The sequence below is a fragment of the Scyliorhinus torazame genome, chromosome 14 (assembly GCF_047496885.1).
Source record: "Scyliorhinus torazame isolate Kashiwa2021f chromosome 14, sScyTor2.1, whole genome shotgun sequence".
NCBI lineage: Eukaryota > Metazoa > Chordata > Chondrichthyes > Carcharhiniformes > Scyliorhinidae > Scyliorhinus > Scyliorhinus torazame.
The window spans coordinates 213,855,851-214,141,511 of record NC_092720.1 but is presented as its reverse complement, the minus strand read 5'-3'; the positions used below and the strand labels follow the sequence as shown (position 1 = coordinate 214,141,511).

Sequence of the window (285,661 nt, the reverse complement as noted above, 5' to 3'; positions counted from 1 at the left end):
GGTTAAAGGGTTCTGGGTCAGAGGTTTAAACTATCACCACCGTAAATATCTCCGGACTCTCTTCCTTTGGCCATGTTCTCAGGATGTTTGACCAGATCTCCCTCAGCAGCTGTCAGGAATCGGGGAGTACAGATTGAGGCCACTCGCCCCATTGTGTCTATGCCAGCTTGTTTCATAGAGCGATTGCACTCTCCCACTCCTCCGCATAACTTTTCTTTTAATCTAATGATCACGTTCCACTTTGAAAATGAGTGCATCAGCTTTCACTCTTTCAGGCCGTGCTTCAAGCTGTGGACTTTTTTCAAAATCTCTTTGCCTCCTCGTGGCTCTTTGCTAATGATCTTAAACCTGTGCTCTCTGGTTTTCGAGGGTAGGAGACTGCAGATTGGGGCTTCGGGGAGGCACCAGGCACTGGAGAAAGGGACAAGACACAATCTTACTTCGTTCCTCATCAGTCACTCTTCATCATGCAGCACTTACTGCATTTCTGCCCCACTGTGTCACTTATCTGTCACAGTGTTAGTGTATTTCTCATCATTCACTTTCCTTCCCTCCTCCTCTCCCTCCACATGCTCACTCATTCTTCCCTGGCTATTTCATTTATTACAGGCCAGGGTTTAGAGAACCCCAAAGTGTATCATGGAGTTCACCTGACCCACAAAGTTTAATAGATTGTGGTTATGGGGAGCTCAAGGGCCCACTTTACAGGTGTGATGCAACACCTGTGATGCAACAGTACTTTTAAAACAAAACCATGTTTATTTATGAATCCAGTTACTCATGTTCCCACAGGAAACATCCGAACAACTATCAACACCAATAATCCCCCAGATACAATATTCTATAAATAACCCTTCATAACTTTCCTAACAACATCCATAAGTTCTAAAGACCTTTTTTACAGAAAGACAGCAGGTTTAAATTCTCTACAGAAACCGGTATTACTTTGAAATCCTCAAATGAGCTGAAGACAGTCTGTAGCTTGTAGAGAGAGATCATTATACAGCTGCTGGCTTTGCCTGCAGCTATCCAGCTCTGAAAAACAAAACTAAAAAAACACTGTTGCCTGCTCAAAAACAAAAGTGAAAGACAGACAGCCCAGCTCCACCCACACTCTGACATCACTGCAGCTATTTGATAAACACCCATTTCTTCAAGGTACTCTCACATGACACAAGGAATCCCTATAGTACAGAAGGAGGCCATTCGGTCCATCGAGTCTTCACCGGCCCTCTGTAAGAACACCCTACCTAGGCTAACTCCCCACCCTATCTCTGTAACCCACTTAACCTGCACATCTTTGGACACATAGGGGCTAATTGATCATGGTCAATCCATCTAACCTGCACATCATTGGATTGTGGGAGGAAGCCAGAGCACCCGGAGGAAACCCACACAGACATCGGAAGAGAATGCAAGCTCCACACCGACAGTCACTCGAGTCCAGAATTGAAGCTGGGCCCCTGGCCCTGTGAGGTAGCAGTGGGTTTGTACCATCCTGGTTGATAACTGTCAGTGATTGGTGTACAAGTACACTCAGATCCCTCTGTACTGCAGTGTTCTCTAATCTCTCTCAATTTAAATAATATTCTGCTTTCCTATTCTTCCTGCCAAGGTGGACAAGTTCAGGTTTTACCACATCATACTCCACCTGCCAAATTTCTGCCCACTCACTTAACATATCTGTGTCCCTTTGCAGTAACTTTGTATCCACCTCACAATTCACAATAAGGATTGGTTTAGCTCAGTGGGCTAGACAGCTGGTTTGTAATGCAGCAAAAGGCCAGCAGCGCGGGTTTAATTCCCGTACCAGCTTACCTGAACAGGCGCTGGAATGTGGCGACTAGGGGCTTTTCACAGTAACTTCATACTTGTGACAATATATTATTATTCTTACTTGTTTTGCTGCCCTACTTTGTATCATCAGCAAATTTAGCGACAAGGCTATTGTCTTTATCCAAGTTATTAATATAGATCAGTGGTGCACACACTGCGGTTTGTGAATCTCCTGGGAGTTCACGCAATGCCTGAGGATTCACAGGATGAATCCCATAATGGCCGACGCAGAAGTGTCTGCAAGCAAAACTTAATTTCATGTGGCTTCGCGAGCAGCCTATCACTCGGGGTAGCCAAGGTCCACTTCTGCCAGTGTGGTATGTGGACCACACCAACTGGCAGGCTACTTAGCCAATGATTGTCCTGAACAACTTGTCCCGCACCTCCTGGAGTTGGATGGTCGCCAGGGATGTGCGGCGGCATCTGCTTTGGGGTAGTGTGGTGCCTGTAGGGGTGGAGTTCTCAGGCAAGTACTTGCATTTTAATTTTAACATCGGAGGTGATTCTCCACTGCCTTGTGCCTGGTGCACATCCCGCTATTCCCTGAGAATAGGGGGAGAGCATCTAAATCCCGGGATTCTCTGCAGTCGCCGGCACATTATGAGGCTGATGGGAATCACTACTGGTTTCCATCAATAGCACATCTAATTCCCATCAGGAATATCCCCAAGACAATAACCAAGTATGGGTTGGATTACATGGAAGTTGCACCAGTTTCCTGCCTGAAATGATAGTTGGGGGAGAGATTCTCTGGGACCACTAGCCAGTGGCGGGAATCTCAGTGGCTCAGTGAGTCCGCTGTGATTTAATGCCAGGCATCAAACCTGTTGAGAATCTCCCGGTCTGCCCCACCGTGGTTCCCACTGGCCATGATGATGTTCCTGCCCAGACCTGGCGGGAACATGCAAACACCTCATTAACCCTGATTTAAATCTCATTATTGGCCACTGGCCTCCAGGGATGTGCCAGCAGCCCCCCCCCCCCCCCTCCCCAGGAATCTCACTGGCATGAATAGGTGCAGCCAGCTTGCGCTCCAAGGATGGTGAGTATCCTCCCAACATTTGCCTCCAGGCTGCCGGAGGGAGGGGGGTGGGAGTCCATCAGGGAAGGTGGGAGTCGGGGTGGCTTGAGCTGGGCTGGGACTCCAGACTGCCAGTCCCTCTGAAGGATGTCTTTCCTGGGATGGGGGTCTTTTGGTTGGTCTTCCTATCTGTAGCCTTTAATCTGTCTTTCAGCCTGTAATTATGAAAAATCTGTGAGAAGAAAGTGAAAGTGAAAGTCTGTAGTCCTAAACCCTTCCAACTCTCTTCCAGCATTTCAAGTTCAAATGGTTGTGAGATGAAGGTAAAAGTCTTCATTTTAATGCGGTGGAAACCTTTTGAAATGCTTTTATCACAGTCAATTTTGTTGCTCTTTAACTTTTTCCAGCCTGTGTGCATGCCGAGAAGCCAAAAAGATTTTAACTGCATTGTTTACATTCAATTTATTTTTTTAATAAAATATTTTCAGTGAAAACTTTTCATTTATAACAAATGTGACATTAATGTCAAACAGTCCAGAAAACATATTAAATATAATAAAACAATCTTTATTAGTTCACAAGTCAGCTTACATTCGCACTGCAATGAAGTTACTGTGAAAATCCTCTAGTCACCACACTACGGCGCCTGTTTGGGTGCACAGAGGGAGAATTCAGAATGTCCAATTCACCTAACAAGCATGTCTTTTGGGACCTATGGGAGGAAACCGGAGCATCCGGAGGAAACCCACTCAGACATGGGGAGAATGTGCAGACTCCGCACAGACAGTGACCCAAGGTGGGAATCGAACTCGGGTCCATCCCTGGTGCTCTGAAGCAACAGTGCTAACCACTGTGAATTGTGCAATATCGTACAAAAGAGACAGAAAAAAACACCCAGCCAAATTTATAAATCCCACCCAAAGAAATACACGAATAATCAATACCCAATAATAATAACACCAACCCCCTCCCCCTATTAACAGCTGATGGGACTAACTCTTTAGGAAATGAAGGGCTACCACCTCAGGTAGAACCCCTCCTCCACTGATTCCCTAATGGTGTACTTGACCTTTTCCAGATATAAAAAATTCACCTAACCTGCTGAGGCACTGGGCAGAGTGGAAGATCTCCATCCCAGCAGAAGTCACCTCTGGGCTATCAGCGAAGCAAAGGCAAGAACATCCGCCTTCACGCCTGTCTGCAGCCGCGGCAGTCCGACACCCCGAAAATGGCCACCAACGGACAAGGCTCGAGAGCAATATTAAGAATCGTTGACATGGTGCTGAAGAAGGAAACCCAAAAGCTTTCCATCCTTGGACATGATCAGAACATGTGCATTTGGTTAGTGGGCCCACGGGAACACCACTCACACTTGTCCTGTACTCCCACAGAGAACCCAATCACCCTGACCGAGTTAGGTAATCCCTATGTACCATCTTAAACTGAATCAGTGTGAACTGCCCACAGGAGGAGGTGGAGTTCACCCTACGAAGGGCCTCACACCACATGTCTTCATCCAAAATAGATCCCAGCTCCCCTCCCACCTCTTCCTCATTCGGTCCAGCAGGACAGCTTCCATTGACATATATGGGCGGGATTCTCCAATAATAGGGCTATGTCCCCTCGCCGGCGTGAAAACCGGCACCAACCATTCCGGCATCTTGGCCCCAGAAAGTGAGGAATTCTCCACCTTTCTAGGGGCAAGGTTGCTGCCAGAGTGATTCGTGCAGCTCCAGCCGGCGCAGAACGGCCGGCGTATTTCCGCGCCAGCCCCCGGTCAATATGGCGGAGTCCTACAGGGACCCGGCGCGGAGGAAAGAAGGCCCCCATGGAACCAGCCCGCCTGCAGATCGGTCGGCACCGATCGCGGGCCAGGCCACCGTGGCCCCCCCCCCTCCGGGGTCGGATTCCCCCCCCCACCCAGGACGGCCCCCGCAGACTTACCTGCCAGGTCCCTCCGTGTGGGAGGTGAGTAATCCACGCCGGTGGGACTGGGCAAAACTTGTCGACCACTCAGCCCATTGGGGCCCGGAGAATCGCCGGGGGGCGGGGGGGGGCTGTTAACGGCCCCCAACCGGCGTGGTGGGAAACCCACCGTCACCCAAAAAATGGCGCTGGAGAACAGGGAAGCCTGCGTCGGGACAGAATTTGCGCCTCTCCCCGGGGAGTCTCCAACCCAGCGCAGGGTCGGAGAATCTCGGCCATAACTATTCGAAATCGCCCCCCCCCCCCCCCCAGCCCCCCCGACCCCCTGCCCCAGACCCTGCCAGCAATAGCATTCCTCCCAACGGGGAAGGTTGCAGTGCCAAGGGAAATGTAGGACAGGCCTTCCTGACAAAATTACGTAACTGGAAGTCGGGGAACAAGTGCTCCCCTGACAGTTGAAATTTACTTGAAAGCTACTCTCCCGACTGCCAGTCGCTCTGAAGGCATACCCGACGGATTCTCGGTGACTTAACCACACAAATAAAAGAGGTGATTAACTTGTTAACCTCGGCAAAGAAAGACTTAGTGAGGAAAACAGGAAGACATTGAAACAGTGATAAAACCTTGGGAGAGTGTTCATCTCTGCCCGCCAAGGACGCGGAAGGTTACACCGCTTCCATACATCGGACCTCACCCTATTCATTATAGTTTAACCTGTGAAGCACAGGCCAGTCATGGGCCACTCGGATACCCAGATACCAGAAAATACCTCTGGCAAGATGAAAAGACAATACCCCCAGATTGGCTCTCCTCACCAGAGGATTAACCAGAAAATATTCACTCTTCTCCAGGTTCAATTTATACCCCGAAAAGGAGCCAAAGCTCCTCAGCAGCTTCATTATTTCATCCCGCGAGGAGACTGTTATGACCTGAGGATGTACTGAATTGCAGAAGACCAGGCAGGCTTTGTTAAGGGGTGGCAGTTTAGCGGCCAAATACAGTGTGTGCTGAATGTGGTCCCCATCCTCCCCCCCCCCCCCCCCCCCCCCCCCAGCATCCCCCCGCCCCTGGGCTAGAGGTGATTATATCAATGGATGCTGAGAAAGTGTTCGAAAGGGTAGAGTGGGAGAACCTTGTTTGAAATGCTTGGGATATTTGCATTTGGGCAGAAGTCTATTTCATGGACTTGGTTATTATATTGAGCACCTATGGTCTGTATTCACACCAATGCAATGGGTTTGGGGTATTTCCTATTGAGTAGGGGTATGAGACAGGGGTGCCCATTGCCGCCACTCTTGTTTGCGCCAGTTATAGAACCTTTGGCCATGGCTTTCTGGGTGAATGGCAGGGATAAGGAGGGGCGGGGGAAAATGGAGCATAGAGTGCCCTTATATGCTGATGACCTGCTCTTGTATGTTTCCTGTACCAAGAGAAGCCCATAATATTTCACAGATTTGCAACAGAGTCCAAATATTTATTCGCTGTCCATTTATTTCAGACAGCGGCACATAAATTGACACAGAAATTCACACACACAATTATCTCCGGTGATGCCTGCAAGTCAATATTTTGTTTCTCGTCTACATTTCATAATGGGTTGCCCATTCCCCACTAGTAAATGCTTGACAATGTAGGAAAGAAAAATATTCAGAGGGGAGAATACCTGTTTCAGTGCCTGGCTGCAGTGGGTACAGGAACAATGGGCAAAATTCTCCTACCCGCCCCGCCACATTTCTGCGCTGACCCGCCGGCGGGAGTCTCCATAACTCCGGCCGGTCAATGGGGTTTCCCATTGTGGGGCAGCCCCACGCCGTCAGGAAACCTCCGGGTGCCGGCAAAACGGAGACTCCCGCCGGCAGAGAATGACGCCCAAGAGTAGTATAAACGTCCCACAAAATATTGTGTTCAGATGATCCAGTTGACTCAGGAACAGGAAAATCAGTCCATAAAAAATGTATCAACACTTCAGGATCAGCAAAAGAAATTAGAGACTAAAAAAGAGTGAATCTCTTCATTTGGCTAAGGAATTAAGACCAGTTTATATTCTACGTTTGATTATCTTTCTTTCCTGAGATCCCACATAAATCTGATGTAACTTTAATTGCTGAGATTAACCCCACTGTACTGACAGCTCCTGGTTCCCCACTGCCTCACTTCAAAGTTTAAATCCTTTCATCGCCTCATCTCTCCCTCTCTACATTGCCTCTTTCTACCACCAAACACCCCAGCCCTTTGAATCTGGCCAGTTATGCATTTCACTACCCCTCTTCGAACCACCTTTGGTAGCTATGCCTTCACAGGTCCAGGCACCAGACAATGTACTTCCCACCTAAAATCCCACACCTCATTCTCCACCTTTGAGACCTTCCTTGAAACCTTTGACCAGGCTGAGTGTTACCCTTCCCTTTCACACCTCCTTCTTTGGATCACTTCTGTAAATGCAGCCGTGTGAAGTCCCTTTGGTGGTTTTCCTCTGATATGTCCTCTTTGAACATTTCTTTGAATGGAGGTGTGCACATTAAGTGACTGCTGGGCTCTGTGGGACCCACTGCCTGCATTCATTTTTTAAAAAAAAATATTTTTATTAAGGTTTTTTAACAACACAATTTTTTCCCCTTACAAACAATAACCCTCCCCCCGTAACAAAATAACGCAAATTCTCCCTGAGCAAGATATATACATGGCAAGATGGTATATTTACATAGCTTTATACTCTGGCTCTTGGCCGCACGTTCCATTTCTCCCCACCCTTCATGCCATCTCCCGCTCGTTCATCCCCTTAAACAGTCTCTCGTTCCCCCCCCCCCCCCCCCCACACAGGGTTGCTGCTGCTGCTGACCGACCTTCCACTAATGCTCCGCGAGGTATTCTAGGAACGGTTGCCACCGCCTGTAGAACCCCTGTGCAGACCCTCTCAAAGCAAATTTAATTCTCTCCAATTTTATGAACCCCGCCATGTCGTTAATCCAGGCCTCCAGGCTGTGGGGCTTCGCCTCCTTCCACAAGAGCAAGACCCTTCGCCGGGCTACTAGGGACGCAAAGGCCAGAATTCCGGCCTCTTTCGCCTCCTGCACTCCCGGCTCATCCACTACTCCAAATATTGCTAGCCCCCAGCTTGGCTTGACCCGGACTTTCACCACCTGGGATATTACTCCCGCCACTCCTCTCCAGAACCCCTCCAATGCCGTGCATGACCAAAACATATGGACATGGTTCGCCGGGCTCCCTGAACATCTTTCACATCTATCCTCTACCCCAAAGAACCTACTCAGCCTCGCCCTCATCAAATGCGCTCTGTGAACCACCTTAAATTGTATCAGACTGAGCCGGGCACACGAGGAGGAGGAATTAACTCTACCTAGGGCATCAGCCCATAACCCCTCCTCAATCTCCTCCCCCAGCTCCTCCTCCCATTTACCTTTCAATTCTTCTACTAGAGCTTCCCCCTCTTCTTTCATCTCTTGGTATATTTCCGACATCTTGCCGTCCCCGACCCATACCCCCGAGATCACCCTATCTTGAACTTCTTGTGCTGGGAGCAACGGAAATTCCCTCACCTGTTGCCTCACAAAAGCCCTCACCTGCATATATCTAAATGCGTTTCCCGGGGGTAACTCAAATTTCTCCTCCAGTGCCCCTAGGCTCGCAAATGTCCCGTCAATGAACAGGCCCCCCATTCTTCTAATCCCCGCCCGATGCCAGCCTTGGAACCCCCCGTCCATCTTCCCCGGGACAAACCGGTGGTTACCCCTGATCGGGGACCACACCGATGCTCCCATTGCACCCCTGTGCCTTCTCCACTGGCCCCAGATCCTTAGCGTTGCCGCCACCACCGGGCTTGTGGTGTGTTTTGTCGGCGAGAGCGGCAGCGGTGCCGTTACCAACGCCCCCAGGCTCGTTCCTTTACAGGACGCCATCTCCATCCTCTTCCATGCCGCCCCCTCTCCCTCCATGACCCACTTGCGGATCATCGCCACGTTTGCTGCCCAGTAGTAACTCTCTAGGTTTGGCAAAGCCAACCCTCCTCGGTCCCTGTTGCGTTCCAAGAACCCTCTTCTAACCCTCGGTGTCTTATTTGCCCATACATACCCCATAATACTTCTACCTACTCTCTTGAATAAGCCCTTGGTGATCACGATGGGGAGGCACTGAAACATGAACAAAAACCTCGGAAGGACCACCATTTTGACCGACTGCACCCTACCCGAGAGCGGGAGCATGTCCCATATTTTAAAATCCTCTTCCATTTGCTCCACCAACCTCGTCAGATTCAGTTTATGTAGGGCCCCCCAACTTCTGGCCACCTGGATCCCCAGATACCGAAAACTCCTCTCCGCCCTCCTCAGCGGTAGGTCCCCTATCCCTCTTCCTTCGTCCCCTGCCTGTAATACAAAAAGCTCGCTCTCCCCTCCATTAAGCTTGTAGCCTGAGAACTCCCCAAACTCCTTCAGAGTCTGCATGACCTCCACCATCCCCTCTATTGGGTCCGTCACGTATAGCAGCAGGTCATCCGCATATAGCGATACCCGATGCTCCTCTCCCCCGCGGACTATCCCCCTCCATTTCTTAGACTCCCTAAGTGATATGGCCAAAGGTTCGATCGCCAGTGCAAACAACAGGGGGGACAGGGTGCACCCCTGCCTCGTCCCTCGGTACAGCCGAAAGTACTCCGACCTCCGCCGGTTCATCACTACACTCGCCACCGGGGCGCTATAAAGGAGCTTAACCCATCTAATAAACCCTCCCCCGAACCCAAACCTGCGCAATACCTCCCAGAGGTAGTCCCACTCTACTCGGTCAAAGGCTTTTTCCGCGTCCATAGCTGCCACTATCTCCGCCTCTCCCTCCTCCGATGTCATCATTATCACGTTTAAGAGCCGCCGCACATTGGTATTTAACTGCCTGCCCTTTACAAATCCCGTCTGGTCCTCATGAATCACCCCCGGGACACAGTCCTCAATCCTCGTGGCCAGCACGTTTGCCAATAACCTAGCGTCCACATTTAGGAGCGAAATCGGCCTGTACGATCCACATTGCAGTGGATCCTTGTCTCGCTTAAGAATCAAGGAGATTGTCGCCTCCAACATTGTCTGGGGCAGTGTTCCCTCCTCTCTTGCCTTGTTAAAGGTCCTCACTAGCAGCGGGGCCAGCAGGTCCACATATTTTCTATAGAACTCCACCGGGAACCAGTCCCGCCCCGGGGCCTTCCCCGCCTGCATGCTCCCCAAACCCTTACTCAACTCCTCCAACCCAATTGGTGCTCCCAAACCAACCGCCTCCTGCTCCTCCATCATTGGGAACCCCAGCTGGTCCAGAAATCGCCTCAACCCCCCCTTCCCCCACCTGGGGGCTGGGACCTGTACAGCTCTTCATCAAAGGCCTTGAATACCTTATTTATTTTCGAGGCACTTCGAACCGTGGCTCCCCTTCCATCTTTGATTCCCCCTATTTCCCTCGCTGCCGCCCTCTTACGGAGCTGGTGCGCCAGCATCCGACTAGCCTTTTCCCCGTACTCGTAGGTCGCCCCCTGCACCTTCCTCCATTGTGCCTCCGCCTTGCCCGTGGTCAGTAGGTCAAACTCCGTCTGGAGCCGTTGCCTTTCCCTAAGTACTCTTTCCTCCGGGGCCTCTGCGTATCTCCTGTCCACTCGCAAGATCTCCCCCATTAACCTCTCCCTTTCCATGCCCTCTGTCTTCTCCCTATGAGCCCTAATGGAGATCAGCTCTCCCCTGATCACCGCCCTCAACGCCTCCCATACCACCCCCACTCGCACCTCCCCGTTGTCGTTGGCCTCCAAGCACCTTTCAATACACCCCCTCACCTTCCCACACACCACCTCATCAGCCAGCAGTCCCACATCCAACCGCCACAGCGGGCGTTGGTCCCTCTCCTCTCCCAGCCCCATTTCCACCCAGTGCGGGGCATGGTCCGAAACGGCTATGGCCGAATACTCCGTCCCCTCCACTCTCGGAATAAACGCCCTACCCAGAACAAAGAAATCTATCCGGGAGTAAGCCTTATGCACGTGGGAGAAAAAAGAAAATTCCCTGGCCTGCGGTCTTGCAAACCTCCATGGATCCACTCCCCCCATCTGATCCATAAAACCCCTGAGCACCTTGGCCGCTGCCGGCCTCCTTCCCGTCCTTGATCTGGAGCGGTCCAGTGCTGGGTCCAGCACCGTATTGAAGTCCCCTCCCATTATCAATCCTCCTACCTCCAGGTCCGGAATGCGCCCCAACATGCGCTTCATAAATCCAGCATCATCCCAGTTCGGGTCGTGTACATTTACCAACACCACCCTCGTCCCTTGCAGCCTACCGCTCACCATCACATATCTCCCTCCATTATCCGCTACGATAGTCTTGGCCTCAAATGACACATACTTTCCCACCAGAATTGGCACCCCTCTATTTTTCGCGTCTAATCCCGAGTGAAATACCTGTCCTACCCATCCCTTTCGTTAGCTGACCTGGTCCGCCACCTTCAGGTTTGTCTCTTGGAGCATTGCCACGTCTGCCTTCAGTCCCTTCAAGTGCGCGAACACTCAAGCCCTTTTCACCGGCCCATTCAGGCCCCACACGTTCCACGTTATCAGCCGGATTGGAGGGACTCTCAACCCCCCCCCCCCGCCGACTAGCCATCTCCTTTTCTGGGCCAGTCCCTTGTCCGCGTCTCCCTCACTCACCAGTCCCCCAGCCGGGGGACCCCCATCCCAGCCACCTCTTCTGTGTCCCGTTCTCTTTCGGCCAGTGCAGCAGCAACCCTTTCCCCCCCCCCTTCCCCCCTCCCTCCTCTCCCCCCCCTTTTCCCCCTCCCCTCCCCCCCGCTAGATCCCCGTCTAGCTTTTTTGCTCCCCCCATATCCCTCCCGTAAGTCAGCTGACACCTGCTGACCCCGGCTTCCCCCGCCATCCCTTTGACCCCTCCGTGTGGGAATCTCCCAATCAATATACATTCCTTCGTTCCCCTTCCCGCCTTTCTTGCCGCGCACGGGAAAGAAAACCCCGCGCTTCCCAAAGACTGCCCCGCCCCCCATGGCGTCTCCTGTCGTGGCCTTGTCTCTCTCCCCCAGCCCATATAACATTTCCTGTGCGTGGTTGACTCCCTATGTACAACAACTATCATACTTCAACCCTCAAACACCCCCTCCCACACAAACCCTCAATTAGAGTCCAACTTTTCAGCTAGTATAAAGGTCCACGCCTCTTCGGGCGTTTCGAAGTCGTGGTGTTGGCCATTATGTGTAACCCACAGTCGCGCTGGCTGCAACATTCCAAATTTCACTCCTTTCCGATACAGCTCCGCTTTGGCCCGGTTGAAACCCGCTCTCCGCTTAGCGACCTCCGCGCTCCAATCCGGGTATATTCAGATCTCTGCATTGTCCCACTTGCTGCTCCGTTCCCTCTTGGCCCATTTCAGGACCCTCTCTCTGTCCGTAAACCGGTGAAATCTCACCACTATCGCCCTTGGCGGCTCATTTGCCTTGGGCTTCCTCGCAAGCACTCGGTGCGCCCCATCCAGCTCCAGCAATCCCGGGGGGGCCTCCGCACCCATCAGCGTCCCGATCATTGTGCCCGCATATGCCGCGGCATCGGCCCCCTCCACTCCTTCTGGGAGGCCCAGGATCCTCAAATTATTTCTCCTCGACCTGTTCTCCAGGTCTTCGAGTCTTCCCGCCCACGTCCTGTGCAGCGCCTCGTGCCGCTCCACTTTCTCCGCCAGGCCCACGAGCTCATCGTCGTTCTCGCTCACTTTTTCCTGGATCTCCCGGATCTTCACCTCTTGGGCTTTCTGGGTTGCTCCAAGTCCTTCAATTATTGCCAGCATAGGCGCCACCATCTCCTTGCGCATCTCCTCAAAGCAGCGCTTGATGAACTCCTGCATCTCTTCTTTGTCCGTTGGCGCCGTCATTTTGCTTTTTTTCCCTTTCTTCTCTCGCTGCTCCAGGGCCGCTTTTTCGCCGTTTCGCTGCGGGTCCGATCCATGCAGGTTAGTAGGGGACCTTTCTCCTTCCTTCCCCACGGGTTGGTTATCTAAAAAGTGCCGTTGGGGCTCCGTTAGCGGGCCCAAAAGTCCGTTTTTGCGGGAGCTGCCGAATCGCGCGGCTTAGCTCCGCATCGCCGCAACCCGAAAGTCCTGCCTGCATTCATAAGGACCAACAAGTGACTGACCACAGGGCTTTGTCAAACCCTGGTGACCAGGATGTGCAGTATAAAGTACATGGACACACAATAAACTGCTGTGTAGACCAGGTGAGGTTGGAGAGAGACCTGCATTCAGAGTGCTTTTTTTTTACTACGCCTGTCATTTCTGCCTGCAATTGGGAAAGTTTTCCTCAAAGTGCGGCAGTGCTATCTATGGGCAGAAGGTCACTACTGCAGTACATGAAAAGTGATCAATCTTGTTACCCCCCAAAAAACCTAGATTAAGCAAGAGAGAAAGAGAGAGGTTTTTATTCCTTATTCTCACTCTCCTAGTCTTCCATCTAAGAAAGGCATTTATTTTGCTGTCACTCAATGGAAACCAAAGTGAATCAATCGCAGCACCGTCAAGTTAATAATCAGCTCATAAGATATGTCAACATCTTTTATTCCAGAAAGGACAAGTTCAGAGAAGTCGGTCATGAATTGTGCCCATGTGGTCCTGATGTACAAGGTGCCAAACGTTGGAGATTGTAACTTAAATCTTGCAAGGCTCTGCAGGAAGAAGGGGAAAAGAATTACTGCAATTTGCAAAAGATAATGAAGTGGAATGAAAGGCCATGTTTTTCCAATACTTAACCTCTTGGTTGACTAAATTCCCCTGCTCTGCACCTCCTCCTCTTCCTATCTTAAAGGTATTGACCTTTACCGTTTGATTTCCATGAGCAATGGCTCCCTCTGGCACTTAGCTACACTTATCTATGATAGCTACACTTATGTCAGCCCATATAGTCGATCACAGGCAAACTTCAAAATGACACTTGCCTGAACCTACCTTCCTGTGATGCAGTGGGTTTTACGCGGTCTTCCCTTACGACTTAGTAACTGCCTGTACTCCTCTGTATCTTGAGTCAGAAAGTTGTGGGTTCAAGTCTTGCTCCTGGGCCTTGAGCATTATACCTGGTCTGTGGCTATGACTGAGTGAATGATGACCTGTCAGAGATCAGAGATGTTAAAGTGAAGCCCCAGAATGTGTGTGTAAAATATCCCAGAGCATAATTTGAAGAACAGATGGGGGAGATCTCCTTTGTGTGGATTTTGTTTTGCCTCAGGCATTATTGCGAGAGCAAATCGTCTTGATCAACAACTCAGTACTGAATGTGGGATCTTTGCGAGTGCCACATTTATATAGGATTCTGCTTTCCTATTCTTCCTGCCAAAGTGGACAATCTTACATTTTCTCTCATTGTTGTCCATCTGCCAAATTTTTGCTCAATCACTTAACCTATTTATATCCATTTGCAGACTGTTTGTGTCCTGACAGCTTGCTTTCCTACAGATCTTTGTATTGTTAGGAAATTTGGCTACATTATACTACGTCGCAACACCAAACTGTTAATATATTAAACAGTTATGAGGCACCACTAGATATCGTTTGCCAACCTAATAATTACTCACATCCCGACTCTTTGTTACCTGTTAGTTGACCAAACCTCTAACCATGTTAACACGTTACCATGAACACTTTTCGTGTGTGGTAATCTTTTATGTACACCGCATCAAATGCCTTTTGGAATCCAGATTTGCGACATCCTTTATTCCCTGTATTATTCCTGGTTGTTGCATCGTAAAAGAGCTCTGAGGCAGGAAAGATCCTTGTCCTTTTACTATCTATTCTAGCTCATTTTATTGAATAGATTAATTGAATAATTAATGGTAGAATCTACACATAAAACCCTTAGCAACCTCAGGAGAGAAAGGGAGAGAGTGGGCTTGAAGAGAGAAAATGGCCACTTATTACCAACCTTTGGTTGGTTCAAAAACAACCATTTCATCGAAGTTCATGGATTTAGCACGTTGTTCGAATTCCTTGCGACCCTCATCAGTGATTGTAGGAGATCTGCCTGCATCGGGAGAGGAGAAAAGAAGAAAGGGAGAGTAGAGAGAGCGAGGCACAGACACACATTTTAATGCCACGGTTGTTGAGTCATAAGAGTTTTTGCAGCATGAAAAAGAGGTCCTTTTATCCATCATGTTCACGCTGGCCATCAAGCAGCTATCTACTCCAGCCCATTTTCCAGTACTTGGCCTGTGGCCTTGTATGCTGTGGCCTTTTAAATGCTCATCTAAATGCTTCATAAATAGAACCAGAGAATAGAACTACAGAATTTCTACAGTTCAGAACCGGGCCCATCAAGTCTGCACCAACCTGCTGAAAGAGCACCGTACCTAGCCCCGTAACCCCACCGAACCTGCACACCTTTGAACACTAAGCGACAATTTAGCATAGCCAATCCATCTAACCTGCACATCTTTGGACTATGAGAGGAAACCGGAGCACCCGGAGGAAACCCAGGCAGATACTGGCAGAAAGTGCAAATTCCACACAGTCACCTAACTCTGAAATTGAACCCGTGTCCCTGGCACTGTGAGGCAGCAGTGCCAACAACTGTGCCACCATATTGTAAGGCTTTCCGCCTCGACCGCCTTTTATAGGCTGTGAGTTCACCCACCCTGTGGGTGAAAATAGTTTTCCTCAAATTCCCCCTAAACCTTCTGCCCCTTCCCATCGATCTATGTCCATTAGTTACTGACCCCTCTGCGAAGGGGAGAAGTTTCCTCCAATCTACCCTATCTATGTCCCTCATAATTATATACGCCTCAATCAGTCAGCCCCCCCCCCCCCCAGCCTTCTCTGCTCTGATGATCTATGGACCTGCACACCAAGGTCCAATCCCTCTGGTTCGATGTACTTTCGCGGGTCCTACCATTCATTGTATATTCCCTTTCCTTGTTAGTTCTCTCCAAATGCACATCTCACACTTTTCAGGGTTAAATTCCATTCGCCACCATTCTGCCCATCTAACCAGCCCATCTATAATCATCCTCTAATATAAGTCTATCCTCCTCACAATTGGGAGGCATTGTATGGAATGAGGTCGTGTCGGTGCCTCCCTATGGCCTCCCCCACCCCCCATCCCGCTTCTTTCTCCCTCCCCCCTCTTTCTTTTCGTTTGGGTCTGTGGTCTCTGTCAGGGTTCTCCACCGCACACCGTCCGTCCATTCCCGATGCTCTGGTCCTCGTTGGCGGCAACATTGAAGTTTGTGAGCGCCAGTGGGAAAATGCAAACAGGTCAAATTGACCTATTAACGGCCGGGCACCCGGGGCGGGATTCTCTGATCCAGTGGCTAAGTGTTCACGCCGTCGTTAAAAACCGGAGCGTTGGAACTTACGGTTGCGGAGCTAAGCCGCACGTTTCGGCAGCTCCTGCGATAACGGACTTTCGGGCTCTCCAGAGGAGCCCCAACGGAACTTTTTTGAATTGATCCCGTGTGGGAAGGTGCAGTAAGGTCCCCCCTTACGATATATGGCCGAAATCAGCGGTGGAGCGGCGAGAAAAGAGGCTCTGGAGCAGCGGCAAAAACGAGGGGGAAAAAGCAAGATGGCGGAGGGCGGAGATTAAGCAGCATGGGGGCCGGACCAGCAGGAGTTCCTTAAGCGCTGTGTGGAGGAGCTGAAAAAGGAGGTGCTGGTGCAAATGCTGTTGGCGATCGAGGGGCTGAAGGAGACCCAGAAGACCCAGGCGGTGGAGCTTCGTGAGGTGAAAGATAAAATGAATGATAACGAGGACAAGATCCTGGGCCTGGCGGTAAAAGTGGAGCCGCACGAGACAGTGCACAGGAGGTGGGCCGAGAGAATTGAGGTCCTGGAGAACAGGTCGAGGAGGAAGAACCTCCGGATTCTGGGTCTTCCCGAAGGAGTGGAGGGAGCTGATGCCGGGGCGTATGTGAGTATGATGCTCCATTCGCTGATGGGAGCAGAGGCCTCTCCGACCCCCCTGGAGCTGGAAGGGGCTCACCGGGTCCTGGCGAGGAGACCCAAGGCTGATGAGCTGCCAAGGGCGATAGTGGCAATGTTCCATCGCTTCGCGGACAAAGAAAGTGTGCTGAGATGGGCCAAGAAGGTGCGGAGCAGTAGATGGGGGAACGCGGTGATCCGAGTATACCAGGATTGGAGCGCGGAGGTGGCAAGGAGGAGAGCTGGCTTCAACCGGGCCAAGGCGGTACTGCATAAAAAAAGAGTCCGGTTCGGCATGCTGCAGCCTGCGCGACTGTGGTCACTTATCAGGACAGACACCATTATTTTGAAACGCCAGAAGAGGCTTGGAACCTTATTCAGGCGGAAAAACTGGACTCGAACTGAGGGGATGTGGTTGTGGGGGGAGATGTTGGTTGTATATGGGGTTGTAAATATGGGTAAAAAATACTTCATGGGTGGGATGATGGATGGGGATGTGGGTAGAGTTCTGGTTAAAATTCCCTTTTTTCTTTTCTGTAGACGAGATGATGATGATGGGGAATGTGGGTGTCGGTGCTGGAGGGAGGTGAGACTCGGGGATGAGGGAACTGGGATAATGGCCGCAACAGGAGCTGCGCCACAGGGGGCGGGGCTGGTTCAAGAAAGCGCGGGCTTTTTCCCGCAGCAAAAGGGGGGGGGATGGAGGAAGGTAAGGAGGAGGAGAGACTCCCACACGGGGAGATCAACGGGAAGGCGGGGGAAGCCGGGGTCAGCAGAAGTCAGCTGACTCACGGAAGTAATATGGGGGAGCAAAAGAGCTAGATGTGGATCTAGCGGGGGAGGGGGGGAGGGAAGGGGGAAAGGGGGGGATTCTAGGGTTGCTGCTGCACTGTCCGAGGGGGAACTGAAAATCGAAGAGGTGGTTGGGGCGGGGGTTCCCCGCCTGGGGGACTGGAGGGTGCGGGAGGCGCGAGCACGGGACTGGCCTAAGATAGGAGATGGCTAGTCGGTGGGGGTGGGGGGGGGGGGGGGGGGGTGGGGGGGGGGGGGGGGGGGAAACCCCCCAATCCGGCTGATCACGTGGAATGTGAGAGGCCTAAATGGGCCGGTTAAGAGGGCCCGAGTGTTCGCGCACCCAAAGGGACTGAAGGCAGACGTGGTCATGCTTCAGGAGACACATCTGAAGGTGGCAGATCAGGTCAGGTTAAGGAAGGGATGGGTGGGACAGGTGTTCCATTCGGGGCTGGTTGTGAAGAATAGAGGGGTGGCAATACTGGTGGGAAAGCGGGTGTCGTTTGAGGCCAAGAACATAGTAGCGGACAAGGGAGGCCGATACGTGATGGTGAGTGGTAGGTTGCAGGGGACGGAGGTGGTACTGGTGAATGTATATGCCCCGAACTGGGACGATGCTGGATTCATGAAACGGATGTTGGGGCGTATTCCAGACCTGGAGGTAGGAAGCTTGATAATGGGTGGGGATTTTAACACGGTGCTGGACCCAGCATTAGATCGCTCCAGATCTAGGACGGGGAAGAGGCCGGCTGCGGCCAAGGTGCTTAGGGGGTTTATGGACCAGATGGGGGGAGTAGATCCGTGGAGATTTGCCAGGCCTTTGGCCAGAGAATTTTCTTTATTCTCCCACATACATAAGGCCTACTCCCGGATAGAATTTTTTGTTCTGGGCAGAGCATTGATCCCGAAAGTGGAGGGAACGGAGTATTTGGCTATAGCCATTTCAGACCATGTCCCGCATTGGGTGGAGCTAGAGCTGGGGGAGGAGAGGGACCAACGCCCATTGTGGAGGTTGGATGTGGGACTGCTGGCAGACGAGGAAGTGTGTGGGAGGGTGCGGGGGTGTATTGAAAGGTATTGGAGGCCAACGACAACGGGAAGGTGCAGGTGGGAGTAGTATGGGAGGCGCTGAAGGTGGTGGTCAGGGGAGAGTTAATCTCCATCAGGGCTCATAGGGTGAAGAGAGTGGGCAGGGAAAGGGAGAGGTTAGTGGGGGAGATTTTAAGGGTGGACAGGAGCTATGCAGAGGCTCCTGATGAGGGACTACTCAGGGAGAGACGAAGTCTCCAGACGGAGTTCGACCTGTTGACCACAGGGAAGGCAGAGGCACAGTGGAGAAGGGCACATGGGGCGATGTATGAATCTGGGGAGAAGGCGAGCCGGATGCTGGCACATCAGCTCCGTAAGAGGATGGCAGCGAGGGAAATAGGCGGAGTCAAAGATGGCAGGGGAACTACGGTGCGGAGTGCGGGGAAAGTGAATGAGGCTTTTAAGGCCTTTTACGAGGAGCTGTATAGGTCCCAGCCCCCAGGGGGAAAAGAGGGGATGCGGCGATTCTTGGACCAATTGAGGTTCCCAAGGGTGGAGGAGCAGGAAGGGGCTGGTTTGGGGGCGCCAATTGAGGTGGAGGAGCTGGTTAAAGGACTGGGAAGCATGCAGGCAAGGACGCCCCGGGGCCGGATGGGTTCCCGGTGGAGTTTTATAGGAAGTATGTAGACCTGTTAGCCCCGTTGCTGGTAAGGACCTTCAATGAAGCAAGGGAGGGGGGGGACCCTGCCTCCGACAATGTCGGGGAGGCGACGATCTCTTTGATCTTGAAGCGGGATAAGGACTCACTGCAATGTGGGTCGTATAGACCGATCCCGCTCCTTAATATAGATGCTAAGTTGCTGGCAAAAATGTTGGCCACGAGGATTGAGGACTGTGTCCCGGGGGTGATTCACGAGGACCAGACGGGATTCGTAAAGGGTAGGCAGTTAAATACTAATGTGCGAAGGCTCCTAAATGTGATAATGATGCCATCGGTGGAGGGAGAAGCAGAGATAGTGACAGCCATGGACGCGGAGAAGGCCTTTGATCGGGTAGAGTGGGAGTATCTCTGGGAAGTGTTGAGGAGGTTTGGGTTCGGGGGAGGGTTTATTAGTTGGGTTAAGCTCCTGTATAAAGCTCCGGTGGCAAGTGTGGTCACAAACCAGCTGAGGTTGGAGTATTTCCGCTGTATCGAGGGACGAGGCAGGGGTGCCCCCTGTCCCCTCTGCTGTTTGCATTAGCAATTGAACCTTTGGCCATGGCGTTAAGGGAGTCGGGGAAATGGAAGGGGGTGGTTCAAGGGGGAGAGGAACATCGAGTGTCGCTGTACGCAGACGACCTGTTGCTGTATGTGACGGATCCAGTGGAGGGGATGGTTGAGGTAATGCAGATCCTACGGGAGTTTGGAGACTTTTCGGGCTATAAGCTCAATGTGGGAAAGAGTGAGCTCTTTGTGATCCATCCGGGGGACCAGGGAAGAGGGATAGACGACCTACCGTTGAGGAGGGCGGAAAGGAGCTTTCGATACTTGGGGATTCAGGTAGCTAGGAACTGGGGGGCACTGCACAAACTTAATTTGACACGGTTGGTGGAACAGATGGAGGAGGATTTTAAAAGGTGGGACATTTTGCCACTCCCGCTGGCGGGTAGGGTACAGTCGGTTAAAATGGTGGTACTCCCGAGGTTTATTTTTGTATTCCAATGCCTCCCAATTGTGATTATTAAGGCCTTCTTTAAGAGGGTAAGCAGGAGCATTATGGGATTTGTGTGGGCGAGCAAGACCCCGCGGGTAAGGAGGGAGTTCTTGGAGTGTAGCAGAGATAGAGGAGGGTTGGCGTCGCCGAATTTGGATGGTTACTATTGGGTAGCTAACGTGGCAATGATCTGTAAGTGGGTGATGGAGGGAGAGGGGGTGGCGTGGAAGAGGTTGGAGATGGTGTCCTGCAAAGGAATGAGCCTGGGGGCGCTGGTGACGGCACCGCTGCCGCTCTCGCCGACAAGGTACACCACGAGCCCGGTGGTGGCGGCAACGCTAAAGATCTGGGGGCAGTGGAGACGGCACAGGGGTGCGACGGGAGCCTCGGTGTGGTCCCCGATCAGAGACAACCATCGGTTTGTCCCAGGAAGGATGGACGGTGGGTTTCAGAGCTGGCATCGGGCAGGGATTAGAAGAATGGGGGACCTGTTCATTGACGGGACGTTTGCGAGCTTAGGGGCGCTGGAGGAGAAGTTTGGGCTACCCCCGGGAAACGCTTTCACGTACATGCAAGTGAGGGCGTTTGTGAGGCGGCAGGTGAGGGAATTTCCGCTACTCCCGGCACAGGGAATTCAAGATAGGGTGATTTCGGGCATATGGGTCGGAGAGGGCAAGGTGTCGGCGATATACCAGGAGATGAAAGAAGAGGGGGAGGCTTTGGTAGAGGAGCTGAAGGGTAAATGGGAGGAGGAGTTGGGGGAGGAGTTTGAGGAGGGGCTATGGGCTGATGCCCTAAGTAGGGTTAATTCCTCTTCCTCGTGTGCCAGGCTTAGCCTGATACAATTTAAGGTGGTTCATAGATCGCATATGACGGGGGTGAGGCTGAGTAGGTTCTTTGGGGTGGAGGACAGATGTGGGAGGTGCTCAGGAAGTCCGGCAAACCATGTCCATATGTTTTGGTCATGCCCGGCACTGGAGGGGTTCTGGAAGGGAGTGGCGGGAACAGTATCTAAGGTGGTGAAAGTCCGGGTCAAGCCAAGCTGGGGGCTAGCACTATTTGGAGTAGTGGACGAGCCGGGAGTGCAGGAGGCGATCGGCCGGCATTCTGGCCTTTGCGTCCCTAGTAGCCCAGCGAAGGATCTTGCTAATGTGGAAGGAGGCGAAGCCCCCCAGCGTGGAGGTCTGGATAAATGATATGGCAGGGTTTATCAAGTAGGAGAGGATAAAGTTTGCCTTGAGAGGGTCTGCGCAGGGGTTCTACAGGCGGTGGCAACCGTTCCTAGACTATCTCGCGGAGCGTTAAATGAAGGTCGGACAGCAGCAACAGCAACCCAGGGGGGGAGGGGGGGAGAAGGTTTCTCTGGGGGGCATTTGAGCAAGAAAACACATGAATGATCCGGAAACGGACATGTACGGGAAGAATCCAATGTGCAAAGTTCTGTATCTTATTGACTTGCCATGTTCATGTCTTGCCATGCGAGTTCTCTTTCTTTTCTTTGTTACGGGGGTGGGGGGGGTTGTTTGTAAGGTGGAAAATATTGTTGAAAAATTCTTAATAAAAACAAAGTTTAAAAAAAAACGGCGTGTTTTACGACGGCGTGAACGGGCCGGTGTGAGTAGATATTCTGGTCCGCAAAAGGGGCCAGCACGGGTGGCGTGAGAAGCGGGGGGCGGGGGTAGTGGCCCCAGACCGGCGTCAGATATGCAGGATGCATCAATGACGCAGGCTCGCATCGGTTAAGGTGCGCGAGCGGCGCTCAGTCCTGAGACCCGGGAGATGGCCGCCGCCCGCCGTGACGCCCCAAGGTTCAGGGACCACGACCTGGACACGCTCCTGGACGCAGTGGAGGAGAGGGGGGCGGTCCTGTGCCCCAGACGGGGTCACCACCACCACCAGCACCGTCCGGCCTATGTGGAGGGAGGTGGGCAATGCTCTCAGCGCCGTGGGGCACACCCCACGTACCGGTGAACAGTGCCGCAAGAAGATGCGCGACCTTACGAGCGCAGCCAGGGTGAGTACCAGTGACGTGACCCTGGCACCACCCCACTTACCACCCACACATGAGAAAGGTGCCCTCCCACCCCCCAGGGGGACGGCACAGCCCTCTACGTGACCCACATGGGCTGCACCCACCCATGCCAGGCGCTTTGGCCAGGTGTCCCGTGCTGCCCCGCCATCATTTACGCAACATCTGCGCTGCCTGCATCGGACCGCCTACATCTGATGTAGTCGACCCACCCCCCCCCCCCCCCCCCATCCAGGATAAGACCGGCCACAACCACAGGGAGCGTGAAAGAACCGGAGGGGGTCCACCCATAATGCACCCCCTCTCTGTCCATGAGCAGAGGGCACTGGACCTCACAGGCGGAGCCGAGGACCGGGAGGTTGCCGGTTGCAAGGTCGGAGGAGCACCAGCAAATGAGACACCCCTGCCTGACTCCACCTCAAACCCTCATCCCCCCATTCCCCCCATCCCCCTCTCCCACCCCAACCCCACTCCACCTCCTCACCCCATCCCCCACTCCCACCCCATCCCCTACTCCACCCCCTCACCCCATACCCCACTCCCACCCCATCCCCTACTCCACCCCCTCACCCCACCACCCCCACTCCATCCCATCACCCATCCCCCCATCCCCCACCACCCCCTCACCCCAACCCCCATCCCCTACTCCACTCCCTCACCCCATACCCCACTCCAACCCCTTCCCTTACTCCACCCCCTCACCCCAGACCCCACTCCCACCCCATCCCCTACTCCACCTCCTCACCCCACCACCCCCACTCCTCTCACCCATCCCCACTCCACCTCCTCACCCCATCCCCCACTCCCACCCCATCCCCTACTCCACCCCCTCACCCCATCGCCCACTCCCGCCCCATCCCCTACGCCACCTCCTCACCCCACCACCCCCACTCCTCTCACCCATCCCCACTCCACCTCCTCACCCCATCCCCCACTCCCACCCCATCCCCTACTCCACCCCCTCACCCCATCCCCCACTCCCACCCCATCCCCTACTCCACCCCCTCACCCCACCACCCCCACTCCTCTCACCCATCCCCACTCCACCTCCTCACCCCATCCCCCACTCCTCTCACCCATCCCCACTCCATCTCCTCACCCCATCCCCCACTCCATCCCATCACCCATCCCCCATCACCCCCTCACCCCAACCCCCACACCCCACTCCACTCCCTCACCCCACTCCACCCACTCACCTCATCCCCCACTCCACCTCCTCACCCCATCCCCCACCCCCCACTCCACCCCCTCACCCAATCCCCCCACACTCCACTGCACCATCTCACCATAATCCCCATCCCCACTCCATTCCCTCTCCCCACCCCCCCACATGCCCCATTGCACCCCCTCAACCCATCAGCCACTCCACCCCCTCATCCCATCCCCCCAGCCCCCACTTCACCCACTCGCCCCATCCTCCCGCCCCCCACTCCACCCCTCACCCCATCCCCCACTCCACCCCCTCACCCCATCCCTCTGCCCCCCACTCCACCCCTCACCCCATCCCCCATCCACCCCATCCCCCCACCCCCACTCCACCCCCTCACCCCAACCCCCCATCCCCCACTACATCCCCCTCGCCCCAAACCCCCACCCCCACTCCACCCCATCACCCCATCCCCCAATCCCCCACTCCACCCACTCACCCCATCCCCCCGCCCCCCACTCCACCCCATCACCCACTCCACCCCCTCACCGCGTCCACCTGTTTAACGGTATATGGTCTTGTGTCTTACAGGACCAGCCGCTGGTGGTCCCGGACCATCTGGCATTGGACGCCCAGGACACTGACACACAGAGACTGACACACCCAGGACACTGACACACAGAGACTGACACCCAGGACACTGACACACAAAGACTGACACACAGGACACTGACACACAAAGACTGACACACAGGACACTGACACACAAAGACTGACACACAGGACACTGACACACAGAGACTGACACACAGGACACTGACACACAGAGACTGACACACCCAGGACACTGACACACAGAGACTGACACACAGAGGACTGAGACCGAGGACACTGACACACAGAGGACAGAGACCGAGGACACTGACACACAGAGGACTGAGACCGAGGACACTGACACACAGAGACTGACACCCAGGACACTGACACACAGAGACTGACACCCAGGACACTGACACACAGAGACTGACACCCAGGACACTGACACACAGAGACTGACACCCAGGACACTGACACACAGAGACTGACACCCAGGACACTGACACACAGAGACTGACACCCAGGACACTGACACACAAAGACTGACACACAGGACACTGACACACAAAGACTGACACACAGGACACTGACACACAAAGACTGACACCCAGGACACTGACACACAGAGACTGACACCCAGGACACTGACACACAGAGACTGACACACAGGACACTGACACACAGAGACTGACACCCAGGACACTGACACACAGAGACTGACACACAGGACACTGACACACAGAGACTGACACACAGGACACTGACACACAGAGACTGACACACAGGACACTGACACACAGAGACTGACACACAGGACACTGACATACAAAGACTGACACACAGGACACTGACACACAGAGACTGACACACAGGACACTGACACACAGAGACTGACACACAGGACACTGACACACAGAGACTGACACACAGAGGACTGAGACCCAGGACACTGACACACAGGACACTGACACACAGAGACTGACACACAGGACACTGACACACAGAGACTGACACCCAGGACACTGACACACAAAGACTGACACACAGGACACTGACACACAAAGACTGACACACAGGACACTGACACACAGAGACTGACACACAGGACACTGACACACAGAGACTGACACCCAGGACACTGACACACAGAGACTGACACACAGGACACTGACACACAGAGACTGACACACAGGACACTGACACACAGAGACTGACACACAGGACACTGACACACAAAGACTGACACACAGGACACTGACACACAAAGACTGACACACAGGACACTGACACACAGAGACTGACACACAGGACACTGACACACAGAGACTGACACACAGGACACAGACACACAGAGACTGACACCCAGGACACTGACACACAGAGACTGACACACAGAGGACTGAGACCCAGGACACTGACACACAGAGGACTGAGACCGAGGACACTGACACACAGAGGACTGAGACCGAGGACACTGACACACAGAGACTGACACCCAGGACACTGACACACAGAGACTGACACCCAGGACACTGACACACAGAGACTGACACCCAGGACACTGACACACAGAGACTGACACCCAGGACACTGACACACAGAGACTGACACCCAGGACACTGACACACAGAGACTGACACCCAGGACACTGACACACAAAGACTGACACACAGGACACTGACACACAAAGACTGACACACAGGACACTGACACACAGAGACTGACACCCAGGACACTGACACACAGAGACTGACACCCAGGGCACTGACACACAGAGACTGACACCCAGGACACTGACACACAGAGACTGACACCCAGGACACTGACACACAAAGACTGACACACAGGACACTGACACACAAAGACTGACACACAGGACACTGACACACAGAGACTGACACCCAGGACACTGACACACAGAGACTGACACCCAGGACACTGACACACAAAGACTGACACACAGGACACTGACACACAAAGACTGACACACAGGACACTGACACACAGAGACTGACACACAGGACACTGACACACAGAGACTGACACCCAGGACACTGACACACAGAGACTGACACACAGGACACTGACACACAGACACTGACACACAGGACACTGACACACAGAGACTGACACACAGGACACTGACACACAGAGACTGACACACAGGACACTGACACACAGAGACTGACACACAGGACACTGACACACAAAGACTGACACACAGGACACTGACACACAGAGACTGACACACAGGACACTGACACACAGAGACTGACACACAGGACACTGACACACAGAGACTGACACACAGAGGACTGAGACCCAGGACACTGACACACAGGACACTGACACACAGAGACTGACACACAGGACACTGACACACAGAGACTGACACACAGGACACTGACACACAAAGACTGACACACAGGACACTGACACACAAAGACTGACACACAGGACACTGACACACAGAGACTGACACCCAGGACACTGACACACAGAGACTGACACACAGGACACTGACACACAGAGACTGACACACAGGACACTGACACACAGAGACTGACACACAGGACACTGACACACAGAGACTGACACACAGGACACTGACACACAAAGACTGACACACAGGACACTGACACACAAAGACTGACACCCAGGACACTGACACACAGAGACTGACACACAGGACACTGACACACAGAGACTGACACACAGGACACTGACACACAGAGACTGACACACAGGACACAGACACACAGAGACTGACACCCAGGACACTGACACACAGAGACTGACACACAGAGGACTGAGACCCAGGACACTGACACACAGAGGACTGAGACCGAGGACACTGACACACAGAGACTGACACACAGGACACTGACACACAGAGACTGACACCCAGGACACTGACACACAGAGACTGACACCCAGGACACTGACACACAGAGACTGACACACAGAGGACTGAGACCCAGGACACTGACACACAGAGGACTGAGACCGAGGACACTGACACACAAAGACTGACACACAGGACACTGACACACAAAGACTGACACACAGGACACTGACACACAGAGACTGACACACAGGACACTGACACACAGAGACTGACACACAGGACACTGACACACAGAGACTGACACACAGGACACTGACACACAGAGGACAGACACCCAGGACACTGACACACAGAGACTGACACACAGAGACTGACACACAGGACACTGACACCCAGGACACTGACACACAGAGGACTGAGACCGAGGACACTGACACACAGGACACTGACACCCAGAGACTGACACACAGGACACTGACACACAGAGACTGACACACAGGACACTGACACACAGAGACTGACACACAGGACACTGACACACAGAGACTGACACACAGGACACTGACACACAGAGACTGACACCCAGGACACTGACACACAGAGGACTGAGACCGAGGACACTGACACACAGAGACTGACACCCAGGACGCTGACACACAGAGACTGACACCCAGGACACTGACACACAGAGACTGACACCCAGGACACTGACACACAGAGACTGACACACAGAGACTGACACACAGGACACTGACACACAGGACACTGACACACAGGACACTGACACACAGAGACTGACACACAGGACACTGACACACAGGACACTGACACACAGGACACTGACACACAGGACACTGACACACAGAGACTGACACACAGGACACTGACACCCAGGACACTGACATACAGGACACTGACACACAGGATACTGACACACAGGACACTGACACACAGGACACTGACACACAGATACTGACACCCAGGGCACTGACACACAGAGACTGACACCCAGGACACTGACACACAGAGACTGACACACAGGACACTGACACACAAAGACTGACACACAGGACACTGACACACAGAGACTGACACCCAGGACACTGACACACAGAGACTGACACCCAGGACACTGACACACAGAGACTGACACCCAGGACACTGACACACAAAGACTGACACACAGGACACTGACACACAAAGACTGACACACAGGACACTGACACACAGAGACTGACACACAGGACACTGACACCCAGGACACTGACACACAGAGGACTGAGACCCAGGACACTGACACCCAGGGCACTGACACACAGAGACTGACACCCAGGACACTGACACACAGAGACTGACACACAGGACACTGACACACAGGACACTGACACACAGGACACTGACACCCAGGACACTGACACACAGAGACTGACACCCAGGACACTGACACACAGAGGACTGAGACCGAGGACACTGACACACAGAGACTGACACCCAGGGCACTGACACACAGAGACTGACACACAGGACACTGACACACAGAGACTGACACCCAGGACACTGACACACAGAGGACTGACACCCAGGACACTGACACACAGGACACTGACACACAGAGGACTGACACCCAGGACACTGACACACAGAGACTGACACCCAGGACACTGACACACAGAGACTGACACACAGGACACTGACACACAGAGACTGACACCCAGGACACTGACACACAGAGACTGACACACAGGACACTGACACACAGAGACTGACACACAGGACACTGACACACAGAGACTGACACACAGGACACTGACACACAGAGACTGACACCCAGGACACTGACACACAGAGACTGACACACAGGACACTGACACACAGAGACTGACACACAGGACACTGACACACAGAGACTGACACACAGGACACTGACACACAGAGACTGACACACAGGACACTGACACACAGAGGACTGAGACCCAGGACACTGACACACAGAGGACTGAGACCCAGGACACTGACACACAGGACACTGACACACAGAGACTGACACACAGGACACTGACACACCGAGACTGACACACAGGACACTGACACACAAAGACTGACACACAGGACACTGACACACAGAGACTGACACCCAGGACACTGACACACAGGACACTGACACACAGAGACTGACACACAGGACACTGACACACAGAGACTGACACACAGGACACTGACACACAAAGACTGACACACAGGACACTGACACACAGGACACTGACACCCAGGACACTGACACACAGAGACTGACACCCAGGACACTGACACGGAGGACACTGACACACAGAGGACTGACACCCAGGACACTGACACACAGAGGCTGACACCCAGGGCACTGACACACAGAGACTGACACACAGGACACTGACACACAGAGACTGACACCCAGGACACTGACACACAGAGACTGACACACAGGACACTGACACACAGAGACTGACACACAGGACACTGACACACAGAGACTGACACCCAGGACACTGACACACAGAGGACTGACACACAGGACACTGACACACAGAGACTGACACCCAGGACACTGACACACAGAGGACTGACACACCCAGGACACTGACACACAGAGGACAGACACCCAGGACACTGACACACAGAGGACTGACACCCAGGACACTGACACCCAGGACACTGACACACAGAGGACTGAGACCGAGGACACTGACACCCAGGACGCTGACACACAGAGGACAGACACCCAGGACACTGACACACAGAGGACAGACACCCAGGACACTGACACACAGAGGACTGACACCCAGGACACTGACACCCAGGACACTGACACACAGGACACAGACACACTGACGACTGACACCCAGGACATTGACACACAGCGGACTGACACCCAGGCCACTGACAGAGGACTGACACCCAGGACACAGACACACAGACGACTGACACCCAGGACATTGACACACAGGACACTGACACCCAGGACACTGACACACAGGACACTGACACACAGAGGACTGACACCCAGGACACTGACACACAGAGGACTGACACCCAGGACACAGACACACAGACGACTGACACCCAGGACATTGACACACAGCGGACTGACACACAGAGGACTGACACCCAGGACACTGACACACAGAGACTGGCACACAGGGCACTGACACAGAGAGGACTGAGACCCATGCCGCTGGCACACAGAGGACTGAGACCCAGGACACTGACACAAAGAGGACTCAGACCAAGGACACTGACACACAGACACTGGCATCCAGGACACTGACACACAGACGACTGACACCCAGGACACTGACACACAGAGGACTCACACCAAGGACACTGACACACAGACACTGGCACCCAGGACACTGACACACAGAGGACTGACACCCAGGACGCAAACACACAGCGGACTGACACCCAGGACACTGACACCCAGGACACTGACACACAGAGGACTGACACCCAGGACACTGACACACAGCGGACTGACACCCAGGACACTGACACACAGGACACTGACACACAGAGGACTAACACCCAGGACACTGACACACAGAGGACTGACACCCAGTACACTGACACACAGGACACAGACACACTGACGACTGACACCCAGGACGCTGACACACAGAGACTGGCACCCAGGACACTGACACACAGAGGACGGAGACCCAGGACACTGACACACAGAGGACTAACACCCAGGACACTGACACATAGAGGACTGACACCCAGGACACTGATACACAGATGACTGACACACCCAGGACACTGACACATAGAGGACTGACACACAGGACACTGACACCCAGGACACTGACACACAGGACTGACACACCAGGACACTGACACACAGAGGACTGACACCCAGGACACTGACACCCAGGACACTGACACCCAGGACACTGACACACAGGACACTGACACCCAGGACGCTGACACACAGAGGACTGAGACCCAGGACACTGACACACAGAGGACTGACACCCAGGACACTCCCACACAGAGGACTGACACCCAGGACACTGACACACAGCTGACTGACACACAGAGGACTGACACCCAGGACACTGACACCGAGGACACTGACACACAGAGGACTGACACCCAGGACACTGACACACAGAGACTGACACCCAGGGCACTGACACACAGAGACTGACACCCAGGACACTGACACACAGAGACTGACACCCAGGACACTGGCACACAGAGACTGACACACAGGACACTGACACACAGAGACTGACACCCAGGACACTGACACCCAGGACACTGACACACAGAGGACTGACACCCAGGACACTGACACACAGAGACTGACACCCAGGACACTGACACCCAGGACACTGACACCCAGGACACTGACACACAGGACTGAGACCCAGGCCACTGGCACACAGAGGACTGAGACCCAGGCCACTGGCACACAGAGGACGGTAACCGAGAGGACTGACAGACCGGACACTGACACACAGAGGACTGACACCCAAGACACTGACACACAGAGGACTGACACCTAGGACACTGACACACAGAGGACTGACACCCAGGACACTGACACACAGGACTGAGACCCAGGACACTGACACACAGACGACTGACACCCAGGACACTGACACACAGCGGACTGACACCCAGGACACTGACACCCAGGACACTGACACACAGAGGACTGACCCCCAGGACACTGACACACAGGACTGAGACCCAGGCCACTGGCACACAGAGGACTGAGACCCAGGCCACTGGCACACAGAGGACTGAGACCTAGGCCACTGGCACACAGAGGACTGACACCCAGGACACTGACACACAGAGGACGGTAACCGAGAGGACTGACAGACCGGACACTGACACACAGAGGACTGACACCTAGGACACTGACACACAGAGGACTGACACCCAGGACACTGACACACAGAGGACGGTAACCGAGAGGACTGACAGACCGGACAGTGACACACAGACGGGGATGACATAAGGACATTCGGGCAAAGGGTCGACACCGGAGACCCCAGACTTTGGCTCCGACGACGACCTTGACTTCTCGGCCCTGCTGTCTCCTACACCCTCCACCATCGCAGAGACTCACACCCTCCACCATCGCAGAGACTCACACCCTCCACCATCGCAGAGACTCACACCCTCCACCATCGCAGAGACTCACACCCTCCACCATCGCAGAGACTCACACCCTCCACCATCGCAGAGACTCACACCCTCCACCATCGCAGAGACTCACACCCTCCACCATCGCAGAGACTATCACCTCGGTTGGGCACTTTAGTGATGAGGCTTCTGGGACACCTACTGGTGCGCATTACTCAGCCGTACCGGTCCAGCAGGTGGAGGTAGGAGCAGCCGAGGGGCCGGACAACGTTAGGGCAACCCAGCGCCAGCAACCAGCTGCCGCCCAGACAGTCGCCGGGTTCCTGGCCTTACCAGACCCACCCATGGACCCGATGCAGTTAGACACCCAGGGACTAGACAATGGGATGACGGCCGGCTTCCAGCAGCTGCAGAGGCAGGTGGAGTCCATCCGCGTCCAGCAGCAGGAAGTGGTACCGGTCATGGCTGCCACCCAGGCCGACACCACACGAGTCGTGTCCGCGGTGGAGGCAATGGGGGCGACGGTGTCAGCCATGGGTCAGGTCATGCAGGGCGTGGGGCTTCATGTGCTGTAAGAGTGCAGGATCGTCATCTGGTGGTAACAGGCCACCTGAATGTTCATGGAGTCCACATCGGTATCCTCATCCTGTGCCTCACCCTCGTCGTTGTCCTCCTCCTCCTCCTCCTGTCGGGCGGGCGACCCTGTAGCCTGAGCGGGTGCCACCTGTCCCTCTGCAGCCCGGCCCTCTGCTGCAGCCGCCACTGCCGCTGCCTCGCTGAGCCGTCTGCGCTGACGCTGCCACAGGGCTGCACACAGGGCAGCGGCCCTGCCACGGCGGCCAACATCACTGGCTGCTGCCCAAACATTATGGTCTGCATGGGGTGGGGGGGTGGGGGGTAGATAGGTTTAACCATGGCGCATGACGCCCTCCACAACCATATGCCATGGGCTGCATGGCCGCCCTGGTTGGCCGCTAGCGCCTCGCTTGTGCCACATACACGCATGCACCCCCACCCCTGGCCATACCCTCTGTGCCCTGATTCCTGTTGCCCGTCCCTCCTGCTAGTGCCACCATTGGATGGCACTGCCCTCACTGGGTGGTGCCATTGGTGCAGCCCTGGATTACCCGCCGGGGGGTGGCGCAAGCTGGGTTGGCCGACCCCTGGGAGGGGTGTCCGGCACCCATCCGCGCGGCTGGGGGCTTGCGTTCAGCCAGCGACCAGGGGTGGTGCCCATCAGCCTGTCCGCCGTAATGGCGGCCACGGCTTAGGCACCGCCCTGCCATTGCGGGCCATTCCCGGCCGGCGGGGCTGTCCCCCAGGCCCCCCTCCCCGGACCAAGAGGCCCTCCCACCCCTTCACACCCTCACCCCCCCAGCCACGGCCATGCCCATACCACCAGCCGTAGGTCCCCCCCTCGCCGACCCCTCATCTCCTGCTTCCGCATCGTGAATTGCACGCAGGTCAGAAAAGCAGGTTAGAGCGGCCTGGGCGTGACCTGGGTTCATGCGGTCGGGACTTCGGTCCATCCAGGCCGCAGAATCGTCGGGAGCCTGGACAATCACTAAATGGACCCCCTCAATGCTGATCATGACCACGCCATTTTCGCTTGTTGGCAGAATAGCGAAACGGCGTCGGACTGTCGTCATGCAAAATACCGCCGGGAACATCGATTCTCCGAACCGGCGCGGGCTGAGAGAATTCCACCCCCAATTCTCCACGCTTCCGTGATTCTCCGGACCTCTGGACCAGGATTCACATGGGTATGGATTGTTGCAAGTATTTCTCAGTGTGCCCCTATCATGATGGACCTCGTGCTGGGGGTACATATTGAAGGTGGGTGCCCCCATGTCCATCGGAGGGCCCCCTCCCCCACAATGCAAATCCTGCCCACCCCCCCCCAGACCTCCCCCACCAACACCGCCCCCCCCAGAAGACCACTCACCATACAACCCCTCATCAGATCTCACCCAAATAGCGAGTCTCACCATATACTCCAGCAGAGACCCACACTAGAAACACCCAGAAGAAACCCCCTTCAGGAATCCCCCTCAGAGACCCTTTCCAGAGACTCGCCCACCAGACACCCCCTTCAGAAACTCGCAGCAGACCGCCATCAGAGATTCCCAGCAGACACCCCCATGAGAGACTCCCAGCAAAGCTCTACAGCAGAGATTCCCAGAAGAGACTCCAGCAGAGACCCCCCCCATAACATAGGCCTTAATAAAGACATTGACCCTCATCAGTCACCTCTACCATGAAGCTAAAGAGCAGTCCAAAGATAAACAGTGAAGAAATCATTGGTTTAAAGCTCATCTGTCCTGTACAGCTGCTGACTCAGGAAGAGAAATGAAATGAAATGAAAATCGCTTATTGTCACAAGTAGGCTTCAAATGTAGTTACTGTGAAAAGCCCCTAATCGCCACATTCCGGCGCCTGTTCGGGGAGGCTGTTACGAGAAAGCAGCTGTAACTGCATTAAAACAACATCACCAGGGTTTAACCTATCAGATTCTTTAATCAGCAAGGCTTCTATGCACCTCAAAGGGAAAAAGCTTTAACTAGGCTGTAATTGACAGCTTCATGACAGTCAGATATCTGGATTTTTAAATTTAATGATTTCCCTTCATGCTTAAATGGATCTCAAGTACCTTGCTTTGAACCTGATTACAATATTTACAAATATCTAAGAGTTAAGTGCTTAACTCCCTCTTTTTCTCAGCAGAAAGCACTTAGCTGCTTTTGATGTGGCCAGGGGCTGTCAATCACAGCTAGATGCTCATAAACATTGAATCAATTTCAAAACACTTGAGAGCCATTCAAGCAGGAAGGGAAATGAAATTAAACAATCCAGACATCTCCCCTTAATCTTCTCTGCTCTCAAGAGAACAGCCCCCATATCTTCAGTCTCTCTACAAGACTGAAGTTCCCCAGCTCTGGACCTTCATCCTAATAAATCTCCTCTGCATCCTCTCCAAGACCTTGATAACCATTCCCAGAATTGAACACAATACTCCAGCTGAGGCCAAATTGCTGCTTTTAAAGGTTAAACATAATGTTCTTGCTTTTGTTCCCTCTGCCTCTATTAACATTCTTTTCAAATGGTTTTATCGACTTGTCCTACCACTTCCAAAGATTTGTGTAATCGACAATATGTTATTTCTATTATCTATTAAAGTAGACTGGTGCATTGAGGCCACATAGTTTAAATGGCATATTTACCGCACACCTCAAGGTTAGGCAAAGATGAGTTTCATTAAAGTTCGGAAGTTCTCATCTGTAAAAGCTTCTTCTTCCAAACAAAGCATTCCGAAATGCTGGAGAGAGGCATAGAATTCAAGAATGATGCCCAATACCTGGGTTTTGGAGGGGGATATTGAAGGAGGGAAGAGAGGCTGTGATATGCCAACTCCTGAGTAAAGCAGCAGGGGTGGGGGAGGGGGGGGGGATCGGTGAGGGTGGAGGTTAGGCATGGCCAGTGGAATCAGCACCACAGAGTTGAAAGTGGAACAATAGGAGGAAGTCAAACAAAACCAGTCCTTTTACATTCCCAACATCTCAGTACAGAAGTGTCATTTCACCCCTTGGTATATTAAATTAGGGTCCAGCCCTGTGGCAGGTTTTCTGTTGGCCGAGGTGGCTTGCTATTGGCCAAAGTCAATGGCCATTTATGTTGCTACCTGACTGCATCACTGGGGAATCTGTCATGGGGAGTGTCACCTTTGGCAGTACCTGAAGATCCTGCAGGTGGGAAGGGTCAGAAAATTCCACCCTGGATTATATGGAGGAACAGGAGTAGACCCTTCGAGAGACTGAAGAGATGGGGGCTGTTCTCTTGAGAGCAGAGAAGATTAAGGGGAGATGTCTGGATTGTTTAATTTCATTTCCCTTCGCGCTTGAATGGCTCTCAAGTGTTTTGAAATTGATTGAATGTTTATGAGCATCTAGCTGTGATTGACAGCTCCTGGCCACATCAAAAGCTGCCCTGTTATTCGATAAGATCTTGGCCACCCAGGTTGTAATAATAACAATTTTTATTAGTAATAATAATCTTCATTAGTGTCACAAGTAGACTTACATTAACACTGGAATGAAGTTACTGTGAAAATCCTCTTGTTGCCACACTCCGGCGCCTGTTCGAGTCCACGGAGGGAGAATTCAGAATGTCCAATTCACCTAACAAGCACGTCTTTCAGGATTTGTGGGAGGAAACCGGAGCACCCGGAGGAAATGCACACAGACACAGGGAGAATGTGCAGATTCCACATAGACAGTGACACAAGCCGGGAATCAAACCTGGGTCCCTGGCACTGTGAAGCAGCAGTGCTAACCACTGTGCTACGTGACGCCCACCATGTAACCTCACTCCTGCCAAAACAGTAACCTTTCACCCCATTGCTCATTAAAAATCTAACCACCTCTGCCTTAAAATATTCACAGACTGTATCCACTGCCTTTCGAGGAAGAGAGTTCCAGAGACTCACAACCTTCTGAGGGAAAGAAATTCTCCTCATCTCCGTCTGAAATGGTCAGTCCCTTATTTTGAAGCAATGGCGTCCTAGTTCTAGATCCTTCCACAAGAGGAGACACCCTTTCCACATCCGCCCTGTCAAGACCCCTCAGGATCTTGCTTCAATCAAGTTTCATCTTGTGAACCCCAGCAGCCACAAGCTTCGCCTGTCATAAGACAATTTGTCCATTCCAGGTGTGCCTGGGTGATCGGCATTTTAACCCCATTTACTGCCTTTGGTAGAATGATAGGACCTTCTAGCAATGGAGGCCATTCAACCCATCATCTCTTTGCTAATTATTTGAAACAACAGTCTGATTTAATCGTAATCCCCAGAATTTATCCCATAAGCCTGTAAATCAGGCCAAACTTTCAGATGGTGCATTCCCGATCTGAACAAATCTCAGATTGAAAAGAAAAACAATTTCCTCTCCAGTTCTTTTGCGGGTTATTTTAAATCTGTGACCTCTGATGGTCGGCCCGCTTTTAGGGAGAACAGTTCGTTCTTATTTGCCTCAATTAAAACCCCTCGTAATTTTGATTATCTCTATTGGGTGTACCCTCTGCTGTGAGTAGGCCAAGCCCAGATTTTCTAACCTTTCCACGTGAATTCCCTCATCCTTGAGGTAATCAGTAGACCCCCTCTGGACACGCGACAAGATCTTGTCATCCGTCCTGACATGTGATAGCCAGAATTAGGCAGAATCCTCCAGCAAAGGCCGAAACAGTGATTTCTTTGTCAGTCTTTGTCAGTGATTCCATTGTCCTTGTCCAATGTTAATTTCAATTTTGAAATTGCCAATTAACCCCCAGCCTCAGCAGAGAGAGGCCCACATATGAAGAAATGCATCCATATATCAGCACTGAATGACCTTGCTCTAATTATATGTTAAGCCCCAAACTTGTTCTGAACTCTCCCCAAAAATGGAAATGGTTTCCCTCGACCGACTGAATTAGATCATTTCTTAATTTTCGATAATCGAGGTCATGAAACTCTAGCCTTTGAAGCCTGTCCACATTATTTTGCCTTTTTATTATTGAATGTGACATTTTAATAGGTTATTTAGTCCAACCAGTCAGTGCTGGCATTTATCCCTGTGCCTGCCAATATTGGTGCCTCTCAGTTGGCTCCTACCGTAATATGCCAGCAGTTTCAGGGGCTTCGATCCTTCTTCCGATGTCTCCACAACGAAGATAGCTTTATTAGGATCTAATGTAACAAACTCGGTCATCAGGGAAGGGTAGAATGGAATAAAGAAACAAATGGAAAAGATGTGTAAGGACCAAACAATGGATCTGTAGCTTTGACAGAAACAGACTCTTCTATTGATTGCCTGTCTCACCCACTGCCCTACTTAGACCTGGAGGGGAGAAAGGTCAGTGTCTGAGGCACTGTCCCAACCAGATGCAGAGCGGAGAAAATCAGTGCCTGACCCACTGTCCCACCTAGTCCCAGACCCACTGTTCCCAACCAGTCCCAAACCGTCTGTGCCCATCCAGTCCCAGAACCACTGTCTCACCCAGTCCTAGACCCACTTCTGCTACTCTGTCCCAGAGGGGGAAAGGACAGTGTCTGACACACTGTCCCACCCAGTCCCAGAGGGAGGGAAAGGACAGTGTCTGACCCACTGTCCCACCCAGTCCCAGTGTCTGACCCACTGTCCCACCCAGTCCCAGAGGGGGAAAGGATAGTGTCTGACCCACTGTCCCACCCAGTCCCAGAGGAAGAAAGGACAGTGTCTGACCCACTGTCCTACCCAGTCCCAGAGGGGGAAAGGATAGTGTCTGACGCACTGTCCTACCCAGTCCCAGAGGGGGAAAGGACAGTGTCTGACCCACTGTCCCACCCAGTCCCAGAGGGGGAAAGGACAGTATCTGACCCACTGTCCCACCCAGTCCCAGAGGGGGAAAGGACAGTGTCTGACCCACTGCCCCACCCAGTCCCAGCGGGGGAAAGGACAGTGTCTGATCCACTGTCCCACCCAGTCCTAGAGAAGGAAAGGACAGTGTCTGACCCACTGTCCCACCCAGTCCCAGAGGGGGAAAGAATATTGTCTGACACACTGTCCCACCCTGTCCCAGAGGGGGAAAGGACAGTGTCTGACCCACTGTCCCACCCAGTCCCAGAGAGGGAATAGACCGTGTCTGACCCATTGTCCCACCCAGTCCCAGAGGGGGAAAGGACAGTGTCTGACCCACTGTCCCAACCACTCCCAGAGGGGGAAAGGACAGTGTCTGACCCACTGTCCCACCCAGTCCCAGAGAGGGAATAGACCGTGTCTGACCCATTGTCCCACCCAGTCCCAGAGGGGGAAAGGACAGTGTCTGACCCACTGTCCCACCCACTCCCAGAGAGGGAATAGACCGTGTCTGACCCATTGTCCCACCCAGTCCCAGCGGGGGAAAGGACAGTGTCTGACCCACTGTTCCACCCAGCCCCAGAGGGGGAAAAGGACAGTGTCTGACCCACTGTCCCACCCAGTCCCAGAGGGGGAAAGGACAGTGTCTGGCCCACTGTCCCACCCAGTCCCAGAGGGGGAAAGGACAGTGTCTGACCCACTGTCCCACCCAGTCCCAGATAGGGAAGCGTGTTTGACCCACCTACTGTCTCACTAAGTGAGACAGTACAGGGACACAACAGTGTTTGACCCACAACACCACTCAGTCCCTTATGTGGCAATGCCATTGTGGCAATGGGTGACACGGTAGCACAGTGGGTAGCACTGTGGCTTCACAGCGTCAGGGTCCCAGGTTCGAATCCCAGCTTGCGTCACTGTCTGTGCGGAGTCTGCACGTTCTCCCCGTGTCTGCGTGGGTTTCCTCCGGGTGCTCCGGTTTCCTCCCACCCACCCTGAAAGTCGTGCTGTTAGGTAATTTGGACATTCTGAATTCTCCTTCTGTGTACCCGAACAGGCGACAGAATGTGGCGACTAGAGGCTTTTTACAGTAACGTCATTGCAATGTTAATGTAAGCCTACTTGTGTTAATAAAGATTATTATTATTATTAAATCTTAAGGAAGCGATTGGAAATTTTCCTTGCTGAAGATGATCTTCGCTTGGTACTTGTGTGGCTTGCCCCTTACGAGCATAAGGGTGAATATTGCCTGGATCTTACTGCATTTGGATGCAGACTGCTTGAGTGTCTGAGGAGTTGTATGATTGGCCCTCGGACAGTAACCTGAGGAACTCCTGCAGTGAGCCTTGGGGCTGAAATAATTGTCCTTCAAAAAGAACCACTGGATCTAAAGCTGCTCTGTGCATTCCATAAACAGATATATAAACCAGTCTTATATTTCAGGGAGTATAAATATTTCAGGGGTGATATGCTTGTAGTCTATACGGCTTTAAAGAATAGGGTCGATAAAGAGAATGACCATTTTTGCTGCTGGGGTGAGCGATTAGGAGGAACTTCCTCACGAAAATGTTGATAGGTGTATGATACTCTATCACCAATAGCAGTAGATGCTCGGTAAATCAATAATGTTAAATTGAAAACACAGACCTGTGCTAGACAGGGGTGACAAGGTGGTACAATGGTTAATTCTGCTGCCTCGCAGCGCCAGGGACCCACGTTCGATGCTGGCTTTGAGCAACTGTCTGTATAGACTTTTGCACATTATCTCTGCGTGTGCGTGGGTTTCCTCCGGGTGCTCCAGTTTCCTCCCACAGTCCAGAGATGTGTAAGTTAGGTGGATTGGCTGTGCTAAATTGCCCCTTCGTGTCCAAAGGTTAGGTAGGGTTCAGGGGGTTGGGTGCTCCTTTGGAGGGGTGGTGCAGATCTGATGGACCAAATGGCCTCCTTCTGCATTGTAGGGGTTCTCGGGTTTTATGATTAAGGAACCAAGCTGAGTGGAAGATGATACAGAGCAACCATGATTTCATTCAATGAATTGGCCCCTTCTGTTCCATTGCGGAATGCTTCCAAGTATATAATAGAACAACCCATAAACTAATACTGAGGGATATTGAGGGAGAAAGCCCCTGCCTGTATAAAATATATACTGTTTGCCGCTAAATGTCTGCACTGTGAATAGTTTGAGCTGTGGAACTCTTCCTCTTTTGAGCTCACCTTTGTCAACCTCTTTGTTGTTGATCTTATGGGTCCACTCAAAAGGCTTACAATTTGGCAATCTGTGAAGCAACAATAGAAAGTCATATTCTTTATCACACTCTTAGCTCCTCGACTGAACACACTGCGCACGGCCCCATTGCTTTTCCAAGCACCTGTTCTCCAATGATTGCCAGTTGTTTAAATTCCTGCCTCCTGATTTTCTACTACACTTGAAATGCTTACCGTGAGGACAGATACAAAATGCTTGTTCGAAGTCTCTGCCATTTCCTTGCTTCCCATCATTAATTCCCAGCCTCATCCTCAAAGGAGCCACTGCTCAGTATATTCACTCTTTTCCTTTTTATCTGCTTTTAGGAGCTTTTACTTTGATTTCATTTGGGGGAATTCTCGCACCTCATTGTGCCTGGCTCACCTCCTGCTATTCATAGAGAATAGCGGGAGTGGCCTTAAATGGGGTTCATGTCAGGCACCAAATGGAACACGATGCCCCCAGCGGCGTTACCTCACATCAGGCAGGGGGTGGGGGGCAATTGGCCGGAATTTAGATTTATTGTCACGTGGACCGACGTGAAGTGAAAAGTATTGTTCCGTGTGTAGTCCAGGCAGATCGCTCCATACATGAAAAGCATAAGATATACAAAAAAGACACAATGTAAGTACATAAACATAGACATCGGGTGAAGCGTGTGGAGTATGTGCCAAAACTGTAGGGAAGATATGGACAAAGATCCGTTCAAACCATAAGAGGGCCATACAGGCATTTTGTAATGGCAGGGAAGAAGCTGTTTTTGAACCTGTTAGTGTGTTCTCAAACTTTTGTATCTTCTGCTCGATGGGGGAGCTTGGAGGAGAGAAGAACCCAGGTGGAAGGGGACTTTGATTATGCTGCCCACTTTGCCAAGGCAGCGGAAGGTGTGAAAAGAGTCAATCCATGGGTGGGGGGTTTGTGTGATGGACTAGGCTGTGTTCACGACTCTCAGTGGTTTCTTACGGTCTTGGGCCAAGCAGTTGCCATACCAGGCTGTGATGCAGCCAGATAGAATGCTTTCTATGGTGCATTCATAAAAATTGCTAAGAATAATTGTGGACATGCCAAATTTCCTTAATTTTCTGGGGACGCATAGGCATTGCTGTGCTTTCTTGATCATAGCGTTGACGTGGGTGGACCAGGACAGAATGTCCAGACCTAGGAATTTGTAGCTGTCAACCACCTCCATCATCATTAATGAAGACACTTTGATTCCTGAAGGTGATGGCCAGCTCCTTTTTCACTTCTGCCTGGGGTGGGATGAGACTATGATGATGGCAGAAGTGAACTCCCGTGGAAGCTAGTATGTGCAGCCCTTCACAGTCAGGTATTCCAGGTCCAGGGGGCAGTAGTTCGCCAGGGTTGCATGTCTGAGCTCCAGTAGGAGTTGACGAGGAGGCAAACCCTTACACTCTTCTCCTTGCCCGAGGATGCGGTGCGGCCCATCCGGTGAACTGAGAAGCCCTCAGATTGTACGGCACAGTCCGATGAGGCAGGAGTGAGTCATGTCTCTGTGAACAGAACAGTCTCCCACTTCCCTCTGAGAGGTAAATCGAGTATTAAGCTTGTCCAGCTTGTTCTCCAGCCATTGGGATTCTCTGTGCCTTCTGGCAGCACACCCTCGCCCATGGGTTTCCTGGCAGCGTGGGGTCTCTTCAATTGTAAATCTCATTGACAAGTGGCAGGAACAGGTAATCCCGCAGCCCACTACCGAGAAACACACATCTGGGGGACCTGAGAATCCAGCCCTTAGTCATTTTTTGAGAGAAATGTCCTCCCGTATCTCTTCCTGGTTTTCTCTAATATTCCTATTTATCCCACTTCTAAAAAAAATTTTTAAGTCATCTTTTATTGCTATCTAAAATTTTCCGAAAGCTCTGGCCTGCTATCTAAAATTTTCACAAACCTCGGATAGCGATGAGGACTGTCAGAGGATACAGCAGGATTTAGATCGTTTGGAGACTTGAGCGAAGAGATGGCAGATGGAGTTTAATCCAGACAAATGTGAGGTAATGCATTTTGGAAGGTCTAATGCGGGTAGGGAATATACAGTGAATGGCAGAACCATCAAAAGTATTGACAGTCAGAGAGATCTAGGTGTACAGGTACACAGGTCACTGAAACAGGCAACACAGGTGGAGAATGTAGTCAAGAAGGCATACGGCATGCTTGCCTTCATTGGCCGGGGCATTGAGTATAAAAATTGGCAAGTCATGTTGCAGCTGTATAGAACCTTAGTTAGGCCACACTTGGAGTATAGTGTTCAATTCTGGCCGCCACACTACCAGAAGGATGTGGAGGCTTTAGAGAGGGTGCAGAAGAGATTTACCAGGATGTTGCCTGGTATGGAGGGCATTAGCTATGAGGAGAGGTTGAATAAACTCTGTTCACAATGGAACGACGGAGGTTGAGGGGCGACCTGATAGAGTTCTACAAAATTATGAGGGGCATAGACAGGGTGGATAGTCAGAGACTTTTTCCCAGGGTAGAGTCAATTACCAGGGTGCATAGGTTTAAGGTGCGAGGGGCAAGGTTTAGAGGTTATGTACGAGGCAAGTTTTTTACACAGAGGGTAGTGGGTGCCTGGAACTCGCTGCCGGAGGAGGTGGTGGAAGCAGGGACGATGTGACGTTTAAGGGGCATCTTGACAAATACATGAATAGGATGGGAATAGAGGGATACGGACCCCAGAAATGTAGAAGATTTTAGTTTAGACGGGCAGCATGGTTGGCACAGGCTTAGAGGGCCGAAGGGCCTGTTCCTGTACTTTTCTTTGCTCTTTGTTGCCGCTAATCTTAGTCTTAGCAGCATTGTGTGTCTTTTCTTTGAATTTAGATAATGATCCAATAGATTTCAACTAAATAGAAGGTAGCCGCAGGGGAAATCATTCAGTTAAGTAAAGTCAGAATATGTTTATCAGATTTGATTGAGATATTTGAGGGGTCAATGGTTCACGTAGTTTATGCACAGTCAACTCCTGCTATTCACGAGCCCCTCTATCGGGAATTAATTTACCCTCATGAATGCATGAATGTAGTTGTGCACGTAATTGCAGCCCCAAAACTTCACTCATCTGTGATTTAAAATGTTGAACTCTCAACTTTCCAACATAGAAAGAATGCTCTCTACACATAATTTTTTTTTTTAAGAGTACCCAGTTCATTTTTTCCAATTAAGGGGCAATTTTAGCGTGGCCAATCCACCTACCCTGCACATCTTTGGGTTGTGGGGGTGAGACCCACGCAGACACGGGAAGAATGTGCAAACTCCACACGGTCAGTGACCCACAGCCGGGATCGAACCTGGGACCTCGGCGCCGTGAGGCAGCAATGCTAACCACTGCGCCACTGCGCTCTCCACACATGCTCAAGTTCGTCGTACACGTTCCGAGGTTTCAAGGCTGCAGAAGAAACACTTTAATCTTCTTCTGACAGGTCTGTGGGAGGAACAGCAAAGGCTTCTTACACATTAGAAGGAAGATTTTTAACTGAAACTTGACATGCTGAAAGACATGTTAATGTTTTTCAAGATTTACAGATAGGAAGGCCTGCCAGAGGGCTCTCATCCCAGGAAAGACCTCCAAACTTAGCCTCTCCATCCAAACTCCCCCCACCCCTCCCCTCCGTGAAGGAATTCCCCTTGGAACTCTGGAAGCAAATATAGTAAGGGTTGTGGTGAACGTATTGTACTAACCATTCACCACTGTATTACACTGTATCACGCTGTTGCCCATGTGGGCTCCACCTATGGACCATTGTACGATATTACACAGAATGTATCATGTGAGCAGCTGCCCTGTAGGCGGCTCTCACTAGCAGAGCAGTCGCAGGCAGGCACTGTTCTAGTCGATTAAAGCCACTGTTCACTTCAACTCTCTGTCTCACGTGAATTTATGGTCGCATCAATTTATTCGACTACAACACCACAATGGAATCGGCCCTCAAACCTGACCGACTGGAAGTCGACCCACAGGCCGCGGAAGCCAAAGGGACTTTTTCACACTGGTTCCGATGTTTCGAGGCCTCCTCGCCCTCCGTCATCGACGATCAGAAGCTGAGCCTCCTCCACGACTGGGAGAGCCATCGAATCTCTGCACAACTCGAGGAAGCCTCCACATACGCGGACGCCCTCGTGATGCTGAAGCGCCTATACGTGAGGCCGGTGAACGAGGTGTACGCACGGCATCTCCTCACCACTCGCCACCAATGCCCTGGGGAATCGCTGGAGGAGTACCTATACAACCTCAAAGTCCTCGCGCGAAGCTGGAACTACCAGGCCGTCACGGCCTCTCAACATGTGGAACTCGCCGTCCGGGACGCCTACGTGGCTGGAGTCAGGTCCAACCATGTCAGACAGCGCCTGGTCGGGAAAGGCGCCCTCGACCTAGAAGAGATGGTAAAACTAGCCACCTCCCTAGAAGTAGCGTTCCAAAGCCTCAACGCTTTCCCGCCTGATCACGTGACCTCCTCGTGGACCCCCGACCAGAGAGTACCCCAGGCCTGTGCCACGCGGCTGCCCGCCCAACCCGGGGGGCTACCCTGCTATTTCTGCAGCCAGCACCAGCACTCCAGGCTGCGCTGCCTGGCTCGGAACGCGAACTGCAGCGACTGTGGCAAAAAGAGACACTTCGCCAAAGTTTGCCTGGCCAGGTCCAAATCCTCCAAGTCGCAAGCCCGACTCTCAGACTCACAGGCCCGCAGACCCCGCAGTGGGGCTGCATGCCTGCCGGCTCCGCCCCCTCCGGACGCGTCATCTGCCTCGTGTTGTCCGTGGGGGCAGCCATCTTCAACCCCGCACAACATGTGCGACTCACGGGGGCCGCCATCTTGGCCACCGTCTCCCACACGGCCCACCACGTGCGACTCATGGGGGCTGCCACCTTGGACGCCATCTTCCTCTCCGCCTGACACGCGCGACCGACGTGGGCCGCCATCTTGGCCGCCATCTGCAAAGCCGCCTGACACGTGCGACCGACGGAGGCAGCCATCTTAGGACCACCCTATCACCTCCGACCATGCCAGCTACCCGCAACTCGGCGCGGTCACCCTCGACCAGTCACGACCAAAACACCTCCGGAATTCCATGATGACCGTCCGGTTCAATGGACACGAAATGCCTTGCCTGTTTGACTCTGGGAGCACGGAGAGCTTCATTCACCCAGGCACGGTAAGGCGCTGCTCGCTCCAAATCTTCCCTGTGTGGCGCACAAAGACTCCGTGAGACAAATAGAGTGAAGTCGATGAGGCTTTATTAAGCGTGTCTGTTCCCCCAGCAGCCCGATAGTAAACTGGCCTGCGGGGGAAGGCACCGGCTTCTTATACTTCGCCTTCAGGGCGGAGTATGAGGTCAACGGCCAACCAGGACCCGGGATCTGTCAGCCAATGACATTAGGGCTTCCAGTCCCACATGACCCCCAATACATACTACCACATTCACCCCTTGTCAAAAATGAACCCGGCGGGGTGGTGCTTCGTATGGTGGTAAGGGTTTACAGTACTGGTCCTGGGAGGATAGAACAGTTACATGGTAGTACCGTATTGGACAGTATCGTCCTGTTACAACTATTTACAGAGGATATAGGAAAAACAAAATGTTCATTGGACAGTCCATCTTTGTTTTACATCGACGCCACGAGTCGGTCGGGCGGTCTGGTCGTCCGTGTCGATCGCCTCGGCCCCGGCGGTGGTGGTGGTGCTTGTACCAGCGTTGTCGCCTCCGGGAGCCGCACGGTTTCAGCTGTCGGTGCAAAGGGGAGGGGGACTGATCCTCCTGGGAAGGGGGCGGTCGCGGGGTGCGGCGGTGGCAGGAAGGGGGGCGGTTGGGTTGATGGTGCCGGGGGGGTGTGCGTGGTGCCGACGGGCGCCAGATCCCGCAGGGAGACCGTGTCCTGTCGGCCGTCGGGGTACTCCACGTAGGCGTACTGGGGGTTTGCGTGGAGGAGGTGAACCCTTTCGACCAACGGGTCCGCCTTATGTGCCCGCACGTGCTTTCGGAGCAGGATGGGTCCTGGGGCCGCCAGCCAGGTCGGCAGCGACGTTCCAGAGGAGGACCTCCTAGGGAAGACAAGGAGACGCTCGTGAGGCGTTTGATTAGTGCTCGTACATAATAACGACCGGATGGAATGGAGATCGTCCGGGAGGACCTCCTGCCACCGTGAAACTGGGAGATCCCTGGACCGTAGGGCCAGTAGGACGGCCTTCCAGACCGTGCCGTTCTCCCTTTCTACTTGCCCGTTCCCCCGGGGGTTGTAGCTGGTCGTCCTGCTTGAAGCTATACCCTTGCTGAGCAGGAACTGGCGCAGCTCGTCACTCATGAAAGAGGACCCCCTGTCGCTGTGGACGTATGCGGGGTAACCGAACAGTGTGAATATGCTGTTCAGGGCTTTAATGACTGTGGCCGCGGTCATGTCGGAGCAGGGAATGGCAAAAGGGAAGCGGGAGTATTCGTCCACTACATTAAGGAAATACGCGTTGCGGTCGGTGGAGGGGAGGGGCCCTTTGAAATCGAGACTGAGGCGTTCAAAGGGACGGGAAGCCTTAATCAGGTGCGCTCCATCTGGCCTGAAAAAATGCGGTTTGCATTCTGCGCAGATGTGGCAGTCTCTTGTGACTGTACGGACCTCCTCTAAGGAGTATGGGAGATTGCGGGACTTGATGAAGTGGTAAAACCGAGTGACCCCCGGGTGGCAGAGGTCCTCGTGGAGGGCTTGGAGGCGGTCAATTTGTGCGTTGGCACATGTCCCGCGGGATAGGGCATCAGACGGCTCGTTCAGCTTTCCGGGCCGGTACAAGATCTCATAGTTGAAGGTGGAGAGTTCGATCCTCCACCGCAGGATCTTGTCGTTCTTGATCTTGCCCCGCTGTGCATTATCGAACATGAAGGCTACCGACCGTTGGTCAGTGAGGAGAGTGAATCTCCTGCCGGCCAGGTAATGCCTCCAATGTCGCACAGCTTCCACTATGGCTTGGGCTTCCTTTTCCACTGAGGAGTGGCGGATTTCTGAGGCGTGGAGGGTTCGGGAGAAGAAGGCCACGGGTCTGCCCGCTTGGTTAAGGGTAGCCGCGAGAGCTACATCAGAGGCGTCGCTCTCGACCTGGAAGGGGAGGGACTCGTCGATGGCGCGCATCGTGGCCTTTGCGATGTCCGCTTTGATGCGGCTGAAAGCCTGGCAAGCCTCTGCGGACAGCGGGAAAGTCGTGGTCTGTATTAGGGGGCGGGCCTTGTCTGTGTACTGGGGGACCCACTGGGCATAGTATGAAAAGAACCCCAGGCAGCGTTTCAGGGCTTTTGGGCAGTGCGGGAGGGGAAATTCCATGAGTGCGCGCATACGTTCGGGGTCGGGGCCTATTATCCCATTGCGCACTATGTAGCCCAGAATGGCTAGCCGATCGGTGCTAAAAACGCACTTGTCCTCGTTGTACGTGAGGTTCAAGGCTTTGGCAGTCTGGAGGAATTTTTGGAGGTTGGCGTCGTGGTCCTGCTGATCGTGGCCGCAGATGGTTACGTTGTCGAGGTACGGGAACGTGGCCCGTAACCCATGTTGATCAACCATTCGGTCCATTTCCCGTTGGAAGACCGAGACGCCGTTTGTGACGCCAAAAGGGACCCTTAGGAAGTGGTATAATCGCCCGTCTGCCTCGAAGGCTGTGTACTTGCGGTCACTTGGGCGGATGGGGAGCTGATGGTAGGCGGACTTGAGGTCCACGGTGGAGAAGACCTTATACTGGGCAATCCGATTGACCATGTCGGATATGCGGGGGAGAGGGTACGCGTCTAGTTGTGTGTACCTGTTGATGGTCTGGCTATAGTCAATGACCATCCTTTGTTTCTCCCCTGTCTTCACTACTACCACCTGCGCTCTCCAGGGACTATTGCTGGCCTGGATTATGCCCTCCTTTCGTAGCCGCTGGACTTCGGAGCGAATGAAGGTCCGGTCCTGGGCGCTGTACCGTCTGCTCCTAGTGGCGACGGGTTTGCAATCCGGGGTGAGGTTTGCAAACAAGGATGGGGGTTGCACCTTGAGGGTGGCGAGGCCACAGATAGTGAGTGGGGGTATGGGGCCGCCGAATTTAAACGTAAGGCTCTGTAGGTTACATTGAAAATCTAAGCCCAGCAAGGTGGGGGCACAGAGTTGGGGAAGGACGTTAAGTTTGTAGTTTTTGAATTCCCTCCCCTGTACCGTTAGGGTAACTATGCAGAATCCCTGGATCTGTACGGAGTGGGATCCTGCAGCTAGGCAAATCTTTTGTGCGCTGGGGTAGGTAGTTAAGGAACAGCGTCTTACCATGTCGGGATGTATAAAACTTTCCGTGCTCCCGGAGTCGACTAGGCATGGCGTCTCGTGGCCGTTAATTAGGACCGTTGTCGTCGTCGTCTGGAGAGTCCGGGGCCGAGCCTGATCGAGTGTAACCGAAGCGAGCCGTGGTTGTAGTAGTGGGGTGGGGTCCGTTGTTGCCGTCCAAGATGGCGTCGGGGATGGACAAAATGGCCACCCCCATACCTCGCCCGTAGCTGAGGGGTCACAAGATGGCGTCGGGGGTGGACAAAATGGCCGCCCCCATGCGTCGTACAGGTCGGGGGCGGTCCAAGATGGCGGGGCCCCTCCTCCCCTCGTGGTGGTCGGGACCCAAAATGGCGGCGTCTGCGGGTCGCACATTGAGTGCTGGGGGGTCTGGGGGGCGCTAGGACCGCGCGGAGTTCCTGCATTGCGAACGCCCGGGCCGCGGGCGCTAGGACCGCGCAGGGTTCCTTGGCTGCGAGCGCCAGGACCGCGGGCGCTAGGACCGCGCGGAGCTCCCTCGCTGGGGACCGCGGTGGTCGGGGCCAAGGCCGGCGGGTCAGTACTGCGAGCGCTGGGACCGTGAGGAGGTCCCTCGCCGGGGACGGAGATCGGGGTCCAGGTAAGTTGTATTGCCGGCGGGTCAGGCGTGGGGCGCGGGACGGGGGTGAGGGCCCAGGTCGGCGGCGCTGGCGGGTCAGGCGTGGGGCGCGGGACGGGGGCGAGGGCCCAGGTCGGCGGCTCCGGCGGGTCAGGCGTGGGGCGCGGGACGGGGGTGAGGGCCCAGGTCGGCGGCGCTGGCGGGTCAGGCGTGGGGCGCGGGACGGGGGTGAGGGCCCAGGTCGGCGGGTCAGGCGTGGGGCGCGGGACGGGGGCGAGGGCCCAGGTCGGCGGCGCTGGCGGGTCAGGCGTGGGCGCGGGACGGGGGTGAGGGCCCAGGTCGGCGGCTCCGGCGGGTCAGTCGTGGGGCCGCGAGCGCTGGCACCGCGCGCAGCTCCCTCACCGGGGACAGCGGTGGTCGGGGTCAAGGTAGGTGGCGCCGGCGGGTCAGGCGTGGGGCGCGGGACGGGGGTGAGGGTGGCGTTCGGGATGCGAAAAACCCCCTCCTCTCCGTGGAGAGTGTTGGCCGGCACCCAAATCGGGAGCGCCGGCGGCGGGTCGTACATGGGCTGCGGGGAGGGGGGTTGGGGAGCGTAGGCGGCATGCAGGGCTCCCAGTTCTCCCGGGGCCGCGGTGGTCGGGACCCAAAATGGTGGCGCCTGGGGGTCGCACATGGCGTGCTGGGGGGGTTGGGAGGCATAGACTGCCTGTAGGGCTCCCTGTTCTCCCGGGACGGCGGCGACCACGCGGGACCGGCACACCACCGCATAGTGGCCCTTTTTCCCGCAGCTTTTGCAGATGGCTGCGCGGGCCGGACAGCGTTGTCGGGGGTGCTTCGCCTGGCCGCAGAAATAACAGCGGGCGCCCCCGGTGCGACTCGGCGTTTGGACTGCGCAAGCCTGTGGGGTGTCCGGGGGGGGGGGGGGTAGGGGGTTTGCCGCGGCGGGTATGTACGGGGCCCAATGGCCTGCCGCTCGGTCGGGGCCGTAGGCGCGGGTATTACGCGCGGCTACGTCCAGCGAGGCTGCCAGGGCCCGTGCCTCTGAGAGTCCTAGTGACTCTTTTTCTAGAAGTCTTTGGCGGATTTGGGAGGATTGTATACCTGCAACAAAAGCATCGCGCATTAACATGTCCGTGTGTTCGTTTGCGTTCACCGACGGGCAGCTGCAGGCTCGTCCCAAAATCAGCAGTGCGGCGTAGAACTCGTCCATCGATTCTCCGGGAGCTTGCCGTCTCGTCGCGAGCTGGTAGCGAGCGTAGATTTGGTTAACTGGGCGAACGTAGAGACTTCTCAGTGCTGTGAAGGCCGTCTGGAAATCGCGGGTGTCTTCAATGAGGGTGAAAATCTCCGTGCTCACCCTCGAGTGCAGGACCTGCAGTTTTTGTTCATCTGAGACTCGGCCTGTGGTCGATGAGATGTAGGCCTCAAAGCAAGTCTGCCAGTGTTTGAAGGCTGCTGCCGCATTCACTGCGTGGGGGCTGATCCTCAGGCATTCTGGAATGATCCTGAGCTCCATAGTCCTTTTTAGGCACGCTTAATAAATTGTGGCGCACAAAGACTCCGTGAGACAAATAGAGTGAAGTCGATGAGGCTTTATTAAGCGTGTCTGTTCCCCCAGCAGCCCGATAGTAAACTGGCCTGCGGGGGAAGGCACCGGCTTCTTATACTTCGCCTTCAGGGCGGAGTATGAGGTCAACGGCCAACCAGGACCCGGGATCTGTCAGCCAATGACATTAGGGCTTCCAGTCCCACATGACCCCCAATACATACTACCACACCCTGCACTTCAAAAAATCTCCCTCGCTTCCGGATCGCACTCAGTGCGGATCCGGGGGTACACTGTCGCAGACCTTGCAGTACAGGGCGCCGAGTACGCCAATTTTAAACTATATGTACTCCCCGACCTCTGCGCTCCTCTCCTGTTGGGACTGGATTTCCAATGCAACCTCAGGAGCCTAACCCTGAAGTTCTGCGGGCCCTTACCCCCACTCACCGTATGTAGCCTCGCGACCCTGAAGGTCGACCCTCCCCCTCTCTTTGCAAATCTCACCACCGATTGTAAGCCAGTCTCCACCAGAAGCAGGCGGTACAGCATCCAGGATAGAACTTTTATCAGGTCCGAGGTCCATCGACTCTTGCGGGAAGGGATCCTCGAGGCCAGTAATAGCCCCTGGAGAGCTCAGGTGGTGGTCGTCAGGACCGGGGAAAAGAACCGGATGGTTGTAGACTACAGCCAAACCATAAACCGGGATTCGCACCTCGATGCGTACCCCCTTCCCCGGATAGCAGACATGGTTAATCAGATCACACACTACCGGGTGTTCTCCACGGTGCATCTGAAGTCTGCATACCACCAGCTCCCAATCCGCCTGGAAGACCGCCACTACACGGCCTTTGAGGCAGACGGCCGTCTATTCCACTTCCTCCAGATTCCCTTCGGCGTCACAAACGGGGTCTCAGTCTTCCAAAGAATGATGGACCGAATGGTGGACCAGTACGGGCTGCGGGCCACATTTCTGTACATGGACAACGTCACCATCTGCGGCCACGACCAGCAGGACCACGACGCCAACCTCCAGAAATTTCTCCAAACCGCCCAAGCCCTCAACCTCACCTATAACAAGGAGAAATGCGTTTTCCGCACAACCAGACTAGCCATCTTCAGCTACGTCGTGGAAAACGGAGTTCTAGGGCCCGACCCTGACCGTATGCGCCCCCCTTCTGCAACTACCCCTCCCCCACTGCCCAAAGGCCCTGAAAAGGTGCCTCGCGTTCTTTTCCTATTATGCCCAGTGGGTCCCCAACTATGCGGACAAAGCCCACCCACTGATCAAGGCTACCATCTTCCCATTGGCGGCTGAGACCCACCAGGCCTTCAGCCGCATCAAGGCAGATATTGCCAAAGCCGCGATGTGCGCGGTGGACGAGTCTGTCCCCTTCCAGGTGGAGAGCGATGTGTCAGAAGTCGCCCTCGCCGCCACCCTTAGCCAGGCGGGCAGGCCAGTAGCATTTGTTTCCGGTACTCTCAACACCTCCGAAATTCGACACTCCTCAGTCGAAAAAGAAGCCCAAGCCCAAGCTGTGTGGCACTGGAGGCACTACCTCGCTGGTAGGAGGTTTACCCTCATCACCGACCAACGGTCGGTAGCCTTCATGTTTGATAATACACAGCGGGGCAAGATCAAGAACGATAAGATCTTGAAGTGGAGGATCGAACTCTCCACCTATAATTACGATGTAGTGTATTGTGCTGGGAAGCTCAATGAGCCCCCCAGATGCCCTGTCCCGCGGCATGTGCGCCTGCGTGCAAGATGACCTACTCCGGGCCATCCACAATGATTTCTGCCACCCGGGGGTCACCCAGCTTCTCCACTACATCAAGGCCCGCAACCTGCCCTACTCCACCGAGGACTGCCAAATCTGCGCGGAGTGTAAGCCGCACGTCTATCGACCGGATAAGGCCCACCTGGTGAAGGCATCTCGGCCCTTTGAGCGCCTCAGTATCGACTTCAAAGGGCCCCTCCCCTCTACCAACTGCAACACGTATTTTCTTAACGTCATTGACGCATACTCCCATTTCTCCTTTCCAATCCCATGCCCCGACATGACCGTGGCTACCGTCATTAAGGACCTACATAGTTTCTTCACCTTGTTCGGTTTCCCCACTTACATCCACAGTGACCAGGGCTCCTCATTTTTTAATTTAAAAAAAATATATATTTTATTCAAATTTTTTCGGTCAAACAAAGACAGTACAAAATTTTCCCCTTTTACAAATTTAAAACAATATAAATAATAATGACCGTTTTTCACAAATAAATAATATTTTAACTATGCGGCAACTGCCAACAACAAAAATAATAACTAACTAATATCCAAAATAATGAAGTCACAAAGACCAATATAAATAACTACTATACAAACACCTGAGGGCCCGGATGGGCCCTCCCCTCCCCTCCCCCCCTCCCCCCCTCCCCCCTGGGTTGCTGCTGCTACCTTTCCCATTTCCCCTATCGTTCTGCGAGATAGTCAAGGAACGGTTGCCACCGCCTGGTGAACCCTTGAGCCGAACCTCTTAGTGCGTATTTTATCCGCTCCAATTTTATAAACCCCGCCATGTCGTTTATCCAGGCCTCCACGCCTGGGGGTTTAGCTTCTTTCCACATAAGCAATATCCTTCGCCGGACTACTAGGGACGCAAAGGCCAAAACATCAGCCTCTCTCGCCTCCTGCACTCCCGGCTCATCTGCAACCACGAATATAGCCAACCCCCAGCTTGGCTCGACCCGGACCCCCACCACCTTTGAAAGCACATTCGCCACCCCCACCCAGAACCCCTGCAGTGCCGGGCATAACCAAAACATGTGGGTATGGTTCGCTGGGCTTCCTGCGCATCTCCCGCACCTATCCTCCACTCAAAAAAATCTACTCAGCCTTGCTCCTGTCATGTGCGCCCTGTGTAGAACCTTGAATTGTATCAGGCTGAGCCTGGCGCATGAGGACGAGGAGTTTACCCTACTTAAGGCATCTGCCCAGAGCCCCTCCTCAATCTCTTACCCCAGCTCCTCTTCCCATTTTCCCTTCAGCTCCTCTACCATCGTCTCCCCCTCGTCTCTCATTTCTCTGTATATATCTGACACCCTGCCATCCCCCACCCATGCCCCTGAAATCAGTCTGTCCAGAATCTCTTGCGCCGGGAGCTGCGGGAATTCCCTCACCTGTTGCCTCGCAAAAGCCCTCAGTTGCATATATCGAAATGCATTCCCCGGTGGCAACCCATATTTTTCCGTCAGTGCTCCCAGACTTGCAAATGTCCCGCCTAGGAACAAATCCTTCAATTGCACAATCCCTGCTCTCTGCCAAGCTTGAAATCCCCCATCTATCTTCCCCAGGACGAACCTGTGGTTGTTCCTTATCGGGGACCTCACCGAGGCACCCGTCACTCCCTTATGCCGTCTCCACTGTCCCCAAATTTTCAGTGTTGCCACCACCACTGGACTTGTGGTGTACTTTTTCGGGGAGAACGGTAAAGGCGCCGTCGCTAATGCTTTTAGGCTGGTTCCCCTACAGGACGCCATCTCCAGTCTTTTCCACGCCGCTCCCTCCCCTTCCCCCATCCACTTGCATACCATTGATATGTTGGCGGCCCAATAATAGTCACTTAAACTCGACAGTGCCAGTCCCCCCCTATCCCTGCCACGCTGCAGAAACCCCCTCTTCACTCTTGGGGTCTTCCCAGCCCACACAAAGCTCATAATGCTCTTGTCCACTTTTTTGAAAAAGGCCTTTGTAATCACACAGGGAGGCACTGGAACACAAAAAGAAACCGTGGAAGGACCACCAATTTGACCGCCTGCACCATACCCGCCAGTGACAGGGGCACCATGTCCCATCTCCTAAAGTCCTCTTCCATCTGCTCCACCAATCTTGCTAAATTAAGCTTATGCAAGGTTCCCCAGTTCCTGGCCATCTGGATCCCTAGGTACCGAAAATCCCTTGTTACTCTCCTCAGCGGCAGATCATCTATTCCCCTGCTCTGTTCCCCAGGGTGCATCATAAACAGCTCACTCTTCCCCATATTCAATTCATATCCTGAAAATTCCCCAAATTCCCTGAGTGTCTGCATTATCTCGGGCATCCCCTTCACTGGGTCAGCGACATACAACAACAAATCATCCGCGTATAATGACACCCGGTGTTCTTCTCCTCCCCTGAGTACTCCCCTCCACTTCCTAGAGCCCCTCAGCGCTATGGCCAGTGGCTCAATTGCCAACGCAAACAGTAACGGGGACAGAGGACACCCCTGTCTTGTCCCTCTATATAGACGGAAGTGGTCAGATCTCTGCCTATTTGTAATCACACTTGCCACCGGGGCCCTATATAGGAGCTGAACCCATCCAATAAACCCCTCTCCAAATCCAAATCTCCTCAACAATTCCCACAGGTAATCCCACTCCACTCTATCGAATACTTTCTCAGCATCCATCGCCACCACTATCTCCGCCTCCCCCTCCGGCGGGGGCATCATCATCACACCCAGCAGTCTCCGTATATTAGTCTTCAATTGTCTCCCCTTAACAAACCCCGTTTGATCCTCGTGAACCACCCCCGGGACACAATCCTCTATCCTTGTCGCCATCACCTTGGCCAAAAGCTTGGCATCTACATTCAGGAGGGAAATAGGCCTGTAAGACCCGCACTGCAATGGGTCTTTGTCCCTCTTCAAGAGCAGCGATATCGTCGCCTCCGACATCGTCGGGGGCAACGTCCCCCTTTCCCCGGCCTCATTAAAGGTTCTCGTCAGAAGCGGGGCTAGCAAGTCCATGTATTTTCTATAAAATTCCACCGGGAACCCATCCGGTCCCGGGGCCTTCCCTGCCTGCATGCTCCCAATCCCTTTTAGCACCTCCTCCACCTCAATCTGTGCTCCCCGTCCTGTCCTCTCCTGCTCCTCAACCTTCGGAAATTCCAACTGGTCTAGGAAGTGCATCATTCCCTCCTTCCCTTCCGGGGGCTGAGCCATATACAGCTTCTCGTAAAACGCCTTAAACACCCCGTTCACCCTCTCCGCTCCCCGTTCCATCTCACCCGCCTCGTCCCTAACCCCTCCAATCTCCATAAGACCAAAAGACCATAAGACGTAGGAGTGGAAGTAAGGCCGTTCGGCCCATCGAGTCCACTCCACCATTCAATCATGGCTGATTTCAACTCCATTTACCCGCTCTCTCTCCATAGCCCTTAATTCCTCGAGAAATCAAAAATTTATCCACTTCTGTCTTAAAGACACTCAACGTCCCGGCCTCCACCGCCCTCTGTGGCAATGAATTCCACAGACCCACCACTCTCTGGCTGAAGAAATTTCTCCTCATCTCTGTTCTAAAGTGACTCCCTTTTATTCTAAGGCTGTGCCCCCGGGTCCTAGTCTCCCCTGCTAATGGAAACAACTTCCCTACATCCACCCTATCTAAGCCATTCATTATCTTGTAAGTTTCTATTAGATCTCCCCTCAACCTCTTAATCTCCAATGAATATAATCCAAGGATCCTCAGACGTTCATCGTATGTTAGGCCTACCATTCCTGGGATCATCCGTGTGAATCTCCGCTGGACCCGCTCCAGTGCCAGTATGTCCTTCCTGAGGTGTGGGGCCCAAAACTGTTCACAGTATTCTAAATGGGGCCTAACTAATGCTTTATAAAGCTTCAGAAGTACATCCCTGCTTTTATATTCCAAGCCTCTTGAGATGAATGACAACATTGCATTTGCTTTCTTAATTACGGACTCAACCTGCAAGTTTACCTTTAGAGAATCCTGGACTAGGACTCCCAAGTCCCTTTGCACTTCAGCATTATGAATTTTGTCACCGTTTAGAAAATAGTCCACGCCTCTATTCTTTTTTTAATGTGCAAGACCTCGCACTTGCCCACGTTGAATTTCATCAGCCATTTCTTGGACCACTCTCCTAAACTGTCTAAATCTTTCTGAAGCCTCCCCACCTCCTCCATACTACCTGCCCCTCCACCTATCTTCGTATCATCGGCAAACTTAGCCAGAATGCCCTCAGTCCCGTTATCTAGATCGTTAATATATAAAGAGAACAGCTGTGGTCCCAACACTGAACCCTGCGGGACACCACTCGTCACCGGTTGCCATTCCGAAAAAGAGCCTTTTATCCCAACTCTCTGCCTTCTGCCTGACAGCCAATCGTCAATCCATGTTAGTACCTTGCCTCGAATACCATGGGCCCTTACTTTACTCAGCAGTCTCCCGTGAGGCACCTTATCAAAGGCCTTTTGGAAGTCAAGATAGATAACATCCATTGGCTCTCCTTGGTCTAACCTATTTGTTATCTCTTCAAAGAACTCTAACAGGTTTGTCAGGCACAACCTCCCCTTACTAAATCCATGCTGACTTGTCCTAATCCGACCCTGCACTTTAAAGAATTTAGAAATCTCATCCTTAACAATGGATTCTAGAATCTTGCCAACAACCGAGGTCAGGCTAATTGGCCTATAATTTTCCATCTTTTTCCTTGTTCCCTTCTTGAACAGGGGGGTTACAACAGTGATTTTCCAATCCTCTGGTACTTTCCCTGACTCCAGTGACTGTTGAAACATCATCACCAATGCCTCCACTATTTCTTCAGCTATCTCCTTTAGAACTCTAGGATGTAGCCCATCTGGGCCCGGAGATTTGTCAATTTTTAGACCTCTTAGTTTCTCTAGCACTTTCTCCTTTGTGATGGCTACCATATTCAACTCTGTCCCCTGACTCTCCGGAATTGTTGGGATATTACTCATGTCTTCTACTGTGAAGACTGACGCAAAGTACTTATTCAGTTCCTCGGCTATTTCCATGTCTCCCATCACAAAATTACCAGCGTCATTTTGGAGCGGCCCAATGTCAACTTTTGCCTCCCGTTTGTTTTTAATGTATTTAAAGAAACTTTTACTATCATTCCTAATGTTACTAGCTAGCCTACCTTCAAATTTGATCCTCTCTTTCCTTATCTCTCTCTTTGTTATCCTCTGTTTGTTTTTGTAGCCTTCCCAATCTTCTGACTTCCCACTACTCTTTGCCACATTATAGGCTTTCTCTTTTGCTTTGATGCATTCCCTAACTTCCTTTGTCAGCCATGGCTGCCTAATCCCCCCTCTGATAACCTTTCTTTTCTTTGGGATGAACCTCTGTACTGTGTCCTCAATTACTCCCAGAAACTCCAGCCATTGCTGTTCTACTGTCTTTCCCACTAGGGTCTGCTCCCAGTCGCTTTTCGTCAGTTCCTCCCTCATGCCCCTGTAGTTACCTTTATTTAACTGTAACACCTTTACATCTGATTCTACCTTCTTTCTTTCAAATTGGAGATTGAATTCGACCATATTATGATCACTGCCTCCTAAGTGCTCCCTTACTTTAAGATCTTTAATCAAGTCTGGCTCATTACATAACACTAAGTCCAGAATGGCCTGTTCCCTCGTGGGCTCCATCACAAGCTGTTCCAAAAAGCCCTCCTGTAAACATTCAATGAATTCCCTTTCCTTGGGTCCACTGGCAGTATTATTTACCCAGTCCACCTGCATATTAAAGTCCCCCATGATCACTGTGACCTTGCCTTTCTGACATGCACTTTCTATTTTGTGGTGCATCTTGTGCCCCTGGTCCTGACCACTGTTAGGAGGCCTGTACATAACTCCCATTATGGTTTTTTTGCCTTTGTGGTTCCTCAACTCTACCCACACAGACTCCACATCATCCGACCCCATGTCGTTTAGTGCTATTGATTTAATTTCATTCCTAATTAACAAGGCAACCCCGCCCCCTCTGCCCACCTCTCTGTCTTTTCGATAGGTTGTGAATCCCTGGATGTTTAAATGCCAGTCATGAACCTCCTGCAACCACGTCTCTGTGATGCCTACCACATCATACCTGCCAGTCACAATCTGGGCCACAAGCTCATCTACCTTGTTCCGTACACTGCGCGCATTTAAATATAGCACCTTTAATTCTCTATTGACCGTCCCTTTTTGTTTTCTTAGTGTGGTGGACCTTGGTTTACTGAGCCTTTCCATACACTGTGTCATATTTTGTGGGATGGGGACTATTGTAACCTCTCCTGAGTTCTGTCTTTTCGTGCTTTTTTGTATTCCTAAGCAGCTACGCTTCCCACTGATTACTTCACCTCTTGGTTCCCTGACTTTCCCTTCCCCCCCCAATCTTTAGTTTAAAGTCCTATTGACCACCCTATTTACTCTTTTCGCCAGAACACTGGTCCCAGCTCGGTTCAGGTGGAGACCATCCCAACGGTATAGGTCCCCCCTGTCCCAAAACTGATGCCAGTGTCCCATGAAAAGGAACCCCTCATTCCCACACCACTCTTTCAGCCACGTGTTAACTTCCCTTATTCTTGCCTCCCTATGCCAATTTGCACGTGGCTCGGGCAGTAATCCGGAGATTATGACCCTTGAGGACCTGTTTTTTTATTTGAATCCTAGCTCTTTATAATCTCTAAACAGGTCCTCTTTCCTAGACTTGCCTATGTTGTTGGTACCAACATGGACCACAACAACTGGATCCTCCCCCTCCCTCTCCAGTATCCTTTCAAGCCGGTCAGAGATGTCCCGTACCCTAGCACCGGGCAGGCAACATACCATGCGGGACTCTTTATCCTGCTCACAAAGGATACTATCTATCCCCCTGATAATAGAATCCCCTACAACTACAACTTGCCTATTTACTCCCTCCCCTTGAATGGCCTGCTGAACCATAGTGCCTTGGTCAGCTGACTCATCCTTCCTGCAACCCTGTTCGCCATCCACACAGGGAGCAAGTGCCTCATACCTGTTGGACAGAGTCAAGGGCTGAGGCTCCTGAGTTCCTGACTGCAGGTTCCCTTTACCTGCCTGACTTGCAGTCACACCCTGCTGTCCCTGGACACTGGCAGGATTTAAACTACTTACTCTGACAGGTGTGACTGCCTCCTGAAACACAGTGTCCAGGTAAGTCTCCCCCTCCCGGATATGCCTCAGTGTTTGAAGCTCAGACTCCAGCTCATCAACTCTGAGCCGGAGCTCTTCGAGCAGCCAACACTTACTGCAGATGTGGTCACTGCAGCTCACAATGGGATCTGCCAGCTCCCACATCAAGCAGCTCAAGCACATCACCTGACCAGCCATCACTAATTAATTAATTAGTTTAATTTAAGTTTATGGTGGGGGCAGCTTCAGCCAATCAGACACTACCCTGCACTTTTAACTGAAAAACAGCACAATTAGATTAACCACTTACCTTTCCTGGTTACCTTACTGCACCAAACTAGCAAATTCTCACTGTCTGTATCTCTCTCACTCCGGCTGTGTCTCCTTGACCTGCGCAATGCTAATAATATAATATAATAATGCTAATAATAATATAATATGGCACTTACCTCACACCAATGGGTCTTATTATTAGGTTAGAGGAGGAGGGTGGGTGGGAGACACTACACGTGTAGTGTCTCGGGTTTCCTCTCCACCAGAATTTATTGGTGGGGGGGGGGTCTTCCCAGAAGTCCGCGGGTCGAAGAAAATGAAACAGAAAAGAAGTGTTTTTTTTAAAGGATAAACTCACCTCCCAGAAATCACTTGCGCACCGCTCCCGCTGAAATTGACTGCCCCCTCTTCCTCAGTTGTTGGGCCAGTAACCAGCTCGCCTTCTCTCCGTACTCATACTGTACTCCCTGTGCCTTCCTCCATTGTACCTCCGCCTTGCCCGTGGTCAACAAGTCAAATTCCGTGTGCAACCTTCGTCTTTCCCTGTATAGTCCTTCATCCGGAGCCTCTGCATACTGCTTATCCACCCTCAAAATTTCCCTCAGCAATCACTCCCTCTCTTTGCTCTCTTGTTTTCCCTTATGGGCCCTTATGGAAATCAGTTCCCCTCTGACCACCGCCTTCAGTGCTTCCCAGACCACTCCCACCTGAACCTCTCCATCATCATTAATCTCCAGGTACCTTTCGATACATCTCCTTACCCTTACACACACACCCTCGTCCGCCAACAATCCCATATCTAATCTCCAGAGTGGGTGCTGTTCCTTTTCCTCTCCTACTTCCAGATCTACCCAATGTGGGGCATGGTCCGAAATGGCTATGGCCGAATACTCCGTCCCTGCCACCTTCGGGATCAGCGCCCTTCCCAGGACAAAGAAGTCTATCCGAGAATACACCTTATGGACATGGGAGAAGAAGGAGAACTCTTTACTCCTAGGCCTAGTAAATCTCCAGGGGTCCACTCCTCTCATCTGCTCCATGAAGTCCTTGAGCACCTTGGCCGCTACTGGCCTCCTCCCGGTCCTAGACCTGGACCGGTCCAGCCCTGGATCCAGCACCGTGTTGAAGTCTCCCCCCATTACCAACTTTCCCGCCTCCAGGTCCGGGATACGCCCCAGCATACGCTTCATGAAATTTGCATCATCCCAGTTCGGGGCATATACGTTCACCAGAACCACCGCCTCCCCTTGCAATCTGCCACTCGCCATCACGTATCTACCCCCACTGTCCGCCACTATGGTCCTCGCCTCAAACAATACCCGTTTCCCCACTAATATTGCCACCCCTCTATTTTTCGCATCCAAGCCCGAGTGGAATACCTGTCCCACCCATCCTTTTCGTAATCTGACCTGATCTGCCAGTTTCAGATGCGTCTCCAGTAGCATGACCACATCTGCCTTTAATTTCTTTAGGTGCGCAAGTACCCTTGCCCTCTTAATCGGCCCATTCAGCCCTCTCACGTTCCACATGATCAACCGGGTCGAGGGGCTCTTTACCCCCCCCCCCCCTCGCCGACTAGCCATCCCCTTTTTTAAACCAGCTCCTCACCCGGTTCCCACGCACCCATTTGTTCCCCCAACGGTGTCCTCCCGTCCCGACCATCCCGTTCCGTAGCAGCTCCCCCTTCCCCTTAGCAGCAGCAACCCAGTTAACCACCCCCCCCCGCTAGATCCCCCTCTAGCGAAATTGCTCCCCCCATGTTGCTCCCAGAAGTCAGCAAAATCTGGCTGACCTCAGCTTCCCCCGTTTATCCTTGGCCTCCCATTGTGTAAGGCCCCCTCCTTCCTGCGCCCCCTTTTCCCGCCGCAATTACCACAGCGCGGGAACAAAGCCCGTGCTTCCCACTTGGCCCCGCCCCTAATGGCGCAGCACCCTCTCTCCTTCCCCCTCTCCTTCCCCACCGGCGCCCACAGTTTACCATACCCCCCCATCGAGGGGAAAGAGAAAATATTTCCCCCCCCTTCCCATTCCCAGTCCCATGCAATCACCCCACCACTTTATTACAAAAGTTCTTTCTTTCTCTCTCCAGTCTAGTCCAACTTCTCCTCTACAATAAATGTCCACGCCTCTTCTGCCGTCTCGAAGTAGTGGTGTTTCCCTTGGTGTGTGACCCACAGTCTCGCCGGCTGCAGCATACCAAATTTAACTTTCTTTCTATGTAGCACCGCCTTGGCCCGATTGAAACTCACCCTCCTTCTCGCCACTTCCGCACTCCAATCCTGGTACACGCGGATCACCGCGTTCTCCCACCTGCAGCTCCGTGTCTTTTTCGCCCATCCCAGGACCATCTCCCTGTCCTTATAGCGGTGAAACCTCACCACTATAGCTCGAGGTGGTTCTCCTGCCTTCGGTCTTCTCGCAAGGACTCGATATGCTCCCTCCACTTCCAAGGGGCCCGTCAGGGCCTCCGGTCCCATTAATGAATGAAGCATCATGCTCACATATGCCCCGACGTCCGCTCCCTCTGCACCTTCGGGAAGACCCAAAACTCTTAGGTTCTTCCTCCTCGAGTAATTTTCCAGGGCTTCCAGCCTCTCCATACACCTCTTATGCAGTGCCTCATGCGTCTCTGTCTTCACTACCAGGCCCTGTATTTCGTCTTCATTTTGGGCAGCCTTTGCCTTCACGTCACGAAGCTCCAACTCCTGGGTCTTCTGTGCCTCCTTTAGCCCCTCAATCGCCTGCAGCATCGGGGCCAGCACCTCCTTCTTCAGCTCCTCCACACACCGCCGCAGGAACTCTTGCTGTTCCGGGCCCCATACCAAACGGCCTCCTTCCGCCGCCATCTTGCTTCGTGCTTCCCTTCCTTGCCGCTGCTCCAAAGGATCCTCTGCAATCTGGCCACTATTATCTCCTTTCTCCATGTATATCCGGGGGGATTCCCTTCAGTTTCGCCGCACAATGGGTTTAGCCGTCAAAAATTGCCGTTGGGGCTCCCGATAAGAGCCCAAAAGTCCGTTCCAACGGGAGGTGCCGAAACGTGCGACTTAGCTGGTCATCGCTGCACCCGGAAGTCTCCAGGGCTCCTCATTTATGAGCGACGAACTGCGTCAGTACCTGCTCGGTAAGGGCATCACCTCGAGCAGGACTACCAGTTATAACCCTCGGGGAAACGGGCAGGTGGAGAGGGAGAACGCAACGGTCTGGAAGGCCGTTCCTCCTGGCCCTACAGTCAAGGAATCTCCCAGTTTCCCACTGGCAGGAAGTCCTCCCCAACATGCTCCACTCCATTAGGTCACTCCTATGCACGGTGACGAACAAGACCCCTCACGACTGTTTGTTTTCCCCAGGAAATCCACCTCCGGGTTCTCGCTTCTGTCCTGGCTGAAGACACTGGGGCCCGTCCTACTCTGCAAACACATCAGGAGCCATAAATCCGACCCCCTGGTCGAGAGGGTCCAGCTCCTTCACACCAACCCCCAGTACGTATACGTAGAGCACCCCGACGGCTGACAGGATACGGTTTGCCTCCGGGACCTGGCACCCGCAGGTTCCACCACCACCACCACCCCAACCTACCCCCCCCAACTTACGCCGACTAGCGTCCCCGCCCCTACATGGTCTCCACACCCCCTCCTATACTCCCTTCCCCCTTCACCGACCCACAGGAACGAAGCTCCAGAAGACACGCTCCCGGAGTCCACATCTGTGCCCGCACCGGCGGGTTCACCACCCATGCCCGGAATGATGATTTCGACACCCGGGCCCGCTGCGATACCAGAGCTCCGGTGATCACAGCGCACGATCAGGGCGCCGGACAGACTGAACCTGTAAACCCTTCACCCCTGCCGGACTTCAATTTTTTAAACAGGGGGTGAATGTGGTGAACGTATTGTACTACCCATTCACCGCTGTAGTACACTGTATCACACTGCTGCCCATGTGAGCTCCGCCTATGGACCATTGTACAATATTACACAGAATGTATCAGAATGTTGGTGCGCTTGTGGGCTCTGCCCATGGCTCCGCCCCTTGAGGGGAGGTATAAAAAGCAGCTGCCCTGTAGGCGGCTCTCACTAGCAGAGCAGTCGCAGGCAGGCACTGTTCTAGTCGATTAAAGCCACTGTTCACTTCAACTCTCTGTCTCACGTGAATTTATGGTCGCATCAAGGGTACTCACCCCCTTGCCCCCCCCCTCTCCCTCCATCCCTAGAGCCCAAGGTGCTAGATTGGCACTGCCAAGGGGCGGAACCTGAAGGGGGCAACTGAAGGAGGGGTCCTGAAGGGGGAGACTGAGGTGGGATCTAAAGGGGGGAACTTTATGGGGGGGACTGAAGAAGGGGTGCATTTGGTGAGCCCGTAACAGGGTATCGTTCATTGGGTTAGCCTTTACAGCAGTGTGGGGGGTGGGCCTTAGCAGTGATTTGTGGTGGTTGGGGTGGGGGGCTGCAACATTATTCTGAGATTGATCTCCCAGGAGCAGAGCCTGTAAGTGAGTTTAGGACCCGACTCTTGGGCAGCACTCAGTGGTTAGCACAGTTGCTTCACAGCTCCATTGTCTCAGGTCCCATTCCGGCTTGGGTCACTGCCTGTGAGGAATCTGCAGGTTCTCCCCATGTCTGTGGGTTTCCTCCGGGTGCTCTGGTTTCCTCCCACAGTCCAAAGATGTGCAGGTTGGGTGGATTGGCCATGATAAATTGCCAAAAAGTTTGGGTGGGGTTACTGGGTTACGTGGATAGGGTGGAGGGCTTAAGTGGGGCGCTCTTTCCAAGGGCCGGTGCAGACGTGATGGGCCGAAAGGCCTCCTTCTGTACTGTAAATTCTATGATTCCCTGAAACAAAGTTTCTGAGTGCCATTGAATGGCAGGTGAGCAGCGCTTCTGGTGCCAGTGGGAAACACTCGGGTTTTCCCGCTGGTGGGGGCACTTCAAAACCAAGAATTGTGTCCATTGTTTATTGCAAGGGGAATGGAATACAAAGGTAGGGCCATTTTGCTGCAGTTGTGTTGGGCCTTGGTGAGACTCCAACTGGAGCACTGTGTATAGTTTTGGTCGCCTTATTCAAGAATGGATATAATGCATTTGGAGCAGTTCAGAGAAGGTTCGCTCGACTGGTTCCTGGAATAAGAGGGTAATTCAATAATGAAAGGTGGACAGATTGAACTGTATACATTCGAGTTTAGAAGAAGAAGATGCAATCTTATAGAAACACATGGCCTAAATTTTACATGTCCCCGCTGGTAGATTTGCAGATGGTGGTGAGAAGAGGAAGTGCGGGGGAAGGGGAGACTACTGAGTTCTGCCCAACTTGACCTCTGCATCTTTATGACTGGAAAAGCACAACCTTGCCCCAGTCCACAGATGTTCAATTCCAGCCTGAGGTGACTGTGTGGGGTTTACATTTTCTCCCCGTTTCTGCATGAGTTTCCTCCAGGTGCTCCCTTTCCTCCCACAGTCCAAAGAAGTGCAAGTTAGGTTGATTGGCCATGCTAAATTGCCTCTTAGTGTCAAGCGATATGCAGATTAGGTGGGGTTATGGGGTTGTGGGGACAGGGCAGGGGAGTGGGCCTAGGTAGAGAGCTCTTTCAGAGGGTTGCTGCAGACCCGATGGCCTGACTGACCTCCTCCACTGTAGGGATTCTATGATTCAATGTGAGAGTGAGATGGATTGGTCATGCTAAATTGCCTCTGGTGTCCAAAGATGTGCAGGTTAACTGGGTTTATGGGGATAGGGTAGGGAGTGCGCTGAGGTAGAGTGTTCTTTCGGTCAGTCAGTGCAAACTTGATGGGCAAAATGACCTCCTGCTCACTGTAATTTTTCTATGAGTCCCTGGTAATTGAAGCTCTTAAATTGTCAATTATTGATCGCTTAAGGTGTGTTTCCCACCCAGCCCCAATTTGTTACTCTGGCGTGAAATGTTTCTGCAAATAGTTTGAAAGTCTGAAAATAATCGGGTCCAGATTTCCAGTCGGAAGGAGTGGGTACGCCTCTATCAGAAATCCCCTTTAAACATTGCCCCCCCTCTCCTATTTAAGCTCCGATAATTTCAGGTCCTCCCTTCCTCCCAGGCATCTCCCCTGAAATCCCAATCCATAAGACCATAAGACATAAGGGCAGAATTAGGCCACTTGGCCCATCGAGTCTGCTCCGCCATTCAATCATGGCTGATATTTTTCTCATCCCCATTCTCCTGCCTTCTCCCCATAACCCCTGATCCCCTTATTAATCAAGAACCTATCTATCTCTGTCTAAAAGACACTCAGTGATTTGGCCTCCACAGCCTTCTGTGGCAAAGTGTTCCACAGATTCACCACCCTCTGGCTGAAGAAATCCCTCCTCATCTCTCGTTTAAAGGATCGTCCTTTTAGTCTGAGATGGTGTCCTCTTGTTCTAGTTTTTCCTACAAGTGGAAACATCCTCTCCACGTCCACTCTATCCAGGCCTCGCAGTATCCTATAAGTTTCAATAAGATCCCCCCTCATCCTTCTAAACTCCAAATGAGTTCAGACCCAGAGTCCTTAACCGTTCCTCATACGACAAGCTCTTCATTCCAGGGATAATTCTTGTGTACCTCCTCTGGACCCTTCCCAAGGCCAGCACATAAGGATGTGCTGGCCTTGGGAAGGGTCCAGAGGAGGTGTGCCTTAGAGTAAGGCCTTCGATACGGGGCCCAAAACTGCTCACAATACTCCAAATGGTGTCTGACCAGAGCCTTATACAGCCTCAGATGTACATCCCTGGTCTTGTATTCTAGCCCTCTTGACATGAATGCTAACATTGCATTTGCCTTCCCAACTGCCGACTGAACCTGCACGTTAACCTTAAGAGAAGCATGAACAAGAACTCCCAAGTGATTCTGATTTCCTAAGCATTTCCCCATTTGGAAAATAGTCTATGCCTAAATTCCTCCTTCCAAAGCGCATAGCCTCACACTTTTCCACATTGTATTCCATCTGCCACTTCTTTACCCACTCTCCTAGCCTGTCCAAATCCTTCTGCAGCCCCCTTGCTTCCTCAATGCTACCTGTCCCTCTACAGATCTTTGTATCATCTGCAAACTTAGCAACAGTGCCTCCGGTTCCTTCTTCCAGATCATTAATGTATGTTGTGAAAAGAGGCACACCACTAGTCACCGGCTGCCATCCTGAAAAAGACCTCTTTATCCCCATCTTCAGCCTTCTGCCAGCCAGCCAGTCCTCTATCCATGCCAGGATCTTACCCTTAACACCATGGGTTCTTAACTTATTTAATAATCTCCGATGCGGCACCTTGTCAAAGGCCTTCTGGAAATCTAAATAAATCACGTCCACTGGTTCTCCTTTGTCTAACTTCCTTGTTACCACCTCAAAGAACTCTAACAGATTTGTCAGATATGACCTCCCTTTGACAAAGTCGTGCTGACTCAGTCCTATTTTATCATACACTTCTAAGTACTCCGCCATCTCAACTTTAATAACAGACTCTAAAATCTTACCAATGACCGAAGTCAGGCTAATCGGCCTATAATTTCCCGTCTTCTGCCTCCCTCCCTTCTTAAACAGGGGTGTTACATTAGCCACTTTCCAGTCCTCTGTGACCCTTCCTGCCTCCAGTGATTGCTGAAAGATCACCACCAATGCCTCCACAATCTCCTCAGCTATCTCTTTTAGGACCCTGGGGTGTAGTCCATCCGGTCCAGGTGATCTATCCGCCTTCAGATCTTTCAGTTTCCCCAGAACCTTCTCCTTAGTGATAGCCACTGCACTCACCTTTGACCCCTGGTTCTCCTGGAGCTCTGGCATCCCACTGGTGTCTTCCACCATTAAGACTGATGCAAAGTAACTATTACGTTCGTCTGCCATTTCTTTGTTTCCTATTATTACTTCTCCAGCCACGTATTCCAGTGATCCAATGTCTATTTTTGCCTCTCACCTTTTATATATTGAAAGAAACTTTTCTTATCTTCTTTTATATTACTAGCTAGCTTCTCTCCCTTCAATTTCATCTTCTTTCACCTTATTGCTTTTTTAATTGTCCTCTGCTCACTTTTAAAGAATTCCCAATCCTCTGGCTTCCCACTAATTCTTGCCACTTTGTATGCTTTTTCTTTTGCTTTTATGCTGTCCTTGACTTCCCTTGTCAACCATGGATGCCTTGTCCTGCCCTTAGCATGTTTCCCCCACTTTCCAAACTACAGGCCTCCGCAACCCTTCCTGCTCTGAGACCCCAAACATTCCTCTTCCTGGAAATCCAGGGCTAAGGCTCCATGTGCAGCATGCAGTTCCAGTTCTGTCCACTGCAGCTTTGGCACTGCAGAGTTTGGGGAGCCAATCACATTGTCCAGCAGCTCTCCAAGGTAGGACTTGCTCCTGAGTGAGGGGTTGAACTCCGCCCAGTGCTTATTTTATGCTCATTGGTGCCTGAAATCACTCTGGGACGGACATGTCGGGAACCTGCACCATTCCGAAAATCCTGGCCATAAGAACCTGAGGGGGCTTGGCAGGGTGGAGGCTGAAAGGATGTTTCCCCTTGTGGGAGAGATTAAAACTAGGAGACAAAAATAAGAGGTCTTGCTTTGAAGAGGAGAAATCTTTTCTCTCAGAGGGTCGTGCATCTTCGGAACTCTCTTCACTCGAGAACAGTGGAGGCAGGATCATTAAATATTTTCTAGGTTGAATTAGAGAGATTCTTGATTGAAAAGGGAGTCATAGGGTATAGGGATTGAATGGTCTATTCAATATGTTCATTCATATGTTTGTTTGATTGTATAGCACAAAAGGAGGAGCCCATGCGATCCATCCTGCCCGAGCTGGCTGTTCAATCACTTTGAGAAACATAGATGTGGTCAACCTAGGCCATATAAAGTAGTGATGTACGCACTCTTTGAGACGGAAACTTCCTTTTATCGCCACCATTTTCTTGTCGTCCAAGGGTGTGATTTGGTAGACTGCGCTGTCCAGAGAATTGAATATACGTATTGTAGCTTCCGAGTTCGATGCCACTGCGTGTATGAACCACTTGCCCGCGTGCTGTAGAATGAAAAAGAAAAACAAACCCCATTAGGGAAACTCCATGGAGATTACAGACAAAGCTATCCTGACCAACAGAGAAGGTTACAAAGTATCAGAAGGTGTCTCCAGCGCAGAAACACAGCACAACAGATGAGGCTATAAAAATAAGAAGGGAAAATTAGAGTATGAGAAAAGGTTAGTTGGAAATATAAAGAAGGATGGTAAGAGGTAATTTGAAAAGAAAAGGATTAACAAAGTGAGCATTGGTCCCTTAGAAAATGAGTTTGGGAAGTTAATAACAGAAAATAAGGAGATGGCAGATGAATTGAACAGATATTTTGAGCGCCCTTCACTATAGAACATACCAGTGACATCCCAGAAATGGCTATAAATCAGGAAATGAAAGGGAGGGAGGGAGTCAGGAAAATTACAATCACCAGGGAAGTGGTATTTAGCAAATTGTTGGAACTGTTGGTTGACAAATCCCTGAGACCTGATTAATTTCATTCTGGGGTGTGAAAAGAAGTGGCTGGTGAGAAAATTGATACATTGGTTTTAATTTTTCAAAATTCACTAGATTTAGGGAAAATTCATTAGATTGAAAAATATCTAATGTAACTCATTTTTTGAAAAAGGAAGGCAGACAGAAAGTAAGAAACTACAGGCCAGTGAGCTTAACATGTATCATAGGGAAAATATTGGAAGCTATTATTAAAGATGTTATATTGGGCAGCACGGTAGCATAGTGGTTAGCACAATTGCTTCACAGTTCCAGGGTCCCAGGTTCGATTCCCGACTTGGGTCACTGACTCGGCACGTTCTCCCCGTGTCTGAGTGGGTTTCCTCCGGGTGCTCCTCCCACAGTCCAAAAACGTGCGGGTTAGGTGGATTGGCCATGCTAAATTGCCCTTCGTGTCCAAAATTGCCCTTAGTGTTGGGTGGGGTTACTGGGTTATGGGGATATGGTGGAGGTGTGGGCTTGGGTAGGGTGCTCTTTCAAAGAGCCGGTGCAGAATCGATGGGCTGAATGGCCTCCTTCTGCACTGTAAATTTTATGAAAATAGCAGGGCATTTAGATAAATTGAAGTTGATTTTTGATTTGTGGAAGGGAGACTATGGGCTGGATTCCTAATCCCCCTGCGCATGCCTCTCGGCAGTATGCCGTTCGCTGGGTGTGGAATTCTCTCCTCCGTCCTCTTGTCAATGAGATTTCCCAATTAAAGCCACCTCACATCGCTGGAAAACATGCAGGTGACGGTGTGCTGCCAGCTGGAAAAGAGAATCCCACCGGCCTGAAAATGTTAGCGTTTGTTTAAGCAATGGGAGTAGTTACTTGTAGGAATATATACATTAGAGCAGTGGGTGTCATTCACAAACAAAATAGAGAGAGGATAAAGCCATCATGTTCCCATAAAAGGTAACGGGTGGGAGCAATAAGTCCAGAGAATCCTGGATATCAAGGGAAATACAGGCTTGGATAAAGAAAAAAAGGAAGGCAGATACAGGAGGCCGAAAACAGTGGACACCTTAGAGGAGAATAGAAAGTGCAGGAGAGCAAAGAGAGACATGAAAAATCGCTTGTGTATAAAATAAAGGAAAATCCCAGGGCATTTTATAATTCATTAAGGGAAAGAGGGATACCTTAGAAAGTATGACCCATTGTGGACAAAAGTGTGTGGAGCCAAAAGACATAAGTGAGGTATTAAATGAGTGTTTTGCATATGTGTTCACGATGGGGAAGGATGATGTACATATAGAAAGCAGGAAAGGGGCCTGTGATATAATTGAACAGATTAGAATTGAGAGTGAGGAGGTGTTAGTGGTTTTATGGGCTTGAAAGTGGATAAATCCCCAGGCACACGTATCCTAAGGTACTGTGTGAGACAAGAGAGGACATTTCAGACATTAATTTTCAAAATCTCTCTGGCCACGGGGAGGTACCAGAGTCCTGGAGATCAGCTAACATGGTATCATCATCCAGGAAGGGAAATAAGGAAAAAACAGGCAATTACGGGCCAATGAGGCTAACATCAGTGATGGGAAGTTATTGGAAAATATTCTGAGGGACAGAATTACTTTCCACTTGGAGAGGCAAGGATTAATCAAGGACAGTCAGCATGGCTTTGTCAGGAGAGATCGTATCGAACAAATTTGATTGAATCCTTCAAAGAGGTGATTCGAAGTGTCGATGAGGACAGTGCAGTTGATGTAGTCTATGCGGATTTCAGTAAGGTTTTTAACAAGTTGCCTATGGGAGACAGTTCAAGAAGGTAAGGGCCAATTTGATCCAGGGCAATTTGGACATTGGATCCAATATTGGCTTAGTCGGAGATGGAGAGAAATGTTCAAAGACTGGAAGCATGTGCCCAGTGGTGTACCACATGGATTGGGCCTGGCTCCCTTGTAGTGTACATTAACGATCTGGCCCGGAATGTGGGGATATGATCAGTACATTTAGCAGATGACACAAAAATTGGTGGTTTGGTAAATAGCGAGCAGGGAAGTCTTAGATTAGGGGCAGCATGATGGCACGGTGGTTAGCATTGCTGTGTCATAGCGCTGAGGACCTGGGTTCGATCCCAGCCCTGGGTCACTGTCTGTGTGGAGTTTGCACATTCTCACCGTGACTGAGTGGGTCTCACCCTCACAACTTAGGGGCCTTTCACAGTAACTTCATTGAAGCCTAATTGTGACAATCAGCTATTATGATTATTATTATGTGCAGGGTAGGTAGACTGGCCACGCTAAATTGCCTCTTAATTGGAAAAAAAAGAATTGAGTACTTTAAATTTATTTTAAAAAAAGGAAAGCCTTAGATTATTGGGAGGTATAGCTGGGCTGGTCAGATGGGCAGATGTGACAAAAGGAATTCCACCCTGAAAAGTGTGAGGTGATGCCTCACCAGGATGTTGCCTGGGCTTGAGTGTTTCAGCTGGTTAGGCTGGGATTGTTCTCCTTAGAAATGAATGAAATGAAATGAAAATGAAATGAAATGAAAATCGCTTATTGTCACAAGTAGGCTTCAATGACGTTACTGTGAAAAGCCCCGAGTCGCCACATTCCGGCACCTGTTCAGGGAGGCTGTTACGGGAATTGAACTGTGCTGCTGGCCTGCCTTAGTCTGCTTTCAAAGCCAGCGATTTAGCCCTGTGCTAAACAGAGTAGAGAAGGCTGAGGGGGAACCTGATTGAGGAGTACAAAATTATATAAGGTACATAGATAGGGTAGATGGGAAGAAACATTTTCCACTTAGCAGAAGGGTCAACAACCATTCGGCCATAGAATGACAAATGAAGGACTTTAGGAATATTCGTTCCTAACCATTGGGACAAGTTAAAGTTTAAAAGCATGGGCTTATAGCACGTTTGACTGCAGTGGTCATATTTTTTTAAAGTATTTTGTTTTGCTTCTATGAAACAGCAGATGAAATTGACCAGAGGAATGTGTTTTGACTGAGGAAGTGCCTGCAGAGTTAATGTGCTTTTGGCAGTCTGCAGAGATCGTTTGTTTCTCAGTTTGGGGTGATGAGGTCATTGCTAGATGGAACCCTGAAGGGCAGGGATGGAATTACATTTGGAGAAGCTTTGGGAGAGAGGAGCTGAATTTTGATCTTCTTGGCCCTGAATCTACAATTCCCTCATAGTAGGATAGTTATAAAAGAGTAATAATATGTAAAGAAGAGCAGTTTGGTGTGGGGACACACAGAAGCTGAAACACGCCAGATTAATCAAGTTTTAGAAGATATTCAGCCAGAATCTGAAGGCGTCCTAACATGAGCCAAATCTGTTTTATTCAGCAATGCCTTACTAATTTTAAGATAGATTGAGAGCTGCATGTTTGTTTTCTTGATGTTTTATGGGAAATTGGCTAGTAGTGTTAAAGGGTAATTGTAAAGTCTTATTTAGTAAGTTTAAAAGTTTAATATTCTATTCATAATAAAGTTTTGTTTTTGAAATACCAAAGCCATATTTTTTCACGCAATCACTTCTGGGGCAGACCATTCTTTACGCACAATCTTACAAATAAACTAAAATATTGGGGTTTCGGTCCAGTATCCGAGCCACTGTTGGGGTCTGGTCCAGGATCGTAATAATAGACTTATAGTAAGGAGCAGGAGATTTGAGGAAAAGCATTTTCATCTCACGGGTGGTGGGATCTGGAAATCACTGCCTGACAAGGTGGCAGATATCGGAACCTTCACAACATTGAAGAAGCATTTAGATGAGCACTTGAAATGCCATATCTTACAAGGCTACGGATTAAATGCTACAAAATGGGATTAGAATAGATAGGTGCTTGATGGCTGGTGCAGATATGATGGCCCAAGGGTTTTTTCTGTGCTTAAAATTCCATGACTTTATAATTCTCTGACATAAGAAGGCTATAAAAGGATATAGACAGATTAAGCAAGTGGGTGAAGGTCTTGCAAATGTAGTGTAATGTGGGAGCATGTGAGGTTATTCAACTTGGCAGGAAAATCTTTTTAAAACGTAAATGGTGAGAGATTGCAGAGCTCTGAGATGCAGAGGGATCTGGGTGTCCTAGTGCATGAATCAGAATAGGCTGGTGTACAGGTACACTATTCATCAGCAAAGCTAAAGGAATTTGAGATTTTATTACAAGTGAATTGCAAGTGGACTTCCGGTGACGGCGGGCGGGAGGCGGCCGCACAATGGAGGGCTCCCGGTCGGCAACGGCATTTTCGGGGCTTTAAGCCCGGTCCCAGGGTCCGCGGAGGCGGCAGAAGAAGGGAGAAGGCACGGAGGAGGCACAGTGAAGACACAGGAGGGAAAAAGGAACAAAGAAAAATGTTGAGGGTGAGCAAGAAAACGGCCGAAATAAAACCAGCTGGAGGTCCGTCGGGGAGTGGAAAGGTCACCGCGGGGTCACCAGGAAAAATGGAGGCTGGAGCACCAGGGAAGGCCGCACTGCTTACGGCTGAAGAAATAATTAAGGTGATGGCTGCGGAATTTGAAGAGCAGTTGGCGCAGATTGCGAAATGCATGGAGACAGTGAGGAAGGAGATGAGGGAGGTTTTGAGTGTGCTGGTGGAGGAGGCGGTTTCCCCGGTGAGGACGGAGGTGGCGAGCGCAGTGGCGGAGGTGCGAGAGCAAGAGGAGGCGCTGAAGGAAGTGGAGGAGACGTTATTGCAACACGGTGATCAACTTGCCTCGATGGGGAAAGAGATGCGGAAGGTGATGGATATTAACAAGGATCTGCGAGGAAAAATGGAAGACCTGGAAAACAGATCCAGGCGACAGAATTTGATGATTGTGGGGCTGCCCGAAGGAGTTGAAGGACCGAAGCCGACTGAGTACTTTGCCGCGATGCTGGCAAAATTATTGTGGGAGGGGGAGGATCCCTCCTGATATGAACTGGATCGGGCTCATCAGTCGTGGAGGCCTATACCAAAGGCGAGTGAGCCGCCAAGGGCAGTGACTCTGTGCTTCCGTAGGTACAGGGTGAAGGAGAAGGTCCTGAGCTTGGCCAAGCAGAAGCGGGTGGTGCAGGGGCTGGAGCTGGTATGCGTGTATACCAGGACTTTACGGTGGAGCTGGCAAGGAGGCGGGCTGCCTTCAACCGGGTGAAGAGGGCACTGTACATTAGCAAGGTGCGGTGCGGCATTGTATATCCAGCGAAGCTGAGGGTGACTTACAAGCTCAGGGACTTTTATTTTGGAACGGCGGAAGCAGCGGAGGAGTTTGCGAAAGCAGAAGGACTGTGGCAGAACTGACAAATTGAGGAATGGCCATGTGCCGATGTAACCTCCTGACTGTATTTTCTTCTTTTTTGTATCACTGCGCGCGGGTGTAGAGATTAAAGGAGCCAATGTGGTATATATTTGGACAAGGGAAGGGATGGGACTTTCACTCGAAACGAGAGTTCTTTGGGATGTAGGTGGATATGCGGGGTTTGTGTGCTAAAAGGGGATCTTTGGGCTTTCCTAGGGCCGGGCAAGTGGGAAAGGGACCCGGGCGGGGGCCTCCACGCTGGCCGGTTTAAGCCGGCCAGTGAACGGGAGTGAGGTGGGGGGAGGGGCTGCGGCCATCGGAGCCTGACAGAACAGGGTCCGAGTGGTCTAGCCGGGGTGGAAAGTTGGGGGGAAGGAACTGAGGTTGGGAGGTGAGGGGGGGGTGGGGGTGGGGGGGGGGGGGGGTGGGGGGGGGGGAGCTGTGTAAGATTAAGGGTGACTACGGGTAATCCCTGATTCCTTTTTGCCATTTGTTTATGTAAACATGCGGGTTGAGGTTTGGGGGTTGGTGGGTAGATGGGAACGTTGTTATTATGGGGACTGACATATCTTGCTGATTATTGTTTATTGTTGATGGCTGTAAATGTGGGAGAAAATGTGAAAAAGGAGGAGAATAAAAAATAAAAAAAAATAAAAAAAGTGAATTGCAAGTGAATATGGGCAGCACGGTAGCACAGTGGTTAGCCCTATTGCTTCACAGCGCCAGGGTCCCAAGTTCAATTCCAGGCTTGGGTCACTGTCTGTGCGGAGACTGCACGTTCTCCCCGTGTCTGCATGGGTTTCCTCCGGGTGCTCCGGTTTCCTCCCACAAGTCCCGAAAAACATGCTGTTAGGTAATTTGGACATTCTGAAATTTTCCCTCCGTGTAGCCGAACAGGCGACGGAATGTGGCGACTAGGGGCTTTTCTCAGTAACTTCATTGCAGTGTTAATGTAAGCCTACTTGTAACAATAAAGAATAAAATTTATTATGAAATTACAAGAATAGGAAAGTTATGCTTCAGTGATATAATAGATCACATCTGGAGTACTGAGTGGGATTTGAGTAAATGGCAACAAAGTCCCATAGCGAGCACGTTTAGCCGCGTGTTTCCTGGCGCTCGCAGCGGGAACGGCTGCAAAACGGCACCCAAGTTAGATTGGGGGCCTCAGCGGGGAACGCACATCCGAGACCGCACTGGCCACATTTTGTGTACTGAGGCATTCCGTTTGCCAGAACTGCTCAGTGTCACAAGAAATTCAGATGCCATTTTTAAATGTCCTGGAGCCCCCGAATTGTCTCCCGACCCTACAAAGCCAAACGCACTATGGGAGGGTCCCCGGGACGCCGGCACCCGCTTCCAACACACTCACAGGGCATCTCTGGCCCAAATAACTGTGAAAAAATGACAGCTTGGCACCTTGGCAGCACCAGCCTGGCACCCTGACAGTGCCCCAGCCAGCTGGCAGTGCCACTTGAGCACCTTGGCAGTGCCAGGTTGTCACCTAGGTGACATTACGAGTGCAAGAGTGCCATCCTGCCCAGAGGGCATGCACTTGGGGGCCTTCGATCCCCTGGAAGACCTTCACGAGTGCATTTCCGTTTGGTCTCAGTTTGTTGAGGCATTTGCCCGAGGTCTCCGGATACCTTGGGAACATATTAAAGTGAGACTAGCTGATAGATCTCGCGAGGCATTACGAGCCGGGTCTCTCGGTTTCTATCGACCACGCTGTGCCACGGCGAGTTGCTTTTCAGGTGCAGCGTGGCTGTTCAATCGCACCCAGTGTGCACAACATTGGTCTTTTATTTAAGGAAATATGTAGATAGTTTAGAAGCAGTTCGGGAAAAAGTTACTGGACGAATATAATGGATGCGTTGCCTAATTTGGGATAGTTGGACAGGTTCAGTTTGTATCCACTGGAGTTCAGAAGAGTAAGAGGCAACCTAATTGAAATATATAAGATCCTGAGCGGTATTTACAGGGTGGATGTGGAGAGAATATTTCCTTTTGTCATAAAATCTTGAACAAGGGGTCTCGGTTTAAAAATAAGGTTGACCATTTAAGATAGAGATGAAGAAAATGAAAAACATTTGGATTTTCCTTTCCCAATGGTTGCATACACCCAGCCTCAGTTTTCCCAGCAGCGTACGGTGGCTTCAATGGGAAATCCCACTGTCAAGGGTGTAAAGTCGGATGGCCTGATTTATATTACAAGAACTCTTGCAGCTAAAGCTATAAATGATTTATTAACATTAACTGTGGGTAAACTATATACAAAACAGCAGATGAATAACAGTAAGATCAAGCACAAGCAACCTCTCTCCAGCTCCCTCCAGCCAGTCTGAAGGGTCATCTGACTCGAACATTCACTTATATCCTAGGGAGACTCCTTGTGGTCAGTCAGCGAATTACAACACAACCATGATATCACCTGAGGAAGGAGCAGCGCTCCGAAAGCTAGTGACATCGAAACAAACCTATTGGACTTTAACCTGGTGTTGTAAGACTTCTTACTATGATATCACTCAAAGCGGTGGGAAGATAGAATCCCACTGTCAGAAAATGGCAGGCCACTGAGAGATACATGGCTGGGAAACTGGAGAATGCAGCCCCACATTTTTCTCTCAGTGACAACTCTCTGGAATTCTGCTCCGAATTCGAACATAGGTATGTTCACGTGGTGGCCAATTCTGGTGCTTAAAATCACAAAGGTTTTTCATACAGTGAATAAGGAGAAACTGTTCACTTTGGCTGAAGGTTTAGTTAATAGAGGACACAGATTTATGACACTTGGAGGAAAAACAGAGAATAAATTATTTGAAGCAGTAATTTGTCATGATGTAGAAAGCATTGTCTTTAAAGTGTTATGGGCCAGGGTTTAGAGAACCCCAAAGTGTATCATGGAGTTCACCTGTCAGACAACCTTTACTAGATTGTGGCATGGGGAGCACACGGCGCACTCTACAGGTGTGGTACAGCAGAAATGGAAAAGTATTTTTTTAAAGCAAAATAATGTTTATTCTATGAACTCAAGTTAACCTTTTTAAAACATACAGTGAACATCTTAGCAACCATTAATCCAAATACAACCCCCAAAGACTATAACACTAAGTAAACATTTAAGCGTTCCTTTTTAACATCCATACAACTTAAAAACAAAACCTTTATCTGAAGCACATCAGGTTAAAGTCACTATTCAAAACATGTAGAATTCTGAATTCACCAAATGATCAAGAGATAGTCTTTTGATGGCAGAGGGAATAGCAGTACACCTGCTTGGTCTGGCTTCAGCTCCAACACTGAAAACGAAACTAAAACACACCCTGCAGCCTGCTCAAAAACGAAAGTAAAAAGCTGACAGACAGCCCAGCTCCACCCACTCTCTGACATCACTGCAGTAGTAAACACCCATTTCTTAACGGTATTCTCACTACAGATATTTATATACACACCCATTTATAAACACCCATTTCTTAAAAGTACTCTCACATGTCACCTCCCCCAAGAAAAAAAAAAATACCATCATCTTCAAGATGGTTTCATTTTTCACCTTTTCACTATTCTTTAAGAAATGCACACAGTAAATATACTTTTTTGTTTCAAAAAACAACACACGCAAACAGGTATAATAATATAGTCCATTTTTTTTTCGTTTGTTCTTCTTCCTCCAACTGAAATCCTTCTCGATTGACAGTCTCTGAACAAGAAGGTCTCTGCACGATCCGTCCATTTCTCTATGCCTTGGCATTTCTCTTCAAAGTCAGATACTTTAGTTCAATTTGATCACAGAGTCCCTTGTAATTCTCCAACACCGGAGCATTGGTTATCACTGCTTTCAGACAGTCAAATGCCTGTTCAAAGTCTGCTGTCCACTGAAATTTTTGACGTTTCTTCAGCAAGTCCATCAGTGGAGCAATCACGCTACAAAACCTTTGCACCAATGTTCGATCAAATACACGCATGCCAAGAAATCGCATTATTTCCCTTCATCTTGAGGGTACCGGAAACTCCTCAATAACTGTTGGATTCACATCCCGTGTGACCATTCGACCCTGTCCGATTGTATGGCCAAGGAAAGTGACTTGGGCCTTTCCAAATTCACTTTTGGCTAGGTTTATCGCCAAACCTGCCTCCTGAAGTCGATCGAATAACTCCATCAGATGTTTTAAATATTCTGTCCAAGTCTGGCTGAAAATTACCAGATCGGCAATGTATACCGCACAATTGGGTAATCCTGAAACAACTTTGTTAGTTAACCGTTGAAATGTGGCTGGAGCGTTTTTCATGCCAAAAGGCATAACTTTGAATTGGTATATACCATCTGGAGTCACAAAAGCTGAAATCTCCTTTGCCCTTTCGGATAAAGGTACCTGTCAGTAACCTTTAAGTAAATCCAGTTTAGAAATAAAAGCTGATTGTCCCACTTTCTCAATGCAATCCTCCAAATGTGGGATAGGATAAGAGTCCGTTCTTGTAACTGCATTAACCTTTCTATAATCCACATACAAAAATTGGGTACCGTCTGGTTTTGGTACCATCACTATGGGTGAGCTCCATTGGCTACAACCCACTTCAATTATGCCATTATTAAACATGCTCTCAATCTCTTTGTTAACCTGTGCCAACTTTAAAGGGTTAAGTCTGTATGGATGTTGTTTGATTGGAACAGCATTTCTCACATCTACATCATTATAGCCATTTTAGTACTTCCCAATTTATCTTTACAAGCTTGCCCATGTGATATCAATAACTCTTTCAGGTCAGTCTGTTTTTCCTCTGGAAGGTAACTCAACAATTTATCCCAATTGTTAAGAACATCCTCATTTTCCAATTTAATTTGAGGTATGTCAAATTCACAGTCATCAGGATTTGGTTTGTCATTTTGAGTTAGAATCATTAAAACTTCCTCCTTTTTCTCTCCTTCCCTTTCAAAGTACCCTTTAAGCATATTCACATGACATACTCGGTGAGGCTTCCTTCTATCTGGTGTTTTTCCCACATAATTCACCTCACTTAATTTCCTTTCAATCTGATAAGGTTCACAAAACCTTGCTTTTACAGGTTCACCTACCACTGGTAACAATACTAACACTTTATCTCCACTGGCAAAACTATGAACTTTGGATTTCTTGTCCGCTACCCGTTTCATCACATTTTGTGCAACTTTGAAATGTTGTCTCGCCAATTCACCCGCTCTATTTAATCGTTCCCTGAAATTTGACACGTAATCCAATAATGTAATTTCTGATTTCTCACTCACCAATTTTTCCTTAATCAATTTAAGTGGTCCTCTTGCCTCAGGACCTAAAATTAGTTCAAAAGGACTAAATTTGGTTGACTCATGAGGTGTATTCCTAATTTAAACAGTACGAATGGAATTCCTTTATCCCAAACCTCTGGATAATCTTGACAATAAGCCCTCAACATTGTCTTTAATTTCTGATGCCACCTTTCTAACGCTCCCTGCAATTCTGGATGGTGCGCAGTTGATTTGAATTGTTTTATTCCTAAGCTATCCATAACCAATACGGTTGCAATTGGTACAACGCTGTTTTATTCCAACTTGTTATTTACAGATCTGTCTTGGTACTCTGCATGTGGTGACTCTCTGAGTGTGTTGTTAATCAGGTCCTGTCCTTGTCCTGGTCTCCAGATGGACTGACTACCAGGTGTCGTGTTTCTTGTCTTATACTGTCTCTGTCCTTGTCTGTGATTGGCTGTCGGGTTATGTGTGCTAATTGGTCTGTTGGTCTGTCTATCATGATGTATGTGTTTGAATATCATGACATCCCCCCCTTTTTTTTTCAAATAATTTTTATTAAAGGTTTTCATAAAATATCAATCACAAAATGAGAAAGGAAAAAGAACCCAACAGGGTTAAGTACAAAACACAATCTAAAAAAGCAACCCCCCAAACCCCTCCCCCCCGTACCTAAATAATAAATTAACATTAACACTCCGACTTAAGACAACAGGTGTATACACCCCCTCAGACCCTCCAGTGTAAATAACATAAACAAAAATAAAGTAAACCCGCCCTCCCCCACCCCCCGAGCTGCTGCTGCCATTGACCAATGTCTATCGTTCTGCCAGAAAGTCTAAGAACGGTTGCCACTGCCTAAAGAACCCTTGTACCGACCCTCTCAAGGCGAATTTCACCCTCTCCAATTTAATGAACCCTGCCATATCGCTGATCCAGGATTCCACACTTGGCGGCCTCGTATCTTTCCACTGAAGGAGAATCCTCCGCCGGGCTACCAGGGACGCAAAGGCCAGAATTCCAGCCTCTTTCGCCTCCTGCACTCCCGGCTCCTCTGCCACCCCAAATATTGCGAGCCCCCATCCCGGTTTGACCCTGGATCCTACCACCCTCGACACCGTCCTCGCTACGCCCTTCCAAAATTCCTCCCGCGCTGGGCATGCCCAGAACATATGGGTGTGATTTGCTGGGCACCCTGAGCACCTAACACACCTGTCCTCACCCCCAAAGAACCTGCTCATCCTTGTCCCGGTCATGTGTGCCCTGTGCAGCACCTTAAACTGTATGAGGCTGAGCCTCACGCATGAAGAGGAAGAGTTCACCCTCCCTAGGGCATCTGCCCACATCCCCTCTTCGATCTCCTCTCCCAACTCCTCCTCCCACTTACCTTTCAACTCCACCACCGAGGCCTCCTCCTCCTCCTGCATCACCTGGTAAGTTTCCGAGATCTTCCCCAATCAACCCCCCCCCCCCCCCCCCCCCGAGAGCACCCTGTCCTGTACTGTGTGTAGCAGTAGCCGTGGGAATTCCACCACCTGCCGTCTGGCGAACGCCCTTACCTGTAAGTACCTGAAGGTATTCCCCGGGGGGAGCCCGTACTTCTCCTCCAGCTCACCCAAGCTCGCGAACTTCCCGTCCACAAACAGGTCCCCTAACTTTTGTATGCCTGCCCTGTGCCACCCCGAAAACCCTCCACCTGTTCTTCCTGGGGCGAACCGGTGGTTCCCCCATAATGGGGTCCATGTCGAGGCCCTAACTTCCCCCCTATGCCGCCTCCACTGCCCCCAAATTTTGAGGGCCGCCACCACCACCGGGCTCGTGGTATACCTCCTTGGAGGGAGCGGCAGCGGCGCCATTGCCAGCGCCCCCAGACTCGTACCCACACAGGACGCCGTCTCCAGCCTCTTCCATGCAGCCCCCTCCCCCTCCATCTCCCACTTGCGCACCATTGTCGCATTGGCGGCCCAGTAGTACCCACAGAGGTTGGGCAGCTCCAGCCCCCGCCATCTCTACTCCGCTCCAGGAACACCCTTCTCACCCTCAGAGTCCCTCGCGCCCACACAAACCCCATTATACTCCTGTTAACCCGCCTGAAAAAAGCCTTTGGGATAAACATGGGGAGGCACTGGAACAGGAACAAAAACCTTGGGAGCACCGTCATTTTGATTGACTGCACCCTACCCGCCAGGGACAGCGGCAACGCGTCCCACCTCTTGAACTCCTCCTCCATTTGCTCCACCAGCCTTGTAAAGTTAAGCCTATGCAGGGCCCCCCAGCTCCTGGCCACCTGGACCCCCAAATATCTGAAACTCCTCTCCGCCCTTTTTAGTGGGAGCTCGCCAATCCCCCTCTCCTGGTCCGCTAGCTGAACTACGAACAGCTCGCTCTTCCCCACATTGAGCTTGTACACCGAAAATTCCCCGAATTCCCTAAGCATCCTCATTACCTCTGGCATTCCTCCCACCGGGTCCGCCACATACAGCAGCAGGTCTTCCGCATAAAGCGACACCCTATGCTCCTCCCCACCCCGCACCAACCCCCTCCAGTTCCTTGACTCTCTCAGTGCCATAGCCAGGGGTTCAATCGCCAGTGCGAAGAGCAGGGGGGACAGGGGACACCCCTGTCTCGTCCCTCGGTGCAACCGCAAGTACTCGGACCTCCTCCTATTTGTGGCCACACTCGCCATCGGGACCTCGTACAACAGCCTAACCCACCTGACAAATCCCTCCCCAAACCCGAACCTCTTCAGCACCTCCCACAGGTACCCCCACTCTACCCTATCGAAGGCTTTCTCAGCGTCCATCGCCAACTTTATCTCCGCCTCCCCCTCCCTCGCCGGCATCATGATAACGTTCAAAAGCCTCCGCACATTCGCGTTCAACTGTCTCCCCTTCACAAACCCCGTCTGGTCTTCATGGATGATCTGCGGCACACAATCCTCAATCCTCGTGGCTAAGACCTTCGCCAGCACCTTGGCATCTACATTTAGCAAGGAAATCGGTCTGTAAGACCCACATTGCAGGGGATCCTTGTCCCGCTTCAGGATCAAGGAGATCAGTGCCCGGGACATCGTCGGGGGTAAAGCCCCCCCCCCTTCCTTGCCTCATTAAAGGTCCGAACTAACAGCGGGCCCAACAGGTCCATATATTTTTTATAGAACTCGACAGGGAAACCGTCCGGCCCCGGTGCCTTCCCCGCCTGCATGCTTCCTATCCCTTTGATCAGCTCCTCCAGCCCAATCGGGGCCCCCAGTCCCGCCACCAGTCCCTCTTCCACCTTTGGAAACCTCAATTGGTCCAGGAAACGGCCCATCCCTCCCTCCTCCCGTGGGGGCTCGGATCGGTACAATTCCTCGTAAAAGTCCCTGAGGACCCCATTGATGCCAACCCCACTCCGCACCACGCTCCCTCCCCTGTCCTTAACTCCCCCGATCTCCCTAGCTGCGTCCCGCTTCCGAAGCTGATGCGCCAGCATCCGGCTTGCCTTTTCCCCATACTCGTAGACCGCTCCCTGGGCCTTCCTCCACTGCACCTCCTCCTTCCTGGTGGTCACCAGGTCGAATTCGGCCTGGAGGCTGCGCCTCTTCCTCAACAATCCTTCCTCAGGTTCTTCCGCATACCTCCTGTCTACCCTCACCATCTCCCCCACCAGCCTCTCCCTCTCCCCCCGCTCCCGCCGCTCCTTGTGGGCACTGATGGAGATCAGCTCTCCCCTCACCACCGCCTTCAGTGCCTCCCATACCATCCCCACTCGGACCTCCCCGTTGTCATTGGTCTCCAAGTACCTCTCTATATTTCCTCGGACCCGCTCGCTCACCTCCTCGTCCGCCAACAGCCCCACCTCCAAGCGCCACAGTGGGCGCTGGTCCCTCTCCTCCCCCATCTCCAAGTCCACCCAATGCGGGGCGTGATCCGAAATGGCTATTGCTGAATACTCGGTATCCTCTACTCTCGCTATCAGCGCCCTACTCAAAATGAAAAAGTCAATTCGAGAATAAGCCTTATGGACATGTGAGAAGAATGAAAATTCCCTAGCCCCCGGCCTTGCAAATCTCCAAGGGTCCACCCCTCCCATTTGGTCCATAAATCCCCTCAACACTCTAGCCGCCGCCGGCTTCCTACCCGTCCTAGACCTGGAGCGATCCAGTGCCGGATCCAACACCGTGTTAAAGTCTCCCCCCATTATTAGGCCCCCCACTTCCAAGTCTGGCATCCGACCCAACATACGCCGCATAAAACCCGCATCATCCCAGTTCGGAGCATACACATTGACCAGTACCACCCTCTCTCCCTGCAACTTACCACTTACCATTATGTACCTACCGCCATTATCTACCACAATGCTCGACGCCTCGAATAACACCTTCTTTCCCACCAAGATCGCCACCCCTCGATTTTTGGCATCTAGTCCCGAGTGAAACACCTGACCTACCCACCCTTTCCTCAGTCTTACCAGGTCTGCCACCTTCAGGTGTGTCTCCTGGAGCATAACCACATCCGCCTTGAGCCCCTTCAAGTGCGCGAACACGCGGGCCCGCTTAACCGGCCCATTCAGTCCCCTTACATTCCAGGTTATCAGCCGGATTAGGGGGCTACCCGCCCCCCTCCCCCGCCAACTAGCCATGACCCCTCCTCGGCCAGCCACGCGCCCGCACCCCACACCCGGCCCGTTCCCCGCAGCGGCATACCCCCGTCTTGACCCACCCCACTCGCTCCAGCTCCTCCTTGATCTTAGCAGCAGCAACTCGATTCCCCCCCACCCAACCCCCCCATCCCCCCTTTTTTTACAAGATTATGTGCCTACGTGGTTATAAATATGAATGTGTCCTGAGTGCAGCTAAAAGTGTGTGTGCGTGATATTTACAGCACGTACATGTGGCGTAACTATATACATGGGGCGATGTTGGGTGTGACATGCTAACGAGGTTGTACCATAACAAAAAAAGAAAAACTTTGAAGTGTGGTCCGGTCAAACGAGATCTGGAATGATAAAACAGTAACATGTTACAATACAATAGTTGCTAAACTTTGATGTGTGACTCACGTGTCTGCGAGGTTGTCGGAGATGTGTAGAATCCATCGGTTGAACCGCTCGACAATAGGCAGCGTAGTGGCCCATCCTGCCACAGCGTAGGCATTGTCGGTTTTTTGCAGGACATTGCCCTTTTAAATGTGCAGCTCCACAGTTGCCGCACGTCATGACGTCACGGCGTTCGTTACACCACTGCGCATGCGCAGTTTGGTCTTGCATCGGGCGCGCCTGCGCAGTGCGTCCCTCGATGTTGCCGTTGGTTTTGGCGCGCACAAGCGCAGGAGACCTTGAAAAGCGCGCAAAATGGCTGCCCTCGTCCGGGCCACGGGCCGGGAGAAACTCGATTGCCTGGATGCGTTCGGCCTCGTGGTCGGCCTGGCTTGCCGATTCAATCGCTAGGGACCCCCTCCGTGCTGATTCAGTCGCCTGAAATTGGGCAAAGCGGCTGGTCGCATTTTCATGGAGGACACAGGCTTCAACTGCAGATGCTAAGGTCAGGCCTTTAATTTTAAGAAGCTGCTGGCGTAGGCCACTGGAGGCAATGCCAAAAACGATCTGGTCCCGGATCATGGACTCTGAGGTGTTGCCGTAACCGCAGGACTGCGCGAGTATGCGGAGGTGCGTCAGAAAGGGTTGAAAGAGCTCATCCTTACCTTGCAGGCGTTGCTGAAAGATATACCTCTCAAAGCTTTCGTTTACCTCAACGTTGAAGTGCTGGTCGAGCTTGAGGAGGACCGTGTCTTATTTGGATTGGTTCTCGCCTTCCGCGAACACCAAGGAGTTGTATACATCGATGGCGTGCTGACCTGCGGTAGTGAGGAGCATGGCAATCTTTGTTTCGTCCGAGGCGCCCTGTTTTTCGTTGGCTCGCATGTACAGTTCAAATCGCTGCTTGAAGAGCTTCCAATTGGTGCCCAGGTTCCCAGCGACTTGCAACGGCTGCGGTTTGTTGTTGATGTCCATGGCTCAGGATGGCTGATTTGCCGGCAGGTATCGATCCACTCACTGGTATCATGTGGTGTTGGGTGCTCTGAGGTACAGATGAACCAACACGGTTGTAATTGGTACAACGCTGTTTTATTCCAACTTGTTATTTACAGATCTGTCTTGGTACTCTGCACGTGGTGACTCTCTGAGTGTCTTGTTAATCAGGTCCTGTCCTTGTCCTGGTCTCCAGATGGACTGACTCCCAGGTGTCGTGTTTCTTGTCTTATACTGTCTCTGTCCTTGTCTGTGATTGGCTGTCGTGTTATGTGTGCTAATTGGTCTGTTGGTCTGTCTATCATGATGTGTGTGTTTGAATATCATGACACATTCCTTCTCGTGCTTATGCACCAGCAATTCGCAAAATACTTTCATAAATGGCAAAGTGGAGTAGATGCTCACTTCTCAGTGATAGTGAGCTGAGCTGGGAGCTTGTTTTACATCACTCCCCATTCTTACTTTCATTCAGCTCATTCAGGAAGAGACATTAAAAATGTTGCCTGGTTGTTGACCATCTTGCACTCTCGTTCAATGCTCAGGTCTAACTCAAAATCTATTTAAGTTGTGGAAATGTTGACAAGATTTATTTCACTCCCTTCAGCTGAAAACTCTTTTCCACCCTGCCCCACCTTGCCTAAAGCAACCATTAATTACCTGAGTGGATTTTTTCGTCTCTTGACGCTTCCCATTCACTGCCTCCACTAGCTGTTTGACTATGGCGGATTGGTAGCACAGTTGCTTCACAGTACCAGTGACCCGGGTTTGAGTCCTGCATTGGGTCATTGTTTGTGCATAGTCGGCACGTTCTTCCTGTGTCTGTGTGGGTTTCCTCTGGGTGCTCTGATTTCCTCCCACACGTACCGAAAGACATGCTTGTTAGGTGAATTGGACAGTCTGAATTCTCCCTCAGTGTACCCGAACAGAGGAGTGCGGTGACGAGGGAATTTTCACAGTAACTTCATTGCAGTGTAATGTAAGTCTACTTGTGACACTAATAAAGATTATTGTTATTATTTATTTTCATTGTGACCAACATCAACACCCCTTGCCCCCCTCAGCCCCTCTCCCCACCTTCACTGCCCCCCACAATTATTTTCCCTCCACTTCTGGCCTGCTCAGACTTGTACTGCTATGGGATATTACTGGCCTCCTTTCTCAGCGACTTTGCACTGTTTTTTCACCTCTGGGCCTATGCTGACTTGCACTGAAACTGCAGAGTGCATCCCATGAACAATCGCATTTGGCCACACGCACACCCACCCATGCATTTCTCCAGGAGAGGAGCAATTTACTGGCTGGGACTAAAAGCTGAACTCTCTGTCCTTTCTCCAGGCACAGGTCTTGCTTCAGGCCAACCCTGGCTGCCATCAGAAGAGGCCAGAAATCCAACCTCAACTCCATACCTGGCTCGATTGCACGTTTAACCCATCCAAGCCACTGACGCCTAATTGGAGAGAAGCTGCCTTTTTGTCTGTTCTTGCTGTTTCTTACCTCCATTTTGAAGCCTCCAGCAACCTTACATAGTTGAAAGAGTAAGACCAGACAGAAAAAGATTCCCCACTGTTGCTGCAACATGATGGAACAAAAGAAAAGTCAGCACTTTCCAAAACAAATTGGGCTGACTGATTCCCAAATTTACAGCTTTCAAAGTGGACTCCTACTACTGGACTCCAAGTTCTGGACTCCTATATGTTGGGTTTTATAGACAGGAGGCCAATTATTAACCGCATTTCCCAATCAGGTTGAGCCACGGTGTGGGTGGGCAATCAGGAGGAAATAGTGTTCCTCAGAAAGGAAGGACCTGTGGGGCCAGACTCCAATCTCCTGTTTTCGATTTCCTCTCTAACACACCAAAACCGAAGAACCCGTTCTTTACCAATTGTTCTCCACTTTTGAAAAGACAATTTGTCCATGCCATTGGGAAAGCTACTCCTTTTTGGCAATTGTTTACTGAAACCTTGTAATGCTCATGATGCAAATCCTGTCAAAATCCTACACTGATTGAGTCAAAATTAGGGGGAGAATCGGTGCAGGATTATTTTGTTTATTTTCTGCAACCCTCTCCCACTCCCTCCACAGCCCACCCAACGTCCCCATAATTCCAATTTTTGCAGACCCTCCTTTTCTCCACATAGCATCACACAATAATAAATCACCCATATCCTTTCCCAGTTCTACGAGGAATGTAACGGATAGGAGCAGGAGTATATCACTCAGCCCCTCGAGCCTGCTCCGCCAATCAATGCGATCATGGCTGATCTTCAACCTTGATTTCACTTTCCTTCCCATTTCCTATGTCCTTTTATTCCCTGAGCCACCAAACGTCTGGGTGGCACAGTAGCACAGTGGTTAGCACTGTTGCTTCACAGCTTCAGGGTCCCAGGTTCGATTCCTGGCTTGGGTCACTGTCTGCGCAGAGCCTGCACGTTCTCCCCGTGTCTGCGTGGGTTTCCTCCGGGTGCTCCGGTTTCCTCCCACAAGTCCCAAAAGACGTGCTGTTAGGTGAATTGGACATTCTGAATTCTCTCTCAGTGTATCTGAACAGGTGGTGGAGTGTGGCGACTAGGGGCTTTTCACAGTAACTTCATTGCAGTGCGAATGTAAGCCTACTTGTGACACTAATACAGATTATTTAAAAAAGTATGTGTTCTCAGCCTTAAATATACTCAACGGTGGGAGTGCTGCAGTACTGCTACCTCACGGTGCCGAGGACACGGGTACAATCTCGGCCCCGGGTCACTGTCCGCATAGCGCTTGCACATTCTCCCTTGTCTTTCTTTGGTCTCACCCGCTGAATCTAAAGATGTGCAGGGTAGATGGATTGGCCACACCAAATTGCCCCTTAATTGGAAAAAAAATGCATTACGTACTTTAAATTTATCGACAAAAATATACTCAATGATGGAGCATCCGGTGTTGTGTTCTGTTGTCTTGTCCTTGCAATGATACATACAGAACTTCTGATGACTTACTTAGAATGATAATTTATTAGTTAACACGTGGAAGGATACCATACAGAATCTGTACAGCCTAGGTTTCTCTGGAACTACCCGATGTGCAACCGTCCACCTTACTACCATCTGCCGGTAGCCGGATGTCATATGACTGATATCTGACGCCACCTGCTGGTGGGAAGTCACAGTGCTGAGTTTATGCAATATTATTCACAGGCATATCGCCACATCCCCTTCCTTTGGAGATGTTGATCATTATATACAAACATGGTTAATATTTTACTTTGCATATATGGTTTATGTATAAACAGATTTAACGAATGCATCCATAGACATGGTATGCCTGCCAGGTGTGTGTCCCTTGAGCACAGCTCATTGTACCTCCCTCACGGAATCACCCCACTGGTCGTCTGGGCTATTGTCAGCTTTTTTGAAGACTGGTTTCCATGCCAGTCTTTTAAGTTTTAGCCTTTTGGACAATGCGCCTCGACACCTAGTATTCTTGTCGGCCATCCTGGTGTCTTCAGCTTCTTCTGTTTCTTTGCTTGATGATGTCCCCTCCTGCGTTGCTGTGCACTCTCGCGATGCTCTCTGTTGCTGCTCTGTTACGGGACTGTGCGGCACTTTCAGTGACCAGCTGCAGAGCCTCATCCTCTGGTATCTGGGATGGATTACCCTCTGGTGTCTGGACCACCTCACCTTCTGGTATCTTGGTACGATTAGCATCGTCAGCACTGGGCACTGCATCTTCAACTTGTGATTGAGCCCCAAGCGATAGCTTCTTGTCACTCGATATCACTGTGCACATCTCATCTTTTTCAGATAGCCCAGGTGGGTCCGCACCATTATTGTGTTATAGTATGTATGTCTCATCCAACGCCATAGAACTGCATCCCTATTCAGTATCAACTGTTGTCGTGGCACTGTATACAGATGCCGTAATTTGCTCTTCGAACTCCCCCTGTGGTGGAAGGGCCTCATGTTTCGGGGAGTCCTCCACCGGAACTCTTCAAGATGGTACATCAGCTACATCAGCTACATCTGAGAAGTCTGTTGCTGCAATCTTGCTGTCCATTTCTACGTGTGCCATCTCAGAGTATTCGTACTGCTCAAGGTCAGGCACAGGCTGGGCGTCCCTAGTGATCACCATGTAAGTCCCGCCAAACGTAATGCTGCACAGGCTCCCTCACTGAGTGTGCCATCTTTCCCGTGAAACAGCTTGACTAGCGTTTCATATTGGTCCAGCACTGGCTCATCAATCAGACCTTTGCTTCCTTCATCGTTTGCAAATTATCACAGGATTCATCTTCAGAGTCTACGTCATCAGCAAAGATTTCTCCAATAAAATACAATATTGCACATGAAATTCTGTGTTCACAGGATTCAACCAATTTCAAAGTCAGCAGCACCTCTTGCTGCAGAACCTTTATTTAACATTCCATGTTGTGGAGCTTCTGGAGGACAGAAAAAATTGAAGCATGAGCCATTTGGTACAGTTTTCGTAACCGTTTTGCTAGTGCTCCGATCGTTGTGCTTCGGCTTTGATTTAATGGTCTTCAATGTGACATTTGGTCCTGTCTTCCAGTCAATCTGGCACCCGGTGCATCCTTTGATTTCTGGTTCATCACAAAATGAGAATTCCCACTCGTCAGGCCGCGATTCCAGCCAGTACGATTTTGTAGGTACCTTGATTGTAAAATACTCATGTGGCTCAAATGTAAACTCCAGAGTGAAGTTCATCGACATTGTATTCTCTGAACATTTAACGTTCACATCTTGTAGATGCTATAATATGGACCCATCATGCTCCTGTATCATGCCACTGAGTATATATGCCTTCTTGAAGACTGTTAACCAGAAGCCTGAAATTCCCTTTGGCTCTTCCAGTGCCTCATTGGGTTTGTCATCTTTTGCTTGGGCCTTCGCTTGCTTCTCATCAAGTGAGTGTACCAGAAATCTCGTTGCAAATCGCAGTAACCACCTGGCCACTCATTGCCTGGCCCATACAGCCGCTCACGACTATTCAGGAGGATTTCTTCACTCGTTTCGGTTGGACCGCTCGGGCCCTTTTCTGAAATTCGATCAATAAAGAACTGCTCTTCTAGAGGCACCGTCTTATGGTCTGATTTTCCGAAGTGCAGTAGGCACCCTTGATGTTTGTATAGCAGTGGTCAAGGATGTTGCAGTCTCTCGTGGGACAAGAGATGTGCTGGTTGAATTTTGGCAATAGTCTTGAGGTTGGCTTGGTTGAAGTCCCCAACCACGATGAACAAGGCCTCCGGGTATTCTGTTTCACTGTAATTTATAGGGTGTACAATTCATCAAACGCCTTTTTCACTTCCCCCTGGAGTGGGATGTAGACCTTTGTGTTGATCGCAGAAGTGAACTCCTGTGGACGGCACTTCACAGTCAGTTATTCCAGGTTCGGGGAACAGTAGTTCACCAGGATTGTCACAACCGAGCACCAGGAGGTGTTGATGAGGAGGCAAACACCTCCACCCTTCGATTTGCCCGATGATGCCATGCAGTCCAGCTGATGTATTGAGAAGCCATCAAGTTGTATGGCACAGTCCGGTGAGGCAGGGGTGACCTTTGTCTCGGTGAATCAGAGCAGACAGCAGTGCCTTATTTCCCTGTCAGAGGTAAGTCTAGCATTAAGCTCGTCCAGCTTGTTTCCGATCTCTTGGACATTTTCCAGGAGTATGATGGGGAGAGGAGAGGAAACTGCGTTGTTTTCATTTCACCTGCAGACAGGTACGTTTCCCTCGTTTCCTCGATTGGCAGCTGCTTCTGGATTGTCCCGGGATCCGATGGGATAAGTCTGATGCTGTGGAAGGTAAGTGGTTGTGTCTGGCGAGTTCCGGGAGCTGGTTGTGATTTCGGGGTCACGTCTGGTAGGGTCCAGGGCACTAGTTGTGGTTTTGGGGTCGCTAGGGGGGAGCATGTTTGCGGTCTGCTCAGGCCCCGCGGTTCTGCAAGGACGGGTCTACTTTTCCACACGTTTGGTCCTTTTGTGGGGTCTCTGCCATTTTGGGGGTCTTCAGTTTGGATTTGTGTTGCTGGTAGAGTCTTCCTGGGTCAGCTTGGGCCAGGTTGCGTGTTCTGTTCCAGCCTGGGTGGTCTGGAATCGGGCTTTGGAGTATGCCTGGAAGGGCCTGCACATGGATTCTCCTCCTTTCCTCCATCTGTTGGTAAGTCAGGGTGCTGCGCAGGTCTCTCCGGGCCTCGTTGGGTGGGCCGCTCCAGGGCGGGCTGGGTCATGTGGTCGGGGCTGGGTCGCGTGGTCGGGCGCCGGGTCGCGGGTCCCAGTAGCTGGATTGGGTGTTCCGGGGACCAGCATCGCTTCTCATGCTGGATCGCGCACTCCAAGAGCAGGGTTGGATCCTACGCGGTCAAGGTTGGTCTTCCAGGTCAGGCGCCATACGCTTCCAGGTCGAGGCCAGGGTTGGGTTGATGGCGGAGTCCTGCTGGGTCAGGTCGGGTCATGTGGAACGGCCCACGGACATCAGAGGATCTTCAGAGAAAGGTTAAGGATGGTGTTAGTGTTAGAATTAAGTTCTAAAAGGTTAGTATGGTTATAATAAAAATCTTTATTAGTGTAACGAGAATCACCAATTCACCTAACAGCACGGCTTTTGGGACTTGTGGGAGGAAACCGGTGCACCGGGAGGAAACCCACGCAGACACAGGGAGAATGTGCAGACTCCGCACAGACAATGACCCAAGCTGTGAATCGAACCTGGGACCTGGCGCTGTGAAGCAACAGTGCTAACCACTGTGCTACCCTGCCGCAAATTTTGATCCATGGATTAGTAATGGACATGTATCTTTAAGTCGAGCAGGGAATTCATTCTAAATTTACAAAAAAGAATACTCTGACAGCTATCGACAACAAAACCCAGACTTTGTGGCACCCCACAGATGGGGTGGGACTTGGTTCAATTGCTTGGCTGGTGGCCAATAAGTCGGCCAAAATGTTGTATTCATCTCGGTAACAGGCTGTGATTGGATCCTGCCTGAGTGGGATCATTTCCAGAGACCTAAGCAAAGCAGAGTCAGGTACTTAGAACATACAGTGCAGAAGGAGGCCATTTGGCCCATCGAGTCTGCACCGACCCACAGAAACCCTCACTAGCACTCTAACCCCGTAACTCAATAACCCCTCCTAACCTTTCTGTTCACTAAGGACAATTTATCATGGCCAATCCACCTAACCTGCACGTCTTTGGACTGTGGGAGGAAACCGGAGTACCCGGAGGAAACCCATGCAGACACGGGGAGAACGTGCAGACTCCGCACAGACAGTGACCCAGCGGGGAACCGAACCTGGGACACTGGCACTGTGATGCCACAGTGCTATCCACTTGTGCTACCGTGCTGCCCAGGTCCCTGGACACTCAGGGGAAAGGACATGCTCTCTCCCTCGTGTTTTCTCCAGAAAAGCTACTGTATTTCTGAAACTGCAGAAATCTGAATGAATCTACAAAATCCATTACAAGCTGGAAATGGGCAGGATTCTCCCGTACCCAGCGGGGCGGCGGGTCCCGGCGGGACGGAGTGGCGTGAACCACTCCGGAGTCGGGCTGCCCCAAAGGTGTGGAATCCTCCGCACCTTCAGGGGCTAGGCCCGCCCCGGAGTGGTTGGCGCCCCGCCGGCCGGCGGGATAGGGACCTGCCGCCACGCCAACCAGCGCTGAAGGGCCTCCGCCGGCCGGCGCGAGTCGGCGTATGTGCAGGAGCGCCAGCATGTGCTGGCGTTATCCCCGCGCATGCGCACAGTGATTCACTTCCGCATCGGCCATCGCGGAGGACCACAAGGGCCGATGCGGAAGGAATAGAGTGCCCCCAAACCACAGGCCCGCCCGCAGATCGGTGGGCCCCGACCGCGGGCCAGGCCACCGTGGGGGCACCTCCCAGAGCAAGATCCTCCCCGCGACCCCCCAGGAAACCCGGAGCCCGCCCGCGCTGTGAGGTCCCGCCGGTAAGGGGCCTACTCTGATTTACGCCGGCGGACCGGCTACAGGCGGGCGGGACTTCGGCCCATCGCGGGCCGGAGAATTCGCGCGGCCCTGGTGCCCATTGAGTCGTGCCGGACCCCGCCATTCACTGAGGCGGGTGGCGCGACTCACGACGGACCGGTTTTTGGGGGCGGGAGAATTGGGAGGATGGAGGGGGTGGGGGTTCACGCCGACCCCCGGCGATTTTCCCACCCCGCGGGGGGTCTGAGAATCCCGTCCCAGAAATCCCGACCTAAAAACCTGTTTTGAATGACAGTGTGCTAGAAACAACCATCAGGAACAGACTCTTTGGGCGGGATTCTCCGACCCCCCGCCGCGTCGGAGAATCACCGGGGGGGGTGAATCCAGCCCCGCCTCCCCAACACCGGCTGCCGGATTCTCTGGCGCCGGTTTTCGGCAGGGGCAGGAATCGTGTTGCACCGGTCAGGGGCAGTTGCCCCCCCCCCCCCTCCCCGATGATTCTCCGCCCAGCGATTGGCCGAGCGGCCGCCTATTTTCTGCCTGTCCCACCGGCATAGATTACACCAGGTCCGCACTGGTGGTACATGGCTCTGCGGACGGCCTGCGGAGACCACGCACTGGCCGACGGAGGCCCTTCGGCGCCAGTTGGCGCGATGCTAGCCCCGTCGGCACCCGCCTAGTCCCTGAAGGTGCAGAGGATTCCGCACCTTCCGGGCAGCCCGATGCCGGAGTGGTTCACGCCACTCCTCTGTGCCAGTACGGCCCATCCCGCCGGATAGTGGAGAATCCCGCCCTTTTACTTTCTCTTATTTTTCACCCATCTCTCCCCCTCTGTTATAAATTAAAAGTAATTGCGTTTAAATTTAAAAGCCGAGTGAGTGTAATTATTGGACAGCCAAGGGGTAAAGACTTCAGGTATTTTTCTGAAAATTATTGGTTAATTCAATTATGTTGTGACAACGGATCAAGGAGGCTGGAATTGACCGAGCCCGAGCCCAGTGTGTCATAACACAATACACTCCCCCTAATCCCTAGCCCAGTGTGTCATAACACAATACACTGCCCCTAATCCCTCCCCCAGTGTGTCATAACACAATACACTCCCCCTAATCCCTCCCCCAGTGTGTCATAACACAATACACTCCCCCTAATCCCTCCCCCAGTGTGTCATAACACAATACACTCCCCCTAATCCCTCCCCCAGTGTGTCATAACACAATACACTCCCCCTAATCCCAAGCCCAGTGTGTCATAACACAATACACTACCCATAATCCCTCACCCAGTGTGTCATAACACAATTCACTACCCCTAATCCCTCCCCCAGTGTGTCATAACACAATACACTCCCCCTAATCCCTAGCCCAGTGTGGTCATAACACAATACACTACCCCTAATCCCATGCACTATCATTTTACAAGCTATTCCCTTTGTGGAACTATGTTGAAAGTCTTCTGAAAGTCCAAATAAACCACATACATTGACTCCCCTTCATCAACTCTACTAGTTACATCCTCAAAAGATTCCACTAGGTTTATTAAGCATGATTTCCCTTTCATAAATCCATGCTGCATTGCAGTATCTTGAAGGAAGTAACTACAGAGATAGTGGATGTACTTGTCATAATTGTCCAAAAATCCTGAAATTCTGGAGAAGTCCCAGAGGATTGAAAAACTGCAAATGTAACCTTATTCAAAAATGGAGAGAGACAAAACGCAAGTAACTATCGGCCAGTTATCTTAACTTATCATTGGGAAAATGTTAGAGTCCATTATAAAGGAAGCAATAGCAGAGCATTTAGAAGTTGAGAATGTAATCAAGCAGAGTCAGCATGGCTTTATGAAGGGGGGATCATGCCTAGCAAATTTATCAGAATTCTTTGAAGTGGTAACGATAGATGAAGGGAAACCAGTAGATGTAATATACTTGGATTTCCAAAAAGCATTCGATAAGGTACCACACAAAAGGTTACTTAATAAGTTAACAACCCATGGTGTTGGGGATAGTGTATGAGCATGGATAAAGGATTGGCTAACTTATCGAAGAAAGAGTTGAGATAAGATTGTAATTTTCAGGATAGCAACCTGTAACTAGTGGTACACCACAGTGATCCATGCTGGGACCACAATTATTTACAATACATATTAATGACTTGGACAAGGACATGCATGCACTATTCCCAAGTTTGTAGATGACAGAAAAATAGATGGGGATGTAAGTGGCGACCATATCACAGTAAAGAGTCTACAGAGGGATACAGACAGGTTAACTGAGTGGGCATAAACTTGGCAGATGGAATAATATGTAGGGAAATGAGAATATGCATTGTGGTAGGAAGCATAAAGTAGCTGCATATTATTTAAATCGAGAAAGACTGAAGTAAACTGCAGCCCACAGGGATTTGGGGTCCACGTGCGTAACTCAGAAAGTTAGCATGCAGTTCCGCAGGTAATTGGGAAAGCAAATGGAATGTTGGCCCTTATTTCAAAGGGAATGGAGTATAAAAAAAAGGGAAGTCCTGCTCAAACTATACAGGGCACTAGTTAGATACATCTGAAATACTGTGAACAATTTTGGTCCCCCAATCAAAAGAAAGAAATGCTGGTATTGGAGGCGGTCCAGAGAAGGTTCACTTGGTTGATCCCAGGTATAGAGAGATTTCCTTCTGAGGAGAGGTTAAATAGGTCGGCCTTTACTCATTGCAGTTTAGTTGAGAGGCAACCTTATTGATACATATTGAACTCTCAGGGGTCTGGAAAGGGTAGATGCTGAAAGGATGTTTCCCCTTATGGGAAAGTCTCAGACCAGAGGGAATAATCTCAGAGTAGGGGGTCATATATTTAAGTCAGATATGAGGAGGAATTTGCTCTCTCAGAGGGCAGTGAATCTGTGGAATTCTTCACCGCAGAGAGCTGTAGAGGCCGGGTCGTGAAGTATGTTCAAGACTGACAGACTTTTAATCAGTAAGGGAAATGAGGGTTATGGGGCTAGCGCGAGAAAGTGGTGTTGAAGATTCTATCAGATCAGCCATGATCTCATTGAATGGCGAAGCAGACTTGATGGGCTGAATGGCCTATTTCTGCTCTGACATCTTATGGTCTTTTGAGACATCGGCATTGCTGACTTGGCCAGCATTTTTATTGCCCATCCCTTGAGAAGGTGATGGTGAGCTGCCTTTTTGAACCATTGCAGTCCTTGGGGTGTAGGTACTCCCTCAGTACTCTTAGGGAAGGAGTTCCAATAATAATAATCTTTATTGGTGTCACAATTAGGCTTACATTACACTGCAATGAAGTTCCTGTGAAAAGCCCCTAGTCGCCACATTCCGGCACCTGTTCAGGTACACAGAGGGAGAATTCAGAATGTCCAATTCACCTGACAAGCACATCTTTTGGGACTTGTGGGAGGAAATCAGAGCACCCAGAGGAAACACACGCAGACACGGGGAGAACATACAGACTCTGCACAGGCAGCGACCCAAGCCGGGAATCAAACCCGGGTCCCTGGTGCTATGAACCAACAGTGCTAACGAATATTTTGACCAAGCGACAGTGGAGGAATGGTGGTATATTTCCAAGTCAAGATGGTGAATGACTTGGAGAGGAATTTGCAAGTGGTGGGGTTCCCATGTATCTACTGTCCTTGGACTTCTAAATGGTCAAGGTAGCGGGCTTTGGAGTGTGTTGTCAAAAGAGCCTTGGTGAGTTCCTGCAGTGCATCTTCTAGATGGTACACACGTGTTCAAGAAAGGATGTAAGGATAGAATGAGTAACTGCAGGCCAGTCAGTTCAATCTTCGTGGTGGGAAACCATTTAAGAAATGATCACTCAGGATGGAGTAGATTAAATAACAAAGAACCATAGAAAATAGCAGCAGGCGGAGGCCATTCGGTCCTTCAAGCCTGCTCCAGCATTCAATCAGATCATGGTTGACCAAGTCAGTAAGGTGTTCCCGCTTTGCCTCCATACCTTTGATCCCTTTAGCCCCAAGCACTATATTTAATTCCTTCTTGAAAATATACAAATGTTTTGGCCTCAACTGTTTTCTATGCGATTGGTTGTAGATCCCTTTCAATGTAATGGAATGGCCATTGAGAGACAGGAGGAACGTGGCCATCTCCCGCTGCCTTTACTTTACTTCCTCCTGCAATGTGGTGCAATTAAAGTGGCAAGAGCGTGTGTTCCACATTGTGCTTCCTTGATGGATTTGTCCTGTGGTAGCTGATCCCCTACACACTCTTCAGCCCTCCTGCTCCTCATACTCCACGGAGCTGTCATCCTCCTCCATTTCTCCCTCTGGCAAGAGATCTCTTCTCTGCAGCACCAGATTGTGGAGAACATCATACAACGATGATGTGGAATGCCCTACCTGGACTGTATTCAAAACATCTGAAGAAGCACATCTTCAGAATGCCAATGGTTACGATTAAGATTGTGTGGCGTTGTGAGCTGTAATGTATACCTCCTCCGAGGATGATACATGGGTGACACGAGCCAGGTTTCAGTGGGTACCCCTTATCCCCAAGCAACCATTCACGTACACATTCAGGCCTTTCAAATAGCAGAGGGACCTGGGAGTCACTCAGGATGTATATTCATGGCAACTCCAGGCTCCTGATGTTTGCAGACCACTTGAACATGGAATGTTGAATTGATGGCCTTTATGGTTTGCACATTCTCCCCGTATTTGCTTGGGTTTCACCCCCACAACCCAAAGATGTGCAGGTTAGGTGCAATTTAGCCCTTTAATTGGAAAAAATGAATTGGGCACTCTAAAGTTTAAAAAAAAGAATCTGTTATCAATATTCCTATCCTCCCCCTCAGCCCATCACTGTTGATGTGCCCATGGCCCATGTGGACTTCTACCCTTCCCAATGGGAGGCTGTGTGCACTAGCACCTGCAAAGCAAGCCACACGCCACCAAGAAAGCATTACATACCACCCCACTCTCCACCCCCCAACTCTTTACTGTATTTTCCCCAAATCCAGGCTGCAGACACCTCCCATAACCATTACATGTCATCTGCAGACCAGTGCAGAGACAGGCACGCCAAATGGACACTGAATGTGAACAAGCCCTGCACACCAGGCTGTGCTTTATCCCATTGAGCACATAGCCCTTGTCCTTCCCTGGGGCAGGAATACAACATGTGTGCAATACATAGCCTTGTCACATGACCCACTGCACCCCGGGATGTCTATTCTCTCTATTCCTGACTGTGGGCCCGAGGAAAGGCTGTACTCTCTCAAACCTGAATCTGAGTGCAACGTCAGTCTCTACTCTCTCAATCCTTAATGTGAGTCCAAGGTCAATGGGCCCGAGGAAAGTCGCTACTCTCTCAATCCTGATTCTGAGCACAACATCAGTCTCTACTCTCTAGTGACATCGAAAAGCTAGTGACATCGAAACAAACCTGTTGGATTTTAACCTGGTGTTGTAAGACTTCTTACTGTGCTCACCCCAGTCCAACGCCGGCATCTCCACATCATCCTTAATGTGAGTCTAAGGACAATCAGTACTCTCTCAATCTTTAATGTGAGTCCAAGGACATTCTGTACTCTCTCAATTCTGAATCTGAGTCCAAGGACAGTCTGTACTCTCTCTGTTTAACTAACATATTATAGCTTTTTGTGGAGGTACCAGAAAGGGTCCTATTTCCTGTTCTTTCCAGCTGTATGGAAGCCATCTAGAATTGAAATGTTAGCTCTGATCTCTTTCCACAGATGCTGTCAGATGTGTGAGGATTTTCCAGCATTTTCTGTTTTTGTTTCAGATTCTAACAACCACAGTAATTTGCTTTTACAAATGGGTGTTCATGGACTTTCAGAAGGCATTTGATTCAGTGCCACACAACAGACAGAATAGGAAAGATGTGATTGCACGAGAGAGGGTGCAGAGGAGATGCCGTTGCTACCTGGGTTGGAGCATTTCAGCAATGAAAAGAGACTGGTTAGGCAACCCAGCTGGACAACTTAGCTTTGAAAAAGAGTCATCCAGATTGAAATGTTAGCTCTGTTTTCTCTCAGATGCTGTCAGACCGGCTGAGATTTTCCAGCATTCCCTGTTTTTGGTTCAGCATCACCAGTAATTTACTTTAGGTTAGGCTGGAGTTGTTTTCCTTTGAGCAGTGATTGAGGTGTACAAAATTCGGAGGGTCATAGATAGGAATACTTTCCTTGGATTGCCACCTTGCCATGATGGAAAGGCATGAATGTTCTGTTGATCCCCAGAGCAATGCAGCCGGGAGTCTTATAGGGTCAACCACATATCTGGCGGAAGATACTTGTGTGGTATCAATGGCTGCGATGGCGGGTGAAGGCTCCAGCAGTAGAGAGATCCCCAGTCATTCATGTTCGCCTGCTACTGGAATTCAAGTTACCTTCTGTCAAGGACCGTGTGTCTGCTGATGTGCAATGGCATACCCACAGTGAAAGATGTCCCGCACCAGGCGTCTACCTGAAAACCAACACTACCCCCACACAGACAAGCCCTGTGACGATCGGCGAGAGATGATGGGGCAAGTGGGTGGTTGAGTTTGCTTCAGCCATCATGCTCTTGCAATAGGAACAGGAGAGCGTTTCATCACCTTTCTTGATGACTAAGCAACCCTCTTCAGGATCCACTCTGCTCACCCTGCATGGGTTAAGGGCTAGAAAAGGTTTTATAAAAATAGTCAGTTCTGTCCCCAACCTGCCTGGAAAACCGTATCCAGTCGGCTCAACTACCTGTGGTCAGAAAATCAAAGTTAAACTCAATTTCAGAACTTGGAAAGTACGAACCCTCCTGGATCATGAGGAAAACAATCAACCAGAACAGGGAATTGCCCTTGTTGCCCGTGAGCCCAGGCACTTCAACATTGACGTCGCTGCTGTGCAACCTGTCAAGAATCAGATGTGTGCCTGCGCTCCAACTCTTGGTGCTAATGCGGGATCTAAAGAAGGCTTCTCCTCTACCCTGGTTACCATACACCAACATTCATAATAAAGTTAAGGTCATCCTCCTAAAGGACTCCCAACTCAATAAAGAAACCATCAGAAAGAAAGGAGTTGCCAATTTCAATACTTCTCACCAAATGCACGGAACACCAGATTGTCATCACTAACGCATTGTTCTTCCAAAAAGTCAAGTTCAAGACTTTCTGGAGACATCTACGATCAAAGCAGTGATATATTATCAACTTCATCATTATCTGATCCCGAGACCAAAAGGATCCCCTCATCACCAAAACGTTGACCAGTGCAGGTGACTTCGGAAAAGACCACCAGTCATCAGCTCTTCCATCTCCATCAAACTCCACCAGGAGCAACGGAAGGTGAAGAAACAGTTTAGAAAAATGAACAACGTTCAGCAACTTCAAGAACCAAGTATGCTAGTGAACTTCCAACAATGACTTCTCCAAATCTCCAAAGTGTTCAATCTAATGGAGTAAAGGAAAACTGGAAAAAGCTGAAGATAGTCACCATCTCAACTGTGAAGAAAGTATTGGCTACAAGGCCATAAACACCAAGACTGGTTCAATGAGAATGACCATCCCATCGAGATCTCAACAAGAAGAGGAAAGCTCTCTGCAACTGGAAAATGACAGAACCAGAAAGGCAAAGAGAAGAGCTTGTCAAGCAGCAAAGACGGATGTACAAAGAAAAATTAGGGAAATCAAGAACCAATCGCGGAATGAGAAAGCTAAGGAGTTGCAACTCCTCGCCAACAAGCACGACACTCGGGGCTTGTTCAGAGCCACCAAGGCAATATATGAACCTAATACCGTACACCTCAAACCAATATAAAATAAGGATTGAACCCTCTTGACAGGCAGAGAAAACAACAGCAATTGAGAGAACATCTAAACCATGATAATCATGAATGAGGAGATCTCCCACACCCAGTTCAAAGACGATCTTGGACTCCCACCAAGCGTAGACAAACTCGAAGCCACCAGGCATGCCGTCATTGCCACCATCTTCAAGAAAGGAGATAAAGTGGACTGTGGGAGCTACTGAAGAATCTCACTCCTCTCCCATCAATGACAAAATCATCGCCCGAATCCTCGCTAGTTACCTTTTCCCAGTCTCTGAAGAAATCCTTCCAGAAAGCCAGTATGGCTTTTGACCAAACTATGGAACAGCGGACATGATTTTCACTGCTCAACAACTTCAAGAGAAATGCAGTGAGTGTGAACAGACCGTGCTGTTCTACAAATAGACAGTGAGTGTGAACAATAACTGTGAACACACAGTGAGTGTGCACAACAAGTGTGAACACATTGGGCGGAATTCTCTGTTCCTGAGGGTAAGTGCTGGCACCAACGGAGAATCCGTGAGTGATTCACAACGGGAAAATCGGAGCGAATCCCTCACAGATTTCATTACTGGTGAGGGGCTAGCACCGGTGCCGTGCCACGTGGAACACCCACGGACCGTGCGGAAAATGGCCGGAGAATCTTCACGCATGTGCAGGGCTGATGTGCCGCACCGGTCGAGCTGGAAAACATGGCGCCGGATGTGCTGGCCACTGGCCGGCCACTCTCCCTCGCCCGAGCAGAAGCCCCCGGGCAGCGGCACGGATTCCGGATGAGTGTGGCGCTGCTGGACACCGTCCGCAGCTGGCACGCCAGGTTCCCGACCGCTGGGACCACACGTGGCCTGCGCTATCGGGAACTCGACCCATCGGGGGCGGAGCTTAGTGGGTGGGCTGGTTGATGACGTGCCAACGGCCTTGTGACTGCGGCGGCGCACATCCCGATGACATTCATTTGGAGGGGGTGGAGCATTGTCAAACAGCTGCCTGCCCCAAATCCGGCATCAGAAGCCATTTTCTGCCTGATCGCTGATCCCGATTTCGGCATCGGGCTAGGGAGAATTCCGCCCAGTGAGTGTGAACAGACAGTGAGTGTGAACATACAGTGAGTGTGAACAGACTGTCAACTCCCGCTCTGGGCTGCACCCATGGGCTGAAGATTGTGATGTAACACACAGGTCCCCGCTTATGCCCTGGAGTAACCCAGTGGCATAGAAGTTTAAGACTGCAATGACCTTCATGGCCATTGGAAGCGGGTGTCCTCCGCCTTCACGGGATGCCATGCCTGTCAGGACGCGGCACAGGTGCCGTACTATCGCTCTGTTGGCTCGGAGTGTTTGGTGGATATCTGCTCCTGTCAACTCATCAAAGGACCAACGACGCCTGTACACATTGGACAGTTGCTGGCCTCCCCTTCTGGCCCTTTCCTCAGCCTGATGGGCGGTCCAGTCTTCAGGGTGCGTAGCGGCACCCTGCACATGGTTTTGCCTCCTGCGTGCGTTGGCATTGCTGCCTACTCCGGCATCTGCCTGCCTCGGCAGCCACAAGCAGAGCGAGAGAAGCCTCCGCAGGATCCACACCTGCAAACATTTTTTGATCCATCAGGAATTGGGGAATTGACTTACAATCAGTTAGATCTTCTATCCCGGGACACTCATATCTCCCAAGCCTCCCCCACCCTGCCCATCACTGTCCCGTGTTCTCTCAGTGCCACCTACAGTCAGTTGTGCTGGCAAACCCCACTCTGCACATTCACTCCCTGCCAGATCAGGAGCCTCTTGATCCCAAACTGCCAGCAACATGAGGGAGGTTGTGCTCAGCCACACTCTGCTCATCCAGATTCTCCTGAATCGGCGCGATGGCCCGACGCTGGCGTAAAAAACGACACAAACCACTCCGGCATCGTGCCGACCGGAAGTAGCGGAATTCTCCGCACTTCCGGGGGCTAGGCTGGCACCGGAGGGGTTTGCGCCGCCCCAGCCGGCGCCGAAGGGACTGCGCGAGTTAGCGCATGCGCAGAACCACCGGTGTATTCTGACGCATACCCAGGACGGTGTCTTCTCCGCGCTGGCCACGGCGGAGCCCAACAGGGGCTGGCACGGAAGGAAGAAGTGCCCCCGTGGCACAGGCCCACCTGCAAATTGGTGGGCCCCGATCGCAGGACAGGCCACCGTGGGGGCCCCTCCCAGGGCCGGATCCTCCCACACCCCCTGAGGACCGCACCAGCCAACTTCCCTGCCACGTCCCGCTGTGTGGGACTGGCCAAAAACGGACGGCCGCTCGGCCCATCGGAGCCTGGTGAATTGCCGGGGGGGGGGGGGGGGGCGCTGCCAACCGCTCCCAACTGGCGTGGCGTGATCCCCACCCCGCCCAAAAACCAGAGCCGGAGAATACGGCAGCCGGCGTCGGACTGGCGGGACGGGATTCACGCTGCCCCCCGGGATTTTCCGACCCGGTGGGGGGTCGGAGAAACCCGCCTTAACCTTTTGCCATGAGAGGATCCTGTGGTAAAGCCCTGTTCTTTAGTGTTTCATTGTTGGCAGCTGCGTCTATGATGTTGATGCTCCTAGAGTCCAGGCACACTGTTCAAGCATTAAAGTTTGCTGAACATGCACTAATCATCCTCTCAGACCTGTACCTGTTCCTTCGGGGAGGCACTGGAGTGTTCACGAGCATGAAGTGCTGTCATAACTGATAAGGTGAATCCCTCCTTTGAAAGAGCCTTCAGCTGTGAAACTAGACGTTGCTCACAATCCACGGGGGGGTGAAATTGACTTTCATGTGGGTTTCCTACGGGTGCTCCGGTTTCCTCCCACAGTCCAAAGATGTGCAGGTTAGATGGATTGGCGATGATAAATTGTCACTAAGCGACCAAAGGTTGGGTGGGGTTACAGGAATAGGGTGGGCGATTGAGCCTAGGTAGTGCACTCTTTCAAAGGGTCGGTAGATACTCAATGGGCCAAATGGCCTCCTGCTCTGGAGAGATTCAATGAGAGAAGCCGCAACAGGGCTCCGTCCTGGATGTGTTTGGTAGATCAGACAGGCTGCAGCTGTGGTTGCCCCTGGTATGGGTCTCTAAAGTTTTTGAAGATAGCTCCAGGGCTTCACAGCCGCAAAGCCCCTCACACCACCCCACCCCTCTGCCCAGGAGTAAAATCAATGAGCAATAAAGAAACAGTTTATATAAAACAAAGCAATAAACAGTATAAATTGACAGGTGACTGTACATATTGCAATATAGACGGGAGAGTATCAAGGTTCTTGATTGTAGAGCCTTTCCCGATGTCGGATGGCCCTTGTCGAGTCCAGGTGTTGCAGGAATTCCTTCTTCCATCGGGTAAATTTAAACGTGAGGCTGGTTAGGTACACTGCCATAAGTATGATTCCGATGGATGGAATTTGGACATTTGAACCCCAGTCCCAGAGGTCCTCCCATCATGTAGTAACTCTAATTTCACTAATGTTCTTTTTTATTTCCCCTGTTTGTGTACCACTTTGACAATGGTCTTGTGTGCTGTGATCAATTGTGTCCAAATTTGTTGAGGTTTCTCGGGTGGAAGTGTTATCTCGGTATTAAATTTTTCAAAATAGTCCCCAAGCTTTGTCTTAATTCCTCGCTAGCATTTATTAGTGTTTCCTCTCTTCTGTGTATGTCTACCATCTCAATCACTCCTATCCTAGAGAGAATGTGTGGTTTATTGCAAAAATGTATTGTTGTGGATGTTACATATGCCTGCCTATACTGGTAATTTTCTAGCGAGGTTGCAATAGAGTATTCTCCCTCCCCCTGTAAGCTACCCGGGTGACATCCCTTTTCAAATTTCGAGTTTCCAGAGTACAACTTAGATCAGTGGTTGTCCTGAATCCACACAGGGCATGTTAATTTTCATACACCGGATATGGGCTCATGACTATTTTGTCTATGCGTTCACATTTCTCCAGACTGGTACCTATGAGATTCCCTCCTTTCTCAACCACATACGGTAGAGTTCCCTGGTATCCCATCCACATCCATCCTTTAATGATCCCTATATTTTCGGCTTCAAAAAGTCTCAACCCGACCTTATCTTTTAATACTACTGGAATCCCCAAACCGTTCCAAATGCAGTCCCAGGGTTCCTCTACAACTATCGTTGCAGATCAGTTGCCATAATTGGCAGTTGGTGACATTGGGTGTCATTTTCCCCAGTACAGCTGTTAAATCTGTTCATCACTGATCCAGGACGGAACTTTACCCCTGCTAACCTGGTCAAGGTTCTCTCGTAGATCCTAGATCCTCAACCATCCATTGCCCATAAATGCTCCACAGGGTTAGGTTATGTTGCCTTGCATTATCTTCCACCCTCCCTTGGGAGATCTGATTAATAGTTTGGGCATGTCCTTCTCGCACTGTACCCATAAGGCTACTGGCCCTGTCCTCAGCCAAATCTCCCTCAGCATCTTGACGAGCATTTTCATTTAAGCTGTCCAAGGTTTATTTAACTTGTCGGGTTTTGATAGAATGTTTCATCAAGATGGAGAGTAATATAGTTGATTCTGAGACTAAGGTCCTGAATCTTAATCAAGGAAACGATAATGATATGAGGCTCGGGTTGGCTATGAGAGATTGGGAAATGTTCCGAGAAAGGGATGACAGTGGATAGGCAATGGCAAACATTCAAGGAACACATGGCTGAACTGCAACAACTGTTTATTCCTGCCTGGCCCAAAATGGGAGAAGTGGCCAAACCATGGCTTACAAGGGAAATTTGAGATAATGCTAGATCCAAGGAAGAAGCATACAAATTGGCCAAGATAAACAACAGATCTGAGGATTGGGAGCAATTTAGAATGCACCAAAGGAGGACCAAGGAATTGATTAAGAAGGGGAAACCAGAGTACATGAGTAAGCCTGTGGAAAACATAAAAACTGACTGTAAAAGTTTCTATAGGTATATGAAGAGAAAACGATTGATGAAGGCAAATGTAGGTTCCTGATAGAAACTGGCTTTCTAGTTAGCTTTAGATGATAAAATGTTTAATTGAGCTCATTAAGAGTAATTAACTAAATCATATTATCCATGAGAGTGAGAATAACTGGGAACATTTTGCAAACTGCACATAGCTAAAAGACCCCATTGTGTTGTAAAGAACTGAGCTGATGTCCCAGTTCTGTTTCTATGGTAACAACCAGTCTAGGGTGATACGTCTAGCGAAGAATGTGTTTTCCTCAAGTGATGGTATGGGAAAGTTTGTATGAATATATTTAAATACATATCTCTCTTAAATTGACGGACAGACAGTTTGGCCGAATTGCGTGAATTATAAATTAGCTAAAGCCAATCACGGCTGTAAAGGAGGCAACACCTTAAAATAATAATCTTCTTAAGAATCACTTGTCGGGATGGAAAAATCCATTCCGGAATCATGCTCTCTCTCTACTTTTCTGAAACCTATGTCTTTGCAGCTTGCCTTTGCTAATCACCATCTTTCTTTTGTTTAAGTCACTTAGTTATGTTATTCTGTGTATTATGATTTGAAGAATTACCACGATTTGTATTTTAAAACTCAACCACTGTATTCGCTAAAGACAATCAATCTGACTAGCTTGCTAAAGGGCCAGTTTGAATTCTGTTAATGTTGTATTGAAAATAAATTACCAGTGGGCACTACAGCTGACTAATAAAGTTCCAATGGACTTTGCCAAACAGCACAGACTTGACCTCTTTTATTTGGGAAATGAGAAGAGATAACGGGTATCCAGGGTTCCGAATAGACACAGAGATCCATCTTCCCTTATAGTCAGAAACAGGAATTTATAATTGGGAACAAAGAAATGGCTGACCAACAAAATACATTGTTTGGTTATGTCTTCACAAGGAGGACACAAATAAGATAACAGATATGTTGGGGAACACACGGTTTAGTGAGAGGGAGGAACTGAAGAGATCAGTTTTAGAAGAGAAATGGTATTGGGAAAATTGATGGGATTGAAGGCCTATAAATCCCCAGAGCCAAATAATCTGCATCCTAGAGTACTTAAGGAAGTGGCCTGATAAATAGTCGGTACATTAATGGCCATCTTCCAAGATTTCATAGACTCTGGAACACTTCTTCAGTTCTTACAGATTGGAGGGTTGCTAATGTAATCCCACAATTTAAAAAGGGAGGTAAAGAGAAAACAGAGAATTATTAACCAGTAAGCCTGACGTCAGTCGTGGGAAAAATTCTAGAATCCATTATCAAAGATTCTATAGCAGAACACTTGGAAAACAATGGCAGGATCGGACATAATCAGCATGGGTTTATAAAGGAGAAATCATACTTGACAAATCTACTGGAATTCTTTAAGGATGTAACCAGTAGAGTGGATGAGGTTTATTTGGACTTTCAGAAGGCTTTTGACAAAGTCCCACATAAAAGATTAGCGAGAAAAATTAAAGCAATGTATTGAGATGGATAGGAAAATGGTTGGCAGATAGGAAACAAAATATAGGAATAAATGGGCATTTTTCCAAATGGCAGCAAGTGACCAGTGGGGTTGTTGCTCGTTTTAGCCTTAGATTAATTGCTCTTGTTCTAACACCTTTGCTCTTGAGTCGCCAGGTATCTTTCTGATACCGCCACGTGGTTCAAGTCCAAGTAATGATTAATAATCCAACACACCGCTTAGTAAGAGTTAAATCAACGCACATTTATTATATACAGCAATCAATACTTATACATTAATTCTACTTCTAAGCTACTTCCTACAACTAACAGGCCAATACATAACTTTGGAAATGGCCCACCAGGTCAGGGAAACAAATAGCCTTTTGTATGGGTTCTGAGCCTGCGGGATTCAAAGCTGGTACAAGTCGATAGCCAGGAGTGCCTATCTCGTAGCGAGCGTTGGAGTAAGACTTACTGTTTCTTGCGGCTGTTGTAAAGGGTCAGCAGAAGGGTCTCGAAGGGTGCGGAGAGGAGAAGAAGGGTCGATTTGAACTTGGCCCCTATTCTTATAGTCCCCAGGGGCTTCCCGCCTCTCGGGGCGGACCTTGTACCTGGTTCCAAGTGATTGGGCTTGGTCCCAATCACTTGGTTTGATATTCTCCAATGCTGGAGCAATTCCTTGATCGAGGGGTGGTCGTTTACCTCTCTTTGTGTCAGCTCCTGCTGGCGCCAAAAGGTCTGGGTTGGCTTTGTGTGTCTATTTTTTATCAATTGTTCCCGGGGATTGCTGATTAATATGCAGATGGCTGGGGTGTTGTTATGTTGATGGCTGCAGGTATCGATTCGGTCTGGCTTCCCCAGAGGCGAATACACTGTTTTACCTGCAGCTGTCTGTTTGAGTCCTGTTGGCTGATTTCCCCATCAGCCTCTTCCGTTCGCCATTTTAAATCGGGGTTTGGCCATTCTAATCGGGAGTTAGCCATTTTAAGCGGCTACAGGGTGCTGCAGGGCATTGGGTCACCAGCTATTCACTATATATATATTAATAATTTAGCTGATGGTACAAAATGTAGTATCTCCAAATTTGCAGATGACACAAAGCTGGGTGGGAGGGTGAGCTGTGAGGAGGATGCAGAGATCCTTCAGTGTGATTTGGACCATTTGAGTGAGTGGACAAATGAATGGCAGATGCAGGATAGTTTGGATAAGTGTGAGGTCATCCATTTTGGTAGTAAAAACAGGAATGCAGACGATTAACTGAATGCCCATAAATTGGGAGAGGGAAATGTGCAACAAGGTCTCAGTGTCCTCATACACCAGTCACTGAATATAAGCATGCAGGTGCGGCAGGCAGCAAAGAAGGCAAATGGTATGTTGGAGTTCGTAGCTAGAGGATTCGAGTACAGGAGCAGGGATGTCTTGTTGCAATTATACAGGGCCTTGGTGAGGCCACACCTGGAATATTGTGTGCAATTTTGGTCTCCTTATCTGAGGAAGGATGTTCCTGCTCTCGAGGGAGTGCTGAGAAGTTTTACCAGACTGATTCCTGGGGTAGCATGGCTGACGTATGAGGAGAGATTGAGTCGAGTAGGCGTGTATTTGCTGGAGTTCAGAAGAATGGGGGGTGGAATCTCATAGAAACCTATAAAATTCTAGCAGTACTGTACAGTGTTGTGACATGGCTGTAAGCAATATCATTGATGGCTGCTGGTGTGACCTCCAACCAGCAGGCGGCGGGACAGACACACTATGCGGTCTCAAGACAGTGGTCATGTGACAAAGCACTCCAATATAAATGGGGACACATCCAGTCATCGGCAGATGGTTATACGATGTACAAGTGGTAGGGTAGTTCCAGGGGAGTACAAAGAAACTCCATGATAACGTGATCTGTAACAGATCACTATCTTACCACATGTGATTCAATAATAGAAGATCCTGGTTTGGACAACTCAAGTCGTTTGGTATATTCCTTGCTAGTCATCAAACACCAAACACAACATACAGGGTCGATGTAAGGAGGATGTTCCCGATGGTGGGGGAACCAGGGGTCACAGTCTGAGGATGCAGGATAGTCCGTTTAAGACAGAGGTGAGGGGAACTTTCTTCACCCAGAAAGTGGTCAGCATGTGGAATTCGCTACCAAAGAAAGTAGTTGAGGCCAAAACACTCTGGGCGGAATTCTCCATTGGCCAACAGCGGGAAACAAGCACCGTAGCTGATGAGGGAGAGAGAGGAGGTAGGGCATGTAGTGGACTGCTGGACCTGCCACTGGCTGGGCTGGCTGCGGGGTGTCGATGCCAGGCCCAGGAGATGCAGTGGGGAGTGACAGGACGGGGGCTGACCAGGGGATGGGCTGTGGGGTCGGGGTGACCCGCCATTGGACCGGGGCAGTGTCCAGACATGGACGGCCATTGCCACTGCCTGCAAGGCAGCTATACTGCTACGCACCCCACTGACCACCTATCATGGCCCGTGATCGTGCAGAGTGACACCGGCCATATGGGTGCCTCCATCCCACCACCCACGTACTCCACCATCCATCTTGTGACAATAAGCGATTTTCATTTTTTTCATCTCCCGCACCCCAGCCCCACCCCAAAACTCCAACTCCTGCCCACACTCCCGCACCCCACCCTCCACTGGCCTCCACCCTCTGGCGGACATCACGCATCCCACCCAAGGGCAACGGCCACCGCCTGCACAGAGTTCTGCATGTCTTGGGTATCCTGACCCATGGCCGAAACCTTTCCCCCAATGCCTCCACCGCAGACGCCATTCGTGCGGTTTTGGTCTGGGTAGCAGGCATGGTAGGCCCCACCTCCTGCTCATGCGGTCGGTTGGACTCCTCCTTCTACACCTGCAGGCACTGGATGGTTGCCTACAACCCCTCATGTCGTCTCTGGCTCTGTGACTGCATCTTCACACTTGATGGGACCGTCCATTCCAGAAACCCCAAAACTGCCTGGACAGCAGCAAGTCCCTGGGGTTGGCCAGCCCTCCGACCATCCACAACTTCGGGAGTTACTACCTCCGCCTGATGTACGGCTGCGCATGTGTGATGCGCAATGGGTAGTGTCCTAGGGGCCTCTTCACTAATGTGCCAAACTGAGGTGAGTGTTTCTGGGGTCGTGGAGGGTGTTGGAGACAGCTGTGACGAAAAGTCAATGTCGTCCCTCCAAATCATTTATACATACTATGAACAGCCCTCCAAACAGAAAAGCACCCTTCCATTGCTACTCTCTGCCTTCTATGACCTAGCCAGTTCTGTATCCATCTTGCCAGATCTCCTCTGATCCCATATGACTTCACCTTTTGTACCAGTCTGCCATGAGGGACTTTGTCAAAGGCCTTACTGAAGTCCATATAGACAACATCCACTGCCCTATGCATTAATCATCTTTGTGATCTTCTCGAAAAACTCTATCAAGTTAGTGAGACACAACCTCCCCTTCACAGATTAGTAAGTTTGTAGATGACACAAAGGTTGGTGGAATTGCGGATAGTGATGAGGCCTGTCAGAGGATACAGAAGGATTTAGATCATTTGGAGACTTGGGCGGAGAGATGGCAGATAGGGTTTAATCCAGACAAATGTGGGCTAATGCATTTTGGAAGGTCTAATACAGGTAGGGAATATACAGTGAATGGTAGAACCCTCATGAGTATTGACAGTCAGAGAGATCTAGGTGTACAGGTACACAGGTCACTGAAAGGGGCAACACAGGTGGAGAAGATAGTCAAGAAGTCATATGGCATAAGAACATAAGAACTAGGAGCAGGGACTTCCGGGTGCGGCGATGACCAACTAAGTCGCACGTTTCGGCAGCCCCCGGTGGAACGGACTTTTGGGCTCTTAATAGGAGCCCCAACGGCAATTTTAACGACTAAAAACACTGTGCGGTAAACCAGAAGGGAATCCCCCCGGACACGCATGGAAAAGGGAGAGGATAGCGGCCGGATTGCGGAGGATCCTCTGGAGCAGCGGCAAGGAAGGCAAGCTCAAAGCAAGATGGAGTCGGAAGGTGGCCGTTTGTTATGGGGCCCGGACCAACAAGAGTTCCTGCAGCGCTGTGTGGAAGAGCTGAAGAAGGAGTTGTTGGCCCCGATACTACAGGCGATTGAAGGGCTAAAGGAGGAGCAGAAGACCCAAGAGCAGGAGCTTCAGGTTGTGAAGGCAAAGGCTGCTGAAAATGAAGACGAAATACAGGGCATGGTGGTGAAGACAGAGACGCACGAGGCACAGCATAAAAGGTGTGTGGAAAGGCTGGAAGTACTGGAGAATAATTCGAGGAGGAAGAATTTAAGGGTTCTGGGTCTTCCCGAAGACGCAGAAGGGGCGGGCGTCGGGACATATGTGAGCACGATGCTTCACTCGCGAATGGGATCGGAGGCCCCGACGGGCCCTTTGGAGGTGGAGGGAGCTTATCGAGTTTTGGCGCGAAGACCGAGGGCTGGAGAAATACCTCGAGCTATAGTGGTGAGGTTTCTCCGCTATAATGACAGAGAGACGGTCCTCAGATGGGCGAAGAAAACTCGGAGCTGTAGGTGGGAGAACGCGGTGATCCGCGTATACCAGGATTGGAGTGCGGAGGTGGCGAGAAGGAGGGCAAGTTTTAATCGGGCTAAGGCGGCGCTTCACAAAAAGAAGGTTCAATTTGGAATGTTGCAACCGATGAGATTGTGGGTCACACACCAAGGGAAGCACCACTACTTTGAGACGGCAGAAGAGGCGTGGACATTCATTGTGGACGAGAAGCTGGAATAGTTTGGCGAGAGAAAGAACTTTTGGGACAAAGTGGTGGGGTGATTATGTGGGGCGAGGGGGAAAAAAGGGGGGGGGGATGATATTTCAATTTGTTAATCTTGCGATCCTGTAACTTTTCTCTCTTCCCCATGTTGGGGGGGGGGGGGGGGGGGAGTATGAGGAACTGTGGGCGCCGGCCATTAGGGGCGGGGCCGAGTGGAAAACGCGGGCTTTGTTCCTGCGTTATGGTAATTATGGCGGGAACAGGGACGCAGGAAGGAGGGGGCCTCGCACAGTGGGGGCCGAGGACAAGGGGGGAAGCTGAGGTCAGCCAGTGTTCGCGGACTTCTGGGAGCAATATGAGGGGTGCAACTACGCTAGAAAGGGATCTAGCGGAGGGGGGGAGGGGGGGGTTAACTGGGTTGCTGCTGCTAAGGAGAAGGGGGAGCTGTTATGGGATGGGGTGGTCGAGGCGGGAGGGCGCCATCGGGGGGATACACGGGTACGTGGGAACCGGGTGAGGAGCTGGGTTAAAAAAGGGGATGGCTAGTCGACAAGGGGACGGGGGTAAAGAGCCCCCCAACCCGGCTGATCACGGGGAACGTGAGAGGGCTGAACGGGCCGATTAAAAGGGCACGGGTACTCGCACACCTAAAGAAATTAAAGGCAGATGTGGTTATGGTGCAGGAGACGCATCTGAAACTGATAGACCAGGTCAGGCTACGTAAAGGATGGGTGAGGCAGGTGTTTCATTCGGGTTTAGATGCGAAGAACAGGGGGGTGGCTATCTTAGTGGGGAAACGGGTACTTTGAGGCAAAGACCATAGTGGCGGATAGTGGGGGTAGATATGTGATGGTGAGTGGCAGATTGCAAGGGGAGGTGGTGGTTCTGGTGAACGTATATGCCCCGAACTGGGACGATGCAAATTTTATGAGGCGTATGTTGGGACGTATCCCGGACCTGGAGGCGGGAAAGTTGGTAATGAGGGGAGACTTCAATACGGTGCTTGATCCAGGGCTGGACCGATCGAGGTCCAGGACCGGGAGGAGGCCGGCAGCGGCCAGGGTGCTCAAGGACTTCATGGAGCAGATGGGAGGGGTAGGACCCTGGAGATTTAGTAGGCCTAGGAGTAAGGAGTTCTCATTTTTCTCCCATGTCCACAAAGTATACTCACGGATAGACTTTTTTGTCTTGGGAAGGGCACTGATTCCGAAGGTGACAGGGACGGAATATACGGCCATAGCCATTTCGGACCACGCTCCACATTGGGCAGACCTGGAGGTAGGAGAGGAAAAATAACAGCACCCACTCTGGAGAATGGATATGGGCTTATTAGCGGATGAAGGGGTATGTTTAAGGGTGAGGGGGTGCATCGAAAGGTACTTGGAGCTTAATGACAATGGAGAGGTTCAGGTGGGAGTGGTCTGGGAGGCGTTGAAGGCGGTGGTTAGAGGGGAACTGATATCCATAAGGGCACATAAAGGGAAGCAAGAGGGTAAAGAAAGGGAGCGATTGCTGAAAGAACTTTTGAGGGTGGACAGGCGATATGCGGAGGCACCGGAGGAGGGACTGTACAGGGAAAGACAAAGGCTGCATGTGGAATTTTACCTGCTGACCACGGGTAAGTCAGAGGCACAGTGGAGGAGGGCACAGGGTGTACAGTATGAGTATGGAGAGAAGGCGAGTCGGCTACTGGCCCACCAATTGAGGAAGAGGGGAGCAGCGAGGGAGATAGGTGGGGTGAGAGATGAGGAGGGAGAGATGGAACGGGGAGCGGAGAGAGTGAACTGGGTGTTCAAGGCATTCTATGAGAGGTTATATAAGGCTCAGCCCTCGGAAGGGAAGGAGGGAATGATGTGTTTCCTGGATCAGCTGGAATTCCCCAAGGTGGAGGAGCAGGAGAGAGCGGGACTGGGAGCACAGATTGAGATGGAGGAGGTGGTAAAAGGGATTGGGAGCATGCAGGCGGGGAAGGCCCCGGGACCGGACGGATTCCCGGTGGAATTTTACAGGAAGTATATGGATTTACTGGCCCCGCTTTTGACGAGAGCCTTTAATGAGGCTAGGGAAAGGGGGCAGCTGCCCCCGACTATGTCGGAGGCAACGATATCGCTCCTTTTGAAGAAGGAAAAAGACCCGCTGCAGTGTGGGTCCCACAGGCCCATTTCCCTTTTAAATGTAGATGCTAAGCTCCTGGCCAAGGTGATGGCGACGAGGATAGAGGACTGTGTCCCGGGGGTGGTCCACGAGGATCAAACTGGGTTCGTTACGGGGAGACAGCTGAACACGAACATACGGAGGTTGCTAGGGGTAATGATGATGCCCCCACCAGAGGGGGAGGCGGAGATAGTGGTGGCGATGGACGCCGAGAAAGCATTTGACAGAGTGGAGTGGGATTATCTGTGGGAGGTGCTGAGGAGGTTTGGTTTTGGAGAAGGGTTTATTGGATGGGTACAGCTGCTGTATAGGGCCCCGGTGTCGAGCGTGGCCACGAACAGACAGAGGTCTGATTACTTCCGTCTTCATAGAGGGACGGGGCAGGGGTGTCCCCTGTCTCCGTTACTGTTTGCATTGGCGATTGAGCCCCTGGCCATAGCACTGAGGGGCTCCAGGAAGTGGAGGGGAGTGCTCAGGGGAGGAGAAGAACACCGGGTATCCTTGTATGCAGATGATTTATTGCTGTATGTTGCGGACCCAGTGGAGGGGATGCCTGAGATAATGCAGACACTCAGGGAGTTTGGGGAATTTTCGGGGTACAAACTGAATATGGGTAAGAGTGAGTTGTTTGTAGTGCATCCGGGGGAGCAGAGCAGGGGAATAGATGACTTACTGCTGAGGAAGGTAACAAGAGATTTCCGGTACTTAGGGATTCAGATAGCCAGGAGTTGGGGAACCTTACACTGGCTTAATTTAACAAGATTGGTGGAACAGATGGAGGAGGATTTTAAGAGATGGGACATGGTGCCCCTGTCACTGGTGGGTAGGGTGCAGGCGGTCAAAATGGTAGTCCTCCCGAGATTCCTCTTTGTGTTTCAGTGCCTTCCGGTGATGGTCACGAAGGCTTTTTTCAAGAGAATTGAGAAAAGTGTCATGAGCTTTGTGTGGGCCGGGAAGACCCCGAGAGTGAGGAGGGGGTTCTTGCAGCGTAGCAGGGATAGGGGGGGGCTGGCACTACCGAGCCTAAGTGAATACTACTGGGCCGCAAATATCTCAATGGTGTGTAAGTGGATGGGAGAAGAGAAGGAGAGGGAGCGGCGTGGAAGAGATTGGAGACGGCGTCCTGCAAGGGTACCAGCCTACAAGCAATGGTGACGGCGCCGTTGCCGTTCTCCCCGAAGAAATACACCACAGGTCCAGTGGTGGTGGCAACACTAAAAATTTGGGGGCAGTGGAGACGACATAGGGGAAGGACGGGAGCCTCGGTGTGGTCCCCGATAAGAAATAACCATAGGTTTGTCCCGGGGAGAATGGATGGGGGATTTGGAGCATGGCAGAGAGCGGGGGTTGTGCAACTGAGAGATCTGTTCGTAGACGGGACGTTTGCGAGTCTGGGAGCGCTGACGGAAAAATATGGGTTGCCCCAAGGGAATGCATTTCGGTACATGCAACTGAGGGCTTTCGCGAGGCAACAGGTGAGGGAATTCCCCCAGCTCCCGACGCAGGAGGTTCAGGATAGAGTGATCTCAGGGACATGGGTGGGGGATGGTAGGGTGTTGGATATATACAGGGAAATGAGGGACGAGGGGGAGATCATGGTGGATGAGCTGAAGGGAAAATGGGAAGAAGAGCTGGGGGAAGAGATTGAAGAGTGGCTGTGGGCAGATGCCCTACGTAGGGTAAACTCTTCGTCCTCGTGCGCCAGGCTAAGCCTGATGCAATTCAAGGTTTTGCACAGGGCGCATATGACCGGAGCAAGGCTCAGTAAATTCTTCAGGGTAGAGGATAGGTGTGGGAGATGCTCGAGAAGCCCAACAAACCACACCCACATGTTTTGGTCGTGTCCGGCACTGCATGGGTTCTGGGTGGGGGTGGCAAATGTGCTTTCGAAGGTGGTGGGGGTCCGGGTCGAGCCAGGCTGGGGGTTGGCTATATTTGGGGTTGCAGAAGAGCCGGGAGTGCAGGAGGCGAAAGAGGCTGACGTTTTGGCCTTTGCGTCCCTAGTAGCCCGGCGAAGGATATTGCTTATGTGGAAGGAAGCCAAACCCCCGGGCGTGGAGACCTGGATAAATGACATGGCAGGGTTTATAAAACTAGAACGGATAAAGTTCGCACTAAGGGGTTCGGCTCAAGGGTTCACCAGGCGGTGGCAACCGTTCATTGACTACCTCGCAGAACGATAAAGGAACTGGGAAGGTAGCAGCAGCAACCCAGTGGGGGGGGGGGGGGGGGGGGGGGGGGGGGGGAGGGGGGGGAGGGCCCAGGGGGGGAGGGCCCAGGCGGGTCCTCAGGGATGTTTGTGTATGGATATTTGTACCAGGTTATGTATACTGGATTGCTCGATTTTATTTTTGTAGAGTTATTATTTTTGATATGGCAGTTGCCATTTAGTTTACATATTATTTATTTATTTGTTAAAATGGCCACTGTTATTTATACTGTTTCATTGTCAAAAAAGGAAAACCTTTGTATTGTTTTGTTTGGCCAAAAGATTTTGAATAAAATATATTTTAAAAAAAGAACTAGGAGCAGGAGTAGGTCATCTGGCCCCTCGAGCCTGCTCCGCCATTCAATGAGATCATGGCTGATCTTTTGTGGACTCAGCTCCACTTTCCGGCCCGAACACCATAACCCTTAATCACTTTATTCTTCAAAAAACTATCTCTCTCTATCTTAAAAACATTCAATGAAGGAGCCTCAACTGCTTAACTGGGCAAGGAATCCCATAGATTCACAACCCTTTGGGTGAAGAAGTTCCTCCTAAACTCAGTCCTAAATCTACTTGTAATGTTCTATGTTCTATGCACGAGCACACCCAGGTCTCTCTGCACAGCAGCATGTTTTAATATTTTATCATTTAAATAATAATCCCTTTTGCTGTTATTACTACCAAAATGGATAACCTCACATTGTCAACATTGTATTCCATCTGCCAGACCCTAGCCCATTCACTTAACCTATCCAAATCCCTCTGCAGACTTACGGTATCCTCTGCACTTTTTGCTTTACCACTCATCTTTGTGTCGTCTGCAAACTTGGACACATTGCCCTTGGTCCCCAACTCCAAATCATCGATGTAAATTGTGAACAATTGTGGGCCCAACACTGATCCCTGAAGGACAGGGATCATGCTTGCCTTCATTGGCCGGGGCATTGAGTATAAAAATTGGCAAGTTATGTTGCAGCTGTATAGAACCTTTGTTAAGCCACACTTGGAGTACAGTGTTCAATTCTCGTCACCACACTACCAGAAGGATGTGGAGACTTTAGAGATGGTGCAGAAGAGATTTGCCAGGGTGTTGCCTGGTATGGAGGGCATTAGCTATGAAGAGAGGTTGAATAAACTTGGTTTGTTCTCAGTGGAACAAAGGAGGTTGAGGGGTGACTTGTTAGATGTTTACAAAATCATGAGGGGCATAGAGAGTGGATAATCAGAGACTTTTTCCCAGGGTAGAGGGGTCAATTACTAGGGGAATAGGTTTAAGGTGCAAGGGACAAGGTTTAGAGGAGATGTACGAGGCACGTTTTTTGCACAGAGGGTAGTGGGTGCCTGGAACTCGCTGCCGGAGGAGGTGGTGCAAGCAGGGACGATAGTTTAAGGGGCATCTTGACAAATACATGAATAGGATGGGAATAGAGGGCTACGGATCCCGGAAGTGTAGAAGATTTTAGTTCAGACTGGTAGCATGGTCAGGGCAGGCTTGGAGGGCCGAAGGGCTGTTCCTGTGCTGTAATTTTCTTTGTTCTTTGTCCCCGGAGTCAGGGACTGGAGTGTCTCGGGGTGTCCGAGGGCTCCAGTTGCAGTACATTGCCCCGTCCTCACTGCTCTCCACTTATGGTTTTGGTTGGGGTCGGGGCAGGGGGCACCAGAAGGGCCTGTGCCATCACCAGGATCTCTTGCAAGACACAAGACATGATGCATGATTGATTCACGGGATAGAGGGTTGTAGAGATGGTGGGGGCATGAGCGGTGACGGAGGGAGGGTAGGGCCAGAGGTGGTGATGGAGGGGACATGTAGGGATGGTGGTGGTGATGGAGGGGATGTGTGAGGATGGAGGGCATGGTGGTGGTGATGGACGGGTTGGAGGGGATATGTGTGGATGGAGAAGGTGATGGAGGGGACGTGTGGGGATGGAGGGTAGGTGGTGGTGATGGAGGGGATGTGTGGGGATGGTGGTGGTGATGGAGGTGATGGAGGGAATGAAGGGGATGGTGGTGGTGATGGAGGGGATGGTGGTGGTGACGGAGGGGATGTGTGGGGATAGTGGTGGTGATGGAGGTGATGGAGGGAATGAAGGGGATGGTGGTGGTGATGAAGGGGATGGAAGGGATGTGTGGAGATAGTGGTGGTGATGGAGGGGTGTGTGGGGATGGAGGTGGTGATGGAGGGGATGGAGGGGATGTGTGGGGATAGTGGTGGTGATGGAGGGGATGTGTGGGGATGGAGGGGATGTGTGGGGATGGAGGGGGTGATGGAGGGGATGGTGGTGGTGATGGAGGGGATGTGTGGGGATAGTAGTGGGGATGGAGGGCATGGAGGTGGTGATGGAGGGGATGTGTGGGGACGGAGAGGATGGAGGGGATGTGTGGGGATGGAGGAGGTGATGGAGGGGACGTGTGGGGATGGAGGGGATGTGTGGGGATAGTGGAGGTGATAGAGGGGATGGAGGTGGTGATGGAGGGGATGGAGAGGATGTCTGGGGATAGTGGAGGTGATGGAGGGGATGGAGGTGGTGATGGAGGGGATGGAGGGGATATGTGTGGATGGAGGTGGTGATGGAGGGGACGTGTGGGGATGGAGGGGATGGTGGTGGTGATGGAGGGGATGCGTGGGGATGGAGGGGATGTGTGGGGATAGTGGTGGTGATGGAAGGGATGGTGGTGGTGATGGAGGGGACGTGTGGGGATGGTGGTGGTGATGGAGGTGATGGAGGTGGTGATGAAGGGGACGTGTGGGGATGGTGGTGGTGATGGAGGTGATGGAGGTGGTGATGGAGGGGATGTGTGGGGATGGAGGGGATGGTGGTGGTGATGGAGGGGATGCGTGGGGATGGAGGGGATGGTGGTGGTGATGGAGGGGATGTGTGGGGATGGTGGTGGTGATGGAGGTGATGGAGGTGGTGATGGAGGGGACGTGTGGGGATGGTGGTGGTGATGGAGGGGACGTGTGGGGATGGTGGTGGTGATGGAGGTGATGGAGGTGGTGATGGAGGGGACGTGTGGGGATGGTGGTGGTGATGGAGGCGATGGAGGTGGTGATGGAGGGGACGTGTGGGGATGGTGGTGGTGATGGAGGGGACGTGTGGGGATGGTGGTGGTGATGGAGGTGATGGAGGTGGTGATGGAGGGGATGTGTGGGGATAGTGGTGGTGATGGAGGTGATGGAGGGAATGAAGGGGATGGTGGTGGTGATGAAGGGGATGGAAGGGATGTGTGGAGATAGTGGTGGTGATGGAGGGGTGTGTGGGGATGGAGGTGGTGATGGAGGGGATGGAGGGGATGTGTGGGGATAGTGGTGGTGATGGAGGGGATGTGTGGGGATGGAGGGGATGTGTGGGGATGGAGGGGGTGATGGAGGGGATGGTGGTGCTGATGGAGGGGATGTGTGGGGATGGAGGGGATGTGTGGGGATGGTGGTGGTGATGGAGGTGATGCTGGTGATGGAGGGGATGATGGTGATGGAGGGGATGATGGTGATGGAGGGGATGTGTGGGGATGATGGTGATGGGGGGGATGTGTGGGGATGGAGGTGGTGATGGAGGTGATGGTGGTGATGGAGGGGATGTGTGGGTTTGGTGGTGGTGATGGAGGGGATAAGTGGGGATAGTGGTGGTGATGGAGGTGATGGTGGTGATGGAGGGGATGTGTGGGGATGGAGGGGATGGAGGGGATGTGTTGGGATGGAGGTGATGGAGGGGATGGAGGGGATGTGTGGGGATAGTGGTGGTGATGGAGAAGATGGAGGGGATGTGTGGGGATAGTGGTGGTGATGGAGGGGATGTGTGGGGATGGAGGTGGCGATGGAGGGGATGGAGGAGATGTGTGGGGATAGTGGTGGTGATGGAGGGGATGGTGGTGGTGATGGAGGGGATGTGTGGGGATAGTGGTGGTGATGGAGGGGATGGTGGTGGTGATGGAGGGGATGTATAGTGGTGGTGATGGAGGGGATGGAGGGAATGTGTGGGGATAGTGGTGGTGATGGAGGTGATGGAGGTGTTGGAGGGGATGTGTGGCGATGGAGGGGATGTGTTGGGATGGTGGTGTTGATGGAGGGGATGTGTGGGGATAGTGGTGCTGATGGAGGGGATGGAGGTGGTGATGGAGGGGACGTGTGGGGATGGAGGGGATGTGTGGGGATAGTGGAGGTGATAGAGGGGATGGAGGTGGTGATGGAGGGGATGGAGGGGATGTCTGGGGATAGTGGAGGTGATGGAGGGGATGGAGGTGGTGATGGAGGGGATAGAGGGGATATGTGTGGATGGAGGTGGTGATGGAGGGGACGTGTGGGGATGGAGGGGATGGTGGGGATGTGTGGGGATGGAGGGGATGTGTGCGGATAGTGGTGGTGATGGAGGGGATGGTGGTGGTGATGGAGGGGACGTGTGGGGATGGTGGTGGTGATGCAGGTGATGGAGGTGGTGATGGAGGGGATGTGTGGGGATAGTGGTGGTGATGGAGGTGATGGAGGGAATGAAGGGGATGGTGGTGGTGATGAAGGGGATGGAAGGGATGTGTGGAGATAGTGGTGGTGATGGAGGGGATGTGTGGGGATGGAGGTGGTGATGGAGGGGATGGAAGGGATGTGTGGAGATAGTGGTGGTGATGGAGGGGATGGTGGTGGTGATGGAGGGGATGTGTGTGGATGGAGGGGATGTGTTGGGATGGAGGTGGTGATGGAGGGGATGGAGGGGATGTGTGGGGATAGTGGTGGTGATGGAGGGGATGTGTGGGGATGGAGGGGATGTGTGGGGATGGATGGGGTGATGGAGGGGATGGTGTTGGGGATGGAGGGGATGTGTGTGGATGGAGGGGATGTGTGGGGATGGTGGTGGTGATGGGGGTGATGCTGGTGATGGAGGGGATGTGTGGGGATGGTGGTGGTGATGGAGGTGATGGTGGTGATGGAGGGGATGGAGGTGGTGATGGAGGGGACGTGTGGGGATGGAGGGGATGTTGGTGGTGATGGAGGGGATGTGTGGGGATGGAGGGGATGGTGGTGGTGATGGAGGGGATGTGTGGGGATAGTGGTGGTGATGGAGGGGATGGTGGTGGTGATGGAGGGGACGTGTGGGGATGGTGGTGGTGATGCAGGTGATGGAGGGAATGAAGGGGATGGTGGTGGTGATGAAGGGGATGGAAGGGATGTGTGGAGATAGTGGTGGTGATGGAGGGGTGTGTGGGGATGGAGGTGGTGATGGAGGGGATGGAGGGGATGTGTGGGGATAGTGGTGGTGATGGAGGGGACGTGTGGGGATGGAGGGGATGGAGGGGGTGATGGAGGGGATGGTGGTGGTGATGGAGGGGATGTGTGGGGATGGAGGGGATGTGTGGGGATGGTGGTGGTGATGGAGGTGATGCTGGTGATGGAGGGGATGATGGTGATGGGGGGGATGTGTGGGGATGGAGGGGATGGAGGGGATGTGTTGGGATGGTGGTGGTGATGGAGGGGATGGAGGGGATGTGTGGGGATAGTGGTGGTGATGGAGGTGATGGTGGTGATGGAGGGGATGTGTGGGTTTGGTGGTGGTGATGGAGGGGATAAGTGGGGATAGTGGTGGTGATGGAGGTGATGGTGGTGATGGAGGGGATGTGTGGGGATGGAGGGGATGTGTTGGGATGGTGGTGGTGATGGAGGGGATGGAGGGGATGTGTGGGGATAGTGGTGGTGATGGCGTGGATGTGTGGGGATGGAGGTGATGGAGGGGATGGAGGGGATGTGAGGGGATAGTGGTGGTGATGGAGGGGATGTGTGGGGATAGTGGTGGTGATGGAGGGGATGTGTGGGGATAGTGGTGGTGATGGAGGGGATGGAGGGGATGTGTGGGGATAGTGGTGGTGATGGAGGGGATGTGTGGGGATGGAGGGGATGGAGGGGATGTGTTGGGATGGTGGTGGTGATGGCGTGGATGTGTGGGGATGGAGGTGATGGAGGGGATGGAGGGGATGTGTGGGGATAGTGGTGGTGATGGAGGGAATGTGTGGGGATAGTGGTGGTGATGGAGGGGATGGTGGTGGTGATGGAGGGGATGTGTGGGGATAGTGGTGGTGATGGAGGGGATGGTGGTGGTGATGGAGGGGATGGTGGTGGTGATGGAGGGGATGTATAGTGGTGGTGATGGTGGGATGGAGGGAATGTGTGGGGATAGTGGTGGTGATGGAGGTGATGGAGGTGTTGGAGGGGATGTGTGGCGATGGAGGGGATGTGTTGGGATGGTGGTGGTGATGCAGGTGATGGAGGGAATGAAGGGGATGGTGGTGCTGATGGAGGGGATGGAGGTGGTGATGGAGGGGACGTGTGGGGATGGAGGGGATGTGTGGGGATAGTGGAGGTGATAGAGGGGATGGAGGTGGTGATGGAGGGGATGGAGGGGATGTCTGGGGATAGTGGAGGTGATGGAGGGGATGGAGGTGGTGATGGAGGGGATAGAGGGGATATGTGTGGATGGAGGTGGTGATGGAGGGGACGTGTGGGGATGGAGGGGATGTGTGCGGATAGTGGTGGTGATGGAGGGGATGGTGGTGGTGATGGAGGGGACGTGTGGGGATGGTGGTGGTGATGCAGGTGATGGAGGTGGTGATGGAGGGGATGTGTGGGGATAGTGGTGGTGATGGAGGTGATGGAGGGAATGAAGGGGATGGTGGTGGTGATGAAGGGGATGGAAGGGGTGTGTGGAGATAGTGGTGGTGATGGAGGGGATGTGTGGGGATGGAGGTGGTGATGGAGGGGATGGAAGGGATGTGTGGAGATAGTGGTGGTGATGGAGGGGATGGTGGTGGTGATGGAGGGGATGTGTGTGGATGGAGGGGATGTGTTGGGATGGAGGTGGTGATGGTGGTGATGGAGGGGATGTGTGTGGATGGAGGGGATGTGTTGGGATGGAGGTGGTGATGGAGGGGATGGAGGGGATGTGTGGGGATAGTGGTGGTGATGGAGGGGATGTGTGGGGATGGAGGGGATGTGTGGGGATGGATGGGGTGATGGAGGGGATGGTGGTGGGGATGGAGGGGATGTGTGTGGATGGAGGGGATGTGTGGGGATGGTGGTGGTGATGGGGGTGATGCTGGTGATGGAGGGGATGTGTAGGGATGGTGGTGGTGATGGAGGTGATGGTGGTGATGGAGGGGATGGAGGTGGTGATGGAGGGGACGTGTGGGGATGGAGGGGATGTTGGTGGTGATGGAGGGGATGTGTGGGGATGGAGGTGGTGATGGAGGGGATGTGTGGGGATGGAGGGGATGGTGGTGGTGATGGAGGGGATGTGTGGGGATAGTGGTGGTGATGGAGGGGATGGTGGTGGTGATGGAGGGGACGTGTGGGGATGGTGGTGGTGATGCAGGTGATGGAGGGAATGAAGGGGATGGTGGTGGTGATGAAGGGGATGGAAGGGATGTGTGGAGATAGTGGTGGTGATGGAGGGGTGTGTGGGGATGGAGGTGGTGATGGAGGGGATGGAGGGGATGTGTGGGGATAGTGGTGGTGATGGAGGGGACGTGTGGGGATGGAGGGGATGTGTGGGGATGGAGGGGGTGATGGAGGGGATGGTGGTGGTGATGGAGGGGATGTGTGGGGATGGAGGGGATGTGTGGGGATGGAGGGGATGTGTGGGGATGGTGGTGGTGATGGAGGTGATGCTGGTGATGGAGGGGATGATGGTGATGGGGGGGATGTGTGGGGATGGAGGGGATGGAGGGGATGTGTTGGGATGGTGGTGGTGATGGAGGGGATGGAGGGGATGTGTGGGGATAGTGGTGGTGATGGAGGTGATGGTGGTGATGGAGGGGATGTGTGGGTTTGGTGGTGGTGATGGAGGGGATAAGTGGGGATAGTGGTGGTGATGGAGGTGATGGTGGTGATGGAGGGGATGTGTGGGGATGGAGGGGATGTGTTGGGATGGTGGTGGTGATGGAGGGGATGGAGGGGATGTGTGGGGATAGTGGTGGTGATGGCGTGGATGTGTGGGGATGGAGGTGATGGAGGGGATGGAGGGGATGTGAGGGGATAGTGGTGGTGATGGAGGGGATGTGTGGGGATAGTGGTGGTGATGGAGGGGATGTGTGGGGATAGTGGTGGTGATGGAGGGGATGGAGGGGATGTGTGGGGATAGTGGTGGTGATGGAGGGGATGTGTGGGGATGGAGGGGATGGAGGGGATGTGTTGGGATGGTGGTGGTGATGGCGTGGATGTGTGGGGATGGAGGTGATGGAGGGGATGGAGGGGATGTGTGGGGATAGTGGTGGTGATGGAGGGAATGTGTGGGGATAGTGGTGGTGATGGAGGGGATGGAGGGGATGTGTGGGGATAGTGGTGGTGATGGAGGGGATGTGTGGGGATGGAGGTGGCGATGGAGGGGATGGAGGGGATGTGTGGGGATAGTGGCGGTGATGGAGGTGATGGAGGGGATGTGTGGGGATAGTGGTGGTGACGGAGGGGATGGTGGTGGTGATGGAGGGGATGTGTGGGGATAGTGGTGGTGATGGAGGGGATGGTGGTGGTGATGGAGGGGATGTATAGTGGTGGTGATGGAGGGGATGTGTGGGGATAGTGGTGGTGATGGAGGGGATGTGTGGGGATAGTGGTGGTGATGGAGGGGATGTGTGGGGATAGTGGTGGTGATGGAGGGGATGGTGGTGGTGATGGAGGGGATGTATAGTGGTGGTGATGGAGGGGATGGAGGGAATGTGTGGGGATAGTGGTGGTGATGGAGGTGTTGGAGGGGATGTGTGGCGATGGAGGGGATGTGTGGGGATGGAGGTGGTGATGGAGGGGACGTGTGGGGATGGAGGGGATGTGTGGGGATAGTGGAGGTGATAGAGGGGATGGAGGTGGTGATGGAGGGGATGGAGGGAATGTCTGGGGATAGTGGAGGTGATGGAGGGGATGGAGGTGGTGATGGAGGGGATAGAGGGGATATGTGTGGATGGAGGTGGTGATGGAGGGGACGTGTGGGGATGGAGGGGATGGTGGGGATGTGTGGGGATGGAGGGGATGTGTGCGGATAGTTGTGGTGATGGAGGGGATGGTGGTGGTGATGGAGGGGACGTGTGGGGATGGTGGTGGTGATGCAGGTAATGGAGGTGGTGATGGAGGGGATGTGTGGGGATAGTGGTGGTGATGGAGGTGATGGAGGGAATGAAGGGGATGGTGGTGGTGATGAAGGGGATGGAAGGGATGTGTGGAGATAGTGGTGGTGATGGAGGGGTGTGTGGGGATGGAGGTGGTGATGGAGGGGATGGAGGGGATGTGTGGGGATAGTGGTGGTGATGGAGGGGATGTGTGGGGATGGAGGGGATGTGTGGGGATGGAGGGGATGATGGAGGGGATGGTGGTGGTGATGGAGGGGATGTGTGTGGATGGAGGGGATGTGTGGGGATGGTGGTGGTGATGGGGGTGATGCCGGTGATGGAGGGTTTGATGGTGATGGGGGGATGTGTGGGGATGGTGGTGGTGATGGTGGTGATGGAGGGGATGTGTGGGGATGGTGGTGGTGATGGAGGTAATGGTGGTGATGGAGGGGATGTGTGGGGATGGAGGGGATGGAGGGGATGTGTTGGGATGGTGGTGGTGATGGAGGTGATGGAGGGGATGTGTGGGGATAGTGGTGGTGATGGAGGTGATGGAGGGGATGTGTGGGGATGGTGGTGGTGATGGAGGCGATGGAGGGGATGTGTGGGGATGGTGGTGGTGATGGAGGCGATGTCTGGGGATAGTGGTGGTGATGGAGGTGATGGAGGGGATGTGTGGGGATGGTGGTGGTGATGGAGGGGATGTGTGGGGATGGTGTTGGTGATGGAGGTGATGGAGGGGATGTGTGGGGATAGTGGTGGTGTTGGAGGGGATGGAGGGGATGTGTGGGGATGGTGTTGGTGATGGGGGTGATGGAGGGGATGTGTGGGGATAGTGGTGGTGTTGGAGGGGATGGATGGGATGTGTGGGGATGGAGGTGGTGATGGAGGGGATGGTGGTGGTGATGGAGGGGATGTGTGGGGATAGTGGTGGTGATGGAGGGGATGGTGGTGGTGATTGAGGGGATGGTGGTGGTGATGGAGGGGATGGTGGTGGTGATGGAGGGGATGTGTGGGGATGGAGGGGATGTGTGGGGATGGGGGGGATGGAGGGGACGTGTGGGGATGGAGGGGATGTGTGGGAATAGTGGTGGTGATGGAGGGAATGGAGGGAATGTGTGGGGATGAAGGTGGTGATGGAGGGGATGTGTGGGGATAGTGGTGGTGATGGAGGGGATGTGTGGGGATAGTGGTGGAGATGGAGGGGATGTGTGGGGATAGTGGTGGTGATGGAGGGGATGGAGGGGATGTGTGGGGATAGTGGTGGTGATGGAGGGGATGTGTGGGGATAGTGGTGGTGATGGAGGGGATGTGTGGGGATGGAGGTGGTGATGAAGGGGATGGAGGGGATGTGTGGGGATAGTGGTGGTGACGGAGGGGATGGAGGGGATGTGTGGGGATAGTGGTGGTGATGGGGGGGATGGTGGTGGTGATAGAGGGGATGTGTGGGGATAGTGGTGGTGATGGAGGGGATGGTGGTGGTGATGGAGGGGATGGTGGTGGTGATGGAGGGGAGGTATAGTAGTGGTGATGGAGGGGATGGAGGGAATGTGTGGGGATAGTGGTGGTGATGGAGGTGTTGGAGGGGATGTGTGGGGATAGTGGTGGTGATGGAGTGGATGTGTGGGGATAGTAGTGGGGATGGAGGGGATGGAGGTGGTGATGGAGGGGTTGTGTTGGGATGGTGGTGGTGATGGAGGGGATGTGTGGGGATGGAGTTGATGTGTGGGGATGGAGGTGGTGATGGAGGGGACGTGTGGGGATGGAGGGGAGATGTATGGGGATAGTGGAGGTGATAGAGGGGATGGAGGTGGTGATAGAGGGGATGGAGGGTATGTGTGGGGATAGTGGAGGTGATGGAGGGGATGTGTGGGGATAGTGGTGGTGATGGAGGTGATGGAGGGAGTGATGGAGGGGATGTGTGGGGATGGAGGGGATGTGTGGGGATGGAGGTGGTGATGGAGGGGATGGAGGGGATGTGTGGGGATGGTGGTGGTGATGGAGGGGATGTGTGGGGATAGTGGTGGTGATGGAGGTGATGGAGGGAGTGATGGAGGGGATGTGTGGGGATGGAGGGGATGTGTGGGGATGGAGGTGGTGATAGAGTGGATGTGTGGGGATAGTGGTGGTGATGGAGGGGATGTGTGTGGATAGTAGTGGGGATGGAGGGGATGGAGGTGGTGATGGATGGGATGTGTGGGGATGGAGTGGATGGAGGGGATGTGTGGGGATGGAGGTGGTGATGGAGGTGATGGAGGGGATGTGTGGGGATGGTGGTGGTGATGGAGGGGATGTGTGGGGATAGTGGTGGTGATGGAGGTGATGGAGGGGATGTGTGGGGATGGTGGTGGTGATGGAGGCGATGTGTGGGGATGGTGGTGGTGATGGAGGGGATGTGTGGGGATAGTGGTGGTGATGGAGGGGATGTGTGTGGATAGTAGTGGGGATGGAGGGGATGGAGGTGGTGATGGAGGGGATGTGTGGGGATGGAGTGGATGGAGGGGATGTGTGGGGATGGAGGTGGTGATGGAGTGGATGTCTGGGGATAGTGGTGGTGATGGAGGTGATGGAGGGGATGTGTGGGGATGGTGGTGGTGATGGAGGGGATGTGTGGGGATAGTGGTGGTGATGGAGGTGATGGAGGGGATGTGTGGGGATGGTGGTGGTGATGGAGGCGATGGAGGGGATGTGTGGGGATGGTGGTGGTGATGGAGGCGATGGAGGGGATGTCTGGGGATAGTGGTGGTGATGGAGGTGATGGAGGGGATGTGTGGGGATGGTGGTGTGATGGAGGGGATGTGTGGGGATGGTGTTGGTGATGGAGGTGATGGAGGGGATGTGTGGGGATAGTGGTGGTGTTGGAGGGGATGGAGGGGATGTGTGGGGATGGTGTTGGTGATGGAGGTGATGGAGGGGATGTGTGGGGATAGTGGTGGTGTTGGAGGGGATGGATGGGATGTGTGGGGATGGAGGTGGTGATGGAGGGGATGGTGGTGGTGATGGAGGGGATGTGTGGGGATAGTGGTGGTGATGGAGGGGATGGTGGTGGTGATTGAGGGGATGGTGGTGGTGATGGAGGGGATGGTGGTGGTGATGGAGGGGATGTGTGGGGATGGAGGGGATGTGTGGGGATGGGGGGGATGGAGGGGACGTGTGGGGATGGAGGGGATGTGTGGGAATAGTGGTGGTGATGGAGGGAATGGAGGGAATGTGTGGGGATGAAGGTGGTGATGGAGGGGATGTGTGGGGATAGTGGTGGTGATGGAGGGGATGTGTGGGGATAGTGGTGGAGATGGAGGGGATGTGTGGGGATAGTGATGGTGATGGAGGGGATGGAGGGGATGTGTGGGGATAGTGGTGGTGATGGAGGGGATGTGCGGGGATAGTGGAGGTGATGGAGGGGATGGTGGTGGTGATGGAGGGGATGTGTGGGGATAGTGTTGGTGATGGCGGGGATGTGTGGGGATAGTGGTGGTGATGGAGGGGATGTGTGGTGATGGTGGTGGTGATGGAGGGGATGGAGGGGATGTGAGGGGATAGTGGTGGTGATGGAGGGGATGTGTGGGGATAGTGGAGGTGATGGAGGGGATGGTGGTTGTGATGGAGGGGATGGAGGGGATGTCTGGGGATAGTGGTGGTGATGGAGGGGATGGAGGGGATGTGTGGGGATAGTGGCGGTGATGGAGGGGATGGAGGGGATGTGTGGGAATAGTGGTGGTGATGGAGGGGATGTGTGGGAATAGTGGTGGTGATGGAGGGGATGGAGGTGGTGATGGAGGGGATGTGTGGGAATAGTGGTAGTGATGGAGGGGATGGAGGGGATGTGTGGGGATGAAAGTGGTGATGGAGGGGATGTGTGGGGATAGTGGAGGTGATGGAGGGGATGGTGGTGGTGATGGAGGGGATGTGTGGGGATGGTGGTGGTGATGGAGGGGATGTGTGGATATAGTGGTGGTGATGGAGGGGATGTGTGGGAATAGTGGTGGTGATGGAGGGGATGGAGGTGGTGATGGAGGGGATGTGTGGGAATAGTGGTGGTGATGGAGGGGATGGAGGTGGTGATGGAGGGGATGTGTGGGAATAGTGGTAGTGATGGAGGGGATGGAGGGGATGTGTGGGGATGAAAGTGGTGATAGAGGGGATGGAGGTGGTGATGGAGGGGATGGAGGGAATGTCTGGGGATAGTGGAGGTGATGGAGGGGATGGAGGTGGTGATGGAGGGGATAGAGGGGATATGTGTGGATATAGTGGTGGTGATGGAGGGGATGTGTGGGAATAGTGGTCGTGATGGAGGGGATGGAGATGGTGATGGAGGGGATGTGTGGGAATAGTGGTGGTGATAGAGGGGATGGAGGTGGTGATGGAGGGGATGGAGGGAATGTCTGGGGATAGTGGAGGTGATGGAGGGGATGGAGGTGGTGATGGAGGGGATAGAGGGGATATGTGTGGATGGAGGTGGTGATGGAGGGGACGTGTGGGGATGGAGGGGATGGTGGGGATGTGTGGGGATGGAGGGGATGTGTGCGGATAGTTGTGGTGATGGAGGGGATGGTGGTGGTGATGGAGGGGACGTGTGGGGATGGTGGTGGTGATGCAGGTAATGGAGGTGGTGATGGAGGGGATGTGTGGGGATAGTGGTGGTGATGGAGGTGATGGAGGGAATGAAGGGGATGGTGGTGGTGATGAAGGGGATGGAAGGGATGTGTGGAGATAGTGGTGGTGATGGAGGGGTGTGTGGGGATGGAGGTGGTGATGGAGGGGATGGAGGGGATGTGTGGGGATAGTGGTGGTGATGGAGGGGATGTGTGGGGATGGAGGGGATGTGTGGGGATGGAGGGGGTGATGGAGGGGATGGTGGTGGTGATGGAGGGGATGTGTGTGGATGGAGGGGATGTGTGGGGATGGTGGTGGTGATGGGGGTGATGCCGGTGATGGAGGGTTTGATGGTGATGGGGGGGATGTGTGGGGATGGTGGTGGTGATGGTGGTGATGGAGGGGATGTGTGGGGATGGTGGTGGTGATGGAGGTAATGGTGGTGATGGAGGGGATGTGTGGGGATGGAGGGGATGGAGGGGATGTGTTGGGATGGTGGTGGTGATGGAGGGGATGTGTGGGGATGGAGGTGATGGAGGGGATGGAGGGGATGTGTGGGGATAGTGGTGGTGATGGAGGGGATGTGTGGGGATAGTGGTGGTGATGGAGGGGATGTGTGGGGATGGAGGTGGTGATGAAGGGGATGGAGGGGATGTGTGGGGATAGTGGTGGTGACGGAGGGGATGGAGGGGATGTGTGGGGATAGTGGTGGTGATGGGGGGGATGGTGGTGGTGATAGAGGGGATGTGTGGGGATAGTGGTGGTGATGGAGGGGATGGTGGTGGTGATGGAGGGGATGGTGGTGGTGATGGAGGGGAGGTATAGTGGTGGTGATGGAGGGGATGGAGGGAATGTGTGGGGATAGTGGTGGTGATGGAGGTGTTGGAGGGGATGTGTGGGGATAGTGGTGGTGATGGAGTGGATGTGTGGGGATAGTAGTGGGGATGGAGGGGATGGAGGTGGTGATGGAGGGGTTGTGTTGGGATGGTGGTGGTGATGGAGGGGATGTGTGGGGATGGAGTTGATGTGTGGGGATGGAGGTGGTGATGGAGGGGACGTGTGGGGATGGAGGGGAGATGTATGGGGATAGTGGAGGTGATAGAGGGGATGGAGGTGGTGATAGAGGGGATGGAGGGTATGTGTGGGGATAGTGGAGGTGATGGAGGGGATGTGTGGGGATAGTGGTGGTGATGGAGGTGATGGAGGGAGTGATGGAGGGGATGTGTGGGGATGGAGGGGATGTGTGGGGATGGAGGTGGTGATGGAGGGGATGGAGGGGATGTGTGGGGATGGTGGTGGTGATGGAGGGGATGTGTGGGGATAGTGGTGGTGATGGAGGTGATGGAGGGAGTGATGGAGGGGATGTGTGGGGATGGAGGGGATGTGTGGGGATGGAGGTGGTGATAGAGTGGATGTGTGGGGATAGTGGTGGTGATGGAGGGGATGTGTGTGGATAGTAGTGGGGATGGAGGGGATGGAGGTGGTGATGGAGGGGATGTGTGGGGATGGAGTGGATGGAGGGGATGTGTGGGGATGGAGGTGGTGATGGAGGTGATGGAGGGGATGTGTGGGGATGGTGGTGGTGATGGAGGGGATGTGTGGGGATAGTGGTGGTGATGGAGGTGATGGAGGGGATGTGTGGGGATGGTGGTGGTGATGGAGGCGATGGAGGGGATGTGTGGGGATGGTGGTGGTGATGGAGGGGATGTGTGGGGATAGTGGTGGTGATGGAGGGGATGTGTGTGGATAGTAGTGGGGATGGAGGGGATGGAGGTGGTGATGGAGGGGATGTGTGGGGATGGAGTGGATGGAGGGGATGTGTGGGGATGGAGGTGGTGATGGAGTGGATGTCTGGGGATAGTGGTGGTGATGGAGGTGATGGAGGGGATGTGTGGGGATGGTGGTGGTGATGGAGGGGATGTGTGGGGATAGTGGTGGTGATGGAGGTGATGGAGGGGATGTGTGGGGATGGTGGTGGTGATGGAGGCGATGGAGGGGATGTGTGGGGATGGTGGTGGTGATGGAGGCGATGGAGGGGATGTCTGGGGATAGTGGTGGTGATGGAGGTGATGGAGGGGATGTGTGGGGATGGTGGTGGTGATGGAGGGGATGTGTGGGGATGGTGTTGGTGATGGAGGTGATGGAGGGGATGTGTGGGGATAGTGGTGGTGTTGGAGGGGATGGAGGGGATGTGTGGGGATGGTGTTGGTGATGGAGGTGATGGAGGGGATGTGTGGGGATAGTGGTGGTGTTGGAGGGGATGGATGGGATGTGTGGGGATGGAGGTGGTGATGGAGGGGATGGTGGTGGTGATGGAGGGGATGTGTGGGGATAGTGGTGGTGATGGAGGGGATGGTGGTGGTGATTGAGGGGATGGTGGTGGTGATGGAGGGGATGGTGGTGGTGATGGAGGGGATGTGTGGGGATGGAGGGGATGTGTGGGGATGGGGGGGATGGAGGGGACGTGTGGGGATGGAGGGGATGTGTGGGAATAGTGGTGGTGATGGAGGGAATGGATGGAATGTGTGGGGATGAAGGTGGTGATGGAGGGGATGTGTGGGGATAGTGGTTTTGATGGAGGGGATGTGTGGGGATAGTGGTGGAGATGGAGGGGATGTGTGGGGATAGTGGTGGTGATGGAGTGGATGGAGGGGATGTGTGGGGATAGTGGTGGTGATGGAGGGGATGTGCGGGGATAGTGGAGGTGATGGAGGGGATGGTGGTGGTGATGGAGGGGATGTGTGGGGATAGTGGTGGTGATGGAGGGGATGTGTGGGGATAGTGGTGGTGATGGAGGGGATGTGTGGTGATGGTGGTGGTGATGGAGGGGATGGAGGGGATGTGAGGGGATAGTGGTGGTGATGGAGGGGATGTGTGGGGATAGTGGAGGTGATGGAGGGGATGGTGGTTGTGATGGAGGGGATGTCTGGGGATAGTGGTGGTGATGGAGGGGATGGAGGGGATGTGTGGGGATAGTGGCGGTGATGGAGGGGATGGAGGGGATGTGTGGGAATAGTGGTGGTGATGGAGGGGATGTGTGGGAATAGTGGTGGTGATGGAGGGGATGGAGGTGGTGATGGAGGGGATGTGTGGGAATAGTGGTAGTGATGGAGGGGATGGAGGGGATGTGTGGGGATGAAAGTGGTGATGGAGGGGATGTGTCGGGATAGTGGAGGTGATGGAGGGGATGGTGGTGGTGATGGAGGGGATGTGTGGGGATGGTGGTGGTGATGGAGGGGATGTGTGGATATAGTGGTGGTGATGGAGGGGATGTGTGGGAATAGTGGTGGTGATGGAGGGGATGGAGGTGGTGATGGAGGGGATGTGTGGGAATAGTGGTGGTGATGGAGGGGATGGAGGTGGTGATGGAGGGGATGTGTGGGAATAGTGGTAGTGATGGAGGGGATGGAGGGGATGTGTGGGGATGAAAGTGGTGATGGAGGGGATGTGTGGGGATAGTGGAGGTGATGGAGGGGATGGTGGTGGTGATGGAGGGGATGTGTGGGGATGGTGGTGGTGATGGAGGGGATGTGTGGATATAGTGGTGGTGATGGAGGGGATGTGTGGGAATAGTGGTGGTGATGGAGGGGATGGAGGTGGTGATGGAGGGGATGTGTGGGGATAGTGGTGGTGATGGAGGGGATGTGTGGGGATGGAGGTGGTGATGGAGGGGATGTGTGGGGATAGTGGTGGTGATGGAGGGGATGTGTGGGGATAGTGGTGGTGATGGAGGGGATGTGTGGTGATGGTGGTGGTGATGGAGGGGATGTGAGGGGATAGTGGTGGTGATGGAGGGGATGTGTGGGGATAGTGGAGGTGATGGAGGGGATGGTGGTGGTGATGGAGGTGATGTGTGGGAATAGTGGTGGTGATGGAGGGGATGTGTGGGAATAGTGGTGGTGATGGAGGGGATGTGTGGGAATAGCGGTGGTGATGGAGGGGTGTGTGGGGATAGTGGAGGTGATGGAGGGGATGGTGGTGGTGATGGAGGGGATGTGTGGGGATAGTGGAGGTGATGGAGGGGATGGTGGTGGTGATGGAGGGGATGTGTGGGGATAGTGGTGGTGATGGAGGGGATGTGTGGGAATAGTGGTGGTGATGGAGGGGATGGAGGTGGTGATGGAGGGGATGTGTGGGAATAGTGGTGGTGATGGAGGGGATGTGTGGGGATGAAAGTGGTGATGGAGGGGATGTGTGGGGATAGTGGAGGTGATGGAGGGGATGGTGGTGGTGATGGAGGGGATGTGTGGGGATGGTGGTGGTGATGGAGGGGATGTGTGGGGATAGTGGTGGTGATGGAGCGGATGTGTGGGAATAGTGGTGGTGATGGAGGCGATGGAGGTGGTGATGGAGGGGATGTGTGGGGATAGTGGTGGTGATGGAGGGGATGTGTGGGGATGGAGGTGGTGATGGAGGGGATGTGTGGGGATAGTGGTGGTGATGGAGGGGATGTGTGGGGATAGTGGTGGTGATGGAGGGGATGTGTGGTGATGGTGGTGGTGATGGAGGGGATGTGAGGGGATAGTGGTGGTGATGGAGGGGATGTGTGGGGATAGTGGAGGTGATGGAGGGGATGGTGGTGGTGATGGAGGTGATGTGTGGGAATAGTGGTGGTGATGGAGGGGATGTGTGGGAATAGTGGTGGTGATGGAGGGGATGTGTGGGAATAGTGGTGGTGATGGAGGGGTGTGTGGGGGATAGTGGTGGTGATGGAGGGGTGTGTGGGGGATAGTGGTGGTGATGGAGGGGATGTGTGGGGATGTGTGGGGATGAAAGTGGTGATGGAGGGGATGTGTGAGGATAGTGGTGGTGATGGAGGGGATGTGTGAGGATAGTGGTGGTGATGGAGGGGTGTGTGGGATTAGTGGTGGTGATGGAGGGGATGTGTGGGGATAGTGGTGGTGATGGAGGGGTGTGTGGGGGATAGTGGTGGTGATGGAGGGGATGGTTGTGGTGATGGATGGGATGTGTGAGGATGGTGGTGGTGATGGAGGGGACGTGTGGGATTAGTGGTGGTGATGGAGGGGATGTGTGGGGATAGTGGAGGTGATGGAGGGGATGGTTGTGGTGATGGATGGGATGTGTGAGGATGGTGGTGGTGATGGAGGGGATGTGTGGGGATGGAGTGGTGATGGAGGGGATGTGTGGGGATAGTGGTGGTGATGGAGGGGATAGTAGTGGTGATGGAGGGGATGTGTGGGGATGGAGGTGGTGATGGAGGGGATGTGTGGGGATGGAGGGGATAGTGGGGATGTGTGGAGAGGGAGTGTGGGGAGAGATGTGGGAATGGTAGTGTGGACGGGGGTGTAGGGAGAGGTGTGGGGGTGGCAGTGGGGAGAGTGGGTGACACACATGGCAAGGGGAACCGTAACAGCGGGGTCTCACTTCCTGGCCTGAGGCCGACCGCGACTGCCCTTTCCCCAGGCCCACCGACCATGTCCACGGCCCTCAGCAGCGGTGAGGGGCGGCATGTCCAGCGGTCCCCCTCAGTCGTTTCCCACACCCGGCGATTAGGAGTGGCCTTCTCCTGGGAAAGGTGGCACAGAAAACACATTGTTAGATAATCGGACGCATGCATCCCAGGGGTTGGTGGCTGGTGGCCTCCGTGGCCAAAGCACCAGGCCATGGCGGCTGGTATGGGTGGTGCAGGGTTGGGGTTAGGTTGCCCTCTGGGTGGTGGTGGGGAGGGTTGGGTTACGGGTGTGTGGGACAGGGGTAAGTGCCTGCGGCAGAGTGCTGCCTAATCACCTTGGCCGCCCTGAGGAGGTCATGCAGCTTCTTCCTCCACTGCTGGCCGGTCCTCGCGGTGTTGGCCACGGTGCTGACCACCACTGCCTCCTGCACCCAGCTGGCAGCCTCCTTCCCACTCCGGGGTAGAGGGTCACCTGCCTCTCCTCCACGGCATCCATCAGGGTCTCGAGTTCTGTGTCCGTGAACCGGGGGCTGCCATCTGTTGGCTGGGATGGTGTGTGTGGGGAGTGCCGAGTGTATATGAGGCTGCAGATTGTCAGCCTTCTAAGTGTCAATCCTGAGCAAATCCCGCACCGTTTTTTCATTGGACTCGATCGTGTTCCATATGGCGCTGGAGCTAGACAATTAACGGTTGTTGAATTGGTTCAGGTGGGGTGTTACATTTTGCTGTCATAGAACTCCACTAATCCTGCCCCGGCATCAACACTTAGTCTCAGAAACGGAAAATCTAGGGCGGCATGTGACGCAGTGGATAGCACTGGGACTGCGGTGCTGAGGACCCGCGTTCGAATCCCAGCCCTGGGTCACTGTCCGTGTGGAGTTTGCACATTCTCCCCATGTCTGCGTGGGTTTCACTCCCACAACCCAAAAGATGTGCAGGTTAGGTGGATTTGCCACGCTAAATTGCCCCTTAATTGGAAAAAATATATAATTGGCATTAGGGCAGCACGGTAGCATTGTGGATAGCACAATTGCTTCACAGCTCCAGGGTCCCAGGTTCGATTCCGGCTTGGGTCACTGTCTGTGCGGAGTCTGCACATCCTCCCCGTGTGTGCGTGGGTTTCCTCCGGGTGCTCCGGTTTCCTCCCACAGTCCAAAGGTGTGAAGGTTAGGTGGATTGGCCATGATAAATTACCCTTAGTGTCCAAAATTGCCCTTAGTGTTGGGTGGGGTTACTGGGTTGTGGGGATAGGGTGGAGGTGTTGACCTTGGGTAGGGTGCTCTTTCCAAGAGCCGGTGCAGACTCGATGGGCCGAATGGCCTCCTTCTGCACTGTAAATTCTATGATAAATTCTATGATAAATTTACATTACAAAAAAGAAACTGAAAATCTAGCCCACGGTCTTTAACAGAGGGTGGGTCGAGTTCCAGTGGCAAGGGAAACTCGACGACTAGGAATCGCCCCACTGCTGCAGCCTTCATTGCAGCCAATGATACTATAAGAGTATCTTTCGCCTGATCCACCGTTGAGGACTTGTTTTGATTGCACCTTATCTGGTTCCTCCCCTCCGACCTTACCATGCTGGGTGACCGTGCCAGGAGTTTAGGACTCCTGACGGCATTGGTCTCGGGATCAATGGAACTTTCAAGCCTCTCCACCAGAGCAAGGTGGAAATCCAAGGAAAGGATTGCCAATTATTTTCAATCTGTGCTCTCTGGCTACTCACCCTACTCCAAATAAAGCAGTTTTGCCTTTTCTGAATGAAAATCCTTCAAAATTTGAACACCTCTATTAACTAACATTCAAGTAATTTTCATAAGGGCAGCACGGTAGCATAGTGGTTAGCACAATTGCTTCACAGCTCCAGGGTCCCAGGTTCGATTCCCGGCTTGGGTAACTGTCTGTGCGGAGTCTGCACGTTCTCCTCGTGTGTGCGTGGGTTTCCTCCGGGTGCTCCGGTTTCCTCCCACAGTCCAAAGATGTGCAGGTTAGGTGGATTGGCCATGCTAAATTGCCCTTAGTGTCCAAAATTGCCCTTAGTGTTGGGTGGGGTTACTGGGTTATGGGGATAGGGGGGGGGTGGGCTTGGGTAGGGTGCTCTTTCCAAGAGCCGGTGCAGACTCGATGGGCCGAATGGCCTCCTTCTGCACTGTAAATTCTATGATTTTATGATATTGTACAAGCTCCAGGACATGACCATCACCAGCAAGCGAGAATCTAACCACTACTCAACATTAAACAGATCGCCATAATTGAATAATCCCAGCATCAGTGCTGTGGGACTTTACAACCATTAAATACTGTGGCTACATGAGCAGGTCAGAGACTGTTTATGTTGTGCTGAGTAACTCACCTCCTAACTCTGCAAAGCCACCATTTGCAAGGCATGTCTCAAGTGTGTGATTGAATATTCTCCACTTGCCTGGATGAGTGCACCTCCAACAACAATTCGAGAAGCTCAACAGCATCTAGGACATAGTAGCCCACTTGACTGGCACCCCATCCACCACCTTAACTATTCAAACTCCCCCCAAGTAATTCAGTGGGTGAAGTGATTTGGAGGTTTGCGAGCCAGTGCGGGTTCATTTAAGGCGATTCCTTTTCTGTGCAGTTGTTAAATGATCTTTTTCCACCTAAACTATCCTGGCTCGCATAACTTATCAGACTCTTCCAGTTTTTGCACAAGTTTAATGTCACCAGTCACATGTACATTTTACAATCTGATTCACTCATGAATTATTTCAGCAATATTGACTGAAAGTGAAGGGTACATCTTTCTTGATGGCTTAAAAAATTCTCTCACTGACATGACAATTTCTACCCACGGACTTCTTGAGGTCTTCCCATGGTTTCAAGCATACAGTAATTTCCATAAGTAGGTTATGTTTCTGTCATCACACACTCTAGCCAACTACAACTCTATCATTCTACCACCTCTCTTTCTCTGCCCATTCTAAAGAAACTTGGTTGATATAAATGTAATCACTTGTGTGCAAATCTGAATAATAAAGACCCAGATGACCATAGGCTGCTTTCCCTTTTCACAGGGAGAGTTAACTGGGTGTGATTTAAACTCAGGATCACCACAGATGAGGGGCACGTTTGAGAAGGCGGGGATTTCATGCATAACCTGTCATACGGGAATTGAATCCACACTGTTGGCCTCGCTCTGCATCACAAACCAGCTGTCCAGCCAACTGAGCGAAACCGGCTCCAACTGTAAGTAATAGCACCGCGAGTAATAGCATTGCTGTAGAATACCAAATAATTAAGCTCAAGCAACAATCCAAATTTCCAGGTTGTACTGAGTGCTGGCTCGGCTTATTGACAGTCTGCTATGGAATTGCTGTGTCTCTGGACCTCCACTAGGACTCACCTAGCTATGATGTTGCCGCCAGAACTGAGATGCAGTGTTGCTTCTCTTTCCTCTCACTATCCAATGAAGTAAAATAAAATGCCCACACCAAAGAATCCTGGAATCCACAAGTCACTGTAAGGGTCCTTTAAATTTTGTAATTTTTCCACAGTCTCTGGCATTGCATGTTGACTGTGTGGCTACATTTGAAATGAAGAGTTTTACATGCTGAGCACTTGGGCACAAAGCCATATCTGATCATTCTCTTCAATGTGCTAAATTGTTCTTGTTGACATGTCCTGCAGGTGGAATATTGCTCTTAATTGGTTAATGTATACCATGTATCAGCGTCTGTCTGTCCTTTGCTGCGACCACTCCAAGTGTTGCCTTCATATCGCTAAGATATTTAAAAGAACAAACAAGCAGTCATTTGGAACGTACACATAGCTATCCGGGAACACCGTGTTTTGAAGTCAGAACATGAATTGCCCTCATCGGTCCGACGCAGACTGATAGCTCTAACCTGTAATGAACATTTTTAATTAGAACATATTTATGAGTATTTGACTTTGTGGCCTTGAAAAGACCCACTGCCTCACCTTAGCAGCATTGTGCATGATGGTCCAACACTCCTGCAGTGACAGAGAACACAAACAGGCTAATCTACATCCAATCTAATCCCTTGTCTCTTTCTACATGAACTTCCTAAACTCTTCCCTGTTCACCCCCCATTTACCTTTATTTTGTTCAAGCAGTCAGCTTCCCTCTTAAAAATATTGATGGGCTTGACTTCGACAATGCTTTGTGGCAAAGAATTCTGTATTCAAATAACCCTGTGTGCCAATAATTCTGATCACCGTTAGTGTGTGCTCTTGTCTAACAAATTGTTGATCACTTTTTAATTATGAAGGCCTATAGTAGGATTGTGACAGTGATTTGGAATGTTAACTGTCATGCTGGGAGAATCAACACAAAAGACTGTCCAATTTCTGCCATATGTAGTACTGTAACTCATGTATTGATATTGTTAGAAACTAGAGATATTTAAGTTGTCTGTGTGAGTGTTAGGAAAAAGATATAGCTTTAAGTTTAATTTATATTTCTGCCTGAGTTTTGGTTTCACTTTAAAAGATGCCTGCATTTTAATGAGGTTATTTGATTCTTAAAGGAGGAAAACTCTGCTTTTCGGCCGCAACAGGGGGCCCCCAGAAACAAAAAAGCAGTTTTAGTTCAGTTGGACGAAGTACCTTTCATAGTCATGGAGGAGTCCAAAAAGGAGAGTCAAAAGATAGGTTTATTACGAAAAGTAAAGTATTTACACATAACAGTCCCAGTCGGGACTACTCTGCAGCTCAGCTCCTACCTGGGTTAGCTTTTAAGGTACTGAGTTAACAAGCCCACTGATGGGCCTTCGCCACTCCGTGGGGGAGCTCATACTCTATGAGGCCCATGGGGAGATTAATTGGGTCATCCCCATGAGTTCTAACATCCCTCTTCCCCCCTCCCCCCGCCCCGAAGTCCATATGTCCCTCCAAAGAAGGTCAGGAAGGAGGAAGTCTGCTCCTCTTCACCCGCGGCTGCACTTCCATCCGATGCAAGGCTGGGTCAAAGGTTGCATCGCATGTTGGGGAATTATACTTCCTCGATCACCGGTGGGGGGTACCACTGGCGACTGATCGCTGGCCAGGTGGCCGTCGGATGTCTGGGTCTCCATCTCCGAGTCAGAGTCTACTACCTCTCACATCTCTGTGGCAGGGGCCCCATTTGTCAGGGCGACGTGGCTGAGGGACTGTTCGTCTGGTAGGGCATGGCCTAACAAATTGCTTGAGTGATTGGAATGGTTTTGTGATTGGAATGCACTTACCTCTCTTGATGTAGTTGATGTTTGTAAACATTGGGGTTTCAGCACGGTAGCCTTGTGGATAGCACAATTGCTTCACAGCTCCAGGGTCCCAGGTTCGATTCCGGATTGGGTCACTGTCTGTGCGGAGTCTGCACATCCTCCCCGTGTGTGCGTGGGTTTCCTCCGGGTGCTCCGGTTTCCTCCCACAGTCCAAAGATGTGCAGGTTAGGTGGATTGGCCATGATAAATTGCCCTTAGTGTCCAAAATTGCCCTTAGTGTTGGGTGGGGTTACTGGGTTATGGGGATAGGGTGGCGGTGTTGACCTTGGGTAGGGTGCTCTTTCCAAGAGCCGGTGCAGACTCGATGGGCCGCATGGCCTCCTTCTGCACTGTAAATTCTATGCTAAGCACTTGGAGTCAGTCACGAGATCAATGGCTCACGAGTCAAGGCTGCAGCTGTTTTCTGGAAGCATCAATCACAACCCACTACTAGAAATGAATGAGTGGCTTGCAGCTAATGGATCTGAGGGGTTGAAATCCAGGTATGGACACGTGGAACTTCCAGGGAAGTGTAATAGTTGTAATATTTTTCACTGCCCCTGGCTGGAGGCTCTCTAGCTTCCAGATAGGGGTGTCTTTTCTGGGGAGGGGATGTAGTGAGTAGGGGGGCTCCCCTAGTCTGTAGGGGGGTTCCCTTTAGTTAGGAGGTCCATGTGGGGTGTTCCTTCAGTTATGGGGTCACTGTGTGGGTCCCTCTAGTTAGTGGATCTCTGTGGGGGAGTTACTTCAGTTGGGGATCCCGCGGGGTCTCCCTATTCATGGCGTCTGTGGGGGTCTCCCTATGCATGGGATCTGGGAATGGGGGAGTGGGGGGGAGGGGGAGGGGGCAGGCGGCTAGATTCTGGAGAATACGGTGGCAGCAGTAGAGTCGGAGGCTCAAGGCAGCAGCCCACGTGCAGGGGTCACCCCACACCCTGAGGGTCTGGCCGCCTATCAGGTTGGCAGGGGCCCAGAGAGGGAGACAGGTGACAGCACAAGGTGTACAGGCGCCGCTGGTCATTTGAGGAACTGTCTTTCAGCATGTGCCGCAGGAGGCTCCACCTCAACAAGGGGATGGTGTGGCACCTGTGACATGTCCTTAGGACTTGTCACCACATGGAGGAGGAGCATACCAACTCCCGGTGGCCGTCATGGTCACCACAGCCCTGTACCTTTACACATCAGGTTCATTCCAGGCTTGAGCATATCCCAACTTAGAGCCCACAAGTGCATCCATGAAGTCATGGATGCCCTGTTTGCCTGGGCAGCTGCCTATACAAACTGTGACCTGGACCTGCCTATACAAACTGTGACTTGGACCTAGCTCATCAAGATGTCAGGGTGCCCCAAGTCCAGGGTGTAGTAGGAGGCACGTGTGTCGCCTTGCGCTCACCAGGCAGTCCGGGAGTGTTCGTCATTAACTTGAAGAGGTTCTGCTCCCTGAATGTTCAACATGTGTGTGACCACCACCTCAAGCTCATGTACCTATACGCATGCTTCCCCGGGGCATCTACACCCTGGGGCAGTCAGAGATCCCCGGTATTTTCAAGGGACCTCCCAGGATTACCATTTTGCACCAGGTAATAGCGAGGCATCGCTGAGGGCGTCAACACCTTGGTGCAGACAATGGGGAGCCTCCAGTGGTGGCAGAGCCACATGACGTAGGGGCCTCTCCACCTCACTCCAGCCGGGTCTCCATCGCAAGGTGACCCCTAGGGCCCTATGGGCACCGACCGGGAAGAAGGAACACCAGAGGCCGACCCGGAGCTCATACGCTGCAGGAAAGGATGTCCCGAAGCTTGGTACATTGGCGAGACCATGCAGACGCTGCGACAACGGATGAACGGACATCGCGCGACAATCGCCAGGCAGGAATGTTCCCTTCCAGTCGGGGAACACTTCAGCAGTCAAGGGCATTCAGCCTCTGATCTCCGGGTAAGCGTTCTCCAAGGCAGCCTTCAGGACGCGTGACAACGCAGAATCGCCGAACAGAAACTTATAGTCAAGTTCCGCACACATGAGTACAGCCTCAACCGGGATCTTGGATTCATGTTGCGTTACATTCATCCCCCACCATCTGGCCTGGGCTTGCGAAATCCTACCAACTGTCCTGGTTTGAGACAATTCACACCTCTTTAACCGGGGATTATCCCTCTCTGTATCTGTAAAGACTTAATTACCTGCAAATGCTCGCATTCAAAGCATTGTCTTGCATCTTTTACTTTGTCTACATAATTGTTTCTGGAACCTACTATGAGAGATGAGCATTTTGTGTTGTTTTCACATGAATAACTCTGGCTCACAAATAAGATGTCAACAATAGTGCTTGATGGGAAATAAGATGTCAAGTGGAGTTTTGTGTAAGCTGAAGTGCTAAAGTTTTTGTAACTGTGTACGTGACTGACCTTCGGGGATGAACAGAACTTACAATAACAAGATGCAGGTGGAGATGGGGGCCTCATTCTAAATCATTTTAGCTGAAGCTTCAAGGATGTACCAGGAGCTAACAGAAACCACTGCTAGGCGAAGCAAGGTGGAAGCCAAAATGAACATAACAAGTCCAAATAAGGAATCACTGATAAGGAAACTGCCAGCAAGGCAGAGTGTAGCCATGTAAAATGGCTGCGTTCCATTTAATCTGGCCAAAACCCAGTTTAAAATGGCTAACCCGAAAGACTGCTGGGAAAAGCAGCCAAGAAGACACAAGCAGGCAGCTGCAGACAGGTTTGCAGCTTCAGCTCTGGGAACGTAGCCCAGATCGATACTCAGGGCTATCAACAGCCCATCAACCCAGGTATCCGCAGTTGCATTCAGGACTGTTTACACCTAATCTACTCAGACATCCACAGTTAAATCGGCTATCCCCGGGAACAATTGCAACATATTAGCAATTGAATACCGGGCCAGACCTGTCGGCGCCTGCAGTGGCCGAAACAAAGACAGGTGAGCGACCACCCCCCGATCGAGGAATCGCCTCACCATTGGACACATCGACCCCAGAGACTGGGGACAGAATCCAATCACTTGGGACTCAGGGTCAAGGGCTGCCCCGGGAGGCGGGAAGCCCCTGGGCCCTATAAAAGTGAAGGTCCAAGTTCAGATCTCTCTCCCTCTCATCTTTGCCTGCTCGAGACCTTCGCAAGACCAGCCACCGGCCACCGTAAGTTTGAATCCAACGATCGCTATCCGGTAGAGACACCTAGCCACCGACCTGTAGCAGCCTTTTGAATCCCGCGGGCCAGATTTGATTGGACAAGCCATTCGTTTCCCTGACCTGGTGGGCTCTTCCTAAGTTAAGTATTGGCCAGTAGTGATAGGTTTATTATATAAATAGTAGTATTCGGGTATTAATATTGATTGTTGTATATAATAAATGACCGTTGTTTTAATCCTTACTAAGCGGTGTGCTGTGTTATTAATCATAACCTGAACTTGAACCACGTGGCGGTATCATAAAGATACCGGACGACTCATGAGCAAAGGTGACCTAAACAGAGCAAATAGACTAAGGTTAAAAAGAGCAACAAGAGAGTGGGGTGTGTTTCTCAGAGATTGAATAAAATAAATAATGCTGTGTTTTTTTCGGTGTGTCTGCTAATGTTGACAGGCGGCACCCGTTCTTGCAAGATCGATTGAATAAAATACTTCTTCAAAATTTGGCTAAGTGTAAATTATTATCAAGTGAGCGGTGTTTCTCACAATTGGGGGCTCTGTCCAGGATAGTCTTCATTGATCGAGGGGGGCGGCTCAAGAGGAACCGAGAAGACGCGTCCCGTTATTTAAACGGTCTCGTACTTCGTCTTGAGTAGTCATCCACGGTCAACTGAACACATTCCTAGGGTAGTCACTCTGAAGAAGCAAATAACGAAATATAGCGGCAGGCACGCCGTGAAAGTGAAAGTCAGGCAACTCTGTGCACGGAGCAAGGTAAGAAAAACAACTTTTAAGTATTACCTTGTTGGACTTCCGGGTCGCGGCGATGCGGAGCTAAGCCGCGCGAGTCGGCAGCTCCCGCAGAAACGGACTTTTGGGCCTGCTAACGGAGCCCCAACGGACCTTTTAAAAAAAAAAAAACCCGTGGGGAAGAACGGAGGAAGTTTCCTACAGACTTGCATGGACCGGACTCGCAGTGAAACGGCGAGGAAAGCGGCCCTGGAGCAGCTGAAGAAGAAAGAAGAAAAAAACAAAATGGCGGCACCCACGGACAGAGAGGAGATGAAAGAGTTCATCAAGGGCTGCTTCGAGGAGCTGCGTAAGGAGATGGTGGCGCCTATACTGGCAATGGTGGAAAAACTTGGAGCAACCCAGAAAGCCCAAGAGGTGAAGATTCAGGAGATTCAGGAAAAAGTGAGTGAGAACGACGACGAGCTCGTGGGCCTGGCGGAGAGAGTGGAGCGGCACGAGGCGCTGCACAAGACGTGGGCGGGAAGACTCGAAGACCTGGAGAACAGATCAAGGAGAAACAACTTGAGGATCCTGGGTCTCCCAGAAGGAATGGAGGGGGCCGATGCCGCGGCATATGCGGGCACAATGATCGGGACGCTGATGGGTGCGGAGGCCCCTCCCAGGATTGCTGGAGCTGGATGGGGCTAGCGAGGAAGCCCAAGGCAAAAGAGCCGCCAAGGGCGATGGTGGTGAGATTTCACCGGTTCACGGACAGAGAGAGGGTCCTGAAATGGGCCAAGAGGGAACGGTGCAGCAAGTGGGACAATGCGGAGATCAGAATATACCCGGACTGGAGCGCGGAGGTCGCTAAGCGGAGAGCGGGTTTCAACTGGGCCAAAGCGGTGCTGTATCGGAAAGGAGTGAAATTTGGAATGCTGCAGCCAGCGCGACTGTGGGTTACACATAATGGCCAACACCACTACTTCGAAACGCCCGAAGAGGCGTGGACCTTTATACTAGCTGAAAAATTGGACTCAAATTGAGGGTTTGTGTGGGAGGGGGGTGTTTGAGGGGTGAAGTATGACGGTTGTTGTACATAGGGCGTCAACCACGCGCAGGAAAGGATATATGGGCTGGGGGAGAGGGACAAGGCCATGACAGGAGCTGCGCCATGGGAGGCAGGGCAGTCTTTGGGAAGCGCGGGGTTGTCTTTCCCGCACGCGGCAAAAAAGGCGGGAAGGGGAACAAAGGAATGTACATTGATTGGGAGATTCCCACACGGGGGGGGGGTTAAAGGGATGGCGGGGGAAGCCGGGGTCAGCAGGTGTCAGCTGACTTACGGGAGTGATATGGGGGGAGCAAAAAAGCTAGACGGGGATCTAGCGGGGGGGGGGGGAGGAGGGAGTGGGGGGGGAGAGTGAGGGAGACGCGGACAAGGGACTGGCCCAGAAAAGGAAATGGCTAGTCGGCGTGGGTGGGGAGTCCCTCCAATCCGGCTGATAATGTGGAACGTGAGGGGCCTGAATGGGCCGTGAAGCGGGCTCGAGTGTTCGCGCACTTGAAGGGACTGAAGGCAGATGTGGCAATGCTCCAAGAGACACACCTGAAAGTGGCGGACCAGGTCAGGTTAAGAAAGGGATGGGTAGGACAGGTATTTCACTCGGGATGGACGCAAAAAATAGAGGGGTGGCAATTCTGGTGGGAAAGCAGGTGTCATTTGAGGCCAAGACTATCGTAGCGGACAATGGAGGGAGATATGTGATGGTGAGTGGTAGGTTGCAAGGGACGTGGGTGGTGTTGGTAAATGTATACGCCCCGAACTGGGATGATGCTGGATTCATGAAGCGCATGTTGGGGCGCATTCCGGACCTGGAGGTAGGAGGACTAATAATGGGAGGGGACTTCAATACGGGGCTGGACCCAGCACTGGACCGCTCCAGATCAAGGACGGGAAGGAGGCCGGCGGCGGCCAAGGTACTTAGGGGGTTTATGGATCAGATGGGGGGAGTGGACCCATGGAGGTTTGCAAGACCGCAGGCCAGGGAATTTTCTTTTTTCTCCCACGTGCATATGGCTTACTCCCGGATAGATTTCTTTGTTCTGGCAGAGCGCTCATCCCGAGAGTGGGGGGGACGGAGTATCCGGCCATAGCCATTTCGGACCATGCCCCGCACTGGGTGGAACTGGAGCTGGGAGAGGAGAGGGACCAACGCCCGCTGTGGCGGCTGGATGTGGGACTGCTGGCCGATGAGGTGGTGTGTGGGAAGGTGCGGGGGTGTATCGAAAGGTACTTGGAGGCCAACGACAACGGGGAGGTGCGAGTGGGGGTGGTATGGGAGGCATTGAAGGCGGTGATCAGGGGAGAGCTGATCTCCATCAGGGCTCATAGGGAGAAGATAGAGGGAATGGAAAGGGAGAGGCTAGAGGGGGAGATCTTGCGGGTGGACAGAAGATACGCAGAGTCCCCGGAGGAAAGATTACTTGGGGAAAGGCGACGGCTCCAGACGGAGTTTGACCTGTTGACCACGGGCAAGGCGGAGGCACAGTGGAGGAAGGCGCAAGGGGGCGACTGACGAGTACGGGGAAAAGGCTAGTCGGATGCTGGCGCACCAGCTCCGTAAGAGGGCGGCAGCGAGGGAAATAGGGGGAATCAAAGATGGAAGGGGAGCCACGGTTCGAAGTGCAATGGAAATAAATAAGGTATTTAAGGACTTCTATGAAGAGCTGTACAGATCCCAGCCCCCATGGGGGGAAGGTGGGATGAGGCGATTCCTGGACCAGCTGGGGTTCCCGAGGGTGGAGGAGCAGGAGGCTGTTGGTTTGGGGGCACCAATTGGGTTGGAGGAGTTGAGTAAGGGTTTGGGGAGCATGCAGGCGGGGAAGGCCCAGTGGCCGGACGGGTTCCCGGTGGAGTTCTATAGAAAATATGTGGACCTGCTGGCCCCGCTGCTAGTGAGGACCTTCAATGAAGCAAGAGAAGAGGGAACCCTGTCCTAGACAATGTCGGAGGCGACAATCTCCCTGATTTTAAAGCGAGACAAGGATCCACTGCAATGTGGATCATACAGGCCGATTTCGCTCCTCAATGTGGATGCTAAGCTATTGGCGAAGGTACTGGCCACTAGGATTGAGGACTGTGTCCCGGGGGTGATTCACGAGGACCAAACGGGATTAACCCCTGCGCAGACCCTCTCAAGGCGAACTTAATCCTCTCCAAATTTATGAACCCAGCCACATCATTTATCCAGGCCTCTAGGCTGGGGGGCTTCGCCTCCTTCCACATTAGCAAGATCCTTCGCCGGGCTACTAGGGACGCAAAGGCCAGAATGCCGGCCTCTTTCGCCTCCTGCACTCACGGTTCGTCCACTACTCCAAATATTGCTAGCCCCCAGCTTGGCTTGACCCGGACTTTCACCACCTTAGATACTGTTCCCGCCACTCCTCTCCAGAACCCCCTCCAGTGCCGGGCATGACCAAAACATATGGACATGGTTCGCCGGGCTCCCTGAGCACCTTCCACATCTGTCCTCTACACCAAAAAACCTACTCAACCTCGCACCCGTCAAGTGCGCTCTGTGGACCACCTTAAATTGTATCAGGCTGAGCCTGGCACACGAGGAGGAGGAATTAACCCTACCTAGGGCATCAGCCCACAGACCTTCCTCGATCTCCTCCCCCAGCTCCTCCTCTCATTTACCCTTCAACTCTTCTACCAGCGCTTCCCCCTCCTGGTGTATTTCCGACACCTTGCCCTCCCCGACCCATACCCCCGAGATCACCCTATCTTGAACTTCTTGTGCCGGGAGCAACGGGAATTCTCTCACCTGTTGCCTCACAAAAGCCCTCACCGGCATATATCTAAAGGCATTTCCCGGGGATAACTCGAACTTCTCCTCCAGTGCCCCTAGGCTCGCAAACGTCCCGTCGATGAACAGGTCACCCATTCTTCCAATCCCCGCCCGATGCCAGCTCTGGAACCCCCCGTCCATCTTCCCCGGGACAAACCGGTGGTTACCCCTGATCGGGGACCACACCGATGCTCCCATTGCACCCCGGTGCCGTCTCCACTGGCCCCAGATCCTTAGCGTTGCGGCCACCACCGGGCTCGTGGTATACTTTGTCGGCGAGAGCGGCAGCGGTGCTGTCACCAACGCCCCCAGGCTTGTTCCTTTACAGGACGCCATCTCCATCCTCTTCCATGCCGCCCCCTCTCCCTCCATAACCCACTTGCGGATCATCGTCACATTTGCTGCCCAGTAGTAGCTCCCCAGGTTTGGCAGCGCCAACCCTCCTCGGTCCCTACTGCGTTCCAGGAACCCTCTCCTTACTCTCGGGGTCTTATTCGCACACACAAGCCCCATAATACTCCTGCCTACTCTCTTAAAAAAGGCTTTAGTGATCACGATGGGAAGGCACTGAAACACAAACAGAAACCTCGGAAGGACCACCATTTTGACCGACTGCACTCTACCCGCCAGCGAGAGCGGTAACATGTCCCATCTTTTGAAATCCTCCTCCATTTGCTCCACCAACCTCGTCAGATTCAGTTTATGTAGGGTCCCCCAACTCCTGGCTATCTGGATCCCCAGATACCGAAAGCTCCCCTCCGCCCTCCTCAGCGGTAGGTCCCCTATCCCTCTTTCTTGGTACCCCGCCTGTAATACAAAGAGCTCACTGTTCCCTACATTGAGCTCATAGCCCGAAAACTCCCCAAACTCCCTTAGAGTCTGCATGACCTCCACCATCCCCTCCATTGGATCCGCCACGTACAGCAACAGGTCATCCGCATGTAGCGACACCCGATGCTCTTCTCCCCCTCGGACCACCCCCTTCCATTTATTAGACTCCCTCAATGACATGGCCAATGGTTCGATCGCCAATGCGAACAACAGGGGGGACAGGGGGCACCCCTGCCTCGACCCTCGGTACAGTCGAAAGTACTCCGACCTTCGCCGGTTCGTCACTACACTTGCCATCGGGGCTCTGTAAAGGAGCTTAACCCAATTGATAAACCCTACCCCGAACCCAAACCATTGATAAACCCTACCCCGAACCCAAACCTGCGCAGCACCTCCCAGAGGTACTCCCACTCTACTCGGTCAAAGGCCTTCTCCGCGTCCATAGCTGCCACTATCTCCGCCTCTCCCTCCTCCGATGGCATCATTGTCACGTTTAAGAGCCACCGCACATTGGTGTTTAGTTGCTTGCCCTTTACAAATCCCATCTGGCCCTCGTGGATTACCCCCGGGACACAGTCCTCGATCCTCGTGGCCAGCACTTTTGCCAGCAACTTTGCATCCACATTGCGGAGCGAGATCGGCCTGTACGATCCACATTGCAGTGGGTCCTTGTCCCGCTTTAGGATCAAAGAAATTGTCGGGGGCAGGGTTCTCTCCTCTCTTGCCTCATTGAAGGTCCTCACCAGTAGCGGGGCCAACAGGTCTGCGTACTTCCTGTAGAACTCCACCGGGAATCCGTCCGGTCCCGGGGCCTTCCCCCCCTGCATGCTCCCCAAACCCTTGCTCAGCTCCTCCAACCCAATTGGTGCCCCCAAACCAGCCACCTCTTGCTTCTCCACCCTCGGGAATCTCAGCTGATCTAGGAATCGTCTCATCCCCTCTTCCCCCGCTGGGGGCTGGGATCTGTACAGCTCTTCATAAAAGGCCTTGAATACCTCGTTTATTTTCGTCACACTCCGAACCGTGGCTCCCCTTCCATCTTTGAATCCCCCTATTTCCCTCGCTGCCATCCTCTTACGGAGCTGGTGTGCCAGCATCCGACTAGCCTTTTCCCCATACTCGTAGGTCGCCCCCTGCGCTTTCCTCCACTGTGCCTCCGCCTTCCCTGTGGTCAACAGGTCAAACTCCGTCTGGAGCCGTCGTCTTTCCCCAAGTAATCTTTCCTCCGGGGCCTCTGCGTAGCTCCTGTCCACTCTCAAAATCTCCCCCACTAACCTCTCCCTTTCCATACCCTCTGTCTTCTCCCTATGAGCCCTAATGGAAATTAGCTCTCCCCTGATCACCGCCTTCAACGCCTCCCCTACCACCCCCACCCGCACCTCCCCGTTGTCGTTGGCCTCCAAGTACCTTTCGATAGACCCCCTCACCTTCCCACACACCACCTCGTCCGCCAGCAGTCCCACATCCAGCCGCCACAACGGGCGTTGGTCCCTCTCCTCTCCCAGCTCCAGTTCCACCCAGTGTGGGGCATGGTCCGAAACGGCTATAGCCGAATACTCTGTCCCCTCCACCCTCGGGATGAGCGCCCTACCCAGAACAAAGAAATCTATCCGGGAGTAGGCTTGGGACATGGGAGAAGAAAGAAAATTCCCTGGCCTGCGGCTTTGCAAACCGCCATGGGTCCACTCCCCCCATCTGATCCATAAACCCCCTAAGTACCTTGGCCGCCGCCGGCCTCTTTCCAGTCCTTGATTTGGAGCGGTCTAGTGCTGGATCCAACACTGTATTGAAGTCCCCTCCCATTATCAGGCCTCCTACCTCCAGGTCCGGAATGCGCCCCAACATGCGCTTCATGAATCCTGCATCATCCCAGTTCGGGGCGTATACGTTTGCCAACACCACCCACATCCCTTGCAGCCTACCGCTCACCATTACATATCGCCCTCCATTGTCCGCTACAATAGTCTTGGCCTCAAATGACACACGCTTTCCCACCAATATTGCCACCTCTCTATTCTTCGCATCCAGTCCCGAGTGGAATACCTGTCCTACCCATCCCTTTCTTAAACTGACCTGGTCCGCCACCTTCAGATGTGACTCTTGGAGCATGGCCACGTCCGCCTTCAGTCCCTTTAAGTGTGCGAACACTCGAGCTCTCTTCACCGACCCATTCAGGCTCCTCACATTCCACGTTATCAGCCGGATTGGAGGCGCTCTCACTCCCCTCCCCCCACGCCCCGCCGACTAGCCATCTCCTTTTCTGGGCCAGTCCCGTGTCCATGCCTCCCTCACCCTCCAGTCCCCCAGAGGGGGGATCCCCGTCCCGACCACCTCTTCTGTGTCCCATTCCCTTTCGGCCAGTGCAGCAGCAACCCTTTCCCCCCCTTCCCCCCGTCCCCTCCCCCCCGCTAGACCCCTGTCTAGCTTTTTTGCTCCCCCCCATGTCACTCCCATAAGTCAGCTGACGCCTGCTGACCCTGGCTTCCCCCGGTGTCCCATTGACCTCCCCGCGTGGGAGTCTCCCAATCCATATGCATTCCTTCGTTGCCCTTCCCGCCTTTCTTCCCGCGCACGGGAAAACACCCTGTGCTTTCCAAAGCCTGCTCCGCCCCCTCTGGCGCAGCTGCTGTCGCGGCCTTGTCTCTCTCCCCCAGCCCATGTCACATTTTCTGCGCGTGATTGACCCCCTATATACAACAACCATCACACATTAAACCTCAAACATCCCCGCCACCCTCACAGACCCTCAGTTAGAGTCCAACTTTTCGGCTTGTACAAAGGTCCACGCCTCTTCAGGCGTTTCGTAGTAATAGTGTTGGTCCTTGTATGTGACCCACAGTAGCGCTGGCTGCAGCATTCCGAATTTCACTTCTTTCCGGTACAACACCGCTTTGGCCCGGTTGAAACCCGCTCTCCGCTTTGCAACCTCCGTGCTCCAGTCCGGGTATATTTGGATCTCTGCATTGTCCCACTTACTGCTCCGCTCCTTCTTGGCCCATCTCAGGACCCACTCTCTGTCCGTGAACCGGTGGAACCTCACCTTGGCGGCTCATTTGCCTGGGGCTTCTTCGCCAGCACCCGATGTGCCCCGTCCAACTCCAGCGGCCTCGAAGGGGCCTTCGTGCCCATCATCGCCTCGAGCATCGTGCTCGCGTATGCCCCGGCATCAGCCCCCTCCACTCCCTCAGGGAGACCCAGGATTCGCAGATTCTTTCTCCTCGATCTGTTCTCCAGGTCTTCGAGTCTTCCCGCCCACCTCTTATGTAGCGCCTCGTTCTGCTCCACTCTCACCCCCAGGCCCACGAGCTCGTCCTCGTTCTGACTGACTCTTTTCTGTACCTCCTGGATCTTAGCTTCGTGGACGTTCTGGGTGATCCCGAGCCCTTCAATTGCCGAAAGCATAGGCGCCAACATCTCCTTGCGCATCTCCTCGCGCTGCTCCTCGAAGCAGCGCTTGATGAACTCCTGCAGCTCCCCTTTGTCCCTGGCCGCCGCCATTTTGTTTTCTTTCCCTCGCTTCTCCCGTTGCTCCAGTGCCGCTCCTTTGGCCGTTACACTTCTGGTACGTTTAAAAAGTCTATGGAAACTCCTGAAAAAGGTCTGAGAGTCAGTTCCAGACGGGAGCTGCCGACTGCGCGACCTACTCCTCCATGGCCGCCACCGGAAGCCTCGTCCCTGCTTCTTCAATGGCCCTGGTAGATCCTTTCACAGTTGTTCCCTCTGCTGCTAGAATTCACCTTTGATAGAGTCAAGTCAGATTGCAGCTTTCAGCTTGCCCTTCCCCCGCCTGCATGCTGGAAGAGGCCCTTGTCTAAACCTGCAGCCAAAGCCAAATCCTTTACTGTTTCTGCCGGGTCTGGCAGCCAAAAGACATAACATCCCTGGGGGACACTGTCAGGGGAATGCTGCAGTCTTCTTCCCACACCGGGAAATGTCAAACAAATGCCGTGGGGGCCCTGTAAAAGAGCCCAAAAGTCCGTTCCAAGCGGGAGCTGCCGAATATGCGACCTAGCTCTGCATAGCCGCACCCGGAAGTCGTTAATTGGGATTTTGAGAGAGGTAAAAAAAAAAAAATAAGGACAGGAAAACAATGATAAAATGTTGCTGTTTCATATGAATAAAAGAAGCAATCCGTAAACCCTCAATCTTTTGGCCGAAATACGGTTCGGACGAAGATTGGGTGTGCCAAATTTTGAATATATATGTTAATGATAAAAGACCCTGTTCCGATAAAGAAGTAAGCTTCGCGAGTTGTTGGCTTCCCAGCAGGAACGCCACCAGAATATATCCATTAATCCCACAGGGTGAAAACGTTCCCACCGCCCCTCTGAGACAATGCGACGTCCTAGATAATTTGCCACCCCCTATAAGAAAAAGACAAACGGCGATGACTCGTCAAATGACCAACAAATGAATAAAGGCAAATCAGAGAAAGTCCCTGAAAAAGGAGAGAATAAAATGCAATTAAGATCCGCGAAAGATCGGGGAGAGGAACCAGAAATAACAAAAATGAACCCCCTTCGGGAAGTCCCTATTGGAGAGGGAGAAGTAGGATTTGTAAATTCTCCTTTAAATTCAGGAGAAGTCAGAGCATTCAAAAAAAAAGAAGAAGGCGTTAATGGAAGACCCCTTAGGACTGGCGGAACAATTCGCTCAGTTCTTAGGTCCTAATATATACACTGTGGTAGTATGCATTAGGGGTCATGTGGGACTGTGAAGCCGTGATGTCATTGGCTGACAGATCCCGGGTCCTGGTTGGCCGTTGACCTCTAGCTCCGCCCTGAAGGCGGAGTATAAGAACCAGGAGTCCTCCCCCGCAGGCCAGTCTACTACTGAGCTGCGGGGGAACAGACACGCTTAATAAAGCCTCATCGACTTCACTCTATTCGTCTCTCGGAGTCTTTGTGCGCTACAATTTATTAAGCGTGACTAAAGGACTATGGAGCTCAGGATCATCCCGGAATGCCTGAGGATCAGCCCCCACGCAGTGAACGCGGCAGCAGCTTTCAAGCACTGGCAGACTTGTTTCGAGGCCTACCTCAGAATGGCCCCCGGCCGGGTCACAGAAGACCAAAAACTACAGGTCCTGCACTCGAGGTTAAGCACGGAGATTTTCTCTCTCATCGAAGACGCAGAGGATTTCCAGACGGCGTTCGCAGCATTAAAAAGTCTCTATGTTCGCCCAGTAAACCAGATCTACGCTCGCTATCAACTCGCAACGAGACGGCAAAGTCCCGGAGAATCGATAGATGAATTCTACGCCACGCTACTAATTTTGGGACGGGCCTGCAGCTGCCTGCCGGTGAACGCAAATGAACACACGGACATGTTAATGCGCGATGGTTTTGTGGCAGGTATGAACTCCTCCCAAATCCGCCAAAGACTTTTAGAAAAAGAGTCGCTAGGACTCTGAGGCACGGGCCCTAGCAGCCTCCCTAGACGTGGCCGCGCGAAACACCCGCGCCTACGGCCCCGACCGTGCGGCAGCCCATTGGGCTCCGTACGCACCCGTCGCGACAAACCACCCCCCCCCCCCCCCCGGACAGCCCACAGGCTTGCGCGGTTCAAATGCCAAGTCGCACCGGGGGAGCCCACTGCTATTTCTGCGGCCAGGCGAAACACCCCCGGCAGCGCTGCCCGGCCTGCGCAGCGATCTGTAAGAGCTGCGGGAAAAAGGGCCATTTCGCGGCTGTGTGCCGGTCCCGGGAGGTCGCCGCGGTCCCAGGAGAACAAGGAGCCCTGCACGCCTTTTACGCTCCCCAACCCCCTCAGCGCCCCATGTACGACCCGCAGGCGCAACCACCTTGGGTCCCGACCACCGCTCTCCCCGGAGAACAGGGAGCACTGCACGCCTTTTACGCTCCCCAACCACCCACCCCCCCCCCCCCCCGCGCCCCATGTATGACCCGCCGGCGCTACCACTTTGGGTCCCGGCCACCGCTGTCCCCAGAGAAGAGGGAGTCCTGCGTGTTCCTAACGCTCCCCAACCCCCCCAGCGCCCCATGTGCGACCCGCAGGCGCCGCCATTTTGGGTCCCGGCCACCACGAGGGGAGGAGGGGCGCCGCCATCTTGGACCACCCCAGACCTGTACGACGCATGGGGGTGGCCATTTTGTCCACCCCCCGCCGCCATCTTGTGACCCCCCAGCCATGTGCGATGCATGGGGGCAGCCATCTTGTTCACCCCCGACGCCATCTTGGACGGCAACAACGGACCCCAACGTCGACGGCTCCACGGGGTTCGAAGAAGACGCTCAACCATTTCAACCATGGCTGGCTTCAATGACGCTGGACCAAGCACGGCCCCGGACGCTCCAGACGACGACGACAACGGTGCTGATAAACGGGCACGAGACACCATGCCTGGTCGACTCCGGGAGCACGGAGAGCTTTATCCACCCCGACACGGTAAGACGCTGTTCTTTGACCATCCGTCCCAGCGCACAAAAGATTTCCCTAGCTGCAGGATCCCACTCCGTACAGATCAAAGGCTTCTGCATAGTTACCCTAACGGTGCAAGGGAGGGAGTTCAAAAACTACAGGCTCTACGTCCTTCCCCAACTCTGCGCCCCCACATTACTGGGATTAGACTTCCAGTGCAATCTACAGAGCCTAACCTTCAAATTCGGCGGCCCAATACCCCCACTCACTATCTGCGGCCTCGCAACCCTCAAGGTTCAGCCCCCATCCTTGTTTGCAAACCTCACCCCGGATTGCAAACCCGTCGCCACTAGGAGCAGATGGTACAGCGCCCAGGACCAGACCTTCATTCGGTCCGAAGTCCAGCGGCTACTGAAGGAAGGCATAATCCAGGCCAGCAATAGTCCCTGGAGAGCACAGGTGGTAGTAGTAAAGACAGGGGAAGAAGCAAAGGATGGTCATAGACTATAGCCAGACCATCAACAGGTACACACAACTAGACGCGTACCCTCTCCCCCGCATATCCGACATGGTCAATCGGATTGCCCAATATAAGGTCTTCTCCACCGTGGACCTCAAGTCCGCCTACCATCAGCTCCCCATCCGCCCAAGTGACCGCAAGTACACAGCCTTTGAGGCAGACGGGCGATTATACCATTTCCTAAGGGTCCCATTTGGCGTCACAAACGGGGTCTCGGTCTTCCAACGAGAGATGGACCGAATGGTTGATCAACACGGGTTGCGGGCCACGTTCCCGTATCTCGACAATGTAACCATCTGCGGCCACGATCAGCAGGACCACGACGCCAACCTCCAAAAATTCCTCCAGACCGCTAAAGCCTTGAACCTCACGTACAACGAGGACAAGTGCGTTTTTAGCACCAACCGGCTAGCCATCCTGGGCTACGTAGTGCGCAATGGGATAATAGGCCCCGACCCCGAACGTATGCGCTCCCTCATGGAATTTCCCCTCCCGCACTGCTCAAAAGCCCTAAAACGCTGCCTGGGGTTCTTTTCATACTATGCCCAGTGGGTCCCCCAGTATGCAGACAAGGCCCGCCCCCTAATACAGACCACGACCTTCCCTCTGTCGACAGAGGCTTGCCAGGCCTTCAGCCGCATCAAAGCGGATATCGCAAAGGCCACGATGCGCGCCATCGACGAGTCCCTCCCCTTCCAGGTCGAGAGCGATGCCTCCGACGTAGCTCTAGCGGCCACCCTTAACCAAGCGGGCAGACCCGTGGCCTTTTTCTTCCGAACCCTCCACGCTTCAGAAATCCGCCACTCCTCAGTGGAAAAGGAAGCCCAAGCCATAGTGGAAGCGGTGCGACATTGGAGGCATTACCTGGCCGGCAGGAGATTCACTCTCCTCACGGACCAACGGTCGGTAGCCTTCATGTTCGATAATGCACAGCGGGGCAAAATCAAAAACGACAAGATCTTAAGGTGGAGGATCGAGCTCTCCACCTTCAACTACGAGATCTTGTATCGTCCCGGAAAGCTGAACGAGCCGTCCGATGCCCTATCCCGCGGCACATGTGCTAACGCACAAATTAACCGCCTCCAAACCCTCCACGAGCACCTCTGCCACCCGGGGGTCACTCGGTTCTACCACTTTATTAAGTCCCGCAACCTCCCATACTCTTTGGAGGAGGTCCGTACAGTCACAAGGAACTGCCACATCTGCGCAGAGTGCAAACCGCATTTTCTCAGGCCGGACGGTGCGCACCTGATTAAGGCTTCCCGCCCCTTTGAACGCCTTAGTCTGGATTTCAAAGGACCCCTCCCCTCCACCGACCGCAACACATACTTCCTTAATGTGGTGGACGAATACTCCCGCTTCCCATTCGCCATCCCCTGCCCTGACATGACAGCGGCCACAGTCATCAAAGCCCTGAACACCATATTCACACTGTTCGGTTGCCCCGCATACGTCCACAGCGACAGGGGGTCCTCCTTCATGAGTGACGAGCTGCGCCAGTTCCTGCTCAGCAACGGTATAGCCTCGAGCAGGACGACCAGCTACAACCCCCGGGGGAACGGGCAAGTAGAGAGGGAGAACGGCACGGTCTGGAAGACCGTCCTACTGGCCCTACGGTCCAGGGACCTCCCGGTTTCACGGTGGCAGGAGATCCTCCCGGACGCCCTCCACTCCATCCGGTCACTACTGTGTACTAGCACTAACCAAATGCCTCATGAGCGCCTCCTTGTCTTCCCCAGGAAGTCCTCCTCTGGAACGTCGCTGCCGACCTGGCTGGCGGCCCCAGGACCCAACTTGCTCCGGAAACATGTGCGGGCGCACATGTCGGACCCGTTGGTCGAGAGGGTTCACCTCCTTCACGCGAACCCGCAGTACGCTTACGTGGAGTACCCCGACGGCCGACAGGACACGGTCTCCCTGCGAGATCTGGCGCCCGCCGGCAACACACACACCCCCCCGACACCAATCACCCCCTTCCTGCCACCGCCGCACCCCGCGACCACCCCCTTCCCAGGAGGATTGGTCCTCCTCCCAGGCCCAACCAGGAGTGAAGCCCAAGCTGAAACCGTAAGGCTCCCGGAGACGACAACACCGGAAAAAGCACCACCACCACCACCGGGGCCGAGGCGATCGACACGGACGACCAGACCGCCCGACCGACTCGTGGCGTCGATCTAACACTACAAATGTGGACTTTTAACGAGAACATTGTCTTTTTCTCCTGACGATTACTGTAAATAGTTCGAAACAAAAAAACAAAACCTTGTACATACTGTAATAACATGCGAAAGTTTTCCTCCCAGGACCAGCCTTACCACCTTACCACCCTTACCACCATGCGAAGCATCACCCCGCCGGGTTCATTTTTAACAAGGGGTGAATGTGGTAGTATGCATTAGGGGTCATGTGGGACTGTGAAGCCGTGATGTCATTGGCTGACAGATCCCGGGTCCTGGTTGGCCGTTGACCTCTAGCTCCGCCCTGAAGGCGGAGTATAAGAACCAGGAGTCCTCCCCCGCAGGCAGTCTTCTACTGAACTGCGGGGGAACAGTCACGCTTAATAAAGTCTCATCGACTTCACTCTATTCGTCTCTCGGAGTCTTTGTGCGCTACAAACACATGGACCGAATTAATGTCCATTATGAGTATCCTATTCACGGGGGAAGAAAGGGGTATGATTAGAAGAGCAGGCATGGGACTGTGGGAGAATAAACACCCGACAGAGGGAAGCGATACAGAGAGAGAGAGAGACAGAGAGAGACAGGGAGGCAGAGAGAGACAGAGACAGAGAGATACAGAGAGTGACAGAAAGAGAGAGAGATACAGAGACAGAGAGAGAGAGAGACAGAGGGAGAGAGAGACAGAGGGAGAGAGAGATACAGAGAGAGAGAGATACAGAGAGAGAGAGAGAACAGAGAGAGAGAGAGAGAGATACAGAGAGAGAGAGAGAGAGACAGAAAGAGAGAGACCGAGAGAGACAGAGGCAGAGAGAGAGACAGACTGAGAAAGACAGAGACAGAGACACAGAGACACAGAGAGACAGGGAGAGAGAGAGAGACAGAGGCAGAGAGAGAGACAGACTGAGACAGAGACACAGAGACACAGAGACAGAGAGAGAGAGAGAGACAGGGAGAGAGAGAGACAGAGAGATACAGAGAGAGACAGAGCCAGAGAGAGAGACAGAGCCAGAGAGAGAGACAGAGACAGAGAAGAGAGAGACAGAGAGAGAGAGACAGACAGAGAGAGACAGAGAGAGACAGAGAGGCAGAGAGAGACAGAGACAGAGATACAGCGAGAGAGAGACAGGCAGAGAGAGAGAGAGATACAGAGAGAGAGAGAGAGAGAGAGAGAGATACAGAGACAGAGAGAGAGCAGAGAGAGAGAGAAAAAACAGAGAGAGAGAAAACAGAGAGAGACAGAGAGAGAGATACAGAGACAGAGAGAGAGAGAGCGAGACAGGGAGGCAGAGAGAGACAGAGACAGAGAGATACAGAGAGTGACAGAAAGAGAGAGAGATACAGAGACAGAGAGAGAGAGAGACAGAGGGAGAGAGAGACAGAGGTAGCCTTGTGGAGAGCACAATTGCTTCACAGCTCCAGGGTCCCAGGTTCGATTCCGGCTTGGGTCACTGTCTGTGCGGAGTCTGCACATCCTCCCCGTGTGTGCGTGGGTTTCCTCCGGGTGCTCCGGTTTCCTCCCACAGTCCAAAGATGTGCAGGTTAGGTGGATTGGCCATGATAAATTGCCCTTAGTGTCCAAAATTGCCAGTAGTGTTGGGTGGGGTTACTGGGTTATGGGGATAGGGTAGAGGTGTGGACCTCGGATAGGGTGCTCTTTCCAAGAGCCGGTGCAGACTCGATGGGCTGAATGGCCTCCTTCTGCACTGTAAATTCTATGAAATCTATGAGAGCGAGAGAGACTGAGAGACAGAGACAAAGAGAGAGACAGAGAGAGACAGAGACAAAGAGAGAGACAGAGACACAGAGAGAGAGCAGAGAGAGAGAGAACAGAGAGAGAGAGAGACAGAGAGAGAGAGAGAGACAGAGACAGAGAGAGATACCCTCAATAATAATGCTTAGAGATTAAACTGTAAAGAAGGCTTTATTAGACTAATAACTATGCTACAGCTATGGACGAGAGCTGACTGCTATACAGACCATGAGGCAGGCCTTTATGTATGGCTCCCAGATGGGCGGAGCCAGAGGCGGAGTCCCCAGGGTTCCAAGCCCGGTCTTAAAGGGGACATCACCTTACATGATGATAAGGCAGTAACCGTTCATCACATTCACCCCCTGTTTAAAAAGGAGTCCGGCGGGGGTGAAGTGCCATCATAGGTCCATCCATCTCGGTGGCCGTATCGTCCTCCTCGACCTCCTCAATTCGGGCGGTGGTGCGGCGGGCACGGACGTCCCGGTTGAGGGCACATCCGGGAGCACTGTGGTCGGAGCTTCGGTCCGGGTCGGGGCAGAGGAACTAGGCAGGGCCGGAGGTAGCGGAGCCAGCGGGGTGTGTAAAGGGGGGGCGCAAGGGGGGGGGGCGCATGGTAGGAGCTCACCAACGGGTGGTAGGGCCGGAAGGGGGGGGGGGGTGTTGTAGGGAGCGACGGGTCCTGCAGGGGAGCGGCGCGGGAAGGGGCGTCTTTGGTGGAGGATCCAGCGGGCGCCAGATCCCAGAGGGAAACCGTATCTTGCCTGCCGTCGGAGTACTCCACGTAGGCGTAACTGGGGTTGGCGTGGAGCAGTCGGACCTTTTCAACTAGGGGGTCCGTTTTATGGCTCCTCGCGTGCCTCCGGAGAAGAACAGGTCCCGGAGCCATCAGCCAAGTTGGAAGCGAGACCCCGGAGGTAGACTTCCTGGGGAAGAGAAACAATCGGTCGTGAGGGGTCTCATTGGTGGCCGTGCAGAGGAGTGACCTAATGGAGTGTAGGGCATCGGGTAGGACCTCCTGCCAGCGGGTGGTTGGGAGATTTCTCGACCGCAGGGCCAGAAGGACAGCCTTCCACACGGTCGCGTTCTCCCTCTCCACCTGCCCGTTTCCCCGTGGGTTATAACTGGTCGCTCTGCTCGAGGCGATGCCTTTGCTGAGCAGATACTGACGCAGTTCATCGCTCATGAACGATGTACCCCGGTCGCTGTGGATATAAGCAAGGAAACCGAACAGGGTGAAGATGCTGTGCAGTGCCTTAATCACCGTGGCTGAGGTCATGTCGGTGCAGGGAATGGCGAATGGGAAACGGGAGAACTCATCGATCACGGTGAGGAAATAGGCATAACAGTTGGTGGACGGAAGGGGCCCCTTGAAGTCCACGCTCAGTCGCTCAAAGGGGCCCGAGGCCTTCACGAGCCGAACCTTGTCTGGCCGATAGAAGTGCGGTTTGCACTCCGCACAGACTTGGCAGGCCCTGACCATGGCCTTGACCTCCTTGGTTGAGTAAGGTAGGTTGCGGGACTTGATGAAATGGATGAGCCGGGTAACCCCCGGGTGGCAGAGGTCATTGTGGATGGCTTGCAGGCGGTCCTCCTGCGCGTTGGTGCATGTGCCGCGGGACAGGGCATCTGGGGGCTCGTTGAGCTCCCCTGGACGATACTTGATATCGTACGAGTAGGTGGAGAGTTCGATCCTCCACCTCAAAATTTTATCGTTTTTTATTTTGCCCCGTTGCGTGTTATCGAACATATAGGCGACCGACCGTTGGTCGGTGACGAGGGTAAACCTCCCACCGGCTAGGTAGTGCCTCCAGCGCCGCATAGCCTCCACAATGGCTTGTGCCTCCTTTTCGACTGCAGAGTGTCGAACCTCGGAGGCGGTGAGGGTTCGGGAGAAGAACGCTACTGGTCTGCCTCCTTGATTGAGGGTAGCAGCCAGGGCGATGTCTGATGCATCGCTCTCTACCTGGAAAGGGATGGTTTCGTCCACCGCGTGCATGGCGGCCTTGATGATGTCGGCCTTGATGCGGTTGAAGGCCAATTGAGCCTCAGCCGAGAGGGGAAAAGTGGTGGTCTTTAGGAGTGGGCGGGCTTTGTCCGCATACTTGGGGACCCACTGGGCGTAATAGGAGAAAAGCCCCAAGCACCGTTTGAGGGCCTTGAGGCTGCGGGGGAGAGGGAGTTCCTTAAGGGGGCGCATGCGGTCGGGGTCGGGACCTAGGACCCCGTCTTCCACGACATAGCTGAGGATGGCCAGCCGGGTGATGTGGAAAACGCATTTGCCCTCGTTATAGGTCAGGTTAAGGGCTCGGGCGGTCTCGAGGAACTTTGAGGTTAGCGTCATGGTCCTGCTGATCATGGCCGCAGATGGTGACATTGTCCAAGTACGGGTATGTAGCCCGCAAACCGTACTGGTCCATCGCCCTTTGAAAGACGGAGACCCCATTTGTGACACCAAAGGGGACCCTGAGGAAGTGGAAGAGCCGGCCGGCTGCTTCGAAGGCAGTATAGGGGTGGTCTTTTGGTCGGATGGGGAGCTGGTGGTAGGCAGATTTGAGGTCGACCGTGGAAAAGACTCAGTATTGGGCGATCCGATTTACCATTTCCGCGATGCGAGGAAGGGGGTACGCATCAAGCTGCGTGAATCGGTTTATGGTCTGGCTATAATCCACGACCATCCGTTTCTTCTCCCCGGACCGGACTACCACCACTTGCGCTCTCCAAGGGCTGTTGCTAGCCTCGATGACCCCCTCTCCCAGTAAACTCTGGACCAGACGGATTCCCGGTGGAATTTTATAGGAAGTATATGGACTTACTGGCCCCGCTTCTGACGAGAACCTTTAATGAGGCTAGGGAAAGGGGGCAGCTGCCCCCGACTATGTCGGAGGCAACGATATTGCTCCTTTTGAAGAAGGAAAAAGACCCGCTGCAGTGTGGGTCCTACAGGCCCATTTCCCTTTTAAATGTAGATACTAAGCTCTTGGCCAAGGTGATGGCGACGAGGATAGAGGACTGTGCCCCGGGGTGGTCCACGAGGATCAAATTGGGTTCGTTAAGGGGAGACAGCTGAACACGAACATACGGAGGTTGCTAGGGGTAATGATGATGCCCCCACCAGAGGGGGAGGCGGAGATAGTGGTGGCGATGGACCCCGAGAAAGCATTCGACAGAGTGCAGTGGGATTATCTGTGGGAGGTGCTGAGGAGATTTGGTTTTAGAGAAGGGTATATTGGATGGATACAGCTGCTGTATAGGGCCCCAGTGGCGAGCGTGGTCACGAACAGACAGAGGTCTGATTACTTCCGTTTTCATAGAGGGACGGGGCAGGGGTGTCCCCTGTCTCCGTTACTGTTTGCATTGGCGATTGAGCCCCTGGCCATAGCACTGAGGGGCTCCAGGAAGTGGAGGGGAGGAGAAGAACACCGGGTATCCTTGTATGCAGATGATTTATTGCTGTATGTTGTGGACCCAGTGGATGGGATGCCTGAGATAATGCAGACACTCAGGGAGTTTGGGGAATTTTCGGGGTACAAATTGAATATGGGTAAGAGTGTGAGTTGTTTGTGGTGCATCCGGGGGAGCAGAGCAGGGGAATAGATGACTTACCGCTGAGGAAGGTGACAAGAGATTTCCGGTACTTAGGGATTCAGATAGCCAGGAGTTGGGGAACCTTACACCGGCTTAATCTAACAAGGTTGGTGGAACAGATGGAGGAGGATTTTAAGAGATGGGACATGGTGCCCCTGTCACTGGTGGGTAGGGTGCAGGCGGTCAAAATGGTAGTCCTCCCGAGATTCCTCTTTGTGTTTCAGTGCCTTCCGGTGATGGTCACGAAGGCTTTTTTCAAGAGAATTGAGAAAAGTGTCATGAGTTTTGTGTGGGCTGGGAAGACCCCGAGAGTGAGGAGGGGGTTCTTGCAGCGTAGCAGGGATAGGGGGGGACTGGCACTACCGAGCCTAAGTGAATACTACTGGGCCGCCAATATCTCAATGGTGTGTAAGTGGATGGGAGAAGGGGAGGGAGCGGCGTGGAAGAGATTGGAGATGGCGTCCTGCAAAGGAACCAGCCTACAAGCAATGGTGATGGCGCCGTTGCCGTTCTCCCTGAAGAAATACACCACAAGTCCAGTGGTGGCAACACTAAAAATTTGGGGGCAGTGGAGACAACATAGGGGAAGGACGGGAGCCTCGGTGCGGTCCCCGATAAGAAATAACCATAGGTTTGTCCGGGGAGAATGGATGGGGGATTTGGAGCATGGCAGAGAGCGGGGGTTGTGCAACTGAGAGATCTGTTCGTAGACGGGACGTTTGCGAGTCTGGGAGCGCTGACGGAAAAATATGGGTTGCCCCAAGGGAATGTATTTCGGTACATGCAACTGAGGGCTTTTGTGAGGCAACAGGTGAGGGAATTCCCGCAGCTCCAGACGCAGGAGGTTCAGGATAGAGTGATCTCAGGGACATGGGTGGGGGATGGTAGGGTGTCGGATATATACAGGGAAATGAGGGACGAGGGGGAGATCATGGTGGATGAGCTGAAGGGGAAATGGGAAGAGGAGCTGGGGGAAGAGATTGAGGAGGGGCTGTGGGCTGATGCCCTACGTAGGGTAAACACGTTGTCCTCGTGCGCCAGGCTAAGCCTGATACAATTCAAGGTTTTACACAGGGCGTATATGACAGGAGCATGGCTCAGTAAATTTTTCGGGGTAGAGGATAGGTGTGGGAGATGCTCGAGAAGCCCAACAAACCACACCCACATGTTTTGGTCATGTCCGGCACTACAGGGGTTCTGGGTGGGGGTGGCAAAGGTGCTTTCGAAGGTGGTGGGGGTCCGGGTCGAGCCAGGCTGGGGGTTGGCTATATTCAGGGTTGCAGAAGAGCCGGGAGTGCAGGAGGCGAGAGAGGCTGATGTTTTGGCCTTTGCGTCCCTAGTAGCCCGGCGCAGGATATTGTTAATGTGGAAGGAAGCCAAACCCCCGGGCGTGGAGACCTGGATAAACGACATGGCAGGGTTTATAAAGTTAGAACGGATAAAGTTCGCGCTAAGGGGTTCGGCTCAAGGGTCCACCAGGCGGTGGCAACCGTTCATTGACTACCTCGCAGAACGATAAAGGAAATGGGAAGGTAACAGCAGCAACCCGGTGGGGGGGGGGGGGGGGGGGGCGGGTCCTCAGGGGTGTTTTTGTATAAATATTTGTATTAGGCTATGTATAGTGGATTGTTTGATTTTATTTTTGGAGAGTTATTATTTTTGATAGGGCAGTTGCCATTTAGTTTATGTATTATTTATTTATTTGTTAAAAACGGCCACTGTTATTTATACTGTTTTACTGTTGTAAAAAGGGAAAACCTTTGTATTGTTTTGTTTGGCCAAACAATTTTGAATAAAATTTTTGTAAGGGCCCCGAAGAATCCAGCACGAGTTTTAAGGATACAAAATAATAACGTTTATTTACTATAACAATATATACATAATAGTAGCAGTAACTTCCCTTGCTACCTTCTCCTTCCTCCTGGTTCCTGGACTGGCCAGCTTATTTATAGTAGGAGTTTCTCCGCCCCCCTCATTGGGGAAGTTCATACTCCCATAGGATTGTGGGATAGTCATTAGTCCCCAGCCAATCGTCAGTAGGCAGGTGATAACATCCCTCCCCCCCAAAGTCCAAGGAATCCACCGTAGGCCCTGGCGAAGGAAGGCGTCAAACTCGTTTGGCCGCAGGCCGGACGCCATTTGCACGCGGCACTGGATCAGGCGGCGTATAACGAGACGGAGACCGCCGCTTCCGTGATGAACGGCGCGGTTGTACATCCACGGCCTGTGGACCCGAGGATTCCCCCTCTGATTCATCCTGTGTCTCCATCTCGGAGTCAGAGTCTGCTGCCTCCGTCATGTCAGCGTCTCTATCCCCATTCGGTCCCATGACGACCTGCGCAGGCTTCGAGTGAGGCACCAGTGGAAGATTTGGAGGACTACCTTCCCTTGTTTCTGGTCTTTGCCGCTGTTGAACTGAGCTCCGGGGGCGGGGAATCTTTTGCGGGGATGATCTTCTGGACCGGACGTGGTCTACATGTTTTCGCTGGAGACGACCCTGGGCTTGCACTTGGTACGATATAGGGCCCGTTTGGCGAAAGATTACACCAGGAACCCATTGGGCACCACCAGCAAAATTCCGCACGAATACTGGGTCACCGGGCGCAAACTGCCGAATCGGACGATGCCGAGACAATCCCGGTCCCTGCCGTTCTGGTGTGCGGCGTACTTTTGCGCCAATGTCCGGGAAGACCATACTAAGGCGGGTGCGAAGTCTCCGGCCCACTAGGAGTTCTGCGGGAGCTACCCCAGTCACTGTATGGGGGGTGGTCCTGTACGTAAACAAAAACCGAGCCAGTCTCGTGTCCATTGATCCGGAAGACTGCTTCTTTAGGCCTCTTTTGAATGTTTGCACTGCACGCTCTGCCAACCCATTTGAAGCCGGGTGGTAAGGGGCAGTGCGGATATGGCGGATGCCGTTCATCTTTGTAAACCTAGCAAACTCCTCACTCGTGAATGGAGTGCCATTATCCGTGACCAGCATCTCGGGGAGGCCATGCGTACTAAATGATAAACGCATTTTATCAATTGTTGCGCAGGATGTTGTCCCCTGCATCTTATGCACCTCCAGCCATTTGGACTGGGCGTCAATTAGTAGAAGGAACATGGATCCCTGAAAAGGGCCTGCGAAATCTGCATGCAAGCATGCCCAAGGCCGCCCTGGCCATTCCCAGTGATGTAGGGGCGCGGCCGGCGGAAGCTTCTGATGCTCCTGGCAAATGGAGCAGTTTTGGGCCACCTTCTCAATGTCGGTGTCGAGGCCTGGCCACCAGACATAACTCCGGGCCAACATTTTCATCTTGGTCACGCCCGGATGCCCATTGTGCAAGTCTGATAATATCAGCTCCTGGCCTTTTTCCGGGACAATCACACGCGTCCCCCACAAGAGGATGCCGTCTTCCACGCTGAACTCTGACAGCTTGGAGGAAAATGCCCGCAACTCGCCTGGGAGCTGTCTATGCTGCCCACCATACAGGACTATGTGCCGAACCTTTGACAAGACTGGCTCCGTCTGGGTCCACTCACGGATCTGTGATGCCGTGACAGGCAAGGTGTCCATAAAATTTAGGGTTGCAACCACCTCACCGGTCGTGGGGGTCGACATGGGGCCGGTCGATAAAGGCAATCGGCTCAGTACGTCGGCATTTGCTATCTGCGTACCTGGTTTGTGCTCCAGAGAATACTCATATGCAGCAAGCAACAAAGCCCAGCGCTGGATCCGTGCAGAAGCAATGGGCGGTATTGTCTTATCCTCTCTGAAGAGTCCCAGCAGGGGCTTATGATCAGTCACGATAGTGAAATGGCGGCCGTACACATACTGGTGGAAGCGTTTCACCGCGAAAACCACTGCCAGGCCCTCCTTCTCGATCTGCGCGTACTTTTTCTCCGCTGCAGTCAATGTGCGGGAGGCGAAAGCTATCGGTCGCTCGGCCCCGTTCTCCATCTTGTGGGACAGGACAGCCCCAATACCATACGGGGATGCATCACATGTGACGAGCAAAGGCTTTCCCGGATCATAGTGGGTTAGTAACCCAGACGACGACAATTGTTGCTTTACCCGCCGGAAAGCGGTTTCTTGCGGCTGACCCCAAACCCAGGTGTGATTTTTCTTTAGCAGCAGGTGCAAGGGGCCCAGCGTAGTTGCCAGATTGGGGAGGAACTTCCCGTAATAGTTTACGAGCCCGAGAAAAGAACGAAGATGCGAAGCGTCAGTCGGGGTGGGGGCATGTTGAATTGCACGCACCTTCTCTGCGACGGGATGCAGACCCTCGCGGTCCACCCGATTACCTAGGTAGACTACTTCTTTTGCCTGAAATACGCACTTTGTGTGACGTAAACGGACTCCAGCCTCCGAAAGGCATCTAAGGACAGCCTCCAGATTTTCCAAATGCTCTTGCTCCGACGTCCCTGTAATCAAGACGTCATCTAGGTAGACAGCCACACGTGGTAAACCTCTCAAAATGCCCTCCATAACACGTTGAAAAATTGCGCAGGCAGAGGATACTCCAAAGGGCAACCGTGTATATTCATACAGGCCCCGGTGTGTGTTAATTGTTACATATGGTCGGGAGGCAGGGTCCAGCTCCAACTGCAGGTAGGCGTGACTCATATCTAATTTTGTGAATGAGAGTCCACCTGCAAGTTTCGCGTAGAGATCCTCTATGCGAGGCATTGGATATCGGTCGAGTCGGGAAACTGTATTCACTGTAACTTTATAGTCACCACACAAGCGAACTGTGGCATCTGGCTTCATTACTGGTACAATTGGTGCTGCCCAGTCAGCAAAACGGACGGGCCAGATAATACCCAAACGAGTGAGCTCCCCTTCTACCTTCTCGAGCAAGGCGTAAGGCACTGGCCGCGCCCGGAAATAGCGCGGCGTGGCTCCTGGTTCAACTTGGATATGGGCTACGGCCCCTTTTATTTTCCCCAAACCAGGCTGGAATACCTCTGGGTATCGTCCTAGCACATCAGTCAACCCTCCAGAAACTGTTTGGAGGATGTGCTGCCATTGCAACCGCAAATGGCGCAACCAGTCCCGACCCAACAGGCTGGGCCCATGGCCACGCACTACGATAAGTGGGAAACACCCCTCCTGGCGTCCATAGACAACAGGGGTCATTGTAGTTCCTGCAATGTCCAGTGGTTCCCCCGTGTAGGTGGCCAACCTGGCCTGTGAGTCAGTTAATGTAAGGGTCTGTATACCCTGCTTGATGCGGTCGAATGTCCTCTGGGCGATCACGGAGACCGCTGCGCCAGTGTCCAACTCCATCTCCAGTGGGTGCCCATTGACCCGTACTGTCACCTTAATGGGGGCCACACGGGGAGCTGCCACACAATGCAGCTGCAGGCAGTCGTCCTCCGTCTCCACGTCCTCAGGAGTGGTCGCCTCAGGTTCATCCACATGGAAGGTACGGCCTCTGGGCTGGTCCCAGTTACGGCCCCTGGGCTGGTCCCAGTTTCGATCGGAACGACGGCGCCTCTGGCGTCCCCAGGACCGCCGTCCGCGACGGGGCCGGCGCCTACAAGTCTGACACGGACATGGCTCCTCATCCATTGGCTCTGGAGAAGGCTCCCTTCGGGGAGGAATGTCCGATGGCCACTGGCGTCGGTCTGGTCGTTGCCTCGCCCAAGGTACCGCAGAAGTGCGGGGGGACGTTTTTGGGCGGAAAGGGTTGCGCCTCAAGGCATGCACTTCCATTCCCTGTAGCTCCTGTACTCCTCGCTCTGCGCTCTCTCGGGACAAGACTATTTGTATTGCCTGTTGAAAAGTCAATGTTGGCTCCTCTAACAACTTTCTCTGGGTGGCCGCATTGTTAATACCGCAAACCAAACGGTCGCGTAACATTTCTGACAAGGTCTCACCATAGTCACAGTATTCCGCAATCCCGCCTAGCCTGGATAAAAAAAAAATCGGCAAGGGATTCTCCAGGGGTCCTCTCAGCGGTATTAAACCGGTAACGCTGGACTATCGTGGACGGGGTTGGGTTAAAGTGTTGCCCCACTATATTCACAAGTTCGTCAAACGTTTTGGTGTCCGGCGCAGCTGGGTACATAAGGCTCCTAATCACCCCAAACGTATGCGGCCCGCAGGCGGTGAGCAATATGACCACCTGGCGCTCATTTTCAGTGATATTGTTTGCCCGGAAATAGTAACGCATCCGTTGTGTGTACTGGTTCCAGCTTTCCAGCGCAGCATCAAAAACATCCAAACGTCCGTACAGAGGCATGGTATAATAGAAAACAACTTCCAACCTGTATCCAACAAAAATCCAGGGAGATGGCTTCAGCAGTGTAGACAGCTATTCACGTTTACCTTCGTCGCCAGTTTTGTAAGGGCCCCGAAGAATCCAGCACGAGTTTTAAGGATACAAAATAGTAACGTTTATTTACTATAACAATATATACATAACAGTAGCAGTAACTTCCCTTGCTACCTTCTCCTTCCTCCTGGTTCCTGGACTGGCCAGCTTATTTATAGTAGGAGTTTCTCCGCCCCCCTCATTGGGGAAGTTCATACTCCCATAGGATTGTGGGATAGTCATTAGTCCCCAGCCAATCGTCAGTAGGCAGGTTATAACAAAAATATATTTAAAAAAATATATATATTTTTAAAAAGAAGAAAATCCCATCCAAGAGACTTAGAACCAAATAAAATAAACCAATTCTTGGCTGTACCAAGATGGCGCCGGAGTGAGGCGACTCTCTGCGAGCTCTCCCAAACATCCAGTGTTTACTTAACTTATACTCGTTCTAATCTTTTAAAAATTAATTCTAAAACTAACATTATTACTAACCTCTCTCTTTTATCTTCTCTTGCAGGCTTGAACATCCTCCCTGGCCCTTGGAGACCTTTTGACCCGACCCGACCTGACCTCCGCGACCTGGAAGAAGATCGGGCCCAAACCGGAAGTGAAGCCCCGACCTCGATTTGGAGCCGACCCGGACCTCGGAGCTCCCAACCCGGCCTAACTACCGACGCTAGCCCCCGGATCGCCTTGCCCAATCCCCGGAGCTCCCGACCCGACCCCCGACAGCAAGACCCGGCCCAACGCGACCCCCAGAGACCCGCCCAGCGACCCGACTCAGAGAGGCCCACCCAACAACCCGACCTACCTGGTGATGGAAGAAAGAAAAATCCGCGTGGAGACCCGACCAGGCCTACTTCAAGATCCGACCCCAGGAACGCCCAGGGAGGGAACAGACCACGGGATCCAGCCCAACATGCCTCAGGAAGCCCCTGTCCATGACCCAGGACCCCCAAAACGGCGGAGACTCCGCGTGAGGACCCAAACACACTGCAAGGTAGTCCCATGCCCGCAGAACGCCGGGACCCATCCGGATTGCAAACATGCCCCCCTAGCAACCCCTCTACCTCAACTAGCGCCCGGGACCCTGCCAGACGCGACCCCAGATACGTAAACAGCGCCCTGGTCCCCGCCAGCGCCCTGGACCCCGCCAGACGCAACCACATACCTTCCACAATATGAGAAATGAGCATTTTATGTTGTTTTTACATGTTGTTTTTACATGAATAACTCTGGTTCACAAATAAGATGTCAACAATAGTGCTTGATGGGAAATAAGATGTCAAGTGGAGTTTTGTGTAAGCTGCAGTGCCCAAGTTGTTGTAACTGTGTACGTGACTGACCTTCAGGAATGAACAGGATTTACAATAACAGAATGCAGGTGCAGATGGGGGCCTCATTCTAAATCATTTTAATTGACGGTTCAAGGATGTACCAGGAGCTAACAGAAACCACTGCTAGGCGAAGCAAGGTGGAAGCCAAAATGAACATAACAAGTCCAAACAAGGAATCACTGATAAGGAAACTGCCATCAAGGCAGAGAGTGGGGCGTGTTTCTCAGAGATTGTACATAAAAAAACAATGCTGTGTTAATTCTGTGTGTCTGCTAATGTTGACAAGCGGCACCCGTTCTTGCAAGATCGATTGAATAAAATACTTCTTCAGAATTTGGCTAAGTGTAAATTATTATCAAGTGAGCGGTGTTTCTCACAACAAGAGCTGACATCTGCCATCGGATCCCAGGATCATCCAGCAGCAGCCGCCGACCGAGGAAGCGAGGGAAACGCAGCGGTCTGCAGGTTAGACTGAAGCAATGGGGTTTCAAGACCCCTCTCCCCAGCATACTCCTGGCAAACGTCCAAGCGATCGAAAACAAGCTGGATGAACTTAACGCCAGACTTACCTCTCAGAGGGAAGTAAGAGACTGCTGTGTGCTCTGTTTCACAGAGACACGGCTCACCCCCGCCTCACCGGACTGTGCCATACAACCTGAAGGCTTCTCAATTCACCGGGCGGACCGCACGGAATCATCAGGCAAAGCGAAGGGGGGAGGGGTTTGCCTCCTCATCAACTCCTCCTGGTGCTTGGATGTGACGACTCTGGCGACCTACTGCTCCCCAGACCTGGAATAGCTGACCGTGAAGTGCTGCCCATATTATCTTCCACGTGAGTTCACTTCAACCACCATCACGGCGGTCTACATCCCACCCCAGGCAGAAGTGAGGAAGGCGCTGGACGAACTATACACAGTAATAAACAACTACGAAACAGAACACCCGGAGGCCTTGTTCATCGTGGCCGGAGACTTCAACAAGGCCAACCTCAAGCGTGTACTGCCAAAACTGGGTTGCTGCTGCTAAGGGGAAGGGGGAGCTGTTACGGGATGGGATGGTCGGGACGGGAGGGCACTGTCCGGGGGATAAGCGGGTGCGTGGGAACCGGGTGAGGAGCTGGTCTAAAAAAGGGGATGGCTAGTTGACGAGGGGGGAGGGTAAAGAGCCCCCCAACCCGGTTGATCACGTGGAACGTGAGAGGGTTGAATGGGCCGATTAAGAGGGCAAGGGTATTTGCGCACCAAAAGAAGCTAAAGGCAGACGTGGTCATGCTTCAGGAGACGCACCTGAAACTGGCAGATCAGGTCAGATTAAGAAAAGGATGGGTGGGACAGGTATTCTACTCGGGCTTGGATGCGAAAAATAGAGGGGTGGCAATACTGGTGGGGAAACGGGTATTGTTTGAGGCGAAGACCACAGTGGTGGACAGTGGGGGTAGATACGTGATGGTGAGTGGCAGACTGCAAGGTGAGGCGGTGGTGCTGGTGAACGTATATGCCCCGAACTGGGATGATGCAAACTTTATGAAGCATATGTTGGGGCGCATCCCGGACCTGGAGATGGGAAAGTTGGTAACGGGGGGGGACTTCAACACGGTGCTGGACCCAGGGCTGGACCGATCCAGACCTAGGACCGGGGGGAGGCCGGCAGCGGCCAAGGTGCTTAAGGGCTTTATGGAGCAGATGGGAGGAGTGGATCCCTGGAGATTTACTAGACCAAGGAGTAAAGAGTTTTCCTTCTTCTCCTATGTCCACAAAGTGTACTCCCGGATAGACTTCTTTGTCCTGGGAAGGGAGCTGATCCCGAAGGTGGCAGGAACGGAGTATTCGGCTATAGCCATTTCAGATCATGCCCCACATTGGGTAGATCTGGAAGTAGGAGAGGAAAAGGAGCAGCGCCCACTCTGGAGATTAGATATGGGACTGTTGGTGGACGAGGGGGTATGTGTAAGGGTGAGGGGATGTATTGAAAGGTACCTAGAGATCAATGATGACGGAGAGGTCCAGGTGGGAGTGGTCTGGGAGGTGCTGAAGGCGGTGGTTAGAGGGGAGCTGATCTCCATAAAGGCCCATAAGGGGAAACAAGAGGGTAAAGAAAGGGAGAGATTGTTGGGGGAGATTTTGAGGGTGGATAGGCAATATGTGGAGGCTCCAGATGAAGGGTTATACAGGGAAAGACGGAGATTGCACACGGACTTTGACTTGTTGACCACGGGTAAGGCGGAGGCACAATGGAGGAAGGCACAGGGAGTGCAGTATGAATATGGAGAGAAGGCGAGCCGGCTGCTGGCCCAACAACTTAGGAAGAGGGGGGCGGCGAGAGAGATCGGAGGGGTTAGAGACGAGGAGGGAAAGATGGAACGGGGAGCGGAGAGGGTGAACGGGGTGTTTAAGGTATTTTATGAGAGGCTATATAAGGCTCAACCCCCGGAAGGGAAAGAGGGAATGATGCGTTTCCTAGACCAGCTGGGGTTCCCGAAGGTTGAGGAACAGGAGATGACAGGACTGGGAGCGCAGATTGAGGTGGAGGAGGTGGTAAAAGGAATTGGGAACATGCAGGCAGGGAAGGCCCCGGGACCGGATGGGTTCCCGGTGGAGTTCTATAGGAAATACGTGGACCTGCTGGCCCCACTTCTGACGAGAACCTTTACTGAGGCTAGGGAAAGGGGGACACTACCCCAGACGATGTCGGAGGCGGCGATATCGCTGATCCGGAAAAGAGACAAAGACCGGCTGCAGTGCGGGTCATACAGGCCCATTTCCCTCTTGAACGTAGATGCCAAGCTTTTGGCCAGGGTGATGGCGACGAGGATAGAGGACTGTGTCCCTGGGGTGGTGCATGATGATCAAACGGGGTTTTTTAAAGGGAGGCAATTGAATGCTAATATACGGAGGCTGTTGGGGGTGATGATGATGCACCCGCCGGAGGGGGAGGTGGAGATAGTGGTGGCGATGGATGCAGAGAAAGCATTTGATAGAGTGGAGTGGGACTACCTGTGGGAAGTACTGAGGAGATTTGGATTTGGAGAGGGGTTCATCAGATGGGTTCAGCTCCTGTACAGGGCCCCGATGGCAAGTGTAATTACAAATAGGCAACGATCTGACCACTTCCGACTATATAGGGGTACAAGACAGGGATGTCCCCTGTCCCCGTTACTGTTTGCGTTGGCAATTGAGCCATTGGCCATAGTGCTGAGGGGCTCTAGGAAGTGGAGGGGGGTACTTAGAGGAGGAGAAGAGCATCGGGTGTCATTATACGCGGATGATTTGTTGTATGTCGCGGACCCAGTGGAGGGGATGCCTGAGATAATGCAGACACTCAGGGAGTTTGGAGAATTTTCAAGATATAAGTTGAATATGGGGAAGAGTGAACTGTTTGTGATGCACCCCGGGGAACAGGGCAGGGGAATAGTCGATTTCCCGTTGAGGAGGGTAATAAGAGATTTCCGGTATTTAGGGATCCAGGTGGCCAGGAACTGGGGAACCTTGCATAAGCTGAACTTGGCATGACTGGTAGAGCAGATGGAAGAGGACTTTAGGAGGTGGGACATGGCGCCCCTGTCATTGGCGGGCAGGGTGCAGGCGGTTAAAATGGTGGTCCTTCCGAGGTTTCTTTTTGTGTTCCAGTGCCTCCCTGTACTGATTACAAAGGCCTTTTTAAAAAAGGTGGACAAGAGTATTATGAGCTTTGTGTGGGCTGGAAAGACCCCAAGAGTAAAGAGGGGGTTCCTGCAGCGCAATAGGGACAGAGGGGGACTGGCACTGCCGAGTCTAAGTGATTAGTATTGGGCCGCCAACGTGTCAATGATATGTAAGTGGATGAGGGAAGGGGAAGGAGCGGCGTGGAAAAGACTGGAGATGGCGTCCTGTAGGGGAACTAGCTTAAAAGCACTGGCGACGGTGCCGTTACCGTTCTCCCCGAAAAAATACACCACAAACCCAGTGGTGGTGGCAACTCTGAAAATTTGGGGGCAGTGGAGACAACATAAGGGAGTGACGGGTGCCTCAGTGTGGTCCCCGATAAGGAACAACCATAGGTGGGGGATAGATGGGGGATTTAAATCTTGGCAGCGAGCAGGAATTGCGAAATTGAAGGACTTGTTCTTAGACGGGACGTTCGCGAGTCTGGGAGCACTGACAGAAAAATATGGGTTGCCACCTGGGAATGCATTTCGCTATATGCAAGTGAGGGCATTTGTGAGGCAACAGGTGAGGGAATTTCCGCAGCTCCCGGCGCAAGAGATTCAGGACAGAGTGATTTCGGGGGCATGGGTGGGTGATGGTAGTGTCAGATATATATAGGGAAATGAGAGACGAGGGGGAGACGATGGTAGAGGAGCTGAAGGGAAAATGGGAGGAGGAGCTGGGGGAAGAGATTGAGGAGGGGCTGTGGGCAGATGCCCTAAGTAGGATAAACTCTTCATCCTCGTGTGCCAGGCTCAGCCTGATACAATTCAAGGTTCTACACAGGGCGCATATGACGGGAGCAAGGCTGAGTAGATTTTTTGGAGTGGAGGATAGGTGCGGGAGATGCGCGGGAAGCCCGTCGAACCACACCCACATGTTTTGGTCATGTCCGGTATTGCATGGGTTCTGGGTGGGTGTGGCAAAAGTGATCTCGAAGGTGGTGGGGGTCCGGGTCAAACCAAGCTGGGGGTTGGCTATATTTGGGGTTGCAGATGAGCCGGGAGTGCAGGAGGCGAGAGAGGCCGACGTGTTGGCCTTTACGTCCCTAGTAGCCCGGCGAAGGATTCTACATATGTGGAAAGAAGCTAAGCCCCCGGGTGTGGAGGCCTGGATCAACGACATGGCAGGGTTTATAAAACTGGAGCGGATAAAATATGCATTAAGAGGTTCGGCTCAGGGGTTCACCGGGCGGTGGCAACCGTTCCTCGACTATCTCGCAGAGCGATAAGGGAAAATAGGAAAGGCAGCAGCAGCAGCCCAGGGGGGAAGGGGGGGGGGGCCTCATTTGGGTCTTCAGGGGTTTTATGTGTGTGTTTATATATTAGTTATTTATATTTGATTTCACAAAGTTACTATTTTAGTTATTATTTCTGTCGTTTCTTATTTTGTTGTTGGCAGTTGCCGTTAGTTAGCATATTATTTATTTAAAAAACGATCAATGTATATATTATTACAAAGTTGTAAAATGGGAAATTTTTGTTTGATCGAAAAACTTTAATAAAATATATTTTTTTAAAAAAAGAGTGTACTGCCAAAATTCCACCAGCACATCTCCTGTCCCACCAGAGGCGACAACACTCTTGACCACTGCTACTCAAAAATCAAGGGCGCCTACCGTTCCATCCCCCGACCGCACTTTGGGAAATCAGACCATAAGACGGTGCTCCTTGTCCCGGCATACAAGCAGAAACTCAAGCGGGAGAATCCAGCTAGAAGGTTGTGCAGTGTTGGTCCGAGGAGACAGAAGAGCTCTTACATGACTGCTTAGAGACAGTGGCTGGTCCATATTTAAGAACTCAGCGAACAACTTAAATGAGTATGCCACCACCGTCACAGACTTCATCAGCAAATGTATGGACGACTGCGTGCCAAAGAAAGCAGTATGTGCGTTCCCCAACCGGAAACCATGGCTTAATCGCGAGATTGACTCCCTACTGAAGGACAGATCTGAGGCGTTCAAGGCAGACGACCCTGACCTATACAAGAAATCCAGGTACGACCTCCGCAAAGCCATCAGAGATGCCAAGAGAGAATATCAAACCAAGCTAGAGTCACAGACAGATGCTCGGCAGTTGTGGCAAGGACTAAACAACATAACGGGCTACAAAGCAAAGCCAAACAGTATCTCTGGCAGCTGCGCACCCCTCCCCGATGAACTCAATGCATTCTATGCTCGGTTCGAACAGGTAACCAACAATCCGCTGTCAAGTGCCCCAGCAGCCCATAATTCACCCATACCCACCATCACGGCTTCCAAAGTCAGATTGGCCTTCCTGAAAGTGAACCCTCGAAGGCGACGGACCCGGACGGGATCCCTGGTCGTGCACTCAGAGCCTGTGCGGACCAGCTGGCAGAGGTATTCGTGGACATTTTTAACCTGTCCCTACTCCACTCCGAGGTCCCCACCTGCTTGAAGAAGGCCACCATCATACCGGTATCAAAGAAGAACCAGGCAACATGCCTCAATGACTACCGACCAGTGGCCCTGACTCCAGTCATAATGAAGTGCTTCGAGAGGTTGATCATGAAGCGCATCACCTCCATACTCCCAGAACGCCTTGATCCACTGCAATTCGCATACCGCTGCAACCAGTCCACATCAGACACCATTTCCCTGGCCCTACACTCATCCCTAGAGAATCTCGAAAACAAGGACTCCTACATCAGACTCCTATTTATTGACTACAGCTCCGCCTTCAACACCATAATCCCAGCCAAGCTCATATCAAAGCTCCAAAACCTAGGACTTGGCTCCCCACTCTGCAACTTGATCCTCGATTTTCTGACCAACAGACCACAATCAGTAAGAATGAACAACACCTCCTCCACAATAGTCCTCAACACCGGCGCCCCGCAAGGCTGCGTACTTGGCCCCCTACTCTACTCCCTGTACACACACGACTGCGTGGCAAAACTTGGTTCCAACTCCATCTACAAGTTTGCTGATGATACGACGATAGTGGGCCGGATCTCGATAATGACGAGTCCGAATACAGGAGGGAGATAGAGAATCTAGTGGAGTGGTGCAGCGACAACAATCTCTCCCTCAACGCCAGCAAAACTAAAGAGCTGGTAATTGACTTCAGGAAGCAAAGTACTGTACATACCCCTGTCAGCATCAACGGGGCCAAGGCGGAGATGGTTCGCAGTTTCAAATTCCTAGGAGTGCACATCTCCAAAATTCTGTCCTGGTCCACCCACGTCAACGCTACCACGAAGAAAGCACAAGGCCTATACTTCCTCAGGAAACTAAGGAAATTTGGCATGTCCACATTAACCCTTACCAACTTTTACAGATGCACCATCGAAAGCATCCTATCGGGCTGCATCACAGCCTGGAATGGCAACTGCTCGGTCCAGGACCGCAAGAAACTTCAGAGAGTCGTGAACACCGCCCAGTCCATCACACGAACCTGCCTCCCATCCATTGACTCCATCTACACCTCCCGCTGCCTGGGGAAAGCGGGCAGCATAATCAAAGATCCCTCCCACCCGGCTTACTCACTCTTCCAACTTCTTCCATCGGGCAGGAGATACAGAAGTCTGAGAACACGCACGAACAGACTCAAAAACAGCTTCTTCCCCACTGTCACCAGAATCCTAAATGACCCTCTTATGGACTGACCTCGTTAACACTACACCCTGTATGCTTCATCCGATGCCAGTGCTTATGTAGTTACATTGTATATGCTGTGTTGCCCTATTATGTATTTTCTTTTATTCCCTTTTCTTCCCATGTACTTAATGATCTGTTGAGCTGCTCGCAGAAAAATACTTTTCACTGTACCTCGGTACACGTGACAATAAACAAATCCAATCCAATCCAACACAGTGTTGTGAGGCTGTGAGATTGTGAGGCAGGGTCAGTGATTGAGGGAGAATGTTCTGGAATTCTGCACACCTGCTTCTCAGCCTCTTACCCAATCCAGATCTCAGTGCAAAGTGTGGAATTCAAATAGCCCCGAAAATAATGATGGTGCCGCCGTGAAATATATTCAACAACCTTCACTTTGCGAATGAAATCCTTGTTTTGAGGCGACACAGAGTGAATTGTCCGGGGATTATTATGAAATAGTGATTGATGTGCGATTACAGACTGGGTCCAAACCAGGACCCATCCCTCAATTCAGGAAGTCAGTGAAAAGCGAAAGTGAAAGTTTCCAGGGCGGGACGAGCTGTTGTTGGGAACATTTTTCCTCTTCACAGATCTGTTGGGAAAAGGCGGAAAGTCTTGGATCAGGTTGTGGGAAAGTCCGAGGTGAGTCCCAAATCTTTATTTTGGGGAGGGTTTATTTCCTGTGGGATTGGGTGTTTTTTATTCAGGCTGAAAGGTGCCGATCAAATGGAAGGAATTGAAGTGGGAGCGGCTGCAGGTTGTCCAGGGAGAAACTTTCCAAACTGTGCAGTGCTGGAGAGAGAGTGGAAGTGGCTCCTCTCAGGAGAAGGGAGCGGGAGCCAGAGGAGATTTCCAACCTGAAACCGTCAGAGTCAAACCCGCGACCAGAGAGAGAGACGGAGATGAAAAGGAGGAACAGAGTCTTGTGACGGTCATTCCATTAAACTTGACACATTTATATTTCTAATAACCCAACCCTGTCGGTAGTTGTGGCGCCTCCTTTCTGGAAACAAATCTTTAATTTCAGAGTTTCTCTTGTGCTAAAACCTCCGATTCCATTCTGTCCCATCGCAGATGTTTCACCTCTGAGAGCGGTGACTTCAGCTGCTGCACCCCCCCCCCCCCTCAACAAACTCCCCCCCCCCTCAACAAACTCCCCCCCCCCTCAACAAACTCCCCCCCCCCCCCCCCCCCCCTCAACAAACTCCCCCCCCCCCCCCTCAACAAACTCCCCCCCCCCCCTCAACAAACTCCCCCCACCCCCCTCAACAAACTCCCCCCCCCCTCAACAAACTCCCCCCCCCCCAACAAACTCCCCCCCCCCTCAACAAACTCCCCCCCCCCCCCTCAACAAACTCCCCCCCCCCCCCTCAACAAACTCCCCCCCCCCCTCAACAAACTCCCCCCCCCCCCCCCCCTCAACAAACTCCCCCCCCCCCCCCCTCAACAAACTCCCCCCCCCCCCTCAACAAACTCCCCCCCCCCCCTCAACAAACTCCCCCCCCCCCCTCAACAAACTCCCCCCCCCCCCTCAACAAACTCCCCCCCCCCCTCAACAAACTCCCCCCCCCCCCTCAACAAACTCCCCCCCCCCCCTCAACAAACTCCCCCCCCCCCCAACAAACTCCCCCCCCCCAACAAACTCCCCCCCCCCCCCTCAACAAACTCACCCCCCCCCCTCAACAAACTCACCCCCCCCCCTCAACAAACTCCCCCCCCCTCAACAAACTCCCCCCCCTCAACAAACTCCCCCCCCCTCAACAAACTCCCCCCCCCCCTCAACAAACTCCCCCCCCCCCCTCAACAAACTCCCCCCCCCTCAACAAACTCCCCCCCCTCAACAAACTCCCCCCCCCCTCAACAAACTCCCCCCCCCCCCCTCAACAAACTCCCCCCCCCCCCCTCAACAAACTCCCCCCCCCCCCTCAACAAACTCCCCCCCCTCAACAAACTCCCCCCCCTCAACAAACTCCCCCCCCCTCAACAAACTCCCCCCCCCTCAACAAACTCCCCCCCCCTCAACAAACTCCCCCCCCTCAACAAACTCCCCCCCCCCTCAACAAACTCCCCCCCCCTCAACAAACTCCCCCCCCCCTCACAAACTCCCCCCCCCCTCAACAAACTCCCCCCCCCTAACAAACTCCCCCCCCCCCTCAACAAACTCCCCCCCCCCCCTCAACAAACTCCCCCCCCCCCTCAACAAACTCCCCCCCCCCCCCTCAACAAACTCCCCCCCCCCCCTCAACAAACTCCCCCCCCCCCCTCAACAAACTCCCCCCCCCCCCCCCAACAAACTCCCCCCCCCCCTCAACAAACTCCCCCCCCCCCTCAACAAACTCCCCCCCCCCCCTCAACAAACTCCCCCCCCCCTCAACAAACTCCCCCCCCCCCCTCAACAAACTCCCCCCCCCCCAACAAACTCCCCCCCCCCTCAACAAACTCCCCCCCCCCTCAACAAACTCCCCCCCCTCAACAAACTCCCCCCCCCCCTCAACAAACTCCCCCCCCCTCAACAAACTCCCCCCCCCTCAACAAACTCCCCCCCCCCCCTCAACAAACTCCCCCCCCCCCTCAACAAACTCCCCCCCCCCCTCACAAACTCCCCCCCCCCTCAACAAACTCCCCCCCCCCTCAACAAACTCCCCCCCCCCTCAACAAACTCCCCCCCCTCAACAAACTCCCCCCCCTCACAAACTCCCCCCCCCCAACAAACTCCCCCCCCTCAACAAACTCCCCCCCCCCCCTCAACAAACTCCCCCCCCCCCCCAACAAACTCCCCCCCCCCTCAACAAACTCCCCCCCCCCCCCCTCAACAAACTCCCCCCCCCCCCTCAACAAACTCCCCCCCCCCCCAACAAACTCCCCCCCCCCCCTCAACAAACTCCCCCCCCTCAACAAACTCCCCCCCCCCTCAACAAACTCCCCCCCCCCTCAACAAACTCCCCCCCCCCCTCAACAAACTCCCCCCCCCCCCCTCAACAAACTCCCCCCCCCCCCTCAACAAACTCCCCCCCCTCAACAAACTCCCCCCCCTCAACAAACTCCCCCCCCCTCAACAAACTCCCCCCCCCTCAACAAACTCCCCCCCCTCAACAAACTCCCCCCCCCTCAACAAACTCCCCCCCCCCTCAACAAACTCCCCCCCCCCTCAACAAACTCCCCCCCCCTCAACAAACTCCCCCCCCCCCCTCAACAAACTCCCCCCCCCTCAACAAACTCCCCCCCCCTCAACAAACTCCCCCCCCTCAACAAACTCCCCCCCCTCAACAAACTCCCCCCCCCTCAACAAACTCCCCCCCCCTCAACAAACTCCCCCCCCCCCCTCAACAAACTCCCCCCCTCAACAAACTCCCCCCCCCTCAACAAACTCCCCCCCCCTCAACAAACTCCCCCCCCCCCCCTCAACAAACTCCCCCCCTCAACAAACTCCCCCCCCCTCAACAAACTCCCCCCCCCTCAACAAACTCCCCCCCCCTCAACAAACTCCCCCCCCTCAACAAACTCCCCCCCCCTCAACAAACTCCCCCCCCCCCTCAACAAACCCCCCCCCTCAACAAACCCCCCCCCTCAACAAACCCCCCCCCTCAACAAACCCCCCCCCCTCAACAAACCCCCCCCCTCAACAAACCCCCCCCCTCAACAAACCCCCCCCTCCTCAACAAACCCCCCCCCTCAACAAACCCCCCCCTCAACAAACCCCCCCCTCAACAACCCCCCCCCTCAACAAACCCCCCCCCTCAACAAACCCCCCCCCTCAACAAACCCCCCCTCAACAAACCCCCCCTCAACAAACCCCCCCCTCAACAAACCCCCCCCTCAACAAACCCCCCCCCCCTCAACAAACCCCCCCCCCTCAACAAACCCCCCCCCCTCAACAAACCCCCCCCCCTCAACAAACCCCCCCCCCTCAACAAACCCCCCCCCTCAACAAACCCCCCCCCTCAACAAACCCCCCCCCCTCAACAAACCCCACCCCCCCTCAACAAACCCCACCCCCCCTCAACAAACCCCACCCCCCCCTCAACAAACCCCCCCACCTCAACAAACCCCCCACCCTCAACAAACCCCCCCCCCCTCAACAAACCCCCCCCCCTCAACAAACCCCACCCCCCCTCAACAAACCCCACCCCCCCTCAACAAACCCACCCCCCTCAACAAACCCCCCCGAACGCGCCCCCCCCCCCCGAAACGCGCCACCCCCCCCGAACGCGCCCCCCCCCCCCCGAACGCGCCACCCCCCCCCGAACGCGCCACCCCCCCCCCCGAACGCGCCACCCCCCCCGAACGCGCCACCCCCCCGAACGCGCCACCCCCCCCGAACGCGCCACCCCCCCCGAACGCGCCACCCCCCCCCGAACGCGCCACCCCCCCCGAACGCGCCACCCCCCCCGAACGCGCCACCCCCCCCGAACGCGCCACCCCCCCCGAACGCGCCACCCCCCCCCCGAACGCGCCACCCCCCCCGAACGCGCCACCCCCCCCCGAACGCGCCACCCCCCCCCGAACGTGCCACCCCCCCCCGAACGCGCCACCCCCCCCACCCTCCTGAACACCCTCACCCCCCACCCTCCTGAACACCCTCACCCCCCCCACCCTCCTGAACACCCTCACCCCCCCCACCCTCCTGAACACCCTCACCCCCCCACCCTCCTGAACACCCTCACCCCCCCACCCTCCTGAACACCCTCACCCCCCCACCCTCCTGAACACCCTCACCCCCCCTACCCTCCTGAACACCCTCACCCCCCCCACCCTCCTGAACACCCTCACCCCCCTCCTCCGATCCTCTCCTCCCCCTCCGAGCCTCTCCACTTTCCCCCCCCCTCCGAACCTCTCCACTTTCCCCCCCCCCCTCCGAACCTCTCCACTTCCCCCCCCCCCCTCCGAACCTCTCCACTTCCCCCCCCCCCCGAACCTCTCCACTTCCCCCCCCGAACCTCTCCACTCCCCCCCCCCCCCCCGAACCTCTCCACTTCCCCCCCCCCCCCGAACCTCTCCACTTCCCCCCCCCCGAACCTCTCCACTCCCCCCCCCCCCCCGAATCTCTCCACTTCCCCCCCCCCCCCGAACCTCTCCACTTCCCCCCCCCCCCCCCGAACCTCTCCACTTCCCCCCCCCCCCCGAACCTCTCCACTTCCCCCCCCCCGAACCTCTCCACTTCCCCCCCCCCCCCCCTCCAAACCTCTCCACTTTCCCCCCCCCCCTCCGAACCTCTTTCCCCCCTCCCCCACCGAACCTCTCCACTCCCCCACTTGCTTTAAGAGGGATAAGTGAGGGGCTTGATTTTGTTACCGTTATGACGGCTGGTTACCGTCAACTCCTGTGGGGGGCAAGGTGGGGAGGTTGGTTGGGGTATGGGGGTGGGGAGGGTTCAGGGATTGGTATTGGCTTTATTTGATTTTGTAATGTTACGTGTTTTAAATGTACAAAATGTTAAAATTTGAATAAAAATACTTATTTAAAAAATAAAGAATTCTAGAGTCAGCAGGCAGCACGTAGCACAGTGGTTAGCACTGTGGCTTCACAGCACCAGGGTCCCATGTTCGATTCCCCGCTGGGTCACTGTCTGTGTGGAGTCTGCACGTTCTCCCCGTGTCTGCGTGGGTTTCCTCCGGGTGCTCCGGTTTCCTCCCACAGTCCAAAGACGGGCAGGTTAGGTGGATTGGCCATGATAAATTGCGCTTGGTGACCAAAAAGGTTAGGAAGGGTTACTGGGTTATGGGGATAGGGTGGAAGTGAGGGCTTAAGTGGGTCGGTGCAGACTCGATGGGCCAAATGGCCTCCTTCTGCACTGTACGTTTTATGTTTTTGAGGTGGGCAGGGGCAGGCGGGGGGGGGGGGGGGGGGGGCGGTGGTGATGTGGAGAGGGTTCAGACGGGAAACTGGAGTTGAGACCACAATCAGATCAACCTTTATCTTGTCGAATAGCGGAGCAGCTCAGTGGGGTGACTGGCCTATCGTTGCTCCTACTTCTGGTGTAATAATATTTATCAGCACCTTTAAGGTCTATAACATCCTAAGGTGCTACAGAGGAACATTATAAAACAAAGAATGACACCAAGTCACAATAGGGGGTTATTGGAATAGGTGATCTGAAGCTTGATCAAAAATGTCATTTTTAAGGAGTTTCTTAAGGCGGAAAGCAAGTTGGAGGGATGGTGTTCCAGAGCTGAAACCAGCTTTTTATTACCACATTTTTAGCAAAACCAAATTCAAATTCTCCAAATCACTGTAAGATTTGAATCCCATTCTCTGGGTTATTAGTCCAAGCCACTAGATTACTAGACCTTGTCGTGGGAAAGATGCCTGGATGAATTTCATCAATTTCCTTTTTTAGTTCCAAAAAGACTAAATTGCTTCACTTTAACTCCAACTTCTTCAATCTTTCCTCAGTATCACTTTCTGATACCTTCTTACAATGAGGTGGTGATTTTATCCCCGATATCTGATCTTGTTATCAGTAACTTAATTGGTTTCCGTCACCCCAACTTGCCATTGAATAATGGTGGTGGAATCTGAAACAAAAACAGAAAATGCTGGACAATCTCAGCAGGTCTGGCAATAACTGTGGAGAGAGAAGAGAGCTAACGTTTCCAGTCTGAATGACTCTTTGTCAAAGCTTTGAGCTTTGACAAAGAGTCATCCAGACTCAAAACGTTAGCTCCCTTCTCTCTCCACAGATGCTGTCAGACCTGCTGAGATTGTCTAATATTTTCTGGGTTTTTTTGCCATTTAATAACTTTGGTTTGGACAAGACTTAACCAATTAAGGCAAAAGCAGGGCTCTCTGGATAGTACATTTTAAAGAAGTTTATCAAAGGAAGAAAGGCATACTTTGTACAACTTCATAAGGATGTGGGTTGTACAGTAGCACAGTGGTTAGCACTGTTGCTTCACAGCTCCAGGGTCCCAGGTTCGATTCCCGGCTCGGGTCTGTCTGTGCGGAGTCTGCACGTTCTCCCCGTGTCTGCGTGGGTTTCCTCCGGGTTCTCTCGTTTCCTCCCATGGTCCAAAGATGTGCAGGTTAGGTGGATTGGCCATGATAAATTGCTCTTCGTGTCCAAAAAGGTTAGGTGGGGTTACTGGGTTACGGGAATAGGATGGAGATGTGGGCTTAAGTGGGATGCTCTTTCCAAGGGCCGGTGCAGACTCGAAGGGCCAAATGGCCTCCTTCTGCACTGTAAATACTATGAATCTATTATGATCAGTCCGTAGAAACAACCCTCTCAGAACTCCTTGTTTGACAGTAATTCTCTTGGAATTGTGCCTCGGGAGTCCTCAGTACTTGGCTAGGAAGAAACCCGTGGAACCTCTCCTTTTAACCCCCCAGTGACCATCACCTTGCATCCAAGTTGAGCGTGTTGTCAATTTAATAATTGGACCTTGCTGTTGCTAAGTTAATTTAGCTGGTTCCCAGTTAGATACGCCACCAGCTTTTATTATCTGAGGTAGTAATACTGTTTCACTTTCTCTCTCTCTGCTCCTGGACCATTCAATATTCATATTTTCAATTAATGTTTCTAAAGTCCAGTTCTTCTAAGTTTGAGATCCACTTTCGAAGTTTATCAGTTTCCAGATGCCATTGCTCGGACACCTATCTGGACTGTACGTTCTTTTCACAGACACAGAGAGCTGGATTCTCCCAAAATGGGACTATGTCCCCAGGCTGGCGTAAAAACGCTGGTGTTTTACTCCAGAGGTTCCTGTAAAAAAGATCAGCTGATTCAATGCCCTACAAGGGCCTAGCAGCGACCCGGAGTAAATCTCACAACTTTAGCTGCGGGTACGGGCCCCGCACTACCGGTTTGGAGTCCGCACATGTGCACGGCAGCGGCCTCCAGGGGCCGCGCTGAGCTCCATGGCGGACTCCGATCGCGGAGTCAGACGCAAAAATGAGCCCCCCCCCCCCCCGATCGTCGGCGTGCTCGATCACCTAACCGCGCGTATCTAACCCCCAGCTGCCTGTAAGGCCCCCCCCCCCGCCCCGGTATCCGATCCCCCAGCCCCTCCACCAGGGCGGCCGCAGACTGTGTTCGCAGCCGCCATACCAGCATCCCGACCGGCAATAGCAGGTTAGTTCCACGCCGTCGGGAACTCGGCCGGGCGGGAGCGGAGGATCGCTGGGCGGGCCACTGACAATGGACCCCCAGCCGCGCGGCGTACTCCGAGAACACGGCAATTTTCGGGTTCCGGAAAATCGCCGGACTGGCGCCGGGCCCGATTTCGGCGTGAAAATGTATCCACCATCCCCACGCCGAACGCGGTTTCGGCGCAGGGCTGCGGAGAATCCAGCCCAGAGACTTTGACTTCCACATACTTACAGTGAAAAATTTAAAACTACAAGTGTCTCTCATGCTGTCTATCGCTGACGAGTCCATTTGTTTCCAAATGGATATAAATCCTGTCCCTGAGAATTCTCACCAATAATTTACCTACTACCGACGTGAGGCTCACCAGCCTACAGATCCTGGATTGTCCCTGCTACCTTTCTTAAACAGCGGCACCACATTAGCTATTCCCTAGTCCTCTGGAATCTCACATGTAGCCAATGAGGATAGAAAGATGTCAGTCAAGGCCCCAGCAATCTCCTCCCTTGCTTCACTCAATATTCTGGGGTAAATCCCATCCGGCCCAGGAGATTTATCTAGCTTAATATCTTTTAAAAGACCCAATGCCTCCTCCTTTTTGATGTCAACATGTCCCAGACTATCCACACACCCTACCCAAGAATCATCTTCCACAAAGTCCTTTTCTTTGGTGAACACGGATGCAAAGTATCCATTCAGTACTTTGCCTATTTCCTCTGGCTCAACACATAGCTTTCCCCCACTGTCCTTAAATGGTCCAATCCTTGCCCTGGCCACCCTCTTGCTTTTTACATATGAATAAAAAGTTTTGGGATTCACCTTAATCCTACTCGCCAAAGACTTTTCATGACCCTTCCTAGCCCTCCAAATTTCCCACTTAAGTACCTTCCTACTTTCTTTATACTCAAGGGTTTCGACTGTCCCCACATTTCTAGACCATACAAAGCCTTCTTTTTCTTTCTGACGAGGTTGACAATATCCCTCGTTATCCAAGGCTCCCTAAAATTCTCATACTTATCCTTCGTTCTCTCAGGAATGTGACTTTCCTGAATCCTAATCAACTGTCGCTTGAAAGACTCCCACATGTCTGTTGATTTACCTCCAACAGCCGCACCCAATCCAAATTCTTCAATTCCTGTCTAATGTTATCGTAATTTGCCTTCCTCCAGTTTAGCACCTTAACGCCTGTCCAAAAGTACCCTAAAACTTACAGAATTATGGTCATTACTCCCAAAATGTTCCCCTACTGAAACCTCAACCACCTGACCAGGCTCATTCCCCAACACCAGATCCAGTACTGCCCATTCTCTTGTTGGAGTTTCTACATGTTGCATCAAGAAGCCTTCCTGGATGCACCTTACAAACTCTGCCCCATCCAAGCCCCGAGCACTATGTGAGTCCCAGTCAATATCGGGGAAGTTAAAATCCCCATCACAACAACCCTGTTACTTTTGCACCTATCCAAAATCTCTCTCCCTATCTGCTCCTCTGTCTCTCGCTGGCAGTTGGGGGGCCTATAATAAACCGCCAACATTGTGATTGCCCCCTTCCTATTCCTGAGCTCTACCCAGATTGCCTCGTGTATGATCCCTCTGCCTCCACCACTCCATGTGCTCCATAAACCTCTTCATTTCCTTCGCCACTTCCATCACCTATCCCGACCTCGGGCTTGACCGGACCAAGCTTGGCTCTATAACCGTATTAAAATCCCCCTCATGATCAACTGGTGAGAGTCCAAGTCAGGAATCTTCCCCAGCACCCGCCACATGAAATCTAATTCATCCCAATTTTGAACATCAACGTTTACCAGGACCACCGTCATCCCCTCGAGCTTCCGACTCACCATCATGAACCGCCCCCTGGATCTGCCGCAATGCCCCCCACCTGGAACGCGACCCGCTTATTCACCAGCACCCGCCATGCACTTCGGGCAACCCCACGATCCTCACATTGTGCCTTATGGAGCAGTTCTCCAGATCCGCCACCTTTTCCTTCAGCCTCTTCTAGGTTTCCCGCATCACCCCGTCGGCCACCATCAAGACCAGCTGCTCCTCCACATTCTCCTCCACTTTCTGGATCGCCCGGCCTTGGGATTCCAGCCTCTGCTCCACTCTCTCGATACCTGCTTTAATCGGCTCCACCACCTTGGCTCGGTCTTCCAGGGCCTCCTTCCTCTGCTGGCTGAACTTAGTGTTCAGAAATTACACTAACTGCTCCGTTGACCACTGGGTGGGCAGAACAGCCCCATTGCCCTCCGCCACCCTGTCCTGGGGGGCACCTCAGAGACTCCCCTGTTCCAGCAGCTCTTTTCTTCTTGTCCCACTCCTAGTTTGTGGATCCATCCACCAGCCACACCAGGTATTCCTACACCTCTTTCCATCTACAAACTTCGCCCCTCAGACGGGGAAAGGACCAAAAATTACCACCTTGAGCTGGATCCACCAAATGTGCGACCACTCACTCCATAGCTGCCACCGGAAGTCGCATGTCTTGTGAGAGTTCCTTTAAGAAGTGGATGTTTATAAAATACCTGTAGTGGATGTACCTTTAAGAAATGGGTGTTTATCAAATAGCTGCAGTGATGTCAAAGTGTGGGTGGAGCTGGGCTGTCTGTCTTTCACTTTTGTTCTTGAGCAGGCAGCTACAGTGTGTTTTAGTTTCGTTTTCAGAGCTGGATAGCTGCAGGCAAAGCAAGCAGCTGTACATTCATCTCTCTCTGCAATCTAAAGACTGTCTCCAGATCATTTGAGAATTTCAAAGTAATTCCTGTTTCTGTAGAGAATTTAAACCTGTTTTTCTGTAAAAAGGGTCTTTTGGTCTTATGGATGTTGTTCAGAATGTTATATTGTATCTGTGGGGATTATTGGTGTTGATAATTATTAAGATGTTTACTGTGGGTTTATCAAGTGTTAACTGGATTCATAAATAAACATGGTTTTGTTTTAAAAGTACTTTAGATCTCTGTTGCATCACACCTGTAAAGTGGGCCCTTGTGCTCCCCATAACCACAATCTATTAAAAGTCGTGGGTCAGGTGAACTCCTGATACACTTTGGTGTTCTCTAAACCTGGCCCATAACACCAAGGCTCACTACTTATTCAGTCACCTGTTTCTGATTGGTGACTATCGCAATATAGTAATTTGATGAATACAGTTGGTTAATTCAGAATGGCTTCGTCAGCTCAGTGTTGCTATTAAATTAGCATGCTTAACCTTGTTAGTTTGTTACAGTGGATATGGTGTGAAAATAGCAAGACAGGGTCAAACTAAACTAAAATCAAACCACCCAAGTCTGCTCACAGAGGTTAGCAGACTGCACTGTGCTCCAAATGAGCTTGCACTAATATTCTGTAGGAGATATGATCATTTTTTGTGATTTGTTTTGTAACCCACTGCTCATGCAATCCTGTATCTTGACTTTTCCTTGCAGCTTAACACAATGATGATTGTTCAACTTTATTCACGATAATAGTCCTGGATCTATTTCCTGAACAGTATTTCTCTGCCAAAGGTAAGCTTGTAAACTGCATGATTCTTTCTACAAATACTGAGGAAAAGATGCCCTGTCTGAAGAACATGGACAAGTAAAGAATGTCCCCCTGAGATTGTACTCTGGGACATTGTCATATTGGTCTGAAATTCCTCACTCCATCATTTTATTAGAATTGTTATTTTGATTGGTTGACACATTTGCTAAAGGGGATAGAAATCGCTGAAATATTCCGCATAATCTTTCAATCTTCCATAGATATGGGAGAGGTGCCAGAGAATTGGATATTATTCATGCATGTGTTTAAGGGCAAGTTACTACAGGCCAGCTAGTTTAATATAAATAGTGGGTAAGATTTTAGAAAGAATAATCCGGGAAGAAATCAGGAGGCACTTGGAGAGGTTTGAGTTAATAAGGAGAGGCAGCATGGATTAGCATTAAAGGCTGGTTAACAAAATTCTGACTCGAGGAGTAGGAGGCTCAGTGTCAGCTTGGATACAAATTGACTTAAGGACAGACAAAAGCAGTCCTGGTCAGTGTTTATTTTTCCGATGGGAGGATGATGGGCAGTGGGGAATTGTATTTACAGCAGGTAGTCATGTGGTGGGCACGTTTGCTCAGCAATAGGAGGGGAATGCCTGTTCCACAGATTCATCCAGCACAGTTCCCTGAGAGTCATCGCTCGGACCACTGCTGATACTGAGGAAAGTTTCAAAACTTGCTGATTTAAAAACACATTCTGAGAGATCCAATTTGTGAAGATGATACAAATTGACGGCAATACGACATGTAGAAGCTAGGAAAATGGGCAGACAGGCAGCAGATGGAATTTAATACAGAGAAGTGTGAGGTGATTGATTTTGGCAGAATGGATTGGGAGAGGCAATTTAAACTTAATGACACAATTTCAAAGAGTGTGTAGAGACAGAGGGACTTTATGATGGAGATGCATTTATCTTTGAATACAGCAGGACAATTTGAGAAAGTGATCAGCAAAGCATGAAATGTTGGGCTCCATGAATAGAAGTGTTGAGTACAAAAGCAGGGGAGTTACGCGAAACCAAGTTCTTATGGTAAGTCACAGCGAGAATACTGCAGTCAGTTCTGGTCGCCACACTTTAGGAAGGATGTGAGAGACCCCGAGAGGCTGCAGAGGCCATTTAGCAGAATGGTTCCAGAGGTGAGGGATTTTAGTTATCAGGTTAGATTGGAGGTGCTGGGGATGTTCTCCCTGAGAGGAGATTTGATTTGCAGAAAATTATGACAGGCTTAGATCATGGAGACAAAGAAAAATTGTTAACACAATTTGGGGGACTTTAGGCAAAATCTCTCCTCACTCAACCGCAAATCCACCCAATGCGGGGCATGATCAGAGACTGCAATTGCCGAATATTCCGTCCCCGCCACCTTCGGGATGAGTGCCCTGCTCAGAACAAATAAAATCAATACGGGAGTAAACTTTATGGACATGAGAAAAAAACGAAAACGCCTTCGTCCTCGGCTGCTCGAATCTCCACCGGTCTTACCCCCCCCCCCCACCCCCCCACCCCCAATCTGCTCCATAAAACCCCTCAACTCCTTCGCCGCGGCAGGCCTCCTTCCAGTCCTGGATTTTGACTGGTCCCGTCTTGCGGTGGACCAAGAAGGGGCGGAGCAGCAGATGGGAGAACAGCGAGGTGCGCATCTATCAGGACCTGGGAGCGGAGCTGGCCAAGAGACGAGCTGAGTTTAATCGGGTGAAGGCGATCCTCTTGAAGGGGGTGAAATTTGGGATGCTGTATCCAGCGCGGTTGTGGGTTACGCACGAAGACCGGCATCTTTACTTTGAGACACCGGACGATGTCTGGTCATTTATCAAAGAAAAGAAGTTGGAAGCATCTTAAAGGACACTTAAGTCTCGAAGAAGTTATGTGATGGCGGTTTGTAATCTTTGTAATTTTGTATCGGTTCAAATAAGATTGTATGTAGTTCTGGGTTAAGTATTGGGCTGCGGTGGTGGTTTGAGGGTGCTTTGTTTTTGCAGGGATTTGATGTGGGGGGAGGAGGGGGCCCCGAAGTTGGTGCTATTCTGTGGGAGGTTGGGTCTTGTTTCAAGCAATTGATTCTTCATTGGTTTATGTTAATTTCTTTTACTTGAGGTTGTTTACTTACTGGGAAATGCGATGTTGTTAAATGGTTTATTCATGTCGGGAGAGGGGTTCGAACAATAGGGAGCCAGACTGTTTGGCACCAGGGGCGGGGGTTGTCAGGGCCAGCATTTGGAGTGTCAGAAGACCCGGGAGTTCGGGGAGTGAAAGAGGCCGATGGTCCAGCCTTGCCTCCCTGGTAGCCCGGAGACGGATCCTTTTCATGTGGAGGGACTCGAAGCCCCCCGAGTGTGGAGACTTGGGTCAGTGACATGGCTGGGCTTCTCAAGCTGGAGAAAATAAAGTTTGCCTTGAGGGGGGTCAATGCTGGGGTTCTCTCGGAGGTGGCAGCCGCGTGTCGACTTTCGGGGAAAATTAAAATGTCATCAGAAGCAGCACACTGTAGGGGGGAGGGGGGCGGGTGGGTGCAATATGGTTAAGGGATGTACAGAAGGGGTTGGGTGGTAAATGTCTAGTTTACCATGTTGATGTTTATGTTGTTATTATTTTGTTTGTTATTGTTATAAAAACTTTGCAAATACTTCAATAAAAATATTTTTTTTAAAAAGGAGGGGGGATGTGAGGAGGAGCTTCTTTACCAAATGAGTTGAAGAGCTCTGAAACTCATTACCTGCGCTTGTGGTGGGAGCAGAGATGATCAATGATTACACAAGGAAATTGGATTGGCTTCTGAAGGAAACAAACTTATCGGGCTACGAACTGAGGACACACTTAATTGTTCTACAGAGATCCAGTATGGGCTCAATGGGCTGAATGACCTCATTCTGTACATGGGCCAGGAATTCTCCTCCTGTCTGCGTGGGTTTCCTCCGGTTTCCTCCCACAAGTCCCGAAAGATATACTGTTAGGTAATTTGGAAATTGTGAATTCTCCCTCTGTGTACCCGAACAGGCGCCGGAATGTGGCGACTAGGGGATTTTCACAGTAACTTCATTGCAGTTTTAATGTAAGCCTACTTGTGACAATATTAAAGATGATAAAGATTATTAGTATGAATTCATGGCTGAGTCCAGGAACCACAAATAGATTCAGCCCTTTGGGAAATGTTTATATATTTGCAAAGGGGAGTGCTAGCTTTTTTTCTTTGAGTATTAGGTGCTTGTCAGAAGTTTATCTTTCTTTGACGTGCTTTTTCAATGTCTATTTGTTTATTTGGACAAGATTAGGAGATGTTCAAAGGTTGAAGCTTTTTCAATGGGATTATTAATAGCTGTTTTATAATCATATAAGAGGGGCAAGTTTTAAAGTAGATTTCGAATGGCTGATTGTATTTACTTTATCTCCTTAGTATTTCAAAGTCTTTCCAGTATCATTATATGGTTTATAAAGCATGGAGGAGCGTTTGGGAGATATAATGGGATATGGAGTGGGTATAGGCTGTATGGAGGATGTATGAGGGAATGGAGGGATGGTTGGGAGATATGATGGGATTTGGAGTGGGCTTAGGCTGTATGGAGGATGTTTGAGGGAATGGAGGGATTGATGGGATAGGGAGCGGGTATAGGCTGTATGGAGGATGCATGAGGGAATGGAGGGATGGTTGGGAGATATGATGGGATATGGAGTGGGTATAGGCTGTATGGAGGATGCATGAGGGAATGGAGGGATGGTTGGGAGATATGATGGGATATGGAGTGGATATAGGATGCATGAGGGAATGGAGGGATGGTTGGGAGACATGATGGGATATGAAGTGGGTCTGGGGGTAGGATTCTCCGAGTCTCCGCGCCGAAATCACACTCTGGGTGGAGAATGGGCGTCAAATCCGAGATCAGGTCCGAACGGCAGGCGCGCGATCTAAGCGGTGCCGGTCGGGAGCCAGTGTAAGCGGTGCCGGTCGGGAGCCAGTGAAAGAGGCCCCCGCGGCGATTCTCCGCCGACAACTGACCGAGTTCCCGACGACGTGGCTCTCTCATGGTCCCACCCGGTGGGAACATCGGCTGGCGGCTGCGGTCACAGTCCACGGCCGCCTGGTGGGGGGCGGGGAATCCTTCGCCGGGGGGGCCTCCAGGATGGCCAGGGTTCCGATCGGGGGCCACAGATCCGCGGGCGAGCACGATCTGGGGGGTGCCGGTCCGTCTTGTGGGTCGGCCAGGTCGCGTGGCGCGAACCTCCGACCGGAAGTGCAGGGCCCCGTACGGCAGCCGGAGATGCGAGGAGTACTCCGGGGCCCTGATAGCCCCCTGCAAATCGGAGCATCACCCTGGACTTTCTCCAGGTAAGTCCAGAGTGATTCGCGTGTGTTTTGTCGCAGGCCTGGGGACAGAGCCCTTTTATTGGAGAAACTCGCCGAGGGTGTATGGAGGATGCATGGGGGAATGGAGGGGGCATTGGAGATGTGGCAGGCCTGGGGGATGGATTGGGGATGGAGGGGCATGGGTGATATGGTAAGCATGGGGGATGCATTGGGGATGGAGAGGGCATTGGTGATATGGCAGGCATGGAGGATGGATTGCGGATAGAGGGGCATTGGTGATATGGTAGGCATGGGGGATGCATTGAGGATGGAGGGGGCATGGGTGATATGGCAGGCATGGAGGATGCATGGGGAATGAAGCGTCCATGAGAGATATAAGAACATAAGAACGAGGAGCAGGAGTAGGCAATCTGGCCCCTCGAGTCTGCTCCACCATTCAATGAGATCATGGCTGATCTTTTGTGGACTCAGCTCCACTTTCCAGCCCAAACACCATAGCCCTTAATCCCTTTATTCTTAAAAAACTATCTATCGTTATCTTAAAAACATTTAATGAAGGAGCCTCTACTGCTTCACTGGGCAAGGAATTCCATAGATTCACAACCCTTTGGGTGAAGAGGTTCCTCCTAAACTCAGTCCTAAATCTACTTCCCCTTATTTTGAGGCTATGCCCCCTAGTTCTGCTTTCACCCGCCAGTGGAAACAACCTGCCCGCATCTATCCTATCCCCTTCATAATTTTATATGTTTCTATAAGATCCCCCCCCCCTGATCCTTCTAAATTCCAACGAGTACAGTCCCAGTCTACTCAACCTCTCCTCGTAATCCAACCCCTTCAGCTCTGGGATTAACCTAGTGAATCTCCTCTGCATACCCTCCAGTGCCTGTACATCCTTTCTCAAGTAAGGAGACCAAAACTGAACACAATACTCCAGGTGTGGCCTCACTAACACCTTATACAATTGCAGCATAACCTCCCTAGTCTTAAACTCCATCCCTCTAGCAATGAAGGACCAAATTGCATTTGCCTTCTTAATCACCTGTTGCACCTGTAAACCACCTTTTTGCGACTCGTGCACTAGCACACCCAGGTCTCTCTGCACAGCAGCGTGTTTTAATATTTTATCATTTAAATAATAATCCCTTTTGCTGTTATTAAATATGAGACTTAAGACCGTTAAAAATCGTACCTGAACTCAGCAGTTGATATCGTAAAAAGCCCCCTACCCTGCTCCCTTTCACCGTTTTTGTTCCTACCTCGCTGCACCGAGTGTTTGTTGATGCAGCCGGGATTAGAAGACCCGTATGGAAGGACAGAAAGAAGTGAGCAGTCAGTGATCTCCGTAGCGATGTACGACATCACCACTGATTAGAAAGTCTGGCCCATTACATTGCTATATTTAGTTTCAGTTGTTCTGCCTCTTCAAGAATTATATCTCGAAATTCTTTTTTCAGATGAAATGCTTCCTCAGTTCTTTCCAATACTGAAAAGAAGATGCTTCAGAATTGTGTTCCTACTTGTGTTTCATTCTGTTCTGTCAGGTAAGCAATGGAATTGTGACTGAAAATCTTTGGAACAAGAAATCGTCACCAAATTAGCTCACTTATTGTTTGAGGTTTTGCAATGAGAAATAGTCCAAATAACGACCTTTATCCAGGGGAAATCTACCTATTCCTCGGCCTATGAATCTTTCAATCTGTTCTCTCTCCAGAAATGCCTCTTGAACCAGTGCACAATCTGCTTCAGTTTCATTCCCCATCTAACCTCACATCTCTATGCACTCGACCAGAGACAGTCATGGGAACGAGAACACACACACTACACGTGAACTTATCCTTTCATTTCATAGACTCTGATCGACCTGTTGTTCATTTCCAGCATGTTCTGTTGTTTCGGATTTCCATCGTTTGTTATCTTCGTTTCTTCTCATTATTGTGGCAGCTCGATTATTTCGAGGATGAGAAATTTCTTCCACCCTTTTCTTGTACTGGTAATTCTCCATTGCTGCCTGAATGTTTCAATCTTTGAACATCATGAAAATATTTACAGGGTCAAACAGTTCAGAAATTTCCTTCTTAATCTTACAAACTTCAGATAAAGAACCACATTATTCTCCTTTTCCAGAAAAACAAATCTTTTTTTTTTAAATTTAGAGTACCCAATTCATTGTTTCCAATTCAGGGCAATTTAGTTTGGCCAATCCACCTAACCTGCACATCTTTGGGTTGTGGGGGCGGAACCCACGCAAACACTGGGAGAATGTGCAAACTCCACACGGACAGAGACCCAGAGCCAGGATCAAACCTGGGACCTCTGAGACGTGAAGCAGCAGGGCTAACCCACTGCACCACCGTGCTGCCCCAGAAAAACAAATCTAACCACGTGGGTAAATGCAGCAGCCAGATTTTATGGAGCAAGGTCACATTGACTGGGAATGGGCTCACTGAGCAGATGATCTGTTTGTGATATTAGCTGAGGGAGGAATGATGCCACAACATTGAGAGAAATCCCTAAACTACTTTAAATAGTGTCATGGGATCCTTCACATCCTTGAGTACACTCGGCTTTCGTTTAATGTCTCATCAAAATGACATCCCCTTCGGTGCTTGCCAGGGCATGTGTGGTAACTGAAGGGGTCCGTTTTCCAGCCTATGTGGGCACTTTTGGTGTCTCCGCTTAACATTTCCCACAACATGCTGTGGTATCTGCGCTAATCTAATTCGGATCTGTTCAACAGCCTCGAGTTTAAACGCTCCATCATTGGCGACTGTGACTTCAGCCCCCGAGGCAGTCATTTCTGGAATGTCCTTAAATTTCCCTGCCTCGATCGCTCACTTCACTCCTTTAAATGTTTCTTCAAACCTAGTAATCTTTTATCATAGAATTTACAGTGCCGAAGGAGGCCATTCGGCCCATTGAGTCTGCACCGGCTCGACTTCCGGGTGCGGCGATGACCAGCTAAGTCGCACGTTTCGGCAGCTCCCGGTGGAACGGACTTATGGGCTCTTAATAGGAGCCCCATCGGCAATTTTAACGGCAAATAACACTGTGCGGTAATCCAGAAGGGAATCCCCCCTGGACACGGATGGAAAAAAGAAAGGAAAGTAGCCGGATTGCAGTGGATCCTCAAGAGCAGCGGCCAGGAAGGCAGGCACAAAGCAAGATGGCGTCAGAAGGAGGCAGTTTAATATGGGGCCCTGACCAACAAGAGTTCCTGCGGCGTTGCGTAGATGAACTCAAAAAGGAGATGAAAAAGGAGCTGTTGGCCCCGATATTACAAGCGATTTGAGGGGCTAAAGGAGGAGCAAAAGACCCAGGAACAGGAGCTTCGGGTCGTGAAGGCAACGGCTGCTGAGAATGAGGACGACATACAGGGCCTGGTGGTGAAAACGGAGATCCACGAGGCACAACACAAAAGATGTGTGGAAAGGCTGGAGGTGCTGGAGAACAATGCGAGGAGGAAGAACTTAAGGATTCTTGGTCTTCCCGAAGGTGCAGAGGGGGCGGACGTCGGGGCATATGTGAGCACGATTCTGCACTCGTTAATGGGATCGGAGGCCCCGACGGGTCCGCTGGAGGTGGAGGGAGCCTATCGAGTTATGGCGCGAAGACCGAGGGCTGGAGAAATTCCTCGAGCAATAGTTGTGAGATTTCTCCGATACAAGGACAGAGAGATGGTCCTTAGATGGGCAAAGAAAACTCGGAGCAGTAGGTGGGAGAATGCGGTGATCCGCGTGCATCAAGATTGGAGTGCGGAGGTGGCGAGAAGGAGGGCAAGCTTTAATCGGGCCAAGGCGGTGCTGCACAAAAGGTCAAATTCGGAATGTTGCAGCCGGCGAGACTGTGGGTCACACATCTAGGGAAGCACCACTATTTCGAAACGGCAGATGAGGCGTGGACATTTATTGTCGAGGAGAAGCTGGAGTGAGCGGGCCAGAAGAAAAAGAACGTTTGGGACAAAAGTGGGGGGGTGAATTTCTTGGACGAAGGGGGGGAAAAGGGGGAAGAGAAGACTTCCCAGATTGTTAAACCTGCGACCCTGTAACTGCTCTCTCTTCCCCATGTCGTGGGGGAGGGGGTGAGGGAGGATGAGGAGCTGTGGGCGCCGGCCATTGGGGGCGGGGCCAAAAGGCGAAGCGCGGGCTTTGTTCCCGCGCTATGGTAATCATGGCGGGAACAGGGAAGGAGGGGGCCTCGCACAGTGTGAGCCGAGGTCACGGGGGGAAGCTGAGGTAGGCCAGAGTTTGCTGACTTCTGGGAGTAACATGGGGGGTGCAATTACGCTAGCTTGGGATCTAGCGGGGGGGGGGTTAACTGGGTTGCTGCTGCTGGGGAGAAGGGGGAGTTGGTATGGGAGGGGGTGGTCGGGGCGGGGGGGCGCCGCCTGGGGGGGGATACAGCTACGTGGGAACCGGGTGAGGAGCTGGATTGAAAAAGGAAATGGCTAATCGTCAAGGGGGGTGGGGGGTAAAGAGCCCCCCACCCCGGCTGAGCACGTGGAATGTGAGAGGGCTGAACGGGCCGATTAAAAGGGCACGGGTACTCGCACACCTAAAGAAACTTAAGGCAGATGTGGTTATGCTTCAGGAGACGCATCTGAAGCTGACAGACCAGGTTAGACTTCGCAAAGGATGGGTGGGGCAGGTGTTTCATTCGGGGCTAGATGCAAAAAACAGGGGGGTGGCCATACTAGTGGGGAAGCGGGTAATGTTTGAGGCAAAGACTATAGTAGCAGATAGTGGGGGCAGATACGTGATGGTGAGTGGCAAACTGCAAGGGGAGGCGGTGGTATTGGTGAACGTGTATGCCCCGAACTGGGATGATGCCAATTTTATGAGGCGTATGTTAGGACGCATCCCGGACCTAGAGGCGGGAAAGTTGGTAATGGGTGGAGACTTTAATACGGTGCTGGACCCAGGGCTGGACAGATCGAGGTCCAGGACCGGAAGGAGGCCGGCTGCAGCTAGGGTGCTTAAGGATTTTATGGTGCAGATGGGAGGAGTAGATCCCTGGAGATTTAGTAGACCTAGGAGTAAGGAGTTTTCGTTTTTCTCCTATGTACATAAAGTATTTTCACGAATAGATTTTTTTGTTTTGGGAAGGGCACTGATCCCAAAGGTGACGGGGACGGAGAACACGGCTATAGCCATCTCGGATCATGCTCCACACTGGGTGGACCTGGAGATAAGGGAAGAAAAACAACAGCTTCCGCCCTGGAGAATGGACATGGGATTATTGGTAGATGAGGGGGTGTGTTTAAAGGTGAGGGGGTGTATTGAAAGGTACTTGGAAATTAATGATAATGGGGAGGTACAGGTGGGAGTGGTCTGGGAGGCACTGAAGGCAGTGGTTAGAGGGGAGCTGATATCTATTAGGGCACATAAAGGAAAGCAGGAGGGTAGGGAAAGGGAGCGGTTGTTGAAAGAACTGCTGAGGGTGGACAGACAATACGCGGAGGCACCGGAGGAGGGACTATACAGGGAAAGGCAAAGGCTACATATAGAGTTTGACTTGTTGACTACGGGTAAGGCAGAGGCACAATGGAGGAAGGCACAGGGTGTACAGTACGAATATGGGGAGAAGGCGAGTAGGTTGTTGGCCCACCAACTGAGGAAAAGGGGAGCAGCGAGGAAGATACGGGGGGTGAGAGATGAGGAGGGGGAGATGGAGCGGAGAGAGTGAATGGAGTGTTCAAGGCATTTTATGAAAGATTATATGAAGCGCAGCCCCCGGACAGGAAGGAGAGAATGATGTGCTTTCTGGATCAGCTGGAATTTCCTAAGGTGGAGGAACAGGAGAGAGTGGGGCTGGGAGCACAGATTGAGACGGAGGAAGTAGTGAAAGGGATTGGAAGCATGCAGGCGGGGAAGGCCCCGGGACCAGACGGATTCCCAGTTGAATTCTATAAGAAATATTTGGACTTGCTGGCCCCGCTACTGATGAGAACCTTTAATGAGGCGAGGGAAAGGGGGCAGCTGCTCCCGACTATGTCAGAGGCAACGATATCGCTCCTCCTAAAGAAGGAAAAAGACCCGCTGCAATGCGGGTCATACAGGCCCATTTCCCTCCTGAATGTGGATGCTAAGATCCTGGCCAAGGTAATGGCAATGAGGATAGAGGATTGTGTCCCGGGGGTGGTCCATGAGGACCAAACTGGGTTTGTGAAGGGGAGACGGCTAAATACAAATATACGGAGGCTGCTAGGGGTAATGATGATGCCCCCACCAGAGGGGGAAGCGGAGATAGTGGTGGCGATGGATGCCGAGAAAGCATTTGATAGAGTGGAGTGGGATTATTTGTGGGAGGTGTTGAGGAGATTTGGCTTTGGGGACGGGTATATCAGGTGGGTACAGTTTCTGTATAGGGCCCCGATGGTGAGCGTGGTCACGAATGGACGGGGGTCTGACTATTTTCGGCTCCATAGAGGGACGAGGCAGGGATGTCCTCTGTCCCCGTTATTGTTTGCACTGGTGATGAACCCCTGGCCATGGCACTGAGGGGTTCCAGGAAGTGGAGGGGAGTACTTAGGGGGGGGAGAAGAACACCGGGTATCTCTATATGCGGACGATTTGTTGCTATATGTGGCGGACCCGGCGGAGGGGATGCCAGAGATAATGCGGATACTTGGGGAGTTTGGTGATTTTTCAGGGTATAAACTGAACATGGGGAAAAGTGAGTTATTTGTGGTGCACCCGGGGGAGCAGAGCAGAGAGATAGAGGATTTACCGTTGAGGAAGATAACAAGGGACGTCCGGTACCTGGGGATCCAGATAGCCAAGAATTGGGGTACATTACATAGGCTTAATTTAACACGTTTGGTGGAACAGATGGAGGAGGATTTCAAGAGATGGGACATGGTGTCCTTGTCATTGGCAGGTAGGGTGCAGGCGGTTAAAATGGTGGTCCTCCCGAGATTCCTTTTTGTGTTCCAGTGCCTCCCGGTGGTGATCACGAAGGCTTTTTTCAAAAGAATTGAGAAGAGCATTATGAGTTTTGTGTGGGCTGGGAAGACCCCGAGAGTGAGGCGGGGACTCTTGCAGCGTAGTAGGGACAGGAGGGGCTGGCACTACCGAGCCTAAGTGAGTACTACTGGGCCGCCAATGTTTCAATGGTGTGTAAGTGGATGGGAGAAGGGGAGGGAGCGGCGTGGAAGAGAATGGAGAGGGCGTCCTGCAAGGGGACTAGCCTGCAAGCAATGGTGACGGCGCCGTTGCCGTTCTCACCAAAGAAATACTCCACAAGCCCGGTGGTGGTGGCTACATTGAAAATTTGTGGGCAGTGGGGACGGCATAGGGGAGGGACGGGAGCTTCGGTGCGGTCCCCGATAAGAAACAATCATAGGTTCGTTCCGGGGAGAATGGATGGGGTATTTGGAGCATGGCAAAGAGCTGGGGTAGTACAATTAAGAGATCTATTTGTAGATGGGACGTTTCTGAGTTTGGGAGCGCTGACGGAGAAATATGGGTTGCCCCAAGGGAATGCCTTTTGGTATGTGCAATTGAGGGCTTTTGCGAGGCAACAGGTGAGGGAATTCCCGCAGCTCCCGATGCAGGAAGTGCAGGATAGAGTGATCTCAGAGACATGGGTGGGGGACGGTAAGGTAGCGGACATATACAGGGAGATGAGGGACGAGGGGGAGATCATGGTAGATGAGCTGAAAGGGAAATGGGAAGAAGAACTGGGGGAGGAGATTGAGGAGGGGCTGTGGGCGGATGCCCTACGTAGGGTAAACTCATCGTCCTCGTGTGCCAGGCTAAGCCTGATACAATTTAAGGTGCTACACAGGGCGCATATGACTGGAGCACGGCTTAGTAAATTTTTTGGGGTAGAGGATAGGTGTGCGAGATGCTCGAGAGGCCCAGCGAATCACACCCACATGTTCTGGTCATGCCCGGTACTACAGGGGTTCTGGGTGGGGGTGGCAAAGGCGCTTTCGAAGGTGGTGGGGCTCCGGGTCGAACCAAGCTGGGGGTTGGCTATATTTGGGGTTGCAGAAGAGCCGGGAGTGCAGGAGGCGAGAGAGGCTGACATGTTGGCCTTTGCGTCCCTTGTAGCCCGGCGCAGGATATTGTTAATGTGGAAGGAAGCTAAACCCCCGGGGGTGGAGACCTGGATAAACTATATGGTAGGGTTCATAAAGTTAGAACGGATTAAGTTCGTGTTAAGGGGTTCGGCTCAGGGGTTCACCTGGCGGTGGCAACCGTTCGTCGACTACCTCACAGAAAGATAGAGGGAATGGAAAAGAAGTAGATAACAGCAGCAACCCAGGCGGGAGGGGGGCAGGGGGCAGGAATCGGACGGACTCTCAGGGATGTTATTGTATATGTATAGGTATTTGGTATATGTAATTGTATATTGGATTGTTGGACTGTAATTTTGGAGAGTATTTATTTTGGACAAGGCAGTTGCCATTTAGTTTTGTTTTTTGTTATTGTTTATATATATTATTTATTTATTTGTTTAAAACTGGTCACAGCTATTTATATTGCTTTATTGTTGTGTAAAAGAAACACTACGTATTGTTATGTTTGGCCAAAAAATTTGAATAAAATATATTTTTTTAAAAAAAGAGTCTGCACCGGCTCTTTGAAAGAGCACCCTACCCAAGCCCACACCTCCACCCTATCCCCATTACCCAGTAATCCCACCCAACACTAAGGGCAATTTAGCATGGCCAATCCACCTAACCTGCAAATCTTTGGACTGTGGGAGGAAACCGGAGCACCCGGAGGAAACCCACGCACACACTGGGAGGATGTGCAGACTCCGCACAGACAGTGACCCAAGCCAGGAATCGAACCTGGGACATTGGAGCTGTGAAGCAATTGTGCTAACCACTATGCTACCGTGCTGCCCCTGCATTCTTTCTGCATTCTTTCTAGTTTAATAATATCCTTTCTAATATTGGGTGACTCGAACTGTACACAGTATTCCAAGTGCGGCCTTACTAATTAATGTCTTGTACAACTTCAGCAAGATGTCCCAACTCCTGTATTCAATGTTCTGACCAATGAAACTAAGTATGCCAAATGCCTTCTTCACCACCCTGTCCGCCTGTGACTCCACTTTCAAAGTGCTATGAAGTTGTACTCCTAGATCTCTTTGTTCTGTAACTGTCCCCAACTCCCTACCATTAACTGAGTAAATCATGCCCCGATTTGATCTACCAAAATGCATCACCTCACATTTATCTAAATTAAACTCCATCTGCCTTTCATCGGCCCACTGGGCCAATTTAGCAAAATCCCATTGCAATCGTGGATAACCTTCTTCACTGTCCACTTTGCCACCAATCTTGATGTCATCTGCAAACTTACTAACCATGCCTCCTACATTCTCATCCAAATCATGAAGATATATAAAAAATAACAGTGAACCCAGCACTGATCCCTGAGGCACATCGCTGGTCACAGGCCTCCAGTTTGAAAAACAACCCTCTCCAACCACACTTTGTCTTCTGTCGTCAAGACAATTTTGTATCCAATTGGATACCTCACCCTGGATCCCATGAGATTTAAACTTGTGCAACAACCTACCATGTGGTACCTTGTCAAAGGCCTTACTAAAGTCCATGTAGACAATGCCCTCATCTACCTTCTTGGTTATCCCTTCAAAAAACTCAATCAAATTCATGAGACATGATTTTCCCCTCACAAAGCCATGCTGACAGTCCCTAATCAGTCCTTGCCTCTCTAAATGGCTGTAGATTCTGTCTCTCAGAATACCTTCTAATAACCTACCCACCACAGGCATTAGGCTCACTGGTCTGTAGTTCCCAGGCTTTTCCCTGGAGCCCTTCTTAAACAAAGGCACAACATTTGCTACCCTCCAATCTTCAGGCACCTTACTTGTGGCTGTCGATGATTCAAATATCTCAGCTAGGGGGCCGACAATTTCCTCTAGCCTCCCACAACATCCTGGGATACATTTCACCAGGTCCTGGGATTTATCTACTTTGACGTGCTTTGAGACTTCCAGCACCTCCTTTTCTGTAATATGTACACTCCTCGAGACATAACTATTTATTTCCCCAGGTTCCCTGACATCCATGCCTTTCTCAACAGTAAATACTAACGAGAAATATTCATTTAGGATCTCACCCATCTCTTGTGGATCTGCACATGTATGACCTTGTAGATCCTTAAGAGGCCCTACTCTCTCCCTCATTACTCTTTTGCTCTTTATGTATTTGTAGCAGCTCTTTGGATTCTCCTTTGCCTTATCTGCCAAAGCAATCTCATGTCCAGTTTTTGCCCTCCTGATTTCTCTCTCAACTCTGCTCCATAAGACCACAAGACATAGGAGTGGAAGTAAGGCCATTCGGCCCATCGAGTCCACTCCACCATTCAATCATGGCTGATTTCAACTCCATTTACCCGCTCTCTCTCCATAGCCCTTAATTCCTCGAGAAATCAAGAATTTATCAACTTCTGTCTTAAAGACACTCAACGTCCCGGCCTCCACCGCCCTCTGGCAATGAATTCCACAGACCCAACACTCTCTGGCTGAAGAAATTTCTCCTCATCTCTGTTGTAAAGTGACTCCCTTTTATTCTAAGGCTGTGCCCCTGGATCCTAGTCTCCCCTGCTAATGGAAACAACTTCCCTACATCCACCCTATCTAAGCCATTCATTATCTTGTAAGTTTCTATTAGATCTCCCCTCAACCTCCTAAACTCCAATCAATATAATCCCAGGATCCTCAGACGTTCATCGTATGTTAGGCCTACCATTCCTGGGATCATCAGTGTGAATCTCCACTGGACCCGCTCCAGTGCCAGTATGTCCTTCCTGAGGTGTGGGGCCCAAAATTGCTCACAGTATTCTAAATGGGGCCTAACTAATGCTTTATAAAGCTTCAGAAGTACATCCCTGCTTTTATATTCCAAGCCTCTTGAGATGAATGACAACCGACAACCTCTATACTCTTCAAGGGATCCACTTGATCGCAGCTGCTTATGCATGTAATCTGCCTCCTTCTTCTTTCTGACCAGGGCCTCACTATCCCAAGTCATCCAGGGTTCCCTACTTCTACCAGCCTTACCCTGGAATGTGCTCACCCTGAACCCTGGTTAACACTCTTTTGAAAGCCTCCCACTTACCAGCAGTCCCCTTGCCTGTAAACAGACTCCCCCAATCAACTTTTGAAAGTTTGTGTCTAATACCATCAAAATTGGCCTTGCTCCAATTTAGAATTTAAACTTGTGGACCAGAACTATCATTCTCCACAGCTATCTTAAAACAAATGGAATTATGGTCACTGGTCCCAAAGTCTGTCACCTGCCCTTCCTTATTTCCCAAGAGGAGGTCAAGTTTTTCCCATTCTCTAGTTTAATATTCCCTGAAACGACAGGGATCCGATTCCTGATTCATTTCTTTTCTGTTACTCATGAAATAACCACTAAAATTGAGAATATTTTCCCCGGACTTTGTATGGGTGGATTTTGGACTTTGTATTGGCGGGGAAGGTACCGAGGGTTAGGAGGACCCTGCTACAGAGGCAACAGGGAGGGTTGGCATTGCTGAACTTGCTTCATTATTATTGGGCGGTGAACGCAGAGAGGTGGGGCGATGGTGGGAAGGAGAAGGGGTAGAATGGGTTAGGATGGAGGAGGAATCCTGTAAGGGGTCCAGCTCAAGGGCTATGGTGACGGCAGTGTTGCCAATGACACCGAGCAGGTACTCGGGAAGCCCGGTGGTGCAGTCCATGGTGCAGATCTGGAACCTGTTGAGGAGGCATTTTAGGATGCAAGGGATGTCGGTGTTCGAGGCATTGTGTGAGAATCACGGGTTTGAGCCGGGGTGGGAATGGATGGCATGTATAGGAGGTGGAGAGATGTGGGGCTTGTCAAGGTGAGGGTTTTGTATCTGGAGTGAGGATTTGCCAGTCTGGAGGAATTGAGGGGGAGGGTGGAGCTCCCAAGAGGAAGTGAGTTTAGGTACCTGCAGGTAAGGTTTGGAAAGGGGTCCCTAGGTTGCCGAGGTACACCCAGCTGGACTGCTGCTTCCGGATGTGGAAGGGGAGGGCAGGATCGGAGAACAGGGAGTTGAGCGGGTGAAGGTTAAGGAGAAATGGGAAGGGGAGCTGGGAGGGGAGATAAACTGGGGAGTATGGAGTGAGGCACTGTGAAGGATAAACACGACCCCGTGCGCAAGGATGATCCTGATACTGTTCAAGGTGTTACACAGAGTCATAGAGTCATAGATGTTTACAGCATGGAACCAGGTCCTTCGGCCCAGCTGGTCCATGCCGCCCAGTTAATATCACTAAGCTAGTCCCACTTGCCTGCATTTGACCCATATCCCGCTATACCCACCCTGCCCATGTAACATTCAAACTATTTTTTTAAAGGACAAAATTGTACCTGCCACTAACGCTGCCTGTGGCAGCCCGTTCCAGATGCTCACCACCCTCTGTGTCATATGTACCCTCAGGGTACATATGATGTGGGGAAGAATGAGTGGGTTCTTTCAGGGGGTGGCAGATGATTGTGAAAGGTTTGGGCGGGGACCAGCGAATCACATACACATGTTCTGGGGCTGTGAAAAGTTGGAGAGATTCTTGGCGGGTATTCGCGGTGCTAACAAGGATAGTGGGGAGGAGGTTAGGCCAGACCCTTTGGTGGCAATATTTGGGATTTCGGAGAAGCCGGAGCTGATGGAGGGTAGGAAGACCGATATTGGGGCCTTCACGTCTCTGATTGCCCAGCGACGAATCTTATTGGAGTGGCGGTCAGCAATGCCATTGGGGGTAGCAGCCTGGCTGGGTGACCAGTATGGTTCCCTTCAGCTGGAAAAGATAAAATACGAGTTAAGGGATTTAATGGAGGGGTTTGAGGCAACATGTTTGTGACCGTGTTTGAGGAATTGTTTGTCGCATGTGGGGGGCGGGGGGAGAGGTGAAAAAGGAGAAACATTTGTACAAACTGTATAATCGTTGGTTGGGAAGCTTGTTTCGCAAATTGTTTATCTGTTGTAACTTTTTATCTCATAAGAGCTATCTCGTAGAATTTACAGTGCAGAAGGAGGCCATTCGGCCCATCGAGTCTGCACCGGCTCTTTGAAAGAGCACCCTACCCAAGCCCACAACTCCACCCTATCCCCATAACCCAGTTACCCCACCCAACACTAAGGGCAATTTTGGACACTAAGGGCAATTTATCATGGCCAATCCACCCAACCTGCACATCTTTGGACTGTGGAAGGAAACCGGAGCACCCGGAGGAAACCCACGCAGACATGGGGAGAACGTGCAGACTCCGCACAGACTGTGACCCAAGCCGGGAATCGAACCTGGGACCCTGGAGCTGTGGGCAATTGTGCTAACCACCATGCTACTGTGCTGCCCACAAATTATATTTCGTAATAAAATACATTTCAAAAAATTAAGAAAGAAAGACAAAGAATCGCTGACCTTCCTTCTCCCCAATTCATCAATTACAGTACCACTCAGCCCTGAGATTCCTGGTCAGAACGCATTTATTACATGACGTATTCATAGAAACTACACAGTAAATGTGTAAACAATACAAGAGGGAATAGTTACATTTTCCTTAATGTTCTGTCCTTTTAATGCCATTGTTCTTAATTTATTTTCCTGATTCTTGCGGCGAAAGCTGGGGAGAAGGCCAGAGATCGTTAAAGTCTTTCTTTCTTAATTTTAATGGTTATTGCATGATTGGGTAGGAAAGGAGGTGTCAAGATGCCGGCATAAACGGCCACCTTTCTCCGTCATTTTGTTTGGGACATAGTGTAAAAAAACTTAAAGGAGTGGATCCCGCGATGTCACTTAGTATTTTTGATGATCTGGGTGCCATTTTTAAAGGCTGCCCCAGCAAAGAGATGTTAACCAGGAACCCCCCCCCCCGCCCCCCACAACACACACACCCTCCCCATCCCAACGGGAATGGACTTTCTTACGGGGTTTGGGGAAGAGGGTGATTCAGGCGTAGAGGCCTGATAATTAGATGCAGATACATGGAATTATGTTCCTGATGTTGAACGTCAGGAATCCCATTATGTCACTGACAGGGGGTGAGGACAATCGCGTCCCGCTTTTATATCGGTGTGAAATGTGATTTGAACATTTCTTGTGATTTTCTGCTCCCTTTTCTGATCCCATCCAAAGAAAAATGGAGCTGAACATCTATAAAGTTATAGCACCAAAAATTAAATGTTATTTTTTCCTTAAATATCTCCCAAAGATTAAATCTATTCCCACATTATTTATGTTGATGTTTGAAATGTTCTATTTTCCAGAGAGATTCCGTGTTCTTGTGCCTGACGAGCCCATCGTCGTCACTGTGGGTGATGATGTTGTATTAGAATGCCAACTGGTACCAGGTATATCTCTGGATAACCTGGAGATTCGATGGTTTACATCAGACTCCGCTTCACCACTACATTTATACTCCGATGGACAGGACCGACCTGACGTGCAAGACAAAGCTTATCGAGGGAGAACAGAACTTTTTAAAGATGAGTTTCCACGTGGAAATGCTTCTCTCAAACTGAAGAAGATGAAAGCATCAGATGGAGGGAGTTACACCTGTTTCATTGACTCCAAAACATACCACGCTGAAGCAGTGATAAATCTGGAAGTTGGAGGTTTGTTCATCTTGTAAATGACTAAAGTTTGATCAATGTGAGGCACAATAGTCAAATTTCAGCCTTTTTAGGGTCTGGGGTATAAAAGCTCAGGAGGCCCGAGAAGGTAAATTAAACAACACTTAATTAGTGAACACAACGTAAAGGTCACAGTGCGGCTTACAGCTCACAGATCCCCATCGGGATTACCGGATGTGCTGGTCCTGATTCGGGCCGGCTTTGGTGGGAGAGCTCGTACTCTAGACCCCTCGGGGAGATCGATCAGTGTGACCCAGTGGGTCTCGTGAGGGTTATTTTATCACCCCCTCCAAGCCCGACGGTTCCCCTGAAATGGGTTGTTGAGGGGGGTCTGCTTTGCCGTTTCGCCCATGGCAACGCTTCCCCAGCTGGGTCGGGGGCCATGTTCAGGGAATATCTTTTTCATGCAGAACAACGAAGGGGCAATGTCGGGAGCCTGTCTGTGATGTCTTCTGAGAATACCGAGGATTCCGTGTCCAGATCCAAGGCCGAGTCATCCATGTCCTGCTGGCCCTGGCATAGGTTCCTGGTCGGAGTTGCTTCCTGACTAAAGGATTGAAAACAGGGTGGTGAAGCAGATTCATCCAGTCTAGCTTCCTCCAGGATGGGATCTCTCCCCTTGAGGTGGTGCACGTGATTCCGCACGGTTCGCTCTCTAGTCCTGACTGTGTAAGAAACAGGCCCCATTTTCTCCTCTGTAGTCCTTGGGTTCCATTGAATACCATCCTGAAATTCCGAACATGAACAGAGTCTCTTGGTTTAAAACCTCAGTCACGCTTTTGGAGATCCTGCTTCAATTGCCAAGGCTCGGGAACGTTAAATTCAGGTGGGTCCGGAGGAGTCAGCCCATTAGAAATTCTGCCGATGCCATCCCGGTTGTGATATGTGGTGTCATTCGGTAACTGATAGTTAGCTTTGTTTCAATGGAACCTACATTCTGTTTCCCAATGTCTTGTTTAAACATCTGGATTACCCGCAGTAGGAGCATTTTCAGAGAATGAGTATTGAGCTGGCTTTTATTTGGGGATTTTCCCCCACCTAATTCCAGTTCAGCTAACACAAAGACACGGAGAGAACAACTCTGGTTAAGATGGCTTTACTTTCCAAGCTTGGTTTAACGCAAGTGATTTGGCTAAACGGCAAAACCACTCTGCTTTACATTGCTTCAGGTTCAACAGTTATACAATTTCCAAAATTCAGTAGCCCACCCCTGTTGGACTTAATCCAATCCTTGCTGTTATAGATTTTACCTTGGCCAACGAATTTTACTTTAGGCAGCATGGTGACTGCGTGATCAACTAGTGATTTCGCCCCATCCTGTTCCCTGGTCATCTGTTGTTTTTCTAGACCCTCACGTCCGCTGTCTCTTGCTCTCCCCTACTCCTGTCTCTTATCTTAGTGTGGTCCCTGTTCGTACCATTGTTTGTCTGAGCACAGGTTGCTGGAGTTGCTGATAACTGCTTATTCAGCTGGCTCTGTTATTGCTAACCACATTATTGCTCTCTGTCTTAGGAATGTAGCCAAGTTAGCTAGCTTAAATCCCATCATACATTGCGACCACTATGATTAGCAAGAATTTAAATGCCTGTTACTACTGTGTTCTAAGAATCCATGTTTAATGGTTAATAATGATTACTGGATATATTTTCTATGATTAGTTTCAATCCTCAATAAACTAACTTATGTAGAGATATTCGAGTGTTATCCGAGCTATCCTGTTTTAAGGAGTCTCATCTCAGGATTCTTATTTTCTTATAATCGCCAGAAGTTTTTAGCCTGCCACGCAAGACAACATTACATAGTTTTGCCAGCGTGGGGTCCCTTTGTGTGGATTTGTGCAGCCATCGTGGGTCGGGGGTCTATGAAATTTAACGTCAATGTGACTTTGTCCGTCACTGGCGGGAATGTGGGGGTTTACAGGTTGTGGGAGTCGGCTGAGGGCATCTGCATGCATGATCTGTGCTCCTGGACGGTGTTCAAAGGTGTATCCATAAGCTGCCAACAGCAGTGGCCAGCATCAGGTTCTGGCTGAGGCTGTTGGACTCATTAAAGAGGCCAAGTAAGGGCTTATGGTCTGTGATCACTGTGAAATGATGCCCGTAGATGTACTGGTGAAATTTCTTTGCTGCCTTTTCCACGACCAGTCGTTCCTTCTCTATTTGCACAGAGCGGCGCTTTGCATCGACCAGGGTTCTGGATGGGTATGCTATCAGCCTTTCTGTCCCATTGTCCCAGCAGTGGGACACCACCGCCCCAATGCCATACGTGGAGGCGTCATATGTGAGGACGAGGGGTCTTGGTGGATCGCAGTGCGTCAATCGCTTAGATGCTGTTAACTGCCGTTTCACTCTCGCGGCGCTTTCCATGCCCATTTATGGATTTTCTTCAGTAGCCCATGTAGGGGTGCCAAGGTAGCCTAGTTTGGGATGAACTTCCCATAATAACTGGGCCTCAAAAATAACCTCAGCTCAATGGTGTTTTCAGGTGTCGGTGCCTCCCTGATAGCCTGGACTTTATCCTCCATCGGGGTAACCCATCCTTATCAACCCGGTATCCGAGGTACATGACCTTTTTCCCCTGTCAGGTGGACACCCCATCGGAGAACCTCTTCCACGTTGACAGGTGTTCCCAGTTGTTGGCAGCTGAAATGAGCACATTGTCCAGTAGACAGCCTGGGAAAACCCTGGAGGATGTTTCCATCACCGTTGAAAAATCACACACGCTGATCCCAAAAGGGGAGCCAGGTGTACTCGTACAACCATCTGTGGGTGTTGATGGTGACATACTGCCGTGATACCGCGTCTAACTCCACCGGAAGTACACTTGGCTCAAGTCGAGGTTAGTGAACGAGTGACTCACTGGCCAACTTTGCGTACAGATCTTCTATGTGTGGCTAAGTGTGTTGGTCCAAACAAGAGGCCCTTTTACTGTTTTCTAATAATCGCCACACAGGTGGACGGACTTGACTAGTTTCCGCACCGGGACCACTGGTGCTGCAGATTCTGCAAACTGGACCGGGCGTATGATGTCCAAGCTCTCTAGCCGGCCCAATCTGTCGTCTACTTTTGTATCAGGGTGTCTGGGACCGGTTGGGCCCTGGAGTATTTAGGCTGGGCTTCTGGGCTAACATTGTATTTCCCATGCCCTCCTGGAAAACATCCGGGCTTCCTACAGACCGCCAGTCTCCATCCAGAAGATTTTTTGCCAGTTCAGCCAGGCTGTTTGTAACAAATTGTGGCTTAAAAGACAGGGTCTGGGTCCTTGAACCACTACCACTGGCAGCCTAACCGACTGTTATCTGCAGTGATCTGGGTCACTATGGTAGTGATGATGGTTAATGGTTCCCTGGTGGCTAGCCGGGCTTTGGTATCACTCAAACCCAGGGCCAGAATTCCCATATGGAGCCTACGGAAAGTTTGTTGTCCAACAATCGAGACAGCAGCACCTGTGTAAATTTCCATATCCAGGGGGTGACCGTTGACTTGAAGCTTTATCCTAAATTGGGCTACTTGGGGACAATGGTACAATTTAGCCGCATCAGGCCTTCCTCCTCGGAGGGGGCAATAATTAAAGCCCTGGCTCAGGACGTCTGTGTCACCTGGCCAGGTCGATGCGTTCACTGTCCCCCTTTTCCGCCTCTCGTGGGAGAGTGACAAATCTATGGCCCCTTTCAGCTCCAAGGCTGGCTCCACTTGTCGCTTCCTCTGGGTTATCATATTGTTGATTTCACACACAAAACAATTTCATAACATCTCTGGGAGGGATGGACCGAAGTCACAATGTTCCGCTAACTTACGAAGGAGCGTCAGAAAATCCCAGGGTTTGACCGGCAGCACTGAACCAGTACCTCTGTATTATTACAGACGGCTTGGGGTCGCAATGACAAGTGAACATAGGGTCACAGGATGTACGGGTGTCCCTGCAAGGCAATCCCCCAGGTGCCCTCTGGCCTCAGCTGACCCATCAGCGGGATGGGCGTACTCCAGCGCAACCAGTGTCATCTTATTGGCTGGGATGAGTGTATGTGGGGAGTGTGATGTGTATATGCAGCTGCACGGACCCCCCCCCCCCCCCGTTACTCCTCCAGCCCTGGCAGAAGCCATCCCACACAGTCAGTCAGCAAACTACGACGATGTTGGACCCCCCCCCCCCCCCCCCGTAGCCACGGCGCCTGTTAACGATTTTTAAAAGCACAAGTGAACCCCGCAATCGGTAATTCGCCCCAGTGGAGGCGGAGCATCGGGAGGCCCCAGAGAATACTGGGTCAGGCCCGCTAATATGCCAACGGTGTTTACTGTATGTGCGTTCTGAAACGCATTGACGCTGCTGTTGAGGCACTGGAGAATTGTGATTTGGCGTCAAACCGGTGCCCGCCACGATTTTGGTGTCAAAATCAACTCCGCCCAATTGCGTTTCCCGATTCGGGCATCAGCCGACGGAGAATCCTGCCCATAATCTTTCAGACTTCAGACAACACACACGTTAACACTCCCGAGTTCAGAGTGCAGAGCAGGAATGATCCCAAGTCCAAAAAGCACGCACGAAGCAGTTACCTTCCGATGACACTCTAGTAGTTCAATTCAGTCAACTCAGTAAGTTAAACCTTCTGAGCTCAGACAATACAAGACCCTTCAAATATGTGACCCCATCATAGATTATCATAGAATTTACAGTGCAGAAGGAGGCCATTCGGCCCATCGAATCTGCACCGGCTCTTGGAAAGAGCACCCTACCCAAGGTCAACACCTCCACCCTATCCCCATAACCCAGTAACCCCACCCAACACTAAGGGCAATTTATCATGGCCAATCCACCTAAACTGCACATCTTTGGACTGTGGGAGGAAACCGGAGCACCCGGAGGAAACCCACGCACACACTGGGAGGATGTGCAGACTCCGCACAGACAGTGACCCAAGCCGGAATTGAACCTGGGACCCTGGAGCTGTGAAGCAATTGTGCTATCCTCAAGGCTACCGTGCTGCCCACTTGTTATATGATTGTTATAATGTCACCGTTTGTCTTTGTGCTGGGAAACTGTCATCAGACAAGTTGGCGCATGTTCAGAAGGTAACATCATTGGGTTAACTGAATATTGGAGTATCCACTCATAACTCTGTCACATAATTTAGTTGCACATTTTAGTTTCAAATAAGAGTCAAAATCCATGGGCATTTCTAAGGAATCTTTTTCTAGATGATGCAAAATCTCAGTGGAAAGTGGAAAGTTGTTTTGTGTGTCCATAACGTACTGGTGTCAATATCAGAAATCCCAGTATTTCCACTTACATAGAACAGTACAGCACAGTACAGGCCCTTCAGCCCACGATGTTGTGCTGACCATTTATCCTCATCCAAGATCAACCTAACCTCCACCCCTTCAATTTACTGCTGTCCATGTGGCTGTCTATAGAACATAGAATGATTTGTACCCTGTGCCAGGTAGACTACTTTCCCAGGACAATATCCTGGATAAAGTGAACCCACAATGTGATATTTGATTGTGGACAATTGGAAAATTGCCCAGGTAAGTCCTATCTTCAAAAAAAAATAGGACAAATCCAACCCAACCATTACCCCATCAGCCTACTTCCAATCATCAGTAAACTAATGGAAGGGGTCATCAGAATGAATTCAACTGGTGAGGTGAGAGTGACTCTCATTAACGTAAAGCAGCGTTGAATCAAGAGTGGAACTGAAGAGTTCAAGTAAAACTGAGGTCAATGTGATAGTCTGTGTCAGCACAGTGAGTTACAATATTACTTAACAGATCAAAATGATTATGGATTTTTGAAATTAAACAAAATGAGCAATAGTTTGAATTCCTGATTAAATCCTAATTACAGGTTTTGGACACCGGCCTTGGATTCACCTGGAGGAAAACAACAAAGACGGACTTCGTATTGTGTGTAAATCAGATGGATGGTATCCTGATCCAGTGATACGGTGGGAGGATGGGAATGGACAGGATGTGACAGCACAGTCTGAATGTGAATTCCTAAAGGACTCCAGAGGCCTTATTACTGCCCAGAGTCATATTGATGTCACAAGTGACTCAGTAAACAGGTTTTCATGTTTCATGGAAAACCGGTTATTGAGGAAAAGTCGAGAGGCCCATGTCCAGATATCAGGTAGGTGCATGTTTAGTCACCAGTTTGTTACAATAAATATTTGCTGACAATATTTCTCCGCTCCTGAAGGCACTAAATCAGACAGAGTGAGTTGGATGTTGAGATAATGGCAACGTTGATCGTCATCTTCCAAAATTCTACAGATTCAGAAATGGTTCCTGCAGACTGGAACAAAGAACAAAGAAAATTACAGCACAGGAACAGGCCCTTCGGCCCTCCCAGCCTGCGCCGATCCAGATCCTTTATCTAAACCTGTCACCTATTTTCCAAGGGTCTACTTCCCTCTGTTCCCCGCCCGTTCATATATCTGTCTAGATGCATCTTAAATGATACTATTGTGCCCGCCTCTACCACGTCCGCTGGCAAAGCATTCCAGGCACCCACCACCCTCTGCATAAAAAGCTTTCCACGCACATCTCCCTTAAACTTTCCCCCTCTCACCTTGAAATCGTGACCCCTTGTAATTGACACCCCCACTCTTGGAAAAAGCTTGTTGCTATTCACCCTGTCCATACCTCTCATAATTTTGTAGACCTCAATCAGGTCCCCCCTCAACCTCCGTCTTTCCAACGAAAACAATCCTAATCTACTCAACCTTTCTTCATAGCTAGCACCCTCCATACCAGGCAACATCCTGGTGAACCTCCTCTGCACCCTCTCTAAAGCATCCACATCCTTCTGGCAATGTGGCGACCAGAACTGCACGCAGTATTCCAAATATGGCCTAACCAAAGTCCTATACAACTGTAACATGACATGCCAACTCTTGTACTCAATACCCTGTCCGATGAAGGCAAGCATGCTGTATGCCTTCTTGACCACTCTATCGACCTGCGTTGCCACCTTCAGGGTACAATGGACCTGAACTCCCAGATCTCTCTGTACATCAATTTTCCCCAGGACTCTTCCATTGACCGTATAGTCCGCTCTTGAATTAGATCTTCCAAAATGCATCACCTCGCATTTGCCTGGATTGAACTCCATCTGCCATTTCTCTGCCCAACTCTCCAATCTATTTATATTTTGCTGTATTCGCTGACAGTCCTCCTCGCTATCTGCAACTCCACCAATCTTAGTATCATCTGCAAACTTGCTAATCAGACCACCTATACCTTCGTCCAGATCATTTATGTATATCACAAACAACAGTAGTCCGAGCACGGATCCCTGTGGAATACCACTAGTCACCTTTCTCCATTTTGAGACACTCCCTTCCACCACTACTCTCTGTCTCCTGTTGCCCAGCCAATTCTTTATCCATCTAGCTAGTACACCCTGAACCCCATACAACTTCACTTTTTCCATCAACCTGCCATGGGAAACTTTATTAAACGCCTTACTGAAGTCCATGTATATGACATCTACAGCCCTTCCCTCATCAATTAACTTTGTCACTTCTTCAAAGAATTCTTTACGGTTTGTAAGACATGACCTTCCCTGCACAAAACCATGCTGGCTATCACTGATAAGTCTATTTTCTTCCAAATGTGAATAGATCCTATCCCTCCGTATCTTCTCCAACAGTTTTCCTACCACTGACGTCAAGCTCACAGGTCTATAATTCCCTGGATTATCCCTGCTACCCTTCTTAAACAAAGGGACAACATTAGCAATTCTCCAGTCCTCCGGGACCTCACCTGTGCTCAAGGATGCTGCAAAGATATCTGTTAAGGCCCCAGCTATTTCGTCCCTCGCTTTCCTCAGTAACCTGGGATAGATCCCATCCGGACCCTGGGGACTTGTCCACCTTAATGCCTTTTAGAATACCCAAAACTTCCCCCTTCCTTATGCCGACTTGACCTAGAGTATTCAAACATCCATCCTTGGCCTCAACATCCGTCATGTCCCTCTCCTTGGTGAATACTGATGCAAAGTACTCATTAAGAATCTCACCCATTTTCCTCTCACTCCACGCATAAATTCCCTCTTTTGTCTTTGAGTGGACCAATCCTTTCTCCAGTTACCCTCTTGCTCCTTATATACGAATAAAAGGCTTTGGGATTTTCCTTAACCCTGTTAGCCAAAGATATTTCATGACCCCTTTCAGCCCTCTTTATTTCGCATTTGAGATTTGACCTACTTTCCCGATATCCCTCCAAAGCTTCTTCAGTTTTAAGTCGCCTAGATCTTATGTATGCTTCCTTTTTCATCTTAACTCGTCTCACAATTCCACCCATCATCCATGGTTCCCTAATCTTGCCATTTCTATCCCTCATTTTCACAGGGACATGTCTGTCCTGCACTCTAATCAACCTTTCCTTCAAAGACTCCCACATTTCAAATGTGGATTTACCCTTAAAGAGCTGCTCCCAATCCTGCCGAATTTTGTTATACTTGGCCTTTCCCCAATTTAGCACTCTTCCTTTAGGACCACTCTCGTCTTTGTCCATGAGTATTCTAATACTTAGGGAATTGTGATCGCTATTCCCAAAGTAATCACCGACTGAAACTTCAACCACCTGGCCGGGATCATTCTCCAATACCAGGTACAATATGGCCCCTTCCCGAGTTGGACTATTTACATACTGCTCTAAAAAAACTCTCCTGGATGCTCCTTACAAATTCTGCTCCATCTACGCCTCCAACACTCCATGAGTTCCATTCAATGTTGGGGAAGTTAAAATCTCCCATCACGACCACCCTATTGCTCCTACATTTTTCTATAATCTGTCTACATATTTGTACCTCTACTTCACGCTTGCTTTTGGGAGGCCTGTAGTAAAGTCCCAACAATGTTACTGCACCCTTCCTATTTCTTAGCTCTATCCATATTGCATCAGTGCTGGAATCCTCCATCGTGCCCTCCTTAATCATAGCTGTGATATCATCTCTGAACAGTAATGCAACTCCTCCAACCCTTTTACCTCCCTCTCTATCCCTCCTGAAGCATCAATACCCTGGAATATTTAGTTGCCAGTCTTGCCCTTCCCTCAACCAAGTCTCCGTAATACCGATAACATCATATTCCCAGGTACCAATCCAAGCCCTAAGTTCATCTGCCTTACCTGCTACACTTCTTGCATTAAAACAAATGCACCTCAGACCACCTGTCCCTTTGCGTTCATCATCTCTTCCCTGTCTACTCTTCCCCTTAGTCACATTGAGTTTATTATCTAGTACCTTACTGGCTTTAGTTGCTGCCTATTTACTGACCTCTCACTTCCTAATCTGGTTCCCATTCCCCTGCCACATTAGTTTAAAACCTCCCCAACAGTGTTAGCAAAAGCACCCCCTAGGACATTGGCTCCAGTCCTGCCCAGATGTAGACCATCCCATTTGTAATGGTCCCACCACCCCCAGAACCGGTTCCAATGTCCCAAAAATCTGAACCCCTCCCTCCTGCACCATCTCTCAAGCCACTTATTCATTCTGACTATTCTTGAATTTCTACTCTGACTGTCTCGTGGCACTGGTAGCAATCCTGAGATTACTACCTTTTGAGGTCCTACTTTTTAACTTATCTCCTAACTCCCTAAATTCTGATTGTGGGACCGCATCCCGTTTTTTACCTATATCGTTGGTGCCTATATGCACCGCAAGGTAACAAATTTAAGAAAGGAGAGAGAGGGAAAAGAGGAAACTGCAGACTTGTAAGCCTGACATCAGTGGTTGGGAACAGAGGTGCAGTACCAAATATTGAGGTGCATGAGCTCGAAGAAAATGGGCATATTTTATCATCCTTTGCACAGTGATATTTGTGGCGGGTGGGATCAGAGAATCCAGTGGAAGCCAAAACATTGGAATTCTGCCAGGGAGAAAGATTTATTGGAAGGCAGAGCCTAGTAATCCAGATGTGGAGATGCCTGCGTTGGACTGGGGTGAGCACAGTAAGAAGTTTTACAACATCAGGTTAAAATCCAACATGTTTGTTTCAAACACTAGCTTTCACCTGACAAAGGGGCAGTGCTCCGAAAGCTAGTGTTTGAAATAAACATGTTGGACTTTAACCTGGTGTTGTAAGACTTCTTACTATAGTAATCCCGAGACCGAGGTTTTGATCTGGAGACCTGGGTTTGAATCCCACCATGGCAGATGGTGAAATTTGAATTGAATAAGATCCTGGAATTACAAGTCTAATGGTGACCATGAAACACGAATGTCCTTTAGGGAAGGAAATCTGCTGTTCTTACTCCAGATCCACAGCAATGTAGGTGACTCTTAAATGCCCCCTCATGGGTGTTATATTGCCACGATTGGTAATATGTTGTATTCTTTGTTGTTTCTTCCAGAATGACACGATGTAGTGTTGACAAAGAATATACCAATCAAAAGATTGAAACAAAACTAATTTATTATTACAGCGCTAATTAAATACAGCTCGAACACTCTACTGTCATGTGATTATCGAAAGGAACAAATGTAATATCGGTACATATTACATGATATGCATATGAAGTTAACATGTGAGTGAAAAGAATTATAATTAAACCGTCCAACAGTTATGATTCACAAATTGAGTCTGTCCGGCTTCCTTCTAATCCTTGACGATCTTCTTAAACCTTGAAGAGAAGTGTCAGAAGATTTTAGCGTCGTCTGTGAATCTTCAATAACTTTGGAAGACGTCATTGTGTTGTGAAAAAGACTTTCACGTAGTTGAAGATCTGGAAACATTTTGCGAGATGGTTTAATTTTCAAAAGTGCTCACCGATTCTGTTGAACAATGGGACCTTAATTTGTTTGAATGATATAGGAGCGTGATGCTGCCTAACATTACTCCAGCAATAGCAGACCAACCTCCATCAGGAATTTCAATCCTGATTTGGATCTCTTGGAGTCTGTTTCCAGTGTAGTTGCATGTTGATCGTAGTATTGTCGTTGCATGTCTTGTTGACGTTGCATCTTTTTAATTACGGGCAGATGATGTGGATCAGGTAGTCTAATGGACGGAAGAGTAGTACTAAACTCCCTGTTCATCAACAATTGAGCTGGTGATAAACCCGTAGCAAGTGGAGTTGCTCTGTCGTTAAGTAAAGCAAGATTTATGTCAGCATGAGAATCAAAGGATTTATGTAGAAGTTGCTTTATTTTTTTATTTAAAAAAAGAAAAAATGTTTTTTATTCTCCTTTTTCACATTTTCTCCCACATTTGCATCCATCAACAATAAACAATAATCAGCAAGATATGTCAGTCCCCATAATAACAACGTTCCCATCTACCCACCAACCCCCAAACCTCAACCCGCATGTTTACATAAACAAATGACAAAAAGGAATCCGGGATTACCCGTAGTCACCCTTAATCTTACACAGCTCCCTCCCCCACCCCAGGTCTCCAGCTCCTCCCGTCCACTGCCTCTTGTAAAACTCCTCCTCCCAACCTCTGTTCCTTCCCCCCAACTTTCCACCCCGGCTAGACCACTCGGACCCTGTTCTGCCAGGCTCCGATGGCCGCAGCCCCCCCCCCCCCCCCCTCCCCCACTCCCGTTCTCTGGCCGGCTTAAACTGGCCAGTGTGGACCCCGCCCGGGTCCCTTTCCCACTTGCCCGGCTCTAGGAAAGCCCAAAGATGTCCTTTTAGCACACAAACCCCGCATATCCACCTACACCCCAGAGAACCCTCATTTCGAGTTAAAGTCCCGTCCCTTCCCTTGAGAAGTTGCTTTATTATGTGAACCACTTTCTCAACTTTTCCATTCGATTGTGGATAATGCGGACTTGATGTGATGTGAGCAAAATTATATCCTTTGGTGAATTCAGTCCATTCATGACTATTAAAACACGGTCCGTTTTCAGACATGCCAGTGTTCGGAATACCATGTCCCACAAAGATTTAATGTGTAACCTTGATAACCGATCTGGAAGTCCAGTCTGACAACATGATGACTTGTCGTCATAATTTGATAAATACCTATGATTAACACATAATCACGACCATTGAAATGAAACAAGTCGATTCCTACTTTTGACCAAGGAGTCTTCTCCAATGCTCGTGGTCGAAGTTTTTCTTTGCATTGTGCAGGTTGGTATTTTTGACATGTTTCATACTCGAGAATAAGATTTGTGATGTCTCGGTTGCTACCTGGCCAATACACACCTCGTCTTGCTCTTCTCTTGCATTTTTCTATGCCGAGGTGACCTTCATGTTCCTGTCTTAGAATCATGGGTCTAAGTGACATAGGAATCACTATGCGATCGAGTCGGAGTAACAGTCCATCAACAACTGTAAATTCTGCTTTTATGCTTCTATATTTAGAACAATGTCCTTTAGGCCAACCATTGTTTAAATGGTCTATGGCATGAAGTAACATTGAATCTTTCTTGGCCTCATCATGGATGCGTTTCAGTTTGTCGTCGGAGGCAGGTAAGGTTTCAGCTCGAAGCTGCACTTGAGCTTCTATGTACTGAATAAATTCAGGTGGTTGCTCTTCTGAGAGAACAGAAAGTGATAACGCGTCAGCAATTATCAATTCTTGCCTCGAGTATATACAGGTCCAAAGTTGTATCTACATAGCTTCATCAGGATACGCTGTAACCTTGGTGTCATATCATTCAAATCCTTGTGAATGATGTGAACAAGTGGTCTGTGATCAGTCTCGACTGTGAATGTAGATAGGCCAGATACATAGTCGTGAAACTTGAGAATTCCAGTTAGTAAGCCTAAACATTCCTTTTGTACCTGAGCATACCGTTGTTCAGTAGGTGTCATTGCTCTTGAAGCATAAGCTACTGGTGACCATGAAAAATTGTCATCTCTTTATCGAAGAACTGCTCCAATTCCACTTTGACTTGCATCCGTTGAGATTTTTGATTCTCCGTCGGGGCCAAAGAAAGAAAGAAGAGGTGCAGGAGTCAATTGTGGCTTTAGATCGATCCATTCATTTTGATGACTGTCAGTCCATAAAAATGTGGTAGACTGTTTGATGAGCTGTCGCAAAGCAGTACTTCTGAACGAGAAGTTGGGAATGAGCTTCCCCAGAAAACTGACAACACCTAAGAATCTCAACACAGCTTTCTTGTCCTCTGGGACTTTCATTTTCTGTATGGCAGCAATCTTGTTGTCGTCAGGTCGCACACCATGTTCCAAAATTTGACCTCCAAGAAACTTCAGAGTTGAGATACCAAAATGACATTTGGCTCTATTCAGTTTTAAACCAAATTTTTACATAGATAGATTTTTTACATAGAATTTACAGTGCAGAAGGAGGCCATTCGGCCCATCGAGTCTGCACCGGCTCTTGGAAAGAGCACCCTACCCAAGTCCACACCTCCACCCCATCCCCATAACCCCACCCAGCACTAAGGGCAATTTTGGACACTAAGGGCAATTTAGCATAGCCAATCCACCTAACCTGCACATCTTTGGACTGTGGGAGGAAACCGGAGCACCCGGAGGAAACCCACGCAGACACGGGGAGAACGTGCAAACTCCGCACAGACAGTGACCCAGCGGGGAATCGAACCTGGGACCCTGGAGCTGTGAAGCAATTGTGCTAACCACCATGCTACCGTGCTGCCCTTGTACAAATTTATGTACTCGTTGGAAGACTTGCAACAGCCTTGCATTGTGCTCTTCTCGTGTAGATGACTAGACAATGATGTCATCCGTGTAAACACGTACACCTTCAATACCTTCAGTCATTTGCTCCACCACTCAATGAAATATCTCCGATGCTGAAATGATACCAAACGGCATTCTGTTGAAACACAATCGACCAAACGGTGTGTTGAACGTACACAACTTCTTGCGTCATCTAACTGCATTTGTCAAAATCCTCTGGAGGCATCCAGTTTGGAATAAGTTTTAGCATTCGCCAGTTCGCTGGTGATTTCTTCATGCTTGGGTATTGGACAGTGCTCTCGCTTAATATTTTTATTAAGATCTTTTGGATCGATGCATATCCTTAATTCCCCAGAAGGTTCTTTACATACACCATTGAACTGACACAGTCAGTCGGTGCTGTTATTTTGGATATTATGCCAAGATTTTGCTTACGTGCAAGTTCTTTCTTTAATCTTTCACAAAGCGATGCAGGAACTCTTGTCGGAGGGTGTACCACTAGATTCGCATCTGGCTTTAATTGCATATTATACTTCTAGGGAAGAGTACCTATGCCTTCAAAGACATGAGGAAAGCGATCAAGAAGCCTTGTATGGCTTCTTGAACAGGTGGAAGAGATGAACTTGTGCTATAAATTCTCTGAATTAGGTGAAGCTCCTTACAGGCTTGCACACCCAAGAGAGAAGATCTGTTCAATTCAACAATCTCAAATCTCAGAGATATGGCAGTGTCGTGATTTGTAACCAATAAATAGCATGATCCCAATGAGGTGATAACACTGCCATTATAATCACGCAATTGACAATTTGTTTTCTTGATTTTAGGAGTTTGATTCAGTTGCGAAAGGTCATGCCTGTTGAGCAAGTTTGCAGAAGCTCCTGTATCAAGTTTAAAAATGATTTCAGAACCATTTACTTGAAGCACTGTGTTCCATTCAGAATCCGTGTTAATAGAAAACAACTACATTAAGAGATTAAACATTTGTGGCATCATATTTTTCAATAATGCCTTCGAAGAAGGAATCTTCTCAGCAGTAAGCATCAATATCATTGGAAAAATGTTCATTCTGATAAGCTTCTCTTGTTGTGTCTGCACTTCTTACATTCATATACACTTTAATTACATTCGCAGATTTCAATTATGTTGCTTTAAGAGATGTCCTGCATTGCACAGCAAAGTGGTTGAGTTTGCCACATTGTGAGCAAATCTTTCCTCGTGCTGGACATTTTTTGTGTGGGTGGGCGTGTCCACAGCGTCCACATGTCATGACGTTCATGTCGTCACGCGTACAGTTCCTTCGTGCATGCTTCTTCCGTCTCGCGTCTTTTTGCGAAGTGAGCATGCGTGGGCCGTGAATGCGCATTGGCAAGATGGCTGCCATCTGAAACGCGCATCTTTCTGAGCTGTACCACAGCATTCTACCTCCAGGCTCATTCTCGCGCCCTTTATTCTCTGCAGAATCTCAAAATATTGACTTTTGGACAATTCATGCATACAACACATTTCAATCGCGTTTTCGAGCTGGAGATTTTTCTGTCTCAGCAAACGTTCCCTGAGCTTATCTATTATTCCAAATACAATTTGATCTCTGATCATTGAATCATTTCGAATGGAGAAATGAGGGGCGGGATTCTCTGACTCCCGCCGGGTCGGAGAATCGGCGGGGAGGGGGGGGGGGGCGTGAATTCCACCCCGCCGCTCCGACACCGCCTGCCGAATTCTCCAGCGCCGTTTTTTTGGGCGGGGGCGGGGATCGCACCACGCCGTTCGGGGGCTGTTCTCAGCGCCCCCGCCGATTCTCCAGGCCCCGATGGGCCGAGCCATCCATTTTCGGCAAGTCCCGTCGGCGTGGATTAGACCAGGTCCATACCGGCGGAACCTGGCTTGGAGGGCGGCCTGCGGAGTCCTCGGGGGAGCGCGGGGGGATCTGGCCCTGGGGTGGGCTGGCCCGTGATCGGGGCCCACCGATCTGCGGGCGGGCCTGTGCCATGGGGGGCACTCTTTCCCTCTGCACCGCCTGTGTAAGGCTCCGCGATGGCCGGCGCAGAGAAGAAACCTCCTGCGCATGCGCAGGAAACACGCCAGCGGTTCTGCGCAGGAGCTAGAACACGCTGGCGCTCCTGCACATGCGCCAACTCGCGCCGGCCGGCGGAGGCCCTTCGGCGCGATTGGCGCGGCGCCAACCACTCCAGCGCCAGCCTCGCCCCCGGATGTGTGGAGGATTCCGCACCTTCCGGGTGGCCCGACGCCGGACTGGTTCACGCCACTCTTTGGCGCCGGTACGGCCCGACCCGCCGATTGCGGGAGAATTCCACCCTACATGTTTGAGCTGAGAGCTTTAGATCAGTCAGGAAGCAATCAATCTACTCCCCATTATTTTGCATCCTTCTCTGAAAGACAAAACGCTCAAATGTTTCATTTATCTGTATCTTGCAGTGAAGATCAAATTTTGCTATGACAACATCAACATCTTATCTTTGACCGTTGCAAATTGAAATGAGTTCGACAGTTCTGTGGCTTGTGGACCAGCCATCATTAGAAATAATGCTAATTTCCGATCATTACTTGCATCAATTAATTCCGATGTCAAGAGATACAACTGAAACTATTGTTTCAACACTGACCAGTTAACATCTAGTTTACCAGTGATCTGGAGTTGGCGTGGAACATGAGCTTTCTCCATGTTTACCAGTGATCCGGAGTTGGCGTGGAACATGAGCTTTCTCCATGTTTACCAGTGACCCGGAGTTGTCCTGGAACATGAGCTTTCTCCATGTTTACCAGTGATCCGGAGATGGCGTGGAACATGAGCTTTCTCCATGTTTACCAGTGATCCGGAGTTGGCGTGGAACATGAGCTTTCTCCATGTTTACCAGTGATCCGGAGTTGTCGTGGAACATGAGCTTTCTCCATGTTTACCAGTGATCCGGAGTTGGCGTGGAACATGAGCTTTCTCCATGTTTACCAGTGATCCGGAGTTGGCGTGGAACATGAGCTTTCTCCATGTTTACCAGTGATCCGGAGTTGGCGTGGAACATGAGCTTTCCCCGTGTTTACCAGTGATCCGGAGTTGGCGTGGAACATGAGCTTTCCCCATGTTTACCAGTGATCCGGAGTTGGCGTGGAACTTGAGCTTTCTCCATGTTTACCAGTGATCCGGAGTTGGCGTGGAACATGAGCTTTCTCCATGTTTACCAGTGATCCGGAGTTGGCGTGGAACATGAGCTTTCTCCATGTTTACCAGTGATCCGGAGTTGGCGTGGAACATGAGCTTTCTCCATGTTTACCAGTGATCCGGAGTTGGCGTGGAACATGAGCTTTCTCCATGTTTACCAGTGATCCGGAGTTGGCGTGGAACATGAGCTTTCTCCATGTTTACCAGTGATCCGGAGTTGGCGTGGAACATGAGCTTTCTCCATGTTTACCAGTGATCCGGAGTTGGCGTGGATCATGAGCTTTCTCCATGTTTACCAGTGATCCGGAGTTGGCGTGGAACATGAGCTTTCTCCATGTTTACCAGTGATCCGGAGTTGGCGTGGAACATGAGCTTTCTCCATGAGTCCTGGATTCTTCGGTGTCTCGCCGTAACAGGTCTGTACGCAGTCTGTTCTTCGAAGTTCGAGTCGCGTCTACTTTTGTTCCTAATAGCTAGATTCTTACTAATCTATCTATACACCTTCAGTAGTAATCCTGTTACTGTGTTATATTACCGTGATTGGTAATATGTTGTATTCTTTGTCTTTCCTTCCAGAATGACCTGATGTCGTGTTGACAAAGAATATACCAAACAAAAGATTGAAACAAAACTAATTTATTCTTACACTACTAATTAAATGAAGTTCGAACACGGTCTTGGTGCTCCTCGTTTGGAGTCAAAATCTTCACGATTTCAATTGACGTGGTCTCTCTGGACTCCTTGGTAGTCCTACTCTGTGCTTCTGTACAGACGAGCTGAGATCGGTCAGTCTCGCTGTGATCCTGCACATCCTGTATGGGAATTGTGATCACATTGTCACTGTTTTCACATACAGTGGGTAATACAGTGGGCAGACTTACATTGTCCTCTTGGTGATTCTGTGAGCTTGGTAGACGTTCATAGTCTGCTTCTGGTTGCTCAGATACGGTGGGTAGACCTTCATGGTCTTGATCATGCATGGCGTTCGCTATGAAGTGTTTGCTTGCTTCCATTTTGGAGTCTGTCAACGAGCTATCTGTGGAGGCTTGCACCGCTCTCTCTGTGGAGTCTTTCGTCGTTCTCTCTGTGGAGTCTTTCGTCGTTCTCTCTGTGGAGTCTTTCGTCGTTCTCTCTGTGGAGTCTTTCGTCGTTCTCTCTGTGGAGTCTTTCGTCGTTCTCTCTGTGGAGTCTTTCGTCGTTCTCTCTGTGGAGTCTTTCGTCGTTCTCTCTGTGGAGTCTTTCGTCGTTCTCTCTGTGGAGTCTTTCGTCGTTCTCTCTGTGGAGTCTTTCGTCGTTCTCTCTGTGGAGTCTTTCGTCGTTCTCTCTGTGGAGTCTTTCGTCGTTCTCTCTGTGGAGTCGTTCTGTACTCTGTGTGGCGTCGTCTTCTTCCTGGGTATTTGACAGGTTGCTGTCATCCAATGTATAGATGATCTGCCATGGCATCATGGTATTGGATTCATCTACAATGAGTAGAGTTGTGTTGAGCTTTGCAACCGTGTTGCTGATGCTATGATCAGCATATCCGAATAACTCAGCCAACTCAGCCATGTCTGAGTAGTATTGTTCGAAAAACATTCACCTTTTTTGTTTCGGATTTGTTATTGTTCTCTTCACTTTGGGTGGTGCAGACTGCTTGTTCCAGGGTGTTGTAGTTATCTTCCACTGCTGGTGTAAGTTCAGGCATTTGAGGTAAGAAAATTGGGTTTTGCAGCTTTAAATTTCTTCTTTTTAATTTTCTGGCATTTCCCCTTTAAGTGGGCGTGGTCCTGGTCTTCTGACATCATGACGCTCATGACGTAAAACGTCGGAATCAATTGCGCATGCGTAATTCGATTTTCCTTTACTGTGCGCATTTTCTTCAACGCGCGTGCGCAGAACCATCTTCGAACGGTGGGATCTTTTCTTTCAACTGCGCCTGCGCTGCTAGCGCATGCGCAAAACGGCTGATTTCAACTGCGCATGCGCGGCTTCTGTTTCCTGCGCATGCGCAGACGCAGATTTTCGTCTTTTGTTCCCTGGGGACTGTAATATGTGCTCCGACGCCATTTTAACATGGATTTCTGCGATTTTATTTTCTGTAAAAAGTTAAAGTTACTTTTTTTTTCACACTGGACTTGTCAATCGCGATTTCCAGAGTTAACCCTTTCTGTTCTGGTAATGATTGGTTGGGTTTCACATCACTCATCCCCGGTGCAATTTTGTCTCCAAGCATTCAATGTCTTAAAGCAGCATTGTTACTGGTGTTACAGTACTCTTCAAATTTTTTCAGTATTACTTCTAAATTAGTGCTGTCTTCGCCTTTCAACAATTTAAAGCCATTATATTTTTCTCTAGCTTTCTGTCCTGCGAGGAGCAGTGCTATTTTAATTTCTTCTGAGGCTGCTTTCAAATCATAAGCTATGATACATATATCGAACATTTGTTTAAAACTTTTCCAGCTACGACTTAAATTACCGGTTGTGTTCAGCTGCGGTGGAGTTCCAACAAGTTTCATTAAATCAGGGAAATCTTCCCACTTCGAATGTCCGCTGTGTTGAGAACTGTACTCTGGACATAATAGGAATGAGTGTCACTGGCAAGTAATGTGTCAAAGAACAATTTTATTGAATCATTATGATTATGTTTTGAAAAATTCTCTTGTAATGTAAAAGTAGAAACAAGTAGAAATAAAGATCATTTGTGGAAAGGAGAAAGCACTTTATAACAGAAGAAAAGAAAGACTGATATTAAATCACAATAATCCCTAAAAATCTGTTCCATGTGAGCTCCCAAAAGAAGATCACCACAGTTTTGGTCTGTTCCATGGCCCTAAATTTGTAAAACTTCCCCTTGATACAACAATACCAAGTCTCTGAGTCTCTTTGCATACGAGGGTGCACTCTTCAGCCAGTCACTCCAGTGTTGCTTCCTCCGTGGTTTTCAGTGGTAGACTGTTCCACTCTGGCTGCAGCCCCAATCCTGGGAACATCATCCCTTCAGGACAAATTTCTGGCTCATTCCAGCCTTGTGCAGACTTTCTCAAAACAATTAGTCTGGAAAAACACGAATCCTGACAAATTCTCTTCACAGGCACTGCAAGACTTTGCAGATTTCACAATCCACGTTGTTTATGTGTATTTTGGTGACTCCCTCCTGCCATCAATGAAACTCCATCTGGTGATGACCACACCATAGTTAACCACCTCATGTACAGCTACTCACTGTCCTGGTTGTAGCGTGATGTATGCTGGAGTTTCAGATATGTTGTAGCCTGTGTATTTGGTGCAGTAATGGTTAAAATCCTGAGTTAGTGTGTGAGTGCTGCAGTCAGCGTTAACATCCTGAGTTAGTGTGTGAGTGCCGCAGTCAGCGTTAAAATGCTGAGTTAGTGCGTGAATGCCGCAGTCAGGGTTAAAATCCTGAGTTAGTGTGAGAGTGCTGCAGTCAGCGTTAAAATGCTGAGTTAGTGTGTGAGTGCCGCAGTCAGCGTTAAAATGCTGAGTTAGTGTGTGAGTGCCGCAGTCAGGGTTAAAATCCTGAGTTAGTGTGAGTCCTGCAGTATGTTGCTCGTTTTAGCCTTACTTTAATTGCTCTTGTTCTATCACCTTTGCTCTTGAGTTGCCAGGTCGTCAGGTATCTTTCTGATAACACCACGTGGTTCAAGTCCGAGTAATGATCAATAATCCAACACACCGCTTAGTCAGAGTTAAATCAACGCACATTTATTATATACAGTAATCAATACTTATACTTTAATTCTACTTCTAAGCTACTTCCTACAACTAACAGGCCAATACTTAACTTTGGAAATGGCCCACCAGGTCAGGGAAACGAATGGCCTTTCGTATGGGTTCTGAGCCTGCGGGATTCAAAGCTGGTACAGGTCGATAGCCAGGATTGCCTATCTCGTAGTGAGCGTTGGAGTAAGACTTACTGTTTCTTGCAGCTGTTGTAGAGGGTCAGCAGAAGGGTCTCGAAGGGTGCGGAGAGGAGAAGAAGGGTCGATTTGAACTTGGCCCCTATTCTTAGAGTCCCCAGGGGCTACCCGCCTCTCGGGGCGGACCTTGTACCTGGTTCCAAGTGATTGGACTTGGTCCCAATCACTTGGTTCGATATTCTCCAATGCTGGAGCGATTCCTTGATCGATGGGCGGTTTCGAGGTGGTCATTCACCTCTCTTTTGTGGAGGCTCCTGATGGTGCCGAAAAGTCTGGGTTGGCTTTGTGTGTCTAATTTGCAGCATATTGTTCCTGGGGATTGCTAATTTGTATTCAGGTGGCTGGTGTGTTGTTATGTAGATGGCTGCAGGTATCGATTCTGTCTGGCCTCCCCAGAGGCGAATACACTGTTTTACCTGCAGCTGTCTGTTTGAGTCCTGTTGGCTGATTTTCACATCAGCCTCTTCCGTTTGCCATTTTAAATCGGGGTTTGGCCATTCTAATCGGGAGTTAGCCATTTTAACCGGCTACATTTCCTCTTTGTGATCCTAACGCGAAGCGTGAAGGATCACATAATTATTGTTACTTTCCATTCCCTGACATGGGGCGGGGGGGGGGGCACTTCCTACATGGCCTCTGCACTGACCATAGCTATGCACAAAAAATTTTAACTAACAATTCTAAGGGCGCTATGTCAGACAGGGACATGCATTACAAAACAATAAACTTGGAACCTCTAACTTATCCTTAGTATACTACACTCGCTAAACATTCCATTATCCTACCTTCCTCAATCATACAACAAAATCACAGAATTTCATACAGTCTTTCTTGGCTTGGCAGTCACGCTCAGGATCATACAATTTTGCTCATGAAAACGTTTTTTTACATCTCTTTATTTACAACAACAACAATAAACGCAAATGAATGCACTTTATTATGTTATTATAGATCGCGGGGGTCGGGTCTGGTCGTAACCGAACATAGGAGATCTGATCCGATATACCGGGGTTCGAGCACGGTAGGCTCTCCTTCTCCATTTACGTAGGCGCATAGTCTGCACTACACAGCAGAGTATCGCCAACGCTAACAGTGTTTCGATCACATAGGACAGGGAGTACCAGGTTATGAACCTGGCACACCAAGAAGATATAGTGTCGTTGGTGACTGGGCTCTGGGTACTGCGGGGCAGTGAAACATTAACGGCTGGGGGGTTTGAAGTCATGGGGTTCGCGTTCACGCGCAACCAAACGTTCATATACAGTATGTTGATCAATATGAAGGAAGTCGTCATGGCTGTTCTCTTTCCTTCTCTTTCTTTATTTTCTCCGGTCCTGGAGCTTCTGCAGTTCTGTAGAAACAAGCCTAGTATCTGTAACTATCTTTGTTTAATATCTGGTATGCTAGTGTGCCTGTCCTTTGGTGCCAATTATTCCCTTTATAATTGGTCACCATGTGTGACTCCATTTTTTTTTTCCAAAAAACAAATTTTTAGGACACGGCACACTTCCCAATAATAAACCAGTGCTGATTTACCATCCAAATGTTCCAGGATGTAAATAGCAGATGGCCAGCAACCTAAGGGTTACCTAAACAAACAAAACTTTTTGAAATGAAAAATGCCAAATGAGGTATGAGCCGCGACGGGTAAGATTTGGATGGAGACCCCGGGTAGGATGGCTACCAATGCCGTATCTCTCCTCCCCGAGCGTAGTTGACCAGCGAGGCGTTCCCAGGCAGGGCGGGTCTCAAGCCGTTTCTCCACTGCCTGAGCATCCGACAAGAATGGGCAAAAATGTAGTCATCGTGGTGGGGCTGCCGTAGTGGTTCTATCCTTCGAACCAGAAGGGCAGTTATGAGCGGGCGTCTGATACCCGAACAAGTATCAGCTGAAAAGCTAGTTCCTCTGAACAAGCGTGTGGCAACGGTGGGTCTCTGAGGGCAAGTCCTCAGAGGTTTCGGCCGAATTGGCGTGTGGCAGTGAGAAAATTCTCCTGTTGGACATACAACATGTAACAAACTTACAAACAACATAAAACATTCTGCAGGTTCCATCAGAAAGGACAACACTTCTCCTAAGCGGTTCCTTTTAAAACATCATCTGGACACCTCAGTTCTCGGTTAAGGGGTTGGCGGTTTGGGAGTCAGACCCAAGGTCGTCCTCTTCTCCCGGGTGCCAAACTCTGGACTGGATTAGGGCTGAAAGGGCTGTATGGTGTGAGTTGGGGTCGCCCTCGTCGTTGCGGACGAGTCGGTATGAGATGTCACGGTGCCAATAATTGGTGTCTAGTTGTGTGGGGACAAAATCGGGGTCGTCAGTGTGGTTCGGTGGTGGGGTTTGTTCAGGAAAGTGATCAGGAAGGGATCACTTGGATCGTAGTCTGAGTCGCTGGGTGTGGGTCCGGTTGCATGGGGATAGTAGGGAGGCGTGCTGTGGCTATCGTCCGAGTCACAGTCGCTGTCTCTGCTGCTGCAGTCTGTGGGCGTTCCGGGGCGGAGTGTATATTTCGGGGGTGGAGTCGAGGTCGAGTCTGTGGCTGGGCTGGATGTGGTGGGGGTTGGTAGGGTTACGTTGGCTGTGGGCGGGGTGTGGTGTGCTGCGTCAAGCATGACGTGGTGTGTGTGGTTCGACTGTGTTCCATAAACCTTCAGCTGGTTTATATGAAACCACGCAGTCTTACCATTGGAGTACTTTATTTTGTAAACGGAAGGGCTTACTTTATCCGCAATGCAATACGGACCCGAGTATTTAGGTGACAGGAATGTGCTGGGGTTATATACAGAAAGCATCACTTGCTGTCCGATATCGTACTCCGTCGCATGCACTGTCTTGTCGAAACAAGCCTTGCTCTGTTTCTGTTTGGTGCCCAATTTTACTGCATCTGCTAACTGAGCCGTTTTAACATTTGCAACTAATTGCTCCACGGCTTTCTCGTGTGTGAGGGCCGTTACTTCGGGGCTGGTCAGGTCTAAACCTAACAAGTATTCTGTGCCTTTCATGGGGCGTCCGGTCATGAGAGTGTGTGGGGTGTAACCTATGGATGTAGAAATAGTGTTACGCAAAAACATCAGCGCAAAAGGGAGGACTGAGTCCCAAGTGGTGTTGTTCTGCTGGACCATTTTTCTGAGGGTTTTTAGGGTCCAATTCATGCGCTCCACAATACCACTCGACTGTGGGTGGTATGCTATGTGGAATTTTTGGGTGATGCCAAATATCGTGAGGACGTTCTGCATGACACGTCCCGTAAAATGGGAACCTTGGTCAGATTCAATGCTGCGGGGGAGTCCCCATCTTGTAAAGATGTGGTGGGTTAGAATCTTGGCTGTGGTTTTCGCAGTGTTTGTGCGGGCTGGAAATGCTTCCACCCATTTTGTAAATGTGTCTATGACCACAAGTACATATTTATAGCCATTCCTGCAAGGGGGCAATGGACCTATAAAATCAATCTGGAGATTAGTCCAGGGGCCATTAACGGGTCGGGTGTGGCTGAGTTGGGCCTTTTTGGCATATCTGTCGGTATTATTCTGCGCACAGATAAGACCATTTTCTATGTAATGGCTTACGTCTTCCTTTATATGTGGCCACCAACAAAGCTGTTTGAGATGGGCTGTAGTGGGATCGATTCCCTGATGTCCATGACCATCATGGAACAAACAAATCAATTGGTTCCTGTCCTGTTCAGGAGCCACAAAAAGGGTGTCCTTTAACACCACACCGTCATGTGTGGTCAGTGTATTCTTAAACCTCTCGTAGGAGGCGGGATACTTCCCTTTTACAATCTCCGTGAGATTGCTGTCCTGCTTCTGGGCCTCCACTAGATCCTCGATCTTTGTCTGGGTGACCTGAACTGCACTCACTGGCGCGCTTTCGGGGGGTTTCCAAAAATACCCATGTCTGGAACCTGCTTTAGCCAGTGCGTCGGCTTTTATATTTCCAGGGGGGGAGGAACGATGGTGGCTGCGGACTTTGATGATGCCAAAAGTCCTGTTCTGGGCTTTTTCTAAAATATGGCGGAGCAATGGGGCTGAGGGGAGGGGTTTTCCGTCTGCGGAAACAAATCCTCTTGCTTCCCACAGGGGCAGAAATTCCGTAAAGCTGTTACAGACATAGAGGCTGTCCGAGTATATGTCTGCTGGGCTGGTGAAGGAATCTGGGTGTTCAACTATATATGCAATGGCCGCAAGCTCTGCTGCCTGCGCGCCTAAGTGTCCAGGTAGTTTTAACGATATTTCCTTGAGGGCGCGCCCCTGCGCGTCCTCGACATAGATCCCGCAACCTGTTATGCGCTTCCCATTCAAGACGGTGGAAGATCCATCCACATAAATCTTAATGGGCTCACACGTGTCCGTGTGCGGGGGGCTCTGAGTTGAAATACCTATCTTTCTTGGGGGGGGGGGGGGGTGTTTTAGCGATCAAGGGGCCTGTGTTGTGGTGTGGAGAGATAATCTCACATTCATGGGGGGTTCCGGGGTACTGTAAATTGTTGGCCAAGTAGGTGTGTGTCTTTGTCCTTTTCACAGTGATGTCCTGTCCCTGCAAGAGAAGGGACCATCTGGCTGCTCTTGTTTGGCTTACTGTACCGTCCTTGAGTCGTCCGTCCAGTAAGAGTTGGGTGATGGGGTTCAGTCCGGTAATAAACGAAAAGTACTGGACTGCCCAGAAAATTGCGAGCAGGTGCCTCTCACAGGCTGAAAATCCCTGCTCCACAGCATCTAAAAGTCAGGAGGCATAAGCTACGGGTCTTAACTGGTCGTGCCGTTCCTGCAGGAGCACGGCTGAAAGGGTGTGGTCTGTGGTCGCTACCTCTGTAGCGTAAGGGGAAAGTGGGTCTGGAACTTGTAGTGCAGGGGCTGCTATGAGTGCCTGTTTTAAAGAGTCCACCGCATCCGTATGCTGCGGAAGCCATTCCCAGGGGGCTCCTTTAGGAGGTCTGAGAGGGGCGCTGCCTTGCTGGCGAAACCGTCAATGTGGTTTCGGCAGTAGCTAACCAGTCCTAAAAATGACCGGAGGGCTGAAACGTTCTAGGGAAGGGGCAATTTAGCAATCGAGTCAATTCTTTTATGCTCGATCTCATGTTTACCGTGCGTGATAATTGTTCGCAAATATACCACTTTTTCTTCCAAAATCTGGGCCTTTTTGGGGTTGACTTTACAACCAATTGAATGTAATAGTTCCAGGAGTTCGGAAAGAAGCTCAATGTGCTCTTCCTTGGTGTCTGTCTGCAGTAGTAGGTCGTCTACGTACTGGACCAGACATTCGGGGCGAGAGAATTTTGCTAATCCATTTGTCAGCTGTCGGTGGAAAATGGAGGGGGAGTTGTGGAATCCTTGTGGCAGGCATGTCCACGTGTACTGCTGATTTTTAAAAGTGAAGGCAAATTTATACTGGCACGCCTTTGCCAATGGAATGGACCAGAATCCATTACTGATGTCCAAAACCGTGAAGTAGCGGGAATTGAGTCCCTGCTTGAGCATGGTCTCGGGACTTGTTGCTACAGTGGGGGCTGCTGCAGGGGTGACTTTGTTGAGTTCCCAATAATCAATGGTCAGTCGCCATGATCCATCGGGCTTTCTCACTGGCCAAATCGGGGCATTATTAGTGGAGGCAACTGATCTAAGTACGCCCTGCTCTAATAGCTCTCTATTACTTTTAAGATTTCTCCCTCTGCTTCTTGGGGAAATCCGTACTGTTTTTGGGGTCTAGGGTCAGGTCCTGTTATTTGTACGGAGCCAGTCATCCATCCACAGTCGTGCTTGTGGGTCGCGAATGCTGCCCTGTTCTTTTGCAGAACTGCCCTAACCTGCTTGTCCGTACTAAGCGTGGTCGGGTTGAACCAAAATTTGCCTACAGCGCTAATTTTGTTCATATATTCGCCTATTTTGAGCGTTTCGGGGGCTCTTGCGGATTTCGCCATTTTCCAGACACACTGGTTGACTGGATCGAATGAAAGGTGGTGAGAATGTGTTCTGCCGTGTGGGGCAGGTCAACTAAAACCACAGGGTGTTTGGTGGTGATGGTTCCGATTTGAATGGGTACAGGGGCTGTGATGTGTCCCTGCTGTGAGTGGCCTATAAAGCCGCTGAGGGTGATGGTGGCTGCAGTGGGCCACGTGTCCTTTTGAAATAGGGTGGAGGAATTTATGGTGGTGCGGGACCCTCCTGTGTCCCAGAGAAATTCAATAGGCTGTCCCCGAATTTTCGCTGCACCTACTGGTCGTCCTGACCTATCCCAAAGGGTGTCGCAGACCCAACTGGGGGAGCCCGTACACCGTCAGTCCGTTCAGGTCTAGTCCGTCTGATCCGTCGGGCGCTAACGCTATGAATGGGCTCTCTTTTTCTTACTCAGACTGCCCGTCTGCTGGGCTCTCTGTGGCTTTTTAGGGGCATTGCACTCTTTCGCGAAATGTCCCAACTGTCCGCAGTTGTAACACTCTTGTGACTTGGGTGGGGGGCTGTTCTTTCCCTCATTTACCCAGGCAGGGTTGTGATGTGTTTTTACTGCCTGCATATCTGCGGCAGCCTGCTTTTCCTCGCTGTTTTTAACGGTGGGTTTACTTTGAACAGATTGCTCCCAAACGCGGGACAATCTTTTCACCACCCACTTCTCGTTATGGGCCTCCTCTGAGGGATCATAACTAGTACAGGCTTTCTGTCCTGCATCTGTGGCATGGGAGATAAGGGTGCGGGTCCATTTGGCCATGTTGTCTGGGGACAAATGGGCACGGTCTACGTCTCCAAAGACTGCTGTAAAGTGAATCCACAGGCGTCCAGCGAACGCTGTGGGAAGCTCCGATTTCTTCTGCCTACATTTATTGAGGTCATCTACGGGGTCACCCCGGTTCTACCCGATCGCATCCAGGATCACGGTATGCATTTCTGCAAGGGTGCCTCCTCCTACATTGTGGGTCGGGAAGGGCTGCTGCTACTGACGGATCTAAACTTAAAACCATGAGCTTTACATGCTCTAGCTCGTCCAGGCCGTACATGTTCGCCTGATGTTTCGTGTAACTCTTCCCAATCAGGGCCGTCTTCCTGGTCTAACTGTTCCCCAAAGGTGTCCTGAAAACCTTTTTGAACAGAAAGCAGTGATTCCAGCTCTGCAATCTGCTTCCGGCACTTTGCGTGATCTATGGTGCTCAGTCTTTGTTCTGTGGTGGCAGCGTGGAGTGCTCTTAATGCTGCCTTGAGATCACTACACTGTTTCTGTAGCGTCTCTACCTGTTTTTCTGTCTCTTCTCTTACCAGGACTGCACGTTGCGTGTCCTGATGGGCCTTTTCATATTGCGACTGGAAACTGCTTAAATGCACCAGACAAGACTGGTGACCCCGTTTGGCGTCAGCCACCTCTCCATCTTTTGCTGCCAATTTCCTCCTTAATTCTAAATTCTCTTTTTCAACTTCGCTTACATCGACTTTACTCACCCGATGTATGCCCTCAACTTCTTTGCGGAGCGTCTTGACGACCTCCTCTGTGCCTCGCAATTGTGCCAAACAGGACACGATTGCCATCGGCTTGCGAGCTTTTCCCAAACTCTTTTTGTGTATCTCGCTCAGGTTCTCCTACCAAGTATACCCTATACTTCCGGGACCTGGTTCCTCATTATCGCAGAAATCATTCCACAGGGATGAAAGGCCATCCTTTCCCCTTGAGATATTTCCGGATTTCCTCCTCCCAAATGGCACACTGTCCCACTCTACTGCTGCTGGTCGCTGCGACCGCAAATTCCTCAGGGTTCATGAGGCATTGCATTGTCTGCATGGCCATCTTTCCTATCTGACTGCTTCTTCTAAATTTGGAACAGGGGGCTAAGGCGGTGTTGTAAATGCGGGTACGGCTTTCTCTACTTTCCGAAAATACAGACTTCCGACAGTTTTGACGCAACAAAAATCTATCATTTTTACCTTTATAGCCCTGTTAGTTACGCATGCATACACACACTTCCGAATTATGGGTATTGATCAGAACTGCTTGAACACTTGTGGTTTTCTGTTTCCAATTGGGTTTCTAATTCAAATTTCTTGGGTTCTCCCGGAGTCCTTCTAGATCACTTCTAGATCGGGTCCCGTCAGGATGTTGCCAAAATGTTGCTTGTTTTAGCCTTAGTTTAATTGCTCTTGTTCTATCACCTTTGCTCTTGAGTCGCCAGGTATCTTTCTGATACCGCCACGTGGTTCAAGTCCAAGTAATGATCAATAATCCAACACATCGCTTAGTAAGAGTTAAATCAACGCACATTTATTATATACAGTAATCAATACTTATACTTTAATTCTACTTCTAAGCTACTTCCTACAACTAACAGGCCAATACTTAACTTTGGAAATGGCCCACCAGGTCAGGGAAACGAATGGCCTTTCGTATGGGTTCTGAGCCTGCGGGATTCAAAGCTGGTACAGGTCGATAGCCAGGATTGCCTATCTCGTAGTGAGCGTTGGAGTAAGAATTACTGTTTCTTGCAGCTGTTGTAGAGGGTCAGCAGAAGGGTCTTGAAGGGTGCGGAGAGGAGAAGAAGGGTCGATTTGAACTTGGCCCCTATTCTTAGAGTCCCCAGGGGCTACCCGCCTCTCGGGGTGGACCTTGTACCTGGTTCCAAGTGATTGGACTTGGTCCCAATCACTTGGTTCGATATTCTCCAATGCTGGAGCGATTCCTTGATCGATGGGCGGTTTCGAGGTGGTCATTCACCTCTCTTTTGTGGAGGCTCCTGATGGTGCCGAAAAGTCTGGGTTGGCTTTGTGTGTCTAATTTGCAGCATATTGTTCCTGGGGATTGCTAATTTGTATTCAGGTGGCTGGTGTGTTATGTAGATGGCTGCAGGTATCGATTCTGTCTGGCCTCCCCAGAGGCGAATACACTGTTTTACCTGCAGCTGTCTGTTTGAGTCCTGTTGGCTGATTTTCACATCAGCCTCTTCCGTTTGCCATTTTAAATCGGGGTTTGGCCATTCTAATCGGGAGTTAGCCATTTTAACCGGCTACAAGTAAGGGTTAAAATCCTGAGTTAGTGTGTGAGTCCTGCAGTCAGGGTTAAAATCCTAAGTTAGTGTGTGAATGCTGCAGTCATGTTTTCAAAAATCCTGGTGTCAAAGGCAGCTGAGTTTTCTTTTGGAGACTGAGGTGCAATTAAAGCATCTTAAAGTTTGGGCTAATGGACTTTTGTTTATATTCAGAGGGTTCCCTGGGGAGTAGATAGTTAGTGTCGTCGGACGTGATTTAACCACCGCATTGTGCCTGGTGCAGATATGGGCACGGTGGTTAAATAGTGAGAAATCGGGATACACGTCGCACGCGATCTAACCGGCCCGCTCCCGATGGTGAGTTCGGGTCTCGCCCAAATATCGCGAGCATATCATTAACTCCAATTACCACCTATGTCCATCTCATCAGCGAGATTGATGTTGAATGTATTGGCCTCCTGGGAATTAACTGGCGCCCCAGCGAGAAATCACGTGGGCATCGTTTAGTTCTCCTTTAAAAACGTGAAGCTGCTGCAAAGGCTGCTGAGGGGATCTGAGGAGGTGAGCAGCCATTTCCATTCTTGGGCCTGCAGCTCTGGCTGGGGGAGGAGGGGAATGTGCTTTTCATCTGTGAGGCCTTCAAGCCATCTTTAAATATGGATAAAGATGGAGACCCATAACAGGGGCAACAACAGCTGCTGCCTGTCGGTCTTGCCAGACAGTTCCAGGAGAGAACCCTGTTCTTGGTTATATGCTGGCGGTCACTTTAACTCCCTTTGACTGTGAGCAGCCTCTAGCTTCAAAGCTATTGCTGATAAAGAATTGGCCTTGTTAGTTATGGGGCACTTCACAGTTCTCAAGTGCCTCCTCGTGGGTACATGTGCCTTGTCTCAGACAATGATTAACGAATCGCATTTCAATCAAACCTTGAAGTCCCAACACTTTGCCTGAATTCTAGAAGCGTCAGCACCATAGATTCAGCAGTCAGCAATCAAACACTCGAGCTGGGCTTCAGCACAGGGTATATCTTGCTGATCAAAGTGTGAGTGTGTGGACCAGGAGAGGCACTGAGCATGGTCTCCCTAATGTTCCCGGCAGGGGTCTGAGGTCTGGGTCTGGGGCTGGACTCTGGGGGCTCCAGCTGTCACTAGGGGTGAGTGTGCAGAGCTAGCTTTTACAGCCAACTGGCTCGGTGTCTAGCACTCTGAGAGAAGGCGGGACACGTAAGGGTGGGGGAGATTTGGGGGATTTGAGGGTCTCTGGGTGGAAACCATAACTATTGTCGGTCTCTCTCTTCCTCCAATTCCTTACAGATAACAAAATGGAAATCTGGGAAAACAGGTTTTGATGGGCCTCGGAGGTGTGAAAAGTGGGGGGTGGGAGAACGGGACCGATATTGGTTGAGGAAGTGGATGGGGGATTCTGGGACGGGGCGAGGGGTTCGATGGCATCAAAGGGACGGGGCGGGCCAAGCCCAGTGGGCAGAGCCCGGAGTTATGATGATGGCGGATAAGGGGGCTTGGGGGGGTGAGAGACCCACGGTCAGAATAGTTACATGGAACGTGAGGGATTTGCGAGGGGGAGGGGGGGTGCAGTGAAGAGGTTGAGGGTGTTTGTGCACCTAAAAAGCTTTAAGGCCGATGTTGTCATGTTACAGGAGACTCATCCAAAGGTGAAAGACTAAGTGAGGCTGAGGAAGGGCTGGGTGAGCCAAGTATTTCATTCGGGATTCGACAGTATGCACGAGGGGTAGAGGTTTTGGTCGGTAAGCGAGTGAGGTTCCAGATGGAGATGGTGGTGGCGGACCAGGGGGGTAGATATGGGATAGTAACAGGGGCGTTAGATGAGAGGTTGGTGGCGTTGGCAATTGCATATGGCCCTAACTGGGATGGTGCAGGGTTTGTGACAAAGGTGTTTGGGGCCATTCTGGACTTGGATTCGCACGAGCTAATAGTGGGAGGGGATTGGAATTTGGTGCAAGAGCCAAGGAAGGATAGATCATAGCGACACTCGCTCGCCCAGTTGGGGGGGTGGTGAAGGTGCTGACTGGCCTATTAGGAAATGGAAGGCTGGAGGTTCTTGTACCCGAGAGAGCGGGAGTATTCATTTTTCTTCTCGGTTCATAAGGTTTATTCGAGGATAGACTTCTTTGTAGTAGGGTAGGCGCTGTTCGCTGGGGTTAGGGGATCAGAGTATTTGACGATAGTAATCTCAGAAACAAACACTTTTTCTGCTTGACTGCTTCACATTTCTGACCCCAGCACAGAGTACACTCCAGGAAGTGTTCCATGACCACTCCCCAACACAGTGCTCACATCTCTCCTTAACTGTATGTTTGCCTCTTTTCATGTTTGAATCCAATGTCATTACCCTTCAGTGAAATTTAGCTTCCCAGAATATAATTTTTTTATGTTCTCCTTGTTGTCCCCACTTTTAGGTTAAAGGTTTTGCATATTGAGCTGACACTCAGCCACGGGGCTGTTCGCTGACTGACTCCAGGCGTTTAGCTCCTTGGTTATTGGAAGTGGCGATGTAGGCACGGTAGCACAGTGGTTAGCACTGTGGCTTCACAGCTCTAGGGTCCCGGGTTCGATTCACGGCTTGTGTCACTGTCTGTGCGGAGTCTGTACGTTCTCCCTGTGGCTGCGTGGGTTTCCTCCGGGTGCTCCGGTTTCCTCCCACACGACCCGAAAGACGTGCTTGTCAGGTAATTGGACATTCTGAATTCTCCCTCTGTGTACCTGAACAGGTGCCAGAATGTGGTGTCTAGGGGATTTTCACAGTGACTTCATTGCATTGTTAATGTCAGCCTACTTGTGACACGAATAAAGATTATTATTATTATTATGTTCAGGAAGGAGAGGCCAGGCTGGGAGATGTCCCAGGCAGGGCTTGCGGCTGGGTGCCAGACACACTGAGCTGCTGAGGTGGAGGAGTGGCTGAGGGCAGGAGGGGAGCTGGCTCAGGCGGTTGGTGCTCTCGTTCAGGGTTGATGCTGCTCCTGGAGGCCCCGCTGTCGTGCATGGAACTGAGTTCATTCCTGGAAACGTCAAGGAATCCTCACTGCGTGTCTCCCAGCTCGGTTTGACCTGTGGATCAGGCTCCAGAGCAGACTCGGGCAGCACAGCTCAGGTGGTAGTTGTCACAGACTTTCCCCCAGTTCCAGGTGAATGAACAGCAGCAGCTGATACATCCCAGGGCCCAGGCTGCCCTCCCAGACACGGACACGGAAGGTTTGTGCTCTCCTTACCAAGCTGTTTCAGTACAGCTACAACACTGGCATCAACCTGATAATGTGTAAAATTATCCGCACATGTCCTGTCCAAAAAGCAGGACAGATCCAATCCAGCTAATTATCACCACATCTGTCTACTCTTGATCATCAGCAAAGGGGTGGAAAGCTGAATCTCCCACTCTGAACATCATTCGGGTTACCATTGATCAGAAACTGAACTGGACCAACCACCTAAATACTGTGGCTACAAGAGCAGTTCAGAGACTGGACATTCGGTGGTGAGTAACTCACCTCCTGACTCCTCAAAGCCTGTCCACCATTTACAAGGCACAAGTCAGGAATGTGATGGAATATTCTCCACTTGTCTGGATGAGTGCAGCTCTAACAATACTCAAGAAGCTCAACAACATCCAGCAAAAAGCAGCCCATCTTGACCCACACTCCATCGACGACATTAAACATTCACTTCCTCCATCACTGGCACAGAGTGGCAGCAGTATGTACCAGCTACAAGGTGCACTGTACCAGGTGACAGCAGCGGTTCAAGAAGTTGGCTCAGCACAACCTTCTCAACACCATTAGTGAAGAGCAACAGGTGTTAGTTTTGTAACAAAATGGACATTCCATGGAAACAGAAATAAATACTGATCCTGATGTGTGTTTAAACTTTAGATGAATTCTTCCCTAAAATCAACATCTGGCTGGTAATTTTCTGGGTGGTTGCGAGCCTTGTGGTTCTGGCTATTGCTGCTGATGTACTTGTCCACAGAAAAGAAGACAAAAGGATTCAAGGTAGGAGCACAAATAATAATTCAACATTATTCTGTAAAATAGGCTAATAAAACATGAAATGTGTTTCTGTTAATTGAGGATGAACTGTTTTGACAAATTGCAATTGAATTGTAATTGTGGCAGATTTTAATCATCTGAAAATTAGTCTGCAACTATAAACATCCAATGGGACAGCAGAAATTTCCTTTGTGTGTTCAAGTTTCTCTCAATCAGTGTACTGCTCTTCTAATGAAGACAGAAGCATGAAGTGATCTGGTTAGAGCGGGAGGGAGAAGAACTGGACATGAGGGCTGCTGGCAAGGTTCACATTTATTGTTAACAAAGCAAAATACTGCAGGTACATGAAATCTGAAATAAAAACAGAAAGTGTGGGAAAAACTCAGCTGAGTTCTGAAGAAGAGTCCTATTGGGTTTGAAACACTAACTCTGTTCCTCCCTCCACGGAGGCTGCCAGACCTGCTGGGTTTTTCCAATACATTCTGTTTAATGGGATTTATTGTTCATTCCGATTGCCTTTGAGCAGGAAGTGGTGAGATGTCTTCAGTGTGGTGTTGGTATACCCATTGGGCGGATTTTCCACATCCCCGCGTCTGTACCACCATTGGCTGGTGGAGGGATCTTCTGGTCCCACCGTTGTCAGCGAGGATTCCCGTTGTATGGACCCCACCGCCGGAAAACTTGCTCTGGGGAATCACTGTCGGTGGCCCAGATGATTCCGCTGGTGGGAATGGCCAGAAAATTCCGGCCGTTGTGCTTTTTATATCAGTTTGGTACAACTGAAGAGATTTTCTGTGTCATTTCAGAGGGATGTTAAGAGTCAGCCATATTGTGTGGATGTAACAGAATTCCTATCCTTCAGGATAATCTGCAGTTACCTTCCTATTATCAATTCGCTCAGCTTTTTATTCTAGATTAATTGAAGTTAAATTCCCTCAGCTGCCAGAGTGGGATTTGAACTTTTGTCTCTGGAGCACTAGCCAAGGTCTCTCGGTTACTCAGCCAGGACTGTAACATTACCACTTGTTATCGTCTCCCTTAATGTGGAGGAACATCAGAGAAACACTGAGCGCGATCTGACGGAAACGTATTGAAGTGTGGTCGTGAGCGGGAAATGCTGGGTGTTTCCCGACAGCCGACCCGCCGAGACAGTCACCGGTATCTAATGTCAATTAGGGCACTTAACAATGCCCGCGGGTTTTATGCCGCAATTGACTGTCCCACCTGATTCGCCAGGACCATGCCCAGCAGCTCCCTGTTAACGAGGGGGTGCAGCACTTAAACCGATCGAGCAGAGCGAACCCCAGACAGCATGCAGTCCTGCCACCGTGTAGACCAGCTTCACCATTCGGGGATGCCTAGCTGGCCAGACTGATGGATGCGGTCAAGTCCAGGTGGGATGCCCTGTTCCCCAAGAGGCTCGGAGGGTCAGCCACAGGGCAGCCAGAGCCACCTGGCAGGCAGAGGCAGCAGCCACCAGTGCGAGGAGTGTGACAAGGAGGACCGCCAACCAGTGTCCCAAGAAGCACAACGTCCTTGGGGCAGCACAAATTAATGGCATAGGTCCCCTGGCACCTGTCTTGCATGCTACCCCCAGAGGACCCCCCCACGGCAAAATACCGCAAGATGCCCCAGCACACCCAGTGATCGGCTCTCAATGCCCCCTCTGTGTCTCCGCAGGAGAAATCGGCCCACAACAGACGGGAATGGGCCCAGACAGGCAGTAGGGTGCCAGACCTCGGGGTCCTCAACCCCGCTGTAGAATGGGCCCTGGAGATTGTGAGAATATCCAAGGACAGATCGGTCACCAATGTAGAGAAGGCCACCGCTGCAGAGGTGAATATCCATCGGCCCTAAACCAGAGGACCTGTAACATGTGAGTTGTTCATGCGAGGATGATGATCATTCCTCCCACTGACCACATGTCCATTCTCCCACAGGATCTCCATCTGATGGCACTGGCCCATTCAGTGTGCCCCCCCCCCCCCCCGCCATGCGAACACCTCAGAGGAGAGCTCCGAGGATGCTGCAATCGATGCATCACGGCTTTCATCACCATCCTCCACCAGCGCAGAGGCGCACAGCTCGGTGGGCAAAAGTAGTGGACATGCTTCTGGGGGACAATCTCGTGAGCACCTCACAATTACAGATGCACATCGGTGGAGGCAGGAACTTCCAGGGGAGACAGGAGTCGGAGGTCCGCTGGACCCCAGGACCCAGCTGGGTCCCAGTCAGATGTTGAGCCTCTGGACTAGGCTATCCCAGAGCTGATACAGATGATAGGGTGCAGCTATGAGATTCAGAGGGTGATGTCAGCGACACTCCAGCGGGTCCATAGCCAATTGAAGGAGTCCCAAAGGCTATGGGTGCAGGAGATTGCACCGGCAATATGTGGCACCGAGGCCAACACTGCTAGGGTGACGATCACAGTGGAGAGTCTGGAACCCGATGTCAGCACCATGAAGGGTGGCATCCAAGGCGTGGCTCAGTCAGTAACGGCCATGGCTGAGCGCCTAGCATGTCTGAGTCACTGGGGGACGTATTCCAGACAGAGGTGGACATTCCCGAGGCAGTGCGGAGCATGTCCCAGTCTCAGGTGGACATTGGTGAGCCACTCCAGAGCATGGCCCGCTCACAGAGGGGCATTGCCGAGGGCATCAACACCATGATGCAGACATTGGGGAGTTGCCAGGGCTGGCAGAGCCAAATGATGCAGGGGCATCTGGAGCTCAATCCAACTGCCCCTCCATCCCGAGGTGACCCCCAGGGTCCTACGGACACCAATTCGGAGGAGGGAGCGCTGGAGGCGCGCACACTATGTGGGATCTGTATGTGTTGAGTTTAGAAACACCAGGGGCAAAAATCATTGGTAGGGGTGACCACCAAACTGCAGTGGTAATGTTGGGAATAGCATTAGACAGGAAATCAGAGATGCATGTGTTAAAGGAACATCTCTGATTGTGGGTAACTTTAATCTGAATATAGATTGGATGAGTCACAGTACAACAGAGGAGAAATTTCTGGATGGTTTCCTCGACCAATACGTTGATGCACCACCCAGAGAACAGGCCATCGTGGATTGGGTGTTGTGCAATGAGAAAGGATTAATTGGCAAACTAGTTGTGAGAGAACCCTTGGGGATGAGTGACCATAAAATGAACCACATATTGCTTGGGGATGAGTGACCATAATATGAAAGAATTCTTTATCATGGTCGATAGTGAGGTAGTTGATTCGAAGACGAGGGTCCTGAATCTCAATAAAGGTAATCGTGATGATGTGAGGCACGAGTTGGCTATGATGGACTGGGAAATATTACTGAAAGGAAGGACAGTTGACAGGCAATGGCAGGCATTCAAGGAATGAATGGGTGAACTCCAAAAGTTGTTTATTCCTATTTGGTGCAAGAGTAGAAAGGGAACCATGGCCAAACCATGGCTTACATTAGAGATGGTATTAGATTCAAAGAAGAGGCATGCAAGTTAGTAAGGAAAAGCAATAGACATGAGGATTGGGAACAGTTTAAAATTCAGCAAAGGCAGACAAAGCGATTAATTAAGAAGGGGAAAATACAATATGAAAGTAAGCTAGCGGGGAACATAAAAACTGACTGTAAAAGTTTCTATAGGTATATAAAGAGAAAAAGATTGATAAAAACAAGTGTAGGCCCCTTACAGTCAGAAATGGGGAAATTCATAACGTGGAACAAAGAAATGGCTGAGGAACAAAATTCATACTTCTGTCTTTACCAGACATGAATAATGTACTGGAGGTTAAGAGAAACACAAGTTTTAGTGAGGAGCTGAAGGAAATTAGTATTAATAGAGAAATGGTTTTGAGGAAATTAATGTGATTGAAGGTGGATAAATCTCCAGGGCCTGATAATCTTCATCCCAGAGTACTTAAGGAAGTATCCCTAGAAATAGTAGATCCATTAGTGATCATTTTCCAAACTTCCTTGGACTCTGGAATGGTACCTACAGATTGGAGGGTTGCTGATATAACCCCACGATTCAAAAAGGAAGTAGGTGGAAACTATAGACCAGTAGGTGGAAACTATAGACCAGTGAGCCTAACGTCGGTAGTAGGGAAGTTGCGAGAGTCCATTATAAAGGATTTCATAGCACAGCATTTGGAAAGCAATGGTATAATCACACAAAATCAGCATGGATTTATGAAGGGGAAATCATGCTTGACAAATCTACTTGAATTCTTTGACGATGTAACCAGTAGATAGACCCGGTGGATGTGGTTTATTTAGACTTTCAGAAGGCTTTCGACAAGGTCTCACATAGATTACGATGTAAAGCTGAAGTGCATGGCTGTGTGGGTAATGTCTTGAGATTGATAGAAAGCTGCTTAGCAGACAGAGAAGCAAAAAGTTGGGATAAATGGGTCTTTTTACAATTGGCAGGCAGTGACTAGCAGGGATCTGTGCAGGACCCCAACTGTTCACATTATATATTAATGATTTGGACAATGGAACTAAATGTAGTATTTCCCAATTTGCAGATGATACAAAATTGGGTGTGAGGGTGAACAGTGAGGATGCAGCATATGCATGGCAGATGCCATACACGTGAATAAATGTGAGGTTTTCCACTTTGGTAGTATAAATCGGAAGGCAGATTATTATTTGAATGGATGTAAATTGAGAGAGGTGGATACTCAGCGAGATCTTGGTGTCCTCGTGCATGAGTCGCGGAGAGTAAGTGCGCAGGTACAGCAGGCAGCAAAGAACATAGAACATAGAAAATACAGCACAGAACAGGCCCTTCGGCCCACGATGTTGTGCCGAACCTTTGTCCTAGATTAATCATAGATTATCATTGAATCCACAGTGCAGAAGGAGGCCACTCGGCCCCCCGAGCCCGCACCAGCCCCCGGAAAGAGCACCCCACCCAAACCCAACACCTCCACCCAACACCAAGGGCAATTTGGACATTAAGGGCAATTTATCATTGGCCAATTCACCTGGAGGCAAATGGTATGGCAATTTACCAGAAGGCAAATGGTATGTTCGCCTTCATAGCAAGAGGATTTGAGTATAGGAATATATTTTGCTACAATTGTATAGGGCATTGGTGAGGCCATACCTGGAGTATTGAGTGTAGTTTTGGTGTCCTTATCTGAGGAAGGATGTTCTTAGTTCCTCTCTCTTGGAGAGGGTGCAGCGAAGGTTTGCCAGTTTGATTCTTGGGATGGTGGGACTGTCATATAAGGAGAGACTAAATTGGTTTGGAATAAATTGAGGCAAGTTTTTTACGCAGAGGGTAGTGGGTGCCTGGAACTCACTACCGGAGGAGGTAGTGGAGGCAGGGACGATAGGGACATTTAAGGGGCATCTTGACAAATATATGAATAGGATGGGAATAGAAGGATACGGACCCAGGAAGTGTAGAAGATTGTAGTTTAGTCGGGCAGTATGGTCGGCACGGGCTTGGAGGGCCGAAGGGCCTGTTCCTGTGCTGTACATTTCTTTGTTCTTTGTTCTTTGTTCTTAATATATTCATTGGAGTTTAGAAGAGTGAGGGTGATTTCATAGAAACATATAAAATTCCAGCAAGATTAGATTCGGAAAGAATGTTCCCGATGGTGGGGGAGTCCAGAACAATGGGTCATAGTTTGAGGATAAGGCGTAAACGTTTTAGGACTGAGGGGAGGAGACATTTCTTCTCCCAGAGAGTGGTGAATCTGTGGAATTCATGACCACAGAAAGTAATTGAGTGAAAACATTGTGTAATTTGAAGAAGGAAAGGAATTAGATATAGCTCTTGGGGCTGAAGGCATCGATAGTCCACACACAACCGTTGGGTACCGTCTGGTTGAGGTACCATCACTATGGGTGAGCTCAATTGGCTGCAACCCACCTCAATTATGCCATTTTTAAGCATACTCTCAATCTCTTTGTTAACCTGTGCCAATTTTAAAGGATTAAGTGTATCTGGATGTTGTTTGATAGGAACAGCATTGCCCACATCTACATCATGTATAGCCATTTTAGTACTTCCCAATTTATCTCTACAAACTTGCCCATGTGATATCAATAACTCTTTCAGGTCAGTTCCTTTTTCCTCTGGAAGGTAACTTAACAATTCATCCCAATTTTTAAGAACATCCTCATTTTCCAATTTAATCTGAGGTATGTCAAATTCACAGTCATCTGGATTTGGTTCGTCACTTTGAGTTCGAATCATTAAAACCTCCTTTTTCTCTCCTTCCCTTTCAAAGTACCTTTTAAGCATATTCACATGACACACTCAGTGAGTCTTCCTTCTATCTGTTGTTTTTACCACATAATTCACCTCACTTAATTTGCGTTCAATCTGATACGGTCCGCCAAACCTATCTTTTAAATGCTCCCCGACCACTGGTAACAACACTAAAACTTTATCCCCACTGGCAAAACTACAAACTTTGGATTTCTTGTCCGCTTCCCGTTTCATCACATTTTGTGCAACTTTCAAATGTTGTCTCGCCAATTCACCTGCTCTATTGAATCGTTCCCTAAAATTTGACACATAATCCAATAGTGTAATTTCCGATTTCTCACCCACCAATTTCTCCTTAATCAATTTAAGTGGTCCTCTTACCTCATGACCAAAAATTAGTTCAAAAGTTTGGTAGACTCATTAGGTGCATCCCTAATTGCAAACAATATGAATGGGATTCCTTTATCCCAATCCTCTGGATAATCTTGATAATACGCCCTCAACATTGTCTTTAATGTCTGATGCCATCTTTCTAATGCTCCCTGCGTTTCTGGATGGTACGCAGTTGATTTAAATGGTTTTATTCCTAAGCTATCCATAACTTCTTTGAATAACTTTGAAGTAAAATTTGTTCCTTGATCCGATCGAATTTCTGTGGGTAGTCCATATCTAGTAAAGAATTTAAGTAACTCCTCCACAATCCTTTTAGCTGTAATATTACGTACTGGAATGGCCTCTGGAAACCTAGTAGACACCTCCATTACAGTCAAAAGATATTGATTCCCACTTTTTGATTTCGGAAGCGATCCTACACAATCGATTAGGACCCTTGTAAAAGGTTCCTCAAATGCTGGATTGGTATTAAGGGCGCTGGTTTTATCACTGCTTGAGGTTTCCCTATCACTTGACATGTGTGACATGATTGACAAAATTTAACTACATCTTTATGTAGTCCAGGCCAATAAAAATGTTTCTGGATTTTAGCTTGAGTTTTCCTTATTCCCAAATGACCTCCCACTGGTAACTCATGTGCAACTCGCAACACCTCCTTTCTATACCCTACTGGCAATACAACTTGATGAACTTCTGCCCACTTTTCATCCGCCTGCATATGTACAGGTCTCCATTTTCTCATCAAGACATCATTTTTACGGTAATAACACTCTGGTATACCCTCAGATTCCTCTTCCGTATATGCTTTCTGATATATCCGTTTTATTTCTACATCTTTCTGTTGTAACTCCGCCAATTTTCCTGAACTAAAATATCCGCCTCATCCTCCACCTGTTCTTGTTCTTTTTCAACCATCTGATCAAAAATCGTTTCTGATAATTGCACTTCAACTTCATCTTAACTCTTTGATTTCTCCTCTTGTCTTAACCTGTGACTTTGCGACCTTGTTACTACACAATCCGGAAAAATCCCAGGATATTCGTCCTTCAACAATTCAGTTGTCTGATTTTCCACTGGCTTATCAACCACAGTAGGCATCACTCCCACCTGCGATCCAGCTATATCATTACCCAAGATAAATTGTATTCCTGGACAAGATAGTTTATCTATTACTACTCCTACCACTTCACCACTCTTCACTGGACTTTCCAACTGTACCTTATCTAATGGAACGCTACTCCTCTCACCCTGAATTCCACATATCACCACCTTTTCTGGCAACATTCTTCCCAGACTACATAACTCCTCATCTCTTACCATTAAGATTATTATCTCTTATTACTATTATTACCATTATCACTTAAAATATTACCATTATCTCTTAAAATTGTGACTTCTTTACCTGCTCTTCCTGATACACATGAGTAAACTTTACCCACACAAGTAAATTCTTTAAAGACATCTGGCACGTTCTTAACAATTACTTCTTGAACAGGCTGTACAATCATTTGCACCTCCTTTGCTTCCCTTGGACTTTCCTTTACCACTCTAACAAACCCCACTGTCTATCCTGTTTTACCACATCAGCCTTCCCAGTGCTTTTCTTCAACCACCAACACTATGACTTTACATGGCCATTTTCTGAAGTTCAAACTCCCTCTCTATCTTTTTCCCTGATCTGTATCTCCCTTTCTTTTTCTTTTTGTTCTGCTAGGGCTATTCTTTCTTTTCTCCTTTCTTCTCTCTCCTTTTCTTTTTCCTCTATCTCCCTTTCTCTTTCTTTTTCCTCTCTCTTTCTCTTTCTTTTTCCTCTCTCTCACTCTCGTATGCCAGCCGCTTTAATTCTTTCTCGTGTTCCATTTGTTTAATTTGCAACTGAATTTTTGCCATTTCCAATGAGTCAAAGTCTATCTCAGGCAACTTTAAATGCTTAACCACCGCCATAATTACCTCACCTTTTCGCATTTTGTCAGGTAATGTTAACTGCAATATTCTTGCCAAATCTAACAGTCTGCTTTTCATTTCTGTCCGTAAAGTACTACGTGTGACATTCTCCACCCCCAAAAACGTCTGAGCCTCTGAAAGAGCCATTGTTCACAACACTCTCCCCACTTAAACTAAAATACCACACCGGAAAAGCAACAATCCTTCACTGTCTTTAAGTTCACAAAGCCAATCCAATAGATAGACTTTTATCCCGGACGAGCCCCCAATTGTTATGGGCGAGGCATTTTCAGAACCCCCCAATGTATCATGGAGTTCAACCAACCTCTCTCTTTAATGGATTTGTTGCTTTTCCTAGTACACTGCTTTTCCCTAGGTGTGGGATTACAATTATGGACACATGGGTTTTTTTAAACACAAAACACTGTTTATTCCATGACCACAACTTAACATCTTAAATAAACATTGGATCTCTTAACCCCCCTTACTTCAAAGATAACTCAGAAAATATTGCAACAGTAAATAATTCCTTAAAATGTTCCTTCAAACTTCCAAGAGACTTAACACCTTTGAACAATATCACATCAGGTTAAAGGATATATACATTTTCTGTAGAATGGCAGAGATATATTAGCTTGGCTGACTTCAGCTCCAGCACCTTGCTTTCTTCCTGCAGCTCTCTGGACACACACAGACACACACAAACTGCTTTTTCCAACTGCAAAACACAGACACTCACAAGCTATTTTCAAACTGCAAAGACCTGCAAAACTAAACTGCAAAATGGCTGACCTGAGCTCAGCCCCACCCACTCTCTGACATCACTGTTTTCTTAAAGGTACATTGCTTAAACATCCATGTCTTAAAGGTACCCTCACATGAAAGTAGAGACTCAAAGTATTGATTTTGTTTTTGTTCATAAGCAAGACATTTTTGTGTAGCGATTTCTAGAGTTAGATACTTATTTTGTGAAAGTTCTTCCCTCAAATTTTTATCAGATAGTCCAGAAATTAATTGATCCTTTAACATGGTGTCTCTGAAATTAGCATAATCACAGCCTTGTGGTATTAACTTGAGATTTGTAATAAAATCAGAGATGGGCCGTCCGTTTCTATGACAAAGAGTTGAATCTTTCCAGCATCTCACCAGACTAACTGTTACAGCGTTCATCAATTTTTTTGAGTATTACTTCTACTTTGGTGGTGTCCTCGCCTTCTAAGTAATTAAAGCAATTATAGTTTTCTCTAGCTTCATGCCCTCCTGTTGAGAGTAGTCGGGCTATTTTCATTGCGTCAGAGGCAGTGCTTAAATCATTAGCTGTGATAAATATTTGGAACAGCTGTTCAAACATTTTCCAGTTATAACTTAAATTACCAATTGTTTCCAGCTGCCATGGAGTTCCAACAAGTTTCATCGAATCAGTTAGTCGTCGAGGATCCATTTGCTGCAAAGTCTTCCACAGTTGAATATCCAGTTTAAGTTTTTCTTCTCTTGCTGGTGTCTAGCTAGTTTTCTGAAATCACTTCTGGTACCATATGTTATTCTCTAAGCCTGAATAAAGATTGTAGACTTCCAGTTAACACAAATACTTTATTCAGTGGGTTTGTTCTGTTTCCAGAGCTCAACTAGATATAATTCAGTCAAGAGGTATGACCAGTGAAGCTAAGGTAAACCGCCTTTGCTGAGCTGCCTCTGTCTGCTGCTGCTCACTCGCCTTGTGCTTCTGAAAGAGCCAGATCCTCCCTTGGGCTGGATCCTTTATACCCGTCTCTGGTGCTGCCCTCTAGTGATGCTGTGGCTGTTATATCTGTGCTGTACTCCCTGGTGTATGTGCAGATGTATGTACAGATGTACAGATCACTACATTCAGGCCTTGATGAACGATCCCAAGTATCTCGGTGATGATTTCTTAGGGCATCGCGGTTGTCTCTGGCATTGTCTCTCAGAATTCTGAAGGTAGTTATTTCTTGTCCTAAGGACCTGGTGACACGTTAGTGCCCGTCCTGAATGATGTTTGCCCTGGATATCTGTATCCGGACCAGTTTCCTCATCAGGTCCTGCCTGTTGTTGGCAGTGTGGCCTTGGTTGGTGGTCAGAGCTCCCTCAGAACCATAGAATCCCTACAGTGCAGAGGAGGCCATTTGGCCCATCGAGTCTGCACCGACCCCACGAACGTACACCCCATCCAGGCTCACTCACCTCCCCTATCCCTGTAAACCCACCTAATCTTTGGACATCAAGAGGCAATTTAGTTTGGCTAATCCACCGCCAATCCACCTAACCGGCACATCTTTGGACTTTGTGGCCTATCCTCCTGCTCCCGAGGTTGCAGGAATATTGGGGCATTGAGACACATGGGTCTTGCAGTAACTGCTCTGTGTTAACAGTCAGACATAGAGATGAGAACATGCTTGTCCAGCTTCTCATCCATTGAACTAATGAGCAGTGAGTTCCTTTCATTCTCAAATTGTCCATCCACCCAACACAGATCCTCCTCCACTTCAATCTGCAACCCTTACTTGTGAAGCCTTAAAAATGTGAGCATGAACTTCGAGCATCATCCTTGTACCTACCACTCTCTTCCTGTCACCGTCACGCTTTTCCCCATACCCATGACCCACCCAACATTACCATCTTTGCTTTGTGACCCTTGAGCCTCCCTTACTCACGGCCCTGTCACCTCGGACCAAGTAGGCTTACATTAACACTGCAATGAAGTTACTCACAGCACCAGGGACCTGAGTTCAATCCTATGACTGTCTATGTACCTGCGTGGGTTTCCTCTTGCTGCTCTGGTTTCCTCCCACAGTACAAAGATGTGTTGGTTAGTTGGGGTTATGGGGTTACGGGGATAGGGTGGGGGAGTGGGCCGAGGTAGGGTACTCCTTCAGACGGCCGGTGCCGACTCAGTGGGCCAAATTGCCTCCTCCTGCACTCTCAGAATTCTATATTCTATATACCAGGACACCAGGCCCTTCACTCCTACACATCTCCCTGCACCCTCACTCTCTGTCCTCCGTGGCATCGCTCTTCCACTCAGTCCTGCACCCGAGACCCAACGTTTCAATCCTCACCACCTCAACTGCTCCACCCAACCCGATCCCTGACTTCCCAGTCCCGCGCCTCCATGCAGGTTGCTGTTCTCCTCCTCTCCCTTGTACATAGAATTCCACAAGGAAAGTCATTGACTTTATACACAGCTGCTCAATGCTGACTGTACACCACCCTAAACAATCGTCGACCAGCAGCCACAAAGTTCTCTTGAAGGGAGGATGTTGAAGGGAGGGTGTAATTTTAAAATGTTTGTACTAATTAGGAGCCGGCCACAGGAGGTGTGAGATCCGACACATCACAAACACATCGCTTCATGTTCACCCACTGTTGAGAAATTGAAACATCGGCTCCTGCCTGATTCAGTCACTCTACCAGCCACAGTTCCCCTTGTGCAGGTTACAAAAAATCATGACCCCCCGACCGCCACTAATCATTCCTCCTTTGTGGTCCTCCCTCCACCACCAACACACTGTGACAGCCATGTACACATCTACACGATGCACTGCAGCAACTCACCAAGGCTCCTTTGACAGCACCTTCCAAACCCATGACCTCTACCACATTGAAGGACGAGGGGAGCGGAAACCTGGGAACACCACCTGGAAATTCCTTTCCAAGTTCCTCCCCATCGTGACTTGAAACTGAAAGTGGCCTCTAACTAATGGGAACAAAGTCCAGAGCGAGTGTGTTTAGACCCGCGTTTCCCAGCACTCTCAGTGCCAAGAAACACAATGCTATTGAAGGACACTCGGGTTCGATAGGGTGCCTCAGCGGGGAACGCGTGGCTGAGGTCGCACATGGCCTCGCTTTCTGGAGCTCCTCAGTGTCGCGAGAGATCAGGACGCTATTTTTAAATGACATCCCAATCTCTGGAGCCCCTGACTTGACCCTCGACCCCCAAAGCCCCAACTCACTATGGGTGGGTCCCCGGCCCCCCCGCATCCTCCCCAAAATCTGCACATGGCCCGCCCGATCGCCACCAGCCGGAAAATGCCAACTTGGCACCTTAGCACCAACCTGGTACCCTGGCAGTGCCCCTGCCAGCTGGCAGTGTGCCAGGGTGCCTGGGTGGCACCAGCAGTGCTAGGGTATCACCCTGCCCATGTACCCGGGGGCCTCCAATCCCCTGTGAGACCCCATGAACGCTGTTCCATCTGGTCCCCGTTTCTGGAGGGCACTGGCTCGAGGTATCCGAGGTGAAGGGGATAGATCCCAACACCTCAGGAATCTGCATATTACAGTGAGACTAGCTGGGCGGGATTTACATCACAAGGTCACATTAGATCTTGTCAGGGGCTGCGAGCCGGATAGATCCCGGGGCGGAGTTTCCCAGCTTCTATCGGCCACTTTGCGCCGCGGCGAGCTGATTTCCGGGTGCAGCGTGGCATTTCGATCGTGCCCTGCATCTCGCTTTCTTCACTGTCACCGGGTCAAAATCCTGGAACTCCCTTCCTAACAGCACTGAGGGTGTACCTACACCTCAGGGACTACAGCGTTTCAAAAAATGGTAATCAGTAAGTGTTGACCTAGTCAACGATGCTGACATCCTGTGAAAGAATTTGTAAAATGCTTGATTTGTGCCTGAAGTGTTTCCACCTTGAAGACCTGGAATTGCTCATTTACTGCCTCCATTTGGGACAGTTGGCAATTGGAAATTGTCATTGTCGGTGTCTTGGGGAGCAGGGTGGTCACAGGGGGGGTCACGGGGAAGTGGAGTGACAAGGGGATGTGAGTGGTGAGGGAGTCAATGAATTGAACAGATAGTCTGATCGATAACTGACAGTATGAAAATAGCAAGGATTCATGAGTTCTCAACATTAAAATAGTTCTGTGTACAAAATAAATGATGAATTGAGACAGCTGCTCAAAAGCTCAGAATTATGAAGATGCTCCTTAAATATTAACCCATTACTGCCCATGTTTAATCAGAATGCCATTGACTGATCAGACAGTGAGTGTTACTGAGCAGCCCTGGAACATTTAGAGAAAAACATGTGGAGAATTTTACGAGGGTGGGTTTTCCAGTCCTGCCGATGTCAATGGGCCTGTGAATACTCGCCACATTTTACAAACCCGCCCCTGCCGCATTCGGAATGTAAAATCACACCATCACTTGTAAATTCTGTCACGTCTTAAACTTGAGCCTTATCATTTTAAATGTGATCACTCTTCATATTATCACACTTTCATTCTCAATCTGTTACAGAGTTTATTTTTATATTTCGATATGAGGCATATTGAGTTGTGTTCTGGTTGTAGACCCACACTAACACATTCCTGTGTTCTTAACTTTCAGAACTACAGCTGTTTTGTACTTTGGAAGGTAAGCTATTTAAGAACCATTTCAGAACTCCGATTTACTGAGATTGAATAATAAAATTCCAGTTACATATGGGAGTCGGGAATGTTTAAGATAAATCTCGACACAGCGTTCTAATATCCCATTTGTTTTTTCATGGAAAGTCTGCATTACTTTGAACCTCACACCCTGTTCTGTTAGAACTTCCTGCTGTTGTCCACTATTACTGGATGGTGCAGTGGGTCAGATGTTGACCTTTCACCTTTGGGATTTGGTGGTTCAGTGGATGAGGTGTCTTTTCATGTTTGAAATAGATTGGTACACTGTGTAAGATATTATGGATTGTGGAATGTTGCATCACAGAACCATCAACTTTTCATTGTTTTTTCTCCACATCAGTCCCCTCGTGACCTTTCACCTTTGAGTCTGGATAGTCAGTGGATTAGATATTATCCTTTTCTGGTGTAATTGGTTAGATTCTGTCCTTCCTCAATTAAGAGTTTGCCAGCATTATATAATTATTCTTTACTGCCTGTTCTTAAAAATGACTCTTCACTTGAGGAGGCAGAATACTGAGTGAAACAGCAGAACAAAGCACAGGAATGGGCCCTTGGGCCCTCCAAGCCTGCGCCGATCACGTATCCTATCTAGACCAAACACCTGTATCCTTCTATACCCCATCTGTTCATGTGTCTATCCAGATAAGTTTTAAAGGCTGCTAATGTATCTGCCTCAACCACCTCACTTGGCAGTACATTCCAGGCCACCACCACCCTCTGTGTAAAAAAACTTCCCCTGCACATCTCCATTGACCTTATCCCCTTCCACCTTGACCTTGTGCCCCCTTGTAATTGTTATTTCCTCCCTGGGAAAAAGCCTCCAACTGTTCGCTCTATCTAATACCCCTAATAATTGTATAAACTTCTATCAGGTCGCCCCTCAGCCTCGGTCTTTCGAGGGAGAACAATCCCAATTTATTCAACCTCTCCTCATAGCTAATACCCTCCACACCAGGCAGCATCCTGGTAAACCTTTCTGTACTCTCTCCACGTCCTTCTGGTAGTGTGGTGACCAGATTTGGACACACTATTCCAAATGCAGCCTCACGTTCTATATAACTGGTTTAGCACACTGGGCTAAATCGCTGGTTTTTAAAGCAGACCAAGGGAGGCCAGCAGCACGGTTCGATTCCTGTACCAGCCTCCCCGAACAGGCGCTGGAATGTGGCGACTAGGGTCTTTTCATAGTAACTTCATTGAACCCTACTCGTCACAATAAGCGATTTTCATTTCATTTCATAACTGTAACATAATTTTTGAGCTTTTATGCTCAATACCACGACCTATGAAGGCAAGCATACCATATGCTTTCTTTACCACCATTTCCACCTGTGCTGCCACTTTCAAGGATCTGTGGACCTGCACGCCCAGATCTCTCTGTGTCTCTATGCTCCTGTTGGTTCTGCCATTTATTTTGTAGCTCCCACCTGAATTGAATCTGCCAAAATGCATCATCTCGCATTTGTCTGGGTGCAATTCCATCTTCCATTTCTCCGCCCAGGGGACGATCCTTTAAAACCGAGATGAGGAGGAATTTCTTCAGCCAGAGGGTGGTGAATCGGTGGAACTCTTTGCTGCAGGAGGCTGTGGAGGCCAAATCATTGAGAATCTTTAAGACCGAGATAGATAGGTTCTTGATTTATAAGGGTATCAGGCGTTATGGAGAGAAGGCAGGAGAATGGGGATGAGAAACTTATCAGTAATGATTGAATGGCGGAGCAGACTCGATGGGCTGAATGGCCTAATTCTGCTCCTATGTGTTATGGTCTTATGATGACAGCCATCAGAGAGATCTTAGTCCAGGACATCAGTCCTGCACAGTTGCAGGAGCTGCACTTCATCAGTGTAATCTTTACTGCAATCCAAAATGGTTCCATTAGCGAAGTGTGAGGCACCTTGTGAATCAGTCAGCGGCCTTGAGAACCCATTGGGAGGAGAACCGGCAGCTGAGCACCTAGGGCTATCCACCCAGGTGGCTACAGGAGCCTCCGGCCAATCCAAATCACCTCATCCTGGGACCCCACGCTCCACAGGCCAAGGAGGCTGCACGTGTCCCACAGCAGGACACTCAAAGCAGGCTGAGGCCCTCCAGGTATCAGTCAGCCAGAGGACGCCTGCCAAGCTCATCATAGACTAGGGCGTAGTGGTCAGCAGGCTGCCTCCACCTCCACTGTGGATGTCGGGAATAAACCCAGTTGTAGAGGTAGGATTAGGAAATCAAGAAAATATTGGGAGCACAATGGTGACGCGTGGGCTCAATTTCTGCACCACCACCAAAATGGACCCCATCAGTCGCGTAGCAGACACGGAGGAATTTCTCAGGCGAATGAGGCTCCGGGAGCTCTTGCACAGACCGCAAGAGGCCGACAGCGAACCCAATGAGAGAACCAATGAACCGAAACAGCTGACTGAGAGATCTGCGGTGCAGCAACTGAAGAGGAAAGAGTCGAATTGGACCCCTAGACTTGACATGAATGCTCAAGCCATCAGGAGATTCATCATTCGCATTCATAAAACAGCCCCGAGCATCACCCAAGTACAACGCAACGCCATCCTTGCTCTCAAGACCAACCGTAACATTGTCATCTAACCAGCAGACAAAGGAGGGGCCACCGTCATACTGAACAGAACGGACACTTGCAAAGAAGTGTACTGATAACTCAACAACCAGGAACACTACAGACAGTTGCCCGCAGATCCGACCAAGGAACTCACCCGCCAACTCAACAGACTGATCAAGACCTTGGATCCAGACCTTCAGAGCACCCTACGTGCCCTCATCTTACGTACTCCCCATGTTGGGGATCTCTACTGCCTCCCGAAAATACACAAGACCTCGTCCTATCGTATGAGACAGGCAATGGGACCCTGTGTGAGAACCTCTCTGGCTACATCAAGGGCATCTTGAAATCTATCGTAGAAGGAATCCCCGGCTTCTGTCACAATACGACAGACTTCTTGCAGAAACTCAGCACCCATGGACCAGTTGGACCAGTGTCATGGTCCAGGGTTTAGAGAACCTCAAAGTGTATCATGGAGCTCACCTGACTCACAAAATTTAATAGATTGTGGTATGGGGAGCACACGGCCCACTCCACAGGTGTGGTACAGCAGAAATTGAAAAGTATTTTTTAAAAGCAAAAAAATGTTTATTCTATGAACTCTAGTTAACCTTTTTAAAACATAGTGAACATCTTAGCAACCATCAATTCAAATACAACCCCCAAAGAATACAACACTAAGTAATCCTTTAAGCTTTCCTTTTAACATCCAAACACCTTTTACCAAAAGCACATCAGGTTCAGGTCACTACTGTTATTAGTTTTAAATCACCAGGATCGATTTACAGTCTTTAGATTACAGAGAGAGATCCATACACCTTCTGCCTGTGACTGCAGTTATCCAGCTCTGAAAACGAAACTAAAACACACCCTGCAGCAAACAGCCTAAAATGAAAGTAAAATGCTGACAGCCCAGCTCCACCCACACTCTGACATCACTGCTGTAATATAAGCAGCCAAACATTTCTTAAAGCAACATTCTCATGACACCTCACCCGAAGAAAAAAAAATAAACCATCAACTTCGAGATGGTTTCATTTTTCACCTTTTCACTATCCTTTAAGAAATGCACACAGTAAATATAATTTTCATTTCAAAAAACAACACACGCAAACAGGTATAATAATATAGTCCATTTTTATTCCTTCTTCCTCCAATTGAAATCCTTCTCGATTGACAGTCTCTTTGAACAAGAAGGTCTCTGCACGATCCGTCCATTTCTCTACGCCTTGGCGTGTTTCCTTAAAGTCACATACTTCAGTTCAATCTGATCACAGAGTCCCTTGTCATTCTCCAACACATGCACATTGGTTATCACAGCTTACAGGCAGTCAAATGCCTATTGAAACTCCGCTGTCCATTGAAATTTTTGACGTTTCTTCAGCAAGTCCATCAGTGGAGCAATCACGCTCCAAAAGTTTTGCACATATGTTCGATCAAATCCACTCATGCCAAGAAATCGCATTATTTCCCTTTGCCTTGAGGGTATCTAAACTCCTCAATAACTGTTGGTTTCACATCCCGTGTGACCATTCGACAATGTCCGATTATATGGCCAAGGAAAGTGACTTGGGCTTTTACAAATTCACTTTTGGCTAGGTTTATCACCAAACCCGCCTCCTGAAGTCGATCGAATAACTTCATCAGATGTTTTAAATGTTCTTTCCATGTCTTTGAATTGGTATATACCATCTGTAGTCTCAAAAGCTGAAATCACCTCCGCCCTTTCGGATAAAGGTGCCTGCCAGTAACCTTTAATCCAGTTTAGAAATAAAAGCTGATTGTCCCACTTTCTCAATACAATCCTGCAAACATGGGATAGGATAAGAGTCCGTTCTTGTAACTGCATTAACCTTTCTATAGTCCACAAACAACTGTTGGGTACCGTCTGATTTTGCTACCATCACTGTGGGTGAGCTCCATTGGCTGCAACCCACTTCAATTATGCCATTTTGAAGCGTACTCTCAATCTCTCTGTTAACCTGTGCCAATTTTAAAGGGTTACGTCTGTATGGATGTTGCCTGATTGGAACAGCATTTTCCACATGTACATCATGTATAGCCATTTTAGTACTTCCCAATTTATCACTTCAAACTTGCCCATGTGATATCAATAACTCTTTCAGATCAGTCTGTTTTTCCTCTGGAAGGTAACTCAACAATTTATCCCAATTTTTAAGAACATCCCCGTTTTCCAATTTAATTTCAGGTATGTTAAAGTCAGTTATCTGGATTTGGTTCGTCACTTTGAGTTAGAATCATTAAAACCTCCTCGTTTGTCTCCTTCCCTTTCAAAGTACCTTCTAAGCACATTCATATGACACACTCGGTGAGTTTTCCTTCTATCTGGTGTTTTTAACCACATAATTCACCTCCGTTAATTTCCTTTCAATCTGATAAGGTCCATAAAATCTAGCTTTTAAAGGTTCACCTATCACTGGTAACAACACTAAAACTTTATCTCCACTGGCAAAAGTACGAACTTTGGATTTCGTGTCCATTACCCGTTTCATTACATTTTGTGCAACTTTTAAATGCTGTCTCGCCAATTGACCTGCTCTATTTAATTGACACGTATCCAATAATGTAATTTCCGATTTCTCACTCACCAATTTTTCCTTAAACAATTTAAGTGGTCCTCTCACCTCATGACCAACAATTAGTTCAAAAGGACTAAATTTGGTTGACTCATTAGGTGCATCCCTAATTGCAAACAATACGAATGGAATTCCTTTATCCCAAACCTCTGGATAATCGTGACAATAAGCCCTCACCATTGTCTTTAATGTCTGATGCCACCTTTCTAATGCTCCCTGCGATTCTGGATGGTACGCAGTTGATTTAAATTGTTTTATTCCTAAGCTATCCATAACTTCTTTGAATAAACTTGAGGTAAAATTTTATCCTTGATCCGATTGTATTTCTGTGGGTAGTCCATATCTAGTAAAGAATTTAAGTAACTCCTCCACAGTCTTTTTAGCTGTAATATTATGTACTAGAATTGCCTCTGGAAACCTAGCAGATACATCCATTATAGTCAAAAGATATTGATTCCCACTTTTTGTTTTAGGAAGCGGTCCTACGCAATCAATTAGGACCCGTGTAAAAGGTTCCTCAAATGCTGGAATGGGTATTACAGGCACTGGTTTTATCACTGCTTGAGGTTTCCCTATCACTTGACATGTGTGGCATGTGTGACATGATTGACAAAATTTAACTACATCTTTATGTAGTCCAGGCCAATAAAAATGTTTTGGGATTTTAGCTTGCATTTTCTTTATTTCAAATGATCTCCCACTGGTACCTCATGGGCAACTTGCAAAACCTCCTTTCTATACCCTACCGACAATACTACTTGATGAAGTTCTGCCCACTTTTCGTCTCTCTGCATATGTAAAGGTCTCCATTTTCTCATCAAGTCATCACTTTTACGGTATTAACACTCTGGTATACACTCAGATTCCTCTTTTGTATATGCTTTCTGATACATCCGTTTTATTTTGTTACCTTTCTGTTGCAACTCCGCCAATTTTCCTGAACTAAAAATATCCGTCTCATCCTCCACCTGTTCTTGTTCTTTTTCAACCATCTGATCAAAAATCATTTCTGATAATTGCATTTCAACTTCATCTTCACTCTTTTATTTCTCCTCTTGTCTTAACCTGTGACTTTGCGACCTTGTTACGACACAATCCAGGAAAATCCCAGGATATTCGTCCTTCAACACTTCAGTTGTCTGATTTTCCACTGGTTTATCAACCACCGTACACATCACTCCCACCTGCAACCCAGCTGTATCATTACCCAAGATAAACTGTATTCCTGGACAAGATAGTTTCTCTATTAATCCTACTACTACTTCACCACTCTTCACTGGACTTTCCAACTTAACCTTATATAATTGAACACTACTCCTCTCATCCTGAATTCCACATATTACCACCTTTTCTGGCAACATTCTTCCCAGACGACATAACTCCTCATCTCTTACCATTTTAGATTATTATCTCTTATTACCATTATTACCATTATCTCTTAAAATATTACCATTATCTCTTAAAATTGTGACTTCTTTACCTGATACACATGAGTAAACTTTAACCACACAAGTAAATTCTTTAAAGAGATCTGGCACCTTCTTATCAATCACCTCTTGATCAGGCTGTACAATCTTTTGCACCTCCTTCGCTTCACTTGGGCTTTCCTTTACCACTTTAACAAACCCCACTGTCTTATCCTGTTTTACCACATCAGCCTTCCCAGTGCTTTTCTTCAACCACCAACACTGTCACTTTACATGGCCTAACAGTGAAAACATTTCAAACTTTTCATGTCTCGTCCTCCCTCCTGGATTTCTTTTTTAATCTTTTTAAAAAAAAATATTTATTAAAGTTTTTTAACACAATTTTTCTCCCTTACAAACAATAATCCCCCCCCCCCCCCCCCCCCCCCCCCCGTAACAAAAAAAAAACGAGACATCGCGCAGAGCAAGATAAATACATGGCAAAATGATATATTTACACAGCTTTGTACACTGGCCCTCACCCGTATGTGCCAGTTTCCCCAACCCTTCATGTTATCTCTTGCTCATCCACCCTCCCAGGCAGTCCCCCCTCCCAAGGTTGCTGCTGCTGACCGACCTTCCTCTAACGCTCCGCGAGATAGTCTAGGAACGGCTGCCACAGCCTGTAAAACCACTGCGCAGACCCTCTCAAGGCGAACTTAATCCTCTCCAACTTTATAAACCCAGCCATATCATTTATCCAGGCTTCCAGGCTGGGGGGCTTCGCCTCCTTCCACATTAGCAAGATCCTTCGCCGGGCTACTAGGGACGCAAAGGCCAGAATTCCGGCCTCTTTCGCCTCCTGCACTCCCGGTTCGTCACTACTCCAAATATTGCTAGCCCACAGCTTGGCTTGACCCGGACTTTCACCACCTGAGATATTGCTCCCGCCACTCCTCTCCAGAACCCCTCCAGTGGCGGGCATGACCAAAACATATGGACATGGTTCGCCGGGCTCCCTGAGCACCTTCCACATCTGTCCTCTTCCCCAAAGAACCTACTCAACCTCGCCCCCGTCAAGTGCGCTCTGTGGACCACCTTAAATTGTATCAGGCTGAGCCTGGCACATGAGGAGGAGGAATTAACCCTACCTAGGGCATCAGCCCACAGACCTTCCTCGATCTCCTCCCCCAGCTCCTCCTCCTATTTACCCTTCAACTCTTCTACCAGCGCTTCCCCTCTTCTTTCAACTCCTGGTGTATTTCCGACACCTTGCCCTCCCCGACCCATACACCTGAGATCACCCTATCTTGAACTTCTTGTGCCGGCAGCAACGGGAATTCCCTCACCTGTCGCCCCACAAAAGCCCTCACCTGCATATATCTAAAGGCATTTCCCGGGGGTAACTCGAACTTCTCCTCCAGTGCCCCTAGGCTCGCAAACGTCCCGTCGATGAACAGGTCACCCATTCTTCCAATCCCCGCCCGATGCCAGCTCTGGAACCCCCCCGTCCATCTTCCCCGGGACAAACCGGGGGTTACCCCTGATCGGGGACCACACCGATGCTCCCATTGCACCCCGGTGCCGTCTCCACTGGCCCCAGATCCTTAGCGTTGCGGCCACCACCGGGCTCGTGGTATACTTTGTCGGCGAGAGCGGCAGCGGTGCCGTCACCAACGCCCCCAGGCTCGTTCCTTTACAGGACGCCATCTCCATCCTCTTCCATGCCGCCCCCTCTCCCTCCATAACCCACTTGCGGATCATCGCCACATTTGCTGCCCAGTAGTAGCTCCCCAGGTTTGGCAGCGCCAACCCTCCTCGGTCCCTACTGCGTTCCAGGAACCCTCTCCTTACTCTCGGGGTCTTATTCGCCCACACAAACCCCATAATACTCCTGCCTACTCTCTTAAAAAAGGCCTTGGTGATCACGATGGGAAGGCACTGAAACACAAACAGAAACCTCGGAAGGACCACCATTTTGACCGACTGCACTCTACCGGCCAACGAGAGCGGTAACATGTCCCATCTTTTGAAATCCTCCTCCATTTGCTCCACCAACCTCGTCAGATTCCGTTTATGTAGGGTCCCCCAACTCCTGGCTATCTGGATCCCCAGATACCGAAAGCTCCCCTCCGCCCTCCTCAGCGGTCGGTCCCCTATCCCTCTTTCTTAGTCCCCCGCCTGTAATACAAAGAGCTCACTCTTCCCTACATTGAGCTTATAGCCCGAAAACTCCCTTCGGGTCTGCATGACCTCCACCATCCCCTCCATTGGATCCGCCACGTACAGCAACAGGTCATCCGCATATAGCGACACCCGATGCTCTTCTCCCCCTCGGACCACCCCCTTCCATTTATTAGACTCCCTCAATGACCTGGCCAATGGTTCTATCGCCAATGAGAACAACAGGGGGGACAGGGGGCACCCCTGCCTCGTCCCTCGGTACAGTCGAAAGTACTCCGACCTCCGCCGGTTCGTCACTGCACTTGCCATCGGAGCTCTGTAAAGGAGCTTAACCCAATTGATAAACCCTACCCCGAACCCAAACCTGCGCAGCACCTCCCAGAGGTACTCCCACTCTACTCGGTCAAAGGCCTTCTCCGCGTCCATAGCTGCCACTATCTCCGCCTCTCCCTCCTCCGATGGCATCATTATCACGTTTAAGAGCAGCCGCACATTGGTGTTTAGTTGCCTGCCCTTAACAAATCCCGTCTGGTCCTCGTGGATTACCCCCGGGACACAGTCCTCGATCCTCGTGGCCAGCACTTTTGCCAGCAACTTTGCATCCACATTGAGGAGCGAGATCGGCCTGTACGATCCACATTGCAGTGGGTCCTTGTCCCGCTTTAGGATCAAAGAAATTGTCGCTTCCGACATTGTCGGGGCAGGGTCCCCTCCTCTCTTACCTCATTAAAGGTCCTCACCAGTAGCGGGGCCAACAGGTCTGCGTACTTCCTGTAGAACTCCACCGGGAACCCGTCCGGTCCCAGGGCCTTCCCCGCCTGCATGCTCCCCAAACCCTTGCTCAGCTCCTCCAACCCAATTGGTGCCCCCAAACCAGCCACCTCTTGCTCCTCCACCCTCTGGAATCTCAGCTGATCTAGGAATCGTCTCATCCCCTCTTCCCCCGCTGGGGGCTGGGATCTGTACAGCTCTTCATAAAAGGCCTTGAATACCTTGTTTATTTTCGTCGCACTCCGAACCGTGGCTCCCCTTCCATCTTTGACTCCCCCTATTTCCCTCGCTGCCATCCTCTTACGGAGCTGGTGTGCCAGCATCCGACTAGCCTTTTCCCCATACTGGTAGGTCACCCCCTGCGCTTTCCTCCACTGTGCCTCCGCCTTCACTGTGGTCAACAGGTCAAACTCCGTCTGGAGCCGTCGTCTTTCCCCAAGTAATCTTTCCTCCGGGGCCTCTGCGTATCTCCTGTCCACTCTCAAAATCTCCCCCACTGACCTCTCCCTTTCCATACCCTCTGTCTTCTCCCTATGAGATTTCTTTTTTAATCTGAGATACACATTCCTCATTATCTCCCATCAGATCACCTTTACTTTTTCCACTTGAGTATTTCTCATGTCCCCAGTTTCTATCCCTCACAGGTTGAAACTGATGTCGGAAACCAAGCTTTGATTTATGAACTAATTCATAACCATCTGCCATTTCTGCTGCTAATCTCGCAGTTTAAACTCTCTACTCTTCCACATGAGTTCTCACTACATCAGGAATTGAATTTTTAAACTCATCCAAAAGTATAATTTCTCTGAGAGCTTCATACGTTTGGTCTATTTTCAAAGCCCTTATCCACCTAGCAAAAGTACTCTGAGCCTTTCAAACTCCATGTAAATTTGACCAAATACTTCCCTTAAATTTCTGAACCTTTGTCTGTCGGCTTCAGGCACAAGTTCTTTTTTTTTTTAATTCTCCTTTTTCACATTTTCTCCCATATTTAGACCCATCAACAATAAACAATAATCAGCAAGATATGTCAGTCCCCATAATAACAACGATCCCATCTACCCACCAACCCCGAAACCTCAACCCGCATGTTTACATAAACAAATGGCAAAAAGGAATCAGGGATTACCCGTAGTCACCCTTAATCTTACACAGCTCTCCCCCCCCCCCCCCCGTCTCCAGCTCCTCCTGTCCACTGCCCCTTGTAAAACTCCTCCTCCCAACCTCTGTTCCTTCCCCCCAACTTTCCACCCCGGCTAGACCACTCGGACCCTGTTCTGTCAGGCTCCGATGGCCGCAGCCCCTCCCCCCCCACCTCACTCCCGTTCACTGGCCGGCTTAAACCGGCCAGCGTGGAGGCCCCCGCCCGGGTCCCTTTCCCACTTGCCCGGCCCTAGGAAAGCCCAAAGATCCCCTTTTAGCACACAAACCCCGCATAACCACCTACACCCCAAAGAACCCTAATTTCGAGTGAAAGTCCCATCCCTTCCCTTGTCCAAATATATACCACATTGGCTCCTTTAATCTCTACACAGAAAAGAAGAAAATACAGTCATGAGGTTACATCGGCACATGGCCATTCCTCAATTTGTCAGTTCTGCCACAGTCCTTCTGCTTTCGCAAACTCCTCCGCTGCTTCCGCCGTTCCAAAATAAAAGTCCCTGAGCTTGTAAGTCACCCTCAGCTTCGCTGGATATACAATGCCGCACCGCACCTTGCTAATGTACAGTGCCCTCTTCACCCGGTTGAAGGCAGCCCGCCTCCTTGCCAGCTCCACCGTAAAGTCCTGGTATACACGTATACCAGCTCCAGCCCACTGCACCACCCGCTTCTGCTTGGCCCAGCTCAGGACTTTCTCCTTCACCCTGTACCTACGGAAGCACAGAATCACTGCCCTTGGCGGCTCACTCGCCTTTGGTATAGGCCTCCACGACCGATGAGCCCGATCCAGTTCATATCGGGAGGGATCCTCCCCTCCCCCAATAATTTTGCCAGCATCGCGGCAAAGTACTCAGTCGGCTTCGGTCCTTCAACTCCTTCGGGCAGCCCCACAATCCTCAAATTCTGTCGCCTGGATCTGTTTCCCAGGTCTTCCATTTTTCATCGCAGATCCTTGTTAGTATCCATCACCTTCCGCATCTCTTTCCCCATCGAGGCAAGTTGATCACCGTGCTGCAATAACGTCTCCTCCACTTCCTTCAGCGCCTCCCCCTGCTCTCGCACCTCCGCCACTGCGCTCGCCACCTCCGTCCTCACCGGGGAAACCGCCTCCTCCACCAGCACACTCAAAACCTCCCTCATCTCCTTCCTCACTGTCTCCATGCATTTCGCAATCTGCGCCAACTGTTTTTCAAATTCCGCAGCCATCACCTTAGTTATTTCTTCAGCCATAAGCAGTGCGGCCTTCCCTGGCACTCCAGCCTCCATTTTTCCTGGTGACCCCGCGGTGACCTTTCCACTCCCCGACGGATCTCCAGCTGTTTTCCACTCCCCGACGGATCTCCAGCTGTTTTTTTTCCGGCTGTTTTCTTGCTCACACTCGACATTTTTTTTTTGTTCCTTTTTTCCTCCTGTGTCTCCACTGTGCCTCCTCCGTGCCTTCTCCCTTCTTCTGCCGCCTCCGCGGACCCTGGGACCGGGCTTAAAGCCCCGAAAATGCCGTTGCCGACCGGGAGCCCTCCATTGTGCGGCCGCCTCCCGCCCGCCGTCACCGGAAGCCCCTTCAGGCACTAGTTCATATGCACCTAAGATGGATTTTTTCACCTCCTCATACGTCCCAGATACCTCCTCCGGTAGTGATGCAAACACTTTACTCGCTCTACCTGCCAGCTCTGTTTGAATCAGTAATACCCACATGTCCTGTGGCCATTTCATTTGTTTAGCCACCTTCTCAAATGAAATGAAAAATGCTTCTACCTCCTCGTCAAACCTTGGCAATGCTTGGACATATTTAAATCGATCCCCACCTTCGACTTTGATGCTCTTTCTCACTATCCTCATCACTATCATCCAACAGTACGTGTTAAGTAATGGGTTAAGAGACATTGCAATTAGTTGTCTCATTTATGTTAAGTATCCATTAATTGACAGTGATATGTAAAGAGGCTTCAGGTGGCCTCGTGAGAGATTTGTGCAAAGGCTGTTGGAAGGAAATAAATGTGTGTTTGTGAAAAAGGAACGGAACTTTATACTCTCCATATCACAGCAACTAAAACGTCTAACAGTACGTATCCCTTTACGTCTGCCAATTTTAACTGACTATCATGTTTCATGGACATTTTCTGAAGTTCAAACTCTCTCTCTTCATCTATTTCCCTGCTCTGTATCTCCCTTTCTCTTTCTTTTTGTTCTGCTAGGGCTATTCTTTCTTTTCTCCTTTCTTCTATCTCCTTTTCTTTTTCCTCTCTCTTTCTCTTTCCGCTCTATCACCTTCTCTTTCTTTTTCCGCTGTCTCGCTCTCTCTTTCATTTTCCCCTCTTTCATAATCAAGCTGTTTTAATTCTGTCTCGTGTTCCATTTGTTTAATTTGCAACTGAATTTTTGCCATTTCCAAGGAGTCAAACTGTATCTCAGGCAACTTTAAATGCTTAGCCATCGCCATAATTACCTCATCTTTTCGCATTTTGTCGGGTAATGTTAACAGCAATGTTTTTGCCAAATCTAGCATTCTGCTTTTCGTCTCTGTCCGTAAGGTACTGCATGTGACCGTCTCCACCCCCAGAAACGTCAGAGCCTCTGAAAGAGCCATTGTCCACAACACACTCCCCACTTAAACTAGAATACCACACCTGAAAAGCAACCACAATATGCTCACCCCTCACTGTCTTTAAGTTCACTAAGCCAATCCAATAGATAGACTTTTATCCCCCTCGAACCACCAATTTGTTATGGTCCAGAGTTGAGAAAACCCCAAAGTATATCATTGAGTTCACCTGACCCACAACTTTTAATAGATTGTGGTATGGGGAGCACACGGAGAGGAGAAACTACGACATCTTCTTCGCAGCCTTCAACATGTCATCAATTAAGACGAACATCTTGCCAAAGCCATCCCCACACCCTCACTACTTGCCTTCAAAAAACCGTGCAACCTCAAACAGACCATTATTTACAGCAAACTACCCAGCCTTCAGGAGAACGACCACGACATCACACAACCCTGCCATGGCAACCTCTGCAAGACGTGCCCGATCATCGACATGGGTACCACCATTACACATGAGAACACCACCAACCAGGTACGCGGTACATACTCGTGCGACTCGGCTAACATTGCCTACCTCATACGCTGCAGGAAAGGATGTCCCGAAGCTTGGTACATTGGCGAGACCATGTAGATTCTGCGACAACGGAAGAACGGACATCGCGCGACAATCACCAGGCAGGAATGTTACCTTCCAGTCGGGGAACACTTCAGCAGTCAAGGGCATTCAGCCTCTGATCTCCGGGTAAGCATTCTCCAAGGCGGCCTTCAGGACGCGCGACAACGCAGAATCGCCGAGCAAAAACTTATAGCCAAGTTCCGCATACATGACTGCGGCCTCAACCGGGACCTGGGATTCATGTCGCATTACATTCATCCCCCACCATCTGGCCTGGGCTAGCGAAATCTGATCAACTGTCCTGGCTTGAGACAATTCACACCTCTTTAACCTGGGATTACCCCTGTCTCTGGATCTATAAAGACTTAATTAGCTGAAATGCGCGCATTCAAAGCATTGTCTGGCATCTTTGACTTTGTCCATATATATGTTTCTGGAACCTACCCCTTCATTCACCTGAGGAAGGAGCAGTGCTCCGAAAGCTAGTGATTTGAAACAAACCTGTTGGACTTTAACCTGGTGTTGTAAGACTTCTTACTGCGCTCACCCCAGTCCAACACCGGCATCGCCACGTCACACTGAAGCAGGACAGAGGGGTGGGGAGGTACCTCGCCCCCTTCTGCAGACCGGCAGCAGGTTTGCTCGCAGACGTGCCTCTCTCCAGGCTTCAGAAGCAGAAAAAAGCAGCAGCTAACAAAACAAAACCCCAGGTCTGCAAACAGTTTTGCAGCCAAACAGCAGGAGAGCAGAGAGACACACACAACCTGCAGCCACTTGGAGCTCTTGGAGAATGTGAGCTCCCCTGATGAGGGGGCGGGGCAATCATTAACCTTTGCTTTTATATAAATAGAGCCGGCCAGAGAGGAGACCAGCAGCGAAGTACTGGTGCTGGGAAAATACTTGTGTAAATAACGTTAAGTTTTGTTTGACTCAAGAACTCCTGTTGTACTCTTCGTGGTCTTCGCAAAAGAGAGAAAACATTTCTCCTCATCTCTGTCTTAAATTGGAGACCCCAATTATTTTGAAACAGTGACCCCCCTCGCTCCAGATTCTCCTACAAGAGGCAAAATCCTCTCCCCCACGCTGTCAATACCCCTCAGGATATTAAAGGTTATGATCAACCACATGCTTTGCTGGGCGATGTCATGTTCCCTCTTGGCTGTGTAACAGAGAGGCAGAGGTGTTCTCCCATCTTGTCTTTATGAGTGAAAGGTGATGGTGTGGTGCAGAGGGACAGATGTGTTAACTCCTGGAGAAGGGTCATATATCTTGGAATTCCCAGTCAGTTACCAGCGCTTTCATGAATCTCTCGGATGCTCCTGTCCGGCAAATGTATTTGTGACTTTCCAAGTGTACATCTACGAAGTGACCAATCAGTGTGAGCACCTTGTCATCTCAAGGTGATGGAACTCTGTCCCGCTCACCCAAATTTGTTTCCTTCTGCTCGAACCTAAAGCTGTGAGTGTCTCACCCTGTAGTTGTCTATATCAGTGTTTATGAAATCTTTTTGCCTGGGACCCATTTTTATCAACCATGCCGGCCGACCTTTTCGACCCACGGCAACCGACCTTTGCGACCCACGCAGACCGACTTTTGCAACCCACGCAGACCGACTTTTGCAACCCACGCCAACCGACCTTTGCAACCCACGCCAACCGACCTTTGTGACCCACGCCGACCGACCTTTGTGACCCACGTCGACCGACCTTTGCCAACCGACCTTTGCGACCCACGCAGACCGACTTTTGCAACCCACGGCAACCGACCTTTGCAACCCACGCCAACCGACCTTTGCAACCCACGCCGACCGACCTTTGTGACCCACGTCGACTGACCTTTGCAACCCACGTCGACCGACTTTTGCAACCCACGCCAACCGACCTCTGCAACCCACGCCAACTGACCTTTGTGACCCACGCCGACCGACCTTTGCGACCCACGCCGACCGAGTTTTGCGACCCACGCCGACCGACCTTTGTGACCCACGCCGACCGACCTTTGTGACCCACGCCGACCGACCTTTGCGACCCACGCCGACCGACCTTTGCGACCCACGCCGACCGACCTTTGCGACCCACGCCGACCGACCTTTGCGACCCACGCCGACCGACCTTTGCGACCCACGCCGACCGACCTTTGTGACCCACGTCGACCGACCTTTGTGACCCACGCCGACCGACCTTTGTGACCCACGCCGACCGACCTTTGTGACCCACGCCGACCGACCTTTGTGACCCACGCCGACCGACCTTTGTGACCCACGCCGACCGACCTTTGTGACCCACGCCGACCGAGCTTTGTGACCCACGCCGACCGAGCTTTGTGACCCACGCCAGTCGATCTTTGCGATCCACGTCGCCCAAACTTCACAACCCACCATTTTCGCGTAATAATAATTAATCATCCCACACAAGAAAACATCTTTTTGCTGCTTTGTACCTGATTTCAGCTTCTTAATGGTTTGTTCACCAGAGGCCCTGGAGCTCACAGCAGCACTGTTGATATCTACAACATGGAGGAATCTCTCGGGCCCAGAGCATGTGATGTCAGTGTACGGGACACGTGACTTGCTCCCTGCCGCTGCTGTCAGGAGGAGGCAGTCTGCCTCACTGGGGCCCGGGCCTGCGCACTACTGAGGGGACACGCATGCGCGGGACAGCCGGCATTCTGAAAGACGGTCGTGGCCAGCATTTTTAAAAGCCGGTCGTTGCCATTGAGCACTCCTTCCCGCAATTGGGAATGCCGTGACCGATGGCCCTGCGACCCTCCCGACATCCGCCTGCGACCCACCCGCGGTCACGACCCTGAGTTTGAAAATGACGTGTCTATACTGTGAGAACAAGGCTGATCACAATGTAGGGGTGGAGCGCTGTGCAGTTCAGTGACAATACCACCGGACCATTGCCTCCTCCATCTTGTCCTCTGACAATCCCTCCCTACTTTGCAGCACCACATTGTCCAGCGCGCAGCAAGTCACAATGATCTGTGAGACCCTCTCGGAAGTGTAGTGGATTGGTCAGCCGAATCTGTCCAGGAGCGGGAACAGCATCTTTAGGATGCTGATGGCATGTCCGGGTAGCAGCAACAGCCTCTTATAACTTGTCTCCGCAAACGTCGAGGGAGCTGCGCAGGCGTCATCAGCCACGTCCTTTTCAGGTCCCCTTTGTCACGGAGAAGCCAGTCCTGGATCCTGTATGGTCCTCGAAGGTGCCCGGGATCTCTGACCTACTCACGATGTCTGAGTCCTGGACGCTTCCTGAGTATCCAGCACAGACCTGCCGGAATTGTTTGTTGGTGCTGAGCTCTCACTGCCAGACCAGCTTGGAACCTTCCTGTGTGAGAATGAAAACCCTTGGGAGCATTGCCATCGAGGAAGTTCATGTTAAACTTACTCCTCCCTCCAACACTTCTCAATCCTGCCCCTGTATCTTTTAATCCCACTGTCTTTGGGATGGATCTCTGTCAGCCCCTGAGCATTCAGAGGTAAAAGCGCCTGTGTCGAGTGCACTCTTCACCTCTCCCCATCCTGAGGCCTATTGCACAGTTAAACATGTACAACCCACACACATCCTTGTACACTCCTGTCTTCCCCAGCCCAGCCCTAGCCTTGCAGGTTTTCCCCTCTTCCAGCACTCCCTGAAGCCTCTTCCTTGTCTGAGACCAGTCCCCTCCCCTCTTCTCCAGTCCAGCCCTCGCCCCGAAGCCTCTTCCTTGTCTGAGACCAGTCCCCTCCCCTCTTCCCCAGTCCAGCCCTCGCCGCGAAGCCTCTTCCTTGTCTGAGACCAGTCCCCTCCCCTCTTCTCCAGTCCAGCCCTCGCCCCGGAGCCTCTTCCTTGTCTGAGACCAGTCCCCTCCCCTCTTCTCCAGTCCAGCCCTCGCCCCGAAGTCTCTTCCTTGTCTGAGACCAGTCCCCTCCCCTCTTCTCCAGTCCAGCCCTCGCCCCGAAGCCTCTTCCTTGTCTGAGACCAGTCCCCTCCCCTCTTCTCCAGCCCAGCCGTCGCCCTGCAACCTCTTCCGAGTTTGAGGCCGGTCCCCTCTCCTTTTCCCCAGTCCAGCTCTAGCTCTACAGCCTCACCCTTGCCTGAGGCAAGTCACCCCCCCCCCCCCCCCCCCCCCCCGGCCTCCTCCACCTCCCCCCAGCACAGTCCCAGCGCTTTGGCCCTCGAATAGCCAACCCCACCTTACCTCTGGTCTGGTAGGTGGAGAATTGCCATTAGCCCCCTATAGTGATGTGGTGCTGCTTCTACAGCCTGGTGCTGGTTACCACGAGCGCTGCACGGGGCAAGGCCGGTGACCAAACCTTGAAGTCACGAGCAAAGTGCAGATCGCCAGGTGCACGCCGTTTACAGAGTGTTGTGAAACATGTTGGTGTAAATGCACGCTGATGTGGCCAGATGATACAGCGTGGGGGGTGATTCCGACATGCCGGTGGGATAATGGAATGTTCCCGATGCTCCGCGGTGGGAAACGAGTCACCTTATGCCCCCTCATGCACAACTCACGCCTTCATGTCAAACAATGCTCCTTCACCCACCCCTCGTGTGTACAGAATGCGGTTTGCCTGAAAGACCAGACATCCATTACTCTTGTTGAAACAGCTGCAACCCAGGGAAAACAATGCTCGATTGATAGCTCAGGCTCTCTGATCTCTGTGGTCAACTTCCACAAGGTTAAGAGTAACAAGAGCTTGTGGCTTATGTTATTGATGCTTTAAAAGGTATGGATGATTCACACTTTTATTGCCCGGCAGTGATAAGACAGTGTTTAAAATTAATATGGAAATTAATGAATGAATTGTTTTTTACTTGCACATCCGACTGTCAGTGTGAGGTTCATTGGTTCTGTACAGTGCATAGGTCAGTGGGAATGGAAGTGCTATATCTTGGAACAGGAGACAAGAGGGTCTGTGGGGTGTTAGTTGGAGGAGCAGAGTGTATGAGTGTCCATGGGGGTGGGTGGAGGGCCAGGTCTCGGCACAGGATCTATCAGGGGGACCATTTGAATTCACCTTTAAAAGGTCCTTCATTCAGATTCAGATTCACAACTCCTCTGAGGGGCTGTGAACCACAAATCTTTAAAATCCTGTCCCGACTCGATGAAAACTGGAGGAGAAGGACAGGCCCATCTCTGCATTGGAACCAAACAGGGCGGGAATGCTGGGCGTGGGATTTTGCCATGAACCAGCCACACCCTAGAAAGGGACTCCCAAAAATCAGACAGCCGGGAATGTGGTCTGGAATCCTGGATTCAGGACCTGTCTGTCATTTATAAAGCACCTGAATCATCACAAACTCAGTGAAAATCCAGTCCCAGCGTTTCAACGACCTTTTGTCAGAACTGGAAAAAGTCAAGAGAGGTAACAGGATTTAAACAAGTCCAGAGGCAGGAAAAGGGGGCAATGGGGAAAGAACAAAGGGGAAGACTGTGATCGGGTGGAAGACAGGAGAGATTTAGTGACAAAAGGACTGGTGTGAGACAAAAGGAAATGTAAATGGGACAAGTAAAGAAACAATCGATGGGCTGAGAGGAGGTGTAATTGGGAAAAGCAGAATCATCACTAACACCTTTCCTCTGACAGAATGGGGGCAGAGGGTTTGACCTGAAATTGTTCAACTCAGTGTTGAGTCTGGGAGGCTGAAAGTGTTTCAGATCATTTGCTGCAGATTGTTAATGATTGGATATTAGCCCAGCAGTGACGGTTCAGTCTGAGTGAGGGGATTGCTGGATATTAGCCCAGCAGTGACGGTTCAGTCTGAGTGAGGGGATTGCTGGATATTAGCCCAGCAGTGACGGTTCAGTCTGAGTGAGGGGATTGCTGGATATTAGCCCAGCAGTGACGGTTCAGTCTGAGTGAGGGGATTGCTGGATATTAGCCCAGCAGTGACGGTTCAGTCTGAGTGAGGGGATTGCTGGATATTAGCCCAGCAGTGACGGTTCAGTCTGAGTGAGGGGATTACTGGATATTAGCCCAGCAGTGACGGTTCAGTCTGAGTGAGGGGATTGCTGGATATTAGCCCAGCAGTGACGGTTCAGTCTGAGTGAGGGGATTGCTGGATTATAGCCCAGCAGTGACGGTTCAGTCTGAGTGAGGGGATTGCTGGATATTAGCCCAGCAGTGACGGTTCAGTCTGAGTGAGGGGATTGCTGGATATTAGCCCAGCAGTGACGGTTCAGTCTGAGTGAGGGGATTGCTGGATATTAGCCCAGCAGTGACGGTTCAGTCTGAGTGAGGGGATTGCTGGATATTAGCCCAGCAGTGACGGTTCAGTCTGAGTGAGGGGATTGCTGGATATTAGCCCAGCAGTGACGGTTCAGTCTGAGTGAGGGGATTGCTGGATATTAGCCCAGCAGTGACGGTTCAGTCTGAGTGAGGGGATTGCTGGATTATAGCCCAGCAGTGACAGTTCAGTCTGAGTGAGGGGATTGCTGGATATTAGCCCAGCAGTGACGGTTCAGTCTGAGTGAGGGGATTGCTGGATATTAGCCCAGCAGTGACGGTTCAGTCTGAGTGAGGGGATTGCTGGATATTAGCCCAGCAGTGACGGTTCAGTCTGAGTGAGGGGATTGCTGGATATTAGCCCAGCAGTGACGGTTCAGTCTGAGTGAGGGGATTGCTGGATATTAGCCCAGCAGTGACGGTTCAGTCTGAGTGAGGAGATTGCTTGTTCCCAACGTGTGAAAATACATCTGATTGTTTTAACTGACAGGCAGCAAGAAGTGGAGATAATAAATATTTTTGTTTCATGCAGGTTATGATGAAGTGGCAATAGATCTTGGTAAGTACAGAACCTCGATACAATTTAATAAACTGTTGACTAATTTATAATAAACACTGAAACTCAGCTGCTGAATATTTCCGTGTCGAAGCTGACGGAGCCGATCTGGGTCCGGATTCTCTGTCCCTCAGCTGCATGTTTCTCGGCCGCCATTCGCTGGTCCTCCCGCCGCTTGTCGATGAGATTTCCCATTGCAGTCACCCAACGCGGCCGGAAACCCGCGGGCGGAGGGGTGTTGCCAGTAAGAAAAGAGAATAGGGTGGCAGAGTGGTTGGCACCAGGGACCCAGGTCCAGTTCTGGCATTGGGTGACTGTGGTTTGCACATTATCTCTGTGTCTGCGTGGGTTTCCTCCGGGTGCTCCGGTTTCCTCCAACAGTCCAAAGATGTGCAGGGGCTGGTTTAGCAGGGGCTGGTTTAGCACAGTGGGCTAAATCGCTGGCTTGTAATACAGAACAATGCCAGCAGCACGGATTCAACTCCCGTACTGTCCTTCCCGAACAGGCGCCGGAATGTGGCAACTAGGGGCTTTTCACAGTAACTTCATTGAAACCTGCTTGTGACAAATGATTATTATTATTAGGTTAGATGGATTGGCCACGCTAAATTGCCTCTTAGTGTCAAAAAGGCGAGGTGGGGTTACGGGGATAGGGTGGGCCTAGTTGGGGTGTTCTTTCAGAGGATCGGTGCAGACTCGATTGGCTGAATGGCCTCCTTCCTTCTGTAGGGATTCTATGATAAACCAGATTTCTTGACATGTTTAAGTCAAGAGGTTGAGACAACTTGTTGCTCTTGGTTTCTGGGATTAGCTGAGTTTGGGAGTCAGGCAGAAGGTCCAGTTTTACCAGTCCATGTGAGTCAGGGTCATTGTCCTTTGTGGTAAATGTTTGGGTTGATGTGCTCGGGGTGGGGGACAGCGCTGAGCGATCCTGCAAAACCCCCCGGACTGCTTGATATTTTGTTCCACATGCAGGTCAGGCACGTTTGCTGTGTGGAGGATGATACTTCACAGAGGAGAATGGACTGGTTGTAGCTAATAGTTGTTCATTGTGGGACTTGTTTACTCCCCATTGGACAGACCCTGGTTTAACATCCAAACTGGAATCATTGTCCCATCCGATCCTATCGGTTTCCTGTCTGGAGAGTGAGGTTAAAATTATTCCCATTTCTTTATTTTTCAGAATGTCAGAATGTGGGAAGAAACTCTGAGCTTGATTCCCATTTTGCTCTCCAGGCAGTGAGCTGGCTGAGTTGATCACCCACACTTTTCAATGCTGCCTGATTTAATTCCATGGATTTGTTATTTCCATCTCCCCCTGGTTACAGTCCCCTCCAGTGAGCCCCAAGGCTCCACGTTTGACCCTCTCCAATTCCACATTCAGATGGAGCCCATGGGTGACATCCCCTGAAAGGACAAGGACAGCTTCTGTATGTGTGAATGATGCTCAGATTGACCTCTTCCTCTCCGACATACACTCACAGATAACTTTCTCCAGCTGGACGTCAGCAACATTGAGGCCACACCGCTCAGCTTCAGAAACTGAAACTCCTCAGCATTTTTTAAATGTTGTCCTCACGAATATTCAGTGGTGACCGAGGTAACATCAGTGACCAATCCGCAGTTACCTTGGGGGGGGGAAATGAAGAGTTAATCACATTAACTGAGAACTTCAAATGCCAAAACATTCCAGGCTCTGGACCAAGTGTTGGGAAGTGGGATTAGTGTAGCGTTGGAGTAGTTTTTTATTGGTGCAGGCTTGATGGGCGAAGGGCCTCTTCTATACTGTCTGATTCGATGATTGTGGGGACTGTAATCTCACCAAGGTCACAATGAACGACTTGCATTTTTACAACAATCCGGCAGATTTCAGGGTCAAGCTTTTCTGACGCTGACCCACAAATGAACAGATTGATTCAATTCAATTGCTGACCTTGTCACAGTGGGATTCTCAGGGGTCATTTTAACCTAATTCCCCAGCAGGAAACCCCACAGGATCAGGGTGGAACGCTGCTTTAACCCCTCTCACAGTCTGACTGTCTGACCCGAGTGAAGAGTAACATGGGGTTGAGTAAAACCAGCTTTCCACACCAGCCTGTCAGTTTCCTGATGGGAGGGTCAGGTTAAAACTTCCCCCCTGTCTCCTCTGGGTCTTTATTCCAGTTTTATAACCATCCCAATAACACACACATCACCTTTTCTGGCTCCTCGCTCACACTACACCTGAGTGTAAGGAGTGTCAGTGAGCAGCCTCACCCTGAACTGAGCTTCAAACTTCACATTTCATCATCATCAAGACTTAATTCCATCTTTATTAACATCATCTGATTGTCTGATGGTTCTGAAAAACATCCTATAAATGTAAACTCTGAATGGTGTTTAGTTGATGCTCAGATACAGAATTTCTTCATTTTATCACAATTCACAACATCACCCTAGGGTTTGGGCTGGGGGGGGGGTTAAATGTCACTGTGCAGTTTGGGCTGGGGGGGTTTAATGTCACCCTGGGTTTGGGCTGGGGGGGGTTAATTGTCACTGTGGGGTTTGGGATGGGGGGTTTAAATGTCACCCTGAGGTTTGGGATGGGGGGTTAAATGTCACCCTGGGGTTTGGGCTAGGGGGGTTAATTGTCACTGTGGGGTTTGGGATGAGGGGTTTAAATGTCACTGCGGTTTGGGCTGGGGGGGTTCAAATGTCACCCTGAGGTTTGGGATGAGGGGTTTAAATGTCACCCTGGGGTTTGGGCTGGGGGGGTTAAATGTCACTGCGGTTTGGGCTGGGGGGGTTAAATGTCACTGCAGTTTGGGCTGGGGGGTTTAAATGTCACTGCGGTTTGGGCTGGGGGGGTTAAATGTCACTGCGGTTTGGGCTGGGGGGGTTAAATGTCACTGCGGTTTGGGCTGGGGGGGTTTAAATGTCACTGCGGTTTGGGCTGGGGGGGGTTAAATGTCACCCTGAGGTTTGGGATGGGGGGTTTAAATGTCACTGCGGTTTGGGCTGGGGGGGTTTAAATGTCACTGCGGTTTGGGATGAGGGGTCTAAATGTCACCCTGGGGTTTGGGCTGAGGTGGTTTAAATGTCACTGCGGTTTGGGCTGGGGGGGTTTAAATGTCACTGCGGTTTGGGATGAGGGGTCTAAATGTCACCCTGGGGTTTGGGCTGGGGGGGTTAAATGTCACCCTGAGGTTTGGGATAGGGGGGGTGAAATGTCACCCTGGGGTTTGGGATGGGGGGGGGTTTAAATGTCACCCTGGGGTTTGGTCTGGGGGGTTAAATGTCACTGCGGTTTGGGCTGGGGGGGTTTAAATGTCACTGTGGGGTTTGGGCTGGGGGGGTTTAAATGTCACTGCAGTTTGGGATGGGGGGTTTAAATGTCACTGCAGTTTGGGATGGGGGGGTTTAAATGTCACTGCGGTTTGGGCTGGGGGGGTTTAAATGTCATTGCAGTTTGGGATGGGGGGTTTAAATGTCACTGCAGTTTGGGATGGGGGGTTTAAATGTCACTGCGGTTTGGGCTGGGGGGGTTTAAATGTCACTGGGGTTTGGGCTGGGGGGGGGTTTAAATGTCACTGGGGTTTGGGACGGTGGGTTAAATATCACTGTAGGGTTTGGGCTGGGGGGGGTTTAAATGTCACTGTGGGGTTTGGGACGGGGGGTTAAATGTCACTGTGCGGTTTGGGATGGGGGGTTAAATGTCACTGTGAGGTTTGGGCTGGGGGGTTAAATGTCACCCTGGAATTTGGGATGGGGGGTTAAATGTCACCCTGGGGTTTGGGATGGGGGTGTTTAAATGTCACCCTGGGGTTTGGGCTGGGGGGTTAAATGTCACCCTGGGGTTTGGGATGGGGGGGTGAAATGTCACCCTGGGGTTTGGGCTGGGGGGGGTTAAATGTCACAGTGTGGTTTGGGCTGGGGGGGGTTAAATGTCACAGTGTGGTTTGGGCTGGGGGGGTTTAAATGTCACCCTGGGGTTTGGGATGGGGGGGTGAAATGTCACCCTGGGGTTTGGCATGGGGGGGGGGTGTTAAATGGCACTGTGGGGTTTGGGATGTGGGGATTAAATGTCACTGTGAGGTTTGGGCTGGGGGGGGGGGTAAATGTCACCCTGGGGTTTGGGCTGGGGGGGTTAAATGTCACTGTGCGGTTTGGGTTGGGGGGGTGTTAAATGTCACCCTGGGGTTTGAGATGAGGGGAGTTTAAATGTCACCCTGGGGTTTGGGATGAGGGGAGTTTAAATGTCACCCTGGGGTTTGGAATGGGGGGGGGGTTTAAATGTCACTGTGCGGTTTGGGTTGGGGGGGGGTTAAATGTTACACTGGGGTTTGGGATGGACTCTGACCCCCATCCCCAGTGACTCTGTCCCTAATCCCCAGTGACTCTGTCCCTAATCCCCAGTTACTCTGTCTCCATCCCCAGTGACTCTGTCTCCATCCCCAGTGACTCTGTCTCCATCCCCAGTGACTCTGTCCCCCATCCCAGGGACTCTGTCCCCCATCCCAGGGACTCTGTCCCCATCCCCAGTGACTCGGTCTCCATCCCCAGTGACTCTGTCCCCCATCCCCAGTTACTCTGTCTCCATCCCCAGTTACTCTGTCTCCATCCCCAGTGACTCTGTCTCCATCCCCAGTGACTCTGTCTCCATCCCCAGTGACTCTGTCCCCCATCCCCAGTGGCTCTGTCCCCCATCCCCAGTGGCTCTGTCCCCATCCCCAGTGACTCTGTCTCCATCCCCAGTGACTCTGTCTCCATCCCCAGTGACTCTGTCTCCATCCCCAGTGACTCTGTCCCACATCCCCAGTGACTCTGTCCCACATCCCCAGTGACTCTGTCCCACATCCCCAGTGACTCTGTCCGCCATCCCCAGTGACTCTGTCCCCCGTCCCCGGTGACCCTGTCCCCCGTCCCCGGTGACCCTGTCCCCCATCCCCAGTGAGTCTCTCCCCGATCCCCAGTGAGTCTCTCCCCCCGATCCCCAGTGAGTCTCCCCCCGATCCCCAGTGAGTCTCTTCCCCCCGATCCCCAGTGAGTCTCTTCCCCCTGATCCCCAGTGAGTCTCCCCCCCGATCCCCAGTGAGTCTCTCCCCCGATCCCCAGTGAGTCTCTCTCCCGATCCCCAGTGAGTCTCTCCCCCGATCCCCAGTGAGTCTCTCCCCCGATCCCCAGTGAGTCTCTCCCCCGATCCCCAGTGAGTCTCTCCCCCGATCCCCAGTGAGTCTCTCCCCCGATCCCCAGTGAGTCTCTCCCCCGATCCCCAGTGAGTCTCTCCCCGATCGCCAGTGAGTCTCTAATTTTCTGTTTTTTCTCCCAGTCTCTGTGACCCTGGATGAGGAAACAGCGAATCCCTGGCTCGAAGTGTCTGAGGATCTGAAGAGTTTGAGATGGACCCGGACCGAGAGGAGTCTCCCTGACACCAGGAAGAGGTTTACATACAGGCGCTGTGCGCTGGGATCAGAGGGATTCACATCGGGGAGACATTACTGGGAGGTGGAGGTGACGGGGAATCAGTTCTGGAGTCTGGGAGTAGCCGCAGAGTCTGTGGAGAAGAAGGACCCGGTCAGTCTGAGCCCAGAGACTGGATTCTGGACCATTAGGCGGGTTGATGATCGGTTTTATATAAATTACTCTCCTCGATCCGCTCTCCCTGTCGGTCAGATCCCCGGGAAGGTGGGAGTTTATCTCAGTTATGAGTCTGGGACAGTTTCATTTTACAACGTGGACACCAAGTCCCATCTCCACACCTTCACCGGGAATAAATTCACTGAGAAACTTTATCCTTTCTTCAGGACTCGGGATGAAAACAATTGGCTGAGAATCTGCTCCGGTTCTGATTGGATCAGTAACAGGGGCGGGGCCCTGACGTCACAATGACTTGACCCCGTGATCAGGGTCAGAGGTCAGGGGTCAGAAACCACCATTGACAACAGGTTGTCACTAAATGTGTCATTTAATTTGCAAATTGTAAAATCCCGATCAGACTGTAAATACAAACAACACAAATGTCAGAGGATTAAAATAAAAAGTCAATTCAATATCTTGTGTCTCTCCTTCACTTACTCCCTGCTTCAGTCAGTCCATTTCCAGCAGTCGCAGTATTTAGTTTTTATTACAACAGATTGTTAGATTGTATAAATATAGTTTATTTGATGCAGCAACATTCCTGTCAGCAAAACAATAAACCTAAAACTACAAACTGTCTATGGATTTATTTTAACCCAGTAATTTCAGGCCCTTGAATTTATTCTCATCAATTAAATCTCACAACTTAATTTCCTGCCTGAAAGATGCTGTCAGGATTTCAGTCACTATTATCTGATGATATCTCTGCAGGGTTCCTGTGTTTCGATGTTTATTCAGGTAAATGAATAAAAACATTTATCTTAACGTAAAAATCCTATTTTGTATGGAGCAACACCGCCACCTGCTGACCCTGATCGGGACTCCGCCGATTTATTTTCTATGCAATACCGATTGTGTCCACCTGGTGGTGCTCAGGCACCATCATTTCTCCTTGGTGAGATAATACTCTTGGGTAATTTTCTAACTTTCAATAACTAATGCAGAATGCATCAGTGGTCATTCCAGTGAATGGTAGCAGTAGTCTGGGTAGATATTTAATATAATGGAAGAAAATAAAGTTCTTCCGATGCTGGAAATAGAAAAATGAAGTTTCTTGGTCTATTAACCTCTCGATCTGTGCTGCACAATTCTCCCTTTTGACGTTTAATCTCCCCGATCTTCCACGCTATCACAGATCTTCGACCACACATGTGTCTGCTCCATCCTCCTATTCCTACTCTCACTAGCACGCCGTCAGTGGGGTGCGGAGTGAGATAGCTGCCTTTTCCTTCAATGTTTTTATTGAGGCATTTATACATTAAACACAAACAAAACTAAAAAGGGACCATAAATAAATAACCAGACCCCCCCCCCTGCTGACTTCTAACTATCCTGAAGAAGTCAAGAAGCAGTTTCCATCTCTGGGCAAATCCCTCCACATTCCCTCTCAAGGCGAACTTGATTTATTCCAACCAAAGGAATTCCGTGAGGTCGCGAACCCTCACCCCCCACCGGTGATCCCGAGTCCCTCCATTCCAACAGGATTCCGTCCTCCGAGCTACAGAGAGGC

At 51.0% G+C, this 285,661-nt stretch overlaps 2 protein-coding genes across 4 annotated transcripts; one reads left to right on the top strand and one right to left on the bottom strand.

The window, feature by feature from the left end:
• Positions 1–13,355: 13,355 nt before the first annotated feature.
• LOC140390478 (extracellular fatty acid-binding protein-like) lies at positions 13,356–87,880 on the bottom strand. 3 transcript variants are annotated; one of them, XM_072475641.1, is made up of 7 exons: positions 87,716–87,880; positions 69,087–69,235; positions 40,571–40,632; positions 37,636–37,710; positions 14,729–14,827; positions 13,759–13,916; positions 13,356–13,478 (listed from the first exon to the last, which is right to left on the bottom strand). In XM_072475641.1, the coding sequence occupies exons 1-6, from the start codon at positions 87,797–87,799 to the stop codon at positions 13,795–13,797; spliced, it is 591 nt and encodes a 196-aa protein (XP_072331742.1). In that variant the 5' UTR covers positions 87,800–87,880; the 3' UTR covers positions 13,356–13,478; positions 13,759–13,794. The 3 variants fall into 3 exon arrangements, with proteins under 3 accessions (XP_072331742.1, XP_072331744.1, XP_072331743.1); XM_072475643.1 differs by lacking the exon at positions 13,759–13,916; XM_072475642.1 differs by lacking the exon at positions 37,636–37,710.
• A 92,098-nt stretch (positions 87,881–179,978) lies between these two features.
• Positions 179,979–284,564, top strand: LOC140390477 (butyrophilin subfamily 1 member A1-like). Its single transcript, XM_072475640.1, has 9 exons — positions 179,979–180,360; positions 191,235–191,315; positions 197,093–197,179; positions 209,897–210,244; positions 216,107–216,391; positions 243,844–243,963; positions 257,860–257,886; positions 278,512–278,538; positions 283,844–284,564. The coding sequence occupies exons 3-9, from the start codon at positions 197,098–197,100 to the stop codon at positions 284,401–284,403; spliced, it is 1,449 nt and encodes a 482-aa protein (XP_072331741.1). The 5' UTR covers positions 179,979–180,360; positions 191,235–191,315; positions 197,093–197,097; the 3' UTR covers positions 284,404–284,564.
• Positions 284,565–285,661: the final 1,097 nt, after the last annotated feature.

What these genes read in the sequence shown, in the direction of transcription:
- LOC140390477 (XM_072475640.1), top strand. Translation starts at nt 197,098, where the DNA reads ATGCTTCCTCAGTTCTTTCCAATACTGAAAAGAAGATGCTTCAGAATT. An exon ending in GATAAATCTGGAAGTTGGAG is followed by an intron (nt 210,245 to 216,106) that starts GTTTGTTCATCT and finishes TCCTAATTACAG; the next exon opens with GTTTTGGACACCGGCCTTGG. An exon ending in GGCCCATGTCCAGATATCAG is followed by an intron (nt 216,392 to 243,843) that starts GTAGGTGCATGT and finishes TTTAAACTTTAG; the next exon opens with ATGAATTCTTCCCTAAAATC.
- LOC140390478 (XM_072475641.1), bottom strand. Translation starts at nt 87,799, where the DNA reads ATGTTGCAGCAACAGTGGGGAATCTTTTTCTGTCTGGTCTTACTCTTT. An exon ending in CTGGAGGCTTCAAAATGGAG is followed by an intron (nt 69,236 to 87,715) that starts GTAAGAAACAGC and finishes TTCATTCTACAG; the next exon opens with CACGCGGGCAAGTGGTTCAT. An exon ending in GGAAGTTTCCGTCTCAAAGA is followed by an intron (nt 40,633 to 69,086) that starts GTGCGTACATCA and finishes GTTGCTTCACAG; the next exon opens with ATTGCCAAATTGTAAGCCTT.